Here is a 285,034-nt window from a genome sequence, read left to right as displayed (position 1 = left end):
ATAGTACTTAATATACTATTTTAAGAAATGTGGGCAGCAGGGTAAAGGAGGGATTCTGCCTCTCTACTCTGCTCAAGTGAGACACCCCCCTGCTGAGGGGCTTTTCTCTTAACAGAAAAGCTGTATCCAAAGAAAGTAATGAAAAATACTAATTAGTCATACTCAGTTGTGTGATAAGGCTGAATAATCAATGTCTTTAAAGACTGCTGTTGCCAATAAAAATCCCTCATGTATTTTTTTTCTAATAATGGTTGGAGGCTGTTAATTCTGTTGCTTGCCCACTTGGCTGTTGTGGGTTTGTTCTCTTAGAATTGTGATGAGTCCATGAATTCAGCTGGAAAGAGGAAAGTGATGCTCTCCACAGCATTTTGGGGAGTCAAGTACTAGCATATCTACTGACACCCCTGTTGCAAGTGTTCACATGTGCTCTTTGGGACTATAATTCCGTTTCCTAGAATTTTCCCTTAATTAGGACCTGGAAATCACAGGATATCAAGGTAGGGGTTGTATTTCTTGTAGGATGCTCAGTACAGACCAATTTGTCTCTTAGTGCAAATGAAGTAATGAGGGTGAGTGAGTTTAGAGGAGTTTGGGGAAGGTTTGTCAGGAGTTTTCTTGTATTTTTTTTCTTTTCTGTGGCAGCTCATTTTGTTTGAGGTGTTGCTGCTCCAGCCAAGGAGCAGCCTGAACTTGGGCTCCCTCTGCACCCAAACACATGGCTCTTCACAACCATTTCAATTTATGGCACACTAAGAGGCTGCTGAAACACTTCTAAACCTTTTTAGGTCCTTCCTGGAGACAGAAGTGCAGCAGGTCTGCAAGATCTTCCTCCATTTCTCCCAAACTTGGCTGCACCAAGCCCATGTGTGGGACTCTGTGAACTGTCACAGTCTCCTGGGAAAGTCACAATTTTTCCACGACCTAGAGCACTTTTCATCTCTCTGCTTGCTGGGCTGTGAGTGTTCTAGGGCAGGCACCATATTGTTTTGTTCTGTTTCTTACAATACTTGGCAAAGAGCAAAGAGAAGGCCGTCTTGGCTCTTTACCAGGTCTCCAAAGTGCTAAAATATTACTAACCTTGTAATAAATCTCAAATTTTTGTTATTGTCTCGCACTCCGCAGCTTATTTTGGCTCTGGGAATCTGCAAATTTGGACCAAAAAAAATGTAAAAACTTGTCAAAGTGGAGCAAATGAGAGCACCCAGCTTCAGTCTCTTTAGCAAGACACAACTGTGAATCACTGCTCCTTGGGGAGAAGAACACAGGATTTCCTGGAACCAAATTCGGGACTTGACAGAGCTGTTTGATCTTCAGCTGATGTTTTGTTTTTGTTTTCTAAGCAGCAATAACATCATTTTAAGCTATAAACAGACCATTTTCCCTTGTCCTTTAAGTGAGTCATTAATTAGTTAATAACATGAATTAATTACTGCCTATGAATAATTAAAGGGGTGATATTTGTTTTATCTACAGTGTTCTTTCTAGTGGTGCATTTTTATTAACAGTCTCTCAATATCCAGTTTTCCTTGTCCCCTTCAGGATCAAAAATCCTCCTTAAAGTCTGGTAGAACACCTGTGCCTGGGATGTAATGAAATGCAATCCTCAAGCTCACCCAGGCTGAGATATGCAAAATAATTACTCTTGGATGACAAAGAGAAGCCCTGAGGGCTGTGTTCACACAAGGATGCCTTGTTTCTCTGGAAGGTTGGATCCCTGCCTGCCCTGCTCACCAGGAGCCACACTGTTATCCTGGGCTGGGAATTGCAGTGCATTGCCTGAAACTTTTGACAATTGCTTGGTCAGATTTGGTGGCTAAATCAATGGTTTGTCTAATTAATTACTGGGATCTTGCTGATGGGGCTATGCAAGGTTCATGGTGAAAAGTTTATGTGCATGTTTCAAACTGCTAAAAGAGGACACTTCAAATGTCCTCAGATAAAAAAGAACTTCTTTTTTGATGGAGATTCTCCTGGTAGACAAGCAGGGAAGAAACAAAAGCCAAGCCTGCCTGGAAGTGCCTGTCCTCCTTCTGGGAAGACAATTTAATGCTTAGCTTGGGATGCTGGGCTCTTGCCTCTGTCCTCTCTGCACACATGGCCCCAATCAGGTGCCATGGTTTGGCCTTGGAATGAGATTTCTGTTACCTGGGAGTAGCAGTAGGTGAGATGTGCAGCACAGCCAAGCAAACTTGCAGGAATAAATCCCTCTACCACATCCCTTCACCAAACCTGGGCTAGAGAAGACCAGTGCTGAGTGAATAGAGAAGCAATTCCACGTGTCACAGCATCTCTTAGTGCCTCATCTTTATTCCTTTATCACAGCACATTAAAAATGCTTCCCCCCACCTGAGCTGAATAGAAATCTGACAAATCCAAATGGGAAAATGAATCTGTTGGTTTCCTGTACTGAAGTGGTAAAACTGCCTTGGTGATTGCAGATTGCTCTGGGTGTTTTAGGGACTGATCCTTGGCTGGTCCGGGCTGTTGTTGGGCATTTGACCTGTGTGCACTCTGACCAGGGAGCTGGGCAGCCTAGGACAGTCCAGATGTTTATTTTTAAAAATGTGACTTTATCAGCTTTCCATCAGGTCTGTCACTATGTCCCTGCCCACTCTGGGTGCAGCTGGGATCTCAGGAGTGCCTGACTGCAGCTCATGGTCTGCAGCACAGGGATTTCTGCTATTCCAGGCTGATGCCTTGGGCTTTGTTTGTGGTTTTGTTTCAGCCTTTGTCAACTTCATATGATACAAGGATAACTATTTACCTTAAGTCCAGGCTGATAAGTAGATATTAAAATTTCTCTTTCCATTCTCCAAATTAACCTCTCCTCTTTCTTTGTCCTGCTGTCTCTGAAGTAGAACTATTTGGAGTTCTTTCCTGGCCTTAGCTTCTATTTTTACAAAATGACAAAATGTTTAGTTTTGTGATGTATGTTTGGGAGGTGTGTTTTAGTTTGTTTTTTTTTTCTTTTCTCTGTGGCCAAGTGTGATCTGATTGTAATGCTGTGAGTGATGGGCTAAACCAGAGCTCCCTTTTCCCTTGCTGCCAGTCTCTGAAGGATTTGTTATGCCCAAGTGTCAGACAAATCCATCCACTGCAAACAGGAAAAACTCCTTCCTTCCCATTTCTAGTGTGTCTCCCCTGGCCCTTTGTAATCACAGCTCTTTGGATATTTTGTTAAATGTAAATGTCAAATACACCCCACCCCAGCAGCCAGCTCTGACAAACATCTGGACAGAGCTTGCACAGATGTCCACTGGGCCTTTCTTCCTGAAGGTTTGAGGTTTTTTTCATATCCACTCTAAGAATTGTCAGGCTGGAAGGAGTGAAACGTGGCTGCCTGTCACCGTGTGTGATTTGTGTGGGCCTTGGTGGGACCACAGGGAGCTCAAGGAGCGAGGTCCTCCCTCCCAGTGACAGATCCAGCCCTGCTCCAGGGTGTGCAGCCCTCCAGAGGGGCTTGGGTGGGAATGGAGAGGGGGCTATCCCTGGGACAGTGCCTGGCAGGGCAGCACTGACAGGGTGCTCCAGAGGAGGTCTGGGATAGTGAGGAGGCAGCAGAGCAGCAATCCAAGCAAATTTGAAACTCTGCCAGCTGCTAGCAATGGAAAGCTTGCTGATAGGTGGCTATCAGCCCATCCTGCCCGGGTCAGCTTCCTGCAGGAGTGAGTCCTCCTTCCTGCTCCTGGCCCCAAGCACACTCTGCTCCCAGGAGAGCTGATTGCAGCTTGGCCCAAGAGGTGAGGAGATTACTCCAGCATCAGCTGGTGTCATGAGATCATTCCCTAATACTTTTCCACAAGCTTGAGATATGTTTTGCAGGTAAGGGAGAGCTGGTGATTGCCATGATTTGCAAAACAAAAAGACTCCTCTACTCTGTTTAGTTTCTTACAGTTTGCTTGACTTGCAGCTCAAGTCATATCAGCATCTCTTCATCTTCACCCTGGCTTTAAACTCACCCTATAAAATGCTAATGCTGGCTTTGCTGCCTGAATTTGGGATCAGGGAAGCCAGAAGGGTCAAAGCAATTGAAAGCATTCTGGAGAGCCTCTACAGCCCCAGAGGTCCAAAGGCCACTGACTCACCTCTGAGTGTGGGATGGAAGAGCATTTGGGGCAGTTGAGCTGTCTGTTTGGGCTGGTTTTCCTGCTGCTGTCTCCCTGATCTCTTGGAAGATGTACTGAGCCACTCGAGCAGAGGTTGTGACCTCTCTGTCCTCTCTCAGAGGTGTCTGCGCTGCCAGGAGTCAATGTGGACTCGACCTTTGACTGAGAGCCTTGGATGTACAAGTCCTGGGAGCTGCACAGCAGATCCCAATACCTGTTCTCAGCTGCAGCTTCTTCCTGCTCCCCCTCACCCCCTCTTGGCTCTGGAGGAATGGCCTGAGGCCATGAGGCAGCAGTAAATATTAACACCAGCAGCACTGTGTGTGTTCCTGCTGTGCCTCAGGCCCTGGTGGCAGTGCTTTGGCTCAGGGGAAAGAAACACTGCTCAGGGCTGTATTGGCTGCTGGGTGGCTCATCTGGTGAGAGCAGATCCTTATTCCCCAGCCAGGAGAGTGTGAAAATCACACCCTCCTGATGCCTCAGGTTTTAGCTTCTCTGTTTTTCAGACTCTGTGCTGCTCTAGTGTGTAGTTCTGAGCTTTGTATTAGGGGGTGGTGAGCTCTCTTTGCAGACTAGGGAGACAAAACAATTCCTTCTCTCGCTGGGGACCAAGGGCAAATAATCCAAATCTCAGGCCCAAAAAGTATCAAAAGTATCAGCTTCTCAAATGGCAGAATAAAGAGAGAAAAACAAGAAGAATAACCTAAAGTTACAATTGGACAACTCCAATATGCAAATGGCCCAGAACTTATAAAAGTGAGAGACCTCACTTTATAGTGAGGTTGTCCATTTTGTGACCATTTTGGTTCATCTGGGGTGCAGCCCTGGCTGGGCTCTTGTGCTGTCCAAGGTGGATCCATTGAGGCCTTTTAATAAATCCCTACTTTATTCTTTAACTTTGTCCATCCTCTGTTCTAGGTCAGCCTTCACAGGGCATCACCCCCATCCCTTTGTGTCTAATGAAAGCTTCCCAGTAGCTTGTGTGGGATGTGAGGAGTTTTACAGGGACTCCCAGTGATGATCAGTGCCTGACACTGCCCCAATTCTGCTGTCCCAACCAGCCATGGCCCCCTAAAGCTGTGTGTGTGTGCTGGGGAATGTTCCAGCCTCTGCCAGGGAAGAACCTCTCCTGTTTATCACTGTGGAAAATATGTGCTTTTCTTCCTGAAAGCAACACTTTGCTGCTCTCTGGGGAAAGCTGGGTGTGAAGGGCTGTTGACAAGTGTGAGCAGTGATTTTACTGCCTTCCTCCTCCTGTGGAGGGACGTGGCTGTGGGCAGGGCTGAGTCTGGACACAGAAATGAGGATGGGCCTTCTCCTCGTGTTCTCTGAGTGGCTGGGGAGGAGACGTGGCTGCACTCCCTTTATCCACCCCAGTTGTCAAACATTATTAATTTCAGCCCAACTTCCAGAGAAATGCATCTTTCCCCTGGGGCTCCACGGAGCACCTTGGCCTGAGCACAGCTGAAAGCACGTGAACATCTGCTTCCAAGAGGCTCTTGGACCTTCTGTTTCCTCATGTGCTACTGCAAGCACAAATGAAGAAATAACTTATGAAATCCTTCTTTAAATCTTGTTTTAATGTGGGATTTGTAGGCTTTACCCAGGGTTTAGGAATAGCAGAAACTTAGGGCATGTTGCCCTGAGTTTTTCTTCATTATCACAGATTTCCTGGGTAAACCTGCTCAATTTTGCTTCCCCTATAAAATATGAGGAAGGATAAATGCTTTCTGTTCCTACAGAGACTGTAAGGGCCCACACCAGCAGATGCTACTGGCAGTGGGAGGCTGTGACAACCAGCTCTGTGTGCTGACAGGTCCCTAAACAAAGCAGCTTGTCCCACCCTGGACCAAGTGAAGCAGAAATGGCACTGGCCTGGGCAGCAGGACATGGCTGGCTGCCCTGTGTGTGAGGTCTCTGGGCTTGGTGTGAGTGCAGCTGACAAAATTCATGCAAGGACTGGGCTTGACAGCTCCTACAAAGCTCTTCAAATGAGGAGGTGAAATGGAAAACCTGGGTGAGGGGGGTTTGATTGAAAACCATCACTTATTTCTGTCACTGGTTCAATGTGGATCCAACACAGGGTGGTTCTTATATTCTCTGAAGCCAAGGTGCTTCCTATTCCCCACCTTTGATGCGTGGTTCTGATAGGGGAGTCACCAAGAACTTCAGTGTGAATCAATAAGCTGTGAGTATCCATTGGATCATGGCTTGTTGGGCTTCAGTGGGATTGGACATGCAAATAAAAAGTTTCCTAAGAATCACAAGACCTGAGGCTGAAAGTGCTCTATCACAGAACAGTGTTTCTATTGTGAATGCAACCACAAAACAACAAGAAACTCATCTCCTGATGATGAGCTGTGTGGGTGTTCTTGTTTTTAAACACAGATTTCCATATGCAAGAGGTGTGGGCAGTTCCCACTTCATTTATCTTTGCTATTGAGGTCATGTGCAAACAACCCAGATTCCAGATATGTTATTTCATGGTGATAACATGAATGGGATCCCAAAGTACAGGGCTTCTTAAAGCAGGGTTAAATGACCCTAAAACTTTGAGGGGCACATTCTGAACTGATGCAAACTGAAATTAATGGGATTTTTCCTTTCTCTGGCTATATGTTGATTTAAGCAAGCAACTACAGTCAGAATTTTCAGCGTCCTTTGCAAAACAAAGGGATTTTTTGGGAGGGAAGCAATGAAAGGTCTCCTTTTCCACCATGCTTTTCAAACAATTGGGTAAGACATCTGAAAAGTGAAGAGTTTTATCATAAGCTATTGTTCTTAGCTGATTCTCATATTCTCCTTCCAGCACGTAGCTCTTGCTTGGTGTTTTCTCCTGTATCTTTGCTATGCCGATGAGATTATTGTGATGAAATGAGAGAACAGAAGGAAAAACTGAGTGGGCTGAGTAGGAAATGGTGTGTCTGCCCCTCAGTGCCAGGCAGGTCTTAGTGAGCTTTTGGATCTTGTTAGTCCATGATCCTCCAAGGCTGCAGCTTCCAACAATGCCCACTCTTGCTGTTATTCCAATGGTGAGTAACTCTAGAAATGGATGTCGTGGGGAAAATCAGCTGCAAACCTGCTCAGGAACATCTCCTGTGTTCACATTGTGGGTACAGGACTCATCAGTGTGCCCTAAACACAAAAAGCATCTCTCCAGTTGTGTATCCTCTCCCCTGGCAGCTTTCTCTGAAGCAAGAGAAACCCGGATTAGATCTGTGATTTAAAGGAGTCTCTTCCAAAGCTTGGTGGAAAGGCAGAGGGGCACGTGGGAGAGGAAAGGAAGGTTCTGGGTATGCTGAACCTGAAGGGGGAAGCCAAAGCTTCAGAGTGCCCAATTTAATGTCATGAGAGGCTGCTTTTCCCAGAGGGGTTTCCCCATCTGTCAATGAATCTGGAGGCTGCTTCTCTCCCCTCTAACTTCTACCAACTTCTCCAGCCCACCTGATTTTATAATCAGTCCTCTGCATGTCCAACCCTGCCTCTGACAACTCCCCTGCTCATGGCACTCCTGGGAAGGATTAATCCTTATTTCTTTCCTTCTCTTCCCAGCAGTGGTGCCCAAGAAAGGACAATTTCAAACAGGTTAAAAGGGAGACGAGATTGTCACAATCCACATGTCCAACTGTCCTTCTAGGCAGCTCAGCTGAAGAGTGGAAAGGGTTACAAGGGCAGCAAGGAAACCTGTGCAGTAGTTCCCTGGCACTTTAAAGCCAGATATAACACAGAGTTAAAGTCCTGGCCCTCAAGCCCTTTGGAAGAACAAGGAAGACCTCCACCAGCAGTGGATCAGCTTTCCATGTGTCCAGGCAACAGCCACAAGTTCATGGGCAGAAAGGATCTTTCCTCTGTAGCAAAGGCTTAAGGAGAACAAAATGCAAGAGTGAGAAACTTGAGGCTTTTCAAACTTAAGCCTTTTCCTCTACTTTCAAAACTAAAACTATGCCAAGTGATGCATTTTTTCCACTGTATTTTTTAATGGATCTCTTTCTCATAGCTCCATTTCCTGAAGCGATTCCATTCCTCGGGGTCATCCTAAGGCTGCAGATCCTTGTGGTATCACTTCCAGCAGCCTCCCTGGCCCCGTGGGCCTGCATCTGAGATTTGGGATGGAAGCTAAGAAGCAGTGATAGCTTGTCCCTGTGCCAAGCTGTGCTTTTCTTATTATTGCCAGTATCTGCAGCTATCCCCTCCTGTGCTTTGGGGCTCACAGACCAGCACGTCACTTCTGATTCCCAATTGAAAATGGAAATTTGACCTCGTGGTTCAAGGTTCAGAAGTTAATCCTGAGACACCATGACTGTATTTGTGTCTCAGGGTCTGTGGAGCACCTGGCAGGATCCATTCACTCCTTGGCTGGGTAACTTTAGCCACTGGGTAGTTTCTCTAACTCATTTAAAGGCTGGAGTTGCCCTTTGCAGGTGCCAAGCTCCACTCAGAGCAGCAGAAATTGGTGTGAGAGCCTTAAAGAGCCATGGGCTAAATGAGCCCCTCACTGCAGAGAGGGGCTGAATGATTTCTTTGTACTCAGATGACTGGTTAACTCTAAACACTTCCATTCTTTACTGACCCTCTTCTCACCATTATCCTCCCTTGTTCTCCAAATGAGTTCAAAACAAAGACTCAAACCAGGAACTGCAGCAGGGGTGAAAGCTGAGAGCCTGGGTCTGGCTGTCATGGAAGAAATCAATTGGCCTTTGTACTCTGGAGATAAATAGCATAGGGGGATAAGGCTTTGTGGCTGAAGATTGTAAGTTCACAAACGTTATCTGCTTTGAGAAAAGCAAATATTTGATCAATCACACTGGATGGAAACTGGGGGGGGGGGGGGGGTATGTACACAATCTTGAATTTGTGCTGTCATTGTTAGATGTGGTCAGGGCTGTCTCTGGCTTGAACTGCTGTGTGAAGGGTCGAGTCAGCAGGATGTGAACTGCCTCTGATAGAGGAGGGTGAGATATTCAGCATTTAGACGTCCAACAAGCCCAAAATCCCCCAAAGGAGAAGCTTTTAGTTCCACTTCCTCAGAGATCTTCTGGAGGTAGATAATCAGTGGTAGGTCTCTCAGGGAGAGCAGGTAGGAAGAAAGGGAAGGTCATGGGGTAAATCCTGCTTGTTGCAGCCCTTCCATGGGCTGGGAAGCACTGGTGGTCAATCCTCAGGACTGCTTGCAGCGGGAGAAACATTTTGAAAGATGCACAGAATTGCAAAGCAAGAGAATTTTCTTATGCTTTGTTCCATGTTTTGCTGCTGGAAAACAAGACAAGGCTGCTCCTTGTGGTTTATATCCTAAGGCTATTTCTGTAATGGTTACTTTATTAGAAGGGAAACAGGAAAATTTAGAGGAAAGGAATAAAAGCTCAGCCTAATCATCATTGTTTACCAAATGTAGGCACATCTCTAAGTGGTCCAGAGCAAAGGTTTGTTTTGCCCAGCATCCTTCCTCTTCAAGTGACCAGTGTTGGCTGCAGAGGGGAAGCACCCAAGGCTTGACCCACCAACATTCCCCAGCCCAGCCTGGGAGCCTCCAAAGCCCCAAAGACTGTGTCTGCATCTTTGGGCCACTTTAGTCTCCTCTGAGATGGCTACCAGATAAATTTTAGTATGTTCCTTTTCTTCTTGACAACATTTTCCATTGCAGAAATTCTCTCGGTAGCTTCATTTATGAGGCTAAGTATATAAAGACATTAATGACACTGAAATAAGTTTATTGTCAATGTATTTTCTCCACAAAACAAGAAATGCCAATTTTTATTCTTGCAATAGATCTCAGAAACAGATCACTCACGGTCTTAAATCAGGGTGTTTCCGTTCAGAATGAGTTGTTCCTTGCTTTTGTCAGCAAACCAGCTGAGAACTGGCTCATGCACCAAACCAACAAACCCACACGGATGGGTGTAAACCCAGACAGGGTAAAAATAGCCTTTGGTACCTCTTGGTGTGTGTGATTTCCCAACCTTCCCTTAGCCCTGCTGAGAACCAAAATTTGACCAAATACTGCTGTCCCCAGGAGAGCTGGGTGTACCAGACAACTGCTGCTGAGAACCAAAATTTGACCAAATACTGCTGTCCCCAGGAGAGCTGGGTGTACCAGACAACTGCTGCTGAGAACCAAAATTTGACCAAATACTGCTGTCCCCAGGAGAGCTGGGTGTACCAGACAACTGCTCATGAAGAATGGTAGGCAAGGTTCCTGCTCCACTTGCAATATGTCTGATTTCAAAGGTGTTTTCCTGCCAAGTGTGAGCTCTGTCCTACTGAAAAGCAGTGCCAGATCAAACCTCTCCAGTCTGAGGCCTAAGCCAAAAAAAGGCTCTTTTTCATTTAGCTCTCACATCAGAATGATGTACAATATTCCATAGTGCCTGCTACAGGACACCAAAGAGTTAAGCTGTTACTTTGGCTAAAACCTATCCAGGAAAAATGCAATAAATTTAATTCTGCTCCCTCTGGACTTCTGTGATGGGTCTAATGGCAGGAGGTGTTGGGCTGTTCATCCAGACTGGTGGCTGCTCTATGTTCTGAATTACTGGTAATGAGTACAAACACATGCAGTGCCTTTTTGTACATCTTATTCTAACATTTGTATGATTTTTGTTAATAGACTTCTCCCTTTCACCACCTTCACCTTGCTTTCACTACCTGGTGTGTCTCACACCTTCAGAGTGTGGGCAGCTCCTGAGACAGGCTGGGGACCAGGGTGAGCTGCTCTGAAAAGGGAAAAGATTCATGCAAGTGATTGAGTGGCTGAGGAGAGATTCCCCCTTTAACACTGAAATTGTGGATTGATGTGAATTGAACCACTGAGATTGTCACTTAAGGTACTTGTTCATTGGTTTGCCATCCTCCCTCCAAAATCTTGTGGTGGAGAGTAAAAGATGGGGGGACCCAGACCTGCCCTGGGACCAGGGGAGACTTGAAGAAGAGTTTATTGTGAGGGTGATGAGACCCAGAGCAGCTGTGGCTGCCCCTGCATCCCTGGGAGTGTCCAAGGCCAGGCTGGACAGGGCTTGGAGCACCCTGGGGTGGTAGAAGGTGTCCCTGCCCATGGCAGGGGGTGGAATGGGATGGGCTTTAAGGTCCTTCCAACTCAAAACCATCTGTGATTCTGTGATTCAAACAAGCAGTGCCAGTATCAACGTGTGGATGAGGACTGGGGCTGCTGCTTGGCTTTGGTTTTTGTTTTTTGTCTTTGGGGTTTTTGTTGGGCTTTTTTTTTGGTTGGTGAGGTTTTGGTTTTTTTGTGGTTGTTTGTTTGTTTGTTTGGGGGTTTTGTTGTTGTTGGGGTCTTGTTTGAGTTTTTTTGGGTTTTTTTTTGTTTTTAATTCAAATAAACACTGTAGTCCTATTCTTTGAACAGCTGAAGGACATGGGAGCCTCTTTTTCCCAGACACTTTTTCTGGGAATCTGCGCTCCCTCCACAGAGTGCAGGATAAACAAACTAGAAATTTTGGGTTTTCAAATCAAGATAAATAACTATTGTTCTGCCCTCCCCTCTGCCTCCTTCCCTTCCCACCATCTCTCCCCAGCTGCCTTCCCTCCATGAGAGCATCCCTTGGGAACTCCTCTGTCCCAGATGAGGACAGAGCCTCCTCTGTCCCTGTGCAGTCCTCAGATAGCACATCTCCTGCTGAGGCACAAGGGCAGCACTCATTATGTCTTTCCCTCTGTGTCCATGGCTCCAGGAACCAGCCCCAAATCAGAAAAATGTTGGTTTGTGGCTTCCAGAGCCTCTGCAGCCCATGAGTAACAAATGCAGCCTGGGTTAGATCTGGGTGCCCTAGGGAATAATGGATGGTGAACTCCTCTGTTTTAAATAGGATCCCATGAGCTTACCCTGCAAAAGCTTTATCTTTTCAGGGTTTCCCATCAGGAGCTCATTTTATAGAGTCCCTGCTAGAACAGATCTCTTCCCAGGCCTCAGGGACTTGGGCAGAAATTGTGTTCATCAGCTTGTGACCTGTGGTTAAAACAGGAGGAGCAGGAAATGAGGGTGTCTGGTGTGCTGGGGGGATGGAAAATCACTTTCCCAAAGAAAAAGCTATCCCAAACCACTGGACCTTGCCTGCTAGGTGAAGAACAAGAGGTGGCAGGGTCCTCAGAGTCCTAGGAATGCTAGTATGGCATGGGGGGTGTAGATGTGATCATAAATTGATATGAAAAAATCCAGTAGGGCCCTTGGCTATCTGTAATCGCTCAGGCAATTTTGGCAGGGGCAGGACCAGCAAGTGTGGCTCTGCATTCCCCATGGTTCTGGGGATTACAGGGAAGGAGAATTTGTTTGGAGTGAGTAAATGGGATGGTGCTCCCTGCCTCATCCTCACTCAGCAGCTGCTTCTCTTGGAAGTGTAATAGCTGTAAGAGGCCTCAAGGACAGTGAAAGCAGGTGATCCCAAAACAGAGAGAAAGAAGGAAAATGCTGGGAACTGGGAATCCCAGGTACCAGCAGCACTGTTTAGATCCTCCCTGGAGCTCTGCAGGGAGATGTTGATGTTCCTGAAGTGTCAGGTGCTTGAGCCCTTATCTAGCTGAGGCTTTGTGCTCTCTCTTTGGAGAGGCACCACAGCATCTCCCCTGAAACAACTGGGAATTGGGAGTGTTTTCTTCTCATAAAGGACCCTGTTTTGCCCCAAGATAATAATGGCTGTGATCACCAAACCCCTTCCCACATGGAGACTCCTTCCATAGCAAGGGGATTCCTTCCAAGTGAGGGTTGCACTGGTGCTATTATTTAAAAAAGGGGTGGGAGGGGCTGGGACTTAGGCCCTACTAGGGGAAAATCAACCAATAAATGGTTATAAATATTTTATTGGTTAATAAACCAATATTTATAACCAATAACAGTTATAAGTAATTTATTGGTTATATATTATATTTTTATATATGTGTGTATGTTATATATAACCATTATATATAATTTTATATAAATAATATTGTATATTATTTTATCTATTATTATATACTATAATTTTAAATATAATATAATAGCTTTATTTTATATATATATATATATATATATATATATATATATATATATATATATATATGTTATATATAACCAATGAATCCCATTCTTAAAAATCCAGGGAGGAAGACTCCTGTCTCCAGACAGGTAAGTCTGGAGAGCAAGCATAGGAAAGCATGAAAGTATTCCTTAATATATAACCAAAGTCCTCCTTGATGCAGTTTAAACCTCTCCCTTACTGCTTCTACTATCCACCACAACCTCTGGGAAAGGATTAATCCATTCCTCTGTCCTGAGTGAATCTTAAGGTCATGATCATCCATCTTCTAGACTAAACAACCCTCATTCTTTCACTCTTTCCACATAAATCATGTCTTCTTACTTTTCTCACTGATCCCTGTTGGACTTTCTCCAGTTAATTCCCATCCTGCTTCCTGGGAGCAGTCACCACGGTCCCAGCTTCCTCTTTGATGTGAAATGACAGCCTGTGGTGTGGAACTGCTGGGTGAAAGTGAAGGGCTGGGGTTACCCAGGGTGGGATGGAAATTTGCCTCTTGGAAAATGGAAGTAAAGGACAGTGTGTGTGAGCAGCTGCTCCTGTGTTATTCCTGTGCTGGTGGCTGATATGGGAGCAGAGCTCCCAGGAGGGAGGGGATGCCTGAGTGCCAGCCCAGGAGAAGCTGTCCCATCGCAAAACAAACTGATCAGATCCCCTGAGTGCTGACATCCCTCTCCAACAAACTCCTCCTTCCTGCTTCCCCAACATGTGTATTCTTCTGAGATCAGAGCTGCTTCACTGCTGAACCCTGAGGACATGACTAATAAAATCCTTTCTTCCCAGTTCCTAGTCCTTAAGGCAAGTTCCTTCTTCCTCCCCCCACTTCATCTGGCATTTTTATCTATGAGATAAGTATGTGTTAAAGAGAGACTGGTTTGATGTTTCATGGGAGGTTCATGGCTCTGTGTCCTGGGTCACACAGACACTTGAACATGAGCTTAATTGCTGTACTTGCAAATAGAGACCAGACTTGCTCATGCATGAGAAAACAGCAGGATACAGAGGTGGTGTGGGGTGCCAGGCACTGAGACATTTGCCTGATGGTGATCTGTTTCTGGATTTACTGTGCCTGGAGCTGGGCACTGGTGTAAAACCAGACATGGTGCAGCAGTGGCATGGCCACTTCTGCCACTGTCCTTGCTCTGGGACCATCCTGTGGGGCAGCTCTATGGCAGCAGCAGCAGCTCTGGCCTCTTGCAGCATTAGGCTTTGTCCCAGTTTGACCAGTGCTTGGCTTTTCCCCCTGCAGCATCCTCCAGGTGCAGACAAAGCCCAGCTTTTGTGCCTAGGGTGGCAAGGTCCTGTTTATAATTCACTCTCCTTGTCAAGGAAAAGTGCTGATGAGACGTGTTTGCTCTGTGGGTATCCCTACCTGGCTGCTCTGCAAAGCCCCCAAGAGCAAACAGAAGAGAAATGGGCCATTTTTGGGACTGCTGCAATAAAAGCAGGACGGCCACGCTGTGTGTGGAGCCAAATGCTTTGCATAGTTGTACTGTCAGCAAACACGGGCAGCCAGAGCAGGGAACCAGGCACTGGCACAGCTTCTTTCTTAGCTCCTATTTGCCTTTGCATTTGTTATCTTGGACATAAAGAGCTCTGCAAGCCAGGGATTTGGGCAGTTAACCTCAAATAAACCCCTAAAGACCTACTTCAGTGAAGTGTAACAGAGCCTGTTGAACCTAATGGAGCTGGGCTCACTCTCACCGAGGGTCATTTGGAATCTCAAGGTTTACTCTTTCCTGGAAGTTAATGGCATTTGGGGGCATTTTGTGCTTTGTGTGCAACTTTGATTACTGCTTTTTCACCTTGGCTTTGTGTCTGGCTCCTCTGGACAGCTGAGTGTGTGTACACATGTGAGGGAGAATAGAGAGCAGTGAAAGGATGCACCACTGCAAAGACAGATATTTGGGGTTGCTGGGAAATAGCCTTTCTACTCAGACAGACAGCAAATATTTGATACTGAGCAGGAAAATCAGGTGTGCTGTTTGACAGAGAGAGTCCCTGCAAAAAGAGATTTGACCCACCAGCAGATTATTTCATAGCTTCACCCAGCCCCAGTACTTAAAAATACTGTTTAGGATCAAAGTACCCTGCAGGCAGCTGGTTTTGTTTCTTTAAACAAAACCCAGTCATGCTTTATAAGGTCATCAAGCTCCCAAAGAGTGACTTGGGGAATACAACTGCAGATGGATGGTGATGGGATTAAATGGAGCTGTTTGCAGAGCCCACTAGCAGCTGATACCCTTCAGAGGCAGAGCTGGTGCTCTGCTTCCACTCCTAGAGATGGTGATTCACTGGCTAAAGGGAGCTCACAGCAATTACAAGTGCTGCCCTCAGCTCCTGGCAGGCACAGGGACTTGAATCCTTTCCAGCTCTAATGTTCATTTCTTGAGGACTTTTGGGTGTTCAGGTGCTGGCTGGAAAATAAGCCTTATCATGGAGTGCTGGAAAGGGAGACAGGAATTGAGGTTAAATATAGGCTTTGACCAAGCAGGAGTTGTCCAAATGGGTCTGTTCTCCTGCTCTATGTAATCACCAGCAATTGAGAGATCATTGAAATAAAATACACATCCAGCCATTTGGAGGCTCTGGAAGATAAAAGCCTGCCTGCATCTGCTGCATCTCCTAAAAGCATCAAGCTGTTCAATGCAGCTTCCAGGACTTGTGATGTGACCTGACTGAGAGCAGCACACTAGAAAGAAAGCATCTCCCACTTGGACTGGCTTCTGGTCCCATCTCTGTTGGAAAAGTATGGCCAAAGGCAGGTAGGAACAGAGAGAATTAAACCCCTTTTGAAACCCTCTTGTTAATAGGATCAGATCCAAGGCAGAGTTTGGAAATTCAGGAGGCTATATCCCATTCTCTCATTGTCCTTGCTCTCAAGCAGGATTTCTCACTATTTAATTCCTTTATAAAGATGAAGCAGCACTGTGTGTTTACAGCCCTCCTGGTGACTCCTGTAAGCCTGAGTGACATCTCTGTAGGAACACGGTGGAACCTGACCCAGCTCAGCTCTAGGTTCTGCTCTGCACTCTCCAAACACACACAGCCCATCCTGAGCCCCTGCTGCTTTGTGATTGCTGGGCACACGGGGAAGGGAGAGGTGCTGATGGTTGTGCTTCTTGGGGAAGTCTGAGAGCTCTGATTTAACCCAGACAGAGCCCCCAGGGCAGAGTGGTTTCTCCTCCCCTCCCTGCTGAGGAGAGGCCAGGATGTTTATGTGTGCTGCTCAGCCAAAGGTACCCAAATCCTGAAAATCTTACTCATTTTTGCCCGGTACTTGGGATTTCTCGTTGGCACGTCCGGTATCAGTGGATCCAGCTGAAACCTGACGTCCCTAAACAAACCCAGCCTTCAAAGCCCGACTTGCAAAATCCTCTGCGAGGTTTCTGGTTTGGCATCGCCCTGCTCAGAGCTTTTTGAAACACTCCCTTGTTAGCCCAGGAACAGGATGCAGCGCTGGGATGGGTGTTCACAGCCCCCAGGGCTGCCCAGGGGCCAAGCAGCGAGGGGAGAGACGTGGAGAACAGAGCCCGCAGGAAAACATTGGCTAATCAGAGAATCGAGGAGCCAGTCGGGCTGTTTATCTGCCCCCAGCCTCCCCGGGGAAGGCAGCTGGACCATGTCACCTCGGCCATGGCACAAATCCCTGCCCAGCCCCATCCAGAACTCCCACAGGAGCCTGGATTTGTGTATTTGTATGGGGAGCCGTGCCCAGGTCAGCCTGGGACTCAGGCGGGTTTGCTTATCAGAGAGGCTGTGTCCGGTGGGGGCAGCACAGAGAGCTCCTTCATCCCTCCCTCATCCCTCCTTCATCCCTCCCTCGTCCCTCCCTGCCCGGCCTGAGCAGCCTGTGCCTCCCCCCGGTGCGGGGCTTGGCAGCAGCAGGAGGCAAACAGCGGTGCTAGGACAGAAATCCTCCACTGCCCATGTCTGGAGCAAGGAAATGCTGTTGGCAAGCTGCCTGTCCTGCATCAGCTCTGTGCAGTTGCATTTCCAGAGCAGTGCTGCTTTTTGGATGCCATCACCCAGGGCCCTGCAGGAGTCAGACCCTCAGGCAGTTATAGATGGATAATGAGATGATTGGCTCTCACAATTAAAAGATAACTATTGTGTGAATATTAAGAAAAGCTTTAGTGATGTTATTGTAGTTTAGATGTCCTCCGTTCTCCCCATAGTTCCCTTTCCCCCCTGTATTGTTGCCATCAGACAGCCTGGGCTGTCTAGGACAGGTACAAAGAAGGCTGCACATGTGCCCCTTGCATGGGGCAGTTGGGAATGGAAAAGCTTGGTGCTTAGGGGGTGAGGCATGGCAACACCTGACCTCCAGTCCAGTTACAAGAAAGCAGTCTCCACCAATAAATGGCAAAGAAGAGCTGACTGACAGACTTTGGGAGGGCCAGGGCTGGCTGATGCAACCCCCAGGGGTATAAAAGACTGAGCACCCATCTTGAAGATGAACCATGGTGTGCATGAGGGCAGTCCCCAGTACTGTGAATTTTTCCTTTTATAGTCCTTTTGTTGTATTTTTGTTGAGGTTCAATAAGCCTTTTTGAATTTTCAAAGTGAGCAGTTGCTTCCAACAAGTCAGGCTGGGGTGCTCAGTTCTGATGGGAAGCACAGTCACCACCTGCCCACTGCCTTACCTGGGTTAGTCATTTACAACCACTTGCTCTTTTATGGATTCCCTGGCTGCTTTTCCAACATAATTCTTCCTTTCCCTGTCTCAGACTCTGTTGAGTCTGGCCCCTCGCTCTCTGTAATTGAAATATAAGCATTGCTGTGCATCAGACAGACCTGGGGTTTCTTTCTGGGTTTCTTCCTACTTCTTTTTTTTTTCTAATTTCTTTCATGGTGGCCCATGGGATTACGGTTGTAACTTTAAATGCCTTCCACCACCACCAGCTGATATGAGGCTGGGGAACAGGGAGAATTAAAATATGCTTCAAAGGACTACACAGGAGGAATACAAATAGAAACAGATAGCTTGAATTTAATCTTTTATAGGCTATTTCATAGAGAATAATATCAGCTCAGGAGGGGTTAGTGCCTCTGGTAAGGGTAGAAGGAGACATCTGCCTGCTACCCCCTCCTCCTCCCAGAGTCATTTTTGGAGAGGTTTCTGTGCTCCAAAGTGGGCAAATGCAGGGTCACACTTTTTTTTCAGCTCCCCCATCAAACTGTGTTGCCTGAATGCCCACCTCTGCCTGGCAAGGCATCCTTCACTCCTAAAACTAAACTAAATAAAGCCCTAAAGAAGACTAAAACTAAATCAAATCCTCACCTGGAATAGTTGCTCTGGTTGTACCCATTGATGGTCTCCAGCTGTGTTTTAGGTTGCAAATGGGGTGTGTATTCTATTGCCATCTGTTAGAGGTGGGGCAGTTCTCTTCCCTTAATTGGGCCACCTGTTAAAACCAGGTGGGGCAGTTTTCTTGATCTCTTCCACAACCCATCCTCCCTCCAGGAGATCTCTTCTGTTCATGGCCACTGAGTGTCCCTGCATGGCTGATCAAATTCCATCATCCCACTGGAGGATGCTCTGCCCAGGGGAGGAGCCAAGCATTCCTACCTGGATACAATCTGACACTGGGAACACCACAGCAGCCTTTGCCCAGTGCATTCCCAGAGGAGCAGCTTTCTTCTCCACTGCATTCCCAGAGGAGCAGCTTTCTTCTCCCCTGCATTCCCAGAGGAGCAGCTTTCTTCTCCACTGCATTCCCAGAGGAGCAGCTTTCTTCTCCACTGCATTCCCAGAGGAGCAGCTTTCTTCTCCACTGCATTCCCAGAGGGAGACCAGGCCCATCTCCAGCACCCTGGAGCTTCAGAGGAAAACTCCACTCTTGTGCAGGATCCCTGCTCCAGCAGAACCACAGCTGGCACTGCAGGAGGGCTGAGCCACCATGGAATGGGACTGTGCCACCACCCTGACACACAGGGGGTCAGCTTCTGTTCTGACTCTGGCAGTGTTGTTTTGTATTACTGCATTTTTATTTATTTTTCCTAACAAAGAACAGTTATTCCTACTCCCATATCTTTGCCCCTTAATTTCAAAACTGCCCCTTAATTTCAAAATTGTAACAGTTTGGAGGGAGGAGGTTTACATTTTCCATTTCAAGAGAGGTTCCTGCCCTCCTTAGCAGACACCTGGCTTTTCAAACCAAGGCAAGTTGAATGACCCATGCAGGGCAAAGCAAGCACAAAGCACTTGCAGCCTGTGAAAACATCACATCTGCCTCTTCCTGGGGTGGGAAATCTTTCTAAAAAAAGGCTGTAACGAGTGCTGAAAATTCAAACTGAAAAGTTAAGAGCAGGTTAAATAGCAGAATGTGTGTTTGCCTCCACCCCTTGTTTACTGCAGACATATGTGAAACTCAGAGCAGCTGCCCTTCGCTCCTCGCTGTCATTTATCACATACCAACCCCAGTAACAGGTCACTGGCCCTGGCTCAGGATGGAGTCACTTCTGCACCTTCAAAAGGCACAAATCATCCCAAGACAGCCAGAAGGAGTTGTACAAGCCCAGTGTTTGGGGCCAGGCCCCAGGACACCTGGGCTCAGCAGAGCTGTGGTGATTTATGTGAGGAGCTCCAGGGCACGGACCCTCTGCTCTGCTCTGCTCTGAGAGTTGATGTCACCAGGAAAGCTTCCCCAAGCCACTGAGGGCTGTGTCCTAACCTTATTCATCCTCACTGCAGGGCAGGAAGGAGCTGGATGGGATGGCACCCTGGGAGCCCTGGCACATGGAGGTTTGGGCATCCTTCCACCTGCTGCTGCTCACCCACCTTTGGAGCTGCAGAAGCGTCTCAAGAGTGCACTTGCCATGAGTGATGGGGCTCTGTTGGCCTGGGGCATGTGGGCTCACATCCTGCTGAACCAGGGAGGTGTTGGACAAAGGAATCCAAGTGAAAAATAGTGTTTGGTGCACTTAAAGCAGGAAGATAAACTACCTCAATGAGGTGTGTTTACAGCTTAGTCCCATCATCCATGCTGACCTCTTCCTTACCCACAATTATCCTCCCTGCACATAAAACCCCTTTTGTGCAAGGCTGTAAGAATAAATGGGTGCATTATGGCCTTTTGTGTCTTTGGAGAGATTACTCTGCAGTGCTGGTTCTCCACGTTTTAGCTTAGCAAGGGAAAACCCAATGTCAAAATGCTCAGGACTTCACAGCCATCCCTCTCTCTCCTTACTCATCTTCATTTTCCCCCTACCTTTATATCCAGTTCAGCAAGTTCAACTGGTCTCTAATCTAAAAGAAATTTTAAAAATGGAGAATAGCATCTCCAAAAGTAGCTGCAAACACAGGAATGAAAAGCTGGGTGGAGTGGCCACTCATCTCTTCTGGATGATCCTTTTTCAGTGTTGGGAAATGTGTTTATTTTTATCTAGAAACTGCACAGTGACGACCAGCCTCCCCAGATTCAAACCTCAAGCTCTCTCCCCTCAATTCAGTGGCTGTATTTGCATGAATCATTAAAAAAGGGAAGAGCTTTGCTGTTTCCAGCAAGTTCTCCTGCACAGGGTGATGTGTGGGAGACTCAGTCACAGGCTGGTGCTTGCGTCTGTGCACATATTTCACAGCAGAGCTGTAGGTTTGCTGACTGTCACCTCACATAGTTCCATGGTTACATCTTTTCCTAAATAGAGGAAAAGCCTGGTAATCACTGCCATCAGGAGGTCCTGTTCCCAGTCAGCCCCTACCACCTCATCAGCTTTTAAACCTTGCAGATTTACAATATACAAATTTACAATAATGCAGACTAGGAAGTGGGGAGGTGGGGAAGGCTCAAAGATAAAAAAAAAAAGTACATATAAACATAACATGAAATAAGAATAATAAAGGTAAGGAAAGAATCTGAAAAGAGGTGGTGGGTAGCGATATAAATTATCATTGTTAAGAAAAATAAGGGCTGGGGAGGGTGGAAAAGGGCCCTCTGGTCCTGCATATGCTCTGCAGTGGTGTGAAGCATGGCCATTGCTGTGAGACTTCTTGAAACTCTTGATAATATAGCTCATAGAGAAATCAGCTTTAGCAAGGAGTATTTATGAGCACAGGAACAAAAACTGCACTGAGCTTACCTTGAGACATCCTGCTTGTCTGCCAGGCCTGCCTGAGGGGTTTGTGCTGGCTCCCATCCAGGGGGCTGGATCCATGAGCTGGGTGTTTGCCTCTGGAAACTGAGCTTTCTGTGCACTGCTGCTGTTCAAGTGTTGGAGTTCTGTGTGCTGGGAATTTTAGACTTTCTGTACTCACAGACTCTGACCCCCAGGAGAGCACTACATTTAACCTGAAACCATAGAGAAAACTTCCAACACTGATTAATAGCACTGAGATTACAAGTGGATAGTTTGATTAGAAGTGTGTAATATCACAAGGTAGAACACTGAGAGTCTGGGGTTCTATGATATAGTAATATGTAGAGAGCAAGACAGAAGTTTTAAAGCAGAGGCTAGTCCTTCTTCTTGAGAGCAAGAACTGCTGAGAGGAGCTGACAGTGACTTCTGAGTGTCTGGGTCAGATTGGGCTCATGGGTGACACCAGGGCTGCAGGGGAGTGCAGAGTCTTTGCTTCTTTTTTGTCAGGGTTGGGATTAAATGCTTGAGATGGTATTTCTCATTGGGACTCATGTTTATTAGTTCTTATCTATATTACTGTGACTTCTACAGTACTTCTCTCTAACAAGGGAAAAATGGAGCCCCATCTCTCTCTCTACAAGGCCTTTTAAGGATAAGCTGTCCAATTAGGAAATGAAAACTAAATTATTTTTACTTTTAACCCAATAACCAACCACCTATGCCCCACAATGTGGACTTTTCTATCCAATTACACAAAACCACCCAAACCCATGGAGAAGAAGGTGAAGAAGAAGGATCAGCCACTGCCCTAAAGCCTCCATCTTGCTTTATATACCTTACTATATTCTAAAACCTTAACTCAAAGTTTTCCACCATGTGATATTTCATACTTCTATTCAAACTCCATACCCACAATCCCAGTTCTATCATTCAATTTTGGAAGCCTTCTCCATGGTCTCAGGTCAAATGCAGTGTTCTCTTGTGGGTCAGTGCCTGGCAGCACAGAAAATCTAAAGTTCTCAGTAACCAGGGTTCCAACAGGGGAGTGGTCAGGTTCCAGCACAGAAAATCTAAAATTCTCAGCAACCAGGGTTCCAAGAGGGGAGCTGGTCAGGTCTCCCTGTCTCCTGCTGTCCCCACTCCATCAGAGCTGCAGCCTGGCAGCTTCAGCAGGTACCTGAAGTGCTCCTCAGCAGGGCATCCCCAGCCCTTCAGCGTGGCAATGGTGGTGCTCAGCTCCAGTGAACTCCTTGGATACCTGAGCACAAGGCAGATTTCAGTACCTGCCAAGCTTTCTGAGCCACTCACCAGCATTCCCAGTAGGTTTGCAGGTACTCCAAGGAAGCTCCTTCTCATCTGCAAAGCAGAATTGGAGCCTAAGCCACTTTGCCCATCCTGTAATTCCCCTCTTTAGCCACAGTCTGGGGAGAAGTGACATCAACTGCAAACTGCCTGATTAATCAAACTTGGGTGATTCCTGTCCAAGGAGGTAGGAAGGAAAACTGAAAATATTCCTGCAGTTGGGCAAGTTGGAGCCAAACAGCACTGTAAGAATGTGTGTGATTAGATCAGGGCCAGTTGCTGTGTGTGAGCTCTCTCCCTGTTAGCACATCTACCAGTTCATAAATGTCCATGGAAGCAAAAAGCTGCATCTGCCTTTAATTGGGACAGATAAACTGCAGGCAAGCCAAATTCCTGCAGGCATGCCTGCACATGTCTATGCAGAGCTATAGTCTCTCTTGGTGATCTCATTTAAACATAGTCAAAATGATTAAAACATGCCCTTCCCTTTTGTTTTGAAATGTAATTTTCCCTCGAAAAATGATTGGGATGTTCCTGACAGCTGTGCAGCACACTGTGTTAGTGCATCCCCAAGCAGATCACAAAAAGAATTAGGTATTGGGCAGGGTTAGGAGTTAAAACTAAACTGACTGCTATTCTGTCTGGAAATTCTGATTTATCAGAATTGAAACTATTAGGGGGAATAGGTATTCCCCTGAATTTAGAAAGAACCCAATGGGTTCAGCACTGCTGTGATCTAAATTTGAAATGCTATTTTCTGGATAGAAACAATGCTTGATTTGGCTTATATTAAAAAGCTGGAGAGCATTATAAAGAAAAAAAAAGAAAGAAAAGTCAAAATTGAAGCAAAACATCTTGAAAGTATTATAGCAGAGTCTTTTGGATAATAGCATTGTGAACATTTTAGAGATACAAAGCTTTACTTGAAGACAGATGCAGAAATATCAAGACCTTGACAATACCTCCAGCACAGGAAGAGCATTTTGCCACCAGTTCTAGGAGGCACAACCTCCCCATTCTTCTTTTGGGTGATCTGGGGGGCAGAGGCAGATGGGGCATGTCTGGGAATGGCAGCTGAGTTTCCAAATCCTGGGCCAGCTCCCAATCACTGAGATAACACCCAGCCCTTCCCTTCGTCCCCCTTCATCCCCAGCACCCTGACCCTGTGGGTGCTGCTGGCTCCCTGCTGACCACATCACCCCTCTGGCCATGTCCCAGGCTGGCTGAACTGCCCTGGGTGGCTCCAGGCTCCCAACACTCCTCCCTCCAGCTCCTTCACCTAAGGAGGAGTGGGAAAATGCACATTTAAAGCTACCTGTGGTCACTTGAGTAACAGGTATCAAAGCAGTTTCATGGGGGGATTAATCCGTTCCAAACCTGCCCTCCAGATGGGTTGCACAGATCTTCTATTTCTCTTAATTCAAACAAAAAAGAAATTTATTCTCTTTGTACCAGCCAATACTGCTTTGGAGAGATGAAACACTGTGCATGCCAACAATGTTTTCCATACAAGTTTCTCATGCCATTTTCAAAAGGGGAGAGAAGATGGTTTCAAGCAAGGAGGAGGTTGGCTGAGAGAACCTCCTGAGGTCTCCTCCAGCCTGAATTTTCCTTATGATCCCTTGGCTGGGAGAAATGGTTTGGGCTTTATTTTTGTTCTTTAGGGAAGTACAGGTAGATCCTCTCATCCCTTGTAAAAAGTCCTCTCAGGAACCATATTTGTTATTTTTGTGACTTTGATGCAGAAGAAGAGTAGATGGGCAGCTGGCAGGAGGTTTGTTTATGACTCCAGTGGTGTCTGGACTTGCTCTGGTGTTTGTGTCTCCAAAGTCTGACTCAAACCCAGCTCAAGCCAGTGGAAAGAATCCCAGCAGTTTAGCAGATATAAAGCTGCCACTCTGGGAAGGAGAAGCTTTTGGTAACACATCCTTTCATAAATCTCTCTTCTTTCTGACGTGCTGGTGACTCTCCTCAGGCAGGAGTTTTGCTGGTGGCTGTTGGGGCATGCACAAACACATTTCCTCCTGCTGCTGCTACCCAGATGATGCTGCACCATCACAACAGATCCTGGCACCAGTGCTGTACCCTCTGCACACCCCAAATAAATGCTCTGCCCTTCCCTTGGGCCATGCCTGGGCCTCTTGGGCCTCCATTTGCTGCCCTCTTGCCTTTGCTTTGAGATCACAGAATGGTTTGGGGGGAAGGGGCCTCTAAGCCCACCTCCTTCCATGGGGCAGGGACACCTCCCACTGGCCCAGGTTACTCCAAGCCCCATCCAGCCATGTGGCTCTATCAATTCTATCTCTCTCTATCTCTATCTCTATCTCTATCTCTATCTCTATCTCTATCTCTATCTATCATCTCCTCATCTCTATCTCTATATCATCTCTGTCATCTCTATCTCTCTATCTCTATCTCTATCTCTATCTCTATCTCTATCTCCATCTCTATCTCTATCTCTATCTCTCTATCTCTATCCCCTCATCTCTATCTCTCTATCTATCTCTATATCTCTATCTCTGTCTCTATCTCCTCATCTCTATATCATCTCTGTCATCTCTATATCTCTATCATCTCTATCTCTATATCTCTATCATCTCTATCATCTCTATCTCTATCTATCTCTATCTATCTCTATCTCTCTCATCTCCATCTCTGTCTCATCTATTTATATCTCTGGCTGCCTAAATCTGTTTATTCTAATGCTGCTGAGATCCTATGGAGGGCACCCACAGCCTCCATGGTGCCTCCCTTTCCTAATCTAAGTCCAACAAAATATTCATTTAAATTTATTATCACTCTGAAAAACCTCTGTTCTCCCCAAGACTAAGGACAAGGCTTACAGAGAGAATTGTAGCACATTTTGTCAGACCAAACAAGACAGGCAAAGCAGCCAAGCTTTTGCTCTGCCAGTCTTTCCTGAGGGTTTTATTAAGAGATTTCTCCATGGTCTCCCCTGTGCAAGGACAGCTTCCTGATGGATGTGTCCTCAAGGTCTGCGATTTGTAAGGCAAAGAAATGGTTTTGATAATCCACAACTTGCAGAACAAGGACTCCCCACACAAAAATGGTTGCTTGTCTTCAAAGGAATGCTTCTGGAGAGCTTCTTTGTGGCCAGTCACTCCACGTTAGTGATCCTCATTAGACCAGAAAAGTACATGCTTTCCCTCCAGGAAGAGTGTGTAAGTGTTGGAATTTCTAACGTTGGAAATGATTGAAACTGAGCAGTTTGAAATGGTAATTTTTCCTACAGCTGAAATTTAAAAGATGACAGTTTTCTTTCCCGTGTCCATTCTCATTATTTATCAGAACTTAGGCTGTGATTTACATCCCTAACAAGTAAAATGGATAAGCCAGACCCCTTCCAGGCCACTGCATCCCATCTCCTGTGCCTGCTGCTGCTCCAGCCTTTACCAAACACCTGCACTGCCACCTTCTGCCCAGCTTGCATCCCACAGCTGAATTTCCACCACACTTCAGTATTTCTTTTGCTCATCCTGCTGAATTCAGGATATATGTCCTAGGAGAACTTGGAATACAAAGAAGAAACCACACATGCATATGCACAATCTGTTAACTGGGGTTTTTTGTGTTTTTTTTCTAGCTGGTCTCTATTAATTACACTATCCTGACTTCCTAGCTTTAATTTGGAGGAAGGGAACTCTCCAGTGCTGCTCCCCATGACCCAAAAATGTTAAAATATTTTGCCCAGAGAAGCTGTGGTTTCCCCACCCCTGGAAGTGTTCCAGGACAAGTTGAACAGGGCTTGGAGCAACGTGGGATAGTGGAAGGTGTCCCTGCCCATGACAGGGGGTAGAACATCTTTAAGGTCTCTTCTAAACCAAACCATCCTGTGGTTCTAGGAGAAGAAATCAAAGTGAAGCATAACCATGGCTTCTAAATTAAAAAAAAAGAAAAAAGAAGGTCGCTTTTTTCTTTCTTTCTCTTCTGATGAAATATTAGCTAAATGCAATGTCAAATTGAGGAGGAAAAACATCTGAAAGCCAAGTAAACCCAGATGTACTTTAAACCCTCTCACATCACTCATTTGAAAGAATTCTTGGTCTTTTTCCTTTAGTGATTGAAGGAAGGGATACCATACCCACTCTCTACTTAGAAAAATAAATGTTCCTTGTGAAGATGCTAATTCCTGCAGTAGTCAGCCTCAGGCCAAATGGCACTTCCAAGCAGGAGCAGAGGCCCTGGAAGAGAATGGGCTGGGCACCATCTCCTGGAAAGTGCCAGAGTCATTATTGAATGTCTAAACCCCAACCTTTAACAGAAATCCTGTTCCTGCAGGCTCCAGAGACTTGATGCATGCAAGAAAAGGTTGGGAATATTTCCCCTGCATGGTAAACAGGATTTTTCCCATGCTGAGGGAACAGTGGCATCTGCTGTTCGCTGGGCTCTCCTACAGCCAGCACTTCCCAGGCAGCTGCTGGAACATTCCCTGGGCATGGGCAGGGTTTGGCTCCCCAGGGGCACCTGGGACATGCAGGATGCTTGTGGGAAATGGATTTATAGAGAATTCTCAAAGCCTGACAGAGGGCTCACATATCTGTATGTAAACTTTGAGATAAGAAATGCTGACTTAGAAATGCCATGGGATAGGACAGACATTGAGAGAGAAATGGAACTAAAAACAAGTTTCAAAGGATGGCCTTGCAAACAAGGCTGGATACTTTGGAGAAACAGAACTATGAAAGGTGCATTGTAGTGGGACCCATGAGGGGGAGTTTTAGATGATTGGCTTTAAGGCATCTACAGTATGGTGTGGCTAAAGCTGATAGGCCAAAAAACACTTATAATGTACTGTAATTAGGAAAGAGCTTCTGATTGTGATGGTGTGAATTATAGCATCTGTATTGTCTCACCCTTCTCATGAGACTGAAAATAGAATAAAAGTTTTTAAAACCCCTCTCAGCTACCCCATCTCTAAGTCAGAAAAGAACTTAATCCAACAGAGTCTGGCTCCCCAGTGGCACCTGGGACATGTAGGATGCTCAAAACGTCTCCCCAAATACCAGGTGGGGGCTCAAGCCCATCTGAATGGCAGCTGGAGGCCTGGATGGTGGTGGTGCATCAAATCCCAAATTGCTTCTAGTGAAGAAGGGAATTACTCTGTCAGGGCAGGAATTCCAGGACCATTGTGCATCTCCCTGGTATTTTCTATGGAATTTAGAAAGGGCAAATTGCTCTCTGCATTTTGCTTATTGAAATACAATTTATTGGTCTCCTGTCCCGAGTGAATGCAAGGACATTTCCTATGGAGGTGGACAGAATGAACAAGCTGAGCTTGGATCTATATGGAAACAATTTCTGCTGGTTCCTATCAGTTTTCAAGTTGCAGATTTTCCAAAGCTCTGCATCCTTCTGCTTCACCAAAGGCTGTTGTGCAATATTTTCAGGATACCCCATGACCAGTTTTAGCTGAGTGCTGGGACTGACAGGTTTTTCTCTGTTGCTGTTGTGATGGGTCCATAAACAGAAGTTCTGAGCCGGTTACTCCTCCCCGAGTGTGGAAAGGAGCGGCTCTGCTCTCATCCAACAAATTCCAGCTCCTCCTTGTGGCTGCACTCAGAAACTCAGCGCTTTCCCCGCATGGGACCTTACTTCAGCAACTAAACTCACTTAGAAATACTGATTTTTGTCCCTTTTGGGCAGCTTGTCCTATTAAGTTCCACCAAAATGCATTTTGGTGACATGAGAACCGGTTTGACAGCCATGACAGCGAGGGGCAGCTCTGCACAGGCGCTGCTGAACGCTGACCTCCGTGCTCAGAAAAAGCTGCACAGCTAAAAGGATTTCTCTTCTTGCCTCTGAGGTTTCCAAACTCATCAGGTGGCTTTAAATAACAGGTAGCACTGTAAGGGACAACGTGCCAAGGGCTGACTTTTGGGTGGTGTCAGGCACCTTGGCACAGATCTCTCTCTGTTCCACGACAATTTGTTCAAATCACAGCCTGGATTTGTCGTGCACCAAAGTTTATTTTCTCTAAAAACACAGGAGGTTTTGCAAAGGGCAGCTGAACTCCTGCTAGAAAAAACCAAATCAGTAGGAAATGGGTACCTAATGCCAAATCCCACTGAAATTAAATTTGATCCCCATGATCTCCTACAAAGACTTTTGTCTTAGGCTGGCAAACATAACTCTCCTAAGTCAACAGGCAATTTAAAGTGTGTGGAGAACAAGCTGCAGAGGCTCTACAAATATTCCAACCCTTCTGGTATCAGCAGTCAACATAAACATTGTTACCTGGATAGGTTCACAGAGTGAGTAAGAAAGGCTGGTTTTGTAATGTTTTCTTTATTAAACTCAGCTTTCACTGCTGTTTTAAGTTGACAAAAATATTTCCCAGGAAGACTGACAAACAAAACCAGCTCATAAATATATTTTTTTCAAACGCTGTAGGTATAAACAAATAAAAGCTCTGGTTTGCTACTTTGGGAGGCCCTGTGTTACCAGCATTTTCAACTGGCCAATTAGCAGCATGTGTGTTCATCAGTGAAGAACTTCCACTTGTTTTTAAATTATCAAATCCAGTGTTTTAAAAATTATTGCTCATTATCAGACAAAACCCCGAGATAAAAAGGATGTTCATTATACCATCCCTGCTGGTAATGAGGATTTTTATATTACCAGTACATGCAGCTTTGTGCTGGGGTTTTTTTAGGCAATTAAGACTAAAACTTTTCAAAATAGGTTGAGATGCTGGGCAACCAATGTTCCAGGAGCCAAATTCTCAGCAGCTCTGAACTTGGCACCTTCCTAAACTCTACCTTCTTTTAAGATGTCAAAACATCCCTCAACCACTGAGGATGGGGCACCCAACTGTGACGCTGCTCCAAGGCTTTGCTGCCTGGAATTAAATCCTGTCCTGGCACAGCTCCTGCCTCTTTCCCAATCCCCTGGGACCTGCCTGGAGGGCTGGGGTGAGGATGAGGACCAGTGCACAGAGTCACAGAGAGCTGTAGACACAGAGGTGTTTTTCCTGGCTGGGAGCTCGAGGGAGGGGACAGTGGCAGGTACCATCCAGGTGGAAAGGTGCATTTCCTCACAGCTCTTGGAACTAGAGGCACTGGCAGCAATGCCTTGCATGGCAGATCCTCCCTGTGCCTATTTCATACACTACTGGCCAGTGGTGTCCCAGTTGTCACTCCCTTGTGCCTGGGAGCCCGGTGGTGCCAGCGTCCTTTTCCGTGTGCGCTCCTGCTGGGCACAGCTCGCCCTGCCCTGCCCACTCTCTTCTCCACAGGGCCACCAGGACGGCTCTGTCCTGCTGGCCCCGGGCACAGCAGCCTGCCCAGGAGTGCTGGCCGTGTCACACCGCCAGGGCAGGTCCCTCAGGGCACCGTGGGGACGCTCTGCAGGGCCCGGGGTCCCTCGTCCAGCCGGTCCCCGCCGGGCCGCTTGGGGTACACCGCGCTGGCCATCTTGAAGAACTCATCCGCGGCGTCCAGGGCGATGAGGCGGTCCTGCCAAACAAGGGTGTGGAAAATTGCCTATTTTAGGATTGGCTTTTTGCAAATACTCAAATGAATATTATGTGTGTTGTGTTAGGAAGTGATGCTGTATTAATTCTCTTAAGTAGTGTTGTTAAATATAGTTTTAGGTTTTAAAAAAATGTTAGAATAGAAACTGTGCGATGTAGGATACTTTTTAAAGAGAGGACTCAGCTGCCACAGGACACCTGAATCTTTCAGAGAAAGAGAATTTATTGCCCTCTTATCAGAAGAAACGAACTTCTTCCTGCCTCAAAGGCACTGTTAGGATTCAGAGGGAGAAGTTGACACTGACCAGACAGAATCCTGTGTTTGAATGGAATTTATGCATCTTGTATGAGGTGTATGAATATGCAACAGGTTATTGTTTTTAAGGGTTAATCCTCTGTTAATGTGGGCCCTTTTTTGGGCTTATGCTGCCCCAAAAAAGGTACCTGGACGTCCGTAACTCTTTGTTTCTATTGTCTCATATTGTCCTAATTCAAACTGTCCAAATTATTATTACTCTAACTGTATCACTATTTTTATAACCTGTGGCTGTTTGCAGGCAGCCCCAACATGGGAAGAGACGAGAACGCTGACTCCATGTTTCAGAAGGCTGATTTATTATTTTATGATATATATATATATATATATATTATATTAAAACTATACTAAAAAATAGAAGAAAGGATTTCATCAGAAGGCTTGAAAGGAAAGGAAAAAGAAAGGAATGATAATAAAATCTTGTGACTGACCAGACAGTCTGAGCCAGCTGGACTGTGGTTGGCCACTAATTAGAAACAACCACATGAGACCAATCAAAGATGCACCTGTTGCATTCCACAGTAGCAGATAACCATTGTTTACATTTTGTTCCTGAGGCCTCAGCTTCTCAGGAGAAAAATCCTGGTAAAGGGATTTTTCAGAAAATATCATGGCTACAGCAACCATTTTATTACTATTACATTTTTAAAATTTTAAAAACAAGTGATTGGCTTTTTTCACAAAGGGGGATTGTGGTCACTCTGGGGTGTTCCAGGCATGTCCCTTCCCGGGGCCCTGAATTGCAGAAAAGAAAACAAACCCCACAACTTTTGTGGAAGTTGTAAAGCTGGTATGTTTATTCCAGCGCTGGACACGTGTGGGGATCGCTGCCCTCAAAAGGACATGTGTACCTCTGGGAACTCCAGATCTCTTTTTATCTCCCTTCCTAATCCATATGCATGGCATTTCACAACAGGCTCATAAATATTCATTTTACTGATTTTGCATATACTTGCAGCTAGGGTTTTTTTTTAATCAGAAAGTACAAAAAGAACTCCTGGGTCATCCTGCCCTGTTTCCTGCAGCATCCTCTCTGTCTGTTCAGAGTTCAAGGGACCCTTCCTTATCTCTGTCCTTTGGCTGAAGCAGTTTCTTCAAGCATAGGTTTTTTACGAGAACAGGCAGTCAGACCAAACAGCAGTGTTTGCAAGCTACAGACTTAATTCAAAGATGTACATTTCACCTAAATCAAAATGAATTTCTACTCTGGAAAATTTCCACTCTGTCTCAGCCCTCCCTCCTCAGCTGCTCTCAGGCATTAGGTCTCATCTCTTCACAGAATCACTGGTTAGGAAGAGACCATCAAGATCATCGAGTCCAACCAAGCCCCAACACCTCAACCAAACCCCGGCACCCAGTGCCCATCCACGCTTTGTTAAACACATCCAGGGATGGTGACTCCACCACCTCCCTGCGCAGCCATTCCAGAACTTTATTATTCTTTCTGTAAAAAACTTTTTCCTGATATACAACCTGTATTTCCCTTGGTGCAGCTTGAGACTGTGACCTCTGGTTCTGTCAGTGCTGCCTGGAGAAAGAGCCCAACCCCACCTGAGCACAGGCAACTTTCAGGGAGCTGTAGAGAGTGATGAGGTCACCCCTGAGTCTCCTTTACTCCAGGCTAAACAACCCCAGCTCCCTCAGCAGAGCTGGATGGGGGAAGGTGTGCTCAAAGAACTCACCACCACAAAGAGGTAGCGCTCAGAAAGCTCCCAGCTGGTGGGGAAGATGTTGGTTTCCTCTGAGAGCTTTAACAAGATGTCCCGGGCTTTGCTCATGTTCTGAGAGTCGCTGATGATGCTGAGTTTGGTCACTGACAAGAGGGAATCTGCTTCCTTCTGGAAACCTGGGAAAGAGATGTTACAGAAACAAGTCATTAAACATGAGAGCAGGGTCATCCCTGAGCCCTCCAGGCTCTTGGAAGGTTCCTTATTCCCCCTCCACCCCAGGCAGCTGCATCCCTACTTCCTAAAACAAACCAGCACCCCCTCAGGCAGCTGTGGGACAGGTATAAACTCGCTGGTGGGGAAAATAAATCACAAAAGTAGGCACAGCGAGTTCATTGCTGGTTTTCCTGTGAAAAGCTGTGTGAACATGCACAACCCAGGGTGCTGATTCAGCTCTTCCATGCTCCTGATGCTACCATAGCTTTCAGGGCTGCTGGGGCTCCCTAAACCAGGTAACAGGGATAAAACCTGTGGCAGTGATGAACACCAGGTTAATTATTCCTGTAGCAGTCAGCATCAATTACAGGAAAGGGATCCAGGGGAGGAAAGCTGAAGGAGAGTGAGTGCAGAGGTCTTGAAATGCAATGGCTCCCATTAACTCTTTGTTCAGCTCCAGAGGGCTGGTGGTGATGCATCTCACATGAAAACAGTTATGGGGTGAGAGTGGTGGGCTTATGCTTAAAGCAGAGGCCCAGATAACAGAAGATAGCAGGTTTCACATCTGGTTACTCATTTAGCTTCACTAATGCCAAATGATCCCTGGCCTTGAGCTTCCCCAGCCTTTGCAGAACATCTCCAGAGCCATTGTGGATGTGAGAGGGATGTGGGAGAGCCTCTGTCAGCCTGCAGTGAGAGATGGAAGGATGCCAAGTGATCCCTCCCAAGCCTGGCCTGCTGTCAGCAGCTGGGTGGAGATGAGGGTTGACAGCTGGTTATGGATTTATGATGTTCCTCCCACCCAAATGCCAGAATAGCAGGTAGGGCAGGAGTGGCTGAGATACCCATCTCTGGCTCCCATTGAGGGTATCCTAGAATAGATTCACTCATCCTCCTCTCAGCAGCCACCACCCACCTCCAGAGCATGATGGAAGTCACCCAGCTGATGTGCTGGCACATCCTGAGTGTCACATGCTGTGTGCCAGGCAATTGGGAAAAGCCCAAAGTCACACCCACCACCAGCACTTGGAAACAGCAGTAGGAGGGTTCCTGTGGAGCAATTCTACTTGGTGAAAGAATATTTCAACCCACTTGGGAGCACATGAGGTGAGAGGCTTAGCTCTGATCAGCTGCCATTGGCTAAGGAAACGAAATAGATGTATCCGTGTTCCCATCTGAAAGGAATATTCATTCCTTCCTGCTTATCTTGTTTGGAAAAACCCAGGGTGAACTCCCACTGCAAGGTTTCCACAAGGAAGCTTGAAATGGATGACTGTGCATGTTATTATGGGCTTGGAAGGTGATCATGGCTCATGGGCTTTTGATGTGCCTGCAGACACGGTGTCCCTGTCCCCTCCCCGCTGTGCCTGAGCCCTGGGGAGCCTGAGGGCATCGCTCAGCAACCTCCTTTTACTTCCCTCCTCTCCAGCTTGATTTTGTGGAGCTGTTCCCATCCTCAGCCATGGTGGGATCTCACATTCAGTACCACTGGAATTACATCCCTTTGGCCTCCAGCTTACCTAAATCCTCCAAAATGTGTTTCCACCTGCTCCTCACTTCTTTCCGGGTCTGCCGTAAAGTATAAATGTCATAGTTGAGCTTCTGCCACTCCTGCAAAGAAAAGGGGTGAGAGACACTCAGTCATTGGAATCTGCAGCTTTCCAAGGAATTTCAGCTCTGAGCAAGGGAGCCAGAGGTGCAGAGTTGGTGTAGGCACTAAGCTGTGGGGTGGTGACTGTGGAGGTCAATGACCAGGCTGCTGCTGCCCCTAGAAGAAATTACACTGACCAACACAGAATTTTTAGCTTGACACTTGGCTCAGCATTTCTGTGTCTTCTCTGTTCCAAACTGCTTTCAGTTTCCCTGGAATCACAGAATTTAGCTCAGGTATTGCTGACAACTGCTCCTCAGTCAGACATGGAGTCCTGTGTGGCATGAACTGGAGCAGGCAGATGTTCAAAAGTACTAGAAAACAAGAAAACCAGACTTTTTTTAAAGATCAGGATATCCTCTTTTGAAAGAGGTGCACAGGGATGGATGAGGACTGAACTGGAGCCATCTGATCTGATAACCTGAGTAGCTGCCAGGTGCTGCAGTTAATGCCTCACTTCACTGCACAGCTGAAATATTGCACTGGACCTCCAGCTTTAGAACTGGACAATGGGTTTGGGGTCATTTAATAAAGTCACCAGCACATTTAAACACAACTACACAAGTTTCATTGGCAGTGGGCTTGGCATTGCTGGCTTAATGGCTGGACTCAATGATCTCAGATGGCTTTTCCAACCTAAATGATTCCATAGGCATGCATTCCTGTGGAAATGCAAAAAAACCAGGAGCACTTTTCCCAGCTCTTCCTAGCCAAGTTTAATCAATGCACACACTGCAAAGGGTGCATTTTTAGAAGCAGCCCAACAACAGGGTGACAACATCACCTGATAACTTCCTTCCAGTAACAACCTTAATTAATCTCATTTCTCAGCAGGGGATTACCTAGATGGGCTCCTGAAGAATAAACAGGTGTTAATCTCTGCTGTCACCCTGAGATTTTCCTACAGGCCATGCTGGGTTCACAGCAAAAAAACAACACCCACAGAGGTCAGCCATATGTTAGAAATCCCACTGTTTTCTGGTACTTGGTCAAAGAGCTGACTTGATTCCATAAAGATTTGAAGATTCCTTTGTGTTTTTTCCCTGATTGTGGCTGCCATGCCACGACAGCAGAGATTTAAAGCCAAGCCTGTTTTCCTGCTGATCAGCACGAGCTGCAGGAAGCCCTGGGGATTACACTTTGGAAAAAGCAGCTAGCAGGGTTAAGGCAGTGGTGACTTCAGGTCAGGAGAGCAGGGGAACCAGCTCTGCCACAGCCACTCACTTCCAGAAAACTAAATCCCCTTCCAGAGGCACATTTCCCTCTCTCCTGGAGTGGCACTTGAGACCAGCTTTGCTGTTTGCACAGGAGAGCACCTGGCTGCCAACACAAGGCACCAGACCAGAGGAATGAGGCAGGGGCAGGACTCTCCTCTCCCAGCTCAGAGCTGGGAACTGAGCTGCTCTGGGTGGAAAAGAAAAGAGGGGGGTTATTATGTTCAAGCTTTGTGGGAAGGGTATTGAAAACTGGAGAGCTTTTAGAAAGAGGCTGAAAAGCTGCACGATGCCTTGGTCCCCGCTGGCAGGGGCTCCTTGGAAACGTCTCAGCCCTCTCGTGACCTCCTGGCACAGGCAGAAAGGAGAGGGAGCCAGTCTGGGCATGCTGGTGGGGAGTAGCTGTGTGTCTGTGCCCTCCCACAGAGAGAAACAAGGCCTCTAGTGCAGACAACCCCTCCAGACAGCCACTGTGATCCCAGGCCTGCTTCACACTGTGGAATTAGGGACCTGGGCCACTGGGAAAGATGCTCCTCTCACAAAATGTGGCCTCCTGGCACCCAGCAGCTGCTTTCAGGGCTGTGGGGATTTACCCTGCGGTAGGAGCCAGACTCCTCTCTCAGCATGGAGAGCAGTGCTTAGCATGCAGGGAAGCTGCTCCTGATTTTCTCTGGATTAACAGCAGCATGTTTTCCCTTGTCTGTTTTTGTTTTAAGGGAATCTAGGTTATGGCTTTCTTGTACATCACAGTGTCTGAGCTCTGTTATGGAAGTGAATATGGTGAATGTTCAGTCCCAGGGGAGCTCTGACAGTGCCCTGTTGATGGATAGTCTGGGGAGTGTGCAAAGGAATTATTTTGATGCTTCAATCACAAAATGATGCTTAACTGTGGTGCCTGGGTGGGACCTTTTGTTCTGGTGGGATTTATTTTGCCTGAGCATGAAGCTGCATCTGTTTATCTTTCTGTAGAGAAAGCTGGGAGGAGGATGCTCCCAGCCATGGAAAAAGACCCAGAGAAGCAGAGATTATCAGGATGAGATTGGGCTGAGCTCTCAAAGGGACTCATGCCCTGCTCTCCATCAGTCTCAGAAACCACTGGATCTTCCCAGGCAATTCCTTCCAGCAGAGACACCTGAACTGCCATGGGCTGTGCTCTGTGTGCCTTTAATGAGAGAATCAACTCAAGAGCATCTCTCCACACCCGAAATTATTCTAAAAAGCATCTCCCTCGAGCTGCACAGCACAGGCAGAGCAAAGCTTGCCCTGCCCGTGCACAGGGAAGGGCAAGATCAGAGGCTTTGGAAGGGATCCCGTGAGTCCCCAGGGCTGGTGGCATCATGGGGCTGCTCAGGGCAGGGCAGGGCAGAGGCTCCACACCAATCCCCTCTCCCTCGACCTTCTTGGGCAGTCACAAACTCCTGGGCCAGGGAGTGTCACCCTGGTTTTTTAAGATTTTCTAAGCCTTCTGATGTTGACATTCTTGTAGCGAACTTTCTCACACACTTTCTGTAAATAACTCATTGTTTTGCATTCTTTTATGGAGGAGAAATTTGATAGACTGTTGGTTTGTCCAGTGTCATTGGCACTGTCACCCTCCAATCCCCTGTTAATTTTAGAAAACTATAAATGTTGGAGTCAGAAAATCAACTTCCCTTTTCTTCTTCACCTTGAGAGCAGCGGAGTGTGCTTGTGTTCTTTCGTGTCCTACAGTGACAAGGGAGGAGGCTTGAAAGCACAGGGGGAACTGACACACAAACGTGGGGTGTGTCTGGGACATCCCAGCCATGCACTCCAAAGCAATCCTTTAACTCTTAAATGCTTTTAACTCTTTTGCCAAAATCTGAGTTAACCACAGGAGACCAAAGCAGGTTGCAGTTCCCAGTCCTGGCTTTTTGCAGCCAGTTTTGCCCTTTAAACCTACAGAGGAAGGCACAACAGATACCAGTGGGGGCTTGAGAAAACCCTGAGTGTGTGAGTCAAGAATATCCCAGGAGCAGGAGGGAAACCCCGCTGCCTCCCTTTTCTACATGCTCAGCCCTTCACATATTTATCTGGAAAACCTCCCCAGACTCTCTAGTGTGAAACACTAAAGCTGCAAATGCCAAATGACATGGAATAAGCCAGGCTGGTACATAACTCAGAGCTCTGGGAAAAAATGTGCCAAGAGAACAGGCAACAGTGTCCAGCTTCTCATCCCTGATCATATGAAAGTTTCCTAATTACTAGGGAGCTTTCTTCATGCTGCCAGAACAATCCTCTACCAAATCCATTGCCTTTATTCTCTTAAAAGCAATTGAGGTCACCACTCTGTTCAAGAGTTATTTTAGAAATGAGGTCAAAACAGAGTTATCAGGGAAAGACTGCAGAATATCAGTGCAGGCAGGTACCAGGGATGCTCCTGCTCTGGCTCCACTGGAAGCAGCTGAACAAAGATAAAACACAAATATAAACTACAGACTGACATCTCAGAAGAAGCTTAAATTGGATTCAATTTAAGAGAGGTATGCAGACATTAAGAGGGTTGGGTTTGGGCTCCCCAGCCAGCATCCCCAGCCCTGGATAAATCCCATCACCTCTCTGTGCCCCAGTAACAGCTGGTGACAATTCTGACCTTCTCTGTGACCTTCTCTGTGATCTCTGTGTTTAGAAAAGAATAATCCTGTAGCAGAGCAGGAGGAGAAAGAAAAATAGGCCTTGCCAGCTCATTAATGGGCTTTTCAGGGGGGTCATGCCAGTGTTGCTCTGCCAGCCAGGCCCCTGGCAGGGATGCAGGCTGAGGAATTGCCTTTGCTATGGGGTTTATGATTCCACCTTTCCCTAAGGAATAAGCCAAGAGAAGAGAGAAACACTGCATTTACAGCAAGCCATGAGAGCAGGGGGTTTTCCTCAGTCACCATGTGAAATCCCCCTTTAGTTTTTGTTCCCAGAGCTGTGGCACAGCTGCCCTGGCTCTTTCTCTGAAGCCAGGACCGGTGCACAGCTCCCTGCCCACAGCTGGGTAACTCCACACACCCCAGCAGAGGCCATGGAGAAACCAGGGCCACCCCAGAGGGGACCTCATGGAGGGGACTCTGTGCATCTCACACTCATTAGCCCAGCAACAGCCCCAGTGCAGCCCCTGCTGCTCATTTCACCACCAGGTATCAGATGTATTTTACCCTACAACAGGCTCCATGAAGCTGCAGAGCCAGAGTAGGGAAAAAACCTCCCATTTTTCCCCATATTTGAAACATGATCCTGGAATTCAAAAGCTGTGATGGCAGCTCTGATCCTCAAAGGCTGCATCTGCTTGAGCCAACCCCTCAGCAATGGCTTTCCTGGTTTTCCCTGTGCAAGCTAAGGACACACTGAGCTTGGGCTGGAGCTGTCAGCAGGGACAGGAGGAGGACACAGCTCCACATGGATCATGTGTGGGTCCTTCTCCATGGTGGGGGCAAAGAACTGACCCCAAGGGAGGGCACCAGCACTGCCAGGATGGGACCATGCAGATCAGGAACCCATGATGGACAGCAGCCTGCTCTTTGGGATCCTTCCAAAGACCTGTGCTGGGAAATCCCTGAGATACAGGTGGGGAATGACAAAGCACACAGTGAGTGCACTGCACACCACAATTTCTTTGTTAAATGAAGGAGCAGAAATGCAGCAAGTTCTCCTTTCAGGCAGTTTTAACCACAGGAAGTACCTGTGGTTTTGTAACACTTGTGTACCACACAAAGAAACTGTTCCTCCATCTTCACTCCTGCAGCATCCACAGGCTCTCCCTGGGGATTCTGGGGGCAGAGCAGCCCCCCAAGCAGATGCTGGCTTTTGCAACCCAGTGTTGTTTTGCAATCAGACTTTCTTCTCTCTCTCTGAGCTGAAGTCTCATTAGGAGGGGAGGGCACTGCAATCTGGCCTAGTTTTATAATGCTTGCTGGCGTAAGGAGAGATTCTGGCACCAGGGGCCAAGAACAGGAATGCTGGCTTTGCTGTCCCAGCCCCTCCCTGTCCTGCCACCCAGCAGGAGCCTGCTGGGCTTCCCTGTGTGCCTCAGTTTCCCAGCTGTAAGAGGGGACAGCAGAGCTGCTGCCAATCCTGGGCTGCAAAGGGCACAGGGCCACACTCAAAGCAAGTGTAAAGTGTGTTAGCTTTCCTCAAAACTTTCCTCACTGTTGTCCTGATGCTGTGCCCCCCAGGCTTTTTATTGATTGCACTGCATGAAAAAGCAGAGTATGTGATCCTGCCTTGCTATGGAGAGGAAGCCCTGTGAGTTTTGGGCTTTCTTTTTCCACAGGGACTGCTCAGAGCTGCTAAAAACCCTACAGATACACTGCGGGCAGGATTTAGGGCAGGATTTAGGGCAGGCAGGCCCACTGGGTTTAGGAGATGCAGGGGCAGGAGCACTTTCCTGCTCAGCCATAGCTGATGCTCTTCCCTGCCTCCTGAACAAGGGTGACACACAACACTGCTGTGCACCAGTGCATCCCCTAAAGGGAGCTGTCCTTGTTTTCACTTTGGGATGAAGGAAGCTGCCTGGCTTCTCTCAGGCAAGCAACTCAAGGTAGAGAGAGCAGCAGTGGGGAGGGAAGAGATCTCCAGTTTGAGCCTTAAAGGTCACATGCAACCATGAAAATGTTGTTACAAAACCATCCATTGTAAACACCACATTAAATCAAACTCACCAAAAAACAACCCCTTAAGTGGGGATTCTGGCCAACTGTATAGAAGCATTTAATTACCTCTTTTCGCTAATTAAAACTTGTAATTTTGATTTCTCTGGGGTTTAAGGCTCCTTGTAAAGCTGAGCTGGCTTTTGGTTTACAGAGAGAAACAGTTACACTCCTGCAGACTCTGCTCAGATGAAGCAGGATCACGTTGAAGTTAAACATGAAGCCTCCAGGTTTCCCTGCAAACATTCTGGCATCATGAAAGCAATCAGAGAGGGGAAAAATGTGTCACTGTTTGCTCCAGCCTGCTCCTAATCAGGCCACTGCAATCTCCTTTGCACTGAGTGCCTTAGCAAAGGAAATCAGGGCTGCACAACAGCCTTTATGTAACAGCTATGACTTCTCCCTTCCCTCTAGAGCCGTGCCAGTTCCCTGCTCCCCGATAATTGCCATGTATCCCTTTGGAGCAGACTGAACCCGACACGGCCCCGCAGCACAGTGGAGTCCCAGGGCCCACCCAGGGGAAGGACAAACCAGGGAAACATCCAACCAAACCCACAGCCTGGGGGGGTTTAGACAGGATATTAGCAAAAATATCCTTTTTGAGAGGGTGCTGAGGGAAGGTGGTGGGCACAGGGTGCCCAGAGAAGCTGTGGCTGACACGTCCTTGCAAGTGTCCAAGGCCAGGTTGGACCAGGAGGAACCTGAGATAGTGGAATGTAGCATTCACATTCTCTGAAAAATCCCTTCACCCAGGATTTTTCTCCTGGGAAGCTGAGAAGCCTCAGAGAAGAGGAAAACAATTCTTCTCTCATTTGCTTTTCCTGTGTTGTGCTCATGTGGAATGTGTTTGGAGATTGTTTACCCACAGGTGATTGTTCCATTGGATTCTGCTGTGAGTTGTTTTAACTCTTTGGCCAATCAGGGCCGAGCTGTGTCAGACTCTGGAAAGAGTCACAAGTTTTCATTATTATCTTTTTAGCATTGAGTGATTGTCTTTTCTGTATTCTTTAGTATAGTTAGTATTTATTACTTTATAATATAGTATTATAAAGTAATAACTTAGCCTTCTGAGAACATGGAGTCAGATGCATCACTCCTGCCTTCATCGGGACATTCCCAGCAAATACAACAGTGGAAGGTGTCCCTGCCCACAGCAGGGGGTGGCACTGGATGAGCTTTAAGGTCACCTCCATCCCAAAGCCTCCTGTGATTCTGTGATTCACCACACCCAGCCCAGCCCTCACCTCTGAGTCCTTGTCCAGCTGGTTCCTGACCACGATCATGTTGTAGAGCACGCGGTCGTCGTCGGCCTCGGTGTGGGTCACGTCGTGGGGGGTGCTCCACAGGTTCTGCTCCTCATCCCGCGCCAGCGTGGCCCCGAACGACGCGTAGGGGTTGTTGTTACTGCAGGGACACGCAGGGGCTGTGTTACTGCGGGGACACCACAAGGGTTGTTGTCACTGCAGGGACACCTAGGGGTTGTTGTCAGGGGTTGTTGTCACTGCAGGGACTCACAGGGCCAGGCAGCTCAGCACCGGGCTGGCCCCTGCTGCCCTCCCAGTGCCCACTGCTGTGCCCTCCCCTCTCCCAGAGAGGAGGGGGAATGGGAGGACAGAGGTTTTTTCCTTTTTTTCTGTTTTCCTTTTTTTTCCATCCTGAGCAGGCAAACCATGGTTCAAACCAAACCATGCAGTGCCCACAGGTGCCCCCACCCAGCAGCTCCCCCCCCAGAGCTGCAGTGATGTGCTGAGCTGTGCAACAACAGACAAGGCATGGAAAGGATATTCAGCCCCATCTACTTTGGCAATGTCCTCAGCCTTCTAATGAACTTCAGGCTTTATTTGCTTAGCAAAGCTGAGCATCATCTTCTGGGAAGACTAAACTCACAGAGGTGGCGAGCTTTTCTCTGCACTGGGGCAGTTCTGTGTTTTATGGCTTTATGTTGCTCTGGGGATGTGCAATTTTTTAACAAGAACACTTCTGCCAAGAGAACCTTTAGCAGGGGATTTCCATAAAGTGTCTAAGCAAGATGTCCAGCAGACCAATACAAGTGGAGAACTATTTTTGGCCTTATCACCCTCTGGCAATCCCTGCTCACTTCTTGTCAGAACAACCCACTGTTTATTTTGTTTGCTACCCAAACCCCATTCCTTTCCCAAGAAACCAATCCAGAGAAACTTCAGGTAACACTGTGGGTGCCATGGCACCAAGCCATAAAAGGAGGCTAAGAGTTGCTCCAGCACATAGATGAAATAGGAAAAAAACCAATTCCCATCACCATTCCAGCAGGAAGGTTAATTAGACTTTCAACAAACCAAAAACTTGAGCAACAGGTAATAATAAGGGGAAAGATAATCTCTTGTAATCTCTCATTAAAGACAAGCAAACAAAGGTAACTTGGAGGGTGTGGAGGGGCACAACCATTTTCAATGGTGGAGCAGACAGGGAGGGAGCCCTCAGGAGCCAGCTGTGCCATCAGCAGGAGTTCACTCCCATGCTGAGCTTCTTCCCACTCAGGCATTTACCCCTGTAAGTATGCTTAACATTTGAATTACTTAAAACACCAGCATTTAGCAATAACACTGCCACACCTGAGCTTTTCTAAGCCACTCCCTCCCTCACAGCTCGAAGGGCCCTTCCCAGCACATTCCCATTTCCAAATCACAGCATGGAGCATCCTGTAAGGCATGTGGCAGTGCCCAGGAGTCAGCCAATCCATAGCAGCACGGAGAGCTCTGCCAACAACTCTTGCAAGCAACATTGCAAAGGAAAAAATGGGAGGGAGAAAGAAGCACGTGGACAGCAGTGGCTGTGCAGGTTAAGGAGTCTCTGTGGGACCAGAGGGGACAGGGAGCATTTCATACTGTGGATTTTATCCAGAAAATGGTGAGCACCAATGCTTCATCATTGCTGCTCCAGGGGGCTTTCAGTTCACATTAAATTTTAGCATTTGGAGCCCAAAAGTTTAGTTGATTTTCATCCTGAGTGCACCATCCAAGCCAGACCCTGCCTTCACACATCAAGAGCCAACCAAGCAGCCTGGATGTTTTGCAACAGCAGCTTCCAAACCTAAAACTCAGTTAAAAGAGCTGAAATCTCAAGCAATTTGTTCACTTTAAACAGCACTGCAGTAAAAACAAATCCAGCAAGCTATTGCAAGATCCCCACTATGAAATAAGACCCCACAGCCCCAAGAAGGGGCAAGCATTATGCTGTTAGGGACAGCAATTAGGCTGTTAGATTAATTAGGCTGGCACAGATGTATAAGAGCAGGTGCCTTTCCAATTCCCAGAATTTACAGAGCCTTTCCTCCTTGGGCCAGCATTAATTGGATCGCCAGCCCGTTACTAAAGCCAGGTGCCAGGGGAGGGACACGGGGCAGCAGCGGGAGCCTCTCCGCACGTGTGCCCGGCTCCCGGGAGGTTAATGCCAATTTCCTGGCCCGGAGGCCCCATGCTTGGGATTAGCCGGTCATTATTTAGGTAGCTGCTTTACCAGCGCAAAATCAGGGCGTTTGAAGCCGTGTGTGCCCAGCTCTGCTGTTACCGATGCAGGGAGCATCCCTCCCTGCTCCCCGAACGCGTCTGTCCCACCCTGGCACAGGGAGGGCACGGCCTCGGCGCCATCCCGGGGCTGGCACACCCTCTGCGGTGCCAGGACAGCGCCTGGCATCGGGGAAGGAGGAAGAGTCGCCGTAAAATGCAAAGCCTCTTTAAGTGCTTGCACAGCTCTTCTCCACGGTTCAGGGAGGATCTGTTCATACAACAGCCCCAACCTCACGCTCTGTGCACCGAGAGCAGCAGAGCAGGAGCTGCTCCCCGGAGATCAGCACACGCAGCTCCTCCTTAGAGCCGGCTCCGCTGAGCATCCATCTCCTCCCCGGCATCCCTGAATGGAGCCGGGCTGGAGAGCTGCGGGTGGTCACCTGGAAAAGGGAATGCTCCAGTGCCTAAAGGGGAGAGTGACTTTTTACCAGGGCAGATAGTGATAGGACAAGGGGGAATGGGCTTAAACTAAACGAGGAGAGATTTCGATTAGGTGCTGGGAAAGAAATTGTTCCCTGTGAAGGCGGTCATGCCCTGGCACAGGGTGCCCACAGAAGCTGTGGCTGCCCCATCCCTGGAGGTGTTCCAGGCCAGGTTGGACAGCCTGGGATAGTGGAAGATGTCCCTGCCCATGGCAGGGGGTGGAACTGGATGAGCTTGAATGCCCCTTCCATCCCAGTCCATTCTGCGAGCCCAGCCTGCGAACAGAGCTCTGCACAACCCAGAGCTGCCGGCAGTGGGACCTGGCCTCTGTCAAGGATGCAGGGTCCCCTTTTTGTTCAGTGCCTCAGCTCCTCCATTGAAATCCCACCGTGGAAAGACAAGCGCTGGACCGTCCCTAGGGCCGGGGAACCCCGAGGGGATGCGCGGGCAGGGCTCCTGCTGTCAGAAGGAGTCCAGCCCTGTTGCAGAACCCGGGGCGGAAAGGGAGTGGGCAGCGGCTCCATCCCGCCGGGAAGGATCCCTACGGAGCCGCGATGGCTCTGGCAGGGGATGGAGCCCCGCTCCAGCGGCGGTGACAGCGCGGGGAGCGGGCAGGGGACAGCGGGGGCAAGGCTCTGGGTGGGCGCATACCGGGCCGGGTCTCACCTGAGCAGGGTCTCACCTGATCAGGGGCTCCTTCTCGGGCGCCGCCGCCTCCCCGCCGCAGCAGCCGCAGCAGCCGAGCGATCGCAGCCAGGCCCGCAGCCCCATCGGCGCCGCCGGAGAGCCGGGCAGGGCACGGCAGGGCGGGCCGGCCCCACGGCCGTCCCCTGCCCCCGCCCCGCCGGGGCCGGGCCGGGCTCCGCACCGCCCCCGCTGCCTGCCCTGCCTTGCCCGGCTCTGCCTGCCCCGCCCGGCACGGCACGGCACGGCACGGTCCTGCCCTGCCTCGCCCGGCTCTGCCTGCCCCGCCCGGCACGGCTCGGTCCTGCCCTGCCTTGCCCGGCTCTGCCCTGCCCCGCCCGGCACGGCCCCGCCGGAGCGGCGGCCGCTGCGGCAGCTCAAGGACGGAGATGCTGCCTCCTTCTGCATCCTCCTTGAACCGCCCTCCGGCATCTTCCTCCTGCACCCTCCTGCACTGTCCTGCATCATCCTCCTGCACTCCTCTGCAATCCTCCTGCATCCTCCTGCAACCCCCGGCTCCCCCCTGCACTCTCCTGCATCCTGAAGCGCCGTTCTACACCCCTCCAAACCCTTCTGTACCCTCTTGTCCTCTGCAGCATCTTTCCCTGTCCTTCTGCATCCTCACACACCCTCCTCCATCCTACTGCATCCTCCTGCACATCCTACATCCTCCTGCATCTTCACACACCCTTCCTCACCCTGCTGCACTGTCTCACACCCTTCTGTGCCCTCCTGCACCCTCCTCAATGCCATGGTGCATTTGCAGCCTCCAGCCCTCGTGCCCCCACTGGGACAGACCATCACTGGTCATCACAGCACGGAAAAAATCAGAGCACAGAACCCAAAAATGCCCCTTTTCCAACCCTCTGCACCACTACACTTCCAGGCCTGCTCCCACCTGGCTTTTGGGACACAGGGCTGTGATCCTGGGAGCTGCAATGGGAAATGGGCAGCAAGGGGTGGATTCAGCTGTCTCCTGGTGCAGGGGCTTTTGAGAAAGAAGATCCTAAAATATTGCTTCCTTCTCCCTTTTTTTTCTCCCTATTGTTAGGAAAATTAATCCACAAACACCAGAGATTTCTGTCCAAAAAGGAGACAGAGGAATCCTGTAACTTAATTCAAATAAAGGGAGAGGCCATGGGGTATTTCCCCTGGGGTCTCTCCAATTTTTGGAGCACACAGCCTCCTTTTTATCCTAATTTCCCAGCCACATTTCCCTCTCTCTTTGCCTGTTGGCTGAGGTACTTGAGAGGTACAGACTTCCTGAAATGCCTGATACCGAAGGCCCTTTCTAATGTATACCCCACTTTTCTTTGTGTCTCTGTTCTTTTTCTCTAAATCCAAATATTTAGCACAGTTTTGAGTGAGTAACAGTCTGTGTCAATTAGTGGAATTCCTATGGAATTTATGTATATATTTTTCCCCCCATTGCTTCTTTCACCTCTCCCTATCTGGCCTCACCCACCATCAGGCCCACAGTTTGTAAAGACACCCCCTTCTCATTCCTTTCACTGTCTATCACATGCCTGGCTGGGACCCCAAGAAGGAAAAGCTTAAACTCTGAATTAAGATGGTCCTGAATCTTGTTTAATTGCCACAAATTAGTTTGCAATTTCAGAGCAGCCCATCAGGCATCAGCCAGACCCAGAGCAATTGCTCTGAGTCTGGTTTGGGCATGCACATCCCCAAGAGTTATTTAATTTTAGTACGGCAGCTTCCTGACGCCACCGGACTTTTTGCTTGTGCCAGCAGATATAATAATATCAGCCACTACATCCTCATGCCCAGAGAGTGCATGCAAGGAGAGGTGAAATAAGATCATTTTGAGCTCACATTTCTCTCCCTCCTTTTATCCAGAATTGTTAATTCATCAGCAGTGGATCTGGCCCCTGCATGGGGAACGGGATATCTCAGGTTGCTCAGACACAGATTCTCAGGTGACTTCTAAATTTCATTTAATTCACTGGCTCCACCACCAGATTTCCCAGCTTCCTTAATTAAAAGGTGAAGTGAAGGGAGAAGGACTTGCTGCTATTGTTTCTGCAGCCCCCAGTGCTGGGCTTTGCTCTCAGCCCCAGTGCTGCTCATCAGTCATTCCACAGGAAGGATTTCTGGCCGGATGAGCTGAGGGTGAGGCAGGATTGCAAAGCCAAGGGCTCTCTCCTCTGCAGGCTTCCTCCTCTGCCCTTGAGCATGTCCTGCCTGCCTTTCCTTCCCCTCCAGCCCTTTGTGTGCTGGAGTACAGCAATCACCAGCACATCACCAGCCACTGCTGCTGCCATTGCAAGGATCCGGGAATTGCAGGGGCAGGGATGCACTTCCCTAAAACAGTCACTGCTGTGGGAATTCCCTTCTCCCTCCCCTGTCTGGTCTCTTGTTCATCTGGGCTTTCTTTTGACACAAACACTGATTTTTCCTGGATTGCAAATACCCAGGAGCAGGCAGGGATAGATAGCCCTAATGCCAGCTTGAGGCACAACTCTAACACATCAACAGTGACATCTCTGGTTTGTGGATAAATCTCTTCCCTACAAGGAACTTTATCCATACCCCACTCTTTTAAGACAAGAGAATTATATTCTTCACAAACTTAAAGTCTGAGCCCTCTAGGTTTGAAAAGACCCTTGAAGAAATACCAACTATTTTCCATTCCCTTTATTCCTTCTTGTGGTAATAAATCTTGCTCCTTTTCCATCAGAGAACAAATAAACAGGGGAGAGTCCCATGACAGCTGAAGCCTTACTGGGATCTTAAAATCAAACCAAGTTTTCCACAAAGTAGGAGACATATCCCTGACTTCTTCAGGGGATCCTGGGGATGGGGAGGGGGACCCCAGCCCACGCAGCCCTGTGGGCACCCTCCCTCTTGTGTGGTCCAGCAAAAAGCTTCTTAGTCAATTAAAGTTGAAATGAAAATTAACACAATTAGATTTGTAAATTAAATGCAGCAGGGTAATGGTGCTGTTGGCCTCCTCTTCCTTTAGCTCCAAGCAATCTATCCACAGTTAAACCTGTTGGAAAAAAAATACCACTGGACACAGGAGGACTGACAGGAGCATCCTTTGGCCTTTTTGTCACCTAAAATAGATTAATTCATTTTTTCAGTTTTAATAAATTTCAGAGTGAGATGCATTCCCAGTGAAGGTCTATTAATCCAGGACCCTGCTTAATAATTAAAATCCACAGGGTCTGAAGGTTTGGGGAGCAAGTTGGGAAGACCCCAGGGCACTTTAGCATTCCATTATTTGGATTTAATAAGTGGGCAGGCAGGGATGATGGATAGTGTCTGATTCTCTGTGCCTGGTGTTTAAACCCACATTTGGCCTAAGGCTCAGCAACCCAAATCTTGAGGAGACCAATTTATTTCTGCATGGTGCAGGGCCATCAGAGAGTAGCAGTCCCTTGGGGAGCACAGTAGGGATGGAGGAGAGAGCCAAAGGCAGCAGAATCCAGTGTGCCAAATTTGGGAGAGCTTAGGAAAGGCCTGGTGCCATTTGCAGCCCATGCCTGACTGGTGTTTTGTTTTCCTGCAGGTGGCTGGTGTCAGCTGTAGCCCAATTAAACATCACCTGTGCATTGCCCAGGAACTGTGGGGTTTGGAACTGGGCAGGTGCCTCAGGGACATCACTCCCCCCTGTCTGCAATGGTGCTCTCAGCAAAATCCAGGCAAAATGGGGTGTCCAAACCCCAGAGAGCCAGGCTGTGAAAACACAGGGCCCTTTGGTGATTGTGTGGTGTTTTCTCTTGCTGCAGGTGCCACCCTTGCATGATTAAGCACCAGGTGGCCCAAATAAAATATTTGGGACACAAGCCCAGAACTCCAACCCATGCTTTGATTTAGCAAACTGCTTCAAGCCAGCCTCTGTCTTCAGTCCTTGAGTAAGTTCACTGATTTCTCTTAAAATTAGGAGTGGCTTAAAGGCTTTGCTAATTAGCATGGACCCATGACTGCTATGCAAAGTACAAACTGAAGGGACTGTGCTTCCAGCAAACCACGGCTCCGTTGGTCTCAGCTGCACAGAGTTAACATTACTCTCGTGAGGAAGGGGTAAAATCCTGCCCCAAATCAGGGAAAACTGCCTACGTCTGAAATCCCAACATTCTAAGCTCTTCAAGTGCTGCTGTTGGGGGCTTTTGCTGTATTTTCTCTTTCTGCTGGACACCAGGAGGGGACTCCAGCGCAGACAGAGGTCTGTAGGTATGGCTTTGGCTGCCTGCAGCATTTGAATCCTGTTCTGCTACCTTGCAGCATCTGCTGGGCTCTGCATCTGCTTCCCGAGATGTGGAGGCTGCTTGAGCATTCCCGGGATCCGTGGGCATTTTGAAAGCTGTAACTACGTGATCAGCAACCACAGAGCTGCGTGTGCGGCTCCAGAATCTCGGAGGATCCAGAAGCTGCCCCCTGGATTTCACTGGGCAGGGGAGCCCCGGGCGGGCGGCACCGGGGGCGGTGCCGGGGCCATCCCTCGCCTTCCCCCGCCTTCCCTGGTCCCGGCCCCGCGGCTCCAGACTGGGAGCGGCTGCTGCGGGGGCTGCCCGGTAAGGAAGGAGCGGGAATGGTGCGGGGAGAAGGCTCGGGAGGATCCCTGCAGCAGAGAGCGCTTTAGCAGCGCTGCTGTTCCCGGCTAGGCGCTCCAGCCCCGAGCTGCTGCAGCATCTCTTCCTGCACGGAGGCAGAACAACCCTCCATCATCTCCCGATGCATTTCCGTATCGCTCCATAAACCCACCGCGGGCACATCCTTCCTCGGCAAAAGGGGCACGGAGCTCTCCTGGCAGTGCCTGGGCTCGGGGCCGAGCCCCGGGAGCAGCCGCTGCTTCGGACCGCGCCTGCTCGGGCAGCGCCACGAACAGGATACGGCCGGGAGCCTTCCGGGGCGGCGCGACGGGCCCGGGCTGCGGGGCACAGAGCAGGGGCTGCGGGAACCGGGGCCACACGGGGCCCCGGCGGGGACTGGGCAGCTCCCCCGGCCCTCCCCGAGTGTCATCTCCCCCCGGCTCCCCTGGCTGAGCTGTGCCCAGGCCGAAGGGCCCCGCTCGCCTCCACGCGTGGTGATGGGTTCAGTGCCCTAAAAGCCTTTGGCTGCTGGACGGGAAGGGGCAAAAAGCAGCAGGTGGTTGGGAAAGCGTAAGGTTGAGTTGTGATTGTGTTGCTAATACGAGAAAATGGATTTCCTTTTAAAAAAATCCAGCCAGCAAAAGTCCCCATGTTTTCCTGGTAGTTTCCCTGCTTCACTGCTCAGTGAATTATTTGAGGAAACAGCCGGGTGGGTGGGGAAAACAAAGGAGTTTCACACCCCTTAGGGGGTGTGTAAAAACCTGGAAAGCTTTTCCTGTCGGACGCCGCTGGTTTGCTCCTGTGATGAGCTTAGGGCTGTGGGAGGGATTCCTGGAGAGCAGGTTCACGCTCCCTTGCTGGAGCCTCCCGGGCAAAGTCCTCCCTGTGGCCACGCCGAGAGCCGGAGGCTTCAGTTCCTGCGGTCCCAGGTTAGGGAGGCAGCAGGAGTTTGGCCCCGTGTGACATCCCCGGGAATCACATCTTGCTGCTTCCTCCAGGTGCCAGGTCACCAAGCATGGCCACCCAGATGTTCGAGGGCAGAGGGCATGCGGCCGTCTACCAGAAATACAGGTTTGCACCGGGCAAAGAGCTGCAGCAGACCATCCTCTCCTACCTGCGGGAAAAGGTGAGCGGGGCAGGGCCAGGCTGGAGGAAAAAATCCAAGGAGTATTTAATTGTGGGTGGGGAAAAATCCAATGAGTATTCAATTGTGGCTGGCAGTGTTTACCTTGCTGGGAGTGTCACCTTGGTTGGTGCCTCAGGGAAAGATAAAGCAGCAGGGCTCATGGCCAGATGGGGGCACAGAAGAGGCTTTCTACAGGTTCTGCCACGCCAAGGCTGTTCCTGAGTGGGTGCTGGGGGAAGGAATGGGGTGAAAGCACAGGAATTGGGTGGCTGCCCACTGAGACACGTGCACTCTTTCCTGCAGAAAGCCATCCCTGCGGAGCTGGCGGTGGATGTTGGCTGTGGCTCTGGACAAGGCACCCACTTCCTTGGGGAGCACTTCAAGAAGGTGGTGGGCACGGACATCAGTGAAGCACAGATCCTGGAGGCCAAGGCCACCCCCTGCATGCCCAACATCTCCTACCTGTGAGTGTCAGGACAGCATGCTCGGCCAAAGACACAGTTCTGGTCCTCACATGAAGGGGGTGGTTTGTGAGCATGTGGTGTTTGTGAGGTCCCCAGGACAAGGTGAGAGATGAGAATCTGATTCCAAGTTCTCAGAAGGCTGAGTTATTATTTTATGATATTATATTAAAGAATGCTATACTAAAACTATATTAAAGAAAGAGAAAGGATACACAGAAGGCTTAGCAAGAATGATAAAGAAAAACTTGTGATTCCTCAGAGCCTCGACGCAGCCGGCTGTGATTGGTCATTAAATTAAAACAATTCAAATGCTGGATAAACAATCTCCAAATCACATTCCAATGCAGCAAAACAGGGAGAAGCTGAAGCTTCTGAGCTTCCCAGGAGAAGAAATCCTGGCAAAGGGATTTTTCAGAAAATATCATGGTGACATGAGTTTGACTGTTGTAAGAGCCAGCTGGCACCAGAGATTCCATTTGATGGAATTCCTGGTGCAAACAAGCATTATCCTAGACTTTGTGGTCTTACATCCAAACCATCCAAAAACACCCTCTGGCTCCACGTCCTGCTCTGTAAGTCCCCCATCCCACATTGTAAGAGCTGAAATGAGAGATGTGGGACTCCAGGCAGCCTCTCCAAAATGCAGTTTATTATATCCAAGAGGTTACAGCAGTCCAGGGTTGTGGGTGACAGAGCCTGTGCCTACAGCTGTCAGCTCCAGCTGCAGGCAGGCCTGGAGACCCCCTGGTTTTGGTTACAGTGCATTCTATACTTTTCTTTTGGTCACAATGCAATATATACTTCTCTTTTGGTTACAATGCATTATATACTTTTCTTTGCTGAGCATCTTAATACAGTAGAACCAATCTATACCTTAATTCTTATCTATAGCCTATCATAACTACTATAATTACCATATTCATGTTACTGTTCTCCAATCACTAAAAGTCAGTACATTACAGTTTCAGCTAGAAGTTGGTTTTCAGTTTTCTTGCAGTGGAAAATTCTGAGACCTTTTTTCTGCTTGCAACATTTGCTGACTTGTTTGCTTGTGCTCTCTTTCTGCTTGGTAAAAACATCTTCTTTGAGGTGGATTGATTCTTGCTCTAAGTCATAAAAACCCCTTCTAACTAATATACCCCATGCCTCCTTGGTTATCCAGTAAGACTGGCTCAGCAATTATTTCCTTCTATATCAAAACTTAGCTACACGAATGAAGATGGAACCATGGTATTTTATGAAAAATCCTTTTGCTAGGATTTTTCTCCTGAGAAGCTGAGAAGCCTCAGAAACAAAATGTACACAATGATTATCTGCTGCCTTGGAATGCGACAGGTGGATCTGTGATTGGTCTCATGTGGTTGTTTTTAATTAATGGCCAATCACAGTCCAGCTCTCTCAGACTCTCATGAGCTTTTGTTATCATTCCACTTCATTCCTTGCTAGCCTTCTGATGAAATCCTTTCTCTATTCTTTTAGTATAGTTTTAATATATCTATCATAAAATAATAAATCAGCCTTCTGAAACATAGAGTCAACATTCTCATCTCTTCCCTCGTCCTGAGACCCCTGTGAACACCACCACATATTCTTTCATCCAAAAACCTTTCTGCTAAGCACACATATCTGTGAGATTTGCTTGTCAAACTTCCATCCTTCCCAACACCCCGTGGCTTCTCCCCTCTCCCGCAGCGTGTGCCCGGCGGAGGAGCTGCCATTCCAGGACGGCTCCGTGGACGTGCTGACCTCGTTCACGGCCGCGCACTGGTTCCACCTGGAGCGCTTTGCGCGCGAGGCTCAGCGCGTGCTGCGGCCCGGCGGCTGCGTGGCCATCAGCACCTACACCCTGGACATGAGCCTGCGCCACGGGGAGTGCTCCCAGCAGCTCACCAGAGTCTTCAGGGAGGTCAGCTGGGAATGCCTCAGGGTGGGGGAATGTGTGGCACTCATGGGTGCAAAGTATTGGAAACACAGGGTGGCCCCCGTGGCAGGGAGAAAGTGATGCATCTGACTCCACTGACATCAGAAGTTTGATTAATTACTTTATTATATTGTATTATTCTGTATTATATTACACTACATTTAAACTGAATCTGCACATAGCACTCAGCTCCACTGCACAGAATCTCGTGGCTGTCAGCCAACAGTCCTGATGGTCCCCTGTGGTGATGTTCACAGGACAAGGGAAGAGATGAGAATGTTGACTCCATGTTTCAGAAGGCTGATTTATTATTTTATGATATCTATTATATTAGAACTATACTAAAAGAATAGAAGAAAGGATTTCATCAGAAGGCTTGAAAGGAAAGGAAAAAGAATGGAATGATAATAAAATCTTGTGACTGACCAGAGTCTGAGCCAGCTGGACTGTGATTGGCCATTAATTAGAAACAACTACATGAGACCAATCACAGATGCACCTGTTGCATTCCACAGCAGCAGATAATCATTGTTTACATTTTGCTTCTGAGGCCTCTCAGCTTCTCAGGAGAAAAGATCCTAACAAAAGGATTTTTCATAAAATATGTCCGTGACAGTCCCCCAGTCCTTTTTGGCCCTGATAGGCCAAGGAAACAAAACACCATCACTGGGTAAACAATCTTCCACAATGCATTCTACTTTGGCACAACACAGGTGCAACAAATGAGATAAGAATTGTTTTGATCATATTTTTTTTCTGCTTCTCTCAGGTTCAGAGAACATGAATCCCAAGGCAGAGAGGGAGGAGTGGGATTGAGGGGGTGTGATGATAGGAATCCTAATGCAGAATGGGCTCAATGCAGGGATTTAGAGGTTTCCACACTGGGCTGCCTGGATCATGAGGAGAGGGATGTGAGGACTGATAGGACAGATCTAGTGGGAGTGAGAAGGGTGCCAGGGCAGATCTGGGAGCTGGTATTGTCCAGGAGACTTTTCCTGTTGCCCTGATCACAGTGAAAAGAATGGGAAGTAGAAACTGTTGGGAAGAAGGCCTTTTTTTAGGAATCTTTCTGGACAAAGGGTGTTTTAACAATTGGATAAAAGGAGACTTTCCACTATGAGTAAGAGCTGTGTAAGGAGGACAGGAGCCTTATTTCTAGAACCAGGATCCTTGAATTCTTGACATTAAGCAAGATTTTGGTGTATTTTAATGCAACAAGTCTTTTTAAAAAAAGGACGTATATGAATGTATCACATGCAGGCCCAAACCTAAGTTAAGTGGCATCTGGGAACTTCAAGTGGTTTTGTGTTTGTTTTTAATACTCTTGTCTTTACAGTGCTGGGATGAGATTTTAAAATACTCAAATGATAAAGTAAAATATGTCTTGGATGACTACAAAGCAATCTTTGAGGCCTTGCCATTCCCAGACAAGAAGAGGTGAGCAGAACCACCTTTGATGGTGTCAGATATTTTATTTATTTATATTTATTATCATGTCAACCTGTGGTCTGTGTTCCACTGCCTTTGAGATTTAACTTGCCAATGCTCCTTTCTTGCCCATGTCTCTTGCAGAATCACTGATATCTATGACCCAATTCCCATGACTGTTGAGGGTGTGGTTGGTTACATGGAGTCCACCTCTTCATATCAAACCTTTAAGAAGAATGACCCTACAGCTGCAACATCCCTCCTCCAAGAGACTGAAAAGAGGTGAGAAAACCTCTTGGGAAAACAAGCAGGGTGTGGAGGATCTGTCTTGTACAGTGCATGCAGAGGGAGGTTGTGCAGACCCCTCCAAAGCTGCAGGGGAGTGTGCAGGGATGTGCTCCCTCCCTTCCTCCAGGAGTGGACACTTGTCAGGGGTTCAACAGCAGATCCTTAGATTTTAAGCCTGTCTAGCAGTGGGATCTGTCTATCAGTAGGATGCAGCAATGTATCCATGAAACCTCTGACACGAGACTATCCTGAGTTTCTTTACTTTGCTTTTAATTGGCAAAGGGCTTGAAAAGTATTGGTGGTTGCATCTTCACCTGTCGAGCTTTAGTGGATTTAGGGTCTTCAAAGAGACACGAGCAGTTGTGGGCTGCTCTGAGGTTCTTTATTGCATGAATACATCAGTCTCCAAGGCAAAGAGGTCAAGGTGTTAAAGTCAGTGCTAGAAGCTTTCTGGCTCAGAGTCCCAAGCAAGAGCAGCAGCTGCAAGGCTGTTCTCTGGCATAATCCCGGGTTCTGTGCAGCAACAACAGTTGTTCCCTGGCACAGGGTCCAATGTCCTGAGCAGCAGCAGCAGGGATGAGCTGCTCTGATGTTCTGAGCAGCAACAGGGACCACAGTCTTCTTTTTCCTCTTTCTTTTCTTCTTCTGTTTTCTTCTTCTTCTTCTGTTGTGGTTGTGGTGGTTGTTAATGTTGTGTTTTGCACCCCCTTACCGGGACTTTTTATTCACAAAACATGCAATCAACTAAAAACACGATTCTAAAACATTCTTTCTAAACCAATCTAAGCGTGATTCTAATGTGCTGGAGTAGTACAAAAGTAGCATAATTTCTTTAACAACTATGTATATAATATTAGCTATTTATGCAAATGTATTATCTGTTTTCTTACTTGAAAATTTATCTATGTGAATAGTTCTGTCTATTTACGTATGTAGTTTTATCTGTTTTATGTGAATAATTCTATCTATTCTAGTGGCAATTCTGTTCTATGGTTTTGTTATGTCTAGGGTTAAGTTGCTGAGCTTTAAACTAGGCCTTAGAGCCTTTGCTAGCTAATACAGTTTCTTAAGGCACTTAAAATGTATTTCTACTTACTTAAAACCTAAAGCTTAAACTTACTCAAAACTATAACTCACACTTCTATTTACTTAAAAATACTCTTCTACTTCATATCTATGTGGTTTAATATAGCTTAATTTCTCTAAAGGCTTTAATTCAGCCCCTGCATTCATCTTTCTCTCTGAAGAACTCAGAGAGGCTTTTTATTCCAACATTCACCCATCTGTTTCAGCCCCAACAAGGGGAAAGGGTGCTGCTCATTTATTCCCTGACCAGAACAACCCTTGTGCAACAGCTGAAGCATTTGCCATCCCCCCTGTGTGCTGTGGGTGGAAGGGATCTGTCTCTGGCTGCTGCCCCATGTCAGGTGGGAGCAGTCTGGGCAGGTGAGAGCCTTCCTGTGCTTGTCCTTTCAGGATGCTGGAGACAATGGGAGTTTCCTCTCGTGAGACCCCGGTGGAGTTCTTGGTGAGGCACGTCTGTGTGCTGGGGTGCAAGGGGTGCTGAGAGAGCAAACCCTTCTCCTGATCTGCAGCTACCATGGAAGGGGAAGGTGGATTGTCTCCTAAAATCCTGCTTGTAACTGCTCTTATTCCTTGGGAGGATTCCTGCTGATTTTGCTGATTGAAATGTTGGTCTCCTGTGGAAAGCAGATGGGGTTTTGTGCCCCTCAGCTTCCTGTCCACCTTGGTCCTGCTGTCTGCCCAGCGCTGTTCCCTCAGCACTGGGAGTGTCCCATTGTGGGTTGATGGTTTAATAACATGGGGAAGAGAATCACAGGAACAGCTGAGAAACTCACTGTTCAATGTCTTACTCAATTGAAACTCACTGCATTTCTTACACAATTAATAATAATTAAAAAGCCAGCTGAGAAAATGTTGCCTGTGGTTCCTGTTTTACAGAGAGGCTGTGGAGCACTCACTGGTGTGGGAATAACTCTGCTACATTGACATTGAGTGTCCTGATGCTCTCAGTGCCCCTCTGCTCTGTGGGGAGGGTGGGTTTTGGGTAGGAAGGGCCATTCCCTGCCCTGGCTAAGTGAGGAGCTGTGCACTGTCTTTGGGGGCTGCCCTGGACAGGGGCTGCTCTCACCCACAGTGTGCCCCCATCCCTGGTATCAGCACCTTACCTGCCCCAGGAGTGCCTTGGCCCTAGTGAGGCCCCCTAGAACAGCTCAGGAGCCTCTGTGGGATCACTGCTGAAGGGAGAGCAGGTTTGTGCCCTATCACCCACCCACGCTGCAAAGGGAAGATTAGAGACTGCATTTTTTGGGAGGGGCAAGGAGAGACATGAGGGCTCAAAGCTGGGCATACCCTGGCACAGGTCTCCTCCTGTTTGCCTTCTGGATATTTCAAGTCCAGACCCACCCTCTGCAGGGATGTTTCCCTTTCCTGTAATTCCTGTCCTTGGCAAGAAAGCTTCCCTGACACCATGGGAAGGGCTGTGCTCTCTCTCTTCTACGTCAGTGCATTATTAAAAAAGGTGAAGTGCCACCTCTGCTCCCAGCCCCAGAGGGGGCTGAGAGGGGCTGGAGGTGCTTCTGCTGAGATCCTGGGCTCTCAGGGTCCTGCTCTCAGCTTGCCCAGGGTGGGGGGCAAAGGCTTTGCCCCCATTTGGTCCCCCAGGGGGGTGATGGGGTCTCAGGAGGACAGCTATGGTGTAGGAAGCCCATGATGGATGGGAGGCTGCTCTCTGTGTCCACAGCCAGGTGCCGGGGCAGCAATACTGGATCAGGCCCTGATGTCACTGCCTGAGGGGCTGCTCCAGGGGCAGCTTGGCTTGGGGCCAGCAGCAGCTCTCAGGCCTCCCTTTCTGGGTGAGCACCAGGGGTCTCTCCTGCCCGGGCTGGCACTGGTGGCACCCCTGCTGCCATGCCCAGGGCCTGCTCTGCTGGCAGGGCTTGTCCCTGTGAGGTGCATCCCTGCAGACATTCCAGGGCAGGGAGGGGTCCTGCAGGAGGTGACATCCCATGTCCCTACAGTGCTGGCAGAAAGGCTCTGGGGAACAAGTGTTTGGATTTTTTCCTCACTTTAAATTTACAACAAGTTGAAGTCTGCTTGTTAATTACGGCTGTGATTTAATTTAAAGCCCTTCCCTCCCTGCAGCAGCATGATGCAGCAGGTGCCCAGCCATGAGGTAACAGCAGGGATTGCATCAGCAGAGCAGCACCAGCCAGTGCAGGTGCTGGGGGGGGCACTTTGGTGGCACCACACCCTGGGCTGGCAGGCACAGGCCTGGGGATGGCTGATGAGCAGAGCCCACATGATGCCTGTGGGCAGGGCTCCCACACTTCATCCAGGGGGTTATTTTTAAACCTGGCTTGTTTGGGGCACGCTTTCTGTCTTTTCTGTCTTCTCTGCCCAGACTAGTCTAGCAGGAGTCACTTCCTCCCAGACTGGCCCACTGGGGTCAGGAGCCCACCTGGGCTCATCCTTACCCAGTGGTGAGCACCTTTGCTATGCTGGTGCCATGCAGGAACCTGTGAGTCACCACGGACCGATTGCCTCACCCGCTGCTGACGCCAGCCCTTGCCACAGTCAGGTTTCACTTTTGTTCTCCTACCTGGAAATCCCACACCTGGGATTTCTCACTCCAAGCAAGCTTGAGTGGCTCCAGCCTCTCAATGAAGGGCCTCCATCATCACCATCTGCTGCTCTCCTGGAACAGCACCATTGGCAGCTGGTGATGCCTCAGGTCTGAGCTTTTATATTTTTCAGATTCTGTGCTGCTCTGGTGTGTAGCTCTGAGCTTCATATTAGGGGATGGTGAGCTCTCTTCACAGAGCAAGGAGACAAAACAATTCCTTCTCCAGCTGGGGACCAAGGACAAATGATCCAAATCTCAGGCCCAAGAGCACAAACAACTGTGGACCCAAGAGAGAAAAACAAGAAGGATGGGACTGCATGGGCTAAAGCTGGAATTGGACAATTAACTCCAATATGCAAATGGACCAGAACTTATAAAAGTGAGAGACCCCGTGACCAGGTGTCCATTTTGTGACCATTTTGGCTCATCTTGGGTGCAGCCCTGGCTGGGCTCTTGTGCTGCCCAAGGTGGATCCATTGAAGCCTTTTAATAAATCCCTCCTTTATTCTTTAACTCTGCCCAGCCTCTGTTCTAGACCAGCCTTCACAGGGCTTCACTGGGATTGGAACAATGATTGTGGTGGGTCCCCAGTGCTCTGCAGACTCTGTTGGGCATGGTGTGATGTCCCCAGCCTGTGCTGGCTTTGGGGAACTCTCCACTCCAGGGCAGGAGCTGGTCCTGGCACAGTTTGGAGGCGCTGTGGGGAATGCAGCCATGCTTGGCTGGGCCATGGTGGAGCGTGACATTGCCGGGCAAGACACGCACCAAAGCCCAGGATGGGCTTCATCCCATGAAGAAAAAGCCCTCAGAGCCATGTCCCTGGGGGCTCAACTGTGGCTGGGGGTGGCACAAATATCTGAGCAGGGTGATCCTCAACCCTCCATCCCAGCCGCCATGGGTGCCAGGGGCCATGCTCATGGCCTGGCTTCACCCCACAGCTTTAGCTTCTCTTTGGTGCCTCTGAATTTCCTTTTGCATGTGTGAAGAGAGGAGGTTTCGCTTTACTTCTCCAAACAGAAACGACACCTGGGAGAGAAAAGCCACAGCCGTGGGAAACAGGAGCCCAAGCTGTCCCACGAGGATGTGATGCTGCTCTGTGACCCCACGGGTGACCCGAAAGTGTCTCGGCACAGATCAGTGATGTGGGACCGTGGTTGGTGGTGGATCACCTCTCTCTCATGGGGGCCACATTTATTTTCCATCTGTTGGGATTTTCTGCCAAAGTGCCCTCTATTCCAGCTGAGCTGTGCTTGTTTGGATGACAGAAGTGGTCTTATTTATGCTGGTTTGAACTATTTCACAGCTACACTGATCATGAACTTCGTTGTGTTGAATAAAAATTAACCTCCTGTAGGTTTCTTTAATGGGAGAGAAAGGAAGGACAGAGCCATTGTCCTGTCCCCCAGAAGGGCAGACAAGGCACCCCAGCCCACACCAGGGCTCAGGCTTTAATGACTGACCTCCCCTAACCTGCTGCTGTGAGGGAGGCTGGCTGGGAGCCTGATCCAGTGGCCACATCCATGACTGGAAAACCTGTGCCCACCACGCTCTGGGGGCTTTAGCACCACGTTTTGCTGTCCTGGCTCTTGTCCAAGCTGTGTCTGCATCCAGTTTGGACAAAGTGGAACGAGCCACTGTCCAATCCATGCTGCCCCATCCCATTCTTCATCTCCATCATGGTTTTCCAGGAAAAATCTGAGCCCTCTGGGATGCTGCTAGAGCAGGGGAAGGGCTCAAGAAGGGCTGGATGGACCATGTGAGTCAACAGCAGGTCCTGCTTGACCTCTTCACTAATTGAACATGAGCCAGGAAAATGTCCTGGTGGGAAGAAGGTGAATGGTATCCAGGGCTGCACTGGGAGGAGTGTTAGCAGAAGGCTGAGGAAGGTGATTCCTCCCCTCTCCTCAGTGCTGGTGAGGCCATTCCTGAAGTGCTGGGTCCAGTTTTGGGCTCCTCAGTGGGAGAGAGACATGGCAGGGACTGGAGGAGTCCAATCAAGGTCATGAAGGTGATGCACAGGAACATCTCTGCTATGAGGAAAGGCTCAGAGAGCAGACTCAGATGCTCATGTCGGTGTGAGAGCACAGCACAAGCTGAACCAGGGAAAGTCCATCTGAACACAAGAAAAACAGAGACTGTGAAGTGTCTGCTCCATCCTTGGCCACTGTCCTGGGCAGCCTGTGCCAGCTGATCCTGCCACAGCAAGGGTTGGACTGGACGGTGTTGAGAGGTCCCAGCCCATGACCACATCCATGCCACTCTGCTCACCCTCAGGTGTACCTTTCCACATGCTTCCAGAAGAACTTTTCTCCTTTGCTTGCACTCTTTAAAATCAGCACATTGGTTCCAAATATGAACATTAAAAATTGGGTCCTCCTGGAGTGTTCTGTGGTCATCGTGCAAGGCCCTGCCAAGTGCATTTATGCCTTTTACTTTCTTACTGTCCCTGCTTCTTAGATCCAGGCATTGCCCTAATTTTTTATATTTAATGCTTGATGAACTCATGAGACTAAAAGCTCAGCAGTGATCACAGGAGGTTCCCTTGATGGAGGGACAGTTTGCTGAGAGGCAGATTCCAGCTCTCAGCAGAGGGGTGTCCATACACCCTATTTGTGTCTCCAGGCTGAACAGGGAGGAAACCCCAGCCAGCTCCAGTGGCAGCCCTGCTCATCTTCATCTTCCTCCACAACTGTGTCCTATCTGGAAAACTTCAGGTGGAAGTGCTTCACCTTTTCCCTTGCTGTGGTGGTGAACCTTGTCCCTCAGATAACACAGCCATAAAAGCTCACACCTGCAGCCTGGACAGTGCAGTGCCCACTCCTGTCTGCTGCTTATGGTCCCAACCCACCACGGCCTTTCCTACAGAGAAGCTGAGACCTGAACTCCTGCTGCCACTCAGGAGGCACCAAAACCCTCCTGGTCCCTGTGAACCTGTTGTCCCCAGGTGTTTCCCACAGCTTTCAGCTCAGGGTGGGGCTGGGTCATGCTGGTGTACCCCAACTTGCCATCCCCAGCCCCTGCATTCCCCAGCATCCTGGGCTGAGGTGGAGCAGGCAGGGCTGGAGGCAGCCCAGCAGGTAACAGGGAGGAGGGGAGATTCCCTGCACCACTTTCATTTTCTTGTTTCCAGCTGTACCAGCCCTGGGTTTTCCTGCAAAGATGAAAGCACCAGGCAGGAATAAAAAGCTGGAGATGGAGCAGCAAGGCAGCCACAGCGAGCAAGGCAAAGCAGCTCCCCGGGACACGCAGCAGCTCAGCAGCTCCACGTCTGAACAAGCCACCTGGAGTCCCTGTCAGGCACCTCTGCATCTGAAATTCAGCGAATCCTGCCCGGAGTCCTGCGGTTCATCCTCTCTGGCATCCTGCACCGCAGCCTCCTCACCCCACCGTACTCCATCGCCGGCTGTCAAGCTTTCCTTGCCAAAATGTTGCACCTCGGCCTCACCCCACTGCTCGTGCTGGTGCTGGGGGTCAGCCTGGGGGCTGCCTTTCCCCATGACACCCTGGGGAAGGGCTGCAGGCTGTCCCAGTACCAGAGCATTGCACCCGAGCAGCGGCATGCTGTGGACAGGATGAGACAAGAGTTTGTGAGTACTGCTGGCAACAGGGGGGTGTGGGCTGGCAGGGGGCAAGGCAGAGGGGATGCTGAACTCAAGACCTGAGTGACAAGGTGCATGTTTTCTGCAGCAGTTTGGGGATGAGCAAGATGTGTTCTAAGGGTGTTTGGGGACATGAAGGATGCTCGGCCAATTTTCGTCCTGGTTTCAGAGCCCTCAAGGCTGTCCAGGGTGGTCCAACATAGCCAGAAGTCACGATGAGAGTTTTTAAGTCTCTCTCTTGGTTTATACCTGCAGGTGACCACCCACAAATGCAACACCAAGCTCTTCCACCGGAAATGGAACGCAGTGAACCTGCCGGTAAGAGCGCGGTGATGCTGTAAGGGGGCACAGCTCTCCCGTCCGCCGCTTCCACCTCCACCCGCAGCCCCGGGCAGGTCTGCGAGACCCCCATCCTCCAGCCCTGCAGCTCCGGGTGCCTAACCAGGACTCTCCCCCCACAGATGTCCGACCGAGTGCTGCTGGTGGCGGCCGAGCTGAACCTCACCACTGCCATGCTGGGGCTGCCCGCTGCCCCCGGCTTTGCCGAGCTGTGCCGGGAGCCCCTGCACTTCTTCAGGACCGCCCGGGAGGCCGTGCAGGGCTGTGTGAGTGCCTCCCCCGAGCCCTGCCCGGCCGGCTCTGAGCTGTGGGGCCGCTGCTGACCCAGCCGCTCTCCTTGCAGGTGGATCCTTCGCACCAGCCCTCGGGCAGGCTGAGGCACTGGCTGCACAAGCTGCACAACGCCATGCGAGCGGTAAGTCGGGCCGGCGGGGTTCTGCAGACTTTTGGGGTGTCAAAAGCCGCCTCTGCAGAGCTGACCCAGCCCATCTCGTCCCGCAGGAGAGCACGGAGTGCCTCAGGGCCACCACCATCCTGCACGTCCTGCAGGTGCTGGACAACCTGCGCTGCGCTGCCCTGCAGGACAAGTGCTGAAGTGATGAAAGGCTCAGGTGCTGATGGGCTCAAGTGCCCTCGGACCCGCGGCACCGCCTCTCAGGGACGCCCCCAGAACCGGGGAAAAACGACTGCACTGCGCTGTTACTTCCTATTTAACCTATTTCACCTATTTCACCCTTCTTCTCACTTATGCGAGCTGAGGAAACAATTTTTTTCTTTATTTTATTTTATTCTATTCTATTTTTTACGGTCTTTTAAATTATTGCCTCGGGATAATGCCCTTCCCGAAAGAACGTGAATATGCGTATTTTATAAGGTACCTTTGTTTTTCTGGTTCTTAAAATGTTTTTAAGGAGATCTATTTTTTTACCTGCTATTTATTAAAGAGTATATTCTGCATACTTGCCTGTGTAAGTTATTTTCTTATGTGCTATTTAATATGAAAACTGAATTAGTTAACAAAACTATCATAAGCAGATAAACTGCCACCATGTATTTTTAGTGTGAAAAATGCGTATTTTATGATTGGCTTTTCACAAATATTAAAATGAATATTAAATGTGTTGTGTTAGAAAGTGATACGGTATTAATTATCTTAAGCAGTGTGTTAAATATAGTTTTAGGTTATAAAAAATGTTAAAATAGAAACTATGCTATGTAGTAGCATAGTAGTATGTAGGATACTTTTTTTAAAGAAAGGACTTGCAGCGAGGTAGCAGCCACAGGACACCTGAATCTTTCAGAGAAAAAGAATTTATTGCCCCATTATCAGAAGAAACAAACTTCTTCCCACCTCGAAGGCACTGTTAGGATTCAGAGGAAAAAGTTGACACTGACCAGACAGAATTCTGTATTTGAACAGAATTTATGCATCATGGATGAGGTGTATGAATATGCAACAGGCTATTGTTTTTAGGGGTTAATCCTTTGTTAACAGGTGTCCTTTTCCGGGCTTATTTTGCCCAGAAAAAGTTACCCGGATGTATGTAACTCTTTGTCTTTATTGTCTCATATTGTCCTAATTCAAATTGTCCAAATTATTATTACTCTTAATTGAATTACTATTCTTATAATCATTTTATTACTATTCAACTTTAAAAATTTTAAAAACAAGTGATTGGCGTTTTTCACATTTAGTATGCTTTTCTGCAATACCACAGCACATCCTTGCAAGGACGTTGCCCGAAAGGAACCTCGTTGCGTTTAATCTGAGGGTGGGGAGAGGAAAAGAAGCCTGGAAGTTGGGTTTTCTGGAGAGCTTTCACAGCTTCTGTCACTCGGCCGCGCCCCAGGCGCTGCTCGGGTGCTGCCACCGAATGCCAGGAGCAGCGCCCGGGGCAATGAAAACCCATCCGGAGGGAAACGCCCTCGGGCCAGCGCCTCCCAAGCGCGGGGAGAGCCCCGAGGGCGCGGCTGGAATTCCCCATGTAATGCGGGGTTCGGCTGCGGCGGGCTCAGCTCATTGTCCCCAAAAGCCGGGCTGCAGGAATGCTCTGCTCTCTGACCTCGGGCTCCCAGCAGGCAGATGCCACCAATAGCTCCTTTGGGACCCCACCTCCTATCGGAAAGCAAGGAGGACTCCATTGCTATCATAAGGGTAATGAATTGCTTTATTATACTATATTATTCTATATTATATTACCCTATATTACATTACATCTAAATTGAATCTGCCAAGCACTGACATCAACTGCCCAGAATCTCGGGACTGTCAGCCGGCAGTCCCGACACACACGCATGGATTCACTTGGCCAATGAATCCAAACACTCACACCAGAATCCAATCCCCAACTGCCTTCAGGTAAACAATCTTCCACTATGCATTCCACTTTGGCACAACACAGGCCCTGCAAATGACCTAAGAATTGTTTTTTCTTTTTCCTGAGGTTCCTGGCTTTAATTCCCAGAAAATATCCTTAGAAAGTTGCGCCTTGCTTTTCTCTGTGAAAAGAAATGCGGCCACAACGTCCTGGCCCTCCTCCCAATTTCACCCCTGGCAGCATCGGTGGGAGGAGGATGTTTCCAGGACGTTTCTGTCCAAAGCTGCTGTGCTGGGTTATCCAAATGATACATGGATCTGGAGGGAAAAGCCCAAGGAGGGAAGAAAGGGCTCTAAGCAGCAGTTCTGTGCTGGTTTAAGCAGATTTCAGTAAGCTCAGTGCCAGTTTGGTTTTGGCAAGGGGCAGTGGTATCACTGCAGTGAATGTTTAGGATGCAGTATTTATTTCAGTAGCTGTCTGCCAAACTTTCCATGTTTCCAGCTCTGCCTTCTGACCTGCGTGCTACTTTCATGGCTAAGTTTTGGTTCCCTTATTTAGTGGAATAGCTTAAGTTTATGCACCTGTTTTACAGATGATTTAACAGAACTATGAAAATTTCTTAAGTTTTTGGGCAGTCTAGTTACGATACCCACGTATTCACTCTCTGTTACTAAATGCACTCTTAACAATTTTTTACACAGATTCCATCGGGTGGACTTGTGCTTCTATATGATTGATATTTCTATTTGATTGATGTTATAAATAACAAATATAGTTATTGGCTTTCACATTTATGTATTAGCTTTTGCAAGGTATTATTGATCACAAAAATCCTGATATAGTACAATTTGTAATTACTCCTTTTCATGTAGTATAATCTGTCAGTTTATGTATAGCTTTTATAAATAGTAGTGTAATATATACTGTCTTTGACTGTAGCATAATAGACTGTGAAATGTTAAAATGCTTCTACATGTAACTAACTCAGAAAATAGTGTAAAATAATTAAGTAATTTCCCACATTAGGGACTATCTTATCTGAAAGACAAGATAACAGAAACAGAAACCGGAGCACCAAGTAAAAGAATTTATTAACCCTCATTATCAGGGAGTGAAAATACAACAGAATGGAACCACAAGAAGAAATAAAATATATTAGTTTAATCTACGAGATAGCATGAATACAAGTCAAAGGTTAGAACCAAGCAAAGGAACATCTAAACTCAAAGGAATGTTTGAATATGTATAAACTCTTATGAATATGCATGTACTCCCTCTAATGTAACAGTATATAGAGAGCATGGTTTAAGTTTTTATTTATTTTTTTATTTTGCCAAATCACCAAACACCCCAGCACTGGATTTTATCCCTTTTATAACTTAATAAACTTTTATAAATATTTTAAATAGTGAGTCATTTTTCTTAAAATTGATTCTTGCATATTGATCTTATATTGATTGACTATTCCAGCTGATTCACTTGTCTTCCACTCATCTGCTGCTGGAATGTAGAAATAGTAGATTAATTTCGGTAGATTAGTAGATTAATTTAATTTAATTAATAGTAGATTTGCCTTAATCAAGGCAAACGCTGCAGCCTGGCTAAGCTGTGCTCCTGAAGTCCCCCTGAAAATCTGTGAAAAATGCGTATTTTATGACTGGCCTTTCACAAATATTCAAATGAATATTATATGTGTTGTGTTAGAAAGTAATGCTGTATTAATTCTCTTAAGTAGTGTTGTTAAATACAGTTTTAGGTTATAACAAAATGTTAAAATAGAAACTATGCTACGTAGGATACTTTTTTTCTAAAAGAGAGGACTCGCACTGAGATAGCAGCCACAGGACACCTGAATCTTTCAGAGAAAGAGAATTTATTGCTCCATTATCAGAAGAAAGCTTTTGAGGCAGAAGTTGACACTGCACAGACAGAATCCTGTGTTTGAATGGAATTTATGCATCATGTCTGAGATGTATGAATATGCAACAGGCTATTGTTTTTAAGGGTTAATCCTCTGTTAACCTGGGTCCTTTTTCGGTCTTACGCTGCCCAGAAAAAGGTACCTGGACGTCTGTAACTCTTTGTTTCTAATGTCTCACATTGTCCTAATTCAAACTGTCCAAATTATTATTACTCTAATTGTATCACTATTTTTATAACCATTTTATTACTATTAAACTTTAAAAATTTTAAAAACAAGTGATCGGCGTTTTTAACACAATCACTGCTTTTTCTCCCTCTTGGCGTGTTCCTATTTGCCATAGACTCTAAAGCATTAATTTATATTGCGGCTGAATCGCCTCCCTTTCCACAGCAGTGTGAGGGGACGGGAAAAAATGGAATTTATTGGAAACGGCTCGCCAGGAAGGTCGTGGGGGTGTTTAAGGAATGACTTGTTATACGAGGAACGACGAGGTGTTCAAGGACGGGGCACTCAGTGACGATGAAGATCCGTCAAAGGTTGGACTCGGTGATCTCAGAGATCTTTCCTAACCTTAAGGATTCTGTGATTTCCTTTACAAAAAGTGATAAAATTCGGCCTGGGGACAGCTAATTCCAACGATATCAGCTTCCCTCAGGCACTGCGGCACCCCAGAGGGAGCGCCCCAATATGGCGGCGCTGCCTGAGGGGCCCCTCAGTGGCAGCCCCAACATGGCGCCGCCCTCCCGGCGGCTAACGGCCTCCCCACCGCCCCGCCAAACTCTCGCGAGATCGCGGCGGGGGCACTGCCCTGCCCCGCCTGGGCTCTCGCGAGATCTCGGCTGAGGGAGGAGGAGGAAGAGGAGGGAGGAGCCGCCGCCGCCGCCGCTGCTGCCGCCGCTGCCCTGGGCCGGCGCCGGGGATGGTGTTGGCCGTGGCTGCCGGGCCCTGACGCCTCGCTCAGGTACGTGAGGGCTGTCCCCGTTCTCTCACCCCCAGCTCGGGCCTGGCCGCTCCCGCTGTCCCTGCATCTGCCGGCCCGCCAGGCCTCGCTCCCGGCGGGGTCCCCCGGCTCCACAGCCCCGTGCCCTGCGGAGGGGCTGCCCTGGCTCTGGGGAGCTGCAGAATTCCGCGAACTCATTTTCCCTTCCTTCGAAATCAGCACAGCTCTTCTCCCTTCCTCTTCTGCAAAGCTTCACCTGCGATTTGAAAGTGCTTTCTTGCTGGGTATCACTAAAATTTGGGGTGCAGCCGAAGCGAATAATTTCTTTTCCAGACTGGTCATGCTCCTCTTGGGTTTTCTGGTTGTTCAGGACAAGTTGTGAAGGTATTTAGGCATTTAATGCCCATCGAAGTTGAATTTATTTGAAATCAGCGCCTAAAAGATGGGGGTATTTTTGAGGGAACAGCTGGTCTGCAGCTTACAGGGTTTTGGTTTTTTTCTCTTTTGTTTTAATTTATGGCTGCGTTCATTACTTTTCAGACCCCTACTCTCCTTTTTTTTTTTTTTTTTTTTTTTTTTTTTTAAAGCAGCTGTTGTTTTTTCTTTCTCTGGGGAAAAAATCGACTGTTTTGTTCTGCTTATTCTTTCTTCCTCCGGGGTAAAACCTCCAGTTTGTTTCGGTTAAGCCAGCTGGATTTTACACTCACCCTGCGCTGTACTTTTGTTTTTGAACGTACATCTTGAAGCTGCACACACCTCACTTGTCAGCGTCAGGGATACTGACCTTCTTGTAGATCTCACCAGAGTTTCCTGCTGTTAGGAACTGCTGTGAAATATATTATTTCCTTTTTTTTTAAAGCTTTGTTGCTCGCTTTTCTGTTAAGCCCTTCTCAACTTCCACGTAAAGATTATACCCTGGCTTTTTGCATTTTCCCCCCTTTATTTGGTTGAATTAATTCATATGACTTAAAGAATAAGCATTTTAGCTGTTGGGGGGCCTGAAAGGTTTGAGTTTTGCTAGTATTGTGTTGTTTTTAGCTAAAATATTCAAGAAGGAGGAGTTGCCTTCAACTGGGAGTAGCATCAAAACAAATGAAGCCGTGATAGATTGGATGTTTTGGCTTCATGACTTTGGCATTGTGACTACCTTTCACTGTAATTAATTCTTCAGTGTGGTTATTTCCTAGAGTGGATGGCTGGCACAGCAGGAGCATCTCTTCATTTCACTTATTTGGTCTCTGGGGGTTAGGTTTTTGCCCTGTGAACAGTGCAGCTGATTGCAGTTTGCAGCCTCAATCCCTTTCCTGTGCTTTGGGAGCTGTCTCAAACCTCACTTCCTAGTTAGAGAGTTGTTCCAAGAATCCCTCCCCTTCCTCCTTTTTGTTTTTCTTTCCCTTTTGGCCAGCCAGAAGGCAGCTGTGAGTGTTGTCCTGTGAGGTGTGCAGGAGAGTGGGGGGTATTTTCACAGCTGTTGTTTTGCAGGAGCAGTGTCAGGCAGTGAGATGGGGTTGTAAACACTCATGTAAGCCTGACCTCTCTCCAGAAAACTGAATTTCCTCCTGGCACCTCCCTCAGTGCTCCAAGCCCAAACAGGCTGATCCCTCAGGTGCTGAGGGCATTCCCACCTTTATTCACCTGTTGCCTGCCTTGTGATGCTCCTTCACTCCTTATTCAGCTCTGACCTGGAACAGAGGCTGGGCAGAATTAAAAAATAAAGTAGGGATTTATTAAAAGGATTTCCTCCATGGATCCACCTTGGGCAGCACAAGAGCCCAGCCAGGGCTGCACCCAAGATGGACCAAAATGGTCACAAAATGGACAATTGGTCATGGGGTTTCATGTTGGAATCCTAGATACTGAGAACTTTAATTTTAAACTTAATGTGCTGAAGGGCACAGACCCAAAAATACTATATTTGACCTAAGACCATAGAAAAAGTTTCCAAAATAAATTAATAACACAAAGTTTACAAGCGTGTAGTTTAATTAATAAGTTCTATAAGTTTTGGTCCATTAGCATATTGGAGTTAATTGTCCAATTACAGCTGTAGGCTATGAAGTTCCATCCTCCTTGTTTTTCTCTCTTCACTTCCCCATTGTTTATGCTTTTTGGGCCTGGATCTTGTAACAGTTGTCCTTGTGTTAATGTTCAGGAGCACATAATCACAGAATGATTTATGCAGGTGCTTTTGTTGGAGAGCTCTGGCTGTCAGGGGTAGACAAACCCAGATCTGACTCCACCATGGTTTGGGATGAACCCCCATCATGATGTTTTATATTCTATCGTTATATAACTTACATATTAATATCAAACTTGCATTGTTCTATTGTATACATTGATTTCACCCAAGCATGGCTTTCTTGTGATCCCCTTCAAACCCCTAACATAGTTCCTCATGATTCTTCTTGTGACTAAACAATAATTGCATCTAATTACTAAATAATCATCTCATCTAACAATCATATCATGTATCATATACTGATTACACAGGTGCAGTTTCACAGGATCTGCAGCAAACACAAGGCCTAACATTTCCCAAGGCCTACTAAGCCTAACTTTCTTTCTAGCTCCCTGAATTTTGTGATCTTAAAATCTTTTACTGTCACTTGGACAAGCTGGAAAAGGATTGTTCTGTCTGCCTACCCTGTGACGAGAGCTTGCTAACGCTTACTGTGAAGCTCAGAACTACGCACTGAAGCAGCTCAGAAACTGGAAAATCCAAAAGCCAAACTTGAGGCATGCCAGCGGCCCTGAGGTGTTTTGTCCCTGCCCCAGGTGACTGTCCCTGTGTTGTGTTGCAGGTGGAAGCAGCAGTGATGCTGACTCTGGCCAGCAAGCTGAAGCGGGATGACGGCGTCCGAGGCCCCCGCGCGCCCAGCGCAGCGTCCGACTCCACTCGCAGGGTGTCTGTGCGGGACAAGTTACTCGTTAAAGGTGAGGCAGTGCAGGGAAACCTGCTGGCCTTTGCTGCTGCTGCCTGAGGTGCCAGAAACACCACTAAATTGTCTATCAGTTCCCACAGGTATTTCTGAAATGTTCTGTGGGATGTGGCAGCAGCTCTCTGGTCACAGAGAGAAACAGACAACTTTCCCAGGCATTGTTCTGGGAAAGGCTGTGAAAAGCTCAAAGAAAATTATTATAAACATTTCTTATCCTAAGTTGCTGCTCCTGGTGTTTGTGAACATGTGGAATGCGTTATGGAGATTTGCTTACCAAAGGGTGGTTTCTTAATTGGCCAGTGGTGATGGTGGTTTAATTGAAGGACCAATTAGGTCCTCCTGTAGCAAACTAGGGTCTAAAAAAGTAACGGGTTTTTTAATAAAGAAAATGATTATTAGCCTTCTGAAATACATGGGGTCTATGGCAATTATTACCTGGCCAGGGACCCTTTGTGATGACAACAGGACACTTGTTTTGATTTTCATTATTCAATAAAAATAAGTGTCCTCCTTACTCTGTTGGAAATTAGTCCATCATCAATTAAAACATGATAAAAAATTGTCACATGAGTGGTACTGAATGTAGAGGAGGAGAATGTCAACACAAGTATATCTGCCTTGGTGTGGTTTTTGAACAAACCATAACTGCCTGTCACGTGAAAAAACATCCTGAAAGTCATGGCACAGGTGAGAGGCAGCACACTTTAAATAGATTTTAAAAAGCAGTGTAGAGACAGATTTTACTAGGCCTGGAGTCACTATAAGTTGAGTGTGAAGTTGTGAATAATAAAGCAGTGATTGAATTGCAGCGTGGTGTGTTTTAGGAAGGCTGCTGTAGGTTTTTACCAGCTGGTGGAAAAGAAGCCCCCAACCTACTGCTTGGCAGTTGTGTGTAAATGGGATATTTAATGAGACAATAATTAAACTATTTTATTGTTAAATCAGGGACAGCTCTTTCCTGCACTTTTTTTTTTGGTACCATAAATAATATTACATTTAAAACTCCATAGATGCTGACAGCTTGCTGTTACTGTGGGTTTAAAGTCAGGTTCAGCCCCTCTGGTAATAGTTGAATGTTACTGGCAAAGGCATGTGTTGTTTAGGTTGAAGTTTCTGCTGAAAATGACCAGTAGCAAATACTCTGCTGTTGGTGTGTAAGCTGCCACTGTTGGGATTCATTCCAGTCAGAGGAAATCCACATTTCCTGGTCTTGTTTCAGAATGATTTGAGGCTGACATGGCTGTAATTGCCTGGCTGATATTACCTAACTAGCACTGCGTAGGGGTTTTTTCCAAATCAGGGTAAATTCTGTCAGATACCTGGAGCAAGGTGTCCTGCAAGCACTGCTGCCTCAGTGCACTGGGAGTGCCTCAGCTGCATTGTGGCAATGTTGTACCCACAGTTTTCTCCCTGTATTGTTTTAAGGACTGGGATGTTTTGCATGCTTTAAATCATGATTGTGATCACTCTTACTCTTCCAATTTGGAAATCCTCATTTAACTTCAGTTCTGAGGGAGAATGATTCAGGCAGGAGAAATAAGCTCTTTAACCAGGCTAAGCACAAAGCCAAATTACTAAATATATATAATCTGAGATTTTCCCTAACCCACAGGTATAGACTTGGGGGGAGATAGCAGAGTGAAATAAATACCCTTCATGTGAGGGGGCAAAGAAATTTTACTCTATTCTTACAGCAGTCATGGTTTTCAAAACCATATCCAAGTGTGCAGGGGAGGAAAAGAATGTAATCTGTAGAAAATGAGTATTGACATTGTAATTGTAGTTGCTGTGGCTGTGATAGCAAATCAGCTAAGTAAAACTGAGTATTAAAAAAAAAAAAACTAAATAAAACTTAAGTATTTCAACTCACTGAATTCAAACTACGTATTGAACGAGTCCCAGACTGACAAATGTTAAAAGCAGGTCAGTGCTCACATGGTTCTAAACAAGTATTGAGTGCTGGATGCTGATGTGGTTGTGCATGGAAGTTGCATCCCTGCTGTGAAATGAGTGGTGTAGGTCACTTAAAGAGTCACCACCAAAGGCACTGGTGAAAATGTGCCTCAATAGAAATTTGCAAAAGCACAACAAAGGTTGGTAATGCACGTAAAGGAAAATCAAATTAGAGTCAGTTTAGAGTGATACATGCAGAGGCTGGAATGAAGAGAGCAAAGGGAAGAAGGTAAAGGAAACTCTTGAGTCAGGAGGTTCAGAGTGAAATTCCTTCCTTTCTAAACTCCTCAGGGAGGAGTCTCAGTGCAAGTGGATCCAGTCTCAGGCTTGGACTCAACAATTATGTCCAAAAGATTTAGAAGAACTTCATCATAAAAGCACCTGAGTGTTATATTAATTATTAATCAGCTATAAACATAATATAAATTCAAGATAATAAGATGTATACTGTTTTATAGTGTGTTCAGGTCAGTGCACAAAGATATATATAGATACAGATACACACAAATGTGCAAAGATAACTCACACATGTATGGAAATGTATGTATACATGGGAATACATATTAAAAATTCCCCCCCCAGAATCAATGAAATAATCCTGTTAATCCCTTTTGGGGACTACTGGAATTTTCTGAAATTCAAATGGGAGTGGTACCATTTCAGTCAGGCTGTAATTCAGGTAAGGAATGTTCCAGAGCCATCGGGGAGTGACTGATTATTCCTTCTCCCATGTCCCACCTTGTCCAGGCAGCAGAGTTCCTGGTGCAGTTCAGGAATGCTTCATTCACCACAGCTCTTGTGCAAAGGCCAGGCCCTGACAGGAATTGCTGGAATTGCAGAGCAGGCCAGAGGTTGGGAGAGGGGATGCAGCACCACAAGCACTGTGCTCTCCCAGAAGAGCTGTGGGAGCAGCTGTCAGTGTGCTGAGGGTGATTTCTGGGTGAAATGGGAATGACAGGAGAAGCAGATCATGCCAGTGTTACTGCTGAAAGTGGCAGGGAAATGTAGTGGGAAAGGCTTTTTGAGGATGTTCTCTTTGAGGCTGCTCAAGCTAAATGTGAACCATTTGTTTACAAAAGTTTCTAGAATTTGCTTCAGCACTTGGAGACAGCTGAGCTGCAGCAGCAGCTACGATGTGGTGAGACTGAGTGAACTTGTGATGCTGATGGTGTTTCTAGGTCATGTGAAGATTGCAGGAATGAGTTTGGACAGGAGTGCAGAGCCTGCTGAAGGTGTGCACGCAGCAGGGATGCTGCTGCAGCTGGAGCAGCACCAGTGGAGCTGTCAGGGCTGAACTGAGGTGTTGCACTGCATGCCAAAGCCAGCAGGAGCCTGGAAGAGCAGCTGGAAGTAAAAGCTGTCACTGGTGTGTGTTTTGGCTGGAGTTACAAACAGATGACAGTGGCAGAACAGGGGAAAGGCTGCATCAGGCCACAAATCAGAAAATAATCTCTCCTGCCTAAAAGAAGAGAAATCCTGGCCTTCAGCAAGGGAGGAGGAGGAGGAGATGAGAAAAGGCCCAGGGTGTTCTGCCAGGATAGAAAGCACCACTGTCCTATCCCTGCTCCCCAGTAAATGGGGGATCATCTAATAAATCCTGCACACAGACAGATGCCTGCCAGCTTTGCTAAGGGTGTTGGCCAGGCACACACAGTGTCTGGTTTTTTTCCTGGAGGTAAATTGCAGACAGCCTTGTTTGTGCTGATGTAGAGTCCAGTGCAGGAAGGCAGTACAGATCTCTGAGGATGTGTTGTCACACTGCTGGCCCTGCAGCCCTCAGTTGTGTTTGTCCTCTGCCTGGTCAATAATCAATTCTGTTTTGATTGAGGTGATGACCAAAACCCCAGCCACTGAAAGGGGTAGGTGATGCTTACAAACTTGGCATAGATCAACTGAAAATGGGAAAAATAAGTGCTGATTTAGGTATGATAGCTATTTGCACTATGGCTGTGTAGAAACATCTCAGTTGGTGTTTGAAATAATGGTGTCAGGCACTGACCTTGAATTTATTGATGGATGCATGTTAAACAGGCTTTGTTCCACTTCCACTTCTGGGGAAAAGCTGCTCTTAAAATCCTGGTGCCCTATGTTGGTTTTTCTTTTAAGTTGTTCCTTTGACTGCTTATATCCAGCATTGTCACAGATTGAGATATCAGTCATGTCTCAGGACACTTGGGTTATTTTATGGACGTATTATGAATAGAAATCTCTCCATCACTCAAGTTTGATATCTAGGGAAGTAATTCTGAGTCATTTGGATATTCTTTTCCAGCTGTAGAGAGGGCCTAGTAAAGCACAGCTTTGTTCAGAATTGTGTGACTCATCTGCTCATCTGTTCTCACTGCATTTCCATCTAGGCTCAGTTGGAGAGTAAAGCCCTGATTCTGTAAGCCTAGTACCCAAATTAAAATAGAGCAAGCAGTACAATTGCTTCAGCAGCTTTCATTTTGTTCTGTGCTGCAGAATTTTTAATGTCCTGTTCCATCTCTAAGGGGAACTTCATTAGGCTGGGAGCAGGGGCCACATGACTGCTCCTCATGGCAAGCATGCAGTGCTGAGCTTGAAAGGCAAATCCTTTCTGAAATTTCAAAAGGGCTGAGGACAAGCCCAAGATTAATATTGTATAATGAAGGTGACTGCTAAATGGAATTGAAGATGGAGAGCATCCAGGATGGCAGCAGCAGCTCATGGATCACAAAGGTTGTCCCTTACACTGCATTTTTGGTAGTGCACAGAAACTTCTTCATTCACTTTTATATTTATATTATCACATTTCCATGCTTAGTTTGATTGTGGCAACTTGAAATAACTTAATACATGTGAAAACGAGTTAACAAGGTTTATTCCTTGGTTGTCTTCAAGATCTGTGGCTTTTACCACTACATTTATGTAACCAGAAAATATTTAATGTGTGCCTCTGTTTAAACCTGAGAGAATGGAAGTGGGAAACTGATGATGAAATATCAGTTGATGAAAAGATGATGAGGTGAATATCCATTGTAACTAAAAATGAGGGAAACCATTTATTTGCTTTCTTCAAGCCTTTAAAAATAGTAATATCCCTCCTCACAGAAACAGGGGAGGAAAGCTGAGAGGGGAGAAAGTACTTTTTTTCTTATGTTGGTCTGTACAGTTCAGAGGAGTTAAGTAGGAATGCTGTGAAGATAGATGGATAAGGATTAGGAGGCAAACAGCATTTCTAGAATTAATAGAGTATTAGAATTAGTACTTAAAAATTGGAATTTTTATTAATGTCAGAGTATTTAATCTTCATCTCTGAAAGTCTTAAGAGGGACCTAAACAGGAGAGGGGTTTTTTTGAACAAAACCAGAGAGGTAATAGTGCTGTGGGTGAGAATGGTCACTTGAGGAAGTAAAGCTTTTATTTGGTGTACTTAAAACCAAACTGCAGCTCCAAAATGAAGCAGAGAGTCTGAGTTTTTGGAACGCTCAGTAAACAAAGCACTGCTAAATTCTGACTTGGGGTGAGGGAGCAGAGCAGTGGGGTTGTGGTGTGTGCACTGAGCATTCATAAACCTTGTACACACAGCAGGAGTGTTCCTATTTCTGTCTGGAGAACTGTCATGGGTAGGAGAGTTATTGTTTGTGAAATCATTTATAAATAACTCTGGCTGCTTGTGTTAGGCTTAGGAGCAGCTCAGGAGCTGCATGGAAGAGAGAAAAGCTGAGCCACAATCTGTTTGCACCCAGCTCTTGCAGTGTTTGTGCTGGCTTTAAGTTTAAGCCTTGCCTGTTTTATGGTTTAAAGTAGGTTTGGAACTGTTCAAGCAGGTGTGTAGTGGGTCAAGAGCAGGATTCTGAATGTAGACCTGCACTTGGGCTGCTCCTGCAGCAGGTCACAGCAGGTTTTGGGAACACATGGACTCTTTGGAGTTTCCTGCCACTTGGGTTTGCTGGTTGTCTCCTCATCTTAATGCTGTGAATTGAGACACAGGTGCAGATTCTCCATGAAATGACCATGAAAAGTACTCAAACTGAATTTTCATCTCTGTTCAGCTGTAGTGACAGTCATTTCTTGAAAGAGGAGCTCAGATAAAACTTTGTGTGGGAAATGGATTTGGAAAGAAATTTTAAAACTTTCTATCAAGTTTATACAGTCTTGAATATTTGTATGTTAACACTGAGATAAGATGTGTTGGTTTAGGAAGGTTATGGAATAGAGATGATATTCTTCAGTGAGATTGAAACAGAAATAAGTTTTCACAAGTATTAAAATATGATCTTTTAAAATACTGCAACAGTGACAAATTACACCACAGACAGGAGATGCTTTTATGTAGGAAAGAAATGCTCTGGGCAGTGATAAGTGGCATCTAGCCATAGCCATTCTGATCATTTACTTTTGCCCTACACCTTTAGGTCAAAGCAGAATGTAAATAAAAAAGGTTCTAAAAATTTATATATAGGTTATATAATATAAAAAAATAGAAATAATATAAAAAGAATATATATAAAGGTTATAAAAGACTGGGTATTGTAGAGAATTAGAATTGTGAAAGATGTAGGACTACATGAGAAAAAATATAGGTGATTAGTGTTAGAAGGTATAGTAGTATTGTGTTGTAAAATTAATAGGTTGAAAAATATTTATAAGGTATTGTAATGAGGAAATAGGTTAGAAAAAGGTTTGTTCTTGAATTTAGTGAAGCTTTTGGAGCTCTTGGCAGTTCAGTGCTTTGGAGCTCTGTCATTTCCACGCTTTCCTTGTTTACAAATCTCTGTTAAATAGGTTGGCAGCCTGCTCAAGGGGTGTTTGCTTACAGAATGCTCGTGCCAGAGGTATTGATTTGTGCAGAAAATGTGTGAGTTAAAGCATCAGAATCTCAATGGAGCTTGAATGCTCTGGTCAAAATGTTTGCTTTGTGAACAGCAACATACAGAAATGGTTCTAATGTCACTGCTGTCACCACCAGAGGGACTCAGAATTTGGAAAACTCTCAAACACTGAGCTTTGGCCTGTTAAATGTGCTTGTTAATTGGTGAATCACCAGTGTTTGTTCATATGGCACAATTAATAGTAACATCTTTGCCTTGCTTCATGCTGCCTTAAACATTTTAGATTATTGAGGCAGATCTTTATCTGCTTTGGCTTCATTGAAGTTGTTTCATTGTTAATTTCAGTGGTTTGTTGTAGAGTTCATTAGAAACCTCAATTTTGGGTCATATGTCTTTGTTTCCAAAACTCCTGTGTGGGTTTATTAGCACAGCATTCATTAGAAAGCTCAATTTTGGGTCATTTGTCTTTGTTTCCAAAACTCCTGTGTGGGTTTATTAGCACAACATCCCCACCTGTTTGCACACGTTCAGAGAAGGAGCACAGTGCTGCCTTCTCCTGGGTGTGAGCATTTTGTTTTCATGTTTTCACAAGAAAAGCCACTCATTCTTGTGCCAAGGCACAGAGAAACAGGAGTGTGCACACACCACAGGGAATTGTCACACTTCAAAGGAGCTCTGGTGATTGTGAACTCTGTTCTGAACCCTGCAGGAGGCAGAGCTGCTCAGCTCTGCCCTTCAATGTCTCCCTTTTTTGGGATCAGGAAAGGGCAGGCAGGATTCATTATGGTGAACATCACACAAGCACACAAAGCAAGAAAGGAAAGCAGTCAACACTTGAAAATAATTGAACCAGGTCCTAAACTTTGCACTGCAGTGGAGATGGGTGTGCCACTATGAAAGGCTGGTGAATTTAAAGAAAGGAGTGAGAGAATAATCTTAGGAAAAGTTTTCATAGCTGCAGCCTTCAGGGGTTGGTTGTCACATCTTTTTTATCAACTAGGAAGGGAAAATTGAAATCAAGTCATTGATTACAGCTGAAATTACATTTGTGTGTGTTCTATAAAGGCAGTACTTTAGCAAAGTATGGCTCCAGTGTTGTCTTTCAGTGCATGGCTTTGGTTAAATCAGCTCTGGCTGCAGGTGGGGGATTTTAAAAGAGTGAAGTTGTGAATTGTTTAGGTAAGTGTGGTTTGGTGGTTTTTTCTCTTGGTGTAGCAGGGTGTGCCAAGCACGAGGGAAATGGGAGTCAAATCAACATCACTGCACTGCAGAGAAATGCCAGGCTTGGTAAGCATGGATGGCAGGAGGACTTCTGGAGGGTTGTGATGGGATCAGTGTGGATTCAGTGCCAGCAATTCTGAGAGCCAGTTTGCTTCAGATGTGTGTTTTTGAGAGTTGGTATTGAAATCTTGCACATTGTCAGCCCAAATAAATGGGCTGTGTCTGTGGAGGCCTGAAAGCAAAGCTAGAAGAGGAAAATAAGACCACAGGAAAAGCCAAAAATATACTCAATTTTATTTCCTAGGACTTTAGAAGTAAAGAGGGACATACCTTGGTGCATCTGGTTCATAAGAAATTGAAAGTAGGATTTCAATAAAATACACAAAAGCAGGGTTTTTCCAGGGAAGGTGACTTGGCAGGCTTAGGAACACCCTCAAAACTTCATTTCCTAGGAGCTGTGGAACAGAATCAGGATGCTTCCTCTCTTTTATGAATGTTAAGCTCAGGAAATAAATAAAAGGAGAATTTAATTGAATAGGAGTGCATATCACTAACAAAAGCTGTGCTTTGGAAATGCCAGTGCTCTGTGTGGTAGCAGCCCTGGTGCTTCAGCCTTGGCAGAGCTGAACTCCCCATCAAAGGAGGATACATTTACCATGTCTGTAGGGCAGATAAGCATTTTTAGTAATGAATTGAGTGGCTTAAAGAGAAATTTCAAGGTAAACTTCCACTGCAGCTTAAATATGTTTTTAAATAAAATTTGATTTACGGGTTGGTTTAAATTAGATCTGTCAGTTTGGACTTGAAGAAGAGCTTTATGCTTGTATAAATAATGGGTTTGTTTCTCTTTTTTCTTTCAACAGAGGTTGCAGACCTTGAAGCTAATTTACCTTGTGAGTACAACATTTAATAGTATGCATTTTAAAGGGGGAAAGGGCCATTGAAATGAACATTTTGACTGAAGTGTGAATGCTGATGATATTTGGTAACTGTGCAAAGCTCCACCACTGTGGCTTGAACAGATTTTTCTCTGTTGCTTCCTCTTCTGGGGCTGTGGAGAGCTGGACCCTCATTAGTGTCCTTTGGAAGGAGTATTGATAATTTACCTCCAGTTTTTAATTGCTGGGGAGTGGCAGCAAAACTTTCATCAAGTGCCCAAAAGGTTCCTGGGACTCAAGGGTGCAATTAGTGCCTCACTTGTGGTTTTTTCTTTATTCTCTCATTTTCAAAACAGGAGATTCTGATTTAGGGGCAGAGCAAATAGCTCAGCTCCAAGGGAACATGAAGTCAACCTTCAGTTTTTTCACTTCCAGATGTAACCTGATGTTTTTGTTAATAGTGAAAATACTCATGGAAAGTAATTTTTTAAGAGTGATCCATATTCTCTAAAAAAAAAGAGAAAAAGGCAAGATAATGTGGTTTTAGACCTGGAATCTTACTTGAGATCTAAGCCTTCCTTAAATGAAGTTATAGAGAATTTACAGAGAGCAATTTTAGCTCAAGTTTTTTCAGTTCTGTTATAGGGTAACAAATACCAGAAGAGTGTGTGCTTTCAGTTCCTACAATGTGAGTGCTTTACTAGGCTTTGTGTACAGTTCTAGGTAGGTTTTTTCAGGCAAATAGGATTTATAACTATGATACTGCTTAGCTCCTTGGCTGTAGAAAAGGAACAGCCAAAGCTTGATGGGTTAAGAAGCTAAAGACTGAATAATGTGGGTGATAAAATAACCATGATAAACTTGTCTCCTCATGGCAGCCAGCAGTGGAGAGCTCATTTCTGATGTAAATTTTTATTTTGCTTCACAGGTACATGTAAAGTGAATTTTCCTGACCCAAACAAGCTCCATTACTTTCAGCTAACTGTAACCCCAGGTAATTTTTTCAACATGTAACTTTAGTTTCTGTCTGTGTTGATGTTTAGGAAAGTAATTCCAAGAGGAATTCCAATAAAGCCTCAAGTCAAAGAAAATCTGGCTGCAATAGTGATTATTTCATTAAAGAGATGGAGAAACTGGGCTAACTTTTGACAACCAGATTCCAGTAAAAAGGCCTTAAAAATGAGAAGGGTTAGGAAATACTGATTTTTTTTTTTTTTTTGCTTACTTGGATTGAGACCTTTTTTCCTCTCAGCCAGTTTCAAACCACCTTGATTTATTTTTGCATTTCAGCCCTGTTAGGTTGTGTGTTCCCCTGTGCTGATTGTTTGGTTCTGCAGAGGTGCAGAGAGAGGTTACCAATGTAACCCTGCTAGAAAGCCTCAAACCCAGGTGTGCCTGCAGGTGCTTAACAAGGCAGAATCTCTGAGTTTTTGATTGTTCAAATATGTGAAATCAGATTTCTTTTATTATTAACACAACTTGAGTATCCTGTGAAGCTCTTGCTGCCAGGCTGGTCAGTAAAAGCATTTTCATAAATTATCATTTCCATGTAAATTTCTTAATAGCCACCTGAAATTTGCATTTTGGAATAAAGGGTTGTATTTTATGGATGAATTTGCATGGAAGTTTATTTAAACTTGACAGGCACTTGTTGTATTTGTTCCTGTGCAGCTGCTCAGGTGAGAGCATTGCTGTGTGCAATGTTAGGTGTGCTGGGCCAGTGTCCCCCTGCAGCTCCTTCTCCTGGGTGCCCATTTTCTGTGGCTGCTTTCTGCCAGCAGAATTTGGGTGAGGTGTGTCAGTCATGCTGGTGTTTGAGCTGGAGAAACTGTGGTGTGCACTTACTGAGTGCCTGGGATCTTTCTGTAATCCAGGATTTTGGAGCCAGAGCAGCACTAGGTGTCACTGTTGCTGTTCCTTAGCCCAAACCAACTGGGCCTTCCTCCAGCAGAAATTTTGGGTGGTCTCTGTTAACAAGTCCATTCATGTGACTCCCTTTTGTGATGGAAAAATGAATGAGGCTGCCCTGTCAGTGTAATTAAAAATAAACCCAAGAGCTGATCTAGAACTTTGGCCCTGTCGTTCTGTGTAGGAGTTGTGCTCATATTTACTTGGTGGGTGTTAATTCTGCTTGCACCAAGTGCCCTTCACTTTACATGATGCTGCTTCTTTATTATATTTTGGAAAGGAACTGTCTTTACAAGAGCATCACTGTTCAGATGAGTGATGTGTGACAAAGCTGTCCCAACTCCAAGGTGTCTAAACCCCCTAGGAATTGTTTTGTCTGCTCTCTGCTGTGCAACAGGATGCTGCAGGCAGAAACCAGCTGTTGAATGCAGAGCAGGGGTTTTGTGCCAATGATCTTGCCAATGAGATGATCTTAATTAACATTTTGTTACTCTAAATATAGCTGCACAGCTGAAGTCTCTGCAGTTGCAGCCTGACCCCAGTAAACAGTTATTTTCAGCTGTGCATAATTCAGGTGTACAGTCTTGTGATCAGCCATAGTTTAGCACTCTAAAGGCAGAACACAGCACAGACCAAGAAAATCTTTGTTGTTTTCTGCCTCTCTTCAATACTGAAGTTCTCTCTAGTGTATGCTAAATCCTGGTTTTCTGCCTTGAGGCAGCAGAGTGGTTGTCACAGAAGTTTTATGGCTCAAGCAGGCTTGAGCCAACTCTTTTTGGATTGTCTGAACAGTATGGCATGAATCTTGACTTTGTTCTCTGCTGTCATTTTGAATGTGGCTGGTCCTGAAAGGACAGTAAAAGAAGCTTCCTTAGGCTTTCACAAAAAGACTAATTTGAATAAGAAAATAAACTTGACCACCAAGCAGAAATCCTTTCAGGTCCCTTGCTCAGCACCTCTCACAAAAACCTTTCTCAGCCAGTATTTAATGTGGCAAAATTATCCTGGTGATGGCAAGTTTTTAATTTTAATTTAAATGATTTTTTAGAAAATCTTGATGAGGATGACTGCTTTATATAACTGAAGGAATTCCAATCTCTGTATGCTCCAGTTTTCTGCAGTGCACTATCAGTGGATAGAAAATGGCTCAGACTTGGATTTTTCTGCTGCAGTGGACAAACTCCCTGTTCCCCAGGCAGACACTGCTTGTTTTCTCTGCTGTCTGAAGCTTCTCTTGCCTTTTGTCATCTGAAACATTTGTTCTGCCTTTGAAAAATACCCTTGTGCCACCATTGCCTCTGTTCTTATTTTTGCACCAGTATCATATTGGATGAAAATCTGGGGGAAAATAAGGAGATGTTTAGAATCCAGGCTTGCTGCACTGGTATTTGGAGCACAAAATTGGAAGCTGAGGATTAAAATCATGGTAATGACCTGGAGAAAAATAAAGCAGGTGACTTTAGGTAGCTAAAAACCCAGAAGAGTAAGTGCAGTAAATGCAATTTCCCTTCAGTTCCCATGCTGTTGGACTAGTCTGGGCATGGTGAGGATATGTGAGTGCCACTCAGGGGGATTAATAAAGGCACTGTTTTCTGGTGAAATGCCCACAAATATTGGTGAGCATGGCTGATTCAGAGAGCAGCTATGCAAAGTGCATCCTTTGTGGCCTGCCTTAATTTTCTTGCATTTTCTTCTAAAGTGAGGAAATAATTTGGTTAAGTGTTTTCCAGAGCTCTTTCAGCCATTAAAACACCCTACAAACACAAGCTTAGTCAGGTTGTTGGAAGTGAAACTTGAGGCTGAAGTGGGAGGGATGCTTGCTCTGCTAATACAGCTTGAAGACATAAATTTAAGCAGTAGGAGGAAAACTGTGGCTCAGACATCCTCCCTTTTTAGCAAAAGTCCCTGTGGCCAACTTCCTAAGTTATGTGTTAAAGCTGTTCCATTTGATGGGTTTATTTATAGCTCTTTCCTCACTGTTAACTCTGCCAGGACTTTTTTCCCACCACTTTTCCATGCCTAAAAAATTGAGGATTTCTCTCTCAGTCTGAGAACCTATTTACTTGAGATGCTGAAAGATGACTTCATTGTGAATTATCTTGTTAATGCAGTGCAAGATTTCTGGCTGGGTACTGAGGCTCTCCAGAATTTTTAATATATATTTGAGTGACTGGTAATGAGTAGCTTGATTGTTGCTTTAGGAGCACAGAGGCACAATTGTATAAAAGAGGGGAGGAGAGATGTCTTGCTCTCCTAATTGTGTAACTATGTCCTTGCTAATTTGATAGCAGAGCCAGTAGCTTACCCAGTTAGTGATTGGTGACAAGGTGTAAAACCAGAATATAAAATGAGTTGTAATGTGAGGCAGTGATGAATATTGAATTGTCTTGGAGGAAGACCTGATCTGAAAGTTCTTGAGTGTTTCTGTTGGACAGCCATTGCAGTGAGTGTTCATTAAACCTGGGGATTTTCTTTGACATAAAACACTGATGGATACATCCATCAGCAGGCATTTATTTCATTTTAGCAGGGGTGGAATGTGAAGAGCTGCTGCATGCTTTGCTCCAAGCCCAGCCAATCAAGGAACTAGTGAAATTAAGCCAAGGAAAAGAACTTCTGTACTTGGAAATGTGATCATTCCTGACACTTGCTTCAAATGTATTCTAATGCTAGATGGTGGATAAAGTGCAGTCAGCTGTGTTCTGTTGGATAAATGTGTGTTAGAGCTCCTGGGGATATTGGACCATTTTCCAAGGATTCCTTTCTGGAGCAGTGTCTCACTCTGAGGGCATTGCACATTTGACAGGCAGCAGTTTTACCAAAGGCTATCCCTGTAACTCACCTCTTACTTCCTGTTCTTCAGTAAAGGCTTTGTTCACTGATTTTTGTCTCTGTATATTTAACAACAAAAGAGAAATGCTTTTCTCTTGCTTTTTTTCCTAGAAAAATCAGTGCATGTCCCTTTACTTCCTGGTAAAGCATAGCATGCCTAAAATTGCTTAATAAATCCAGCTCACTTCAGAATTGAATTGGAGTGGGAACGGAGAATAGATTTAAAAAGCAGATCAGGAGGCAGCAACCTGAAGGAGGATTTTGATGCCCTACAGTAGACAAGCTAGGGGTTTTTATTGTGGTTTGGAACAAGCCAGATAATAGTAAAATTCTTCTTAGTCTTTCTGTAAAGTCTGGATTGTTTCACAGAACATTTCCTTGCAGTGTTGGTTTAAGAAATATAAAAAAGCTGCATCATATAATGGTAACCATCCCTCCTGGCCTTCACTAGGGCTGGAGTGCTCAGGGTGCTTTGAGCCAGAGCATCCCTCAGATGTCTCAAACCCTCACTGTGGGCTGGGTACCTGTTTCCTTTTTTTTTAATGAGAAACCTCAGTAATGGCAATGCCAGGGCATTTCAGATCACTTGCAAGCATTTCAGCTTCCAAGCAGCACAGCTATTTCAAGAGTTGCAGTCTCTCTGGCATCCCATTCTATTAGCCCTGTTTAAATGCTTTTAATATGTCATATTTGAAAATCTAGCCATTTTAATAATTCAGTACTGAGTTTGGCAGAGAGGCAGACATGTTCCTAGCAGATACATCCCAGTAAGATAATGACAGTGAAAGAGCCTGCTTGCCTTGTTGAAGGACACTCTGAAACTCCTTGCACACAGCATTGTACTACTCACCAGGGTTGCCAGCACAGGTTTGGGAAGATGTGCTCAGTGCTGGAGCAGGGTTTTACAATGCTTTGGAAAGCACAGATTTGGGAAGATGTGCTCAGTGCTGGAGCAGGGTTTTACAATGCTTTGGAAAGCACAGATTTGGGAAGATGTGCTCAGTCTTGGAGCAGGGTTTAGCAATGCTTTGGAAAGCACAGATTTGGGAAGATGTGCTCAGTGCTGGAGCAGGGTTTTACAATGCTTTGGAAAGCACAGATTTGGGAAGATGTGCTCAGTGCTGGAGCAGGGTTTTACAATGCTTTGGAAAGCACAGGTTTGGGAAGATGTGCTCAGTCCTGGAGCAGGGTTTAGCAATGCTTTGGAAAGCACAGATTTGGGAAGATGTGCTCAGTGCTGGAGCAGGGTTTAGCAATGCTTTGGAAAGCACAGATTTGGGAAGATGTGCTCAGTGCTGGAGCAGGGTTTTACAATGCTTTGGAAAGCACAGATTTGGGAAGATGTGCTCAGTCCTGGAGCAGGGTTTAGCAATGCTTTAGCAGCACAAGTTTGGAAGATGTGCTCACTCCTGGAGCAGCATCTAGCAATGCTTTAGCAGCACAAGTTTGAGAGGATGTGCTCAGTGCTGCAGCAGGATCTAGCAATGCTTTAGAATCACAAATTTGGGAAGATGTGTTAAATCTTGGAGCAGGGTTTAGCAATGCTTTAGCAGCACAAGTTTGGAAGATGTACTCAGTCCTGGAGCAGGGTTTAGCAATGCTTTAGCAGCACAAGTTTGAGAAGATGTGCTCAGTCCTGGAGCAGCATCCAGCAATGCTTTAGCAGCACAAGTTTGAGAAGATGTACTCAGTCCTGGAGCAGGGTTTAGCAATGCTTTAGCAGCACAAGTTTGAGAAGATGTGCTCAGTCCTGGAGCAGGGTTTAGCAATGCTTTAGAAGCACAAGTTTGGGAAGACGTGCTCAGTCCTGGAGCAGGGTTTAGCAATGCTTTAGCAGCACAAGTTTGGGAAGATGTGCTCAGTCCTGGAGCAGCATCCAGCAATGCATTAGCAATTGCAAAATTTCTCCAGCTCATTCCAAGGGTCACTGATGTGGTGCTGCCTGCCACGTGCCAGGATTTGCTTCCCACAGTGAGAAGTTCAGTGCAAGGTTCCTCCAGCTGGGTGTCTCTGTTCCTGTGGTCAGGATGGGGGATTTTTCTGGGACTGTTGGCTCTCCTGACTTCAAATTTCTGCTGTAGAAATGTTGGGAGTGCAGGAGGACACAATGCTCACACACTGCTTGGGTTAGGTGGCAGCTGAAGTGTTTGATGGTAATAATCCTGTGCTGTTGTTTCAATCTTGGTGTTTTTCTCTTATTTAACTATTTGCCTTGTTTTCCCTTTTCTAGATGAGGGCTATTACCAAGGGGGAAAGTTTCAGTTTGAAACTGAAGTTCCTGATGCCTACAATATGGTGGTGAGTATTTATCTTTAGTCTCATAGTTGTCATTTTAGATTTTCTTTGCAGGTAACAGGACTTCTGGGGGAACTTGGCATTGAGAAAGGATCTTCTGTCTCTTAATAAAATAAATCTCTGCAACTGTCTGGCAGAAGCTCTTGGAAGTGCAGATGAGCCAAACCTGAGTGTCCTTCCCTTCTGGCTGAGGTTCTGCTCTCTCCCGTTAATTATTCATGACACCTGCATTTAATGATTATTCTCATTAAAAAGTTATAAATCTAAGAGTGAAATAAGTGGACCAAAAGGTAAAAAATCTGTAATTTTCCCTCACATTCTTCTGCTTTGGTGTCTTACTTTGGTGTTGGTGGTTCAGAGTTCTTGCAGAGAGGCTGAGGAATGTGTAGGGGAGGATCCTGGAGAAGAGTTTCAGGGAAGATCTTTGGTTCCTCTTCAGCTGAGCCTAAATCCAGCATCATCTGTGTGTAGTAGTGGCAGTCACAGCTAGGTAGTGTTTGCAGCTGTGTGGGTTTGGTTGTGGGATGTTTGAAGTTGCCCTTAACTTTACCAAAGAATTTCATACTGTGGCAGAGGTCACCCTTAATAACTTCTGTGTATTCATTTTATTTCCTCTGATTTTTGTATTCCAGTTGTTCACCCAAACAACACTGCCGAAGGAAAGTGTTTGATCTGAGTTTTTTGATTCTCAGTTTCCATAACTAAAAAGTGTCTGGTTTGGTATTGTTCCCTGCTCAACACAGGCAGGAAAATCTACAGCAAGTGTTAATTAAATATTTTTAAATTTGAGCACCTCTTATCCAATACAAAAATAAAAAGTTCTGAAACAATGCAGGAGGTTGAATGTTTGATTGTGGTCGGGTTATCAATGTAGTATTAATCCAAATATTGAGGGAATTATGCTGAGGCTGTGGTTGGTTTCCTGCCAGGCAGAATGGGACTGACAGAGTTTTCTCCTGTTTTCAGGAGGGCTCTGCAGACCTGCCAGGGCTCTCAGCCCACAGGCAAGGCTGGGACACACACCTGCACTGGCCAAAGGAGTGGATCTGTGGAATTGTGGTGTAGTGGAGGAGCATAAACTAAATAAAGAGGAACAATTTGGAAGATCTGGTATTGTGGCCTGCAGCCAAACCTCTCAGTGCTTTGCTGGGTGTAGTGCTCAGTTTCAGCCAGTCTGAGCAGTTCTGCAGAAACTGCTGCTGGAAAGTGGCAGGAAATATCTCAGGGCTGGAGTGTAGTTCACCCCCAGGAACTTGTATCCTCTCTAGGGAAACCTGTGTCCCTCTGCTGTCCTTCCTCCTGGGTAAAATGGTTTTTTACAAACTGCCAAGAGAGGAGCTGCACTTGCAGGCTGGTTTAAGAGAATGGTTTAGCTTTGGGATTAGCTGGTGTCCAGAGAAGACTTTTCAAATACCTTTGGTTCCACATTTCTCTCAGGAGCCACATTCCTTCTCCAGGTAAATTTATTCACTAGTGGAGAGATCAAATTAAATACCTAAGCTATAAAAACTGAAAAAAGGATACAAGATCTGTTGGTACACCTGTCTCTTTAGAGTGCTGATTTATCAAGAACCAAAACTGCTCATTTTAAATAAAGCATCCCAGAGCAGAAGTGGCTGCTTGAAAATGGAGAAGGAAGTGAATGTGGTCACTGCTGTGCCCCCCAGCTGAGGCTGCATCTACCTGAGGAGTTTGAGCAGGGAAATGAATGGATTTGGGGAGCTCTGTTGTGCAGAATTTCACAGAACATCATCCTGAGGAAATCTCTGGACCTGCTGGTCCAGGGAGGGTTCAAAAATGACTTGGAAGAAGTTCCAAGGTGAGGTTTTTGTCTGAAGATGAATTTTATGGTGGTGCTGCAGTTGTCCTGTGTGTCTAAAAGTGAAAAAGGAGAGAGAGAAAAACCTTTGTCTTATTGTCAGGAGTGGGTTTTTCTAACTTAGAGCAGTGAAAATCACTTTGAAAGGATAAAGGAATTCTTTTGTTTCCACAGTACAAAAAATGAGACACAAGTTAATTCACTGTGAGGATTTGGGGATTTTTTTAAGAGTTTCCATAAATCTTTTTTTTGACTCATCAATACATTCCCTGTTTGAAGGTGCATATGGTAGAAATTTACTCTTTTATCTTGATCTAATGGCATGGAATAAATTCTGCTGCTTTGCCTTGCTTGAGAACTAGACACCATCTTTCAAAACAATGTGAAAGTGTAGCTAATGAAAAGCTTGTGCTGTTAGAAAACTTCTGAGGTGTTTTGGAGGTTAAAAAGATTGAGGCTGTTTTCTGTGAGCCACTTAATGACTGATGTTCCTTGAGTTACTGCACAGAAATGAAGTGGAGGAAAGGCAAAATCTGCATTATCAATCCCAGATTTGTTGTGCCACTTAATGACTGATGTTCCTTGAGTTATTGCACAGAAATGAAGTGGAGGAAAGGCAAAATCTGCATTATCAATCCCAGATTTGTTGTGCTGATCAGTGGTTTTTTTTCTAGAACATCTCTCTTAGGTCTGTTTTTGGGGTCTCAGTGCCATGCATATTTTCTTACCTCTTCCAAGGAGTCTTAAATTAAAAAATTTCTTAAAAAAGTAATTGGGAAGTTGGGAACAAAGTGAGATAAACCATATGATGCTACCATACAAATGCAGCTCTTGGAGCTGCTTTGCCTCTTGATTGAAGACATGCTTGGAAAAAGTGGAGGGAGAGATGACTCCACATTTATAATCTGGGATTTAATTGAAGTTCTGCAAGGTGCTGCTGTGAGCTGATGGATTCCAGGACACTTCCCATCAGAAATAATCTGCCTGATTGAAAGCTGCAAGTCCTAGTGGCGAGAGCAGGGATGCAGCAACGTGCTGTTGCTAAGCTACTGACATTTTTATGTCCCACTCTTTATTTACTTCACAAAACTAGAGCAGAGGAGATTGTACTTGAAAAAGCTGTACTTCAGAACCCCACTATGACATTCAGAAGTTTGGTGGTCTTGCCTGTGGCTTTTCATTTTAGTGCCTCAAATTCAGCTGTTCAGTTTTGAACAGGAGGGTCTGTATTTAAAATAAGTTATTTATTTTTTATCATTTATTTATTTATTTTTAATATTAGTTATTTATTATTTATTATTAGTTATTTTGTTATCTTTGTATCCTCTTCTGTTTTTTTAACAAATCCCTGATTTGGACAAGCCTTGGTGAAGTTTTTTGGTTTAAATTATTGTCTTAACAGTTAAGTATGAAGAAACTGAATGACTTAGAGTGTTTTCCATGAAGGAATAAATTTTCTTGGCTTTCTTAAAATTTCTTTTTTTCTAAGGAAAATCCTAATACCAGCCTGGTTTTTATGAAGAGTTGAGAAAAGCTAAAAGGGCAGGGAAGTCTCTTTTGACTCTTGTAGATGATGCATTGTTACCCTAAACATACAAATCCATACAAATCTATTTGCCTTTTTCTGTTTTATGAGTTATAACAGGCTTTTCTCTTAAAGGATAACCCAGTAATTTGTTTTCTCTCCTGGCAGCCTCCAAAGGTAAAATGTTTGACAAGAATCTGGCACCCAAACATTACAGAGACAGGAGAAATCTGCCTAAGGTAGGAACAACATTCTGTTGGAGTTTTTTAACCTTGGAGGTTTCTCTGTTTGATCAAATATTGGATGTAACTGTCCTGACAGTATTTTTTGTGCTGATTCTGCATTTCACTTTTAGGAGCATGAAAACCTACTGAAAGTCTCATTATTGCTGTGTTGTAGGACCATGGAGAGCCTGGGTTTTCAGGTTCAGAGTTAGTACTTTGTTTTACTTGTAGAACAAAAAATGGGGTAAAAATATCAACTCTATCCTAAATAAAATGTATTTGGTTTTTTTCTTGCCTCCCTCATAACTGAATCATCCTCAGGCCCTGAGGGAGGCTTTACCATTTAATGCCAAGTGTGTTAAGAGCTTGAAAATTCTTTTTATTTCAAAAAGGAAGGAAAAATGTTCCTTAAACTTTGACAGTAATTATTCTTTGTTTGTTAATTGCAATATTTAATATCCAGTGATAAGACACATGTGCCAGTTATAACAAAGCAGGTTTGGGGTCAGGATATGAAACCTGAAAACTTTACATTGCTAGAGAGGCTTCTCTTGCCTTGATAGTAAATGTTTCCTCTTCCAAATGAATTTGTGAAACTTTGCAATTTCATCCTCAACACCTGATGGTGAAATTGGCCAGAAACCAAACTGAAACAGAAGTGAGAAGCCTGCCTGTCATTTTTCAAGTTAATAGCACACAGAAGAAAAAGCAGATGAAGCAGAAGCAAAGCCCATAAGTGAGATTGAAAGCTGCTCTGAAAATCCTGCTTGCTTGTCACCATGTGTAGCAAATCATTGCTTAAAGAGAAGCTGACTTTTTCCTCTAGATGGAAGAATCATTTTAGTGCTGTGTTGAAAGTCTTGGTGAAAATGAAGTTTTTTATTGCCCTTCCCAGGCAGGTCAGGCTCATCAGCATTAAGAAATTGAAATGTTCTGAGTGCAGGTAAAGGAGTGAGCAGGTGAGGTGTTTGTATAAATACCAGGCACCAAAGCAGAGCTGGAGCTCCAGCTACAGCACAGCATCTTCTGTAAAGAAGTAAAGCCTCACATTCATAAAATACAGAGTGGTTGGGCTTGGAAAGGACTTTAAAACTCATCCCATTCCCCCCCTGCCTTGGGTAGGGGCATTTTCCAGCAGAGCAGGCTGCTCCAAAACCCATCCAGCCTGGCCTGGAGCACTTCCAGGAATGGGGCAGCCACAGCTTTTCCATCTCTGGAAATTATTTTAATTATAAGAGATGAATGTGGTGATTGGAGCATCATAATTCTAATGAAGTGGAGGCATTCTTTCAGCATCTGCTCTGAAACACTTTGGACTGTCAGGTACCTCTACATATCAAACCCTGGAAATGTCTGGCATTCTATGGAAAAACTAAAATAACTAAATTGCTTTCTGCCTGTTAGAGAATGCATTCTATGTATAGTGTCTGCAATCAACTTACACAAGAGTCTTTGCATGAAAATAGCTTCAGTTATTTTTAAAAGCAGAAAATCATCTTCATCAGTGCTTTCCCCCCCATACAGCTCATGCTGTGGCATGTGTGGGTTGACAATCATCCCTGGATTGAAACATTCTAAACAGTTAACTTGTGGTCAAGTGTAGCAGTTCTGGGCAGGAAAAGTGGAGTTTTTCTGTGCTTTATGGACTGCAGTTACCCTGGGCCATAATTAATGACAGATCCTAATTAGGTCTGGCCCATACTGGATATCACCTCCACTGCACATGTGGATAGGAAAAGTGGAGTTTTCTCCAGTCTGATCTTCCCTTGCAGTAAATTGTTGTCACTTAAGCTGCAGCTTGGATCAGCTGGAGCTTCAGAAGGTTTTACACTTACTGCAATCACACAGTTGCCACTTTCAGGAGATGCTTTTTAAAAGATGCCTTCATTTAAAAAGCAAACAATTCCTCAAAGCTTTCTGCCATGCAGGAGTTAGTCCCAGAATGAGGAGGTGTTTGTTGAAATGAAAGCTGAGCAGCTGACTGGTCACATCAGGGGCTGTTTTGGTTACTGAAAGTTCAAAAGCAGTGATTGTGCACTCTGCCCATGGAACCCAGGCTGATGTATGATTTGTAATCATAAGCTGGGAGATCTCCTTAGATCTGGGGAAAGGTTCTGTTGAGGGGTTTAATGATCATTGCCAATCTGTAGAAGAAAGAAGGTGCTGCTCTAAAAACAAACCCTATCAGCAAATGAGGAGTTACCTGGGCCCTATTATTAATGACAGATCCTAATTAGGTCTGGCCCATACTGGATATCACCACTGCACATGTAGATAGAAAAAGTGGAGTTTTCTCCAGTCTGATCTTCCCTTGCAGTAAATTGTTGTCACTTAAGCTGCAGCTTGGATCAGCTGGAGCTTCAGAAGGTTTTACACTTACTGCAATCACACAGTTGCCACTTTCAGGAGATGCTTTTTAAAAGATGCCTTCATTTAAAAAGCAAACAATTCCTCAAAGCTTTCTGCCATGCAGGAGTTAGTCCCAGAATGAGGAGGTGTTTGTTGAAATGAAAGCTGAGCAGCTGACTGGTCACATCAGGGGCTGTTTTGGTTACTGAAAGTTCAAAAGCAGTGATTGTGCACTCTGCCCATGGAACCCAGGCTGATGTATGATTTGTAATCATAAGCTGGGAGATCTCCTTAGATCTGGGGAAAGGTTCTGTTGAGGGGTTTAATGATCATTGCCAATCTGTAGAAGAAAGAAGGTGCTGCTCTAAAAACAAACCCTATCAGCAAATGAGGAGTGTGAAGCCAAAGCACACCTCTGTTCTGTGGTGGTGTTCACAGGGGTCCCAGGATGAGGGAAGAGATGAGAATCTTGACTTCATGTTTCAGAAGACTGATTTATTATTTTATGATTTATATTATATTAAAAAAATTATCTACTAAAACTATACTAAAGAATAGAAGAAAGGATTTCATCAGAAAGCAAGGAATGGAATGATAATAAAATCTTGTGACTGCTCACAGCCTCAACACAGGTAACTGTCATTGGTCATCAAGTAAAAACAATTTCACATGCTGGGTAAACAATTCTCCAAATCACATTGCAAAGCAGCAAGCCATGGAGAAGCTGAAGCTTCTCAAGAGAAAAGAAAAATCCTAATGAAAGGATTTTTCAGAAAATATGTCTGTGACATGTGTGTTCCCTGCTTTCCTGCCAGAGTGCTCAGAGAGGTGCAGGTGTCTCCTCAGTCCTGGCTGTGGTGTCCCAGCTGGAGCTGTGCCAGGAGAGCTCTGAGGCCATGAGGCTTAGCTCATGCTCAGGTGCTCTGGCACTGAATATTTTCTGACTTTATTTAGTGTGTTCACTTCCCCCCCACTTGGAATTTCCCAGTCAGGTGGATGGAGAGGCAAATGGAAGCGCTGCCACGCAGTTTGATAAGGAACAGACAAAAAGCTTTTTTTGCCTTTGTCCTATGGAGACAAACTGCAGCCACAAGATGTTATTCTGAACGTTGCACAAGTGGTAATGGCATATTTTATCTTTGGAAAGGCACAGCAATGAGATGAGCAGCACACTTAAGGTGGAATGGGCTTGTCCAGGTTATCATCCTGCTCCTAGGATCTCTGCACTGAACAAGGATTGAATTTCCTTGCATATAAACTTGCCATGTTCATTAAATAACTACATAACCTGTATGGTCTAATCATCTACTGTAATTTAAAAATGACTTAATACATGTTAGCCTGGGAATTGCTAAAGTCTTATAGTTAAACTATTTCACTTTAACCCTGTCATTTCAGTAGCAGAAGCTGCTGCTGGTGGGGAATTTCTGTGCTTAGCTATTTGAGTTGTTTTTGCTGACTCCTTACAGAGCAAGGTGTGATTGTGAAATGATGCTTCAAGGAGTTTCTTACATTGTTTTCATTCAGATTATTACTTTTCTGAGCAAGACTTCAGCTTATTTCTCACTTGTGCTCTGATCCCCAATATATGTCCTCCTCATAACTGCTGAGGTTTGGATCTGAAAGGTCCAGAAATGCCTGAACACCTCAATGGTTTCCACTTGCAAATTGGTCAGCAGCTTCACTGGGCTTGATATGTACCATAATATGGTAGATCTATACTGGATGTGTGCATCTAGGAAATTCTCTATTTTATATACTCATAGTCATATTAAATTTCAAGTTATATTTTCTAACATATATATTATTTTTATAAAATATCTAGAAATATAACAAATATTTATTTTATAATATAATATATTTATTTATATATTTATATATTTTATATAATATATATTTTAATATATTATATATATTTTATATATGAGATATATATATTGTTATATCCTATATAGATATAAATATATAAAAATATATATTATACATATATATAAGTATATAAGATATAAATATATCTTATATATTTATATTTAAATATTTATATAATTTTATATATTTTTTATAAGGAAATTTTCCCTCCAGAGCAGACAGACTAAAGCTCTCTCTGTTTCTTATCTTTACCTGTAGGAAGCTGAAGTCCTTTCACAGAATAGAGGATGATCCTCTCTTTGCTAATTAACTATCCCTCCCCAAAACACCCTTTTTAAAATTGGTTTGTGCCAATTTTGGTGAGAGATGGGTCACCCTGCAAGGCTGTCTCTTCACCTGAGATGAACATGTTCTAAAATGCATCAGGGATTAAAAAAAGGGTTCAGTGTTGAGCCTGTCACAAGCATTTCTGTCACACTTGTGCTGCTGGAGGAGAATAATTCAGGTGTTTTGACAGAGGCTGGGCTCAGATGGGGAGTTCTGTAATGACACTGTGGAGAAGGTAATTTTAGGCAGACATCCCAACTCCTGGGGTTTAAAATTCCATTACCTGGATATAAATAGTGCAAGAATTAGATCTTATCTTGCAATTACTTCCTGATGGTTTCTGAGGAGTTTTCTGACAAAGACAATTGAAGCAGAAGTTGCTCTGTGTAATGTGTGTGTTTTTCTTTTCCAGTTTATTGAGAGAACACTCAATTGATGGCACTGGCTGGGCCCCAACTAGAACCTTAAAGGTACTGTTTCCTTTTGGATGTGTCCTTCCAAATAAATACATCTTTAAAAACCCTTTCCTGGCCTTGCAAAGAATCAGCTCATGTGGTTTGCCCAAGAGGAGGTTTTTGTGGTGAGGGTTTTTTGTCTTTGGCAGCAGTGGAGCAGGTACAGTGCTGATTGTAGAAATATTTGGGGAATTTTGGGGTGGCTGCACAAATCCTGCTCTGCTCCAAGGTTTTGGAGGTTGCTGTGACTCAGAGAACCCACACTCTGTAAGGTGTGCTGGTTTTCACCCAGGCAGCAAACACAAGAGCATCCTGTGTACAGCAATCCATAACCCCAGTAATTTCCATGGGATTGATACTCTTGACAAGACAAAATCAGTGCAGAGCCCTGAGCAGAGCAGGGCATTTATCTTCCTGTTGCTGTTCCAAGGAATGCTGCCAAAATTGTTTCTTGCAGAGCTTTAACAGCATTAGGTGGGTAAAGGGTACACATCAGGTGTTTGTCTCTTTCAAAAAAACAAATTGAAAATGACCTTTATCTGATACTTGGTTTGCTCTTTGGCACTGTGAATGAGATTTGTGACTTTCTTCATCTGTAAAATCTCTGCTGAGGTGAGCATGTGACTTTCTGGAAGTAAAATGAGTGTGTTGTTTTGTGGATTTTCTTAAGCACTCTTTCCCTATTGTTTTTCCATCAGTTAGTGTGATTTTGTTTTGCCCTTTGTTTCTGTTTTCACCTCAGGTTAAATCAAGGCACTGAATAATTTAAGTTAACTAGTTCTGTTCCTGTATTTTCATTCAGAGGAAGTTTTAAGCTTAAAAATTAATACAAGTGGAGAAGAAACCCAAAAGACTGGAGCTTTTACTGTGGTTGTTGAAATGAAAGATTCAGCAAGAGAAAAGGAAGTAGTAGCTTAATTTCAAAAAGAGAAAAATCAGATGTTCTCCTTGGATTTTTAAATTTTTGAACATTGAAGCACCACAGTTGTGAGCTCACTTTTTACAGCTTTTCATCACCACAAGGGGAACAGGGAGAATTTGCACAGAAGCTCTGTGGGCAGGAATCCAGTCTTGGCCTGTTATGGACTTGAAAGTCGGTGTTTAACTTGTCAATAATATGAAATCAGCCTGGTTTTCTGGAGGAATAGCACCCAGCCCTGCCCAATAAAGCACTCTGAACTACTCCTAAAAATGAATTGAGAGTGAGCATGTCCTTCTGCCACAAAAACTCTTCCAAGGGCATTAGAGAAGCCATTCAAATAGAGAATACACATGAGAAGCCCAGCTGCATGTGTGGGGCTTGTGTGCTTAACCCTTTAGAAGGCTCAGATTTTTAGCTGTGTCTCACCTTGTGGTGACAGCAGAGCTCTTACATGTAAAATCCTTCAAAATCAACTGCTATGACCTTTTTAATTTTTTTTTTTAATTATCAAATGAGTAGAAACATAAAAAAATTTGCTGAAATAAAAATGAAAATCTGTTAAATTGTCTGGAAAACTTACCTGACAAACTGTATTTTTTTGCAGTGTGGAGGATTCTTTAGGGGGGGAAGACCTAACTCAGTTTTGTTTCCCAGCAGTTTTTTGCACTTGGTGTCATCTCATCCATGATTGAATTCTCCTCAGGTTACCAAGTGTTGAGCTTTATCTTTTTTTCCCTTCTTTGTGCTTGGGAACACATTTCCATGGACCACTGTGAAGAGCAGCCTGTGTGTGAGAGAGGGAAATAAAGAATGTACTATTTCTGAATTCCTGCATGAGATGCTTTTTTGAAATCAGGTTCTGAGCAGAGTTGGGCTCTTACCCTGAAACAGGTTTAAAACCCTGCCAGCCTGTCTATATATATATACATACACTTTTAAAATCACTTTCTTTTTATTCATAGAAACACTCCAGAATCCCAAACCCTTAGAGAATTTCTGGTAGTGATTGGTCTCCAGGCTGTGGCTTGTGTGAGCACTGCTGCAGTGCTTCCCACCTGATCTTTGTGTCATTTTCTGCTCCTTTGTAGCTAAACCTGAATTAGCAACAGGAACTTATTTACCTTTCAGTCTCCATTCTGTCACACTCTGCATCACTTTATTGCACACTTTCCTCTCTAAAGCAGCTTTTTCACAAAGCTGCAGACTGCTGCAATTACTTTGGGCCCTGCTCAGAGTGTCTGAACTTGCTTTTCTCCTGTTTTTAGGTTTGATGGTCAAAATTAAAGTTTCCTAGGCAGAAAGCAGATAGATGGCTTTAATTCTGTTCTGTTCTCAGGGCTTTTTTTAATGTCATTGGAAGTACCAGCTTTTAAATACCTCACATGACTTCACACTGTTGCTGTTTCTCTGCTTTGTACCTTTCAGTAATTTCAATTTCAAACTCCATAGTGCTTCAGTGACTCGTGTTAGTCCCCAACATGTGCCTCATTTGCTAGGATTATCACCTGCCTAGCTCAGTTAGTTCTCCTTAATACTCCTCAGTTTTCCTAAATGCTTGTTTTCATTTTGCTCTGCAAAGATCTCAGGTGATTGATTTTAAGAACTGAACAGGTGGATGTGTATTTTAAATGCCTGACTGGTTCTAGAAGTCAGGCTCCTTCTGCAGTTACCTCTAACTAAATGCAGCAGGAAATGGGTTCATAAATCACTGCCTGATGGATGGACCTTAAAAATAATCAAAGCACACTTGGGCAACTCTGTGGAGGGCTGAGCATATGAACAGAAAAGCCAGTGTTTAAAAAGATATGATGGATGTTCACAGGGAATATTTGTCCTTTTTCTTTTTATAGCTGTGTTCTCACAGAGATCACTGGGCTCAGCTAGCTGGGCTGTTTTCTGGAGCCTTTCCATGTTTGTTAGGTGTTATGTGCAGTTCACTTTTTCACTGAGATAGCTCCAAGTGCTGGGTTTTGTCATTTTTGTGTTATTGCTCTCGGGAGAGCCAGGAGCAGGAAACATCCAGGTGATCTTAAACTACAGATCTGCAGACAGATTTTCATGCCCTCCCCCAGGAAACCACTGTTTTCTCAGGAATTTCTCTCCCATAACTCCAGATCCTGGGCTAATAAATATCTGTCTGTGCTATTAGATTACCTGATCTAAAAGGAATTAAGACTCATTTCCAGTAAACTATTGCTACTTGGAGTTGATCCTTAGGAGCCTTGCTTATTTAATTAATGTTTTAATACTAAATGGCAGCATTTTGTCCTGTTTGGTTCACTGGTTCTGCCCTTATCTTCAGGCACTGGAATGACTTCATTTGGAATTATTCAAATGTCAAACTCATCTCTTGGAGAAATAAATCAGAGGGTCCTGACTTCATTTTCCCAGTTTACCTCAATGTTTAAGCATCAACCTGAGGAGTTTTGAAAGTACAAAAGTTTCACCTATCATCTCAAGGAAAATAGATGGTCTGCTGTCAAAATCATCTGTAATTAGTGTAGAGGAGCATTTGGAGCAGACAGTAAAGTAACTGTCACTGTCTTGAGCATGAAGGGAAAAAAGAAACCTGCATGCTTTATGTTACATTAATTCTTGTTGCTCAGGCTGTTTTTCTCAACATTATGATAACATTGTACAGCTATTGATTTATTCAAATCCTCTTTTGGAGTTGGTCTTTTTATGTGTCTTCCTCACCTCTAAAAATTGAATAAGCTCTAGATAACAACTTCAGACCCAGTATTTTGAAAAAAGAAGCTATGAACTGCTGAAGACAATCTTCTGTGCGGATCTGGCATTCAGTTTTTTTCTTGAAATAAGCTTCAGGAAATATTTTTCCAAAGAGATATTGTGTTGTATTTTGACTTCATTATAAATTGGCTTTATCAGTTTTCTAAGAGGTGATTTATTTCTTTCTCCTCCATACATGCCCAAGCTGGTGAAAATATAGAGCTGAGTGTCTTCTAATAGCTTTTGCTTCAGAAATGCTTAGTAAAATTTTTCTCTCTTTAATGTCCCCTGGCAAAGCCAAATCTTTGGTGTAGGTGCAGTAGCTGTTATTATGGGCATGTGAGTGAGGCGAGCTGAGATACCTCAGTAATTGTAATTAACCCATGCTTGTTCTCCCCAAACTGCTCATTTCTGAATATTCAATTTAATGCACTGAGCAGAGTGGTCTCCAGAGGGTGATGGCTTCAGTGCTGAGATTGCTGTGGTGTAGTTCATGAAGAAGTTACAGAGAATTCCCCAGGCAACAGTTTCCCCAGGATTATCCACTTGTCCTGCAGTAACCACGGGACAGGGGTCGAGGAGTCAGTGACAGAGTGAGGGATGGGAGAGGAGTGCTCTGCTTGCTTGGCACCCCCCAGCTGCCCTGCTCTAGGGCAGCACATTGGTCCTGTTTGCCTTCCCCTCCTATATTTCAGTACAAAAGGAATGCTTTTGCAACCTTCCTCCTGGTTTTGTGTTTGCTAACTGGAGCAGTTTGTGCCTTTTAGGTTACCCAGAGCCCTGTGGGAGCTGCTGCTGTGTTTGGGTGGGAAGCACAGGCAGGGATGACAGACACATGACAGCTGAGGTGGCTTTTGTGGGTGGCTGAAGAAAGGTGGCATTCATTTTATCACCTTTTTCTAGGTGGAAACAATGTTTTTCAACTTTTGCAAGATTAGAGAGGAGCAGGAGAGGAAATATAAAAAGAGAATTTATTTGGGAGATGGCAGTTTAGGAGAGAAGAAGCTTTTTAATAAGCTAAAAAGTGCCTATGTCTCTGGAAGGAAAATTTTTGTTTTTGATCCCCAGCACCAGTGATTAGTTGGTAGGGTGGGATCCAGTGTGCTTGGTTTTTTAGGCTGCAGTGAAGAGAGGAAGAATCTGGGCTTGTTTTTAAGAGATGGTGGAAGAAGGAAAAGGAAAAGGAAAACCACCTTGAGGTGGTGAATAGGCAGACAGGACAGCAGAGAGCTGCCCCAGGAGCTGGCCTGGACTAGAGCATACTGGACTTCAGAGTGGCATTTCCAGCCCTTTTTTACACAAACCAAAAAAAATTGCCTCAGACATGTGCTAGTATAAATGACTGCTGCTCCTTTTGTTCATCTGACTGGGTTAAATTGTTTGTTTATAAAGAATTGTTTAGCAATGAGCTTTGTTTTGTTCAGTCTGTTAGATCAGAAATGCTTCTTGGATCCCTTAAGGGAATTTCTTTGATTGGAAGTTTGTTAGGTGCTTTTGTCTGGTTTGCTCTCTTCTTAAATTAATGTATTAAATATACTTTGCCTGTTAAAGGAAAATCTTAATTTAATCTTAATTAATTCCATACCTCAAAAACAGTGAGGTAAACTGGAAAATTTTAATTTAATCCTAACTTGCAATTTCCATGTTTGCTTTCACTCTCCAGAAGTGTTTGTGGTTGTCTTTCTGAGCCCCGTGTGTGGCATGGTTTCAGTGGCATTGCTTTTGTGAAGTGGCTCTGAGAACTGTCCCTTGGCAAGATCAGTGACTCAGTTAAGACCTCCTAGAAATGCAAAGCTTTGAGACTCCCTGGCCTCAGGAGAGGCTGTTTCAAAAGCTGCATTGAGGATTTTGAGGATTCTTGAACTTCAGACACTGCTGCAGCAGCAGGTTTTTTCTGCTCGTTTGGCATGCTGTAAATAAATCTGTGGGCAGGGGTTTAGTGTAACTTTTCACTCAGATGCAGCACAAAAATAGTGCAGAATGAAAAGGGACGATTCTAAAGGGGTGTTTACAGCAGTCTGTTGGACTTCTGACTTCCCTGTGTTGACTGACTTCCCCATGCTCCAGCCCAGGGTGGTGGCAGTGCCATGAAGCAGAGTGTGCTTCCCTCATTATTCCATGTTCCCCTCAGCCACTGTGGATTTAACCAGGTACTGCAGTGCTTGGGCACCCCAGTTCTTCATTTCAAACACCATCATTGGCTACCCTGAACTAACAATAAATGTAAATTAAACCCACTTGCATATCCCAGACCTGCCTTGGACTCCCAAAGGCATCTGAGCTGATGGGAAACCTCTGGGACACTACCCAGGGAACAGCCTGGGCAGGCTGGGTCAGAAGCCAGTACAGCAGCTCAAGGAATTTGGCAGCCCAGGTGTCTTGGTTTGGAAAGACAGGAGTCTGCTAAGGAAGGCAGGAAATGGAGAAAATTACCCCCCCCCCCCCCCCACCCCTAGAATTGCATTAAATTTTATATTAAGGGGCTCTCAGGCAACAAAAATTATGGGAGCAGGAATAACAGTTCTTTAATAGGGAAGAAAATAAAAGGATAAAATAAACAATGCAGTGAACTAAAACAACACTGGCAGAGTCAGAGCCCAACCTGACACCCTGTGGGTCAGGCTGTTGGTGGCAGTCCCATTGGAAATGTGGCTGCAGCCCTCCTGCAGTGTCAGGGCTGGTTCTGCTGGAGCAAGGGGGTCCTGTAGAGAAGGATGGATTCTTCCTCTGAAGATCCAGTGGAAGGAGAGACAGCTGCTGTTCCTCTGGGAAGTCCAGTGGAGAAGCTGTGCTGGTGTCTCCAAAACCTCTGGATTATATCCAGGTAGGAATGTTTGGCTCCTCCCCCTGGGCTCACATCTCCCAATGGGATGCTGTAGTTCTTATCAGCCATGCAGTGGCATTCAATAGTCTGTTATCAGCAATGTCCCCCCAGAGGGAGGAGTGTTTGTGATCACTCAGAGAGAGATAAGGCAAACTGCCCACTTGTCAAAAGACAACTGCCATACAGATGGTAATAGAATACATCTGGCCTTGCAGTCTGGAACACCAGGCTGCAGGTCCAGCACAAAAAGCAGGTTTGGGCTAAAAGCAGAGGCTCTCAGCTTTGCTCTGTGGCTGCCCCTCAGCAGTGTCCTCTGCAAGTTTGATGTTAAACCCAGAGAAGTCTGAGAACAGCAGCTTTGTAAAGAAAACAGCTTTGTCAGGTGCAGATATGTGATCTTGTACAAGTGGGATCTCACTGGAGTGCAGCACTGTCAAGGTGTGCACCCTGAACATTCTCTGCTCCTCCCTGTGAAGATCACCTTTAAAAACTCCTGCACATGGGCTTAACTTAGTTTTCAGGCTATTTAAGCCACAAGTTCAGTAAATATTTGAAGCCAAGCCTGATGCTTTATTATACTGAAGAACAGAAGTTTTTGAGCTGTTAAATCTGACAAGATCTTCAGGGGCTTGCACAATCTTTTGGCTCCTTAGGAAGACCCAAAGCAAGCATCAAGGCTGGGCTTATCTGCCTGCAGCCAGCAGCTCTGCTGAAGTCAGCAGTGCAGAGTGATTTCTACAGTTCAACAATGTTGAGTTTTTCAGATAGCAAATACTTGCTTCACTTTTGCTCATCTGTTCCATCCCACTTCCCTTTCTCAATATCCTAGGTTTCAATCCAGCCTAGCCTCAAGCTTATTACAAAAAGCAATTGTCCTCTGGTGGTAATTTAGCATTATTTTCTTATGGAGCCATGCAAGGGTATAAAAGGAATCTAGAAAATCATAAAATCATAAAAGTGGAATAGATGGAAACATCAAAAATGGTATTAAGACTTTCACAGGTAAATTATTCAATAATAATAGTAATCCTGTTATGCTTTTTGGTGTCTAGAATGGCAGTGGAGATGTACAGCATTCTGACAGCTTGTGCCTGTACAGAGGTTTTTGTTGGTTTTTTTTGTTTGCTGTTTCTTTTTTTATTTTTTAATAGAACTCTCTAAAACCAACTCAAGTGAGTCAAGGACCCCAAAGCTTTAAAACCAGGGCTCAACAAGTAAGAATTTGGGAACAATTGATTATATAACATGAAAATAGGATATCACATCTCCTTTTTGAGCTGCAGCATTTGCCTGTATGAGGCATTGGAGCTTATCTTGGACAAGGAGGAGTTTTGTCTGGAGAGAGCTCTGCTGCTGTCTGGGGAGCTTCTGGCAGAGCAGGGGGTTCAGCACTGCTCAGGGTAAGGAGAAAATGAGCTCTTGAGGGTTTTAGAGGCACTGTCTTGCTCCTGGTTTGTTCCTTCTCTGCCATGCTGGTGCTGTGGACAGTTTGTAACCCTGGGGATGCAGGTTTGGCATTCAGGAGTTAGAAATGGCCAGGCCCCAGAGTACTCAGGTGGCCTTGTACCTGTGGTGGTGGTTTTAATGCTCAGTGTTGTGGTTCTGCAGCTGCAGCCTGCTGTTCCATGGTGTAGGCAGAAGGCAACTTGTAAAAATGTCATTTTGTCCTGTAACTCTGCCTCCCTGAAGGACAGAACAGCCTTGGAGGGCAGCAGTGGAATGGGCTCCTGACCTTTGGGGGCTGAGGGGTTGCCCAGAGCTACTGAGCACTCTCTTATCCCTGGATGTGGGAGAATCAAGTGGAAATGGAGACCTTCCTGCCTTTTGCTGCTCTCCATGCCAACAAATCTTCCTTTAATCTGTGACTTTGGCACATCACTGCATTGTACTAATAATTTCACCCTAGGGTTAATACAGGTGTCCTTAATACCATGCTCTGCTGCCCTCTGCTATGCCTGGTGTCTGTTCCAGCAGCTGGACAAGCACAGAGGCTTAAATAAAGTGTGAAACAACGATTTCCATCCCTTCTTTGAAATAATTGTATAATAAAACAATTAAAATTGAAATGTTCATTTTTTCCTGCTTGCCAGGGAACTGGCAGAGCTGTTCTTTGGGAGTGAGGGTGACTGCTCAGCACTAGAATCTTAAAATTTCCAGATAACTGGAATTAAATGTCTGAGTCACCCCTTTTGTGCAGTTCATGTGTCTCTGCTGCCACGTTTGAAAGTTGCTGTCTTTGCCACACTTAGGAAGGTGCTGAGGCTGGAAAGGCTGGCAGTGCCAGCCCTGCTGTCATATTGATGTTTTCAAAGCTGTCTAGGTTTGAAAAGCCAGGTGTCTGCTGAGGAAGGCAGGAGCCTCCCCTAAAATTGAAAATGTAAACCCCCTCCCTCCAAATTGCTATAAATTTTAAATTAAGGGGCTCTCAGGTAAGAAATATGGGAGCAGGAATAACAGTTCTTTACTAGGGAAGAAAATAAAAAGATAAAATAAACAATTCAGTAAACTAAAACAACACTGCCAGAATCAGAACACAACCTGACACCCTGTTGGTAGCAGTTCATTTGGAAATGTAGCTGCAGCCCTCCTGCAGTGTCAGGGGTGGTTCTGCTGGAGCAGGGATCCTGTAGAAATCCAATGGGAATTGTGGCTGCAGTCCTCCTGGAGTGTCAGGGGTGGTTCTGCTGGAGCAGAGATCCTGTAGAAATCCAATGGGAAATGTGGCTGCAGCCCTCTTGGAGTGTCAGGGGTGGCTCTGCTGGAGCAGGGATCCTGTAGAAATCCAATGGGAATTGTGGCTGCAGCCCTCCTGGAGTGTCAGGGGGGTGGTTCTGCTGGAGCAGGGATCCTGTAGAAATCCAATGGGAATTGTGGCTGCAGCCCTCCTGGAGTGTCAGGGGTGGTTCTGCTGGAGCAGGGATCCTGTAGAAATCCAATGGGAATTGTGGCTGCAGCCCTCCTGGAGTGTCAGGGGTGGTTCTGCTGGAGCAGGGATCCTGTAGAAATCCAATGGGAATTGTGCCAGCAGCCCTCCTGCAGTGTCAGGGGTGGTTCTGCTGGAGCAGGATCCTGTAGAAGGGTGGAGTCTTCTCTGAAGATCCAGTGGAAGAAGAGGCAGCTGCTGTTCCTCTGGGGAATCCAGTGCAGAAGCTGTGCTGGTGTTCCAGAATCTCCAGATTATATCCAGTTAGGAATGCTTGGCTCCTCCCTCTGGGCTCACATCTCCCAATGGGATGCTGTAGTTCCTATCAGCCATGCAGTGACATTCAACAGCTGTTATCAGCAGGTGTTGTGGAAGAGATAAGGAAAACTTAGCAGAAGACAGCTGCCATCCAGATGGCAAAATTGAATCCAGTTTGCCTGGCAATCCAGGCCAAAAGCAGCCAAACTGAGTGGGCTGTCTGTGCAGGAGCAGAGGGAAATGGGATGGTGAGAGGCTGTGGAATGCTGACCTTGTTTCTTGTTCATTAGGGCATAATTGGACAGTGTCCTTCAGGGATATGGATTTCTGTGCTGCACACCCTCAGCACAGGGCCCAGAACAGGAAACAAGCTCACATACACTCATTTATTGAAGTTCTTTGCTGTGCATAGGAAGTTTGGTACTTTGAGGCTTTATCTTTATTGTAAATTTGCATTTTAGCTGTGGAATGACTTGAGACATATGTTTATGTAAGAGTATTTCTCTGAACTCCTACTACAGCTCACCCTCTTTTCTCTAAAATGTTGACAGTTTCAAGAATTTGTTTGACTCCTCTTTAATTTAAAAATAGATTGCTGAATTAACTTTCATTACCCACCCTTTAAGCAGCGCAGTTTTCAGCTGGTGGCAAATCCTAAGGTATCACTCCTCTCCTTGAATGGAGGAGCAAGAGGAATACACACAGAAAGCTCTGACCTTCTGTTTGAATATGCAGTATTTGGTTTCTGCTGACTTCTAGATATCAAGTGGCCATGAAATGGGAAAGCCTTTTCAGCATTTTGATTTAAATTAGTCATACATTACTCCTAATCTAGATTGTTTCCAGTTATTTCATGGATTATTAAAAAAATAAGGTTTGTTAACACATTCAAAACTCCTGAAATGCCTGTCTAACTAACTGTGTTTTTCTTTGCAGGATATTGTCTGGGGGTTAAACTCTTTATTTACTGTAAGTAAAAGAATATTTTGCATGTCCCCTTTTCTTTTTCCTGCCTGGTTTAGTTTCAGCATCACCTAATGGCAACCCCGTGTGTTGCCTGTAAAAATTTAGGTCTTTATTTCCCTTGGCTTCAGTGGGTGTTGGATGAGTATGAAATCAGATTGTGCTTTTGTTTGTGGAACTCATCCAGAGTGTCTGAAATGCCAGATTTTGTACATAGATTTTACTCTGGTTAGAAATATTAGGGGATATTTTGGTAACAAATTGTTAGGTATCTTCCACACAGTGTGAAACTACTGCTGATTTGCAGGAAATAGAAATTCATACTGCTCTGAGAAGGAATTGTGTTGGTAGTCTTTAAAAAAAACCAACCTATTTAGGGATTAATGGCTGCCCTGCAGTCTCATTCCTTGTTTGCATAAAACCTGACTTGTCACAGAATTTATGTGATTTTATTCAGGGATCCCATTTCCTCCTGTGTTTTTTAAAGATTGCTGGGAGCAAGGAACCTGTAATTGCAGGAGCACCTTGAAAATGGAGGAGAGGGCAGGAAGCAATGGCTGCTTTTGCCCTTAAAGTGGAGAGAAGCTCCAAGTCTTTACAAAAGTTACCTTTTTTAGGGATTCCTTTCCTCAGCCATTGCTGCTGGGTGGGAAGGTCAGGAGGAAGCAAAGAGCAGCACTAACTTGGTGGCCACATTTGTCATCTCCTCTGGAGGGACCACCCCACCCACTCCAGGGTGTAGAAGGAAGCTTAAATTTCCTGGTATCCAAAGTCTTGGTTGGTTTTTTCAACAATTTCTTTGGTAAATTGATGTAAAAGTTTGGAGAGTATTTGCCTTTCCAGCAAAAGTGAATTGCATTTCAAGAGTCAGTCCCCTTGTGCATGCCAAGTGGAAGGAAGCAAAATCCTCAGGGGCAGAGCTGCAAAAAATAAAAATATTGGGCAAAGAGCTGCAGAGAGAGGTGGTCCTGCCTAGGAGACCATGAAGATTCGTCATGGCTGTGTCAGGAAAACACATCCACAAACACCAGAGGTTTATGTCCAAAAAGGAGTCAGAAGAGTCCTTTTGCTTTATTCAAATAAAGGGAGAGGCCATGGGGTATTTCCCTTGGGGTCTCTCAGATTTTTGGAGCACACAGCCTCCTTTTTATCCCAATTTCCCAGCCACATTTCCCTTCTCTCTTTGCCCATTGGCTGAGGTACTTGAGAGGTACAGACTTCCTGAAATGCCTGATACTGAAGATTTCCCTCTAATGTATAACCCTCCTTTTTAATTTTTAATTCTCATGGAATTTAGGGTTTTCCCCCAGTGTTTCATTTATCTTTCAATCTCCAATTTAATTTATCAGCAAACTACAGTTTGTTTGTAAAGGTAAATATATTTTTCCATTCATCAAGTGGAATCCTTCCCATTTTTTTTTTATCTCAGTGCTGGTTTTATCTACTACTTGTGATTCAGTGTTATTTTTAATGCTCATTCCTCTTCTCCATTGTTTTTAAACCTAGACCCTTTCTCCTGTCAAAGTTAATATGTGAGATTAAATTGGGAGGCTTGAGGTTTGTTAGGACTATTTGTGCTCCATGACCTCACATGTCGTTAGTTCTCAGGATCTTTGCACTCTTTTACTTCTATTTCCACTATTTCCTCTATTTCCACTATTGCCTCTATTTTCACTCCCCTGTTTTTTCCAGAGCACTCAAACTTCCCTGTCAGGCTCCAGGTCACAGAGAGAATGAAATTGCTTCTTCACAGAGAGAGTGAAATTGCTTTTCTGTGGAGGTGGAATTAAGGAAACTCCCACTTTATCAGCACACTGTTCGCAGAAGTTTTTTTCAAGGTTTACTTTGCCCTCTAACAAAAATCAACAGGAATTGTGCCTCCTGAAAGTTTGACTGCTCTCTAAAATTTAATTTTCTGATGGAAATACTTTTACTTCCAGGGAGAAGTGCCATGGGCCCCACACCAGCAGGGCTTAAATGCCCTGATGCTGTTGCCATTTAATTGCTCTGTGATTTGGTTTCCAATTACCAAATTACTCATTTGCATTTACCTTTGGCACCGAGGCAGTGATTCAATGATGAAATGATGAAAAAAATGATGAAATGGTGAAAAAAATGATGAAATAAAACCTGCTGCCCTGTTTGCTTCATTCCATTTTCTTGTTCCTGAGGGCTTTGGGCTCCTGTTGATGCAGTGAGTGGGAGCCCCTCAATGTTCTCTCTTTCTTTTCCAGGATCTTTTGAATTTTGACGATCCTTTGAATATTGAGGCTGCAGAGCATCATTTGCGTGACAAGGTGAGTCAGTGGTTTATTTAAGGCAGGTTGTTCCTAAACAAGCACACATTCTGTACTCAGCACTTCCCAGCCAGTTCTCTTAGAGTGGTGGAGCTGCTGCTGGAGGTAGCTGAGTGACTCATTGTATCAGCAGCCAGTTATTCAAACAAAAAGGGCTTTCTCTGGGAAAGCAAACTGCACACAGCAGAGTTAGTCACCATCTGCTGGGCTTGTGGGCCACAGTGTGGTCACAGCCCCAAAATAGATGATCTTTCCCTTCTTGTGTCTGAGATTTCCCTCAAGTTGTGCATGTGCTGTGCAGCAAGCTGGTGGTGAGCTGGTTTGGCATGGAGACGTGGGTGACCTTTGCCTTAGAAGAGCTGTGAGAAGATCTCCTCTCTCTGTATCTCTTTCCAAAGGCAACTCTTTTACTCTGAGCTATTCCATGTTGCATGTGCTTATAAAGCCAGGAGAAATCTGGGCAATTTAAAGAATAGGAGTAGAAACTTCTGTTTTCTTTTTACTGATCCTAATATTCGTGTATTATGGACTGGGCAAAGCAGAACATGGCCTGGTGAACATAAATGAGATGTACTGCTCACCTCTGAGCAAAAGTGCCAATTTCTCCTTTGTATCCATCTCCAAAATTCCATCATGTCATGGATGTATTTCTCAAGCACACAGAGCTCACACCTAGTATGTTCAAGACATCTTGTTCTAATTAAACTCTTCTGACACTTTTGTTGAAGTTAACCTTTAAGATTGCAGGAAGTTTCCAGGTAAGCAAGTGTTGATTTGAAGAGTTCATTGAAAGTACAGTCAGGCAGTGCACCTAATTTATCTCATTTTTTCAAGAGGAAATACCAGGATTGCAAGTTCATCTTTCCAGCTATTTTTTGATTAATGAGATCTTGTAGCTATTCTGGTATTCATCCATGTGTGCAGGGCTGAGATGAGAACATACAGCAAAGCTGGAAAAAATTACCTGCAAACCTCCTCTGGGAGAGAGGGGTCTTTGTGCTTTTGTTTTAGCATGGAATCACAGAATGGTTTGGATTGGAAAGAACCTTAAAGCCCATCCCATTCCCCCCTCTGGGTGGTTCAGATTGCTGTCCTGCACCTCTCAGCCTCATTGAGAGATTGGAAATTTTGGGAATCCACAGAAAGGAAAATGCTGCCTGATTTAAGAGACACACTTCTCTCAAAAATAGGTACTGCTATACTAATTAACTAATTACATGGAAGTTGTTTGAAGAAGTGAAAAGGAAATTGAGCTGTTTTTTGACAGCCTTCTAAATCACAATTTTTTGGGGAACAAACATTTTTTGTTTATTAAACTCCTAGTGATCTCATAAGCATCTCTAAAATTTATATTATGCCATTTAAATTTTTTTTTAACTTATCTGAATTTAATGTGTGTGTAGTGACAGCACCAGGTAGGGCTGGATTTTCTGTAGTGTGTTTTGTGGTGACATCAAAAACACCCAATGATGCCTTTGTGGAGAGAATAAATAATGCAAGGGAGAGAAAAAGCTGCACTTGCAGCCTGAGTTGTTTTGGTTCCCTGTGGCAGGGATGTCATATTTTACATAAACACTTTGTTGTGGAGTCAGACTGCTGTGGTACCATCCTGGCTCTTAAGAAATACTTGCAATGCCCAATAGGATTAATATGGGAATGCTAGTTTTCTTTCCTCTGAGACTTGTTTACATGTGTAACAGGATTATAAAAATAGTGTAGGTGTGATGTATGTGCAGTATCTGTATGGACAGATGTGCAAATCCATCCCTACAGACACAGTTCTGCACACAAACATCTGTGTGCAGGGGAGTCCTGGGAGTGTGGGGTGTGTTCACAGCCAAAAACTGCACCCAGGGCTGTTCTCCTGTGCTTCTCCCAGGGAGGTGACTCAGAATTTCACTGATGTCCCTTCAGATCTGAAATCCTGAGGGTACCAGCTAATCCCAGGCATTGCCTGTGGTTACTGAGAGCTGAGGCTGGCTTTGGTCAGCTCCAGGTCATCACAAATGACTCCTCCCTTGCAGATGCTGGAAAAATCTCATCAGAGGTAGCAAATTCTTCTTGGGAAACAGCTGTGCTGGGAATGTTTGTGTTAGGTCAGGCTGGAAGGGGCTCTTGTGATCCCTTCCTATGTAAGGCACATTTCCATTCTTGCATTAAATCTGAGCATGTTTGGAAAAGCAGCCTTGTTCTGAGATGGAAAATGATACAAAATTCAGAGCTCAAGTTCCATAAATTGATTGTTTTATTAACCTGTCCTACCTGAGATGTGTGTTAGTGCAGCTTCAGCTTCCAGCCCTGCATGACTTCCTTTGGAAGGAGCTGTCACTTACTGACCTTGTTCCTTTGCAGCTCCCTTCAGTCAGTGAGCATCAAGCCACTTCTACAAATTATTTTAAAAAAGAAAGATGTTGGTTTATGCAGCTTTACTCATTCTACAGTTCTCCCTCACACACCTTGCTAGGTGCCAGTAATTTTTTGGCAGGCTGTACAACAAATTTGGGCAACATCTGTTTTCCCAAATGCTGGACATCCCTGGTGGCCACATTGCTCTGCAGTTGAGTCACAGTCACTGGGAGGTAAGCAAGCATCCTCTCCTGGTGCAGAGCTCAATAAATCAGAATAAAAAGATGATAAAAAGGTGATTGATGTGTCTATGTAAACTAAACAAGGAGTTGCCCAGCATTGTCTTCTCACACAATCTCAGCAGTTTGGTGGTTGATTTCTTGCTGAATTTAAAGAAGCTCTTACTAATTAATGAGCTTGGAGCACTGTGCATTTAGCACAGGACTCACTCTGTCAGTAGTTATGGATAGCCAGAGCCATTAATTATCAATCAGGTCCATGGATTCTAAAGCAATGAGCAAGTGTTTAAGTTTTAATGACTACTCACTTAAAAATGATATGAGCTAAAAATTGTAGGATTTGCTGGTTTTTATACAGCAAACACATAGAGCTTGTCAGGTAGGCTGAGCACTGAGACAATGGGGATCTTTTGGAAGATCCAAGCTATGGAAGAGCTAGGCAGTGGAAAATCAAGTGAGCTTGGTGCTTCAGGACTTGGTTTTCCTCATCCAGAGGTGCTGTGGGTGTGATTTGTTAGCTGAAATCTAGGAAATGCTTTCTGTATGGCCATCTGTCATGGCTGGTTTGGGAGCTGCCTCAGGACATGGTGATTTGCCAGTGTAAAATGTAAAAACCTTGACATTTCCTAGAGGTGTTCACTTCTGCCAAAAAAAAAAAAAAAACATTTCAAAGACATTTGTACAACACACAACAGAAAATTCATTGCAAGCTTAGTGTGGCATAAAGTAGAAATGTTTTTCCAAGTATTCCTTTTAGATTTCTTCCTCAGCTAGGCCTGCTGTGTCAAGAATCCTAATGCTGTGTCCTATTTTAATTCAATTTACCCTGTGTTTGGTGCAGTTCAAGCAAACTTTTGTCATCCTGCAGATTAGCAAACACTCTATTATTTTTCATGCCTGTGATCAGGAGTTGTTTCAGGAGGAGAAGCTGAGTTCCATCTCCCTGTGCTGTTTTCCTGCACAGTGTTTCCATCTCAGTGCAGCCCATCAGTCAGCATTCAGTGCTTTGTGCCGTGTCCTTGTGAAAGCCTCAGGTAGATTGCACTTGGCAGGGAATTTTTCTTCCTCCTTGTGAAAATCCAGCTTATCACATTTACCTGCAGTTCTGAAGTGCCAGAGCTGAGAAATCTAATGGGAATATGTGTGTGTTTGCCAAGGATCCACTTCAAACATGTTTTTTTACCTAATTCAGTGAGCCTTGATTTTATTTGCATCCTCTTTAGAAAGCAGCATTTAATGCTCAATTATTTTGCATAGGTTTGTGTGGAGGAGTTTGGCTCTGGATTGACTTCTGCAATTCTTTTTTTTAATTTTTAAATTTTAATTAAAGGTTTCTCTGGCTGATAAAGAAAGTTTTCATTTCAGGGTTGTTTCTGTGGAGATGGATTTATGAAGATCATAGTGTGAAGCTGCCTCCTAAGATTTCCTCTCAGGGTTGTAATTGCCCTCAGTTCTGTAGGAAGCTTGGCTTTAAATTCCCAGGCCCTCCTCTCAGCTGCCTGTGGTCCTTGGAGGTTTTTCTGGTGACTCTGTGGGGTGAATGTTCTCCTGAAGTTACCTGAGGACTGTCATGGTGTCATCACCAGTGATGGCACTGATCTCATTCCATTAGAAATTCCATTGGTAATCAGGAACAGTTGCTGAGTACTGATCTCACTGAAGAGATCCACTCACAGAGTTAACAAAACTTATATTCATGGAACTAAGAAAAGATGGGGAGGCCACAATTGCTCTGTGAGTGCCAGAGGTTTTGGATTTTTTTTTTGGTCACAACTAGCAGCAGGATTCTAGGGGCATAGGTGCTGGACAAATGACTTTCAGTGCTGCATCTCCCTTGGATATCCATAAGTCTTACATCAGAGTTATGGAATGAAAAATATGGACAAAAATAATCTAATTTACAGAACAAAATGTAGCTGGAAAGATGGAAAGAAATAACCTACGGATTGGACTTTTAAGTTTTGTCATACAAACTCTGCAACAGAGCAGGAGAGAAAATCAGGTCTGGCAGGGCACAGATGAAGAACAGGCATTGTAAAAAAGCTCTTAGAATAATAAAGGTGAGTAATTTTTCTAACATTTCATAGTTGTAGGCAGTTTTTTGGAGCCCTTAAACAGCAAACAGTTCAGAATTTTTACAGAAGACTCTGAATTGCTCAAGCATTGCCCAGAGAAGCTGTGGCTGCCCATCCCTGGAAGTGTCCAAGGCCTGGGATAGTGGAAGGTGTCCAGCCCATGACAGGGGGTGCAATGGGATGAACTTCCAGCCCAAACCGATGGAATTCTCTGAAACCCCTGGAGAACTGGGCAGGACAAAGTGTCAGGGCCTGGGCCAGAGACCTCCTGAGAGCAGGTGAGCCATGGCAAGAGAAGCTTGTCAGCAAGTCAGAAATGAAAGGAAGAAATAAATACAGAGTTTCTGTAGAGGATCTCCAGGCATCCCTCTGGAAACACCCTGAGTTAAATTTCCCCCCAGAATTTCCACTTGCATCAAAAGCTGTCCTTGCCCAGCACAGCCTCCTCAGTTCTGGAGCCACCAGGAAGCAGCAGCAGCTTGGGATTGTAAAGCTTGTTTAGCCAAGAGTGATTTCCTCCTTCTTGGTTTGTTTTGTTTTTTTGTTTTGTTTTGTTTTTAATCAGAAACTTCAGATCTGGCCTGGGAAGCACATGTCCAAGTGGAAAGGGATTCCTGTCCTCATGTCCCACCTCAGGTTTTATCCAGCCCCAGTCTGGGAGCCTGGTGCTCTCTCTGAGTTATTGCCCAGGAGCTGGCAGACTGGGGATCTTTTATCTCTGCTGAAGTTTGCAGGAATTCTGTCCTTGCACTGCTGCTGCCTTTAGACAGCTAAAGAGTCCCAGAGCTCCCTGCCTCTGTGTCATTTCAGATCTGATCCTCCTAAAGACTCCTCCAAAATAATGTCCTGGCCAGCTGTGCTTTCATCCTCCTGGCTTTTTATTTCTGTGCTCATACATAATAAGGACATAATTACATTTGGATTTAAGCCTTCCTTCAAATTCCATTTTTCTGTATAGCTGAAGAGAAGTATTTGAAACTAAATAATGCCTTCAAATTTGGATTCTGTTTTAGCTCATCATTGATCATGTTGGTGAAGTTAGTTTTCTTCTGTTAATGTAATTTCCTATCTCAGGAGATCAGTCTGTTTGAAATGCTTTTTGATACATCTGAATGAAAAGCATGCTATAAATGCCAGTGTGCCACAGGATCCTCTAAGCAGGCAAACTAACACCAAATAAAATTCAGCTTGGAAGTTTGGGGAAGAAAATATTCATTATTTGTATTTCTTCTTCACACCTTCTGGTTTAAAGTAATTTATTTAAGTGATCTTACAGTAGCTTCTTTGTTTCTCTGTTGTACCTGCTCTGTCTTTAGAATTTTTATGTCAAAGGCTTATATGAATATTTTGCTCCTGCAGGGATTTTTCCTGTTCAGAAGACATCAGGTCTTTTCCTTGCCACTTCCTTACCTCCAAACTGCTTAGATTCTGCTTAGAGGTTTTTTCCCAGTTTATTTTTGGCTTAATTCCTTGAGGCTTAAATCTGTCTGGGAATTAGAAATATTATCCACTGATCTGTAGTAACTGTTGGCCAATTTGGGTGCAAAACAGCTTGTTTGGATAGCAGTCACCAAAATTGTCCAAGATTCTCTAAAATACATTTTTATATAAAACACTTAGAGAATATATAAAGTATAATAACCAAAATGTCATGGGCTGTGGATGCTGCATCCTGTCACCGTGCATTTCAGAGGAGATGTTATTTGTGGTAAAAAGCATTAGAAATAGCTCTAAACAAGCATTTTATTTGCCAGATAATTGTGGATAATCTGTGTTCTGTGGTGGGTAGTGGTCCCTGAAGAAACAGAAAATTGAAATGCTTTAGTTTTGCAAAGTATTCACAGCACATGGGTGGCTCAAAAGTCAAATACCTCTATGACCCAAGTTGATATCATGTTTCTATCTGAATGTTTCTTTATTGGATTGCAGCCAGGGAATGCACTCCGAGGGTTTTTAATGGCAAACTGCTTTCTCTAATGCCTTCCCTAAGGAATTTTTAAGAAATAATGCTCATTTAATTCATTCACTCATTATTTTTAGCCCAGTTCTCTTTGTCAGGCTTTTCACCTTTGCCAATGGTTTCCCATCACAGCCAGCTGGAATTTTTCTCCAAACATGTCCCTGTAAGGTTCTGTATTCAAACAGTGACAGTGATACATGAAGAGTTCTGATAATTACTGTTACCATTTTTTAAGCTCAAATGTCAGAAGTTTAGTGATGACTCAAGGCAGCTGGAAAATTTGCTTTAGAACAGAGAAAATACTTCAAAAACATTTCCTTGAATGTAATCTTTAAAAGTATTTTATTATTATTGTGTTTGAGCTGGTGCTGGAGGAGCAATGTCCTGGGTGTGCCAGGTGCTCCTAAGGCATGAACAGATTGAGCTGGATTATTTTTGAAGGGTTAAAAAACCCAAAGTATCAAAGTTTGACCTCTTGAACGTGGCATAAAGAAGTGGGAAATCAGCAATAAAGAAGATTTTTTGGAATTTATTTCTGGCACTGTGCTCCTGGTTGCCTGGGTTAGGGCTGCATTCATTCTGACAAAGTGACAGGAGAAAAGAGGATTGGTTCCAGCTGCCAAGTGAGGTGTTGTCAGGGACTGGGGCTTCTCCATGGACTCCTGCCTGTGTTGGCAGACTTGAAAGGAACCTGTGTGAAAATTCAGCTTGTCATCATGTCCTGCCTGCCTTGTCACGAGTGTGAATAATTCAGTAACAAAGCTACCAAGCCAGAAGAGGGGTTTTTTTTTCCCTGCTGTCTTGAAAGATCTGTATTTCAGTAGTAAAACATTTACCATGTAAGCTCCAAATTGATTTCCATGTGAGTCACAGAGTGGTGGGGTTTGGAAGGAGCCCTCCAGACCATGCAGTGCCACCTCTTGCCATGGGACACCCTCCTCTGTCCCAGGGTGCTCCAGCCTGGCCTTGGACACTTCCAGGGCTGGGGCAGGCATGTTCATTTTGGCAGATTTTGTCTTAGCACTGGGAAAAAAATCAGCCTTTGTCCAAGTTCTGCAGGAACAATTGACCAGCCCTGTGTGTTCAGAGCCCTTTAATCCAGCATCCCCTCATCTGGGAGTGTCAGAAGGATGGTGCTTATCACATGAGCCCTCCTGTGATGAGGTAGAGCCCCTGGTCAGGCACTCTTGTGTGCTTGGATTACAGAGATTTTATCCTGCAGGATTGGGCAATTGCTTTTATTGTGTTTTATTTAGCTGCACCAACAGAAACAAGTTGGCCAGAGGAGCCTGTTGGGGTGTGTGCTCCCCAGCAGTGAAATGTGAGCTCAGGAGCTGGGGTTCTCAGATTCCTGCACCATCTAACCCTGCTGGGCTGTTAACATAACCCTCAACTCCAAACCAGCCCTTTTAGCTCCCCCAGCCCTTCCAGGGCTTGCTGCAGAAAACAACAGCTGCTTTGGATTCTTCAGTGGCATTGAGCTTGTGAACCCCTGGGCTGAAATCCCTCTGGAAAAAGAAATGGGGATTTCATTTAATAGGGGAGAGAACAAACCAGGTCTCACCAGTAAACTGGGTGAATTTGGAATATTCTGGTTTTCATAGTCTCTGAAGATTCACAGATGTCTGCCTGCAAAGTTTAAATATGTAGGTAACACTGAAAGATTTAACAGGTGGCAAAAAGATGATCCTTTGGTTTAAGAGTTTTACTTTCTTCATCAGGAATGAAAATTGATGTTTTATCACTGCAAATTTGGGGGGTTTTCTTCATTGGCTGCAGGCAAGCCAAGCTTTTCACCTTGTCCTGATTTTCCTTGTAGTGTTCAGTAGTCACTGCAAGTGATTTCATTTCTGTATTTTTTGTTATAAACTGAAAAACAGCTTTAAACAAAAATAGGTGGCTGTTTTATTTTCAGTATCATGAAGTGGTTAATGTTGGTTTACTCCAGAATTTGTATGCTTGACACTTATTTTTGTGTGAATAGAATAGGATCTGATGTCCACAAATTGCAGTGCTGGGCAACCAAACTAAATTTCAAGGATGGAGAGCTGTTGTGGCGCTTGGAAGTTTGCTGATGAGAATTGGAGTGCTGTGGAGAGGGAAATGATTCACCCAGGGTAGGACAATGGAGCAGTGGGAGGCTGGGCATTCATTTGGATCATCTTGGTCCTGGATTAACAGCCTGACATTTAAATTGCATTCTGTTCCTTATCCTTTCCTTGCTGTGATGTTCCTACACAGACAGCCTCTCTCCCTGGATTTATCTGTGCTCTGACAGGATCACTTCTGAAGGAATAAACCCAGACCACTTTGCTCTGCTGTGCTGCCCTTTGTGCTCACAGGTGCCAAAGGTTCCCATTCCCCAGATAAGATAAAATGCACAACCAGTTTTTTCATCTGGACATTTTACTTTTTATTCTTTTAATCTTCCTGCAAAATAAATTCTTTTCTCTGGTTGTCAGAACTGAGGTTGGCCTGTGGCTTGAATCAGTGCTGGGCTGCACTCAGAGCTGAGACTCATCCCAGGGCTTTTCTCTGTTACATCTTGGAAACTTCAGCCCTCCAGCCCTGTGATAAAGAGAGTGAAGAGTGTTTGGCAAGGAGCTCTAAGGCACCCTCTCCTGGGAAGCCTCTGCCACTGACAAAAAGAGGGTTTTTGTAACCATTCTCCTTGTGCTGCTCAGGGGGGAGTTGCTCTTCATGGCTGGCTGTGGCTTAGCATGAGTGGCCACTCATCCATGATTTATTTCCTGTGTTCTGCTGGCAGTCCCAGCTATAATTCCTGGGCTGAAGGGAAATTTTCTCTCATGTGGGAATAAAGTCTGTGGCCATCTTTTTCAAAATAGAAGCAAAGGCTGTCATCAGGGTGGTAATATCCTGAACAAGGCATTATAGTACAGATAGCTGCTGAAATAAGTGAAAAGGAAAAGAAAGTTTATGGCTTAGCCTTAGAAGCAATCAATTTAATGTGATTAATGCCAATTATTTTGAGTGGGGAGAGATTCAGAACTGCAGGGCACTTCAGGTTTAAAGTAAATTTTTGATTCAAGTTTCCTAGATTGTAGAAATGTAATTGCCATGGGGAAGGAGGGGAATCCCTCCATATATTATCAACTAAACAGTGTGCTCTGGGACATACTGAAGTACAAGATAATAGCAATTAGGTGTAGAACAGAAGGACTTCTGTGCAGCTGAGGGTCAAGGAGATACTGAGTTGACAAGCCTGATGTTTTTCTCCTCCATACCCCAAGACTAAAAAGTATGAAGAAGATTTAGCAAAGATGTAACAAAATGTTCTGGTGTTTGGTGCATCACTGTGCTGTGGACAGATGTGTCAGCCCAGTGCCATTGTTGCTTTTAAAGCTTTTTTTGTTTTCTATCCTTTCACTTCTCTGATGAAAGTTGGAGTCTGTCAGTCTGATAGTCTTGTAACAGCAGCAGAATAATTTGAAGAAATACAAAATTATGGATAATGATGAAAGTAAGAAGCCTCTGGAAAACTTGGCAAGGCAGCTGTCAGGTTCCATGAAAATAATCTTACATTTTAATGGAATGCAAGTTACAGGACGTGCTAGAAACATTTCTTTGTTCTCTTGCTCATGACCAGCAGAACCAAGTGAAATGATTCTGAATCACATTAGAGGGGGTGTTTGCTCTGGAGCTTTTCCAGCACTTCATCCTTGAGACATTTCCAGGAGGAGTTTTACAGAGTCACCTCTGGGGATGGCAGTCACTCTTTGCTGCTGCTCCTGGCCTGCTGAGCTCAGCCTTTGAGCAGGTTCATTCCCCCACTGCCCCTTCCCCTGCTGTGTCCTGGAGCTCCACTGAAGTGAACCTTTGGCAATTGCTTTGCTTTGTGGTGTTTGTTTTTGGCACAGGAACAAGGCTCATGCAGTGATGCCACCCATCTGTCCCCTCATGCCAGCCTCCCCATCAGTCTCCAGAGCTTTTAAACACACACTTGGGTTCCCATCAGATGTGACAGAGCAGCAGAGTCTTTACATCCAGTTCTGTAGCTGTCACCAAAACTGGCAGCAGCACAGAGGGGCTGGGCTGGGAGGGAGCCCCAGGACAGCTCCAGGTGGGCTCTGTGGCACACCCAGCTCAGAGCAGAGCTCAGGCTGAGGGGGTGGAGAGTGCCAGGGAGCGGTGCTGAGAGTCTGCACATCTGTGAGCAGTCACATTCTGCTGGCTTTGCATGCTAAAGCCCTTTCTTGCCTCTGCTGGGCATTCCCTGGCTGCAGGGGCTCCAGACTCCTGCACAATAAGTGAGGCTTTATTCAAACACCACTGGGTGTTCCATTGCTTCCTACTGATCACATGTTTTTACTTGCAATTGTCTTTTTTCCTCTTCCCTGTTTAGCCACATTTGAGGTAATTAGTGGGCACACTGCTGCATATATGAATTTTTAGGGGATTTTGTGCAACTCTGATTTTTTTCATTTTCATTGCTGCCGGCTCTTACTCCCAACACTGGAGCAAGATAGGCTGTTAAAATTGCTGGAGAAGTAATTGAGGTCAGGGCTTTGAAGCACTGCTTCTTAGTTGTGAATTATTAATTCTCAAGGCATACAGAAAGAGTGACATTATAAAATTCATTGTAAAATTGTGGACGTTGCCACACTAGCTGCTCTGCTTGCATGCATTCTGCTCTGCTTTTCATAACATCTCCTTGGATTATCTCTTACCATTTTTAGTTGTTTTCAGTTCATCTTCAGACTGGATTTCTCATTTCTCATTCTCCAAAATCCACACGATTTTGGGATTACTCTGATGTGAAGTCTGGGAGGTCACAGTCTTTCCTAGTGAGAAATTACAGTGAAAAAAGGGAAGTTCCTGAGAGTTTATGGTGAGATCCAAGGCTGTGTCAGAAAACAGTTTGGGCTGATACAGCTAGTTTTATACCCACAGAAACTGTAAAAAAATCCTGCTTTAAACCCAGGAACTTCTCAGGCTTTTGATTTCTGGTCTGGCTCCAAGAATGTAGGATGCAAATTCAAGTTTTCATTTTCAGCCTATTTGGTGTCAGACTTTGTCAGAAACTTTTGTTGAAGGCTCTTAGCTCAGGGTAGAGAGCAGAAGGGCTGTTCATACTGGTCATGACAGGGACATCAACAGGGCTGGCTCTCACCATGTTTGCTTCAAGCTGCCTTTGCCAGGACCTCATTTTTTATGTTGTTTGCATTGTAGAATATTTGAGTCAATGCTGTTGCTTAAATTAGCACAGTCTCATCCTTGCTGTGCCTGGTTCCTCTAGGCTGGGATCTCTCTGTCCTTGCTCTAGCATGAGGTTTCCCACTTAACCCCATCCCCTGGTTTAAATGGATAGCCCTGCACCTTGACATCCAGAAATCTCTCTTCCTATTTCCAAATATTTGTGTGAGCACTGCTTTTTATTTTTAACAGTACAAAACTGCAGTGATGAACGTGTGATGGTGCTTTTAACCTTCTTCAGGTGAAATAAGAAACTCAGATTTATTCCTGGCTGCTGAATCAAGTATCTCTTCCCAGATTTCTTCTAGAGGGGTTATGAAATACTGAAGAATTCTTCTAATAAATGCACCCACAAGGTGTATCTGAAGAGCTGAAGTAGATCTTTACCTCTGGCTAACCTCAGCTTTCCAAGCTTTTACCACACTGGAAAAGAATGTAGTCCCAAAAGTCTTTCAAGCTTGATGTGGTTTTTTTGGAAGCTGTTTAACTTTTGTTGTGGGGTTTTTATTACTCTCTGATTACAGCTTAATGGCTTATTAAGAACAACAGTTCCATCCCAGTCCAAAAACATCTTTTCATAACAATTCTCCCTGTGAGTCATTGCATTTATTTATCTCCATATTTATTGCAGTAAATCCTTCACTTCCTCTGCTCCCCCAAGCTCCCTGTTTGGTGTTTGTTGTTCTCACTGAAACCCTGGCAGCCATGGCAGAACACATCTTTGTTTTTCTGCAGCATTTCTGCATTTACAGAGCTGCACTGGGGTTTTTCTTGGATTGCCTCCCTATTTTATGTTCTGTGTCCTTGTGGCAGCCTTTGAAAGCTTTTCCCAGCCAGCACAAAGTGCATTAAATGGCATGTGCAAATGAGCAACAGCACAGCTGCTAATTGTGCTAACAGATGTAAATAGGAAAACCATTACTTCTCTAATGCTGCAAGTATTTATAGCAACCATTCCCCATCTTCCATAACACTTTGATTATGGATGGAGCCTCTCTCAGGTTGATTAAGCTTTTGCAGATGGTTTGATTTGCTGAGGTAATGTGGAAGAAATGCAGATGTTTTCAAGCTTTTGTTTTAGATGCTTCAGGCAACTGAGTGGCTTAAAAGGAAAGCTTTTGCTTTGCATCCTTTAGGAACATCCTTGGCTTTTGAAAGGGAACATATGGCAGGGCTGTTCCCAGGGACTCTGAGCTCTGGGAGCCTCACCTGCCCTGTCAGGTTGGTTTGAACATCATCTGCCTGGAGCAGAGCAGGACTTGCAGAACCTCTGGCCAGAGCCAGGCTGCTCCCATTTCCTCTGGGCTTGTGATTCATCCAGCAGATCCTGCAGCCCAGGGACAGAGCCTCTCTTGGCAATGAGGGGCATCCTCATGGGTGGAAGTGTGTTTGCAGCTCACAGGAGGCTGGCCTCAGAAGAATTGGGATAATTCAGGTTATTTTCCTTGTGTGTAACCCTTTGCCACAGCCTGGGCCAGCCCTGGAGGAGCAGAGGAGGCTCCTGACCTCAGGCACTGAGGCACCAGCAGTCTCTGCTCCCTGGGTTCATTCCCATCTTCTCTTTTCAGCAGCCCAGGTGAAATGTTAAATGGCAGTAAGAGACCTGTCCTCCCTCTCCATCCAGCCCCAGGGGGTTTTGGTTAGTTTTTTTTTTCCCTGCAGTAAAAAATTCACCTTTTTCTCCCCACCTTATGACTTGGCTACTAAGAAATCTGCTAAAGCATTTCCTCATCATTCTGCAAAATGACAGTGTCTTGGTGTCTAGGAGAATTTTAAAATCTGAAGTTGGGATCACAGGATTTTAAAATCCCAGTTGGGATCCATGGAAATGGATGTGATGCACCTGCTAAAGCAGAGAGCTCGTGGGAGATTCCTTTGTGTAGGTTTTTCACCCCCCCACTCTTCTCTTTCTTCAGAGAACTAAAATTTAATTACACAGCTTGGAAAACTCTTTACATCCTGTAGAGACTGAGCTAAATAAAACAATGAGAGAGAAATGAGAGCAAGACAGGAACAAGAATTGTACAAAACCACCTCATACTTGAGATTTCTGTACTACTCAAAGGTTTCATTCAGCTCCTTCTTAAATGGGAGGGGATGTGTGGGGGTTGATGGGTGTGAGTACTTATTGTTTCTGCAAGGGGGAAAGAAAGAAAGAAAAGGTGGCTTTCAGTATAATTCATAGGACTAATGGGTACATCTGCCTGGTTATTAAATCCTAAAGCCTTGGCTGAGTAATAAATGCCATTTTACTGCTGCTCAGAAGCCCCTTTGCTGATCACTGAAGCACAAGTCAGGTCCAAGCAGAGGTTGTTTGGAATTTAACCTTGGTCATAAATGCTGGGTTGAGATAATGTTCTGGTAAAATAGAGCTGATTTTAAAAAAATTACTACTATTATGATTACTGGCACAGAAGAGGGAAGGGCAGGAGCAATTATCTGTGATCTTTTTCTGGCTCCACTGGAATTTTACAGGATTGTGGATCTAAAGGATGTGGAGGTGGATCAGAAAGTTCATCACAGTATCATGGTTGTAGTCACAGTGAGGGGACAGATGTGTTAAACTGCACAGGGACTGGCCAAACAGTGCAGGGTGTGAAGTACCAGTAGTGGGTATGTTAGGGCTAATAAATGAGCTAAATCTGCTTTGGATTTTTTTTTTAATACCTATTTAAAAAAAATTATTTCTGGGTAATCCTTATATATAATTTGTCTTAAATAAATAAAGAAGATTCCCAAGGGAAAGTTTCCATCAGAACTTTTCCAGGCTTCTCTGGTAGCTGTCACCAAAATATTGTGTTTGCTTTGGATAACTGAGCAAATTACAAATTAAAAGCTTAATAAAAGACAAGCAGTTAATAAGCATAACTTGGTGCTGTATAAACAGTTGAAAAAATAGTCTCTTCTCCCAGAGCTGCCAAATCAGGTCAAATGTCAGTGTTTGAAACAGTGCCTGGTTCTTGAGTGTGTGTTTCATCATGCTTCTTGAAAGGGCACAATGGAACTCTCTTCTGGGGTTGAGGTCTACAGATCCTCTCCCTAGTGCTCTTAAATACAATCACAGCACCCCAGAATGGTTTGGGTTGGAAGGGACCCTAAAACTTATCCCACCCCCCCTGCCATGGCAGGGACCTTCCACTGTCCCAGGTTGATCCAAGCCCCATCCAGCCTGGCCTTGGGCACTGCCAGGGATCCAGGGGCAGCCACAGCTGCTCTGGGCACCCTGTGCCAGGGCTTAGCCACCCTGATAGAGAAGAATTTCTCCCTAATACCCAATTTTAACCTATTTTTGTCAGTTTGAAGCCATTCTTTCCTTCCCTGTCACTCCAGGCCCTCGTACACAGCCTCTCTGATCACTCTCCCAGTGTGGACTTACAGCAGATGCTTTTAGTAATTAGTAATTTAGTAATTTTACACCACATCTGTGGCCAGTCTGTGAAGGTTTGGCTCTTGCTGCATCTGTCTTTAAAATAACAAAGCCAAAAGCCCCATAAATTTTGACCAACCTTTAAAAATCACCTGAGTTCTTGGGTCGAGTTTGTCTTTGGAGCTATTTTAGCCTGAAGTCAGCATCAGAATCAGTTGCCTTGTGTCCATGAAGGGTTTATAAAATGCCTTGGAGAATTCTGAATGATGCTGTCTTTTTGGGGGCTCTCCTTCCATTGTTGCAGGATGCCATTTTTGGAAAATTCCTGTTCCATCTTTGGCACTCAGGCTCCTTGCACTGTGAGGGGCTGGTGGTGCCAGGGGCTCCTTTTTGCAGCTGTGCTTCTCTTCTGTGCAGGAAGTTTTCACTGAAAGGAAACCTTCTCTTGATCCCTTTAAAATCATCGTCCCCTGTCCCATTTATTTTATATGTTTATTCATGTAATGGTTATTTATGAAACCTCTTTGTACAAACAAAACATCTTTGTTTAAACACAGAGGGCACTTTCTGTGGGTCATGTTACATCCTTGAAGGGATGTTATAAATCCTCCTTTCCCTTCTCATTTCTAGCAGCATTTTGCCTCTTTATAATGCAGGGTACATCCTGCTCTGCTGAATCTTTTTGCTTCTGATTATTCAGTGTTGCACATAAGCAGCTGTGCCCAGAGAGAAGTGCCCCCCATTAATGAGGAGGTGCTGAGCCATATGGCAGGTGAGGATGGAACATTGCAGCTCTGGGCTGAGCCCCTCCTGTTCACACCCAGAGAGCACCCTGTGAATGCATCCTGCCAACACCATCAGCTCCTTGGGAGTGACAGGGAGCCTTTCTGGAGCCTTCTGCCTTCCCTGCTGAGCTCCTGCTTCTCTGCAGGCACTGCTCAGAGCCCATTTCCCTGTGTAACAACTCGTAAAGGGACAGAGGGAAAAGCCAAGGGTGCTCTGAGGTGTCTGCACTGCTCTGCTCTTGGATACTGTACAGCTCTGTGTGTGTGTGTCCAGTGGTGTTCCCAGCCCTGGGCTCAGTTCCTTGTAGTGATCCATCTCATGGAGAAACACAGGAGTGGGAAACTCTTGGATGATGCTGTTTTCTGACCAGAGATGGGGCAACTGAGAGGCATTTAAAACCTTTTATTCTATTTTCAGTCTCATGAGAAGGGTGAGACAATCCAGATGTTATAATTCACATTATCACAATCAGAAGCTCTTTCCTAATTACAGTACATTATAAGTGTTTTTTGGCCTATCAGCTTTAGCCACACCATGCTGCAAATACCTTAAAGCCAATCATCTAAAACTCCCCCTCATGGGTCCCACTACAATGCACCTTTCATAGTTCTATTTCTCCAAAGTATCCAGCATTGTTTGCAAGGCCATCCCTTGAAACTTGTTTTTAGTTCCATTTCTCTCTCAATGTCTGTCCTATCCCATGGCATTTCTAAGTTAGCATTTCTTATCTCAAAGTTTACATACAGATATGTGAGCCCTCTGTCAGGCTTTGAGAATTCTCTACAAATCCATTTCCCACAGGAAACAATGTGCAAGAAGCCCTCAGTGAGTTCAGTTTCCACCACAGCCATCATAACCTGCATCTGTGGATTGAAATTGCCTGGGTTTGAAATTTTATTGCAGCTGAAGATGGCATTAGCTTTTAAAATACAGCATTTTTTTAACACAGCATGCAGTTGGATGAGTGTGGAAATGGGTGTGCTAGCAGAAGAGTGACAAAGTCACTACACACATTATTGCCTTTAGCAGGTGCCATGTTGGACCCAAATAGCTGCTCTTTCACCCCAGAAGAACAGGCAGCCTGTTCCTGAGGAGGAGTGGGATTTCTGCAGCCCTGCTTGTAACAGGATTTGTGGCCTTAAACTGCATTTTAAACTCTGTTGAGATTCCAAGCACTTTGCACTTTTATGGACATCTGTGATGCAACTTGATCAATTGAAAAGTGAAATCACAGAGTTTCTCAAGGATCATAGGTTTTCTTTGATCCTTTTGGATTTTAACCATGGCATAACCTTTATCCTTTCACTCAGCAGCAGAAAACCAAACCTTCACAAGGGGAGCTGATCTTAAGTGTTTGAAGTGTGGTGTTGGAGCCAGGGAAATATTGATGTGTTTGAAGCTTGACTCAGGCAAAAAGGTCCCATTAGTGCCCCTTCCTGGTGTGCCCTGATGTCCAGCTCTGGGTGGTCTGGGCCAAAACACTTGGCATGTGTTTGAAAGGCATCATTTTATGTATTGGCAAACCTGGAGCTGACAGTGTTTGAAGCAGGACTGTGCCTTGCTGTGATCCCACAGGTCATGGCAGGGGGATTTTGTGCCCTTCCCTGTAAAAGCATCTCCAGTGTACCAGGACAGTCTTCAAAACCTCCTCATCTACTGCATGCATTGGTTTTTTAGTTGTTTTCTTTTTCAACAGATGTGAGTACATAAATTTCCCAGATTTTCCTGCTTTATATTCCAGCTGCACACAAAAATGGGAGCTGGAAATCCAGCAGAATGCACTCTGGAGCACAGGCCCCTTGGTGTGTTTGGGTGGAACATATTTAATACCAGCCTGTGAGAACAATATTGTATTTGCATCCTGATGAAGGCAGGAATGTTCTTCTCAGAAGGCTAATTTATTACTTTATGATAATATATTAAAGAATACCATACTATACTAAAGAATACAGGAAGGACACTTACTGAATGCTAAAAAGATAATGAAAAAGATAAAAGATAATGAAAACTCCTGACTCTCTCCAGAGTCTGACACAGCTTGGCCCTGATTGGCCAAAGAGTGAAAACAACTCCCAGCAGAATCCAATGGAACAATCACCTGTGGGTAAACAATGTCCAAACACATTCCACATGAGCACAGCACAGGAGAAGCAAATGAGAGAAGAATTGTTTTCCTGTTCTCTGAGGCTTCTCAGCTTCCCAGGAGAGAAATCCTGGGTGAAGGGATTTTCCAGAGAATGTGAATGGCACAGAATAACATGCCAGGGTTGTGGTGTCTGCCTGGCATCCCTTCTTGCACAGGGATCACACCATGTCAGAATTTCTCCTGCTCAGCATCTCTGTGCTTTATAAGCACAAACCACCACAGCTCTGTGCTTTTCCCTGGACACAGAGGTTATGGAATAGCAGGCAGTGTGTGTGTGCACCTGTTGGGAAGGATGAAAGTTTGACAAGGAAGTCTCACAGATATGTATGCTTAGCAGAAAGATTTTTGAATGTAGAATCTGAAGAAGAAATAGAGATGAAAGCAAGTTTTGATATAGAAGAAAAGAATTGCTGAGTCAGTTTTACTGGATAACCAAGGAGGCAAAGGCTGTGTTAGTTAGAAGGGGGTTTTATGGCTTAGAGCAAAGGATAAAGCCACATCAAACAAGAAGATGTTTTTACCAAGCAGAAAGAGAGCACAGGCAAACAAGTCAGCAAATGTGGCAAGTAGAAAAAAGGTCTCAGAATTTTCCACTGCAAGAAAACTGAAAAACAACTTCCAGATTAAACTGTAATGTACTGACTTTTCAGTAACATGAATATGGTAATTATAGTAGTTATGATAGACTATAGATAAGGTATAGATTGGTTCTACTGTATCAAGATGCTCAGCAAAGTATATAATGCATTGTAACCAAAAGAAAAGTATATAATGCATTGTGACCAAAAGAAAAGTATATAATGCATTGTGACCAAAAGAAAAGTATATAATGCATTGTAACCAAAAGAAAAGTATATAATGCATTGTGACCAAAAGAAAAGTATAGAATGCAATGTGACCAAAAGAAAAGTATATAATGCAATGTAACCAAAACCAGGGGGTCTCCAGGCCTGCCTGCAGCTGGAGCTGACAGCTGTAGGCACAGGCTCTGTCACCCATGATCCTGGACTGCTGTAACCTCTTGGATGGAATAAACTCCAAATAATTCTGGAGAGCTGCCTGGAGTCCCACATCCCTCATTCAGGCTCTTACTTGCACTTAAGCTGTAGCTGGTGATGGCAGATTTTTCCCACTTGATTCCCCAGTGTCCCCTTGATTCCATTGCTGTGGAGCACTCCCTGTAAGGATTCAGGGCTCCTGCCATGTGAGCCCATGGCTGCTGTGCCAGGATAACAGAGCTGTGCTTCCCTGCAGGAGGACTTTCGGAATAAAGTGGAAGATTACATTAAGCGCTACGCCAGATGATGAAGGGATGGATGGATGGCAGGACCACGGCTCCAGAGCTGTCCTTAACCTCAGCAGCAGCCAAAGCAGCCTGGCTTGTACCAGTCCTGTGTCCATGTTGTTCTGAAGAAGAAAACTAACTTCATAACCTGTCCATGTTCAAAGGAGAGTTCAGCATAAATACAGCAAGAAATTGTGTCTGTTGGTTGAAAAAGTTGTCTGCTTCCTTTTACAAATGTTTACTCTTCTGAACTGTACTGTATATCCTGTTGATGAGATATGCTTGAGAAGTTAAAAGAAGTCACTATTGAAATTGTAATTACACTTTTTTTTTTTTAAACTCTTGCCTAATCTGGAGGGGGGGGAAGGAAAAAAGCAAACCCAAACAGCCCAAGCAGAAAAGGTGGTGTGTTTTTGGAGCACTTCGAGTTGGCAATAAATGGTCTCCTGTGAACCAAATCACAAAACTGTTGCCTTTGATGAGCAGAAAAAACAAAATGAGCTTTTTCTGAGAAGCACTCAGCTGAGGCTTAGAGCTTGCCAGAGTGGAAGTGCAAAATGAGATTCTACTTCTGGTATTGAAGTTCTCAATGCTGTTTAATGTAAGTATGTTTTTGTCACAGTTTGGAATTTTTACATTGTTAATTTCAGGCCCTGTTTGGGCTACAGGTTTATTGGTTTTTTGTTTCTATTCATTGTGTGAAGTAGTTAAAAGAAATACAGGCTAATATGTAACTTAAGTACATGTTTAGTATTAGTAAAATTATATGTGTGTGTATATATATATATATATATATATATAAAATATATATTATATATTTCTGTGAAAAAAAAATTAATGGAAGGGAGATTTTTTAAAAAAGAAATCTGCCTTTGGCTTTCCAATCTGGATGTGGTGAGGGAGCATCAGAAGCCATTTGCTCTGATGAAGTAAATTGAGGCACTGTTACCTGGAGAGCATCTGACTGTGTTCTCAGGATTCCTGCACTGGAGGGAAGGACACAGCTGGAAACACAACACATTCCCCCACTCGTGCACCCTTTGGCTTTCTTGATTTGGGAGGATGTGATGCTGCAGGTGCCTTTTCTCTAAGGAGCTGGATGGCACTGGGAGCCTGCAGGAGAGGCTTCAGTCCTGGTGCCAGAGCTCCCTGGGCATCCTCCAGGACTGGGATCACACAGAGGAGCTGATGGAGCCCAGCTGAGCTTCTGCAAACTAGGAAATAAATATTTGTGTGATTTCATGCAAAGCAAGTGTGTGTGTGACACTTGGGCATTGACTGTTGGGGTTTTATTCCCCCTTCATTCTCTCCTGCTGTTCCTCTGCTGCAGATGCTGCAGGAAATGGAAACGATCTCCCTCAAGAGCACAGCAGAGCTGGGGTGCAAACTGTAAGCCTGAAACTTTTGTGTTGAGTTCTCCCTGTGCCTTTTCCTTTGCAGCTTCAGCAGCTCCTGTAGCTGTTGCTGGAGGCCTGGAAAGCAGGGAGTGAAATGCAGGGATTGGCATGTAAGAGAAGAGCTTCACCTGCAGACAACCTTCCCAGGGAAACATGGATCAGCTCAGTTTTTTAAGCAGGCACCTGCAGTGAGAGATCTTTGCTGCCAAAACAGATACATCAGCAAAGGTAGGGGGTAAAACACACAGAAATAGCAAAGTTGGGAAACACATCTGGAATTTGCTTATGGTATTAGAAGGATTCTCTTATTCTTGAGTCAAAAACTCAACCAGGTTGCTGTAACAAAGTGGTTCTTGCTGTAGAGGCACCCTGGTGCTGTCAGCAGGAGGAGGGGTCACAGTCCCCATTTCTTGGGCTGTCACCATGGATGGCTCCCCAGTCAGGCTGGGAAGCTGCTGCTGCTGCGCCCAGGGCAGGGCAGAGCTGGCTGCTGCTCAGGGCAGCCAGGGAAAGCTGTGTCCAGGTTTAAGCAGCAGCCCTGTGAGCACAGAGCTACAGCCATCAGAGCCCTCCCTGCCTCCCAGAACAATCCTGTCTCACCCCTTCCCTGTACTGTTGCTTGCCTGGAGGAGATGAGCAGAATAATAAAGTTTGGATACTGTTAAATATTGTACAAGGAGGTCTGAGCATTGGTTTGTGCTCATGGGGGGGGGATCCTAGATCTCATCACCTCACAGTCCAGGAAAATAAATTGAATTTATAGAATTTTTCATGAAGGTGAGGAGATTGGGAGGGAAGGAGGGGGGGGGGTATGTATTTACATAAATATATATTTGTTTATATGTGTTTTTATGTGTATTTGTGTAGGTTCAACTAACCTATGCTTCTGCCAGAGTCATGGACTGGTTTGGGTTAGAGGGGGTCTGGGCTGGGTGGGCCAGGCACAGGGCTGGGTGTCCCACTGGGTTTTGGGGTTTTTTTGGGAAATCTGAGAGTCAGGAGTAAACAGCAGCTGGGTGTCCCCAGGGAACCCCTTCCTGAGCCAGCAAGGCACTGAAGGGGTCTGGAGCTGTCAGGGTGGGGTTGGGGGGGGGTTCCCATCCCATCCCATCCCATCCCATCCCATCCCATCCCATCCCATCCCATCCCAGGCGCTGTCCCGGCTCCCTGCTCTGGAGCTGACCCCACTCCTGGAGTCCCGACCCACACCCAGTGCCCCACCCAGTGCTGGTGGGGTGGGGGCAGCACTGCTGGGGGTCTCTGCCATCACAGAATGAGGGCACTGAGGGGGAGCTTCAACTCAGCCTTCACAGAGACAGGCACCTGGTTTATTCAGGTATTTATTTATTTATTTAGGTAGGAAAAGCACCTTATTCCCGTTCCTTGTTAGTAGCCCCAGGGCACCACCCGCTCCCACCACCGACTTCTCCGCGTTGTTCCCCAGCTCCCAGGCAAACCCAGTCCTTGTGCGGGGGGCTGGGGGAGAAGATGCCTTTCCCGTGGGGGGAGGGAACCCAGAACAGGACAGAGAGGAAGCCGAGGATGACCAGGCTCACCCAGACCCGCTGGCAGGATTTCAACTCCCCACACCCCTCTGGGGTTTTCTTTCCCTTTACAATTGCCCTGCTGGCACACGATGGAAGCGGCTGGGAGAGGCGGAGCGGAGCCGGTGCGGGAGGAGCCCCGCGGAGTCCCCGCTCGGCCCAACACCCACCGCTGAAATGCCATTTATTCGGAAACCAGCGGGCACACGGGCGGAGGAGGAGCGGTGTCCACGCTGTCCCTGCCTCCGGGGCTCGGTACCCTCCGGCAGATCTTCCCAAACTCCAGGGAACACCCGCCCGTCCCTCCCCGCGCCCCTACACGATGCCCTCGCTGCGTTTGCTCCGCCACACGACGAGCGCTGTCATCAGCAGGGTGACCAGCACGGGCAGCACGATGAAGGGACACAGCACGCCGTTCGGGGGGTCGTGCAGCGCCCGGCCCGACGGCGAGCAGTTCCTGAAGTATTGCCGGTGCACGGCCACGAAGAACTCGTCCACCAGCCGGTTGGGCCAGTAGCAGTCGAGCTTCTCGGCGATCAGCGCCGTGCAGTTGGTGAGCTCCCCGTAGGTGCTGCAAAACACGGGGACACCGGCTGGCACCGCGGTGGCACCGCCACCAGCGCCCGGCCACGGCCACGCCACCCTCCCCCCCGTGCAATATCCAGTACTGTATCCATTATATGCAGTGTATATAAAATACAAAATACATACTAGGTAATTTATAATGAGTAGAATAGCATAGCATAGCATAGCATAGACTATCTCATATATATATATATATATATATATATATAATATATATATTATATATATATATATATGCAGTATATATACTATATATACTATATATATATACCATATATATACTATATATATAATATATGCATTGTATATATTATATACATTATATGCAGTGTATATAAAATACAAAATAAATACTATGTAATTTATAATGAAAATAGAATGGAATATATCATATATAATATATATATAATATATATTATATAATACATATATGATGTATATGTATCATATATATATACACTATATATGTATATATATGTACTATATATATAGTACATATATATACAATTATATGGACTATATATATAATATATATAGTATAGTATATATAGTATATATATACACTATAGTATATATATACTATATACAGTATATAGAGTATATATGTATTATATATAGTATAAATTGCATATATTATATATATTGTATTACATATTGTAATATATAATGTATATTGTATATTGTATATAATATATATAAAATATATTGTATATATTTTATATAGAATATACAGTATATATATACATTATATACTACATATATACAATATATATGTATAAAATATACAATATATACTATATATAGTATGTATTGTATATATTATACATATATATTGTATATATAATATGTATTGTACAGGGAGGGATATATTATATGCTTTGGCATATAATATATCCCTCCCTGTACAATACATTATATTCTGTTACAGAAATTCTGTTACCTGAGATTCTACTACAGATTTGAGTTCTTAAATTTTTAGCCATTTTTTGAGTTTGCAGCTGGATATACCTAGGCCCATAAAAATATGTAGCGGATTTTTGAAAATTTATGCAACCTATAAAAATATATGGGGTTTTGAGTTCATAGCTGGAGAGGTAAAAAGGTTGCAGGGTATTTTAAATTCCCACATCTGATGGCAACTTTTAAGTGCTCAATCACAGCTAAAAGCAGTTTTCATTTATGAAATGACATAGTGGTGCTGGTGGTGGTGGTTTAATTTACAGAAGGAAATGAAAACAGAAATAGTATTTACAGAAATACCAAGAAGCAAGTTTGGAGGTTTTTTGTTTGGTTTGTGTTAAATTTTGCAGAATTTCCTGACTGAACTGGTGCTATTAGAAAATACAGGCCAGACCCACATTTTAAGCAGACTTCAGGAAACTTGTCCCAACTTGGCCTTCAGAGAACCATCCTCCAGCTTGTGTGAGCTCAGTCCAAAGGGGGATAGAAATAAGTACATTGAATCTACTCAAAAATCTCCTTTAATTTGCCTAAAACTGGGGAGATTGCACAGAAACCAGCAGGGCAGGCCCACAGCCCATCCCACCCCTCTGTGACCAGCAAGTCCATTTTTCCATTTCTTTAAAAATACCTGGAAAAGCAGGAGCAGCCCTGAGCCAGAGCCACTGTCCCTGTGTCAGACCATCCAGCCATGCTCTGGAATGACAGCTAAACCCTCCCTGCTTCAAAAATGACAGCAAACCCCCCCTGTTTAAAAATTACATCCAAACCCTCCCTGTTTAAAATTGACAGCTAAATCTCCCCTGCTTTAGAACTGGCCACGCATAAAAACCCAGATACAATTTCCCCTCCTCATCCCAATTAGTCACGTCTAATCCTAGAGCAGCAAAGCAAAGCAAACCCCAACTCTCCAATTAAAAACCTGCCTGGGGGAAAGAAATATTTTGGGGGCAGGCTGTGCCCACACAGCCAGAGATTTAATTAACAGGGCCTGCAGCTGCTAAAAGCAGCTTCTGCTCAGCATCCCAGTGTGCAGAATTACCATTTCCCGTTCTTCAGCATCCTTAGGAGATCTCAGGAGCTGCAGCAACTTCAGGAACCAGAGGGAAAGCGTTAACAGGCAAATAAAAGCTATTTTTAAAGCTGAAGGGCCATAGTGCAGCTGGCTTAGCTCTTCCCTGGCTCCAACTGCACTTCCATGGGGATAAATCACTGCTCCCATCAGTGCATGTGAGACATGCAAGGAACCAGAGTCCAGCAGGGGCACGAATGGAAGGATAAACTGGCACTGTCCTTTCCAGGAGGCAGCAGTGTATTCCAGCATGTGAGGTTGGAGCTGAGGAGAGGGGCTGGGCAGCCACAGCCCCACCAGCAGCATGGAGGGACAAGGAGGTGGCCATGGGGGGTCCCTCCACCTTAATGGTGGCTTAACACACCCTAAGTCTCTTGTCCCTTCTGTTTTTGCTGTTTTCATTAGAGCCCCCTGCTCCAGCTGGCACCTTCAGCAGGAGCAGGGTGGCATCTCTCACCCTCTGGCCCCGCACGCCCCTGAGGCCAGTGGGGAGTGACTGGGGAGGTCCCAGAGGGAAAAGAAGCTGTTTTCAGGAACAGGTGCCAGTGCAGAGGTGACTCTGAGGGGTGCTGAGCTCTTGGCCAGGGGAGGGCAAGGCTGGTGCTCCTCAGGAGCTCATTTCTGCCCTTGGTACACAGAGCACACCTGACCATGGCACTGCTCTCCAGGAACAGCTAAAAACAAAGCTGAGCTCTCACCTATGGCCAAGTGCTCTCATTTATCCCCCTGCATCTCACAGACCCCCCCAAACAGCCCTGTGAGACTCCATCATCTCCTGTCCATCCCAAATGCACCAGTCACAGGGCACTGGGGACCGTCTCCTGCCACAGCAGACACCAACAGAGGGGATCCATGGGCTGGGAAGGGACAGCCAGGGTTAACCCCAGATCCAGGCTGCTCACAGTGCCCTGTCAGACAGGATCAGGATCCCTCTGGAGAGCAGCAGTGGGCTGGGAAGGGGTACCCAGGGTTAACCCCAGATCCAGGCTGCCCTGTCAGACAGGATCAGGATCCCTCTGGAGAGCAGCAGTGGGCTGGGAAGGGGTACCCAGGGTTAACCTCAGATCCAGGCTGCCCTGTCAGACAGGATCAGGATCCCTCTGGAGAGCAGCAGTGGGCTGGGAAGGGGTACCCAGGGTTAACCCCAGATCCAGGCTGCTCACAGGGCCCTGTCAGACAGGATCAGGATCCCTCTGGAGAGCAGCAGTGGGCTGGGAAGGGGTATCCAGGGTTAACCCCAGATCCAGGCTGCCCTGTCAGACAGGATCAGGATCCCCCTGGAGAGCAGCAGTGGGCTGGGAAGGGGTACCCAGGGTTAACCCCAGATCCAGGCTGCCCTGTCAGACAGGATCAGGATCCCCCTGGAGAGCAGCAGTGCTGCTGCCTGGGCCTGGGTGTGCTCTTCCCTGGCACTGCTGAACGTGTCCCACTGCCTGTCCACAACAGCATCTGCTGCTCTCTCTTCTCACGGGCAGGGCCACGTTACTGTGACAGCACCAGGCCAGCCTGCTCCCACTGGGAATTCAGCCTGGGCTCTGCTGAAATCCCTCAGGGAGGGGGGGTTGTTTTCCTGCCCCCCAGCCCAGCCCAGAATGCCGTGTTCTCCCCACACCCACCACGCTGAGCAGGGCAGAGCTGAGCCAAGGCTGCAAGGATGAGCCTCAGGCACAGAGTTAAACTCTCTGGAGAGAGGATGCTCTGCCTCCGTGGGGGTAAAGCAGCTTGAACTTTACCCTGTTTGTGAAAGTTCCCACGGAGGGGAACTGTGACATCAGTTTCACAACAATTATTTTGCTCATTTTAACAGCTTTGCTTCAATTTCGTTTCAATAAACAGGACAATGTAAATAACTACCTGTGCTATGTAGGGAATAATTGGATGCAGCCACACCCAGACCCCACCCCAGGAAATTGAGGAAGCCAGGGGGTCCTTTCTGCATCTCCTGACTCAGCAGGAGAGGCTCCCTAATGAACTTTGCTCCAAGCTTCCATTCTGCCTGTAGCAAGCTTGGAGTCAAGCCTCTGGCTTTCAGACAAGCCCACAGCTCATTTGCACGCCTCTATCTCCCAAACACCATCTCCTCCACAAAAATATGAAGGAGCCACTGTAGGATAGCACTGGGAGGAGGGCAGGTTTTCCCAAACAATCCCAGCACTGCCAGGAGACAGACACCTGGCCCTGAAAATCTTGGCTGTGCTTTGGAATATTTTCTCCCTACCCAAAGTGAACTGCAGTTACAACTGTTGTCACTGTCACCATGGAAATGGTTTGGCTTTAAAGGATGCTGTGGCTGGACTGTGTGGGGATGAAGGGCTGCAGGCAGGATGGGGATGGGGCTGGGCCACTGCTGGGAAGCAGTCAAAGAATGATTTAGGGTTTGATGGCATCTGAATGCTTATACTGCTATAAATCCTAAGGAATTCCTCTGGGGCTTTTTATCTCTGCAGCCAAGGCTGGAATTGGCTCTGGCATTTTATTCCTTGACAGCACTTGGATGTGGATGGTGTTGCACTGGACTGGGGTTCACAGGATTGACAGCTTTGGGGTTTTTTTAACCATGAGTATCCCAGTATTTCCTATCCTTCCTCAATTCCTTGCTTCAGAAGGGAAAAAAGAAAACACCACAAGGCTTCACTTTTGTTTTGCAAATTAAAAGAAAACATTGATTTCCTCCTCTGCAAGGCTGCAGGGTGAGCCTGGGGCCAGGCTAAAGGGGTATCCAGAAGGGACCTGGCAAGCTGAAGATAAATAAGCAGATAATGAGATAATAAGAGAATGGATCAATCTCTTTTCTGGAAATAATGGACAAATAACTTGAAGACAGAGTGTGAGTGTGCTGCCAGCTGGGAGAGCAGCTCCATCCCTAGCTGCAGCTGTCAGAGCAGCACCATGATCCCCCTGGTGAGCTCCTTCCTGCAGCTCCAGGGGAAAGCATTCCATGGAGATTTTCAGGAATGCCACAGCCTGGATATATTTGGGATGAAGATGCCTGGCTGGGCTGGAGTGACACCCACAGCTGTGGCAGCACTCAGCACCCTGAGCATCGCCCTGTGCACAAACCCTTCTGCAAATCCATTCCCTGGCCAGGGCCCTGCAGGCAGAACCCAGCAGGACAAATATCCCCAAGTCATCAGCGCCTGCTGACGCACTCGGGGTGGGCAGGGGCAGCCCCGGGCTCCACATCCCTGAAATAGCTGCCTCCAGGGAGACCACAGCTAATCCCCCTGGCCCAGCCCTTGGAGCTGGAGCTGCAGTTAAAATAGCCAAGCTGATTTTGGGATAATTCACCGGGCACAGCTGAACTCCTGGCCAAAGCTCAGCCACCAAAGATCCCGAGATGCAGCTCCGGTCTGGCTTTTGAGTCCCAGGGCAGCCAAGTGGGCAACAGCTCACCCAAGTTCCCTCAGTCCGTGAGAAGAACTTGAATATCAAAATCCACCTGTTTTCCCTAAATAAGCAACACTGAGAAAGCCAGCAGAGCTCAAGGGGGATAGACAAACCTTCCCAGAGAGTTGGTGCTTGTCCCCATGGCCCAACCCAAGCTCACCCAACGCTCTGCTCCAGGGAGAGCCCTTGGCTGCATCAGGACAGGAGCAGTGGTGCAGGAGCTCAGCTGATGCCTCTGAGGGCGAGGTGGGAGCAGCCTAAGGAGAAACCCCCCAGGTAAGATTAGACAAAGCAGTTCATGTGCTAAACTTTGTATCTGATAGGGAGAAAACTTCTTTACTTTCTTTGTTTTATCAATTTCTTCTCTGTTAACTCAGTTGTTTAACCTACACACCAACTACTAAACCCAACCACAGAGCAGCATCTGCTGCCTATAAAGAGGACCAGTGACCCACAATTACAGACTCTGCTGAGACAATTCATTTACCCAGATTGAAATATGGGGTGAGAAACTAGAGGATATCTATATTAATCACAGAAATTAGAAGGTATTGATTAGGAATAGGCACATAAATGATGGACATTGCTTAATATTTGCTGCATCCAAGGAAAGGAATATGTGCAAAACAGCAAGGAGAATGCAATGATGCCTGATAAGGGGAAGGATGTTTATCAAGAACAGGATACAGAATGCAAGGATGCAGAAATAATGAGGCTCCTTAGGCCCCTGAAACCAGATGAATCTGGATGAATCTCCTGCCTTGGACAGTGGCCAAAAGATCAGTAAGCATGTGCAAGGCAGCAGGGTCAGAATGTCAGCCCTGAGGAAGACAACTTTACTTCATCCCCTAGGACCACCAGAGACAACTGATAAGCTGATTGGCATACGAAACAGAGAGGGAGGGGAGCCAGGAAATTATTTACTGTGAACCTTGGTGCAGATGCAACATTCTAGGGGATAAAAGAAAACCTGAGTGAACAGAGGGCGGGCATGGCTTTGTGGAGATATCCCCATGCCAAATAAAAGCATATCCACTTTAAAACTCATCCTGTCCTTGAGTTTTAGAGTCTCTCTCCGTGTGTCAAGATGTTCCCATCCTCAACTGAGCAGGAATGATAGAGCTTAGGAGCATTTCCCTGCTAAATGCTGCATCCAGGGAATCATCCCAACATGATGCTGCTGGTGGTACAGAGGCAGAACCTCCCAACACTCCTCCTCGTTTCAGACAGGTTTCAAGCACTGAAATGCCCTGGTTTGGGGGAAGATCTGGAGAGAACAGGCTCTAGGCAGGTGTTTCATTTCCATTTCTTTGTCTCACACCTGGTGGAACACAAAATCCTTCCCCTAGGGCCAGAGGGGTGACCAGCCAGCTGTGTCCCACTCCTGCTGGGACACCTTCTCTTTCCCCAAAAAGGGGATGATGATTCCCACACACATCCAGGGAGCAAGGTGTTGAGCCCACCCAAACCCCACATCCTTGCAGCTGATTTACTGCAGTAACTGAACTATTTCTGCCCAATCTTTCCACTGTCCTCAGGGCACAAGAGGATCAGAGGAATGTCATCTCTCAAATAACCCTGAGCCATGTGTTTGCACGGAGCAAATGGACTCAGGCAATCAAATTAAAGCCTGCAAGCTTATCAACATTTCCTCCAAGTGCCTCAAGGGTAAGGAGTTCAGCTGAAGCTCTTTAGGAGACAAACAGGACAGTGTGAGATAAAGAACAAGATGGTCAAGGCTGCAACAACATCAGCAGCCCTGGGCATTTCTGAGCACCAGATGAGGCTTCTCAAGACCAGAAACCTCCCACAGGCTTCCAGCTCTCTTTTCTTCCCCTCCATTCTGCCACGGATCAAGGGGAAGGAAAACCCAATAGTATGTTTAGAATCATAGAACAGAATCATCAAGGTTGGAAAAGACCTCCAAGATCTTCAAGTCCAACCTTTGAGGGATACACAAACGTGTGTAGGTTTTGATTTCACCCTGAAGAAAGGGCCACAAAGCAGGAAACCACAGAAATCTCACCAAACCTCTTAATTTTTGTGCAAACCACTCATGGCACACAGCACCGTCTGCTCCCTGTCTCCAGCTGACCCCCATCCCTGCTGCTGTCACATGAGCTCATTTTTGTTCTGCCACTTCATTTTCCCAGGGAAAGGCCGTGGAAAGGCACAAGATGGAAAGTCAGCAGAAGGGGGAAAGAGGGAAGTTATTCCCTCAAGCCCTCCCACCAACACACAGCCACCCCTGACCAGTCTTTGAGCTTCTATCAAAACCATCACAGCAGATCTACACCATGGTGGTACCAAAAGATTCAGCTCTGCTGACTATAAATAGGAAAGAGCTTATCCAAATAAATCACTGTTTGCAATAAAAATAAAACCAAACCCAAAGGAAATTCCCCCAAAAAACCAACAAATCCCTACAGTGCATGTGTGGGGTGTCCCTTTCCACCCTCCTCATCCCACAGAGATGCTCCCAAGCATTCCACCAGGGAAGCAGGGCTGCATCTCCTCTGCTCCCAAGTGATAAATCCCAGCTGACTCCCTGACACTGATTACAAACAGGAGGCTGAGCAGGCTGCTGCCACTGCCATACCACTGCAGCCTCTCCCTCTAGTTGCTTGGGAAAATCAACACACTTGTGGAAGCAGGGGCTGAGCCAGCAGCTCTGGTGGGACAGTTTGGGATTTTCTCACAGCCAGGCTCTGAGGACATCTCGGTGGGTTATGGGGTTTTCACATTGACTCAGGGGGTTTTGAACTGTCTGGAGAAGCAGAGTGCTGAGCAAAACTGAAAAGCCTCCTGGAAAATATGTCCATCAAGCTGTGAGCCCTCATGATGGGGATCCCAATCTGCCTCTTCATTAACCCATCGATTTCCAGCACACTGCAGGGCCATGCTCTTCTCCTACTGGAGCTCCACTGCTGTGTGGTGGAGCATGGTCACCACCCTGACTTCCAAACCCTCCCTGAAAACCCTTTAACCCAGAATGGCTGAGGCTGGAGAGGACCTCTGGAGATCCACTTCACCTTGTCCAAACTCCCCTGCTCACACAGGGCCACCGACTGCTGGCTGCACATGACCATGTTCAGCTGGTTTTTAGTATCTCCAAGGATGGAGATTCCACATCCCTCCCCCAGGAGATCTGTGCCAGAGTTTGGCCACCCTCACAGTGAAAACACATTTCCTGGTATCCAGAGGGGACCTCCCATGCCTCAGTTTCTGCCCATGCTTTCCCACCAGGACACTTTCCTGGCTCAGGTTCAACCTGGTGCCCACCAGAACCCCCAGGTCCCTTTCTGGTTGTTTTTGGTTGGAAATGCAAGGTGTGGCTGGGGCTGTGTATTCTATTCTGTATCTGTCAGAGGTGGGGCAGGTCTCTTCTGTTCATGGGTTTTCTTGATCTCTTCCACAACCCATCCTCCCTCCAGGAGATCTCTTCTGTTCATGGCCACTGAGTGTCCCTGCATGGCTGATCAAATTCCATCATCCCACTGGGAGATGCTCTGCCCAGGGGAGGAGCCAAGCATTCCTGCCTGGATACAATCTGACTCTGGGAACACCACAGCAGCCTTTGCCCAGTGCATTCCCAGAGGAGCAGCTTTCTTCTCCACTGCATTCCCAGAGGGACACCAGGCCCATCTCCAGCACCCCTGGAGCTTCAGAGGAAAACTCCCCCCTTGTGCAGGATCCCTGCTCCAGCAGAACCACAGCTGGCACTGCAGGAGGGCTGAGCCACCATGGGATGGGACTGTGCCACCACCCTGACACACAGGGGGTCAGCTCCTGTTCTGACTCTGGCAGTGTCGTTTTGTCTTACTGCATTGTTACTTATTTTTATTTTTCCTAGGAAAGAACTGTTATTCCTATTCCCATATCTTTGCCTGAGAGCCCCCCTTAATTCCAAAATTATAATATTCAGAGGGAGGAGGTTTGCATTTTCCATTTCAAGAGAGGCTCCTGCCTTCCTTAGCAGACACCTGTCCTTTCAAACCAAGACACTGGTTTCTCTCTGGGCAGCTCCAGCCCATCCTGGTGCCTGGGGCTGCTCCTCCTCAGGTGCAGGACTTTGCTGAACTTCAGGAGGTCCCCAGCTTGCTGGGGTCCCTGTGGGCAGCAGGACAACCCTCCTGGCTTGGTGTCACCTGAGGTGCTGGGGTTACCCTCAGTCCCATCACCCACATTACTAATGAAGAGATCAAGCAGGACAGAGGTGATCAGCACCCAATGATCAGCACCCCCAGGCCTGGCTGCTCTGGCATTCCTGACCCACCTCACCCAGCACACACAGGAGACAGTGCCAAAAACCCCTCCAAAGCCTGGGCACACAACATCCCCTGCTCCCCCCTCCAAACCCTCCAGGTGTGACCAGGCTGGAGAAACCCCCTGGGGACCCAGCAGGGCCAGAGGCAGGGCAGCAGCAGCAGCCAAGCAGTGACATCAGGGTGCTCCCCCGCTAGACAAAGCTCAGAATGGCAGAGGGAGGAGCAGAGGGGGCTCACTTACCCCACGGTCTCGTCCCAGTCGCACCAGAGGCGCTGGCCGATGCCTTCCATGCTGTGCTGGAAGTCCTTGAGGCAGTAGTGGCGGATCATGGCGCCGTAGTCGGCCTCCTGGCACGCCGTGGCCGCGATGAAGTGCTGGGCTGCAAGACAGGAGGGCTGTCAGCTCTGCTGGGCCCACAGGCTGCTCAGGTTTGAGCTTTTCTGTTTTTCACATTCTGTGCTGCTTTAGTGTGTGGGTCTGGGCTTCATATTAAGGCATGGTGAGCTCTGTGCACAGAGCAGGGAGACAGAACAATTCCTGCTCTAGCTGGGGACCAAGGACAAATGATCCAAGTCTCAGGCCCAAGAGCACAAACAATGGCAGAATAAAGAGAGAAAAACAAGAAGGACGGGACTTAATGGGCTAAAGCTATAACAGGACAATTAACTCCAATATGCAAATGGAGCAGAACTTATAAAAGTGAGAGACCCTGTGACCAGTCATGCATTTTCTGACCATTTTGGATTCACCTGGGCTGGGCTCTTGTGCTGCCCAAGGTGGATCCATTGAGTGAGGCCTTTTAATAAATCCCTCCTTTATTCTTTAACTCTGTCTGGCCTCTGTTCCAGGTCAGCCTTCACAGGGCATCACCAGCCCCAGCACAGCCCCTGTCCTCACACAGAGGCACCTGCCAAAGCCCTGCTGCCACCTGAGCAACCCCAGCTCTCCAAAACCTCCTCTTCCTCCTCCCAGGTTTGTTCCCCTCCTCTCAGCCCTGGGTGAGGGCTGGGTGAGGGTGCAACCTGCACCCTCCCAAGTGCCTGGTGCTGATAAATCAGTTATTCAAGACATGCTGGGCAGCTCATAAATCAGTAAGGATGTGGATTTATTCTCTCCTGATCACCCAAAATGCCTTTGGACTTCAAATGTCCAGGTTTTGGGCTTAAAACACAAGTAAGGGTGTGGGGAAGCTGGGGAATAAGAGAACCCTGCTGCTGAGCCCTGAAAAATGACCTGCACAGTGCCACACTTGGGAACAAACATCCACCTCTGATGGAGCACAGGGACAGACACAGGGAAATGCATCAAATCCACCCCTGGCTGCCCAGTGCTGATTGAATTCCTTCCTGGGAATGTGTCCCTGCAACTGCTTTAAAAAGGGGACAAAAAAGGTGCTGCTTGCAGCCTCATGCACAATCACTGCAATGCTGCTGGTGAGGGGAAAGGGAAAGGACAGTGATGCTACAAAGGGAAGGGAAAAAAACCCTTTGGGGGAATGGTTTAGTGAGCCTGGCTATAAATAATAGCTTTCCCTTGGTGCCAAAGTGCCAGCTAGTGCCTTTGCAGCTCCTGGAGTGCACTGCAGGCAGGCACCACATACCAGATCTATTTTTTGCTACGTGTGAATAACTCTGTGCTTTATTTTTATCTGATTTTTTTAAAACAACAGAGCTGAGCTGCTTATTTAGTGGCCAAGGGACATCACCATGGGACACCATCCCTCTGCAGCCTCCAAAATCCTTGGAGCATCCTATGGCAATGGGTGGGAAGTCAGAAGCTGGTGGGAATTTGGGTGGAAGGGCCCCCAGAGCCTTGGCTGATGTTCCTGGATGGGTGCAAGGCTCCCACACTGCCTCTGACAGCAGCAGCCACTTTGGCCTGACTTGAGATAAAACCATGGGACTTACTGAGCCAAGAGAAGTTCAAGAGCATGAAACCCTCACTGCTGCAATAATAAAACCAAGTTTATCAAAATCTCAAGCTCTGCCTAGCTGATACCAGCCAAGAGCACAGCCTCAGCCAGGGATAAGCCCTGCTCCCAAATGGGAGGGCTTGACATGCTGAAGCAAAGCACCAAGAGAAGAAGAAGAAGAAGCAGAAGAAGCAGCAGAGGAAGAAGAAGAAGAAGAAGCAGAAAGAAGAAGAAAGAAGAAGCAGCAGAAAGAAGAAGAAGAAGAAGAAGCAGAAGAAGAAGAAAAAGAAGAAAAAGAAGAAAAAGAAGAAAAAGAAGAAGAAAAAGAAATCAGAAAAAGCAGAAGAAGAAAAAAAGAAGCAGAAGAATATGAAAAAGAAGAAGAAAAGAAAAAGAAGAAAAAAAGAAAAATAAAAAGAAAAATCAGAAAAAGCAGAAGCAGAAGAAGAAGAAAAAAAAGCAGAAGAAGCAGAAGAATATGAAAAAGAAGAAGAAAAAGAAGAAGAAGCAGAAGAAGAAGAAGCAGAAGAAGAAGAAGTAGAAAAGAAAAAGAAGAAAAAGAAGAAAAAAAAAGAAGAAAAGAAAAAGAAGAAAAGAAGAAGAAGCAGAAAAAGCAGAAGCAGAAGAAGATGAAAAAGAAGAAGAAAAAAAAGAAGCAGAAGAAGAAGCAGAAAAGGATGAACAAGAAGATGAAGAAGGAAACAAATTTACATGAGGTAAATGTAAAATGATTTACAGACTGCAAACCTCAGTTCCAGGCAGGCTGAAGGATGATTGATGGCCAGGAGGTTTTTCTCCCCTTCCCATCCCTTCCAATCTGGATGAGCCAAGTGAAGGCTGAGTGAGCACCAGTGTCCCAGGGAGGCTCAGGAGCCACCCCAGGGGTCACCCCTCGGTGACATCCGTGCACTGGGCTGTGAAGGACATGTAAATATCACAGCCATCAGTTGTCTGGACAAGCAGCTTGCAGAGGAAATGCTGCTGGGGAATGTGTCAGGTGCAGAGCAGAGCACAGCAAAAGGACAAGGGAGAGCAGGGAGGAGAAGGGATTAAGAAGCAGAAAGATGAGCAGCCAAGGGGATTGAGGAGCACAGGAGGAAATAGAGCAGGAAGGAGTGAGTGAGACATGCAAAGCACAGAGAGAAATTGAGGAAGACAAAGCCACTTGAGGAAATTCAGCAAAAACACCTTAACCTTGAGTGGAGGGAGGAGAAACACTGAATAAACCATGGGGAGGAAGCAACCACAACCTGGCTGCAAGAAGCAGCAAGCCACACATAGCTGGTAGCCAGCATGAAAATCACCCTACCATTAAAACAAAAACCAACCCAAACCAAGTGAAAACCAAACCCTGGGGAGCTTTAAGCACTTGCTAATCCCAGCAGCTCAGAAGATGCAGCTCTGGAGCTCCTTCAGAGGCAGGGGAGCTCCTTGCTGTCCCTGCCTGCCCCAGCAGGACCTGCTCCTGAAGGTGCCTCTCCCACTGCATCTCCCACACCTACCCAAAGCCCTTGGCCCCAGGGGCTAGGGAAAGCAGAGCCATCAGCCTGTGACCTTTTGCGAGGACACTGGATTCTGGACATGGTGAAGGGCTCTTTTGTTTCAGGCCCAGCAGGGCCCGTTGTGTCAGTGCTGTGAGGATGGAGCTGGGCACGGCGAGGCAGAAAAGCTCTTTTGTTTCCAGTTGACCAGGAGAACTGACTTTAGCTGGAACTGCACAAATTAAGGTCAAAGTGAGAAGCTCCTGCCCACCTCACCCCACAGATCCCTGCTGCTTCACAGATTTTCCTCCAACCCCACTGCAGACGTCAGGCTCAGGGTTTGTAACAACAGGAGAGGAAAAAAAGCAGGGAGGGATTTTTGTATCTCCTGTCTCTCCTTCCAGAAGGTTTCCTTCTGCCCTCAGCCCTGCTGATGGAGATGGTGTAAGTCAGCTGCAGTGAGCTGTAAATAACTCAGCTCCAGAGCAGTCACAGCCCTGCACTCTGCAGCATCCATCTGGGAAGGCTGCAAGGAGCTGCTGAAGAACTGAGCTCCACAACTCAACTGGAGCAAGGCTGAGCTGCCTCCCCTCTCCTGGGCGCCATCACTGCCATTCCCTCAGGAACAATGGCATTGAGAGCTGCAGGAATGCAGTGCTCCTCTGGGAGCATCCCACTGCAGCCATGCAGCACCTCCACAGCCCAGCTTGGTCTTTAGGTGCCACAGGGACATGGGGACTCAGAGAACTCTGGAATGGTTTGGGTTGGAAAGGACCTTCAAGTTTATCCAGTGCCACCCCTGCCATGGGCAGGGACACCTTCCCCTATCCCAGGTCGCTCCAAGCCCCATCCAAGCTGGCCTTGGGCACTTCCAGGGATCCAGGACTCTGCCCATCCTCCCAGGGAAGAATTCCTTCCCAATATCCCATCCAACCCTGCCCTCTGGCAATGGGAAGCCATTCCCTCTTCTCCTTTCAGGAGAATTGTTGATGAACAACCTTCCCTGCTGAGAGAATCCCTGATTGCCTGGTAAAAGATGCAACATTAAGGACCCTTGGTTTGCTCCTCACAGGAAACACCTGGAGAGCAGTGGTGAGGAGGTGATTGAGGGGATGGCTTCTGCAGGCATCCCAGATCCTCATGATTGCCCTGGGATTGATGTCCTGGAGAGTCCCAGCAAGCATCCACCAGGACTCAGCTTACTGAGGGTTAGCTGCACAAAGCCTGTCACACATTTATTTCAGCAGAAAAACAGTGTTGGTCCTGAAGTGTTACAAAAAATTCAGGAAGAGGGAAGACAACTGGACTCTCCTACTGCACATCTCAGAGCTGGAGCCTGGACCAAGAGCTTGGGGCCACCCCTCCAGAAACAGCTTTGGGGACACCACCCTCTGTGAGCCCACACATCTGTCTCAGTGATGGTTCACCTGCAAAAATCCCTGAGCTTTCTCTGCCAGAAGCATCCTGCACCTCACATCAGCACCCCTCTGCACAATCCCTTGCTCTCTGACCTTTCCCCCCTCAGTGTGCCAGGAATTCCTGGGCTTCTCTTGCTGGGATGTGCAACCAACACCACAGGAAGGACTGTGAAGCCTGAGAACAGATTTGGGGATTCCAGACTGGCACAGCAGCATGGGATGTTCCCCTTTCCCAGGCACTTCTGCAGGTACCCCTGGTGGTGCTGGGTGAACAATGAAACTGTCTGACAACACCTGCAGGGAATTCACCAGAACATCCAGCTGGACTGCCTGGATTTTTGTGGGGAAACTGTTCAGGGCCTCATAGCAAAGGGAAGGAAACAGGCAGATATTGACCCAAAAGCTGAAGCCCAAAGATGGCAGGTAAGTGCCAAGTGACACTGACAGCAGGGCTGGCACACGTGGCACCACCAAAGCTCTGGGCTCTGAGAACAAACACCCCAGTATGTTCCCCTGGGCTTCTCCCAAATTCTCAGAGCTTCCCTGTGAAATGAGCAGTGCTCTCAACAAGCCCCAGATGGAAAGAGGCTGTTTTGCTCTCCTCTTCAAGGTGGTGGTTTTGCTGCTTTATTCAGAACATGCCTCGTGGTCTGGACCTGGCTGCAGAATAAAACATTCACAGGAGGGTGGGGAGAGGACATGGGGCAGGAGGCAGAGGATGAGTGTGAAAAACATCCCAGTTTGCAGCCACAAAAATGGAAAAATAGCCCTTCCAGCATCTGCAGAAACCTGGAAGGGTCTGGTACCCTCTGTTTGTAACACATCCTTCCAATGGGACTGCTCCTGGCAGCACCAGCTCAGCAGAGGCTTCAGAGCCTGGAAACAGCCCTTGGTTCACAGGGAAAAACTAAGCTGGTGTTCAGCTGGAATGCCTTTTATGGGACAGAAAACTGCAGGTGCTGGGGCTGGGGACAGCAGGGGGCTGGCCCAGCACTGCGCCCTCCTCAAGAGCCACCTGCCCCGTGCTGCCAGCCCTGGCAGGGCTATTTCCCCTCGGGATTTGCACAGGGAATGGAGTTTTCAAGTCCCTCCTCCCTGCCCAGCTGGGATCCAGCAGCAGCTCCAGGGGCTGAGCACAGCCTGGGAATGGGGATGGATGAAGGGATCCCAGCCCTGCAGGTGCCCATGGGGGAGGCAGAGACCTGCAAGGATCATCCCATTCCCAATCTGCTCATGGAGCTTCAGGAGCATCCTGAGGTCCCCAAACCAGGCAGCTCCTGCCACTGTCCCTCAACCTGCAGGACTCCCTTCTCCAGGGCAGCCACTCAGGATGTGAATGAAAAGGGAATTCATGGGATTTGGGGGGGTTTATGTGCTGAAAGGGAGTGGGGATTTTCCAACACAGTGAGGAGTCTGGAGGCAGAGCAGATGCTGGGAGGCTGGGGGGAGATCTGCCCATCTCTGGCAAGGCTGATCCCAGGATTTCTCTGCCAAGGCTCACTTGGGAAACCCCCAAAGGAGGATCCCCCTCCCTGCCTGCCCCCTGCTCCAGGGGCTGCAGATGGAGCAGCAGAAGGAAAGCACAGAGCTCCTTCTTGAACAGGGCACGGACACAGGGACAGAGCCCTGCTGGATGGAGCTCCCCTGGGAGCTCTGCAGATGGAGAGCTCATCCCCAATTCTGCCTGTCCAACAGCTTCACTGCCACAAAGCCACAACAGGACTCCAGGAAAGCAGGATGGGGGAGAAGCCACTCAAGCTGAGAGGGGGGGGGGAAACTTGAAATGGGAAGAGATACAGCCTATGGTGGGAGTACATCCTGCTGGCTTGGGAGACAGGGGACACTGGATCCACAGTCAGCAGAGAAAGTCACTCCCTGCTCAGGGTGCTGGGGACAGGCCCTGTTAGGGACCTGCTGTGTGGAAAACTTCCAAAGGGGCCAAAGGTTTCCACCTCTGAGGGAATGCAGCACAAGATGTGCTGGGCCTGAAAAACCCTCTGGGGCTCACCCCACAAACCACTTTTATATTAAGAGGAAGTGCACCCACAACCCAAAGGCCTTTCATCTGATTTATTAACTCCCTGCTCCTGGAATGGTTATTCCCTTCATTTTATTACACTAAGCAAAATAAAGAGAAAGCTGGTTTTTCTTTCTCCAGCCAGCATTAATGAGCTATTTTGCATACAGCTGAACATCATCATGAAACCCACAAGGATCTCCCAGGTTTTAAATTTGGCACAAATCCTGTTGTGCCTGCAAAGGAAGGAAGTGATTTACCCCTCAAGCTGGTACTTGCAAGATTTGTAGGCATTTTCTTTTTGCTAGGTTGGGGATACTTGAGTTTTTGTTGCCATTCTATAGCTACTCCAAGCATTATAAGAGGGCACAAAATAAACTGCCTAAAAATAACTGCCAGGGAATTATTAGTTGGAAGTTGAGGTAGGAGCCAGCTGCCTGAAAGCAAAGCTTGTCTGGGGGCTTTTGGGGGGCTCAGAGGTACCACTGAACTGTGTCACTCCTCTTTCAGGTCCAGTATTTCATGGAGCACCTACAGCATCCAATCCATCCCCAAAGGAAAGATAATAATAAAAATAAATAATTTTAATTCCAATCCATGCAAGATTCCATGTAACAGCTCCTGTAAGATGCAGAATACGGGATTGAAACAAAAATGCAAAATCAGGGTTTGTACTGTGTAGCCCAGTGCAGGGCAGTCCTGCTTAGCTGGGTGACTTTTTGTCAAAAAGCATTGCTGTTAAATAATATCAACTACTAAATACACTGAAATAGGCTGCTCCAAGGAACTGCATGAGGGTCCTTCCCTCCTTGCCTCAGTTTCCCACCTGTCTTAGCCTTGTTATCCATCAGAGGCTGCCAAGCACGTTTCCAGGAATGGGATTTCTCTTACATACCCCTAGACTTGATTCTGCAGAGGACAGAATGACAAATACTTTTATTTACCCACCCCAATTCACTCACTAGACAAAATAAAATCAAAAGCAGCCGAGAAGGGAGGAGGGAGAAAGGAAATCAAAAGCCAGGCATGCTGAAACCCAACTGCTGGCTGACTGCACATCAGGGGAGGGAAAAATGTGCCATGAGCTGTTAGTTATAAAGATAATTATATCCTTGATGAACAGCGGGGTCTTTTGGAAAATAGTTCTTCTTGATTGAATTAATGGAGGCAAACCACAGGCTTTACACAGGCACTGGCAATGTCTGTACAGCCCTGACTTCACCCACCCTGAGTGCAAATCATCTCTGGCCGTGGCCACCATCAAATCCCTGCTCACAAGAGCGGGGTGGAAGAAAGGAGGGATCCCCACTGGATTCTGTGCACCCCAAATCCAGGGGCTGAAGGGAACCAGCCACACACCCCCTGCATTCCCAGGCAGGACTGTGGTGTCCAACATTGCCAAACCAACATCTTAATCCAACGTTAGAGCAAGGTTCAGAGTTATTTTTAAAACATCAACAAAGCAATGGATGCCACGGATCCCTGGTCTCAAAGCCAGGGAGAAAGGAGCAGCCACCACACTCCAGATCTCAGGAATGTGCTAAAGGCAAATGTACTCTCCTTCCACCCCCGGGATTATTTTTTCCTTCAGCTATTTCAGTTGATTGAGGCTAAAATAAGAACAGGGGAAAGCAACACCAAGGTTAAAAGTGCCTGGCATTGGTTTGGAGACAACACACTGTGATCCTGCTGGTTCAGGTTTCAACGTGTGTTAAACACAGATTTTCTGCTACGTGGGACAAGCAAACATTTAATTGAATTACCTTCAAGATAAAAAAATCACTGCCAGGGCAATCTAACATATTTCTCATGAAGAAGCACATATTGAGTAAATATAAAAATCTGTTAGGGAGAAAAGCAAAATAACCTCACTGTCACCTTGGTGCACCCATCACAGGCTGCACACGACAGCAGCTTCACTGAACACTTTCAGCACAGAGTTTCCAGACTGAAATCTGCTGCTGAGCCACGTGAGCAGCCCAGGAATCACCAGAATCATTTGTTTTCAACAGAGACTTCTCAATGTGGTTTTCCTCCCCTCCAGCTGAAGAGCACACGGAGATTTTGCACCTCTCTGCAACTCCCCCACACACAGCACTACCGCTTTCCCTGCAAATGTTTCCTGAGGGATACAGGGAGGCCCAGGAGGGTCACCCTTGGCTGAAATCGGGGGGGTTTCACCCAAGCTGCTGCCTGCCTCCCCACTGGGCTGCTTCTCTGTTTTCACATCCCCAAAAGCTCACGTTTTAAAAGCACAGAGACAAGAGACTGAAACCATGAAGCAGCTTCATTAGTGGATTTGATGATTAAAAGCAGCCAGCTCTGCAGGCAGCTTAATGGCAGACAGGGATGAAGATTCCCTGGTAATCACCCACCCACAGCAGGAACTGACCCGGCAAACCCCAGCCACCGTATTTTAGAGGAGAAAAAGGCATTCAGCTATCTGAGTGAGCTGACACGCTGCATTTCCCCTCTAATGGGCTTTTAATGCTCCTCTCGCTCCAGCCCAGTGGTGGTTTCGGTCCTTGCTTGGAGCAGGGTCTGTGCTGGGAGGGGCTCTGACCACAGCCACGGGTGTGGGGCCCAAACCTCCCCCAAAAAATGACAGAGCCAGACTCTGCATCCACTCAGGGAGGCAGAACAAAGTCGCCAGAGCAGAGCAGTAACTCCAGATTCGCAGCCACGGCTTTCCAAAAGCTCCCTCAACTCTGCCACAACCCCAAGGTGGATTTCCAGCCCCGTGCAAAGGTGAGAGATGCCAAGCCCATCTTTAGCCATTATGAGGTCTCATTTCATTCCAGCCAGGCCATGGCATTTGTATTTGCATTACTCGCAGCCTCCCGGGTCAGCACGAACGGGAGGTTGTGAGGCCGGTGCTTCACGGCTCTTAAACTCAGCACGGTTTCAGGGTTAATCAATGCAACCCTGCTCCTCAAAACCAAGAGGCTTCCTGAGCCCATCACACAGCCACCAAATCCTGCAGGAAAAACAATTGGCACCTATAGGAGCACTGCAAGGAATTACAGGGGGGAGGAATTTTGTTGTCCCCGTCCACACGCTTCTCTTTTGATGCATAGGAAGTTCTGAGTCCTCTCCATGCCAGAGATGGTCTCAAAGGAGGAGCAATGTTTTACTTCATTGTCAGGGATTTCTACCAGGGCACTCTGTAAATATTGAGGAGGATTTTCTCAGAGAGGCAGCAGCCTTAAATTCGAGTTTCAAGGGAGCTTTAGCTTTTCTAAAGGAGGCACTCAAACTGCAATCATTACCGAGTGTGCTTGGGCTGAGAGAGGACACAAAGCACTTTAATTCCTGTTTTCCAGGAGAGGTCATACACAGTACCCAGAAGTTTTGTTTTTAGGAAAGCATCTGCAGGCTACACAAACACAGTGCTGTACAGCATAGACAGAAGATGCAGGGAATCAAGAAGATATTAATGTTTTACTGACCTTATCTGCAAGTGCCTCTTACCTCTCACAGTAATAGTTCTCTACACCCAAAAGAAATCCAAGCACTGCCCGTAAACACCAAACCACAGCACAGAGCTGTGTGTGGTGCCAATCATCACTGCCCCAGTAACAGCAAGAGCCTGCCCCATCCCCTCCTCCCTGAGCAGCCTCTGCAGGAAGCTGCAGCCAAAATCCAGAAAATGCCTCATTTTGCCTTAATGGAAGTGGTTACCTTGGGGTACAGCTGGATCCCTGGCCTGCTGAATGAGACTGGGGTTTTTAGGATGGCTGATTCCCTGCCTGCCATTGCTTTTTAAAGACTGCAGCCAGTGGTGAAGTTACTTAAAGCTCGAGCTTTAAGAGAAAGGTTTTTCTTTCATACCCTTCCCTTAAAAAAAAAAAAATCTCATTTTAAAACACCTCCATTTTTGGTGCAAATCACCGTGATTTCTGGGCACTCAGTTGCCACTTGCAATTTCAGTGCAGCCCTGACTGTAAAAGCAGAAAGGTGTAAAAAGGCTGGGTCTTTTCCTTAAATGTGCTCAAAATACAAAATCCCAGGAGGAGAAGGCAGTGAAAAACACATCCACAGCGCCAAGGTTAGCTGCCACCGGGCACCTGGCTCACACAAGAGGCAGCATCCCGCTGCTCCCGAGCCCACTGGACAGATGGAAAGGAGCAGCCTGGAGTACTTTCAAAGTTACAGCTCCGCGACCAAGAGAAGGGAGAGTCAGGGAAAGGAGACAGGGGCTGGGGAGCAGAGCAGAGAGAAATCCTAGCTAGCAGGAGAGGAATTAGTGCTCCCTGCGCAGGGTTCTGCAGCCAGGAACGTGCAGCCTTTCCCTGCAACCCAGCAGGGGAATGTGCCTCGTCCAAGGGCACGGGCTGCTCCTGCCCCGCACAGCTGAGGAGCAGTAAATAGTTAATTACATGGTACAGATCAGCACATTATGTGAACACGGCTCAATGCATTATTCACCGGGGCTCGGGGGACAAAACCGGCACAGGGGAAGGAAGGGAAAGAAGGAGAAATTTGTGCTGCCTCAAGGAGCACTTGATTTTATGAAGATCAGCGCTAGGATGAGGGGATGCGGTTTCCCTTTGGAGCACCTTAAATAAACACACTTTTCCACAGCACCAACACCCCTCCGAGCTTTTGCTGCGGGTACACGGGTGACAAGCACGGCACAAATCTCTACCTGTTGCACTGAAATGCCAGCAGCAGCAAAGAAACCGAGGCACGGTGCATCCCATGGAAACAACCACACAACGCCAGCGCTTCCAACCCCACCACCGGTAACCCCAGAACATCCAACCTCAGCTCTTTGAAAGGGCACCTCGGGCTACCTCCTCTTCCCTGCGGCTCAACAAAGGGAAGGCAGACTCCAAAGGCAGTAATTAAACATTTGCACCAAAAGGCGCGGACAGGAGGCAGAACTCGCCTCGGTCCACCTCACCTAGCAAGCAGGGAATCCCCCACAAGGCAGGCTGCGTCCCACAGCATCACCGCCTCGCTGCTCCTGAGGCCAAGCGCCCTGGAATCATTTCTCCTTTTAATTTCCCTACTGCTGTGTGGCCAGCGAAGCCAGGGGGGAGCCTCGCCGTGCTTCAGGGAGAGCGGTGAAACCGCGGGGGAGGCGGCCGGGGCTGCCCGCCCGCGCCCGGGGGGAATCCCGGGGAGCCCCGGCGGCCCCGGGGAAGTTGTGTCGCGGCGGCCGCACTTACCCAGGACGAAGCAGAGGAAGCGCCGCGGGAGCAGGGCCATGGCCCCGCGGCAGGAGCGGCTCCGCTCCCGGGGCCGGGCGGGCTCCGCGCCCGCGGCGCTGCCAGAGGGGCGGGCCCGGGGCGGTGCAGCCCCGCCCGGCTCCGGCCCCGCTCCCCCGGCGGCAGCGCGGGGCAGACGACGGGGGAAGCGCCCCGGTGGGGGCAGCGGGATGGAGCCCGGGCTCTCCGTATCGCCCTCTCGCAGCCCAAAGGCGCGGCCAAGGGAGGGAACAGTTTCGAAGGAATGCACGGAGCAGTCCGGCTGCCTCCCGCGCTTTCCGTAACCCCGCTTCCACCTCCTCCAAGGGGATTTTCTCCCTTAAAAAACCCTGCCTTCCCCCTTTCTAGGGCTAAACGTACACATGGAACGCGATTTTGAGGAGGAATGTTTTGTGGATTCCGCTTTAATTGCTATTGGAGTGTAACATTGCTCCCGAGCTCCTACAGCTCCACCTGCAGCTCGTTCCCGAGCTATGGCCGAGCAGCGGAGCCTGCCCGGGCTCCTCAGGTGCTCCCGATCAGGGCAGGACTCTGCCTGCAGCAACACTGCCCCCCAACCCGCTTCTCTCACGCCTGAAGTCAGCTCTTTCTCTCTAAGATCAATAAAAAAGGAAACGTGAAGGAACACAGAGCGTGCTAACTCGCGTCTTTCTCATCGTGCACGCTTCTGCTTTCCCAGGAGGAACAGAACAGGCCGAAGAGCCAGCTCTTCCTGAACTATTAGCACCTGCCTGATCACAGAGCCGAGCTCAGGGAACAGAAACAGCAGCAGCTGCTGGCAGTGAGGTGGAAAAGCAAAACCTGGGACTGCTCCCATCTTGAACAAAGCAGGAGACACCAAAGCCTCACCTGCAGCACCAGGACCAAGGGCACGGCCCAAAGCCACAGCTCTGAGGCAGCAGAAGAGGTCTGCAAACAGCACAACATTGGCCCAACTGTTTTGAAGAACAAATTTTAACCTTTATTGACAGTAAACAAGGCTGTTCTTTCCAGCAACAATTGCAGCAGAGTCTAGAACAGAGAGACAACAAAGTACAACAGAGAGACTGAGTTACTGTAGGTGAGCTCTGAGCAGAATCACATTCTCTTAAATGTATTAACATACTTGTTCCTTACTATGGAAAATGGGGATTCTTTTTCTCCCCATTATTTACTAATGACTTGGCCATTTCACACCTCCCTCATGATAAAAACAAAAATTATTATAAGTCATTATCTCCCACACAAAACAACAGGAAAAAATACTGTAATAGGAACAATTAGGACTACAGAGCCCACGCACCACTGGAAAACCAAATAATCACTCCAACAAGGAAAGCACAACACATTGAGGCTGTTAAAACCTTACTGACCGAACAAACAAAAGATTTTAACGTTTTGGGGGTGAGATTTTGTCCCTATCTGCAGCCCTGTGAAAGTCACACAGGAGATTAACATGAAGACTTTTCCTTTTTGCAGGAAACCTGGCACTGCTAGGAGGTACCCAAAGCAAGCAGAGCACCAAGCTGAGCAGGAGACTAAAGCAAGGATGGACAGACACATTTTTGGGATTCTGGGCTGTGTTCCAGCACCTTCAGCTCGCTGCAGCTTCCTGCAGTGCCACGAGATCATGCAAAGGGATTGGTGTGAGGAAAGGACAAGGCACAGTCTGGTTGGGTCAGGTTTCCAGCCCAGAGCTGGCCCCCAGACAGAAACCATCAGTGCCTGGATGCAGAAGGGAGCCGGGGCTGGGATTTCTGGATAAATCAGAGGCTGCACAAGGCCTGGCCGTTAGGTGTCAGCTGTGCACCGAACGTGTGTGACAGTGCCCTCCACACAGCTCAGCAGCGAAGCACTCCAGATGCTGGAATCCAAAGTACAGGGAATTCTCACAACTTTGGGCCTGGAAGCCAAAGCTTAGAATTAAACACAGGATTTGATTTGAGACCTTGGAAAAGGCTCCCAAATTTAGGTGATAGAAGTGAGAATAGGATTTATAGTTTAAAGCAGAGACAAGTTAAAGAAGAGAAAGATTTAGAGTTTAAGATAAAAAAAAAAATAGTAACAAAGGTAAACAAGGAATTTAGAATGCAATACTCTAGGGTTTTGTGTCTTAACATGATTGGCTAAGAAAACTTACACTGTAGCATGAGTCCATAAGACAAAATATTTAATAATTAGGTGAAAAACATTAATATCCTTGCTAACAGTGTTTTATTGGTCAAAAAAGCCTTAAAAAGTCTTATAACTAAAGGTCTTGTGACCTTCTGAACCATGCAATAAAGATGTGAGCCAAACTCACCCTTCCTATCTATATAGAAGAAAAATAGACATCATCATCTAAAAACTCAGAGGTGCAGTCTCTTAACTCACTCAAAACTCCTCCCAAAATCCCCATATTCAGTAATTAACCACCAGTTATATACAATGCACCCTGTTTTACAGCTCCCAGTCCTTATAAAGCACTGCTCTAGTGGATTGACCCTGGCACCTCGTGCTTTAGGCTGCATTAACCTAGCCAGGCTGCAGGGTGGGTTATCCCTCAGGCTGGAATATTCACCTTTCTCAGTGCTCCTCTGCTCAGAGCAGGGTGTGGAACTCCTCAGAATGGCAGAGGCCTTCTCCTCGATAGAACTGATGGCCAAGCCACTCAGCACTCCTTTGTTCATTCTCCTCACCTCCTGCACAGCCCCCACAATCTCACCTCTGTGGGAATGGGGGAAATAAATGTTAATGTCACATTCTGTGCCACACCTTTAGTGATTCGTTACAAATCAGGGCTGAAAAGAACCCCCAGTTTCTGACCTGCTAAACCCTGGATGCTTTGTTTGAAGTCTCCTTATTAACTTGGTAAAGCTGCTCAAGTTCAGTGCATAAGGAGAAACAAAGATACCAGATGACTTCACAGAGGAACAAATGGATGTTTTCTGCAGGGAATTTTCCCCAGGATCCTAGAATTGCATCAAAATAAGGAAAAAAAATGCATGGGTTAAGCATCATACAGGTAATACAACACCTCTTTCCTATGAAAATAAATGTAAAATATAATTATATATAATAATATAAATATATATTATATATCTAATATTTATAATATTATAAAATAGAATTCAATATAAAATATATAAATATTATATATTTATATATTTTATATATAAATATAATATATATTTATATATATAATTATATATAAAATAATTATATGTATATATATATAATTCATATAATTAAATATAAAATCTTAGACCCACAGAATGGTTTGGGTTGGAAGGCACCTTAAAGCTCATCTTATTCCTGCTTTATTCTAATAAAGTAAAATAATTGGATCTAATTTATTTTAGCTTAGATCCAATTACCATTTCCCTAAGGACCAGCATGTTTAAAGGGAAATCCCTAAAGACAGCAAATCTGTGTGGTTTATGTGAGCAACACCAGCAATTACTGATTTTCCCTTTACTCTCCAAGGACCAGGCTGAGCCAACACACAAAACCCTCTGTTTGAATGTAGAGGTTTCTTAGATTTATTCTAGAAAATCCAAGTGTTTCCTTCCCATCCATTACCCCAAACTCTTTCCTGTATAAAGCCACATGACATTTACATTAAAAAAAATTGGTGTTCCAAGATGAAAAATCTAGTGCTAATGGGGAAACTCCAAACTGTCCTAGAATTAAGAAGAAACAGCTGGAGTGTCAGAGTTTGATGCAGGGGCAGAAGAATGGTGCTTCCACTCTTCTGCCACAAATTTATTACCAATATGTAAGGTATTTTCCTATCCTGACATAATTTTCTATCCATAGTTTTCTATAATTTTCTACATAAATGTTATGTATCAAGAAGATTTAAAGCTCTTAGTCTGCCACACAAAGGAGTGTTAGCAATAATTATTTCCTTTTTGATTATCTTCAAGTAAAGAATGTGCCAGCTGTTGAGTAGGTGATTTCATGAAGATCAGGGTGTTTGGTAGTAACTGTAGAGTATGAAAGAAGCCTTAAAGAGGCAAGAAATTCCTACTACAAATTAAGAATAGACCCACCTCAGGCACTGAGGGCTTTGGGCCACCAACAGGAACAGAAGAATGTTCCTTCCCACTCACCACTATCTTCACTTCTAACAATAAATGTAAGAAAGCAAAGTTACTCACTGTTCTTGAGCTGACATCTTTACAGATTCTGGGCAGCCCAGAGAGAAAAGAACAAACTAAGGGAAAGAAGAGAACCTCCTAACAGAAAATGAGTGTCCTGAGAAGCACAGCAGTTCAGTTTGTGCAACATCCTTGCCCCAAAAGTGTCTCCTGAGATTTTAAGAGGAAACACAGCTCTGGATTAACAGTACCAGTGCTGAAGGGTGGTATAGGGAACCCCCAAACTCACCACACCCATCACTCAAATCTCCAAACACAAACCATGTGCATCTCACTCTGAAAAGTCCAGCATGGGAAGGAAGCACCAAAAGAAGGAGGAGGAGAAAAAAGAAAAGATTTCCATCCATGTAAATGGCTGGGCATTTACTAATTTGAGTTCAAGCACTGCAGGTAAGTTTTCAAGGAAAAACATGGGTGGATGAAAACAGCTGAGTACAAGGATTCACTGCTAGAGAATGAGAAAATCTGAAACCCCAGCTGGCATTTATTCCCAGTTTACTTATGCTTGGAGAAGGAACAGAGCACTCCAATAATAAACACCATTATTTGGTTTATCAGCTTAAAGCACACAACTTTACCTCTTGAGTCAATCGAGTCTTGCTTTCCTTGGTGCTTTTTCATTTCTTTGCACATTACTGAAATATCTGCCACTGACAAGTCTTCCTTAGCATCAAACCAATACTCACTTCCTTCCTCATTTTTTAAACAGCCTTGGCAGTTGGGATAAAATTCAAGTGTTAAAGTTTAAATCATGGTATGCTACATAAATGAATATCAAATTTCTGTGCTGAAGAGGATCTCATGGTGCTACAGTTCAAAGAGGTGACATTACTAGTTTGGAATTCTAATTTAAGTAGAAACTTTTTTTTTAAGATGTAAGTAATTAATATAGAGCTATTATTACTTATCAATCAATTCTGATAGCTGATATATAAACATTCCATCACAGAAAGGGCAGCTGTGTTACCACTGACATGTTTTACACAGGGTTTCCTTCCTCCCCTGAGAACTTAGCTCACAAATGAAGGATTATTTTTGCTAGGAGCAGATCACTCACCACGTTCCAGAGCCTGACCTTTAAGCAGTTCTTCCCACCTCTCAGGGGAAGCAGAGTCACCTGGCTGATCACCATCAGTCTGTGAGTTGTCCTACAAACATATTGCAGTTATATCACAGCACTCCCACCTGATTTTAAGTTATTTTTCAGAATATCAGCCCATGAAGCAGGCAAATTTAAAAAAAGTTAAATCTGCTGATCATCCTTAAGAACCCCCAAGTTATTTTATTTTGAAAGGGCAATTAAAATTGTGAACATATGAGCTGCATTTGCAATCAGTGGCAGAGGATCCCAGGCTGAGAGCCCTGAAGACTCTGATCACATTTGCAGGCACATAAAAGGAGAAAATCCTTCTCAGCATGACCATCTCCAAAACCCAGGAGTGAAGAATTCCCTACCATATTGACAGAAATCCCCTTTTCTTGACGTTTTGGTTCTTCAAAGTCAGCTTTCCCTTCACCTGAAAGATCACTAAAACACATCCGAGAATTTCATACAAAATATGGGACAACGATTTTAAGTTCTACAGTAATTGAAATATTTCCAGAAGCTCACAGTAAAATTAACATAGTTAATAAATTTTGGCTATTTTCATTATATCTTAATACTTTTCTATGTGATGTTCAGATATGTTGCTTACAATTAAAATACCTGTGCAACTTTGACTAATTATTTACAAAACAAAAAATTGCCTTTATTTTTTCTTGATTAACTTCACTCATGCTTAACAGGAAACTTCAAACAGTCTCTAGCAGTTTACCCCATTCAGTAAAAACTTACTGCAAAATTTGTTTTCATCTCCACTTACAGAGAGTCACTGGATGGGGTCCCTGAATGTGTTCTGTCAAGTACCTGCCTGAAATAAGAAGTTATTTTCTATCATTCTTCATATCTGAATGATAATCTTAGCAAAACAGCATCCTATTTTCTCTTCATGTTATCTACATGCTTGATATTATCTCTGCTGGCAGCAAAGTCTTTTTGGGGTTTTGTGGTGTGGGATTTTTTGGGGAGTTTTTTGTTGCTTAGTGCCATTATAACTGTGGACAAAGATTTTTAGAAGTGAAAGCAGGGAACCAGGAAGATGACCTGTAAATTGGTAACTTTTACTATAAAGATAGTAAAGACACTCCCTGCTTTGCATACTAGAGCACCACAGAGGAAAAATGCCCTTAAAATAAAAGCATTGTACCCACAGGGCAATGCTGATCTTTCAGCTAAACAGCCCGAAACGACAAAATGCATCCTGAAATAAAGAAATTATAGGTTTAACATCCTCTATGTTCATTCCTCAGTTAACTTAGTAAGTACAACAACAAATGAAAACTACTTACTCAGAGTAAAGACTCTTCCTGAAAAACTGTCAAAAAAAAAAAGGAGAAACATTTAACTATAATTATCTTAATTATAAAACAATTTCTATAAAAAACATAAAACAGTTAAGAAATTACCTTGGAGGGGATGTAAAAGGAAGAGAGTGGGGGAAACTTCAGCTCAACTGACAGTGGTGGAAGTTCATTTAAAGGTGTGCCCATGTTTATTTCCTTTCTCATGTTGCTGTAATTATTGTCCAGTTCATCCAAAACCAACAGCAGAGCTGAATATAACTCAGCCTTTTTCTCACAGCTATTAAAACATGCATAAGAAAGAAACATCACTTTAGACATTTCACTGATTTTACAGCTTCTGGAGATGCCCAAAGATTTTACAGGGTTTAAAGATTCCTCTCTAAGATTATAGTCTATAGAACATGAATTAACAACTGTATTGTGCATCACTTGAGTTTTATTCCTGGAAAAAAACCCAGGATTTTGGGACTGTGAATGCTATTAAAAAATTCAGGCTGGAAATAAGGCTTGGGGGTCCCTCTGGATAACACCACTAATTATAACCACTCTTAGAAGCTATGGATAGAATCTACCAGCAGCATTTAGCAATCTTTGCCTGCTAACCATTCACCCATTTTATTTTTAAGGGCATTACAGCACGTGCCTCCCAAGACAGGTGTTTTCCTCCAAGGCCAGCTCATAAACCTTGAAGCAGTGCTGGTAGCACATCTCATAATGGATGGCCAGGAGCTGCAGCTCTGCTTCAGTTGCTCTCTGCAGGATGTTCTGACAGCAGCTTGATGCAGGATTCTTCCCAGTTTGCTTGTTGGGATGTTCTGGCCTTTAAAAATAATAGTAACAATAACAGAATATTTATTTCAGGGCTTCAAGATTTTGTTGGAGGTGTTTTAATTTGAAGCAAGGAGCTCAGCAGAAGCTATTTCTGATATGATTTAAGAAAAATCCTGTTTAGCCCACAATAATGATTGCAGCATTACAGTCAGTTTTATCAGACAGGTGGGAACTGCCCAAGCACATCATCATTTCTATCCACAAAGTGAAGCCTTAAGAACAAAAAGAAACTTAGCAACACTGTGGATCTGAAAACACACTGATTTTGTTTGCACAGCCATGTCGCTTAGGAATAGGAACAGGAATAGTTTAGGAATAAACACAGCAATAGTTTAGGATGGGAAGGATCTCTGGAGGTCTGCAACTGCAGAACAAAGCTGCTTTGGTCATTGTTCAGCTGCAGGAAGTCTTCAGCTCACTCTTCTCACCAGTCCAGGCCCCTGCAGCACAAACTGCTGCCCAGCACACTTTTAATACCATCAGTTTTGCCAAGCCACAGACAACCTTTCAATCATGAAAAAACCTCTGATCCAGGATCTCAAATTCCAAAACCAAGAACAACTCCTGACCCACCTGTCACTGCCTGTCTTCCAGTCAAGATGATCTTTGGATTCCTCCTTTTCAAAAAAGAAAAAAAAAATAAAATCAAAACTTACAGATTAACACCCATGGAGACAAGTTAAAATTAACAAAACTGGTTCTGTCAAACTGGTCTGGTGGCCCTTCTTGTTTTGTGTCAATTACCTGCAGGTGTGAGCTGGGAGCTCCTGTGGACCATTCTGTGTTGGAAGCAGCATCCACAGAGGTCTGACCCAGCCACCCCACGGGCTGAGCTTTGCTCATCACGGTCACCTCTGTGCTCACTGAGCACACACACACCTGGGCACTGCTGCTTCTGCTCGTTGGGAATCCAGCTCTGGAATCAGAGGCAGCATCCACAGTGACACTGGGGACGCTCCTCAGGGCTTCACCCTGCTCTGCCTTCCCAGCAGAGGATTTGTCTGCAGCTTCCATGGCAGCCACAGGGTTCTTGCCAGGGAGGATTTCTGGGGCTGGGAGCTGGGTTTCAGCATCCTCCCCAGTGCTGCTGGTGCCACGAGTGCCCACTGCAGGTTTTGCACAGCTGCTGAAGTAGAAGGGCTCTCTGTGTTTGCAGAGCTGGGCCTCCTTCCTGGGAGGCAGCAAGGGAATGTCTGGCTCCACTGCCACGCTCTGGGTGAGGCTCTGGCTCTTTCCAGAATCTTCTTCCCCTGCTGTGATTTGGAGTGGCACCTTGTCACCAATCAGTGGCACCTCTCCAACCTCCCCCTGCTCAGAAAACTCACTGCAGTTGTTCTTCTCCTCCTCGTACTCCTCGTGAGCACTGAGATACTCCAGCTGTGAGTCCTCCCCTAAATCTGCACCCAGGCAGGAGGTCTGAGTGAAGCAGCTCCTTCTGCTGCTCTTTTCCACCTCCATGGCACCACCACGCTCTCCTCCTCCTCCTCAGAGGGAATCACACAACTCACTGCCACTGCAACCTCTCAAAGCCACTGCCTTGGCTCTTCCTGCCTTAATAAAAATGAAGAGAAGGTCATGATGCTCCACAGTATACAGAAGGACAAAAAAAAAATACATTAAATTAATTTGATAATTAAATTAAATTAACCATCCTGTTTTCACCTACTACATGCTAACAGAGCAGGTAGGAATTCTACAGCACCTTCCTAAAGAAATCCCAAGAGTTGATTTCTGAATTGGTGGAATCCCTGTGACACCACACAGCACACAAAGGGTTCAAATAAAGGTTACTTATATTAAGGAAGAGGTAAAGTTTGAGCTCTGTGCCTCCCAAAAACTAAAAACCTCTTGGATGTTGGACAACGGGGAAATCAAAGCATATTCCTCTTCTTGCTTCCCCAGAATTAAGAAACTTACCAGGGACAAAACCCCAAGAAAACCTGAGAATCTTTACAATCAGAAAGTTGTAAAGGAGCACAGGAAGGTCATTTAGCACTAGAAGGAGGCTGGACCATTCACCAGACTAAAGCAATACACCTGCTCTGAACTTGCAGCAAACCTGGTTTGGTAACAAACACTAACAAAGAGCAGAGAGGAAGCACCTAGGGATGGAAGATGCTCTTTGTGAAGCTTGTTTCTTAGAAATACTGTTAATTATTCTCTGCCTGCCCTCAGAAGCTTCTAACAAAGAAAGGAATACCTAAAAACATTAGCCATATTTCTCAATTATGTCTGCTTTCTAAACTACTTAAATGACACATTCCAATTGCAGTCACTGTCTCTAACAGCCCTTCCCCAGGGGGTGGGGAGGAATAAGGATTAATATTCAAATGTTCAAATATTCAAGCCTTCCACTATCCCACGTTGCTCTAAGGCCCCTCCAACCTGGTCTTGAACACTTCCATGGCTTCATTATACACTTCTATAGTTACTTTTGCCTCAGAAACGTTGTCCCTTTTCACTACACTAACTTTACTTTCACCCCCCTAACCGAAGCTTGAGCAACTCCCTGGAATTAAAAAGCCAAATGCTGTCAAAGCACATGCCAGCTGCCTGTACAGAAATCTCAACATTACTGCCACATAGAAGTGACTTTTCCCCTGAGAACAAGGGCCAAAACACCTCCATGCCCCAGATAAGGTACAATAGCCCCTCCCTTGTCGCTGCTAGTGACACAACCAAACGCTGAACCACAGCCGAGCCCGTCCCCGCCGCAGCGCCGGCTGAGGGCGGGGATCCCGCCCTGAGGGCAGCCCGGTGCTCCCGCTCACCCAGGGGAAACCCTCAGGAGGAAGAACGGCGTCTCACCGCAGCTCCAGGGCAGGCTGAGGCGCGGTCCTGCCGCCCGCACGAAGCCCCGGGCCCGCTCCGGTCACCGCCCGCACGAAGCCCCGGGCCGCACCGGTCACACACCACACGAAGCCCCGGGCCCTCTCCGGTCACACACCACACGAAGCCCCGGGCCCGCTCCGGTCACCGCCCGCACGAAGCCCCGGGCCCGCTCCGGTCACCGCCCGCAGCCCTCACGGCCCCGCCACACGCGCACCCAACGCCCGCCGCCGTGCCCCAATCTCATTGGCTCCGGCGCGCAGCGCTCCGACGCCTGATTGGCCGGCGCGGAGCCCGCCCTAGCCGCGTGAGCCTCCTCCCCCCTTCCCTCAGAAAGTGGGGCCGCTGTGTCCCCTCAGAGGCGGTACCGCCATATTACTTCAGAATCGGTACCGCTGTATTCCCTCAAAGGCGACCCGCCGTGTCCCCCCAGAATCGGTACCCCAAAGGCGCTACCGTCATATCCCCTCAGAGACAGTACCGCTGTATCCCCTCAAAGGCGGTACCGTCATATTCCCCCAGAAGCGGTACCGTCGTGTCCTTCCAGAATCGGTGCTGCCGTGTTCCCTCAGAGCCGGTACCACTACCATACAGTATCAGTACTGCTGCATCCCCTCAAAAGCGGGGTCGCCGTGTCCCCTCATGGCTCGCCCTTCACGGACCCTTCTCTCCTCCCACAGTCACTTCTGTACCCCCACGGTCCCTACTCTCCTGTCACGGTCCTTTCACCTCACGGTTCCTTCTCTCTCCTTTCATGGTCCTTTCGGTCCCCTCACGGTCCTGCTCTCCCCTCATGGTACCTTCTCTTTCCTTTCACGGTCTCTGCTCTCCCCTCACGGTCTTTTCTCTCCCCTCACGGTCTCTGCTCTCCCCTCACGAACCTTTCTCTCCCCTCACGGTTCCTTCTCTCTCCTCACGGACATTTCTCTCCCCTCACGGTCCCTTCTGTCCCCTCACAGACCTTTCTCTCCCCTCACGGTTCCTTCTCTCTCCTCACAGACCCTTCTGTCCCCTCACGGACCTTTCTCTCTCCTCACGGTTCCTTCTCTCCCCTCACGGTCCCTTCTGTCCCCTCACGGTCCTTTCTCTCCCCTCACGGTCCCTTCTGTCCCCTCATGGTCCTTTCTCTCCCCTCATGGTCCCTTCTGTCCCCTCACGGACCTTTCTCTCCCCTCACGGTCTCTGCTCTCTCCCCTCACGGTCCCTTCTCTCCCCTCACGGCTCTCCCGCCGCCAAGCACTGACAGACCAAAGCGTCGCCGGTGGGGAGGCAGCACAGCAGCTTTTGTACAGCTACTAAAGACTCGAAGAATTATCCTGTGCTGCAAGGGACCCACGAGGATCATGGAGTGCAACCCCCAGCCCTGCACAGGACACCCCACTAATCCCACCCTGTGCCTCAGAGCATTGACCAAACGCTGGCAGCTCTTTGAACTCTGCTTTGGGGCTGTAACCACTTGCTGTGGAGCCTGTTCAGTGTCCAACCCACTCTTTGGGGGAAGAACTTCTCCTAATATCCAGCTCTAACCTCCTCTGGCACACATTCAAACCTACCTGAAAGTTTCCAGCTGAAGGAGCGCAGACAAACCTACCTGCCACACAGATCCATGTTACTTGTGCAAGGGGTTCTGCTTCTTCATTTAAACACGTGTAAAGGTTGTAATTAAGTGTGTAAAACATCATTCACCCAAAATTAACCTTCAGAGACATACAATGGTTTGGAGCATCTAAAGCAAAGACAAGCACTACGCTCCTGCTTAGTGTCTTTCATGTAAGTGACAGCTCTAGCAACACATCAGGGCAAGAGGACATTTAATACTAAAATAACATATTTTTGATGAACCAAGCTGCCTCCTGTTGTGAAGGAGTCTTCGTGAAGGATTCTTCAGGGAAAGCTACTGTGTGGGTTACCTCTGTGTTCACCATAAATAAAAGTGGAGAATGAATCCAATTAGCAATACCATTCAAATTTCTCCTGATGGGGGATGATCCCTGTCTTCCCCCCTCCTCAAGAGCACCTTGCTATTCAAATGTCAAAATCTGGAGGTGCATGTGCATCCTGCCACTAAAAATGTTGATATTTGGAGGTATGTCTCACATCAGTGGCCTCAGTCATACAAGCCCCTAAATTTGTATATTTCCCAACCATTGTTGCTCATGTTTTGAGTGATCCTGCAGCAATGTTTTGAAAAGGAAAATGAGCTGTTACATCCGTATCACCCTGAATTTTCTGTATTTTCCAAGAGAACCTGTACTGGTAACATCAGCATGGACAGACCACTCCATAAAAACTACCCAAACAAGTGACATTTTATTGGCGAGTTCTGCTCATAATGAATTTCCTTTTCCACACTCACATTTCCTAACAGAGCGATTGGGGGCGAAAAAAGACCCAACAAAAACAAAACCAAAACCATTTTGGGTAACATTCCATTTGCAAGCAATAAAAGTCATGTAACATTTAAAAAATAAAACAGAGGATAACAAATTGAAACAGAAGTTGTAGGAAAACCCATCCTGGTTCCCCCAGGAGCTGTTCCTCGCCCGGCTGCCGCCACCTCGGCCCCGCTCTCAGGGTACCGAGGTGCTCTCGTTTGGTGCTCAAATTTTAGGACTGGGACATGTGCTATTATCACCATTCAAAGCCCTGTTGTTGTTGTACATTCTTCACAGAAAAACATAGAACAGTTTGCAGTAAACCAACCAGTTCTTTTTCTTCCCTTATTCTAACGCTAAGTCATACTGAAAGTTAGGGGAGGGAGAGGGGGGAAATGTGGCTTCAACATTCACCTACTTTATCACACACAAAGGTTTCTACTAAGAGCATATCCAGGTTGAAATACACATCTGATTTCCGTCATGAGGTTGATGCTTATGGGGTGCGAGATGAAATCTACTTCAAAATGATAAACACATCCCTTTTTGATGAACAAAGTGTTATTTTTTGCCTTTTGGACCAACGCTTGGTTGCTGGGTTGTTTCTCCTGAGCCTTGCCAGGAGAGGCAGCTTCCACTGCTGCCACAAATGAAGTGATGACTGGTGGCAATCACACACCTTACCACTGGTAAGATGTCGTATTTAGCATCTTTGTTTGCATTCTGAAAATCCCTTTCCTTGTTTTTTAGGCCCCCGAGGCTTTGTACACCAGAAATTACACAAGTCATGCACAGAAAATTGTAAATTGGTATCCACAGCCATTTTGAGGTATTCCACAAGAAACCTGGCTCTGCACCTGAATGTTCCTCTCAAAAACAATTAAAAAAAAACCCCCCAAAACCCAAAGCCCTAACTGGAGTGGAAATTTAATTTAAAAAGATTCCTTCCAACCCCATGTTTCACCACATTTCATCAACAAGGACATACTTGATTCCCCAGGGGCACAAAATAGCCTTCTTCATCCTTTTCCTGGAATAATAATTTCAGTACTTCATTCCTAAATTTTCCTTGTGCACTTGGAAAAGATGAAGATGAGGGCGTTGTTTCCTAGCCAAACCAGAGAAACACATTCAGACAGCAGTTTTGGTTTACTGAATTCATGAAGGTGCTCGAGGAAGATACCAGAGATCCCCTTGTGTTGGAAACAGCAGTGGCTCCTGCTCTAACCTCCTGTCTGCGAGGAGGAGGCTGGGGAAAGGCCTGGATTGCAGGGTCTGAAGACCAAGTTAGGAAGAAATGTGATCTCCTGGGCATGGATTTGGCTTGGTAGAAGCTCTTGAGGCAGCCACAAGGGGACAGGAGACGCCGCTCCACCGCGTGAGCGGATCGCAGAGGGACCGGCTTTCCTGTTAGGGCTGAGGTGGGACGGGCAGCTTTGTTCCTGGGGTAGCTGCTGCTCTCCTTTGAGTAGTACATTCAGAATGAGTTCTGATGAACCAGAGCTGTAGTGCCGGCCGTGTGCCATTTTTACACACGCAAGGATCGCCTGCAGCATCTCACCGGGTTACGCTGCTCTGCGTGAGAAGTGGGAAACCTCCGCGGTGATCCTAGAAGGAGATAACTCGCTACTTCCGTAGCTGTAGAAAACCCATAGGCAGTAATATTTTCTAAAGTGCTTCTTTACTTAGCAGTTATTCTTTTAAAAATCAGACTTGGATTTTGTAGCGGCATCGTTTCCTAGTAGGTCATGGACCGGTAGATAGTTTCTGATGTAAAAAACCCATTACATATTTTGTTTAAGCAAATGACACTTGCTTTGATAAATGCACCAAAGAGAGTGACCCAAGTGCAAACCCCACCATCTCTGAAAACACGGCCTTATGCTGGTTTATTAATGCAACCTTACATCCTTTAGGAGTCATTTACTTTGACTCCAAGAACAGGGATTAAATAATACAAATAAAAATTCAAAATTCAATGAAGCTATTGCCTATTTACCCTGAAATGAAAGAGTCTCACGATTCTACTGGTGCAAAAATCCCTCCAAACACATTTGTTTTATTGGCAAAGTCATTTAAGGTCACTTTTGCTTCCAAGACCATCTTCTTCCATGGTTTCCACTGAAGGAGTTTTGCTTTGTAATGGCTTGTGGTTCCACAGTGATTTGTAAATGAAAAACCTACTATGAATAACTCTACCGTAGTCACTAAATTACAGATACTGTCATGAGAAAAGTCCCAAAACTTACAGTGTTCGTTTTAAAATTTTCAGCAAGACACAAAAATTCCAGTCAAAAGTGTTTTCTTTGAGTGCCATTTTAAACGGCAAGAAATGGCTGCTGTGCCCTCAGGATGGAGAATTCCATGTGCTTCTTAACGCGCTGTACTTGGAACGTTGGGAGGGCTCCCGCGGGCACAGCCACGTGGATCATCACTCCTCCTATGGATGTAGTGCAGCAGGCTGGGATCTGCGCGGGGAGGCACGGAGCGGGTGTTGGGGCGGCCTGGTCTCAGGAGGCGATGGCGCCGAGCGTCCCGGGCAGCGGGACGCGCCAGCGGCTGCGGCGGCGTTCCGCTTCCGAGCAGCGGCAGGGGCTGGCTATTGCTGGGACAGCAGAGCGCTCCGGTTGGCCTTCATCTTCTCCAGCCGCTTCACCAGGTGGCCATTGCTGACCTCCAGCTCCTCGGTTTTGTCCAGTGCTGAACGGAGCTGAAGGAAGGAAGGAAGCAGAAAAACACCGTGACTTTCACCGTGTTATCCCTTTGAAAGGCAAAGCAAGGTCTGTGGTTGCCAAGGCTAACTGACCACACTAACTTGGAACATAAAGCAGCTGAAAATTCCTTTAACAGCGTTAAACTGCTTTGCAGGCCACACACACACGGGTGTTTAAGCACACTGCCAAGAACCCAGGGTATTTACAGAATGCTGAACAAAAAAGGCCAAGGTAAGAAGAAATGTGGTCTCCCAAGTCTGGATTTGGCTTGATAGAACCATGTGTCTTGAGGCAGTCAGCATGGACAGAAGGTTACTCCTGTGGAGCAGGAGATTCCCAGAGAATCACAGAATTTCCCTCAATCCAGAGGCATGAGGCTCTGGGTGATGTACACCTGTCTCACTGCTCAGCTTTTGTGTTTCTGGTTCCTAGAACCCTAACCACAGCCTCAGTTTCCTGTAAAACCCATGATGGGATCAGGGTAGGGAGAGAGAGCTGGACTGCACAGAACAATATTTATGGGCAGCAAAGCAGAAGGAGTATTTAGAACAAGCAAGGAGCCATATGAAAGAAACAAATCAAAGAAGCACCTCTGGAGACAGTGAGAGAGAAGCTGATAAAGGTATTCAGGCTCTGAGGACACAGAGGCACGGTCAGAGCCTGTGGACACCCACAGTACCCCAGACAGGCCTGAACAGATTGGCAGGGCAAGGCAAACAGGCTCACAAAGAACAATTCTCACCCCTTTAGCAAGTCAGGTTAGGAAGGAACGGTGAAAAGGCAGTGGGAGCTCACAGCTGTGACTGTTACTCCAGTTTGAGTGCTGAAAACTTGGTTGCACATTTAGAAGGAGTAACTAAAGCACTAAAGCAATTGAATGCTCATCCCTTGCTGTGCCAAGAAAGGTGGTTCCTCCCCTAAAACACCCAGGGAAGCAGGTTTCCCCAAAGGAGCAGGCTGAGCTGTGACAGCTCGCAGGGGGAGTTACCTCTCTCTGCAGTTTGCGTTTCTCTGCCTTCAGTTCATCTTCTATTCGCTCAGCGTTCTCAGCAGCAGTTTTGTATCGGGCTACCTGGCCTTCCAGTCGTATTACCTGAGGTGAAGGCAAAGGCTGGCAGTTAGAAGCTGTGCCCAGAAGTTACTCTGAAGCTTTACTCTTCCACTAGTACTCAAGGAATAACCAGAGAGATGCTAACTCCTCTTTGATAAAATAAAGGCATATTTTCAGGGAAGAAAACAACACCAAGGAAGCCTGGCAACAGTAATTTACTGCTGACCTTTTGTACATATCCATATTTAATATGCTTCCAGCAACAAAAAATACAGTCCATTGACTAAATTTCTCTTAGCCAAGAGCATTGCTGATGTACCTTGGACAAGAACAAACAATGAAAATGGAACAGCTGTGTATAAACTCCATCTCTGCCACATCACATGCTGGGAGCCATTTAAAACCTGTTGACAGCTAGGCATAAGGAAGTGCTCAGCAGAGTTCATCAGGTACTTTTGGTTTTGACCATTCTCCCCTCAGTACAGAGGAATAATATATTCCTTCTTCCCCATACATAAATGTCATAGTGGCCCTCATGCTCCAACACTCCCATTTCTTATTTTAAGGGAAAATCACAGTAAACATAATTTCATTTATCATTTATCAAAACACACTTTCTCTTTGTATTCTCACCATGCCTGAACAAACAGAACAAGCCAAAAACTTACATTCTGCTCCAATGCTGTTATCTCTTGCTCAGACTTTGCTAGTTTAAATTTGAGATCACTGATCTGTCTGTTGGCATCTCCTAAAAGAATCGCAGATTTATCAGAGATGTCAGAACAAGTGTGAACAGTTTCTAACAAGTCTGTGGTAAAATTTCCATGCATCAGGGATCTACGTGGGGCAGCAGGAGAGTAGTTCTCTCAGTAAGTGCCCAGCAGAGAGGCACCATTCCCAGTCCTGCCTGAAGGCAGAATTAATTTGAACTCCCCCCAGCTCTGCTGAGGAGCAATAACAGAGATTTCCAACTGCAATCTTTAATAAAGGCTCCTAATTCCCTCACCTCTGCAGAGGTGCATGGCTGCTCCCAGGGCAAAGCTCCACTGGAACTGAAGGCTCATTCTTACTCAGAGCCATGTGCTTATTATATATATAGATTTTCTCACTCACATGCAGGGCACAAAATTCTCTTAAAATCAAAATACAGCTCACTTTGGAGGTCAAGCATGTGCATATCTGTCCCGTTTTCCAGAACTTCATCTTCAGACTGTGTATTTTCCATCTTGCCATTCCTTTGCTTTTCTTCCAGTTGTCCCTTTAATTTTTTAATCTGAAGGACAGAAAATAGTTATTAAAATCACTAAGGGAAATTGAGGCTCAAATTCACTCCAGTATTATAAAACAAATTATGGATTTTTTAAACATAAATTCAAAAAAATCTCCTGTTACAAAGTAACATCCTAGAAATTCTTTTGGCAAATGACTCACAGTATTTTACACATCCATGCTTATGTACAAGTTCAGGATCAAAACAATGAATGAAAAATGACTGGTTTATTAGAAAAGCCATAAATCTTCTGCAGGCACATCCATGTAAAACATTCTTAAAAACTCCCAAAGCTGTGTTTGGTTGTGTGCGAGCCTCAAGGCCAAGGTCACTGAGCATAAATGAAAGCACAGAGTGTCCTGCAGGGCAACAGATCAGCTGAAGTTTTTTGAATAAGCTTTATAGCCGCTATGGAATACCAAAACAATAATTCCTTTAATTGCTCTTTACCCATCTGCAACTCCTCCAACAAACCTTTCCAAAAGGCCCATTTACCCACAGACCCAGCAAGGGTCTTACTCTTGCAGAGAAAATTTGCTTCTACAATTTCTGAACCATGCCTGTTTTCCCCTTGGGCTTGGCCAAGGACTCCGAGGATTATTGAAGGACTATTATTGAGAAGGACTATTATTCAGAAATAAGAGGGTCATATCTTCCATGTATCCTGAGTTAACACATGGAAGGAATGTTTTAGAGGAAAAACAGAGAGGCCAGCAAGGCAGCAAGAGGAACCAGACCACAGTGCTGCTGATCTACACCTTGTGTTTGGGCTATTTTTGTTTTCTTAATCCTTCCCTTGCCCTGTGATTACCTGGTCTAGCAAGGACTCCCGTTCATCAATGAGCTTTTTCATCCTGTCTGGAAGAGAAAAGGGAGAGTTCAGTGCTGACCGAGGCAGGGCGCATCGGGGAGCGCATCTGAGACACGAGGCTGGCCCGCTCAGGTTAGTGACTACTGATGGGGAGTTAGGGCACGTACCACAGGACACGAGGCCCAGCGGGGCTGGCAGGGGGCTGCAGCCAGGGCACTTATGGCATTCTCACAGAACATGCTTGTCCCAGCAGTAGCAGCAGCCAGCTGCATGCAAAGAGGCTAATCTTCTACGTTAGGTTAGCATGCAAGAACTCTAGGGTCAAGCACAACTGCAACACAAAATCTCACAGGTCTTGACAGTTTAACACAATGACAATACTGTAAACACCTATAATCACATTCTCAGCACTTTAACTCTTCCCTTCTTTTTACATGGCAGTGACATTTTAGTTCCAATATTATGACCAGAAAAAACATTTGCTCAACAAATGATTTGTGTTTCGAACGCAGCAGTCTGGTAAAACTCTGTTTTATCTTCAGAGTCAATTCTCCAGGTCAAACATCAAGAGGCAATGGACAACCTGCACCAACTGTTGTGCTACATTTGAACTTGGAAGTGCTACAGATCAGCACATGGGTATGTGCAGCCTTCATTTATAAAGTGCACTCTACAGAATGAGACAGCTGGAAAAAAGAACTATAAAGTAAGCAAACAAATCACTTCAATTTTTTTCCTTCCCCATTAAGGGCTGCAAAATGTGAAAGCACATTTTCTTACCACCCAAATGACCTAAATGATTAATTAACAAGCTCAGTTTGTTCAGGTACACCTCAGGCAGGAGTGCACTGCAACACCACATGGAAATGCACTCATTAGGAGAGGATCTGTTGACCTCAGCTGGGTCTCACTGCAGGTTTGTTCAGCTGGCCTCCCTTGCCAGCAGTGCAGAGCTCAGGCTGTTCAGAGCTCAACTCCACAGCTGAGGTCTGGCCTGCTGATTAAATGGTTAAAATCCATAGGTCACTCAAGAAAAAGATCTTTTTGCAAACTTTAGGAAAGCAAGGTAAATTACACATAAGAGCCTGGTGGGCTTTTACCAGGTAAATTCTGTTGATAGAAAGACTTAAATATTTTTTAACAGCTTTAAAATACCATTTCTTCTTTGTTGACAACTCCTGAACAGGCCAAAGTCTTGTGGTTCTCCCTTTTTTCTTGTTAGCACATGCACTTAAAGGGAATCAAGAGTCTGTATTGAATCAAATCATGGTGAAAACTGTTCTCCCACTGGAAGTCCCTCTGTACAGCAGATACATTGTCTATTAATGGAGTCTATTAATGTGGTATGTCATTCCCCTGCTGGGAATACACACCCCCACAGAGTCCCATTCCAGAGCATGGAATAAAATCTTTACCTTGGGTTTTGATGCAATACTCAAATACAGATCTTAGAATGACATCCCACTTCAGCAGATCTATGGATTAATTATGAACCTCCTGAAGTCCTATTCTTTTTTTTTTCCCATTCATTTGTAACACACCCAACATTGCTACACCTGAGCACTGATATGAAAAAACAAAAAAAAACCCCAATTCTTTTGTAAATACCATCCACAAACAAAATTTCCCAGTATAAACCCCTTTAAAATGATAAAACAATTTCACAGATCTATATGAGAAGGAAAGAAAACTTAAGATGGAAATTCTGCAAAAGATGAAAGATATGGCAGAAGAGTAAAGGTCAACGAAGAAAACAAGAACAGCAAACAAGTTGGAGAAACTTGGCCTCAAGAGATTGTGTTGGGATTTACAGGCCAGCAAAGACTGAGAAATGGAGTTCCAAGGACTGGAAAGAGAATGAGGACTGGTGCAGCAGGAAACCTTTAGGCCACTACAAAATTAGCCTGAACTTACTGACTCCAAAAGGGCCAAGTAACACATTTTGATCCTGAAAACAATGTAATTGTGACTTTCATTAACACAACCCCTGCTGTGGGGTGAAACCTGCCTGCTTGAAGAAAGGACACCTCTGCCAGCTTCCAATGAGGAAGCACACTGGCTTCCCCAAAGCCCTTTTCCTGCAAAAAGGATGAATTTTGGGGTGAACCTTCAAGTTTGGTCTCACCTCCAGTTCTTGCTGCCCTCATTATGGACATCTGTGCACCCCACTGGGGACATGCAGACAGCAGGGCTTACCAGGTCAGGGAAAAAAATGAGTTTTCTAAAATTGCCATTTACACAGAAAAAAAGTTTTCTGCCTGTAGACATGAGGGTCTCTTGGGTTTCACTTATCTTAAACCCCCACATTAACACAGAAACTTGCTCTGCAGGGTCACCTTAATTTTGCATTTAGGAGATATTTTTCCAACAAATCTGAGGACCTTGAGAACAGATGAGCAGGAAAGAACAGCTTATTGAATCAGGACAGGAAGCAGCTAATTAAAATTCTCATCTGTAACAGTCATTATCCTTATTCCACATAGAAAGACACTACAGTGAATAATGAGAGTGTGACATTCACCTCAGTTAATTCTGGAAAGGTGATTCCCAGGGTACTCACTGCACCAGTTCATGGCCTTCCCACACCAGAGTTTAACAGAGGGCTGAGGAGGAGATGGGGCCTGTGAGGGAGCAGGACACAGAGGGGTGAGCATGGTGCTGACCAGTGTCTTCTGCCACACTTTCTACATCCAGTGACTGCTTCTCATTGCCTTGGCACTGCAGGTGACTCGAGGCATTGCTTGCTCAGCTGCTGCTCCAAACATTCCCAAATCAGCCACAGATCCTCCATGTCTGCTTCCACTTGGAGGGGAGCATGGGATGGGAAGCAGCTGGTTTTACCTGCAGGATCTACATGATGTGTGGCCCAGGAAGTAACAAACCCTGATGTAAATGAAAGGGGTAAACTGCTCCTGGAGGGGGGAAAGACATCCCATGGAATCCCAGCCCCAAGCAGCTATTCAGAACAGCCTGCAAGAATCCAGCTCTCAGAGCAGCTTGGGCAATACTCCCTTGTCACAGACATGTTTTATGAAAAATCCTTTTGCTAGGATTTTCCTCCTGAGAAGCTGAGTGGCCTCAGAAATGAAATGTAAACAATGATTATCTGCTGCTGTGGAACACAACAACTGCATCTTTGATTGGTCTCATGTGGTTGTTTCTAATTAGTGCCCAATCACAGTGACCTGGCTCGGACTCTGTGGTCAGTCACAAGATTTTATTATCATTCCATTCCTTTCCATTCCTTGCTAGCCTTCTGATGAAATCCTTTCTTCTATTCTTTCAGTATATAATTTTCTTTTAATATAATATATATCATAAAATAATAAATCAGCCTTCTGAAATATGGAGTCAAGATTTTCATCTCTTCTCTTGTCCTGGGACCCCTGTGAACACCACCACACTCCTTCTCCAGATCTGTCAGTTTATTTTGGAAGATGAGAAAATGCTTCCCTGTCTTTCTCAGAAGAGGGGCAGTGCCAGGGACAGCACAGGATTTGGAAGACACTGGCTTGCAATACTGATTTTGAGGGGGACAGGAGGACTGATGTTCTCTGTAGTAAAGAAGATATTGACCAAGACCTTTTCACTATTTATTCTCCTTTTTTATCAAGTAAGTTTCTTGAGATATTGCTTTTGAAAGCATCTCAAGCTAGCTCTGATATGCACAAACCTGGGCTACAGCATTTATGTGCCACTAGGTGATGACCAGAAAACCCAGTGAGCATTTGGGGTTATTCTGTTACTAAGACAAAAGTTTCATACTTGTGTCACACACTCATTTTCAACATTCCAGGATGGATTTCTGGCACAGCAGCTACTCTGCACTGCCTCTCCATGTTCTTGCTCCCAGTTACACTGGGAGTGGGATCAAAGCTGGTACTTGGACAGGTAAGACTGGAGGTGTTTCTGCTCCTGGACTTGGCTTTAAAAAGGAATTCTCTTAAAGATGCTGTGTTTTCTGAAGTGGAAAAACTAGTTAAAATCAGAAATGCACTCATAAGAAATACAGGATATAATGCCTAATTTAACTCTGATAGATCCATCCACAGTACAGGTGAAGCCAGGTAAGAACATTTAATGATCTGTTGAAATCTATTTAACAATTAAAACCCACTTCCAACGTTAAACCATATATTACTGTTGAGAGTATGGCAGAGCCAAATCTTTAAATAAACACTGCTTTTCATTGAATTTATTTATTATTCAACGAACTATTTAGAATATTATATGAACTACTCAGAGCTAAATCTTTAAATAAACACTGCTACATGCTAATAAGAAATGCTTATAAGATCTATGACTTTTTGGATTAGCATCTAGTGTAAACCCTTAGGAACAACTGCCAATACTTACAGAAACCACGGTGGATCTGCTGTAAGTTGGAGAGAAGCCACATGAAAGGAGTTACAGGGTTACAGACCTGTTAGAGCTCTACAGTTAAGGTGCCATCACATATTCAAGGTGCTCAAACCCCGAGGCTGCCCAGTCCTAGGGAGATGGCTCATCTGTAGCTACGTGGCACAAGGCAATAAATTGAACAAAAGCTGCAGAAAAATGGTGTTGAAATGACACAGGTTTAAATAACTCCTTGTGCAGGTTTAGAAACGGTGCTCTGGACAGGTACTTTAAAGTATAAAATATGTTTATTTAAATTATATACAGCAGTACATTTGGATATACATCTTCAAATTTTGCAGTCTGTCTGTGCTCTGACAACTTTGTAACATCAACACAAATACAGCCTTCCATAGCCCACACCCCCCTCGATCTGCATTCCCTTGGGACATTCATTGCTTTACACTTTAAATGAATATTTATATATGCAAAACATGCTCTTCCTCCCAAGCACTAGCAGACATGCAAGAGGAAATACAGCAAGGGAGTCCAAGAGCCTAATTTATGCCAGCAATTCAAAGCAATCCAGCTTTTCCAAAAGGCACAGGGGGGCTAGTACACAAAACAACAATCATCTTTGGTCTGATATCCAGCAAGAGTTAAGACATGCAAAGTTATCTTCTTTCCAGAAGGAAAGAGATAAGATTTGTTTCAGAGATAAAAAACATTCTTTCAGAATCAGAGTTTGCAAAAAAAAAAAAATATAATGCAGTAAGCAAATGCAATTTTAAACAAAAATCTTCTTGGAAAAATAGACATTTTATATATTCATATCTAGACAGTACTTGATAGCAAACCTAAGCACACATTACAGTGTGTATTGACACTTTCTCTGGAAAAAAATAAAAACCCCATGTGGGACATGGTGTAAAAGGCCTATTGTGGTGCAAAGTGCCTAAATGAAGTAAACATGTAGATATTTATTCCTTTCAGCAAACTAAGACCTGCATCTTGCACTTTCTCCAAACTGTGTATTGCTCTTCCAAAGTGCTCAGACTAAGCAGATTCACAGTGATCTAACTATATTTTGGAATGTGACCATATAAGAAATACAAAGTGGAAGGAAAAGATCTTTTTTCTTCATATTAAAAAAAATAAGAGATTGGTTCATAGACTTTAAGCATTCTGAAAGAAGTTTCACCATCAGTGATGGCTGATCTGCTGAGTTCCTTCATGAAGAGTGCATGTACTTGCTGTAGATCTAAGTACAAGTAAGCATAATGTGCATAAGTTCACAAAGGCCCAATGTACATTCAAGATATTGATCAACTAGGCTAGAATAAAAAAAAAATAAATTCCTATAGAAATTCCCCAGGAGCAGCTATCCACACTAGAGGTACTTTAATTGCATAATAGTTTCAATAGTCAAGTTGTGAAGCTTCCTCATCAGGTGATAAGCTTCAACCTGAGACACAGCAAAACCAAACCCACTCACAATTTCTCGTGGTGGGTACAACAGTGAATAACTTAAAACTTGCATTATTACCACATCCGTGCTTTATGCTGAGTTACCTACAAAGACAAAGCTCTAAGAGTATTCCAAGGTCTGATGTCTTGTGCAAAGTGCATGTTTGTGTCCTGGGACTGCTCACAGGGCATGGAACTCGTGCAGGTTTGAGATTCTGAACTCAGGAGATTGTACAGTCTTCTCTGGATCTGCCCTTGCTCCTTTTACCAACCTGCAAATCCTCCCTGCTTTCAGCCCTCTTAATGAAAGCTCTTTCCAAATCCTGTTCCAAAACATCTCGATCCTGGAATTTTCCCACTCTACTAGAATCTGATACTTTGATTTCATCTGCCTCCTCATCAGCTTTCCCCAGTGCTTGCCCTTGCAAGCACCCTGTTTCTTCAGGCTCATCTTTCTTATGCTGCAGGACTTCAACTTTGGTCAAGACATCTTTGGTTTCCATTTTGTCTCTTCCCTCTCCAGCTTTGTCTGTGTGGGCAGTTTTTCCAACAGCACCATTTGCTCCATGACCCTCTTCTGCATGTGCATCACCTTTCTCTTCATCACATTTTTCATCAGATTCTAGTATTTGATTTGACTCTTCATCAAAATCAAATGCATCACCATCATCTTCCAGGCTTTCCTCTGCTTGGTCCTCCAATTTCACTTGTTCACTAATGTCATCCTGCACAGCTTTCTGTGGCAGGGAATTATTTGCACCTTCCTCCAATTTAACCTGTTCATTAATCTCTTCATCCTGCACAGCTTTCTGTTCCAGGGAATTATTTGCATCTTCCTCCAATTTAACCTGTTCATTAATCTCTTCATCCTGCACAGCTTTCTGTGGCAGGGAATTATTTGCACCTTCCTCCAGTTTAACTTGTTCACTAATCTTTTCATCCTGCACAGCTTTCTGTGGCAGGGAATTATTTGCATCTTCCTCCAATTTAACTTGTTCACCAATGTTTTCATCCTGCACAGGTTTCTCTTCCAGGGAATTATTTGCCCCTTCCTCCGATTTAACCTGTTCATTAATGTTTTCATCCTGCACAAGTTTCTGTGGCAGGGAATTATTTGCATCTTCCTCCAATTTAACTTGTTCACCAATGTTTTCATCCTGCACAGGTTTCTCTTCCAGGGAATTATTTGCCCCTTCCTCCAATTTAACCTGTTCACTAATGTTTTCATCCTGCACAGGTTTCTGTTCCAGGGAATTATTTGCACTTCCCTCCAATTTCACTTGTTCACTAATCTTTTCATCCTGCACAGCTTTCTGTGGCAGGGAATTATTTGCACCTTCCTCCAATTTAACCTGTTCATTAATCTCTTCATCCTGCACAGCTTTCTGTTCCAGGGAATTATTTGCACCTTCCTCCAATTTAACCTGTTCATTAATCTCTTCATCCTGCACAGCTTTCTGTGGCAGGGAATTATTTGCACCTTCCTCCAGTTTAACTTGTTCACTAATCTTTTCATCCTGCACATGTTTCTGTGCCAGGGAATTATTTGCATCTTCCTCCAATTTAACTTGTTCACCAATGTTTTCATCCTGCACAGGTTTCTCTTCCAGGGAATTATTTGCCCCTTCTTCCGATTTAACCTGTTCATTAATGTTTTCATCCTGCACAAGTTTCTGTGCCAGGGAATTATTTGCACCTTCCTCCAGTTTAACTTGTTCACTAATCTTTTCATCCTGCACAAGTTTCTGTGCCAGGGAATTATTTGCACCTTCCTCCAATTTAACTTGTTCACCACTGTCTTCATCCTGCACAGGTTTCTGTGGCAGGGAATTATTTGCACCTTCTTCCAATTTAACTTGTTCACTAATATTTTTATCCTGCACAAGTTTCTGTTCCAGGGCATTATTTGCACCTTCCTCAGAAGCAGATTCCCCACCAGGGTGGTCTGCAAGCTCTACCTCTTGCTCATTTTCTTTCAGTGTTTCTTCACTGGCTTTGTTTCCAGTAGTTACAATAACACCTACACCTGACTCCTCTTCAGATTCACCTTCTACTTGCTGAACCACCTCCTGCATTTCACCCTCTAAAGGAACATTTTTCTCTCCCTCTGTACCTTCTGCTGTTTCTTCACTACCCTGACTTGTTTGAACCTCTGCCTTTGGATTCAGATCTTTGACCCATTCTGTCCTACTTCCCTGTCCTTCCCCAGCCTCATCCCCTGTTTCCAATTCTGACTCCTTAATTTCATCATCTAAAAGACTTGGGACTGAATGGGTTTCCTGAGTGATCACCTCTCTCCCAACCTCTGTTCCTGGCTGTGCCTGCTGCAGCTCACCTCCCTTTCCCTCAGGAATGGAGCCTCCTGCCTCCACAGACACCACGCCTTGCTCGCCTTTTCCAGCAGAACCTGAACACTTCTCCAGCTCTTCCATCAGCTCTTCCTTCTGTCCATCCTTCTCAGCTGTAGCAGCTTCATCTTCAGTTTTACCTTGTGTACCTGGTTCCTCTGGGGATGCTGAAGCACTGTCCTCTGAAGAATCTGGTTGGATCAATGCCTGATGTTCTCCACCTTCCTTTCCAAGTGGCTCTGCTGGGACATCCCTTTCACATGGCTCTGTCCCCTCCAAACCCACTGACTCAGTTTCCCTCAGCTGACCCTGAACTGTGTTCCCAACCTCATCTTCTTCTTCAGCTCTGTCACCTGCTGTTTTATCACTTCTTCCATCAGTGCAGTCAACAAACTTTTCCTCCAAGACATTTGCAACCTTGTTTTCAGCACTTTCTTCTGAGTGCTGGGGTTCCTCTGGAGTGGAACTCTCCACATTTCCCTCTTCCCTAAGCAAGCCTGCCACTGCTCCCTCAGGTAGCCCTGCCTGGTTAGAGACCAACTCACTGCCCTCACTTGTACTGTCAGACCCTTCATCCATTTCATCATCACTCAGGGCATGGCTGGTTTCAAGATCCTCTTGTTCTTCCTGGTTGGGTGCAGCTTCTCCCAGCTCCTGCTCTGTACCTGAGTCACAGAACATTTCCTGAGGAGTCTCAAAAATCAGGTGGCCTTGCAGAGAGCCCAGCTCCAGGTTCTCATTTGTCCTTGCACTCAAGTCATGGTGTTCAGCCTCTGCACTCTCAGGCTGCTGGGCTGCTGTGCCCCTGGACTCTGTGACCTTTCTCAAGCCATCTGTGTCACTGTCACTGTTTGAAGAAGTGCTCCCTGACACAGTTTCTGGGAGGCTTTGGGCTTGCTCTGCAAACCTACTCTCTGGTAACATCACTGCTGGCAGGGTGTCCCGTTCTTCAACCATTTGTTCTGCCTTTGCATTTTCAGCAGCATGCAATGTCTGTACTTCCTCCTCAGACTCCTCTTTGTGTTCCTCATGCTCAGTATTCTGCAAGATTTCTCTTTTCCCCACATCCTCCAAAATCTCATTTTTCATCTCCACTTCATTGGCTTTGCCTAAAAGACCATTGAGAAAGTTGAGGGGGCCACACCACAGCACTTACCTCCCCACTCAAAACCCAAAAGACAGAATGAGAAGAGCAGGTTAATAAAAGATCAGCTTTTGCCAATTTTGTGAGGCAAAGCAGCAATTGAATTAGTAAGGATCCAGGGGGTTTGATCAGTGAAACTCACCACCACCCTCTCAAAGCAAGAAGTCTCAGGTGCTGGCTCATGTTTTTGTAAGGGAGATTTTTGCCCCTGGCTGTGGGAATGACAGCTCTGGTAGAGGAGATCAGCTGGCTGAAGCAGTGTGATTTAACAGCAATACCTGCAGATGTACCTCTAAGGACTGCTCTTCCTCAGCAATTTTCTCTGCAACCTTAACCCTGACACCCCTCTATCCGTGCAGGAGTCTGATGCCATTACAATGGGATCATGAAGGACTGTTCAGTAATATTTTGCTTTCCAAATCTCAAGACAGGCATCATCAGTGCCTGATGACAGACACGGAATGTAAAATCTGATTGGCAAGGGAATAATTTGGCTGTTCAGACCTCCCAACACAGATCAAAGCTCAGGTAATCTGTGCCCCTTACTTCAGCTACCCAAAGGGGTGGGGACTTCTGTGTTTTTTTGAAGATTATTTTTGTTGTAACACTTTTCCTTCAATTTATATTTAAAAGCAACAGATATTAAAACAATAGTGTTGTTAGTTTTTGAGTCTATGCTGTACCTATTCTGAAAAAAGAAACCCCAGGATTAGGAGATGTAGAAAACATATTACATTTAAATATACACCCTTACCTTGATTTTTGGTGTTCCACATTGTTTCCACACAGAAACTGAGTGAGGAAAAAGCAGCCAAAAGCTCAAAGAAAGAGAACCTGCACTTGCAACAACTGGCTGCCTGCAGCTATTTATTACGATGTTCATTTAGAACAAAAAAAAAATCCAACAAAGCAAAAATATTACTTTATTTCCTTACACTAGTACAATAATTCTCTAATAAGTTCAACACATAAAAGCATAAAGAGGTTTTGCCAACCAGATTTCTCCTTCCTAACACTGTCCACTTCAATCACATCCTTTGAATTTTAGTGTCAATGTAACAAGTAAAAACACAGAAGTGTTAATTTTAAGTGGTCAATAGCACAGGAACAAAGAATTTATCCTTTGGTGTGCTTTGGCAGAGCCCAGCACTGTTGTTCAAGCAGACACAGTTCTCAGGGATATCAATGAACCAACATACAAGCTCTTGATAGAAAACTAAAATGCCTTTTTTCCCTGAATATTTAAGGTATGTGCTGAAAAACACTGAGCAGCAGTAGGATTATCCTGGGACAATTTTCCAATTCAGAGTTTAAATGGCAATGTGAATGACTGCTACTTATCTGTAATGTCCTATTTGCATTCCCATCCTGTGTCACCTTGCAGGGGAGGTGAAGTCTGCTGCTGGAGGAGGCTGCAGGACACACTGGGAGTGATAATCAACAGGAAGCAGGGAAATGCACAGGGAGTGACTGGACAAGGAGCATGCTGCGTGCTGTTAATTGTCCCACTAACAACTGCCCCGTCCAAGCAGAGGTGGATGAATGAAGGACAGACAGGCAGGAGGGGCTGAGAGGACACACAGCACTTACCTAGCATCCCCTCCCCTCCTGTCTTTAATGCCTGAGTGGTGCCTGGGGCAGTTCGGGAAGAATCCAAGTGTCCTTCGTTATCCAGAATGTCTGATGTGTCCCCGTTGGTGGCTACATCAGAGTCTGGGATTATTCCATGTTTCTGTGGGAAGCAAAAGCAATGCTTTAGAGCCTGCTGCTCAGAAAGGGAAGGACTGTCAAGTGCTCTTGTCCAAGATACTCTGAATAAACAATTGCTTCAATCATTCCATTAAACGTGGCTGGGAGTCAGGAAGGAGAACAGATATTGCAGTTCTCAGTTCAGCCATTCTGACAGAAAGCATGTGATCCCAGCTATTTTATTTTTTTTAAACATAAATCTGCTGCATAAGATGTTCCTCAGAAAAGTGTCTCCTACAAAAACAACTTCTTTATACTCCAGTCTACACCTAGAACTCACAATCAATAGCAGGGGAAAGGACTTCATATAAAAAATCCCTGAAATGGCAATTTATAGGCAACATGAAAATTGAGTTACTGCTACTGAGCCAGACCTAATATTTCTGCCCAAACGTACAGGGGAAAAGGGTCAGCAGATGAACATAAATTTATTTTATTCCTCTTGCATACCTTCAGTTGCTCCTTCAGCACAAGCACTTCGTCTCTAAGGTCATCCCGCTCACTCCTTATGGAATCAAAGAAATCTTTCTGCCTCTCTAGTGCCTGAGTTCCCAACACAGACAGAGGAGATGTGAAGAAAGGAAGGGAGACAAGTAAAGGCCATGAAAAGCAAATGTAGACAAGAATGAGCAGATTTAAGATGTTCAGGGGATGGAAGGAGCACAGATGAAAAAGGTTGAGTTTACAGATTATAGGACTGAGTTTGCATACAGAGGGAGAAACCTCAAATCCAAGAAAGCTTCCTGAGTAACCAAGAATTCCTGCCAAAGACATTCAGAGCCCAATTCTTCACTGGGGATCCTTCAAATGAGGGTCCACTTTTTATTCTTATCTGCTAGACAAGCTGTTCCAAACCCACATTGCTTTAGCATGCACACTGAAGACTCCATGTCATTCCCATGTGTTAATGAAAGGGCATGGAAGTAGGCCCATTGGATTTCAGGAGTCTTTTTATTTTACATTTTAATTAATTTGAAAGCTGCCATTAAGTCATCCTTATTCTGAGATGCACCATGTACAAATGCATATTTTGCTACTGAACTCCCCCCTCCCAGTATTTCTATATAGAACAATTAAAAAAAATTAGACAATTTTCAGTTTCAAGCTGCTACAAATTATTGGACATCACAAACATGGGCAAGCTGCCAGATTTCTTTCTCCTACTTTCTTCAGGAAGCCTTTCAGTGTTCAGCTGGAAAAGAAAACCAGAGTGGCTTTCCATGTGGCTTTGATAAGAGGTGGTGGAAAGGGATGAGAAGCAAGGGAGACTTTCATCCCAACATCCTATAAATAGCTCCATTACCTCTTTATCCCACTCCAGTTTCTGCTCAGTCTGCAGATTGAATCTGAATAAGAGAAAACTCAGTGCTGATGGAATTGCATTATAAATAGCACTTCCTTTCCCCATATGGCAAATGCAAATGGTGCAGCACAGCAAATCAATTGCCCTTGGTTTGAAAGCAGAGCAGCTGCTAGGTTTTCCTTGGATTTTAAGGTACTACTAGCCAAAGACAACACTTGCTATTTGCTACTTCACTGGCAACATCATAGGACAGCCACAGCAAGCAAAGGCACTACAGAGGGGTTTTACAAAAGCAAGATCAGTGTCACTTTGAACACGTTGCAGGAGTTGACAAGTCCTACCCCTATTTTTTTGTCTTTCCACTCTATTGTCTCCTGAAGATCAGAAATTTCCCTGACATAGCTCTGCTGTTTCTGTTGCAGCTGTTGGATTTCCTGAGGGGCAGGAGCAAAACAAGAAGACAGAAAGCAGGTAACAGGTTAACAAGGAAGGCCAAGATTGCAGTGATGCCAAAGAATGAAAAAAGTCAGGTGCTAAAGTAAATGAGTAACTCCAATGCACAGTTCCTGACATCCCAACTGAACCTGTGCTCCTGAAGACAATTGTGTTATCCACAACATGACTTAAAACAAGTTACACAGTTCTGTTATTTTCTTCTGCATCTCCATAAACAGCTGTCCAAAATGCAATATTTAGGAAGAATAAGGTAATACTTAGGAAAGTACTATTGGCATTAGTCAGCTCTGAACCTATTTGGTCTGAAACACTAATATTTCTTCTGGTGAGAAACTTGAATAGGGAATAAAATTCTCCATGCCTCACATTCTCCACTCTACTGCTGCTTGGGAATGTACCAATCAAAGAAGCCATTAAAAGAAAAAACCAGTTACTTACTGCAAGCATTTCTTCTCTCTGCTTCAAAGCCTCTTTGATTTCCATGAACTGAAACTGCAATATGCTATGAGCATGCTTCTCCCTCTCAAATTCCTGTGAATAATGAAATATTCACAAGATTAATATTAATCAAAAATAGCATCCCATCAAAAAGAGGAAAATAAGCCCAAACACAAAGAAAATGCTTACTGCAATGTAATTCATGAATATCCCTCTAATCACAATCCCACAAGAGTGCAATTTTTAACAAGTTTGTCCTTTTTCCAAGATGCTATTATTGCACCAAATATAGAAGTGGCAGACATCATTTAGCCCATTTCATAAGCTGAGCAGCAGGCTGAAGAGCTTTTACACTCCAGTCCTTCAGACTGCACAGATGAATGGATGGGAATTTAACCCACTCTTCCCACATGGCCATGTACTGAAAGTTAGCCGGACTTTTAAATAAAAATAAATAAAAAAAAACAAACCACAGTATCTTTCAGGAACTGTGTTTTGAAGTGGGGTGTAGTCAAATGCCCCAAGCTACAAGAAGCAGTTCTGAAAACACAAGCCCCAGTTTTATTATTTAACACCAAATCACTGTCAGCTGCTGAATTAATGTAAAACTTAATTCAACATTTAACCACGGAGCTGCCTGAACTGCACAACTCTCCCACAGGCTGCCTGGAGACACCTTTGCATGTCAAAGTGCTCCAGAAATCCCTATGGACAAACCCTAGGAATTTACTTTAGAGATGAAATATAAAAGGAGATGTGATAATATCAATGTATCCTTTACCAGCCAGAACACTTCTCCCCTTCTTCAGAAATGGCTTAGGGAAAATTCTCATCTGTATGATCACAAGTACACAACAAATTGGTATTTCAGTTAATACTAATTAAATCAGTAATTCAAAATATTGAATAATAATTTAGCTGCCTCCTGCCAAAGATCTCTACCCCCCTCCAAAGCTCTCCCTGTTTTTTCCCCATGCCAGAGCTCTTTACATACTTTACTTTTCTCTTCATATTGCCTCCTGGATTCTGCCAGCTGCTCCTCTAACTCTAAGAGTGCATCCTTCAGGGTGTCCACTTGGTACATGAAATTGGTTTTCTCATTGTCCAGCTGAGCATTTGACACCATAGCCTTCTTGTATTTCTCCTCAACTTCAGCCAGAGAGTCCTGCAGAGAATAAGCAACTCGGTCAGAGTCAGAAATACAGGAGGACACTTTGCCAACCAAGATCTTCAGTGAGGAAATAAATCACCAAAGTTTGCCTAGGAAAGCAGCACAAATCCCGTGCTGGAGGCTCCCCAAGGTGAGGAAAACCTGCCCTGTCCCCAGCAGGCTTGTGCTGCCAAGCAGGCAGCCTTACCTCAGCACGGATCCAACGCTTCCTGAGCTCTGCTGCTGCAGCTCCTGCCTTCCTGCTTTCCCTCCTTCTCCCTCCTCCCCCTGCCCCTGCACACTGGCAGCTCAAAGCTGCTGCTCAAGATGGCAAGTTGGGATTTTTTTTATTTTTAAAGGTGAACTGGCCTTGATTAAAATCACTTTGGATGATCTGAGCCTGAAATTCAGGCAGCTTTACAGCCACAGTAATTTCAGAGATCCTTGCAGTGTGGGAACCCTTAAATACTGACTCAGGATTCACTGTGGCAGAGAAAGCTGCAGCTTTTGTGACCTGATGTGTGATTTCCCATATCACATCCCTTCTTTACAAATTTACTCTCTAAGATACAATTCCCAGTATCCTGAAAACCCCTTCTGTCAGCTTGACCTGAATATAAGATACTGAGACATTTATAACAACAAATGATGGTAAAAGAAAGATTAGCATAATTTTTCATTTATGCAAACTTTGCACTACTTGATTTTCATAAAGAAATAAAAGAGTTATATAAACAAAGAGTTATATAAACAAAGGAGTGTAAATGTGCAAACAAGGAGGACACACGTGTCAATATTTTAGTTTACAGATCAAACAATTTCCCTTGGAACTTGTATAATTTTAATTATTTCAACTCAAGTATGGATGAGTTTCATATACTTCCTTTTCCAGCTGATAATAGAACTAAGGATGACAGTGGCAAAGTCTAAATCAGTTTAATTGACATTGCTTCAGATATTTTCTCTTTTAGGACACAAATTTGTCTAGTTCCAAATGCTTAACTGTGTTTTGGGGCACTTCTCAGCTCCAGATGAGAAATGCCAAGCACAGGAAAGGCACCAGGATTTGGAAAGCTCAGAAAGGAGCTGGAAAGGAAGTATATGTGAGGAAGAAGTTAAGGAAGTTCTGCTCCACTCCTCCAGCATGCCATGTTTAGGTGTCTTAGCTCAAACAGTGCAGCTTAGGTCCAAATCACCCCAAAGGCAGTCTAAGGGACATGGATTGAAATTTTTTTATGCACTGTGGTTATTTTGCTCTCTCTGCTACTCAATGACCACAAAGAAAACAAAAATTTAACCAAAAAAGGGCCTAACTACTCTGTTTCCACTGAAAACTCAATTAAAATGGCAACACCTTCATCTGTCAGCACTGAGTTGATGGCACAATCAACAATTAATGCTGGCAAATGTTGAATTTATCCATTTGCCTTTTCCAAAAAGCCACAGCTCATGTCACTGCTCACTTAGGAGGTGGGTGGTACATGGATGTACAAGCTGGTTGTTGTATTTATGTTGTATTCATAAACAAAACACATTTAGTTTATACAAAATGTATTTATGGCTTCATGGAAGCAGTAACAGCTTCAGCATTCCTTCTCCATGTGACAGGCTTTGACAAATGGAGTTTTGTTGCAAGAACTGTTTAAGGGGAAACCAAAATGACACCTCACATTGCCTTATAAAAATAAAAACAGACAAGGTTCTAAACTCCTATTTGTTGTTAGTACTGTAGGAGATGAGTTCTAGTTCATCTCCCAACCCTGGAAGGTTTCCTGGACTAGGAAACTGTATAAAAAAAAACCCAAATAATTTTAATTTGCTAGGAAAAAAATGCAAACCAGCAAAGACAACGTGCAGTGGCAACCAGCAGCCTTTCAGGGAGCACTTGGAAGCATTTCCCACCACAACCCCCCCAGTCAGACAAGTTTGCTAGTTAATGAGACACTGCACCCAGTTCCCAGGAGAACAGCATGCAGGGGCAGCTCTGGGCTCACACTGGGTTAATGCTCACACACCAGTACCTTCAATTCTTTCAGCCCCTGCATGTATTTGCCTTCTACATCCTGAATCTGGTCCTTTAACTCATAGATGTCCTGAGGGAGGTGAGAAAGATCAGTGACAGCACTAAGGGCAGAGTGCAGCTGGGAGGGACCAGCAGGGCTCAAGGTGCTACTCCCAACACCTCTCCCACCCTCCTCAAGGGCTCTGACCCTAAGCTGAGGCCTTGCCACACTACCAGATTTTGTGGTCAGGGGTTTAGGCTAATTCTGATTTTTTTTTTCTGGAAAAAACGAAATCTTCAGCGTTAAGGACAAGGAGCAGACCCAGGTTCAAAGGCTGCAGCAATCCCAGCCCTCCTCTGTCCCTTTCAGTGATGATCACCCTCTGTACCAGGCTCTCCCCTCTGTGATATCTCCACCCTCCTCCCATTCCCTGTTCCAGGCTGGGAGGTCCCATCTGAGACACATTTCCAGCAAGGCTTCTCCTTCCAGCACCCCATTCACTGCCCCTGAAGGATATTCCCTGATTTCTTCTGGGTTAAGCATTCCTCACCTTGATTTCCCTGATGGAAGCCTCTGTGTCAGCTGAGATGGACGTGTCCCCACTGCCTCTCCGTGAAGATGTCCCTCCCAGGGAGGCCAAGGTAGCTGCTGATAAACTTGAGACAGTTCGTGCTCCCTACAATCACACACAGATAAACTGCTCAGAGCTTTCTTTTCCACATAAATTATGGCTTTGTAGCTTTCCCCTCTTCTTTTTTTTTTTTAAATACACACATTACACCAATCCTTGCACTTCTAAATGATGCGCTTGTGATTAAAATCAAACTTTCCAAGAAGTAAAAAATCAAAATCAAGATTTACCAAGGGAAACTAATGAGAAAAGGCAGATCAGAAGTATTTAAATAATACTGCAATAGGAGTTTGCATAATTTAGCTTCTAAATGTTAATTCTTAATTGGAGAAAATCTTTAGGGGCAAGTATCAGCCTGCCACACATGTTCAAAAATTGTAAAAATACATTCTGGGGAAGCTTTGGAAGCTCCTCTCCTTCATGGATATTTATTTACTCCACAGCAGTGGCCACATGAAGTGTTTGACTGTACTCAGGGTTAATGTAGCAGCCTCCTCTTTTATTATGATGATTTATTTATTTTTACATAAATAACTTAGGTCTCATAATTAAGATCTAATAAACACACACAGTGTTTGTGTGGCTTAGCCTAAAGCAGTTTCAGCCAACTGCTGTTGAAGGTCAGCTAGTTAACATTGAGTAAGCAGGGGCTGAAAAGTTCATCTTCAGAAACTCTGCAGCAGAAGGCTCCAGAAATTCCAATTTTTGCCTCACAATGGGTTTTATAGGAGATTTCTGTGCACTCATGGCAAGCTGTACCCATGGAAAAGAATGAACAAAGCACTATTGTCAGAATAATTGATAAGATCCTTCTTACCTTCTCAAAGTCTTTTTCTGGCCTTTCCTCAATCTGTAAAAGAGAGGTTGAGAAGGAATCATTAATAGAATCAATAAAGGGAAAGAGAAAGCAGTAATGCACCAGAAATGCCACCACATCCTCTCCATCCCAAAAAGCACAAGGTACCAAGTTAGACTTGCAATCTAAAGCTTCAAACCTGTGGTTAATAATCCCCTTTCCAGACAAGCAGGGACTGCAACTTCAAGCAAAGATCCTAGACTACAAAACTGACCCCCAAATCAAAAATCAGGGATCAATCCAAAGCCTAAATAAATGGCTTTTTAAGGGTTTCAGTATTTCACTGCAATTTGCTAATTTAAAGAGAGATTCCTGTACCAAAACTAGTCTAGAAGAACCCAAAGTGAGAAAGCAGCATTAGGGGGACAGAAAATCACCACAGATGCAGACAGTTGAAGGGTTTAAAAGTTACAGAACATCTCCATCTAAGATGGAACTAAGTGTAAAAAGGACTGAATGAAACTAAAATCTCAGCAGAACTCAACAAAACCTGAATTCTTCTTGGGACATTCAGCACAGTCAAGCTGGTTTCCCAAAAGACTCCCAGAAAAATTAATGTCTTCCCCAGAGCAAGAAGAGCCTAATTGCCAAAGGGAATTGTGCTTTTGAAACTGCTGGAATAACAATCAGGACAGAGCTGATTCAGGGGAAGGCAGGGCATAACTGAGGTTAAGTTGATAATTTCCATTGAAAACACACTCAAAACCTACATCTCTTCCTAATCAGTCCACATTTGGCACAGTTGTTTGGAGCTTTTTTTCCTTTTATTACATAGAACAATATGGGGATAATCTCACTCATTTTTCTTCATATTACCTATGTTACCCTATTAAAAAAAAAATCTCAGAAATGTGAGGTACCTGTTACAAATCAGCCTTTTACATTGACATCTCACAGCTAAAATTCTCTATGAATTAGAATTCAGAAAACTTAAGGCTGAGGCTTCAAAGTAAAATAAGCCAGACTTAAAGCACTAGATCTAAACTTGCAAAGACACTGAATACATAAAATCTTTAGGGAAAACCCCCTCAAATCTCTGAATTTGGAGGCAATAAGAGAGGGTCATTAATGAAGGCAGACAATTTAGCTCAGACCAAGAACAAGATGGACTGAATTGTGCAAACAGCTTTTTATTTTCATGCCAGACAGCTCCAAGTGCTGGATTTGGCAGCCTTCTAGCCTGGCCAAACACTGTGGTGTTGTTGTTTATCAAGACAGCTGTGGCAGTGTCAATAAAGGCATGTGACAAAAGATTTGTGTGTCCACACACATGTACCTCTGGAAATCTGTGTACAGCCTTTGCAAAATCTGTCCTACAGGGCACAGCTCAAAATATTTATGTTCCTTCAGCCATTTGCACAATGGTCTCTACTTTCTGGAACAAAGTAAAATCTCAGTTTTTAGCAAAATAAAGAAGGGAGCAAATATTGATATTGTTTTAATGATGCATCACATGAATTAAAATAAAATAAAATAAATTTGACTCATCACCAGTCAAACAGAAGCTTGCATTTACAAAGGGGAATGTTGAAGACGACGTGGTGAGAGACATGACTGCAGTGAGTGTTTCTACCCAGAGCACTCCTAACCACACCTGTGAAGCCTGCTACACCTTTATTGCAAAACTATCTTAAATAGTGACTCTGATGGGGCATAATCTCTATTCATGAAAGCTATTAAGTAACATCTAAAATTGAGCTGGTTAAGGAGACAAACCAAATTTCATCTTCATTTTTCATCCACTCAGTGCCATGAATGCCATACTCAAAGCAGTTTCTCCTCATAACCAGCAACCATCCCTAATAATTCATTTAAATATTAACACTTTAAAACCCAATCAATTTCGAGAAAAGCCAGTTCTTCACACCAAAATAACATCCTTACATTACACAGATGCCTCCTGCTACATGACACTTTTCTAAGCAAAAAGCCAGGCTGAAACAAGGAGCATTTAATTTTATGGTTACAGGGCAGTGATACACCAAAATCTGTCTTGTAGAAAGAGAGAAACCTACTTTAGATGAATATTTTATACAGCTTTCATCGTGCTCATGTTTAGATTAATGTATTCACAGTACCCTTTAAAAAGATAAATGTTTCCTAAAGGAATCAGCCACCAGAGGGACCTCCAGGTTTCCAGCTTTCCCCCAGTCCCTCCCAAGCCCTCTGGCAGTTGATTCAGCAATAAATAAAACAGAGAAAGGTCAGGAGAGAAATGTTTATGTTTATTTGAAGTTGTACAGAATTCTTGCCCCAAACACTTGGCTTCTGCATTCAATCAAGAACACTGCAATTGTTAAATAGGCTGAGAAGAACTTCTCCACCTTCACATGCACTCAGCACAGCCCTTCATAAAAATATCCTGGCTTTGGGACTTTTCCACACACAAACATAAAGGATTGACAGAATACTTGCCAGAAAAGGAGATTTAAAGAGGGATTCACTTAATTTACCTTTAATTGACACAACACTACCATTTCTCATTTGCACATGGCTCTGTCTCTAATCACAGGTTATCTTCCCCTCCACCAACAACTGGGGCAATTTGTACTTCAGGGCATAAAAAAGCAGGAAAAGGAAGTAATTTTCTGAGGAACTCCAGCATGCATATCTTTGTTTTGGCTGCTCTCTGCAAAGTAAGTGCAGTGGGATCAGAGTTCAGCCTCTCCTGACAGCAATTTCAGAATAAATCCAGAGCCACATTACAAAAATGTCAGCAATATCAGAGCTCACCACAGCTGGAAACACAACACGAGCAAGATCACCCCACAAGCCTTTATATGGCCAAAGTGCCTGTTTTCCATGGATTAAAAGGGTTAAACCCTTTTAGGGTGAAGCTCTTTGCCACCAGTGGAGTGTCCAAAATCAGTTCCTGCAGCACCAGCACAGAGCATCCAACCAAACACCTACTGCAAGTACAGGGATCTTGAAATCAGTGAAAGGCCAGGACTGAGGCAGTTTCCAGCTTCCAGGCTCCTGAAGAATCAGGGAAGGGAAGGCTGGAATTCTTCTGCCTGTGCCATGTTCCATGCTCAGGTATCAGAACAGCTTCAGTGTTCAGTATGTGGCTGTCCCTGCTCAGCTCCAGCTCACATCTTGCACTTAACTCAACTTCCCCATGAAAGCAAAGGGGATTTTTGGTGACAAATCAAATTAAGATCATTTCCTGCCCTTAAAGTAGCACAGCACAGCTTGAAATGGAAATATGGCCCACAGCAGAGAAAAGTTGTTAGGCTAGTGCTTAACACAGGATGGTATCTACAAAATCTGGAATTAAGAAGAAGGAAAGAGGTACTGCAGTGAGTACAACCCCTCCAAGAACCCCCATCTTACCAGTCTGATCAGCTGGGCTGGGCCAGGCAGTAACTGAGTTCCTGCTGCTTCTCTGAGAGCCACCTGAACTCCAGCAATTAGCAAGAGTCAGCAGGGGAAAACCACTGCTGAAATCTGTCAGGTCTGAGGAGGGCTTGTGAGAAGAATCCTCTCTCAGGAATGAGTGCTATGCCAAACATCACTGCCTAAACAAACTTATCAGTGCCAGAAATGCAAGTTAGCACTGCAGCAAATCCTCACTCCAGAGGGGCCCAAAGCACATGCACACTGTGAGAGGGAGGGCTAGGATACAACCTACCCTATCCAAAGGGTCCCAAAGCACATCCAGACTGTGAGAGGCAGGGCTAGGATACAACCTACCCTATCCAAAGGATCCCAAAGCACATCCAGACTGTCAGAGGGAGGGGCTAGGATACAACCTACCCTATCCAAAGGGTCCCAAAGCACATGCACACTGTCAGAGGCAGGGCTAGGATACAACCTACCCTATCCAAAGGGTCCCAAAGCACATGCACACTGTGAGAGGGAGGGCTAGGATACAACCTACCCTATCCAAAGGGTCCCAAAGCACATGCACACTGTCAGAGGCAGGGCTAGGATACAACCTACCCTATCCAAAGGATCCCAAAGCACATCCAGACTGTCAGAGGGAGGGGCTAGGATACAACCTACCCTATCCAAAGGGTCCCAAAGCACATGCACACTGTCAGAGGCAGGGCTAGGATACAACCTACCCTATCCAAAGGATCCCAAAGCACATCCAGACTGTCAGAGGGAGGGGCTAGGATACAACCTACCGTAACCAAAGGATCCCAAAGCACATCCAGACTGTCAGAGGCAGGGCTAGGATACAACCTACCCTATCCAGAGAGAAGGCAAAGCTTCCTAAGTGTCTCCACCACAATTAAATCTGTCAGTGCCTTCATTTCTTTCTCCAAGTCTCTGCCAGAGAGCAAAGGTGTTCACAGCTGGGCACTGAGGTGTCCCCTGGAGGCAGGGACAGCCTGGGGAGTGAGAGAGCAGCAGGGATCTGGAAGTGCTGGTCGATGGCCAGTTGGATCTGAGCCAGCAGTGCCTGGAGCCAGCAGGGACATCCCTGTCCTGGGGGATCACCCCAGCAGTGCCAGCCAGGCCAGGTCCTGTCTGCTCTGGGCCTCACCTCCAGTGCTGGGGGCAGCTTTAGATAAGATCCAAAGCTGTTAGAGAGCCTCCAAAGGAGGGAGAGAAGATAGGGAAGGGGCTGCAGGGGCTGTACAAGGAGCAGCTGAGGGCACTTGGATTGTTCAGCTGGAGCAGAGGAGACTGAGGGCAGAGCTCAGTATGGCTGGCACCTTCCATCCCTGGGGCAGCTCCAGTCTCTGCTCCCTGTAATGCCTCTGGATCCAGGGAATGGCTGGAGCTGTGTCAGGGGATGTTTAGGCTGGATTTTAGGAAAAGGTTCTTCCCCCAGAGGGTGCTGGGCACTGCCCAGGCTCCCCAGGGAATGGGCACAGCCCCAGGCTGCCAGTGGACAGCACTCCCAGGGGTGCACAGGGTGGGATTGCTGGGGGGGCTGTGCAGGGCCAGGGTTTGGATTGATGGTCCCTGTGGGTCCCTTCCAGCTCAGTATATTCTACAGCTCTGTGTGTGCTCAGGCTGAACTCTCACTGCTTGTGCTGCTGCCTGAGCCTCCACAAGCCAGGATGAACCATCATCATCATCTCAGCACAGCCCTCTCCTCTTGTTTCACCTGCTTTGCCTTAGAGAGCCTTCAGACAAATACTACTGAGCCTGTTCCAGATTTAGAAATAATTGCTTTTCACTAGTAGCTTCTTGATTTAGAAAAGAAAAATAACAAAACTCCTGCAATTTATATCAAAAGTCCAGCTCTGCCAAAACATGCTGAGAGCTCAGGCCCATCTGTACAGAAATATCTGATGTTTGCTCTCAGTAGTGTTAAGATCTGTACTTTCTGTGAGGATGGTTTAATATTAAACAACATATTTGCATATCTGCAGTAACTGCAAGGACAGCAGATAATTACCAGTGGGATAACATGAAAAATGTTAAAAGAAAAATAAACAAACAGCAAACTTCTTTCAGATATAGTGAATTCTTAAAATAACTACAAAGCCAAATATTCACACATTGTGTTGAAGTATCTTCCTGCCTTTGACTGTATCACCAACATGGTAACAGAAATGAGAAAACCAGCTAGCAAAGCTGTGCACAGCAGGAAAACCACTGCAGGAAAACTACTACTGCTTTTTGCTCACTGCTCAGTGAACAGTTACAGGAGGGGGAAACAAAACTGAGTAAAAAATTTCAGAGCTGCAGTGACAAGCTGTTGTATGCTTTAATTTATAAAGTTCCATGGAATCATTCTCCACTCTCAAGTACCTGACTGAAAAGTCTACAAGAACACTTTGAAGCTTGTCAGCAAAAGTGATCCCTCCCCTGAGCTACAGGAAAAGCAGTATCTGTTTAATGCAGGAAAAAAAAATTATAATCACAAAGTGCTGCTGGATTGACCCTGTGTAGCAATGAGAACTTTTAGGATCCGCTGGACTCACTATGACATTAACTCTGCTCTTCTTCAAGGTGACAGAGATAAGGGGAGCTCTTCAGAGCAGGCAATAAACCACTAATTAAACCAAAAAAAGGTAATTTAAGGAGTGCCTGCTGTCTCCCTGCAGAGCAGATTCAGCTTGGTGCTGACTCAGCACAGCACCTCCAGCCACTTGCACACCACGGGGCCAAAGTGTAAGCAGGGAATTTAAAACCCAAAACCTCCCTTGCACCTCCCAGCATCCTGTGATTCCTCTGAGGAACTTGCAGGAGTGACTCAGCTGGCACACAGAAAACACCAACTGCACTGTGTGGGTACCCAGTTCCTATTGCCCTTACAGAGCTGTAATGGAATCCTGGTTTATTCTGCTTAGATCTTGCTTTGGGGGTAATTGAAATTCAGTTTGCAAAGCCATTTAAGATGGATTACTAATATAAGTTATATTCTGCAAGAACTCATAGCTCAGGGACTCAGGTTCAGGGGCTAATTAAAACACTGATTTATTTATAGCTCACTGGCTGCCATACATTATCTGATGAAAACCCCTCTGTTTTTTAACAATTTTAAAAAGTGAATGTACCCTTAGAACACCAAAACTTCAGAGCACACAGCTCTGTTGTATCAGTTTTCAAATGGCAGACTCCAAAATTCACTCTCTGAGGCAAATTAATGTTGTTATATTTTAGTTTATTGTAAGCTGCATATTTCCTCTACCAGACATCCAACTGCACTCAGCAGCTGTCCCCATGCTTGGAAATAAATCAGAAAGATACCCAGAGCTGGAAACAGCCACAGAGACCAACAGCCACAGAGAGAAAGCACAATGTGGCATGAAAAAATTAAAAAATTAAAGACAGAAACTCCCTAAAAGCAGGGGATGGCCAAGCCTTTAGTGATGCCTTGTGAAGGCTGACCTGGAACAGAGGCTGGGCAGAGTTAAAGAATAAAGTAGAGATTTATTAAAAGGCCTCAATGGATCCACCTTGGGCAGCACAAGAGCCCAGCCAGGGCTGCACCCAAGATGGACCAAAATGGTCACAAAATGGACAATTGGTCACAGGGTCTCTCACTTTTGTAAGTTCTGGTCCATTTGCATATTGGAGTTAATTGTCCAATTACAGCTTTAGCCTATGAAGTCCCATCCTTCTTGTTTTTCTCTCTCCAGCCCACCTTGTTTGTGCTCAGGGGCCTGAGATTTGGATCATTTGTCCTTGGTCCCCAGCTAGGGAAGGAATTGTTTTGTCTCCCTGCTCTGTGCAGAGAGCTCAGCATCCCCTAATATGAAGCCCAGACCCACACACTAAAGCAGCACAGAATCTAAAAAATATAAAAGCTAAACCTGAGGCATCATTAGCACTTGAGCACTGCTCAGCCACAGCTTGTGCTGGGTGCTCCTCATCCCTCTAGCACTTCACCCTGCTAAAGACTGCAGTGCCTGGCACTCTGCAATCCCACAAAGACGATCAAACCCAACCTCTGGAGAGCTCTGCAGCTCTGCACCAAAATACTGCTCACTGGACAGAAACTGAACTGCTTGAATGCTGCAGGAGATTTAGGGTTTCCTGCTCCCCCAAAAGCACTTCCATCAACATCCCAGTCTTTTCCACAATAACCTTGCTGTGCTTTTTTCTCCATTTAAAGCAAACACAGCATTGTCATGAGAGTCCAAAGTACATGAGAGTCCAAACATTCATCTGCATAGAAATCACTTCAGTTTTGCAATTCCTCCTCTGGTTTCTTTGTCTTAAGCACTGCCCAGAAGGTCCAATTAACACCCTAAGAAACTCACAGAAACTCCTTTAACTAATTTTCTTCATCACTGCATTTATAAATCCAGGGATACAAGCACTGACATTTAGAGGATTCATGCTCAGATGACTGACTAGTGATTACTATTTAAGAGTGCCATTAAGGGAAATGTCTGAGCTAGATGTACCTGAATTACTAAAAAAATCTTCCTACTGTTTTATGGACTACCAGGTTGCAAATAGAATTTTATAGCTGAAATTTCTGTGCTGCTGCCATTGCTACTACAAGAGAATTTTTCACTCTGAGGTTCCAAATATTTAGGCAGATTACAGGAGAAGTGTGACAGCACTTTTAAGCAAATAATACATCCCTTAAGAATTACTCAGAGACAGTGACCTCTCTGCACAAAAAAAGGCCTTGAAGGAGAGAGGAATGAAACAGTTGAGGGGCAAAGAGAAATAGAGGAGCTCACCACTGGACTGGCCCGAGCAGAGCTGGCTCTGGAGGATGCCCGAGATCCCGACCCAAGGTAGCAGCTGTACTCAGAAGGCTGCAGCAGGAAATCCAGGAACAGCAGGCAGAGAAAAGAGAAAGCCATTAGAACTGGCAAGGGAAGCAGGAGAGGATGTAGAGCATCACATCTGAAATTACTTCAAGAGATGGTTACATGCAGCTGGACAAAGGAACAGCAGTGAAAAACAGAGAATTGTTAATTTGAAAATTAAGGCAAGCAGTAATTCCACTGGCAGTTCAAGTAGAGATTTGACTCAGTTCTTAGAATACTAATCATTTATTTATATCTCTTCAGGTACCAGTGACAAGTAAACAATTCAGTTTCTCTACAAAAGCCTCCATCCTACTACTTTCCAAGAGCTCTGACGCTCTCTGGTGAATCATTTTCCCATGTTCCCAACACTGTGCACATATAAAATGAATTTGTGCTCCACAGGCGAAAGGAAGAAACATCCACCATATATATGGGGATTAAAGTAAAAGCTGAGCCCAGCTCAGAGACTGAGTCTCTCTCCTGGTTTTCCAGCACCTGCAGTCCTCATCTCCTGCCAAAGAAAATCTCGCAGCTTTTTTTGAAAGGAAAGATCTGAGCAGAGAGGCAGGACAGGGCTGGCTGGCTGCTGACAAGGACAAAGAATGTGTCCATGCTCTTTTATTTCCAGAGGTTTTAATGCAGTGGACATGGAACGAGGAAATAAAAGTTTAAAGCATCAGGGAAACAGAACTAGAACTTACCCTGGAAACAACGAGCTTATTTCAGAGGTGATTAGGATTTCTCAGATACAAACACAGAGAAATCTGGAGAATTAGTATACTTTGGAGATGTTGTGGGTTTTTTCAGGGCTTTTTTTATTAAGTCACCTGGCCACTACAGGGCTGCTCCATCACCATTAGTCACAGCAGCACAGCATCACCTACAAATTAAGCTTGCAGCACTAATGAATGGTGAGAGGGTAAGCTGGAAATAACCCCAGCTAGAGCACAAGCACAGGGTCAGCCCACAAAACATCCTGTGCAGGGTGCACAGCCCATGGGCAGGACAGTGCCCTCCGGGCACCCCGAGGGAGGGCTGGGCACAGTGTCCAGAGCAGCTGGGGCTGCCCCTGGATCCCTGCAATGGTCAGTGCTGGACAGGGCTTGGAGCACCCTGGAGAGTGGAAGGTGACCCTGCCCAGGTGGCCTTTAATGTCCCTTCCAACCCCAGAGCTGGGGTTGTCCTGTGGTTGACTCTGTGTCCTACACTGGCTTTGTGCACCTGATCTTCATTTCAGAGGTGAGAATATGCACAGTACAAAACTCTGCTGCACACTGTTTCCAACTATTGCCAGTCACACAAGAATTCCTAAATTAAAGGCAAAAAGCACTGAAGTAAAGCCACAGATTTTGTTTGGTCACTGAAGTGTTTTATGCCTAACAAAAGAAGGGTTTAGAATAAATTTGAAACTTGTGACAGGGAAAAAGTTGTACCTACTGCTGAGTCCCATATTAATGTTCCCAGGCCCTATTTATCCCACAGCTGCTCCCTGTGCATTGCAGGGCTGACTGTGGAAGTGGCTGTGACCATGCAAGGCCACCGTCAGCCTCATCCCCTGCATCCACCTGCCCTCCCAAAAACACTTTTTGGGAACAGCCAGCAGAGGTGACACTCCCACTCCAGGTTAAAAGTGCTGCAAGGTTCAGAGGCATTAAAACAAAACATCTTGTCACAGGTGTTGTGACAAGGTCACTGCCTCTGGGGCCAACCCCTCCTGCCCCAACTCTGTCATTACTCCAGGAACTGGAAAGGTTGGGTTACACACAAATAAATACCTGTGGCTCAGAGTGGGATGGGGATGGAGGGAGGGGAAAGCACCAGGGTTTCAGTCCTCATGCCACTGACAGCCGCTGAAAGACCCACAAACAGGTTTTTGGCTGAAAGGTTTGGGCTGTAAATGATGTGAATCAGTGGGCTGGCAAGAGGATGGCACAGCCCTTGAAGGACTAACAAGTGCTTAGAAAGCATTCTTCAAAGTGTTTCCTCCTCCCAGCTAATAAAAATGTGATGTTTAAAGTTAACATCACTGCTCTGTCTCCAGGTTTTGCACTCTTATGGCCTTAGATGGTGGTTATTTGTTTGCTGGGGTTCTCTTGGTTGGTTTGGTTCTGCTGCCCCAAACACCCACAGAGGAGATATGAAGGCATTTTGTGCCTTTTAATCTGTAAACCAACTCCTGGAGTTTCTTTTTTGAAAATACACAATTGATATGGTCATTCCTTACATTGTTGCTCCCCATCCCCATGACAGAGCCCTCCACTCTCAGGAACACACATTTTGGAAGCACTGTCACATATATGAATGTAAAATATATTTGACTATAAATCCAAGAAACAAAACCAAGTAACCCATATATTCCCAAAAATCATTCACTTCACTGCTTACAGGGTACTGATTTTTAAATTTTTGGCTGCTTATTTTTCAAACTTGTATTTTTCTGTTTTGACAAGCAGAATTAAGTCTCAGGGAGGGAAAGGATTTCATGTATGGCCTTCCCAAGGTGTTTTATCTGTGTGAGGCAGAAGTGGACTCCTTGTCCCACAGAGAGATGAGTTCCCATTGATCACTGCTTCATGGAAGCTGGTGGGAAATCCAAGAAACAAAACCAAGTAACCCATATATTCCCAAAAATCATTCACTTCACTGCTTACAGGGTACTGATTTTTAAATTTTTGGCTGCTTATTTTTCAAACTTGTATTTTTCTGTTTTGACAAGCAGAATTAAGTCTTAGGGAGGGAAAGGATTTCATGTATGGCCTTCCTAAGGTGTTTTATCTATGTGAGGCAGAAGTGGACTCCCTGTCCCACAGAGAGATGAGTTCCCATTGATCACTGCTTCATGGAAGCTGGTGGGAAATCCAAGAAACAAAACCAAGTAACCCATATATTCCCAAAAATCATTCACTTCACTGCTTACATGGTACTGATTTTTAAATTTTTGGCTGATTATTTTTCAAACTTGTATTTTTCTGTTTTGACAAGCAGAATTAAGTCTCAGGGAGGGAAAGGATTTCATGTATGGCCTTCCCAAGGTGTTTTATCTGTGTGAGGCAGAAGTGGACTCCTTGTCCCACAGAGAGATGAGTTCCCATTGATCACTGCTTCATGGAAGCTGGTGGGAAATCCAAGAAACAAAACCAAGTAACCCATATATTCCCAAAAATCATTCACTTCACTGCTTACATGGTACTGATTTTTAAATTTTTGGCTGATTATTTTTCAAACTTGTATTTTTCTGTTTTGACAAGAAGAATTAAGTCTCAGGGAGGGAAAGGATTTCATGTATGGCCTTCCTAAGGTGTTTTATCTGTGTGAGGCAGAAGTGGATTCCCTGTCCCACAGAGGGACGTGTTCCCATTGATCACTGCTCCATGGAAGCTGGTGGGAACGGTGCTCCCTCTCCTGCTGCCTAGAGCAGCAGGTGCTGGATGTCACAGAACCCAGGTGGAAGGTTGCCCAGGCTGGCAGAGGGCAGGGACAGAGCAGGGAAAAGCAGAAAAGCTCTTACAGCACGGGAACTGGGGGCACTATAGCGCCGGCTCCCGCTGTAAACGCTCTCGTCGTACACGGACGCCTACAATGAAACACAGAGTCAGCACAGCATGGCAGCTCAGCCTCTCTGCACACTCGCAAACTCACCCAGAACAAGAACAGGCAGCTAGCAGCATGGGCAGGGACAGGGACACCTCCTGGGGGCAAGGACAGGGCCATCTCCTGGGTGCAACACAAGCAGCATGCAGGGGAAGAGCCGAGGCGAGCGTACGTGCAGGATCTGACACACCCCGAGATGGGACACCAACCCTGCTCCCAGGGCTTCAATTTAATTTTAACTCAATTCACTGCCTACCCATAAAATGGCTACATCAATTCTTACACTGATCCCATCTGTTTCACCTTCATTGCTGGTGCTGGCAGTGATGAGCTTCACTTACCTCCTAATAAGCTTCACTTACCAGCCAGTTTAGTAAATTAATAAAATAGGAGGAAAATGCATATTTTAAGACAGACTCTGGTTTAGCATAGAGATATATGGTTCAGGAAACTCAAGGGGAGTGGGAAACTCTACCTTTAAGCTTTGAGAAAAAATTCTGAGAAGCTCATTTTAAAGAAGGAGGCAGGAATTTGTCTAAAAAAATTCTATTTGTTAGTTTTTAAGCAGCCAGCAAGAATTGATGTTGCCTCTCTGTCCTGCTCCTGGAAAGACACCGAGGAAGACAATTCCCTGGCAGCATCACAACCCCATGAGCACAATCCCAACAGGAATTAAAGGAAGGCTCAGCAAACCCAGGTGTGCACAAACAGCATCACACACGTGGCATTCAGATGGATGGGACAGCAGGGGTGAGACAAATAAATGCACCCAAGGGGGAATGACAGACAGAGGCAGGGGACAGGATGTGCATGGCTGGGGGTGGGTGGCTCTGGTGTTGGTGCTCAGAGCATCAGCACAACAAACCCTGTAACTCCTGGCTGGCAGGGCATCGCTGTACAGCAGGGAGGGCTGGGGGAGACAAGCACAACACTTTTTGGTTTGGCACAGAAAATTCAACAGGGAAAAAAAACAGGTGCCTAGAGCAGAATGAACCCTCTTGGTGAGAGATTAGGACCACTACATGACAACAGAAGGAAGCCCAGTACAGAGAATATTAGTCATGTGCTCCATGAAAGCATTAGATCTCTGCTCCCCAAAGACTAAGAATACCAAGCAGGCACGTGCATTTCCTACAGGAAGGGAGGACACAGACAGTATGCAAAAGCAAAACAGCAGAATTTAATTTTAGGTTGTTAAGCTGTTATTGTCTCCCACACGTTTGTGTACAGGAGCCAGAAATGGGGCTTGTCCTCATGAAAAAGAGCTACACAGAAGTGCTTCAAAGCACACACTGTTAGTTGTAAGATCATCTCCTGTGTGTTTCACTATTTACAAATGCAGAGAAAACACAACCAATTCAGGAAAAAACTACAAGTGCTTCAGTCAGAGCAGGCTGAAACAGGTGTTAGTAACCATCCCCCCCAAAATGCAGAACTTACACAAAGCCAGAGCACTCTGTGTGTGTGGCAGAGCTGGGTGCAAGAGGCTCCAGCAGTGACCCCCAGCCCAGGTCCTGCTGCCACAGTGCCCCATCCACACCCCTGTGCTGAGCTGCCCCCTGGGGCACTGCTGGAGCTCTGCTGGCACCCAGCTCTGCCACACACAGGGGACAATGCAACCTCCCAGGGGTTTTACACTTCACTGATGCTCTCCCAGCACTCTGGGAGTTGCTTCCCTGTAATTTTGTGTGGTGCAGACTGGATTGTCTCAAGCTCACCAGACTGACACGCTAGGCAGAGGAGCTGCCTCAAACAGAGAACTTCAGGTAATTAAGATTTCCCTTATCTTTCTAGACCAACTGAGGCCAGTGGCAGACAAGGAAAGGGAGGAGCAGCAAAGGAAAACTGACTGTGCTCATTTGAAAACAGTTTTCCATGACTCATTCCAATCTTAAAAGGTCTGATTTGTTTGGGGCTTTTTTTAAAAGTTTCACTAAAAAGAGCTACAGAGACTCTTGACAATTGGTCCAATTGATTCCTAAGTACAAGAGGTTGTATTATCCAAACAAAGTCCAGGCCAGGTGAAGCCAGAGGGCAACAGACCCAATTTCCATTTTGGGAAGAAAGTTGAGAGGTGGAAGCATAGCTGCTGTTGGGGAGACCCAGGTCAGAGTAGTAGGAAGCCTGCATTAACAAACAAAGCAAAAAAAAAAAAAAAAAAAGAGAACTCCTTGAGAACTCAGCTTCACTCTTTATTCCTTTAAATGGGAAGCAAAAAGTAAATTAAGTGAATACAAACTGCAAAGCAGTCTAAGTGGTCACAGATGCAAGAAGAAGAGAGAACTGCATTAAAGCTGTGAGGGTGTGTGAAAACTGTGGGGCCTTTGAAGCACTGGAAAAATGCACTGGTCAGAGAGCTGGCCAGGTTCCTCCTGAGATCCTGGGGAGTTTATGTCCTGTAAGCTACACCCCCAGGAGTTTATGTCCTGTAAGCTACACCCCCAGGAGTTTATGTCCTGTAAGTTCACCCCCAGGAGTTTCTGTCCTGTAAGCTACATCCCCAGGAGTTTGTCTTGTAAGCTACACTCCCAGGAGAAGCTGAGATGCTGGGAGATGGAGAGCAAAGCCAGGGACCAAAGCTGCTGCCTGTGCCCAGCAGGAAGTGTGAGCAGCCACAGTCAGACATGGCAAGACTGAGTGGAGAGAAAACTGTTCTCTAAGAAGTGAGACTTTAAGCACCTTCTTTAAATTAAACACCTTCTCTCCCTGCTTTCTGCCTTGCATCCACTCATCCCTGCACTTCTGGTCTACTCAGGGGATCTTAATGAGGAATGGTTGTTCTGAAAGGTCTCACACTTTCACCTCCTTTGCTGCTCTCCAGAGCTCTCCTTTCACACCTACTCCCTGACACCTTTCCTCTCCAAACATTTCTCATGGGGTCTAGACAGACAAGGCTCTCTGCTTTCAGCAGTCAGCTCCTCACAAACCCTAACTCATCCTTGCCTCGCCACTGTGATCCGTGGAGGTGTTAATTTACTCACAAAAGAGGCAGATCTGGGGCAAAATAAAGGAATTTGTTTGCTTTCTTCTGTCACTGTAAGCAAACAGAAATTTAGATATGTCACAATAACCACAGGTACAGGCTGAGGGCAAATCATTGTCCAACCTCAAAAAAAACCTAACCCAAGAAACAACCAAAACCAAAACCCACCCAAACAATGCCTGTACAATAAGACTTTGACTGAAAGGAAACCTGAACTAAACTTTAAGAAATGATTTTCATTCCTGCTTAGAGTTTTCAATCTGCACGTGGGCTGTTTGGCACATGGCATTAATCATATTTAAGGGATCAACCTGTGACACTGCAAGTGCAGTGTGCACATGGAGATCAGTCCCTTCTGTGACTTAAAACCGGACACCCATTTTGGAAACAGCCATTGCCAGCAGGTTCATTCATCATTTCCCTGCTGTCCTGAAGAATTTTCCTATTTTTCATTTTTCCTTGTCACGTTGTGATTCAGCTTGGGCTTTTTGGAGAGAATATTCCTAAAAAGTGAATGCCAGCCAGGCTGGCATCAATTTGGTTTGAAGTTTCAGCTATTCTGAGTTACCCCCAAACCTTCCTCCCCCTCCTAATTAATGATTAATCCAAACAGCAACAGAACTACAAGGAACTAACAATGTTGCTGTAATTAAGCCCTACTCAGACTAAACCCCCACGCTGCAAACGCTAATTCCAGCATGATTTTAAATTATTTAAATGGAAACCAAACAACCTCTTCTCCCTGGATGACTTTCTTGCAGATATTTTGCTCTCCCTGCAGTCCTTGGAGCACTGGAGTATGTCAGTAAAGAGTAAGAACATCATTTATCACCAGTGCTACAGAATAAAGCTCCTTGAACTCCTCAAACGGCTCAGCAACAGGACAGGCTGTTTTTTCAGCAGTCCAAGCAACAGTATTTCATTGTCTCTTATCCACATAATGCCAGGTAAATTATATGGCAGCAACAATTTTAGATGGACGTGAAATATCAGATTTCACTGTTTATCCAGGCTCCTGCTTAACTTCGTGCCTACAAAGTCACCCCCTGAACTCTCTCTCATGTTCAGCGTGTTATTGCTCAAACACTTGGATAAATGGGGGCTTAAAAGAGTTTATTTTTGGCCTAAACACTGAGCTTTAGGCTGCATAGCACTAAATTTCTTTAGAAGCCTTGATAGCACAAAGATCAACAGGCTCTGAGCTTTTGTCTGGCTTTGTTAAAATAAAGGGAAAAAAAAAAACCTCAACAGTTCCCCCTTTGCCCCCAGGCTGTGCCTGGACAACCCCTTTAAATCATTTGCACAATCCCCAATATTTAACAAAGCAGGGCCAGGAGTTGCTGTAATTGACACACAACACTTGTGCTGGAACAGGAGGGAACATTGTGACCTGCATCCTCACAATTGAGTTAATTATTAAGCTTTTCTGGACTGGAAATAAAAGTCCATCAATGTTAAGTAGTTAAGTGGGAACACTTGCACTGGCTCTTCAGCTCTGTAGGCGTTTCCAGAAACCCTAGGATATGGTTTATAAAGGGAAAAAAGAAAAAAGAAGCCAAAAAACCAAAGGCATTTAGTTAAGCAAACTTCAAATAAACAATGTGCATTTGGGGAAAATTCAAAATCCATTTTAACTATGCAAATTCAAATTCAAAGTCCATTTTAACTATGGAAATCTCAAGGCATGGACTAAATTAGGAGATTCAGTACTAGAGCACAGCATGAACACCTTGCAGAGGTTGTAAAGCACTCACTCTGTTTCCAGCATGTGGAAATCCTCCCTGCCAGTGCTGCCACAATGTAATTTCTAACCAGTTTTATTTACAAGTTAAAGCAGCTCTGGCTCCCAAGATCTTTCTGTACCAATTTCTGAGACTCCCCACTAATGGCCTGATTTTTGATTTTTTTATTTCCCAGACAACTTCTTGCTGCACCTCCAGTGCCTGACAAACTCCAAACCCACAACGTGCAAGACAGGTAAAACCTGCTTCACTGCCAAAAAGAATTTGCTAATTAGCTTTAATCCCATCAAATGGAGTGATAGAATTTTGTAGCAATAGAAATCATCTACTAACCCTGCTAGATTTTCTACTCTGAGATGATCCATACACGTCTTCCTCATAACCATTGGTCTGTTATGGAAGGAAAGGAAAAAACAAAAAAGGAAAGACAAAAAAGGAGAGAAGAAAAATTGACAGAGACCCTGAAGGGAATTTTTAAGCAAATGTCATCACTTATGAAAAGCAAAGGCAGAGACAGAACTTTTCAAAGATACACCAGAACAGGAGCAGTGCAGGATTAGGTCATGATTTCAAACATGAGGACATGAACATTTGTGTCACTGCCTCTAGAACAGCCAAAAATGTCAAGGATACTCCTGCTTCCCCTTTTTGATCCCCCTTTTGTTAAAATTTTTTTTGCCTCCCCTATTATTACTGGTCTATATTCAAACACTGTGAAAGGAATAGGACACAAAATGGGGACAAAAAGGAGATCACAGACTACAATAAAGGGCATAAATCACTATAGCTGTTTATACCTCAGGCAGCTCAACACCTAAAAAGCTGCAAATTGTAGTAGAGGAATTAATTCTATTTGAGAAATCCAGCTTAGCAAACACGCAGTGCTGGATAAATTCTCTTCTTTTTGATTTTGAGCATCAGAATGAAACCCAGACAGTGGCCATCTGCCTCACCCCAGGATTCTGAGGGCTGGTAGGAGATTTGGGTGGGCTCAGCTGTCCTCCCTGGGGTCAGGAGGGAAAACAAACAAGCCCAGAAGGACTGCTCCATAAACAAGGTGAGGTGCTTCAAATCCCTATGGCAGCAGTGCTGGGAATAAAAGAAAACAATCAGTGACTCAGTCCTGAGTCTGGGAATGTGGTGGTGAAGAAGAGAGGACAGACCCAAAAGTCTCCTCAATAGACAGCATTAAAAGCTCAGATTTCCCCAGCAATTCACTGTTCAGGTATCACCTCACAGCCAGCCCTGGTTTAACACTGAAAACAAGGAAGCACTCTGTGTATTTGGGGTGGGGGTTTGGTGGAAATTTAATTAGAATTTTCTATTAAAATTAAGTTTTGAAGTCCATGTTTTAATGAGTTCCCAAAATGAAAATCCACTAGAACCAATCTGAATCAAACTCCAAGAGAAATATTTATCATCTGCTATACAGCAGCTTGCATGAAAAATTAAACAAATTAACTTAGAAACCAATTCAGAGCCAAGCTGGGAAAGCTACTTCTGGGAATAGCTTAGAATCTCTATTGAAATGCAATCCTATCACCCCAAATGGAAGGCAAACTTCCAAGTTTCTTTTATTCAAGAACTGGTTTAAAATACTGCTGTAGCCTTCTCACACAGCTTGGCTTCTTTCCAGCTTTTACCAGGTTGTTTGTTTTTCTTTTTCCAAGCTCCTTGAATATCTCCAACGCTTAAGAATGGTTAAAATGGATCTCCAGCAGCTGAAGGCAGCGCTCTGTGCAGACCAATTACCTCCACCACCCCTTTTATTGCTACACTGAGGACTTGTTTGCCTTTTTCAGCTGTGCAATATTGACTAAATGTAACCTCAGATCACTATCTGAACCATCCTATTACTTTGTAATGGCACCTTCATTTTTCCCAGATGTGGTATTCCCCATTTGTTTTTACTGTTATTCCATCTTGACAAGTTGTCTCCTGTTTATCATCAGTATTTTCTCTCTAACTCTGTATGAAACTGCCTTCACTCCCTGCACTCAGCCAGCCAGGCAATACAGACTCCTGGGGAACTGCTTTTCCCTCCTTAAAAAACCCAGATGATGCTGTCTTAGCTGGGAACAGACCAGCTGAGATCCTTCCCAGCTGTCCTGTTCTCTAACCAAGCTCTTTTCCAACTGTACATTCCTTTTACAAGAACGAGATCTGGGCCCAAGGTTTCACTTCAAGTCACGCAGAGACAGCCAGGAGCCTCACAGTCAATTTACAGTAACATCCTTTATGCCCTGAAATAATTACCCTGTTTAGGACCTCCAGCTGCATTGGCATGATGGATTTTCCACAAGCCCAGGGTAACTGGTTATCACTTGACAGTTCAGGCCCTTCTAAAGGAATTTGCCTCATTTGCCCTGTGTCTCCCAGAGTTGAGCCTGAAGCCCCAGCGCTGAGGCCATTTCCCTGCCCCTCTGACCCATCCTCTTCAGAAACCTCTCCAGTGCATATTTTTGAAGGCAAATGCTCCAGGCAGCTCTTGGAGAGCAGGGTCAGTTTTATCAGACCTTGCTGGCCTTTGTTCTAGGCTACATTTACATGCAAAGCATCTGACCCTCATAAAAACTGGAACAAATAACACTGCATGCTAGAGAGGCTAAAATGACTCCATTTTACTTTTCTCCCTTTTGTGACCCTATTTTTCTCTCTGTATTTTCTTCTTGCTTTTGACAAAGGAAACCATTTCACTGTCACTGTGTCCATTTCTGCTTGTAATGCTTTTTTACCTCAGGCTGCAGCTGGTGCTGCTCCCTCAGGCTTTCTCAATCCCACACCCAACTTCCAGCCCTCAGAAAAATTCTCTGCTCGTTTCCAGAGTGGCAAAGAACCCCAACCCAGCCTCCATCTCATGAGCTAAAGAATAAAGCAGGGATTTATTAAAAGGATCTGCTAAATGGATCCACCTTGGGCAGCCAGGGCTGCACCCAAGATGAGCCAAAATGGTCACAAAATGAATGACTGGTCAGAGGGTCTGTCACTTTTATGTAGTTCTGATCCATTTGCATGTTGAAGTTAATTGTCCATTTATAGCTTTAGGTTATGAAGTCCCATCCTGCTTGTTTTTCTCCCTTTGTGAGAGAATCTCTCTCTGATTGTGCTCTTGGGCCTGAGATTTGGATCATTTGTCCTTGGTGCCCAGCTGGAGAAGGAATTGTTTTGTCTCCCTATTCTGTGAAGAGAGCTCACCATCCCCTAACATGAGGCTCAAACCCACACACTAAAGCAGCACAGAATGTGAAAAATAGAAAACCTGAGGCATCAGTGTCCTCTTTGCCTGACTGGAATAAGATTCACCCATGACAGGGGGTGGAATGAGATGGGGTTTCAGGGCCTTTCTAATCCAAACCATTTGGGATTCTATGACATTCTCTCAACATTGCCTATTTCTGTGTCCAAGTTAGGTAGCTCCAGTAAGGTTTTGAGTTTCCCCCATGCTCTTTATGCACAGCACTGAAATAAGAGTTTGGACTATCCCACATTTTGGAGATGAACTGGTGCTCATTATTCCCTAGCAAGTGCTGATAGCTGTGGTGTATCCTTGACACTGGGCTGGCAGCTCTCCCACCTGCACACACTCCTTGTCCTGCCACAGTGGCTTTGGAGGCAGAACCCTCTCTGAGACACACAGAAATACATACTGCTTTGGAGTAGTTCTTCTTTTTGGTCCTCTCACTCTCTAATCCAGCCTGCAGTGGGATGAAGAACGTGGGGTGAGATCAGTGAGTGTGTGCACCCCCATGTGGGGCCAGGCATGCACATCCCCATGCAGGCAGAGGAGCAGAGCAGGGCTCGGGGAGCAGCCAGTGCACCCCTGGAGTCAAACGCTCGGTTATTGGGAATATTGCTCGGTTATTGGGAATATTGCTCGGTTATTGGGAATATTGCTCAAGTGCTGATGGCACTGGTAAATTTAGCAGCTGTGCTTCCAATCAGCCACGCTGGCTGGGCTCAGTCAATGCACAGCTGTCCATCCTGACTGTATCAATAGAGCCATGCAAACACCCAAACGTGCTGGAACTATTCTGGGATGTAGGTCAGGCACAAAGGGATGCGCTGCGCTCCTGGTTGGAAACAGCGCCGGGAATGAAGGAGAGGGGAAAAGCAGGGGAATCTACAGGACTGCACTGCCCAGTTTGCTTCCTGCAGACACCAGCACACCTCCAGTTGTGGAAATGTTTTAAACTGAGCTTTAGTCCTCGTTGGCCCTTTCTGTTCTTTCAGGAGCTGCTTTATCTCAGTGTTCCCACAGCAAATACTCGCTGTCAAAGCATTATTATTAATGTGATTTTGTCCTCTCAAGTGAAGGTAACACAAGCTGCAGCTTTGGTAGGCAGTGTGTTTGTCCTGTCTGTCACTGTCATATTTTCTGGAAAAATCCCTTTGCCCAGGATTTCTTCTCCTGGGAAGCTGAGAAGCCTCAGAGAAAAATGAAAACAATAATTATCTGATTGTTTCTCCTGTGTTTTGCTGCTTTGGAATGGGGTTGGACATTGTTTATCCAACAGGTGGTTGTTTGATTGGTTTCATGTGAATTGTTTTGACTTAATGACCAATCACAGCCAGCTGTGTCAGGACTCTGGAAAGTCACAAGTTTTTCATTAGTATCTTGTTAAGCCTTCTGTCTGTATCCTTTCTCTATTCTTTAGTATAGTTTTAGTATAGCATTCTTTAATATAATATCATAAAACAATAAATTAGCCTTCTGAGAACATGGAGTCAGATTCTCAATTCCTCCTTCATCCTGGGGACCCTGAAAATACCACATCTTGTCACCTTTGCTAGATCTATTTACAGTGAGTTTATGAGATTTTTATTCCTTTCCAGATCTGTGCTGAAATAAATCCAGATGCAGTTGGTCCAACAATGGACAGGCTTTAACAGAGACAGTGTTTCAGGGGAAATCCATTCTGCTCTGCCTGTGGTAACTCCTGAGCTAAACCCAGCTCAGATCTCTGTAATCATTTGTCACTTCTCATCTGAACTGTGTCAGAGCAGGAGGAGAGGAAGCGGCACCCTGACATCACAGACCACAAACTGCCTCAGGATGCTTCCAGATCACCCTGATCTCAGAGCAGTTATCACAACCTGTGTTAGCTTCTTCTTCATGATTAGTTTTTCAACACACACACACACACGCTCTGCAACTTGCAGACTATTCTCACCACTGGGTAGGTGCTGGCATAATCCAAATGAGACTGTAAAGGCATGAGAGGAGAGGGAAATCAGAAAACAAAGGAAAACACAAGTTATGTCAACCAAAGGAACTCCCCCAAAACAAAACAAATAACAAACAAACACAAAAATAGGCAGGGAGATGGAAATCCCAACTGAAGAACTTTGATAATGCAGGATTTCTTGCACAAAGGCACAAGTTTGGAAGCTGGGAGGATACAAAACAAGGATGCACAAATTAATCAGGAGTGATTGATAAAATAAGGATGCACAAATTAATCAGGAGTGATTGATAACACAACAATATTTCATGCTGATGGTGTTGGATTAGAGACAGCCAGCTGGGAAGTGGGAGAACCAGGACAAATGAAACAGAAAAGAGACTGAAGAAAGGCTCGAGAGCCTCAACAAACACAGGCTGATGTTACTGAGCTCCCCTAGGAAAATCTGCATGATACAGAACTGAGCTTGCAGAACTCCTGGAACAGGAGTGGCAGGAGCTGTTGATGGGCTCAGGATCATCAGGGAAGCTGCTGAAGAAGCCTCTCCATGGAGGAGGCACAGACACAGCCCTGGACCCCTGGTCCCTGTTTGCAGCACAGTCACAGCTCTGGAGCCTCAGCCCATCTGCTGGCCTGGTCTAATGAATATCTCTGGAGGTTTTGCAGTGTGTAGGGCTGCCTGCTCTGCCAGAAGCATCCAGAAGCTCCCTAAAAGCTAGCTCAGCACATCTCTGGTGCCTGCAGTCCAGGCATTCACTTCAAAAATATTCCAGGAGAAAAGTGCAGAGTGAAACCCACACAGATCTGTGGGGTGGTGAAGCCCTAGGGAGAAGTGAATGTGTGATATTGGCTCACTTCAGTGAAAACTTCCTGCACAGAAGAGAAGCACAGCTGCAAAAAGGAGCCCCTGGCACCACCAGCCCCTCACAGTGCAAGGAGCCCGAGTGCCAAAGATGGAACAGGAATTTTCCAAAAATGGCATCCTGCAACAATGGAAGGAGAGCCCCCAAAAAGACAGCATCATTCAGAATTCTCCAAGGCATTTTATAAACCCTTCATGGACACAAGGCAACTGATTCTGATGCTGACTTCAGGCTAAAATAGCTCCAAAGACAAACTCGACCCAAGAACTCAGGTGATTTTTTAAGGTTGGTCAAAATGTATGGGGCTTTTGGCTTTGTTATTTTAAAGACAGAGCCAAACCTTCACAGACTGGCCATAGACGTGGTCAAATGACCAAAAGGATCTGCTGTAAATCCACACTGGGAGAGTGATCAGAGAGGCTGTGTACAAGGGCCTGGAATGACAGGGAAGGAAAGAATGGCTTCAAACTGACAAAAATTAGGTTAAAATTTGGTAATAGGAAGAAATTCTTCCCTGTGAGGCTGATGATGTCCTGGCACAGGGTACCCAGAGAAGCTGTGGCTGCCCCTGGATCCCTGGAAGTGTTCCAGACCAGGTTGGATGGGGCTTGGAACAACCTGGGCTAGTGATAGGGGGTGGAACAAGACAAGTTTTAAGGTCTTTTCCAACTCAACCCATTCTGTGATTCTGTCAATTAATTGTGAATAGAACAACTGGAAGATGTAGAAGGCTAAATTTCAGTTCAGACTGGCAAATATTTATGTGCTTCTACAATCCCAGTGACAAAAGAATGAGGCAAGGAAATTCTGTCAAAACTTCTCCTGTGCCTGCCAAAATGTCAGCACATCCACCACCAAACGCTGCTTTTTGGGGACAGGGGCTGTGCAACATCACTGAGAAACACCAGGGTGGAAAGTTTCAGGCAGATCCTTCTGTCAGAGAAGGACATTCCTTGCAGAAGTAGGAGGAATTTGGGGCCATCCCACGGAGCAGCTGGAGGCTGCTGGTTATCACAGCCTGAGACTGCTCAGGGGGAAAAGGGCCAGAAAAGCTCCTCCAAGGCTTGGTGAGGAGGCAGAATGCAGGGCTTCTGCTCTTTAAATGTATACAAACCCCGGGACTGTGCTGCAAAAGCACCTCAGAAAGAATCAGTGGTGGATTTCCATGAAGAGAAGATATTGCAGATGAAATCTCTCTCTGTAAACACAGAGCCAGTGTGTTTGCATCGTGCCACATTACAGCCAGGGATAAACAACCCATTTGTGTTGTCATCACCTTCCAAACAGACAGAATTGATATTTCAACTGAACTAGAGATCTTTTTTCCCCTCCAAAAAACGCTTCCATATGTCAACATTTAACCCTAAGTAAAATAAACACTGCTTTTCACGTTCTGCTGTGCAGAGAGGCTTTTCTTCACTGAATCTTTGGAGCTTTGAGGCATCTCCTAGCTCTGAAAAGCACTCAAGTTTGTCATCTTGAGCAAAAAAGGTTTTAACAGCATTTCATGAGTAGCAATAAGGATTCCAGTAAAAAGGGAACAAGGCAGCACTTTATATTTTTAAGCACATTTTGTGCAACTTTACAGTGGGATCCCTGAGAAGGCTCTGCAGCAGAATTTTTTTTTTAATGAGTCTTTTAGACAGTATTTAGAAACAGAGTTAAGGTTTATAGAAATGTGTGTTATCTGGGAAAATACTGTCTGGACATTTTGAGGAAAAGACTGTTTGAACTTTTCCTAGAGATGAGTACTCACTGCTTTACTAATCCCACCTCCACAAAACTCAGATGATTTTCAAGTATTTCTAAAGCATTTTTAAAGCCAGTAACCAGTGACAGGACCTGAGGGAATGGCTGGAGCTGTGTCAGAGGGATTTTGGGGTTAGATACCAGGGAAAGGTTCTTCCCCCAGAGGGTGCTGGGCACTGCCCTGGGAATGGGCACAGTCCCAAGGCTGCCAGAGCTCCTGGAGAGTTTGGACAAGGCTCTCAGGGATGTCAGGGTGGTATTGTTGGGGTGTCTGTGCAGGGACAGGAGCTGGATCAATGATCCCCTTGTGGGTCCCTTCCAGCTCAGGATATTCTGTTATTTTATGAGGATTCACCTGCAATTCCAAAGCGCCCAACACTTATTTCCACTGATCAATCACTCCTGGTTTCCTGGGCTAATAAACACTGACCCCACCAGCACTTTCCCCTTCCCAAATTTCCAGTTGCAGGAGTGAAACAGGGGAGCCCACAAGGTGCATGCAGACACCAATGTCTTGGCTGAGTCCCTCCTGCAGAAGTGAAGAGCAGTGACCACAAAGGGCCCTGCACGGGGCACACACTGGAGACAATCAGTGATCCACTTGAAAAAACCCAACATGGAACACGTCCAGGACAGTCCCCTCGGAGTGTGGGGGCACAGGGGACAGTGACAGCCACACACAGACATGCACACAGAGGTTGCACAGTTTACCAACCCTCAGGCTTCCACGGCTACCCACTGACATGCGCTCATCTTCATCCGAAGCCTAGCGAGAGAAAGCGTAGAGACAAAAAAAAAACCAAAACAGTGAAAAGAACACAGGTAACAGGCACTGATGGCTTTGATGGGACAGGAGGAAGGGAAAGATGCACAAACTCAATGTTTTTACAAAAGAATTGCGTTGGAAGTATAAGCAGAAAGCAAATGAAATCACACCCTGCCCAAGAAACAGTCAAGCATTTTACTGTAGGGTGAAGCAGGAGCTTGCTCAGGTGTTCCCTGCTCTATGCTCTTGGCCCTTTAATGAACATTAAACACTCCAAACAGGTTATTTCCCCCTTTCCACCCCCTTTATTCTTACATGTTTGCAAAAACTCCCTGGAGTGACTGGGGAGAGAGGGCAGAGAAGTCAGGAAGTGGCTTTGGGGTTTCCACTTGCCGAGGGTGGTGGGAGCTTGTTTTGGTTCCTTTTCTTTTGAGAAGGAAGTGACTTGTACACTTATACAGTGTCTGTTTTCTTAATCTGAAATGTCTGGCTGAACAGAAAAAGCAAAAGCAGGTACTGACCGAGGCATTTCTTCGGGCTCTACGGGAATAACGCTCACTGTCTTCCTACCAAGGCAGCAGAGAGAAAACAGAGGGAGGTGTTGAGAGGACAGACACAGCAACAGAGCCTTCCAGAAACACACACTGAACTCCAGCCACTCTTAGGAGCCAGTAAAGTTAAACCAAACAACAGGAGGTGACACCCTGTCAAAGCAGAAAAACCCTTCCTCCCTCCTCTGAGACCCCAAAATTCCTCTCTGCTACACAGCCTCTGTGACACTGGAAATGCCATCAGATGTTTTACATTTCAACAAGATGGTTTTAACAAATGGATTTGCCACTGAATTTAAAAACAGCAGTAGAAAACAGCAAAAAAAAAAAAAAGTTTTAATATTGTAGTCAACAGATTGTCACAGGTGAGCTGATTTCCAAGCAAGGGAACTGCCAGTAAGGTGGAGATATGCTCATCCAGCAAGGATTTGAAGAGACCCCAGTGTGAGTCTGGGGTGGGTGGGTGGTCCATGCAGACCAGTATTTACTGATTAATTATCAAAGACCAAGGAATTGGGAGTTTGGGAAGTTACCTTCCACACTGGAAGCTGGCTGTTCAGTTTTGCCTTTGCCAGTGTTCACTACTCAGTTTTGCAGGGCAAGGCCACAGCTTTCAGCTGGCATGGCTGCTAACTGGCTTCATAAACTTAGGGTTGAAACACATTTGAAGCCAGTGACTTCCAGCCCATTAGCAACTTCATCTCCTATCATGGGTGTTAAAACAGTCAGATGTTGCTAGTGGCCAAGTCTGCAGTTGGTATTCACTGGTTTTAGCAAATTCTAAAATCCAGAGCAGGGTATTATTGGAAAAAAGTGAGGATTGCCACATGGCAGTAATAATTCCTTTGAGGGATTTCCCTGGGCCAGTAAGTGCTAAGGGAAATGAAACAGCATGAGTAAAACTTGCCCACAATTTACCTGAAGGCAGATTTAAGAAGACTCAAGTGGTGATGAAACCCACAAAAAGTAAAATGAGCACAATTACTCCCTGCATCCCAAGGGGCTTTAACAGGTTTTTACCCTAACCTGATCTTCCAACGATAGCGTGGACACAGGTGTGTAAAAAGAGATGGCTCTAACCCAGTCCTTGCCTGTTTTAAGCTGATCAAAACTCACATTTCAGTTGGAAAAGCAAGACTGTGGGATTGCTTGGAGTGGAACTCACACTCCCAGTGGATGAAAATACCTACTTGGAGGGATCTCAAGCTCTATGAACTACACAGAACTGCCACACGTAAAAGTTGTTGAGCTACGTTGATCAAGTCCTACCATCCATTGCTCGATGTCTCCCCACTTAGTATCCAGCCCATAATATTTCTACAGACAGAAAAGGGAAAAAAACCAGAATTTAGATGAGAAAAGCAGACACAGAACATTTAGGCATGCACTGCCAGGCCTTGGCCAAACCACACAGCTCCACATGACTGTGCCAGTGAGAGCTGTGCCGCGTGGCACCGGAGTGAATGCCTGGGAAAAGCTGCCTGGAAAGGGGAAAGGGGAGATTGGGCATCACCAAGGTGCTCAGCAGCTTCCTCTCCCTCAGCACTGCAAAACCCCCTGTGCTGGGGGAGAGGAGCAAGGAGAGTAATGAGTCTTGAATTCCTGACCCAGTTAAGTCAAGACTCATTACAAGGGAGGCGAGCACAGGACACTTCCAGGAGGAAAATTGCTGTCAAATCATGTTTCCCGTACAGGTCTGTCAAACTGGGCAGACAAGTTGGGCACAACTCATCTCTGGGCACCCTGATTTGCTGCATTAGAGCTCCACAGAGCTCCTTTCAGAGCACCAGGCTTTTTGCCTACGTTTGACCCACCTGAGAGCAGTGGCAGCACCAACAAGGGTACAAGAGGACAAGATCCACCAGTGCAGGCAAGACAACACTGGGAACTTCCCAATGAACTTGAATTTCCCCCAGACAGCAAGTTGTTCAAAGATCCACAGGTTTAATGGGACTTTTCTTCCTCCCCAAAGAAGCCTGCAAATCTGGTCTCAGGAATTTTGTGTTTTTAATGGTGTCCATTAAAATGATTCCTGTGTGAATTAAAATCACTGGCTTAAAGCGCAACAATAGGCAAATGGCAATCCTACTTAATTAAGGAAGAATATGTATTTTAGAGCTTTCTTACAGGCTTGAGGAAGCAGGAGTATCAACAGCCAAAACCTTAGGAAATTATTTTAAAAAAAATCAGGAACCTGTTCTGTATTGCACTCTGGTTTTAGCACTCGCTCAATGGTATTAATGTAATTTTATTTTCACCCTTAAAACCTCATTCACCATTTACTGATAAACCAAACCAAACAGCAGCACGTTCTTCAGTGCTGTATTACTTTATTCCCACTTCAGATTCATAACCCATGCACCAGCTTGTTATAAAAGTAATTGTCATGCACATCTCAGCTTGAGAATGATCCCTGAGAATTCCATGAACTCCCAGAGCTGTGTACACGATGAGAACCTACAGATTATATGCTTTGTAGTAAAGCAGGTCAGGTAAAGCCTTATTAGAGGCTTTTTAGCCATTAACAGACTGAGAACATTTTCTAACACTAGACATCAATTTAAAAAACTGAAACACAATATTAAAATGGAGAATCCTTTTTCACGCATAGGAAGGATCCATAAACACATTGTAATTTTTTTTAGGGTTTGCTGCTTTCTTTTCATGCCCTCTCACTGTCTGACACTGGTTTATGAATTCAGCCTTGCAAAAGGCAGATAAGGAAACAGCCCTTACAAGACTTGCTATGTCACAGTTTAGGTTCCACTTACAGGCTTTTCCTTCTCCATTTCAAATTACTCAGCTACATGCTTAACATCCCCTGAAGAAAAATCTTAATGAATGAGACTGCCAGAGACTATTTTAATTTATAATCTTTTAAAGAACACGTGTCATACTGGACTGAACTGGCAGCTTTTGAGCTCTCAAGTATTTTGACCCCTCACAGCCACTTTTCTCAGTTCTCCCTCTACACCAACTCTTCTGTTCTGCCCCCAGGGGCCTGATTCCAATGGGTTGAAGGAGGAAATGCTGCTTTTCTATTCATTCAGGTTTCAGTTAGAGGCCCTTGCTGGACTCAGGTTCCCTTCCACCTTGAAAAGTGATATTACCATTCAATAATTAATGATGTTAATACCACTGAGAGAGAATTCCAGATGCGATTCACTCACTGAGTGCCAGTGAAACTGCCGGACTCACAAACTCACCATGGGATGTTGGGAGCATAACCCACTTATCTCCTCATCCATGTCAGGACACCAACAGTAAACAACCTCCTTGGCTCCCAGGGGGCCGCTTGTGCACCAGGAGGTTAAATTAATTCCCATAAAGAAGATTAATAAGGAGCCTGTCCATCCATGGGCAGACACTGAGTCACTCAGCGCGCAGTCAACTCCAGAAATAAAACCAGGAGTGAGAGGGACTTGTTGCCAAATTCATGGGGCCAGGATTAAATACCAGAGCACATGATTTGAGCAGCTCTTTTCATATACATACACACTCAAAGAGGAGAACAGCACTCCCAAGAAGCACATGCAGGGCTGGGTCAGGCTTTGAAACATGCAGTTAGGGCAGCTGGAGTGTCAGAACAAAACCAAGCACACTGTGGTTTAGGGAGACATTCAGCACTCAGCAAGCAATAAAAACACTCAGGAGAAAAAAAAAAAGAGAAATATTCAATAAGGTAGAAAATGGCAGGCTTGAAGAAAAATGTGCTTTCTCCCTCCCTGGAAAAATCCTTGGGAGTTATTTCTGTTTCTAGGTGCCACTCAGCTCACATGCTGAAAGTGTAGAACAGCCAGGCTGTTATATTCAGTTCTTTTCAGATGTCTGGCTGTTATTTCAGCCAGACATCACGACACAAACCCCAAAATCTCTGTTTCTACATGGCAAGTGACCTCAGTTAGAGCTACCGTTATCATCCTCTTTGCCATCATTGTGGAAAGGAAACTGGGAAGAGGGAAGAGATCATGACTTTAAACTGAGATGACAGAGGATTAAACAATATAAAATCACATTTAATGTGCGGGTTGAAGGCCATACCATTTATTTACCCAAGGATTATGAATTCAAACACAGCATCCCTGATTTCCTTCAGTGACTTTGTGCAAATAAAGTCATCTGCAAGTCATTCTTCCTGCTGGCACCTGTTAAATGCTTGCCCAGCCTGAAACACTCCAGTGATTTTCTTGGCCTTCAGCACATGAACAGAGGTGACACAGGGAGCCACTGTGCCCTCCTGTGACCCTGCTTTGCCAAGTCACTTCTCTGCTATTGCTTATCCTTTGCCAAACAGGCTGTAGAAAAAAATCACATTAAGTGCCTGACCAGACACCTTACATGGGTCATCTTCCCCCACTGCACTTGACTGTCCACCCCACAAGATTATGGGAGGGGAGGGCAGAATTACACAGAAATTTGCAGCCTGCTTGGCATCTCCCACTCTTCAGAGGATTTCCAAGGTTGGACTCGAGGATCTTGGAGGTCTTTTGCCACCTAAATGGCTGTGTGGTAGTGAAACTGTAGCAAGACTCACAGGGTGGGAAGAAGAAGGCATGCAAACAAGAAGGAAAGCGAGCAAGCCCTACCTTCTGCACCTGATAGATCTGGGGGGAAAGGGAGAGGAAAAAACAAGGAACAAAGCTAGCATGAATGATGGATACATAGCAATGCTCCACAGCTCCTTCTGGAGGGAAAAAACAGCATTTATAGAGAAAATACAGCAGAACATCAATACACAGAAGAGCACAGTGAAGCCCCGTGGATTTAGGCAGGACAAAAGCAGTGTTTGCATCATGGGCCTCCTCCACGTGACTGGCTAGAGCACAGCATTCCTGTTCCCATTCCCACCAGGCTCTGGGGTGCACATGGGACATTTTATCCCCAGGCTTTGCACCAGGCCAGAGCCCAGCCCAGCTGTGAGCCAGGACCTCTCATTTTTCCAGCCTTGCCTCCAAAACAGGAATGGATGCCCAAATACTCACCCGGGACGAGCTGTGTATCTACCAGCACAATAAAAGCAAACAGCATTAACTACAGATCAACTGTTCCTCTTTGGAGGATAGAATTTGTCCTTGAGGGATAAATCACAGTTACAAAAGCACCAACCCCACACACCTCTCACCTGTGCACAGCACAGTGCCAGTGTGTGAAAATTCCTGGGAAATTCCTTGCACATATATTGCTGGCCTTAAAGGATCCCTGCAGGTTGTTCTGTCAATTTTTAATGTTTCTGTGGAGCCTCACACTATTTTCAGGCTTTAATAAATGCCCTGCTGACACTGTTGTTCCATAGTCTTGGAGCATTTTGATAAGACACAAAACCTTTAGAGCCACTCTACTGCACCTGAATTTTGTGCTCTTGGAGAACTGCCCTTGACTGGTGAGCTTTGTGAATCCACATGAAAACAAAAAACAGGTTTTTTCTCACATCTTTCCTGAAACCAGAAACGTTGCTGGTTACCCCAAAGAATCCTTCTTGTTCAAAACCACCTGGCTGGCTGCACAATCCTCTGGGGGCAAGGCAGTCAAGTCCCCCAGATTTTGGGGTATTTGGAGGATCCCTGGCATTCACTGCTCTCAGGGATACCTCATGGGAACCTGGATCCCAGTGCTGGGAAGCAAAGCTTATGTCTCTCAATCCCTGCCCTCCTGATCAGGTTCCCCTTCACAAAGGACGACTGCACAACCCAGATTAATGCCTCAGCAGCTTTAATTCTCATTCCAGCAAGCACAGGAGGGAAAATTAGGACCCATTTAAAAATCAGCACTCCCACCACACAAGTAACCACCCCACCTTCCCTTTCCCTAAAAAAGCCATGGAGAGGAAAATGGAAGAGGGCCCTCCCCCAAGGCTGCACCACAATTCCAATTTCTGGCTTCTCCATGGCACACTCAGAGTGCCTTTCATCCACACACACAGGAGCCAAACACCACAGGTTCAAATGTGGCAATTACCACACAGCTGATTAACCTCAAAGCTTTAACTTTTCCATGCTGTTTTTTTTTTCACCCACTCCTGGAGGCAGCTCCATGGAATCCTTATTTTTCAAAGCCCAGTGCTCCAGGCCTGGCACAGCAGGTATTCATTCCCTGCTGAGTCCAAAGCAAGGCACACAAGGAGCCTCGTGCCCAGGACCCAAATTGCCAATGGACAAGATAACAACGGGGCCCTTGTTCAGGCCAGGCACTGTGGGGGGAGGTGGGGAGGCCTCAGGGATAAAGCCAAATTCATCATTCAACTATTCCAGCTTCTTATAAAACCTGGAGTTTTGGAGGAACCCATCAGCCAACAGGCATTACAGCTCTGCTCCAAAGTGACTGATCCCTCAGCAGTGCACGAGGGAAAGGTGTCCCTGTCCATGGCAGGGAGGCTGGAATCAGGGGGTTTTTGAGGGTTTTTCAAACCCAAGCCATTTTAGGATTCTCTAATGACATTATCCTCTTTAGAAAAATCATACACTTTTAAACAATCACCTCTGTTGCAGATGTGTGCCCCCAAAAATGAGTCAATACACATCTAAGCAAGCAGTCAAATGCTTTAAAGAGCACTTTCCTGTATTAGGGTACACAGTTTTCTGTATTAGGGTATGACCAAAAAACCCAAATGTGTTTCATCCACAGTATTAACAGCAGACAGCTTTCCTGATTTCCTCATCAAAGGAGGTTGCCCACAAAAATAAAAATTTTCATAGAAGTAGGTTTAAAACTGGACAGAAAAAGCCAGTGTTAGATGGTGGCAGAAGAGCCTGCTAAAAACATCATCTACATCATCCCTCTTCAAATTTTCCTGAGCATCTTCACAGTGAGTGTGTAAGACACAGATGAACCACCACAAACCTCCTTCATTTCTTCCCTGCTTATGTAAGCACCAAGTTTCATAGCCAGTCTCACCCCTCCCCATTCGAGCCACAAGAATCTGCTTTTCCCTTTTTTTTTTTACTAGAAAGCATTGGTGGCACATTTTATTCCAAAGAAATATGAATCCAAAGGGGGAAAAATATGTGCAAGTGAGGTAAGGAAGGAATTTACAAAACAGCCAAGGCAAGTTTCATGCTGTGCCCTTAAAGCAAGTGCTGCAAATGAAGGCAGGAGACCAGCACAGTGCACTTGCCTTGAACCAGAAGTACAGGCTCATCTGCTGTGTGAACTGGCAGGGAAGAATCTTATCCCACCGATTAAGGAGTGGGAGGAGATCAGCCTCTTTTCACTTCAGGCACTAATATCAGCTTGCACTGTGGTCTCCAAGTGTCAGCCCTTGAAGAGACATTTAAAGCCTTGCCAGCAGAACACACAGAAAGCACTCCTACAGAAGGCATTCTCTGCAATTAGCCCTACTGCTGCAGCTTTCACGTGTCTCAAAACTGTTACTGTTAAATATTGCTTGGGAAAAAAAAGGGTTTAATACATTTCAGGTCAAACTTCTGACAGAAAAAATAAATGCACAGGAAAAAAAAATTCTTCCTCCAATTTTACCTTGTAGCCCCTGAGAATTAACAAATTGTTACTCAGAAAAACTGGGCTGCCCACTCCTGGCTTGCTGTTCTGCCTGAATTAACAATAAATACTTGAATGCACACAGGAATTTGTCTCAGGACCAGGCACATCTCAACAGTACAAGCCAAAGGACTGGCCTCAGACTCTGCAGCTGGAAACCAAGTGTTTCAAAAGCATGGCAGCATGGTATGGTAAACCAGGACCCATCACTGCTCTGACTCCCACCAGTGCTGGGAAACCAGGGAAGGGAGGAAAAACCACATATTTTAATTATCCTTCCAGCTCAGAAAGGCCCTGGCAATAAGAGCTGTCCTGCACTCACTGATGTGTGGAAGCAAACCAGAGAATTTAACCAGACCTCCAGATTAATTATTTACATCTTTGGTTGGTAACAACAACAAAGCAGCTCTGAATGAGAAGCCAGAAGCATTCAAGCTTGTCAGACCTGTGCCTTTCCTAAAGCCTCATCATCAAGAATACATCCTCTAATAAATACAGAAATTGATTCACATCTCTGTGATTCAGGAGTGATCAACACCCTTATCTTCAGAGGGACTCCCCATGTCCTGGGCTGATCCCACAGTGTGGGCAGCAGGAAAGGGGGGAATTCTGCCCCTCTGCCTGGCTCAGGTGAGACCCCACCTGCAGAGCTGCTGGAGGAAGCACCAGGATGATCAGAGGGATGGGACAGCTCTGCTGTGGGGAAAGGCTGGGGGAATTGGGAATGTTCCAACAGGAGCGCCATCCAACAGGAAAGATGGTGGAACACAAAGGGACTGGAGTGACAGGACAAGGGGGAATGGCTTCCCACTGCTGACATTGGATATTGGGAAGGAATTCTTCCCTCTGAGGGTGGGCAGGCCCTGGCACAGGGTGCCCATGGAAGCTGTGGCTGCCCCTGGACCCCTGGAAATGTCCAAGACCTGGTTGGACAGAGCAACCTGGGCTAGTGGAGGCATCCCTGCCCATGGCAGAGGGTGGAACAAGTTAAATTTTAAGGCCCTTTCAACTTAATACACGCTGGAATTCTGTGATCAGGTCACAATTCTTGTGCTCACTTTTTTCTTCAACTTCAGAAAACACTTTTCATGTACCCAGCTTATACTTCCCTATGAATCTTGTGCTCACCTTCTCCTCTTTAGCTTCCCTTCCCTGGAGAAAAAAAACAAAACAAAAACCAACAAAGAAAGCAAACGAAAACAGCCAAACCACTGGCACAGTTACCCTTCTTTGTGCTGCCTGGCACGAGGAGGTGCCAGGTGAGGAGATGATGCTGCCTCTGGAGCACACCTGCAATCCTGCCCCACCGCAGAGCAGTCTCCCACAAGAACTTTCCCACATCTCCCCCTGCAACTGAGAGCTCTCTGCCAGAAGCCCAGCTATTCCTACTGCACAATTTCTCGATCCTATGTGTAGACTCTTCATGCAAAAGTCACCCAATTACTTTAAAATGAGGGAAATGAAGTGCAAGATTGAGAAATATCATAAATATGAGGTGGTGGGCAGGAGAGGAGCCAGTTTCCAAACCCAAATCATTAAAACACTTTCTTTCACTGCCATAGTTATAGTCTGTAATGGTAGCACCTGGAAACTTTTAACTCAGACCAGCAGTGTAAATATATTTCCAAGTAATCCATGCTCCACAAGAAGCCTGCCAGGGCATGCACACGGCTTAAAGCATGAAAGACTACACGCACACGCAATAAATTCATTTATTGCTTTTTAACTCCCAGAAGGGAGTTAGGGCTCTAAAAAGCCTTCTGAAGTAGTAAAGCAAGTGCTTTAACTTCTGGTTATTTAACATGGCAGCAGTGGAAAAGCGCTCCTTATGTTTCTGAAAAGTTTGCAAAGGGAAATGAAGATGGCAGAGAACCAGGTGTACAGATCCCAGTGTCACAGCAGGTTCCCCTCCAAGGAAGGGGTAGGTGCCAAATATCTTGTGTTGATCACTGCTTGGGATTTTCTGTATTTATGTTTTATTATACCTGCAAGACACTTGTGGCAATGAAAAACTTCCTGGAGGTATCCTTAACATCTCTACCTGGCATCTGGGGGCTAAGATTAAACTATTTCCAAAAGTTACAGAATACCCAAGTGTGCAAATATTAAATAAATGTGTCATTTATGCCAGCGAGTTACTAAGAAGATTGTGATGGGTATCTGGCTGAGCTTTCAATGACTCTGGTATTTCAGAGGGACATCCTGCCCTACCCAATTTCTATCTATAAAAAGCTTTCACAGGTTTTCAGATGACAAGCCCTTAATTGCAGGAGCTTTAGTTTTCACACCTAAATTTCAGTTTACCAAGACACCCTTTGCAGCATCAGCTTTTAATCTGCAAAGGGGTCATCAGATTCATTAAGTCACCTGTAAATTAGATGGTGTCAGCTGCCAGGACACCCCTATTTACTTTGCTACCCAAACAAAACACGTGGTGCCTGTTTAGCACAGCCCTCCCACGGCTGCTCCCAAGTCCCCCCACCCCAGCTGCCAGCTCAGCAGTGACAGCACTTCCCAGGCTGGGCTAGGCTGCAAGAAACATCCTTCAGAAAGCAGCAACTGCAGCAGGAGAAGGCTCCCACCTTCCCCAAGCTCTGTGCTTGCAGCAAGGGAGCTGAGACACATCCAGACCTGCCTCACCAGAAGCTAAGCATGGGCAGCCTGCCCAGGAGCTTCTCTGTGGGCTGGCTGCTGCAGCCTGCACTGGCACTGCTCTGCTGTCACATCCTGAGCCACATCCTGCTGCCACCTCCTGATTCACTGCTCCAAAGCTCAACCAGATCCTGCTCTGCACCCTAAAGCAAATGTAGGACCACTGAGTTACAGAATGGCCTGGGTTGGAAGGGACCTTAAAACCATCCAATTCCACCCCCTGCTATGGGCAGGGACACCTTCCACAATCCCAGGGTGCTCCAAGCCCCATCCAGCCTGGCCTTGGGCACTTCCAGGGATCCAGGAGCAGCCACAGCTTCCATGGGCACCCCGTGCCAGGACCTGCCCACCCTCACAGGGAAGATGTTTTTCCTAATATCCAATCCAACTCTGCCCTCTCTCAGAGTGAAGCCATTTCCCTTTCTTCCCGTCCCACATTAATTCCTAGTATGTATTCCCAGACCTTGCCCCCAGACTCCCTACTTTTTCTTTCTCCTTCAAAAATCTACTGAAAAAACTAAATTGTGATTACTGTTGTCCCTCTTGCAGCCACTCTGCCGTTTCACTGAATGCACATCACCAAGCACAACTTTTGAGAGCTTCTGGTTCAGTTCACCAGGTAGGTAATGCTTTGCCAAGTGCAGCTTCTACCCTTGCCCCTGCCAAGAGCAGCCCATCCTTTTCACAAACTTGGGGAGGGCACCAGCTTCATAGCAGGAAGCAGAACAACTTCCCACTGGAGTTACACAAAGGGCCAGGAATCTTCCATATTCATTGGATTTCTAACGAAGTGATAAGAATCCACCACCTCCACAAGGAAGCTGCATACTTCAAAGTTTAACATTAAACAAGAATTACTAACCACCAGGATTTTCTGTGAATAATTATGCCAGCTTCACCGAGATAAAATCCTTGCCACGATCCGCGTTTTTTCCAGCTTTTCTATGATCAACATTAGCTCCACACAGACTATTTCAACAAAACACAGACGAGCCCTCTGTTCCAGGATCTCTGAACATCCTCCTCCCTGGATACAACCCAGGCACCCCCAAAGCCCCGGCCTTACCTCCTTCTGCTGCCTCTCCAGCTCTTTCATCCGGATCTCCCGCGCCTCCGCCCGCGCCGCTCGCTTCGCCGCGAGTCTGGCTTCAGCCTGGGAAGGGGAACACAGGGATGGGATGAGATCAAAGCTGGGCAACCCAACGGGGAACAAGCTCTGGAAGCAGGGCAGGGAATGGGGAGGTCTGACTGGGCAAGGCTGTAAACACATCTGTAGGAGTTAATTCCCTATTGCAGGTAATGGCCCTGCCTTCCCTAACTTGTTATCGTAACACCCCCGTGCAGGCACTACCCTCCCTGAGCACCCTTGTGTTTAAAAGAGATCTTTAATTATTATTTGTGTGGCTGGAGAGGAAGCAGGTTCATTTATTTAAGAAAGGCAGGTTTTGCTCTTTTTGTTTTGGGTTGTTTTGTTGGTTCCCCCCCCCCCCTGCAGCGTGGATTATTTTTTATTGATGAATTAATTTGACCAACAACAAACACATTATGTGCCATTTTTCCTAACCACTGACACTGTGCACACATACCTGGGCACAGGATTTGGGTAAACACTGGAGTTCAGTATGCACAGCTAAGGCTGAAATTATGGAGAGAAAATGCACTAGCTCCATTATAAATCTCCAAAATTCCATATTCCAGTCCAAACCTCGCTGGAATGGAATTCTGCCAAGAACAAGAACAAACCTCTCAAGAGATCTACAGTGCTTCCTCACTTCAGCCCAGTTGAAAGTGATGGAACATCATATAGAGTAACATTTTTAATATTCTGCTTTAAATCCCAGGCAAAGCCAGTAGATCTTAGAGAGGAAAAAGTAAAATTAGCTCAGGCTTGGTACAGCACAACGGTGAGCAGCTCAGAACAGCTCAGCAGGGAGCCAAAGGCACAGCTCACAGCCAGTCACCGTGGTGTTACACCCAACTCCTCTGCTTCTGAAACCTTTCACTGTTAAGTACAGCATCCAAATTGACAGGAAAATCCACCATAACAGCAAGGTCAAGCACACAGAGAAATCAAAACACTGGTGTTTTCAGTAGTGCTTCTAAACAGAAGGAAAACCACCAAAAAAGAGAAAGGTGTAATTTCTTTTCCCTTCTTTAAGTGCAGTCACCACTCAAACCCAGGGGAAAGGGTCACAGCCTTCAAAAGCACAAACCAAACATGGGGGAAAAAAGCCAAAAAAAGGGAGAATGATGGTTGAAACTTGCAGTTAACAGAAAAAGGCTGATGAAAATCTGAAAATCAAGCACAAGCTGATGCACGGGAGGACCAGGAGCCTTGTAATGGTGTAGATCTTAAAACCTCAGACTGGAGGAGACCAAGAGGGGATCTCATAAATCCATACAAATCCATACAAATATCCCAAAGACCACCAAGAGGGTGGTGACAGACTCTTCTTAGTGGCAGGATGAGGAGCAATGGCCGCAAACTGAACCACAAGAAGTTCCACCTCAGCACAAGAGAGAACTTCTGTTCACTGAGGGTGGCAGAGCATGGAACAGCTGCCCAGGGAGGCTGTGGAGTCTCCCTCTCTGGAGGCATCCCAAACCCATCTGGACATGTTTCAGTGTCACCTGCTCTAGGTGACCCAGGGGATTGGACTGGGACTCCAGAGGTCCCAGTGAAAAATGACTTCTAGAAAGGAAACAAGGCTTCTCAGAGAATTTTAAAAAAGCCCATGGCAGAAAGAGCACAGGGCTGGTTTTGCACAGAGCTGCTCTCCCTTGAGTTCTTTGCCTGAATTTCGGGGTAAGTGGCTCTGCCATGGACAGAAACTCGTAGCAGGAGCAGACCCTCCACACCTGCACCCAAAACCATCCCCTGCCATAACCTGTTACTTACAGAGCCAGGTGACAGCAGGCTCTGGGTGCAGGCATGAATCCCCAAATGTGTTTTCAACAACACCTCCCGACCTGAAGCAGTCTGTGCAGGAAAAGAAAGCCCCAGCCCTGCTGCTGGGCAAAGCCTGGGTGAATCCCTGGCAGGCAGTGCCCTGACCCACCTGCAGTGTTTGGAATTGCTGATGACACCCAGTATCCAAACATGCCCTGAAAAGTGTGCTGAAGGCACGAAATCACAGCTCTGGAAATAAGCCTGGTATTGACTTGATGTGATCCCTCCTGTTTATTCAAAAATAAACACTTCTGTTTATTTAAATAAACTGTGGCAAACCCTGCCTGACAGAGGTGAGGAATAACACCAGCACAAACTGGTTTTACCTTGTGGAAAACAAAGGGCCCTAAAGTCTCCATAAGCAAAACACACCAAAAATACAGGCTGTGTATCCCCAACTTTCCTCCCGACAGAAAAAGATTATTTGGATGTTAACATGATTGTAGCTGTCATCCTCATGAACTTCAATAACCAGCTGAGCTTTCACATCAGAACTAGGTGCATATATGGAAAATTCAGATATAATTCAAATGATACATATTTCCCCTTGTTTTCCTTGTATGATAAGGGCCAAAGGACTTACACATTTGCTAGCTATGTTGCAGAATTATATATTCTCCCAGAAGCAAGCACAATACAATATGAAATGAAGGAACTTGAAAAATAGGAAAATAATTTTAAAATTTAGCCAGTTTTTTTCAGGCCTTCCTGAGAATGAGGCTTGCCAGTTTCTAAATTACAGATACCAACTGCAGGAAGTTAAATGAATTTTACCTCGTGCAAAACCACACATTTTGTGTGCCATTTCTTAGGATATAATTCTGCTTTTAGTGCCAATCCATGGTGCATCTCTACTTTATTCTATTTCATCTTTGCAGCCCTCCAGCTGCCCATTTAAAGCCAACCTGCAAATCTTGTAAGAATAAAAACACATTTTCACTCAGCAGCTTTGACTAACAATGGCTTACATCTTAGAACAAGCATATTGTTTATTTATGAACTTTTTCTTTCCATGACCACATCAGCCTTAAGTATCTTTGAATAAAAAAAACAGAAACAGTATCCTGGGTTCTTGAACTTTAAGCTAAAAACCTGTGGTCATCAGAGACTGGTACCTTTGTAAGAAGTCATCGAGTGTTATTCCATCCTGAACACTCATATTTTAAAGCACCTAATTTTCATCACATTGAAATAAATAATTACAGAATTGTTTGGGCTGGAAGGGACCTCAGGAGGTCTCCAGTCCACCCTCCTGCCCAAAGGAGGGTCAGCATCACATTCAGATCACACTGCTTAGGGCTTGGTCCAGATGGCTCCTGAAAACCTCTGAGTTTGGTGGCTCTGCAGCCTCTCCAGGCTCCTGTTCCCCTGCCTGACAATCCTTGTGGAGTAAAGGAATAAGTCCCCACCAAATCATGCTCTTGGCTCCTTAGTAACCCCAACTTCTCTGTCAGAAGGCTGCTGTCCCTTTAGGGCTGCATCAAGCACTAAGGAATATTTTCAAGCACGTTCTCAGGGATGTCTGGGTGCCATTTAGATGATTACACAGTTATTTTCACCGTGGTTCCTGACCAAACACCAGCTCATTTGTGCTGGACAAAGGAGGGTTTGTAAGAAACAGGCCATCCTTCCCTAAAGGGTTTTTGAGCCCACAGCAAAATGAGAGAAGGGGGGGGACAGGAAATATGCAAAAAGGAGAAAAAAAAGCCTTCAGTATGTGAGGCTACCCACAAGTCTTGGAGGGTTCTCTCCAGCTCAACAGAAATACATCATGCTATAGCCAGGCCAACCATCAAATGGTCAACCTGTGGCCTTCATAATCTCACTTCTAGCATGCTTTGGTGGATGGAATTACTTAACTCAGAATGAATTGTTTTTTAATACTCTGTAGGTGGCATTGGCGATGAAGCTGGTGTCACCTGTGAGCTCAGAGGAGGTAAATCCATCAGGAGAGGGAGGAGTCCACATCTCACTGGGCAAGAGGTTATCAAAGTCAAACCAAAGGCTGGTAGCAAGCCTAACAAATCCTGCAGTGAGGGTGGGAGCTGGTTGCACACAGGTTTTCCTGTGCCAAAGCCCAGCTCAGGTACAGTGGATGCCCCCCAGCACGGCACAGGGCATGGACACCCAGAACAGCCCCAGCTGCTCAAGCTGTGAACCTTTAGGAGATGCAAGAATAAAAACACAGGCCAGACGTTCAGACACACACAGAGGAGTGTCAGATTTATTGTGGGCCTCTTCCTCAGCAGCACGGGCGTGATGGAACGCATCGGGGTTTGTCAGACCACACTCTCTGAGCCTCTTGGACTCTGCTCTGTGCTATAAATACCTTGATTTCTTGCACAGCCTGCAAGCAGCAACGCTAACTTTACATTTCTCTCTCTGTGCTGACTAAACCAAAACAGGCTTTGCCTGGCTGACTTTGATCTTTGTCCAGCCCAAGCACTTGACAGAGCCGAGTCACCTCGAAGGGCAGTAGCAGAGACACACTGCAGCCTGCAAGAGACACTGCTTAACATTAGAAAACCACCCAAAAATTCACATACTTCTGAAATTCAGCTTACTAAAAGCTGTTCTTTAGGCTGCCTAAGGCATAAATAACTATTCAAGGAATGAAAGATTAAAAAAAAAAGAAATTAGAAATCATTAAGACTGAAGAAGTCCCCTTGACTTCTTAAAATCATCTAAAATTCATCAGTGACTCAGCAAGCAATACAGGCCTCAATCAAAAGTGACAGATCACTGTCAAAAACAGAAGAATAAAAATACAAAGCCTAATTGCACTCATTACAAAGCTTTTGCAACTTCCCTTTTATGAAATATTGCTCATCTGACAAGAAGAACTGGCAGCTTCAGCCCTACTGAGCATGTCATACCAAAAAAACCCCAAACTTCATCAGAGGTTTCTGTAAGGCCCCATGGGCAAAACGAGAGGAGATGGCAACCAGACTGCTGAGAGGAACACAGAACTGGGCACCAGCTGAAAAATCATCACCCTAATTTATGGGACTCGCTCAAATGCTACAAATATACACACTGAATTCTTGGGTTTTTATTGCAGTTGCTCAGAATGATTTACAGTCACCAAGCCCTGAAAGAAATGCACTGTTGAACTGCAGAATGCTCCTTGCTTTTGCTGGGCTACTTGCTCAGCACTTGACACTCCAGATTAAGGGTCACTCAGCCTGAAAATAAAACCCCAGCCCTGTGAAGCAGCAAATCTTTACCCTGGCTTAAGGAGTTCAGTATGTTTAGATCTGAAGAGGGAAGAACTGAGCAGGTTGTAACAGGAGCACAACCACATGTGAAAAAAACACCAAACCAGGTATTGGGTGTCAGCTGGAAAGGGTGAGAAGCATCTTCTGCTGCCTGCAGAAGTGGGAGCACGGCATGTGCAGCTGCTGTGGAGAGACCCCTACCCCACAGAGCCCCTTTTCAAACCCCACTGGTGGGGACCAGGCCTGGCTGTGCCCGTGGCCGGGGGATGGAGCACAATGGTGACGGAAGCCGCGGCTTCCTGGCCCCGCGCGCGCGCCGGGGAAGCTGCGCTGTCATCATCGCACGATGAGAGAATTATTGAGGTGAGCTGCTAAGGTAGAGGCCAGTGACACACACACACACACATCCTGAAGGTGTGCATTCTCAGAGCCTTTCCCTCCTGGAACAGCCAGGGCTTCATTGTTCGCCTGGCAGCCCCAAGACACAGCCAACAAAGGCAGGAAGTTACGCTGCTTTTCTGAGTGGTGACAAATGACTATGTTGACTTGCCACATAGTTACATGTGTAAGAGTTTTCCAGCTATACAAAGCACCCCTCAATTCCAGTGCACTCCAAATTACCTGCTTCTAAGACTAGTAATCAAAGCCAGTGTCATATTTGTCGTGGAGGATTGAAGTGTTAGCTTGCCAGCACCAAACCATACCCAGAAAAGCTCTCTGATCCTACTGCCAGAGAAACCTTAAAACACAAGTCTGCCTGACTAAATTACACCTGCTCCCTGTAAGCAGCCACTGCTGGGCATTGCTGCAATAACTATTCTCAGGCTGATTTAAACCTCTTGCCAACATGCTTAACACACAGCCAGCCAGTCATTTTTGGGGCGAACATAATTTTTCCTGATGGATGCTGTCCCATTCCAGTATTCTGTATTCTCTTCCTCAAATATTATAGGACTGTTCATTCTGTTTAGCCAAGTCACACTCCATCAGTCAAAAACCTGATAAGGTTCCTTGCCCTCCTACATAATTTAAAGTCTGTTTGGACAAGCAACACCTGATTTGCAATATTCCTGTAACACAGCTGACCAACATAGCTACCGGGTAGAGCCAGTGCTAACCCATGGCAATGTTTTTCCCATCTCCATTTCAGCAGCATGTGACCTAATCCAGGAGTTCCAGGAGCTCACCAGGTGAGTGGTGACTATTTAGCATGGAAACAAGAGGGACTATATTTAAGAGGTCAAAGCAGCATATTCATCTGACATTTTTTTTGCATATGAGTTATAAATACATACAACACTTTGCACCACTTACTCATATGGTAATGAACCCGTGAATCACATAGGGCTCGGTCAGTCCACATCCTGCTTTTACCCCTCACCTTTCTCTTAAATGCAAATTACTATTCAGAGGCAGCAGGCTGATGAACCTTAGCCTACACATAACCATAGGGATGCCCTTCTAATACCCCGACAGCCCATTCCGGGCAGGTCTGACAGCTCCTGTCCCCCTCGCAGTGACAGCGGTGAGCCCGAGTGACAGCTCGTGTCCAGGGATGCCCGACCCACCCGCGGCCACCTGATGGTCCCACGGGGCTGCTGCCACACTTTACCCAGCAATCATTTCCCAGGTTCCGCTGGCACGACGGCTCCCGGAGCAGCTCAGAGCTCACAGCTCACCTTCTGCTCAGCGACTGTGCGAAGCGATCCCGGGCCAAGCCCCCGCGCTGCGCGCCGGCCGCTCCCGGGCACCACACGGAGCTGTCCCGGCGGCGCTGCCCGAGCTCCCCCGCAGCCCCCCGGCCTTACCTGCTGCTGGGCAGCCGGGCTGAGGCACTCGGCAGCCGCGTCCATGGCTCCCGCTGCCGCCGTCTGTCCCCGGCGGGGCCCGCCCGGACGCGCCCGGCCCGGGGGCGGAGCGGGGAGCGGGCGGGGAGCGGCGCTCGGCGGCCCGGCCGGGACAGCAGCGAGGGAGAGCAAACACACGCACAGACACACACACCTACGCACCTGCCGGGCATCGCTCCGGAACCCCCACGGAAAGCGCCTCCTCGCCTCCTTTGTGTCCCCGAGGAGGATAAACAGAGCATCCCAAGAGCTCGGCGCACGCCCGCCCTCCCTCCGGGCTGCACATCCATGCTTATAAATGTATATTCCTGTTCACGCCGGGCGGCCTTTGCATGGCACAAACAAACCGCCCCACCGCTGCTAATTGCTGCAATTATATCGGGGCTGAGGATTGCGTTGTGTAGAGTCGAGCTTAAAACGAGCTATCCACGCTGGTGTTTCAGAAATGGAATAATGGGAAAAAATTTTCAAAACTGTGATTGAAGTATGACGGTACTGCAAAAGAGCAATCGGGAATAGTAGCTGGCCAAAAAAAGGGCACCCTGCATTTCAAAAGGTGATGAGGTGGATGAGCCGAAGGCACAGAAGGATTAGAGGGCACAAGTGGCTTTAAGTGGCACTAAACAGAACGATACCCCAAGAACAACTGGAGACACGGTCAGAGCAGATATCCTGGCTCCACGGAGGTTAATGCCACCTGTTGATTCTGCCGGATTTAACCCAAAGCATCTCTCGATTCCCCTTGACTTCACCTGAAGCTCGCACACCCATCCCTCCCCTCCCAAAGGCCAGGGAGAAACGCCCGGGGGCCGGGAGAGCTGCGAAGCCTCAAGAGCTCGTTTTACCCACTGCCATTCCTCAGCAGCGACAGCAGAGCACTCGGGGAGTCATCTCTTCCTGGCACAGGATTCTCCAGGGCCAGCCAAACAGGTTGCTCCTTAGCAACTCAGCCTGCGCCCTCCTTCCCGGTCAGGAGCCCAGCGAAGCCTCCACCCAGCGGCTGAGCTCAGTTTTTCCATGAGCTGCCTGCCCAGCACAAGGAATCTGGCTGCTCAGGCTGGCACAGCACACCCTGCCATGCTGCTGACTGTATTTTAGCTCATTTGGAAGCGCTGGCACTGTTTTACATTTGGGGGCGATAACTTGGCAGTGCCTGGACCCAAGCCATGTCCCTGGGAAGGCCAGTCATGCTTCCTTTAAATAAGAGGGATTAGGGATGGTCTAAGTTGCACCCTGCCCCTGGGAGAAACCCTGCTTAGGTCAGGTGAAGCTTTACAATTGTAAAATAGGCTGGTTTTATGTGAATCATAGAACTGCAGAATGGTTTGGGTTGGAAGGGACCTTAAAGCCCATCCAGTCCCACCCTTTGCCACGGGCAGGGACACCTCCCACTGTCCCAGGTTGCTCCAAGCCCCATCCAGCCTGGCCTTGAACACTTCCAGGGATCCAGGGGGAGCCACAGCTTCTGTGGGCCTCAGAATTCCTTCCCAATATCCCATCTAACCCTGCCCTCTGTCATTGTGAAGCCATTCCTCTGTGTCCTGTCACTCCCATACACTTTGTCAAAAGTCTCTGTCATTTCTGTAACAATTTCTTTAATACTGGAAGGCTGCAGTAAGATCTCCAAAGTCACATCTTTCACTAAACTCCAAAGCCACCAGTTGAGCCTACAAGTTATTTTTAACCCCTTTACCAGGTAAATGCCCCAACTTTGCTTTAACAAAATAAATCTAATCTGTCTCACATCCACTCCAATTCTAAACTGTCTCAAATCCACTCCAGCACATGCATAAAGAAACTAATAAATACTCTATGTTCCTGTGAAGCATCTATAACTTAAATCTTCATTTGACAGACTCTCACTTCATCCTCCAGCAGGTCTGTCTTTTGTGAACAGCCCTAAATCCAAGAGGAGTCATGCCCTAATTCCCAGAGGCTGCTCACTATCCAGTTTTGGTGCAGGTAAAAGCATGATTTGGGGCTTCCAGAAATGTCTTCTGCTCAGCTCTGAAGAAGGCACTTCTGCACAATGGCAGCTCACCCCAAGGCAGCCAGGACCAGGCACTGGAGTCAATTCTTCAGGAAAAATCCATATTGCCTTAAATGAGACATTTTAACAGAGAAGGGGAGTGATGTTAACTGTGTAAATCTGAGCCATCAGAACAGCTCAGCGTGACAAATATCTTCATCTTAGCTTGAAACAGACAATTTGTTCTGGTTCTAGGTTAACAAGAATTAACCTCCCCTTACATTCGCTGGCAAATCTCTACAGGTTTTGCAGTGTCACTTGGAAAATACACTGAAAATATAAATTACCCCCCCACACCTTTTCCTATTTACTTTCCAAGCCAAGATGTTTGGTTTTACTGGGTTTACTTGAGGAAGCACTTCATACATACCCTGGGATAAATTCAAACAAATAGCTGTACTACAGACCTGCTGGGTAGGAACTGAAGGATCAAGAGGTCTTTTTAATGCCAGCAAACTCCCATTTTCCAGCAATACAGAGCTGGCAGTGCTCTGAACACACACTTCAGCATTTTATAATTGGTTTTATGTAAAAGGAGGCTCGAAATTCCAATCAGGTCCTGACAAATCCCCTCAAAAGTAGTGTCTATTTCATTATAGCTCTCTCCTATTCAGAAAAACAGCAGCATCTTCTAAAATTGATATTTATTTATTTATTCAGCACACTGTTCTTGTGTCCATGCATTTCCCATGTGAAATAGGATGCTGTGGAAAAGTGACATTAATTCCAGGACATATCCAAGCAGGAAGGATGTCCCCATTTATGCACTGCACGTACTACAATGCTAAACTGAGTTGAAGAAAAGCAGGTAATGGGAGACTTAGAAGGGGGAAAAAAGAGTCAGCTGACACTTCCAGAAATCTGGTGGGATAACTGTGAGCTGGGTATGTCTAAGCAGAGAGTAAAAAGGAAGTTTACTGCAGTTAGGACAGCATCTCTGATTCCAGTGACACAGACTCCTTATCTCCCCGTGGGGAATACGCCTCTCCTTTGCAAACACACACACACACACAACATGCATGCCTGCACTCAGAACAAGGCAATCCTCATCAAATGCTGGCCCAAATCCTAAAAATCAGCTTGCCAGAACTGCACTTTACCCTTAACCAACAACCGAGGAGCTGTGTCAAAAGCAAGAGGGAAAGATCACCCAGTCAGCCTCCAGGTATGTGAATATCACTGATAACTCAAATTCCAAGGAATTTGGCCCCCAGCACAGCTCACACTCAACTGATTTTTATTTTGTCTTTAAGGCATGTTATGGGTAGGTTAAGAGGCATGCAAGTAGGAATAAAGTGGTCAAAACCTTTAAACACATTTTAAAAACTGAAAGAAACCTGCACCTTAGAGCACTCTGGCTCCAGCTTAGCCCACTTCAGTATTAATTCTTCAGCAATACAGCCAACATTAATTAATTCTTCAGTCACTTCCCAACACTATCCATCACCACCATATAGATCTCAGATGATATCATTTATAGCTATAAAAATGAAATTCTGTTGTGCATTTCCTGCATTCTCTTCAAGTTGTATCACTGTTGGTGGATTTGCCAGTGTTGGATTATTGGTTGGACTTGATCTTTCCCAACCCAAATGATTCTATGATTCTTGGAATTTTGGTAATGTCTGTCAGTGTCTTATTCAGTCTTGGCTTTCCAAACAGTGGGAACAGAGAAAGAAAGTCTTGTTTTGTGGGAAAAAAAAAGCAAAAAAATACTTTATATTAGAAGAAATATTTGGTTGCTCCCAATGTTGTTCCTCGAATGCTGAAGAAAGCCAATAGAAACCTCTGGAGTGACACCCACCCGAGGTCAGAGGGACAGGAAGAGTGACATCTGTGCCTCATCACTCCATCATCCCTGCCTGCTGGGCCATCCTGGCACGCCTGGAGCCCAGCTGGCCCCGGGAACAAAACCTCCTTGTAGCCACCACCGAGGCGCTGGGCTCCAGCACACGCAGCCAAGTGCTCCTTAGGAAAACAATGCCCGGTTTTCAGCACCACAATCCCCTGCCAGGATCAACAGATTATCTTCTGGCCAGGCTGCACGGCGGCCTGGAGGGAGGAGGAGGAGGAGGAAGGAAACTGCTGGATCAGGCACAGGTCAGACTGAGTCATGCTCCAGCAGGGAAGCTGGGAGGCTCATGGGGAGTCTGTGGCACATTTGTCATTCAGCCTCAAAACAGTGATGCCATCAACAGTTGGATATTGAATTGTTAGGACGCCAGAGGCTGAGAATTTGAAACTTAAAACCCAAACATACAAAAAAAAATACTATATTTAACCTAAGGCCATAAAAAACCTTCCAAAATTAATTATTAAGACTAAAATTACAAGTATATGGTTTATATTATTATTACAATTATATAGTTTATATTATTATTACAAGTATATAGCTTAAATAAAACTATATACTATTGAGTTTAAATAAAACTACATACTATAGTATATGTATAATATATGTCTATATGTATAATAGATATAAATGTCTATATGCATAATATATATAATGTCTATATAGACATATGTGTCTCTATGTATAATATCCCATATGTCTATATGTATAATATAAAGTTTTAGAATATAATAAAATACATTAAACAAAACAGAAGTCTTAAAAAAACCCTAATCCTTCTTCTTACTTCTTCTTCATGATTTAAGCAGCATTTTGTAATTAGACAACGAAAATCTGCATTGCGGGCTTCGAGTAATTAGTTATTGAATTAAAAGTAAAAATAATTTAAGTGTCATTTCTTAATTAGATAGTTTAACCTTAAAAAACCTTACAACAAAAGATAATTAGTAATTTTGTGCCTTGTTAGTAAAATACTACAAAACTCACTACCTATATAACTTTAACATAAATAAAATAAACATTTAAACCTAAACACGAAATACCATCTCAAAAGCTTCAATCCAAACCTTAACAAAAGTAGTAGTAGTAAAAGTAGTAAAAAAAAATCCAAAAACCAACATTGAATATATTAAAGCCAGACTACTTCAGCTTCAGAAATTGGAAATATGGGTGGATGAAAGCTTCAGAAATTGGAAATAAGGGTGGATGAAAAATTATGTGATCTTCCTGTTGTAGAAGTGACAGATTCAAGAGTTGTTCCCATAATAAAAATTCCTGGCCTAGTCTTAAGCTTTTCCATTCCTTTGCTTAATAATGAAAAAAAAAAAAAAAAAAAAATCAGACCAAAGGGGGAAAAAAGAGTTTTGGTTCAGATCATCTCACAGAACCTGAGTGTAAAAAACCTGTGTAAAAAAAATACAAAAATGATCCAGCAAGAGCCTTTTACTTGTAGAAAAGTGCTTTTCTGGTGGTGTATCCATAGCACGAAGCTTTACCACCTCCCAAGCTCTACCTCCAAACCAATGAGATTAAAGAGTTGGAATTAACCATTCCCACCACAACTGTAAATGTTGAGGAATTGGAAACCCAAGAGTAATTCCAAAAAGGGCAGAGGTTCTGCACTCCATCCGACCCCATCAGGGACATTAGGTGGGAAAGCACCACCAGCCTTTGTAGCCTCTGGGAGTGCCACGATTAAGTCACCAAGCTCTCCCACTCAGTACACCAAAAAAAAAAAAAAAAAAAAAAAAAAAAAAAAAAAAAAAGGAAGAAAAAAAAAAAGGAAGAAAAAAAAAAAAGAAATCAAATTCAAAGTAAAAATCAAGTCCAAAAAGTCAGACTTACAGCTAGACTTCATCAGGGCTTCAACTGGAATATCTGACTGCACTCACTAGAGAGAATGAACTAGGATGGCACCTTCAATGAACAGGGATCACATCCTCTGCAAACACCACAGAATCTCATTATCCAACATTTTAGCAAAAAAATTGACAGTTCTCTTTGAGGAGTGTCCAGATTTCCCACAGAAAGAAGATGATAAAGTATACCTACATTGGAAACCTGGCCAGGGGAACTATTGTGGTGTTCCCATGAGCACCCTGAGTGCAGCCTGAACCTATCTCCCTGGCTCAGGTTCATCCACACCCTAAATCCTACAAGCCTGAAATATGGTAGGAGAATAAATGATGGAAAGTTTTTCTTGCAAGGGCATTCCAAGAGTGATTTCCAATTTTGTTTTTAGGGTTTCTCTGAATGCCAGAGTTCTGGTTTTCTGTTTGGAACAGGCATTCCCTCTGCTCTGACACGCCGAGGGTGCTGCTGTGAGTTATCTGAGTTTAAGGGCTCAGCATTCCTGGTCCTCTTGCTCAACATTCTGAGCCCAAGACTGGGAAGGGGAGGAGGGAATGAGAGCCACGACTAATGAAGGAATTTATACATAAGCACTGTGCACTTTGGAGAAACATTTGCTGATGTGTTTGCCAGGAAACCCATCTTGGAGATAGAGCTTAGGCATGCGAGCAGAGGCTGCAAAGCCTTGTTGACACAGACCTTTTCCCCCCCACGAAGGAGGAGAATGTTTATTCTGCACTGAACAGCCTGTACAATGCAAGACACAATGAGGGACTTGCATCCTACCTCGGAAATTATATTGCCCCAGAGTCCCAAGGAGCTGCTGCTAAAAATACAAAAATAAACAATATTTAGTCTAAACAATAACTGAGCTCCACCAGGATTACCAAAGCAAATCCTGCCACAAGGAATTGATCTTAAAACACCTCTTAAAACCGAGGTATCTTGTTATCATTTCCATCTTGGCAGTGGTTTAGAGGCATTTATTATCTCAGTAAATGTTTTTGTTGGTGGGGTTTTGTTTTGGTTTGGTTTTTCTTTTTCATAAGCATTGTAGCTCCGTTCTACAGCCCCACTCTATATATAGAGTGCACCACTTCCACTGCTATTTAGCAATCAATCACTCGTGCTGTTTCCACTCCAAAAAAGCAAAACAGGGATGAAAGAGCAACTCCAGGATAGGATGTTGGCTGGCAGCTCCTCAGTTAGTATCAACTGACCACATTTACGTCACTTCTTCAATTGGCATTTTCTCCCTAAATAGCTCTCTGGTCAGTAAGTGGTTGGTCCCACCAGGGAGGAATTTGGATACTCCTCTACAGCTGTTACTTCTGAGAACAAATCCATGTGTTTTCTACACCCTGGATAATGCTGCAGCCATGGATTTACATCAAGGCTGGCAACTCATGGAAATAATTTTGGGGGAGTCCAGTTGACTTTGGAAACAGCTGGATCACTCATATAAATAAATTAATCAACCAGAAATGATAACTAGAAGGAGAAAAAAACCCCAAAACCCACTGGCAGCATTAGCAAATATGGGCTGGAATTTCACAAGGAAAGCCTAAAAATCTTCCCAGTGTTGTCTCCAGCAATAGTTATTTGCATGAAGCTGCAGCCAGTGGTTTCTTCTGTTTTACCCAACTTCTTTATAAAAAGAGAGAAGTTTCTCTTCTGCACTGACCACTTGCAGTTCTCTCTATGGCACCAGCTGTGTTCTGCATTAACTGCTGTCCTCATTTAAAATTTAAATAAAACTGAACCTCAGAACACCCAAGCAGAATGGCTGTATTGCAGAGTGCCACTTAAATACCATATTTCTGTCTGATTGCAGAACTGCAATTAAAGTCACTCAGAGCTCACAAATAAAAGAGTTGAGCTATATTTCAGACTTCTGGTGTTTGACTTCTCTTTGGAAGCAAAGCTCCAACCAGTGTTTCCCACTGGGGACTCATCCTCAGGCACCAGCACAGAGCAGAAAGGATCTTAGCAAGGAGCACACATGCAAAATTAATTCAGCCACTGCTACACGTTACTGAAGAGCAAACACATTTGTCATGACCATAAAGTAAAGCACAATAAGCCCATTTGAAACCTGTAATGAAGTGCAATTTCTCATCTGGTTCCTTTACAGCATAAACACAGGTTGGGGAGGACTCCGGGGCTGAGTGGGTGCCAACATCTTTTTGATACATGGACACAAACAGAGGTTTTGTTATTTGAAGTATAAATAAGAAGTGAAATTGAAGGACTGCTACAAGCAATGTAATCTCTGGGCATCACCCTCTGGTCCCCACTGAACTGCAAATTTCATCTGAATAAAAGGTGGCAAATCCTGAACACAGCTCTGCACTTAGAGCACATTAAAATGTAGATACAAACCCCAGCAACTGCTTAAAATAATGCTCACACTACCAGCCAAAGAAAAGAAAATCACAAGTTTTGAAGTAAAGGTTACTGATACTGTTTCTAGGGATTACCCAGTCTGTGACACAAAATGATATAAAGCTTTGAGAAAAGGCATAAATAGAACACTAAATTTTGCTTTTTTTCTTTTTTTTTTTCCTCAAATCAAGTGCACCTGCTTCCTGGTTTATCTCAGCCAAAATCCCACTTTTGCCTGCATCACAGAAAGAATAAATACATTTACAAGGAATTCATTATGTGTCAAACAGCACTGGGTCTCCACAGAAGCACAGACTTTGCACGCAGGCACATTTAAGATTGATTTATTCTTTTAAAGCCAAGTAAAATGAAGATCAAAAGTTTCAGGTAATCCACTGAATACTCTCCAAAGCTGAGATTTAATACCCATATTGCAGTTCCTGGACAGAAACAGTTCAACATGAGTGAAGTGATGGAAACTGCAGTGCTGAGACAAATCCTATCATTATTGTGAAATGGTGTAATATTAGAAATTACATCATGTGAACTGCTCTTGTTTCAGTGTCACACTCATGTGGCCCCTTCCCATTTTGCAAGAGGTCAGGACAATTTGTCTTTTAAGCTTCAGAGGGAAATTCCTGGAAGAGTTTCACGCCAAAAACTCGTCAGTGAAGCTGCACAGGTCTTTGCCATCAATTAGAAGCAATGAAGAAATCCACAGCACTTCAATTTCTTGTCCAGAGGACAGAGATTATATGTCCAGAGCTCATCTGTCTCTCTGGAGGAAAACAAACATAAGCAGTATTTCTACATCTTCAAGCACAACACATTAGATGTGGAGATTTTCGGCCAGCAGAAAAATTGAGAAATTACAAGAAAGAAAAAAATCTTTCCCACAGCTACAGCATTAGCATTTATTATTTGGGATACAGGAGAGCACATGGGAGGTATTTTGAGGGGGGTTAATTTTCAGGAGCAACTCCCTGAAGAAGGGCAGCAGCCCAAGGAGGGCAAGGCAGAAGCACTAAAGGAGAGGAGGTGTCAGAGGTGTCACTGCTGCCAGCACAGCAAGAGCTGCCAAGCCTGCCACAGCTGTGCCACTGCCTCATCTCTGCTCTGACAGAAAGGTAAACCCTGCCACAGATTAACAGCACAATGAATGGATGAATTCTTGAAAAAAAAAAAAACGGAATTAAATTTAAGAAGTGAATTAAATGCTTTTACAGATTTAGTCCCCTTGATAGAAAAGAATGTTCTGATTTGTAGGGGTACACAGAGGAGCAAGCCTTAAGGTCATTACCCCACCCAGTGTATCAGAGGAGAACCACTGATTAATTCCTCCATCTAAACAGACCAAGAATGAACTCCAAGCTTGTTTGAACTGGCCTGAACCCCACAAGAGGGAGCAGCAATTAAGCAAATCAAGTAAATCAAGCAAAGCACACTTTTTTGTGTCCCTAAGGAGACACTACTTCCACCACACAAAGCTGGACCCCTGAATTTTCAATGTAAATGTTTAATTACATGGTTATTCTCTCATTGAGGATGTGAATGAAAGTTACCATTAGAGGATAAGGGACACTCTGTATTCCTACTGAGGACTTGGTAATTCAGCATTAAATTATTACCATCACCAGATAAATTTCAAGCACTTATGTGAAGAAGCCAACCAACAAAGCTGGCAGGGGAGTGGGGACGTTTAGAATTTGTGTTAAGTCTCCAGACCCTCCAGATTCTCAAAATAACCCACAAATCCTAGCTAGCTTTATTTTGTAAGTAATTCCTGTTCTGCATCCTCACTCTCCACTCCATCTCCAATACTTTTAAAGGACTCAAACAAACCCTACAGGGTTTTTTATTCAAAAAAACCTACAGGGTTTTTTATTTAAATACCAACCAGCCTGTCCAAAGGTAACAGCTTCCACATTCAGCATCACTTCAACAGCAGGAAAAAAAACAACCATCAAGAGGTTTGGAAAGGTTCAGAATATTATTCCTGCAGGCTCCCACAACCTTGTGGCTAAGTGGAAGAACAGGCAGCAATGTGCTGTGCTGACAGATGGTTTTTAAGTAGAAGCACCTCAGAGCCCAAAGCAGAAGCTGAGGATTCAACTAAATGCTGTTTTTAGGGGCAGAACCTCCTGCCTTGGTTTGTCTCCTACCTCCCAGGCTCAGTATTTTGGGACTCATTAATCATTTATTGCCTTTTCTTAGTTAGGAGTGGGAATTGTAAAGAGAGACCATTTAACTATAAATTACAATAGAGATGGGAAACTGGTGGAAACTCTTTGACAGAGGAATAGATTGAATTTCTTCTTTTTGTACCTCAGGGCAATATGAGGAGGGCCAAGAGAGCACAGCTGAGCTTGGTCCCTGACACAGGAACCACAGCTGAAACCCATCATTAGTTCTTCTGGCTGCTCCTGGAGGGTGTGTTTGGTCCTCTTCTCATCCCTCTGGTATTTTTTGTTGCTGCTCTCCTTTCCCAGGGTTCTGCCACTAGGATTACCCACAGTGACCTCAACAGGTATTTCATTATATGCACATCCTACTGACTGACAAAGGGAGGAAAGAAGGAATCTGAATTGGAGCCATGCCTTTAATCATTAAAAATATGAGGATTTTACATTCATCTGTAGAATACAACCCAGTGCCAATATCAGACACAAAAACCCCCAAACCACACAAGGCATTTTTACATGTTCTGGGTTCCTTTGGCAATAGACTTTGCACACATCAATCATCCCAATACAGACTTTAATAAGAGCTCTGATTGCTCCTCTGATTTTTTAAAGCTGTCTGATATGGATGTAGAAATACTTGGAGCTACAGACATACAAAACAACAGGTTTTAGAGGCATGTCTGCCAGAGAACAGAAGATTTATTATAAATTATTCCAGAATATTAATGTCAAACATTAATCATAACAACACAGTCTACTACTAAAGCTAAAGTAGGGTTTTTAAGTTGTATTAAAAAAGCAACCCACCATACATATGGAAGTTATACAAAGAATAACTTCCATTATCATCTCAGCCCTGAAAACTATTTCATGCAGAGTACCATTTCTGAAAAGACTCACAGCAACTTCTCCCAGGCTGTAGTGATGCTCACAGCCATGTCAGACAGCACAAGAGTTTAAACCAACTAAAATTTGGGGAGAAGACCTCAAAGCCTTCCATGTCAGTGGAAAAATCTCCAAAATCTCCAAATCTCCATGGCTCAACAGCACCAATTAAGCAGGGAAGCAACAGAGCTCCTTGAAACCTGAGATGCTGCCTGAAAGGAAAAGAAAAATCTCCTTGAGGTCACTGAGAATTCCTGGTGACCTTTTGCAAACGCAGATAAACCCCTGGGTTTGTCCTTAGTGAACTCCTCCAGGAGGATCTGGTGCCAGGGCACTTCATACAGTTGAGAAATTCTCCTGTGGTACGAGCAAGTGAGCTGAGATAAATGTACCCTTGCCAAGGCAATTCCAAAAAAATCAATCAGTGCAGGCTCAAGGGCGTGAATGACAAGCTTATTCAGCTGCTCTCAGCAAACACCAGTGAGGGGAGCAGCACAACCTGGCCACCTTAAATGACTCTTCCAGAGATGTAAGAATTGTTGCTGATCAAAATATTACCTAAAAATTGCATGAATAAATTAAGATGGAGCTGCTGACAGCATGCAGCTCCAAACTGATGTTAAAGCACTTCTCTGTCTTTTATGTCCAGCATAAATCTTTTGTTAGGAGTGCATTTTAAATACACTGCAACAAATCAGCACATATTACTTAGGGAGTAAAAGCTGCTAGGGAACCTAAGTGTGTAAATATAGCATGCAGCTTGGATTTGCTGCATCCACAAGGAACTGAGAAAGCCTACTTTCACCTCCCAAAAGCATTTAACACTACTTTACATCTAGCTAATGCCGAGGAAGAGACTTGTGAGCTATTTATACACAGAGATAAAGGTGCCAAAAAAAAGTTTTAAAAAACCCCTTGAGGTCATCAAGCCTCACTCTAGCCAGGAGATGCAATTTTCTGCTATCCAGCCACTCCTTCATACAGTTTCTAGCAGAGAATGAAGTAAAAAAGGGAACTCTTTCTCTGAAAAAGACATTGAAGTGAAGACAGAAGCTCAGAGTGCTGAGGATTGGGCCAGCAGATGAATGCACCCAGCTTACACCGTGCATTAGCCACCAGCAGGTTTAAGGTTTCCTCTGAATAAAACATGTGGAGCTGCAGATTTCACACCACCACTCAATTAATGGAGCTGTCACCTCAGTGGGCAGCAACATCACAAAATCAGTCCCTGCTCCATTCATACAGCAGGGAAAAGGCTGTGGAGTTCTACTCTTATTAACCTGACAGGCCTTTTGAAGCGCTGGCAATGCCAAGGTTATCTGGAAACCACCTTCAGCATTCAGAGGACACTCCCCAGCTCAGTTAATGGCTCGACAAGGGCTGCAGTCAGCAAAGTCTGCTTCCCTGAAAGCCTCTAGCACAGAGCCTGGAAAAGCCATTGGAGTGTGTAACTGCAGCTTATGCAAATCCATGGTGCAGGCCTGGGAAAAGCAAGGCTAAATCCCTTCAAACGGGAGAGGCTCTGCCACAAATCCAGCTGTATAGTAGGAATAAGCATGATAAACACCCCAGATTTTTATAAAAAATGCCTTTGTAACTGTTCTGCTGCAAAAACTGCTTGGAAATGCTCACATGCTTAAAAGAGTACCTTGTCACATCACACTACATCTGCCAAGGTGCTACAGGCTCATATCCCAGCACAGGGAAAAGTTACACACAGGAATAGGTCACAGTGAAATCAATACCAAAGGCCTCACTTAGCATTTACAAATTGGGATGTGTGAGAATATTGCTATGTGTTATTATTTGTTAAAAATTTCCACTATGTTATTTTTCAGCTGAACAGCAGGATAAAAAGTGATCCATGGAATATTTAAGAAACAAGTAAGTGTAGAGTATCATCCCAAGGATGATATATACAAAGATACATGTGAAACAGCTCTTTAGCTATGCAAGAAAGACTTAATTGGCTTCTTTCTGAAGAATTTAGGCAATGTACAATTCAGGAGGAACAAGTCACTTCACATTAGGCACGTATCAGCATTTGCTTTATGGCAGAGTGAAAGCTGAGCACTGACACTGAAAACTGGGTAAGCAGCAGGCAGGACAGGGCCCCAGCCCAGTCTGCACTTCTCACTGGCCAGTTCTGCCACCCCAATCTAGGAATAATTCTCCTCCAAACACTGCCTTGAGGGCTGGCAGGGAAGGATGCCCCTGCTCTCTGACATTCCCAACAGGAGCAGAGACCTGCAGGGGTTTCACTGGGGAACACCCACTGAGCTCCATCACTAAGGAATGCCTTGGGGATGGGTACAAGCCTTCCTGCTGGCCATACAGCTCCTCTCCAGGGCCCTGGCAGCCAGCCCAGCAGCTGGCTCAGCCCTGTCCCACTTCCCAATGCCAGCCCCCTCAGCCCTGTCCCACTTCCCAATGCCAGGCACAGAATGCCAGCCCCCTCAGCCCTGTCCCACTTCCCAATGCCAGCCCCCTCAGCCCTGTCCCACTTCCCAGCACCAGGCACAGAATGCCAGCCCACCCAGCCCTGTCCCACTTCCCAATGCCAGCCCCCTCAGCCCTTTCCCACTTCCCAGCACCAGGCACAGAATGCCAGCCCACTCAGCCCTGTCCCAATTCCCAATGCCAGGCACAGAATGCCAGCCCACCCAGCCCTGTCCCACTTCCCAGTGCCAGCCCCCTCAGCTCCTGGGATTTCACTGACAGGATTTCAGACAGGGACCCTGCTGAGCTTATCTCAGGCAGCAAAACAAACACAGGCTCTGCAGAGCCAGGCCCATGGATGACTTGGGAGGTGCCAAAAGGAGAGCCCAGCTGCCCCACTGCCAGCACACACTTGTTGATGCTTTAAGTTTGCCTCTCTGGTGGCCACTTCTGAACTCCTTTTGATGATCTGATCTCCTCTGATTGATTCTCCCACTAAAAACACAACCAGGATGATTCACTTCAAGAGACTGATACAAAATTAATATTGATACTCTTCAATTAGCTAATTGACACTCTTCATTTGTTTTCACTAGGTATCACCTTTGGAGGTAAATTATCCACTCAACTGTAACAGAACATCACATTGTTGCAGCTAGGTTGCAATATTTACTCTTCACAAATACGGATTTTTCATCTCTTTCTAATAAAATACCCTTTTAAATGTTGGTGTTCTGGCGAGATTCAGCTGAGATCACAGCTTGCCTAAATATTTGTCTATATAAGGGTTCTAGCTGTGATGGACAATGCAAGTACAGCACTGATACCAGGGTCAGCAGTACCTGATTTATCTGGCCAATACCATCACCCACATATAACAAACCACTCAGCTGATCAGGGTTAAACATGGAGTTTGCTCTATATTAGATGTTTCACATGGTTTAGCTTTTGTTCTCAAAATGGCACATAATTAGCAAAGTAGGTGACAGGTTTAGTGTGCTACTCCTAGAATACATTCCTGACTTTCATGCAGATTCCCATGGATTAAATATACTCCGGAAAAGGAAAGCATTACCACAGTCACAGTAAAGTCATACACTCCCACCTCCTTACAGCAAAACATTGTACAGCTTTCATCCCAGCCATCTCTTTTATGAGGAAATTTAAGTGTTTATCCTATTTCCCTCTTTGTGCATTGTGGTTTTTATTAGTCCTGTAAATCCCACAGAACTGCACTGCTGGGAGTATTGATCATTCTCCCTGGATCTGTTGGAGCTTTTAAATCTTGCTGTGACATTGCAATAACAACCAATTCTCACCACCACGAAGCCAAGACGAAGGGTTTGTTCTCCTTTGATGATGGCCAGGATTGAGCCTCTGCCACGTCCAGCAGCAGGTGGAACCAAACGCTCCCAGGGCCACCAAGCACTGACAGGACCACCAAACCCTCCTGGGGGCCACCAAACCCTACTGGGGGCTATTAAACCCTGCCACGTTCACCAAACCCTCCTGGGGGCCACCCAAACCCTCCTGGGGGCTACCAAATCCTGCCACGGCCATCAAACCCTACTGGGAGTCACCCAAACCCTGCCAGGGGGTCACCAAACCCTGCCAGGGGGCCACCAAACACTCCTGGAGGCCACCAAACACTGCCAGGGCCACAAACACAGCCTGGGCCATCAAACCCTGCCAGGGCCACCAAACCTTCACCAAACCCTCCTGAGGGGCACCAAACCCTGCCAGGGCCACCAAACCTTCCTGGGGGCTACCAAACCCTGCCGGGGCCACAAACACTTCCAGGTCCACCAAACCCTCCTGGGGGCCACCAAACCATCCTGGAGGCTACCAAACCCTGCCAGGGCCACCAAACCCTGCCAGGGCCACCAAACCTTCACCAAACCCTGCCAGGGCCACCAAACCCTCCTGGGGGGCCACCAAACCCTCCTTGGGGGCCACCAAACCCCTGCAGCAGGAAGAACCCTAACCAGGCCGATTAAAAACCTCTCAAAACCCTCTGTGCAGAGGGTGCCCTCAGGGGCAGCCGCACAACCTGAATACTCCCTTTGGCATTTCCAGACGGAATTCACACGTTTCTCCATCCTGCGCTATCCCCATTCCACAGGCACGGCTTGATCCGATCTCCTTAGGGAATTAATGCCCGGAGCAGGCACGGCAGCTGCCACCCAGCCCCAGCCCGTTTGTCCCCCGGCCTCGGCCACACGGATCCAAGGGACAGGGGACAGATGGCACTGGCACTCCAGCCACGCCGCTCCAAGGAATCAGCCCGGCTCGGATGCCAAGGTGTGAATGAAAAATGTGTGTTTTATGATTGGTTTTTTGCAAATATTCAAATGAATATTATATGTGTTGTGTTAGAAAGTTATGCTGTATTAATTTTCTTAAATAGTGTGTTAAATATTTTAGGTTATAACATAAGGTTAAAATAGAAACTATGCTATGTAGGATAGTTTTTTTAAAGAAAGGACTTGCAGCGAGATAGCAGCCACAGGACACCCGAATCTTTCAGAGAAAAACAATTTATTGCCCCGTTATCAGAAGAAATGAACTTCTTCCCACCTTGCTCAGCCGTGAAGAGGATTCAGAGGCAGAATTTGACACTGCCCAGACAGAATCCTCTGTTTGAATGGAATTTATGCATCATCTATGAAGTGTATGAATATGCAACAGGTTATTGCTTTTAAGGGTTAATCCTCTGTTAATGTGGGTCCTTTTTTGGGCTTATGCTGCCCCAAAAAAGGACAATCCTGGACAATCATAACTCTTTGCTTCTATTGTCTCATATTGCCCTAATCCAAATTGTGCAATTTATTATTTCTCTATTTATATTGATATTTTTACAACCATTTTATTATCATTAAACTTTTAAAATTTTAAAAAAACATGTGATTGGTGTTTTCCACACAGGGGACACTCTGAGAGTCCCCCTGGTTCAGCCCAGCTGAACCAACCACTCCACTGCTCCCTGTCCAGGAAAAATCATAGGAAAATAGAAAAATCATAGGAAATCAGTGAGTTCTCTGCTCATCCCTCTGGTGGTGTGTCAGTGCAGAAAGAGAAATAAAAAAAGGAAAGAAAACTGGCCATTTTTCACCACCTTCACGCTGTGATGTCTCCCGGTGACAACGCTGCTGATTTGCGCAACCGCTATTTCTGTCACTAACAAAAGAAATAAAGGAGAGGGAACAAAGGGAAAATTGAGTAAGAAAAGGGGGGGAAAGCACCACCCCAGCGCTGGAAATATGATTCAAGTGTTAAAAAATGGAATCTGACTTAGAAAGGGTACAAAACTGGTGACAACTGGGTTCTTTCATTTGTGTGAAAGACAGCTCTGGCACAGGGAGAAGGAATGAGACCTGGAAGTCCTGTTTGTTATAAAATTTAGGGCCTGATCTAGCTGTGAGACTAACAAGGAGAAAACAAATTTAAGTGCTGACCTGTAGTTCTAAAATTAGTTTCATTAAATACATTTACTACGAGCAAATGCCTTTCTGATGACAGGAAAGCCAGGAAAGGACTCTGGAAAAGCTGCATGTTCCTCACAGCACACATCACCCTCCAAAACTAGATTCCTGCCTGTCTGCTGGCAACAATGCTCTTTATAAATAGAATTATTTAGTGGGTTTTTATGGGCTTTTCTATGTTGTCTTAACATGAAGAGTACTTAAAACCTCACCTTTGCAGCCCCTCAGTGTCAAAAAGCACCAGCACTGCTCTGAATCCCACAGAGCTGCCATAGCCTTTACAAAAAGAACAAATGTTCAAGCGTTCACACAGAGCCATAGTTCTGCTAAATATAAGTGGGATATTATATTCCTGATCTTAAAGAAGCATCAGAATTGACAGTTATGTGACCACGTTTTTTTCTAGCACACAAGCTGTACAAAAATAGTCTTTTCTCCCCAAACCAAGACTTTCATGCCTCACAGTGACATTTAAACCCTTTGTGCTGCAGGGGCGTTTCATCGTGGATTCAGAACAGTTCTTGTGCTGGTTTTATCTTTAAAATGTGTTCACTAAAGCACTCAAAGACCACTCCATTGGACTCACACTGCACTTCCCCCAGGCACTCTCAGTCCCAGCTTCCCAAGCAATGGTCCTCATCAGGCTTTCCAGGAAACCATTTCCAAGAGAAACTGGAATACAAAAACTTATTGAGAAATTCCTTTCTTCCATTACTTTAAAATGTACTTTAAAATTACTTTTTCCCTTCTTGTCGCCACCATTACCAACCACTGCTCAGACTGGAAATGATGAAAATCAACCTTTTAAATATGAACCTTTCTCCTCAGATACTCATAAACAGGTTTTCAGGATGTAAACCTACAGGAGTCATTTCCTTCAAGCTTTCAGGGAACACAAGATCAGGATCTGTGCAATGTTCACATCAGCCCTGATGTGACAAAGCCACAGTGGTGGGAGACCACTCCAAGGTCTCTGAGTTGACCCTTAACTGCATGACCATGATGTTAAAAAATGCACAAAACTATAAAGATGGGGGTTTTAAGTCACTGAGAGATAGATAGTGAAAAAAATATTTTCACAGATCTGACCCTTAGGCTTTTGATTTCAAATTCACTGGTAGCTGATGGGTTTCAAAGTGTCCATGCTGCTCCAGAGGACTTGGGGATGAAGTGGTCTTAAGTAAAAAGCTTACTAAGCTTTGTTAACACACAGGTATTTACAGAAAACTGCATTTAAAAATGGGCAGTGTCTTGATTTTTCCAAATCTAAACTTAAACCAACATCAACAACAGTCTATATAAAAATCTGACATATCCATTAGTACAGAAGGGTCTATCATTGTTTTAGTTTTGCAATTTTTAAAATTCAACATTTCAGCAAATTCAGCCAGACGGGAGCCTTGGCACATGATACAGTGAATTTCTAACCCAGTACTCCAGCAAAATCCTGGTTAATCCAGCCCCAATCCCTTTATTCTCACCCCGTGTTTAGCATTAGTTTTTATTTTTGCCAGCTGACACTTTGTTCATACACCTGAGCAGAGTGTTTTTTACAAACAGAAAAAAGGACAAATTCATGAAAACAACCAACTAAAGTCACCCCCACTGTCTAAGCATCCACAGCCCTGGGAGCAATGGAAGTTCAGTCCTACAGAGCACAATCTAGACAGGCTAAATTCTTCATCAACACTTGATTTCACCTGAAAAGAATGTTTTTATTCCCAACTTCAGGGCTGGAAGTGATGAAAGCTACACATGCTGGAAAAAAGCTGCCTGGAGACACAGCAAGGAATTCTTGCTTCACCAGGAGAACAAGAGCATCCATGTAAACTTTGCTTCCTTTGAACAGAAATGAAACTCAGCCACACCAGACACAAACAGCTCAGTTTGTGGCTAAAGTCTAGGAATGAACATCCTGTCTTCTGATAATTAAGATATTAAAGATATCTTTAACCTTTAATGGAAGAAATGCCTCAGAAACAGGACCAAGAAGCTGCAGTATCCTGAATTTTAGCACCTTCTTAGCTATGCTGATCAGAGGAAGTTGTAAAATACTCTCCCTTTCTTGCTTCCACAGGATTTGTGGGGAGTGGGTGGCATTAACTTTTCATTAATAGGAAAAGCACTGAGAGTGCTCCCAAATCTGCCTGGGAGACTGAGATTACTGAGTGCAGAGATTACTGTTTGCACTTTGGGCACCACAATATAAGGAGGATAGAAAGTCATTAGAAAGTGTCCAAAGGAGGCACCAAGGAGCCTCCAGCAGCAGACCATGCCCAGATTAACAGCTGAGCTTCTTTTCTGCATCTCTTCCATCCTAATTGTTATCACAGGCATCCAATTGCAACAGCAATTCCTTATCAATACAGACCTGACAGCTGCAGATGAGAGTTTACAGATCCCACCAGCGACAGCCTAAGGCATTAGCTCCCCTCCACAGTGTCATTTTAAGATTATTAGAAGTGCTCAGGTGACTAATTCATGCTCTCAGGCAGTCACAGATTAAGTCAGGAATTCTCTGTGTGGATGCTGCAATCTAAGGAGAAGCAAGTGGAGCACAAAGAGCGAAAAAGCACCGTAAATTACCTAATTTGGCACACTTTTGGTTGCAAAATGTCAGCTGCTGGAAATTGTTCAAACCCTCAGACAAACACTTCCTCTGAAATACTACTTAGGAACTGTCATCTCAGTGCCAGCACTGCCTTGCTCATTTCCAGAAATCTGCCCAAAACCTGGATGTTTGTGTTCAGGGAATTGTTGCTAATTTAAGAGGTCCCCGCCTACTGCCTCAAACGGTCTAATTCTTTTAATTTCTAATGTGCTAGCAACAGGAGAGGTATTTTTCCATGTGCTCAGATATTTTTACAGCCTTATTTTTGGTGTGGTGAGCTGTTTGAGGATTTATGTGCAACCTATGGCAGAGGAAAAGGAAAATATGCTGCACCATATATTCCCAGTAAGCTTTGGATGCCATCCTTCATATATTTAGATTCAGGCAGAAGCAACTTTACCTGAGCAAGCTGAGGCTAAAAATTAAATCTTATTAACAAATCTAAGTTATTTCTCTTCTATTTCTATTTGGTTCTGCTTCCTTATTTCTGTTTTAAAAGAAGTTCTTTGATTTCAGATGGAATTTGCCATAAAATATTCCCGCTCTATTTCCTTTGTCATATTTGTCTTGGCAAGAGGTTGAAGGACAGGACATCGAGTTTCTACATCAATATCTGACTAAAATCAGAGATTCCAGAAAAAAAGATTACTTTCCACTGCAGGAAAATCCCAAATGGTAAGCCACTATCATCATGACTTTCGGAGGGGAGGAAAAATAAGAAAAAATTAAAACCAAATGACAACAAACCCCCTAGGGAGTTCACTACAAAATAAATTTTGCAGACGATGAGCTTGTTTTCATATCCAGCTTTCATGTGCAACCTGATAGACTGGACAGCTCATGGCATGCACAGTGCATCCACAGGGATCATGAGCTGCTCTCTGTGATGGACTGAGCTCTGTGCAGATGGAGTTCATTAAAATAAGCACTGTGACAAAAAGGAAACCATTCACACGAGAGCAGAGGGCTGCAGCTGTCGAGCAAGTCCAAATAACTCCCATAACTCCCTCATGTAACACAGCCCTTCCTTATTTGTGCCTCCCTGCCTGGGAAGGACTCTGGGGAAGATTCTCTCACCCTTCCCATCCAATGGGAAAAAGGGTAATGGGAGTACATTCAAGCTCAACTTACCTTTCAAGCCTTCAAAAATCCAAGCACAGATTGGTGATATTGGTGTTGACCAGTCTTAAATTATCCAAGATAATTATTAATTTTGATACACAAGGTGTATAAACAATACTATCTGCTCAAACTAGAAGTATCAACAAAATCCCTGCCAGACAGCTGCCACTTTCTCTGTGAGGTCTTGTTTGTAAATCACAGCTCTGCTAGGGCCTATTAGTCCTCTACCAACACAGCCACTTAATCTTTATTTCCCTAACATGTAATTTCCCTTAATTATATTTGGAGAATATTTATGAGGTTATTAAAGTTAATTGTAAGACTCAGAGAGGTCTTTAGCCATAATTACCAGTACAAATCAAAGCTTTGAGCAATTTTTTGAGGGCTTTTTTTTTTTTTTAAAGAATCAATTTGATCATGTGTCATCCTGAACTGCTCAGGATGATGGAGCTGCTTCACTCAGTGCAATGAGCAGCTGAAACTGATAAACATGAATATCTCTGTGGACAAGATTCAGCATCCAACTATGAGTCTGCAACAGCCCTTTCAAAACTCACTTGGAGATACAAAATGGGCTTCAGAGGAAGTGTTGAAAAGAATTGATGCTCTCCTCTTAAGCTTTCATATAAATCTTTTTACTTCCACGCCTGTTTGGAGTGCCATGCTTCATAAATTAAAAACCAGGGATATATTTAGGCTCAGTGGGATCTGTAAACTGGTATTTTGCAGCAATTAGGAAATCTGGTTTTTAGGTAAGGAGTGACTGTCCCAAGGGGAAAAGCAGACACTGCCATCTTAGAGGAGCAGAAATAGGGGAGGACTTGGAGCTGCCAAGCTGGGAGAGCAGAGGGAGATGTCCAACAGAGGCTGGTTCAATTGGAGCTGTCACACAGAGATTTCCTGCCCCTCAAACTCCACTCTCACACACCATATGGGAAGGTTAATATTGCATCTGCAGCATCTTCAGAGAACCCTGCACAGAATCTGAGCAGCAACAAGTGTGACAAGTCCCTCCCCTTTTAGGTGTGCCAGTTCTTCAGCTCTCAGCTGTCATCTCCAATGTCTTTTTTGACAAAGCTTGGCTTCAGATGCCAAGTGATTGCAACATAATCTTGTAAAAGAAACGAGCTAAGCTTTCAGCCCTCCTGCATGGGAGAAATCCTCAGCCACAGCCAGAATGCAAAGGCCTCTATGTGAGGTTTTTTCACTTTTTTACCACAAGTAGGTGAACATGAGCACTCCCAGCCCATTCACAGGTGTCATTTGTTGCCCCCTTTGCTTGCACACACATCACTTGGTCACTGAGGGTGGGAGGAACAGATGAAGGGACAGCTCTGCTCCTGAGCTTTACCAGGATACTTTTCCAGCTCTTCTCCTCCAAAAGTTCTTTGAGGTTACTGCTAAGCAGTCGTGGTCTAACACTGCTGCAGCTACATTAAGAGAAGAGCCAGGATGCCAAAAATCTTGGATGTGAGGAAGTGACTCCAGTCCAAAAGCAGTGATGAAAGGTGCACTACATACAAAAGCAGCCAGAACTATTAAGAATCTCTTGGCTTGTCCTGTCTATTCTTCCACCTCATTCATAAGTCCTACTGAGTCTCTTCTCCAGAATTAAATACTTAAAGTTATATGGTTTGAACTTGCCAAACTTTGGGGACACACAGACAAAATCTCTCAAATTTGCACTGGTAAAAAGATGAAATAGAGGAGGAGAAGAACTGCCAAGCCCAAAAGCTCATTTTCTCTAGATTCTGCTAGTAAATCAGTACTGCTTTTAAATACATCCTTGTCTTCTAGAAGTATCCTGAGACAACATCCATTGCACCAGGGAGCTTTTACTCACAGAAAGAAGGTCCGGTGCAATTTCTGCTGAACTCAGGCTGTGGTTTCTGAAGTGCAATTCCACCCAATGTAATCACTTTACAATAGACTTCAGATGCTAGAGACCAGCACTAGATTATTAAAACCATCCTGACATGGAGATAGTGAAGGACTATCAACAGCAAGGTTAACCTTCCAGTCAGTTCATCTCAATAATCCTTCAATTCTGGCTTCCTACCTTGCCAAATTCAGGCAGGAAAAGACAAGTCTTCTTTATGTAACAAAGAAAACAAAAAAGCATTTCCTGCAATGTTTTCACTAATACCCAAGATGCTGTATCCAAAAAAAGCTGCCAACGACCTCTAATCTGTTTCAGAATGGAGTTGAAAGTTAGCCAGCAAGCAGAAAAGCTCTGTGACACCTGAACCAGAGAGACTGAGACACTCCACACTCTGACCTACTTCAGCCTGCAGAGCTGCTCAGTACATTTCCAGCCCTGAGGCAAAATCCAAACTCCAAAGGAAAATAAAAAAGGAAAGGACAGCAGTTTTCCTGCACTGGGCACTCCTAGAAGAGTTGTTATTTTTGCTCCTCTAAGGGGTTAACTTGGCCATTTGGGTGCAAATGTGAGTCAGCAGCAGGGAGGGGAAGACAGAACCTTAGGGTGACACCATTCCAGAGCCAGCTCTGCTTCATCTCTCCAACAACAGGAAAAGTGAGGGAAGCAAGTGCTTGGGAATTAAGAAAGGAGGATAAAGATGCACCATAACTGGGTTCTGCTCTCATTCTTTACTGGTGCCCTGGATGGGCACAGAGAATCATGTCCCCTCCCTTAATTATGGCACAACTTCCAAGCAGCTGGTAAAATCAACACCAACATTTGCTTTCAAATATATTTTAAGGTATAAGAACACCTTTCTCATTTTTCTCCTCATTTTCTTCCCCCACAATCAATTAATTTTCCCTTTTTTCCTCTTTTGAATAAGTGTTACAGTGCTCAATGTGGCATTTGACAGATTTTCCCCGAGTTCTCTGCCAGGATCACTCTGCTCCTGGTTTGAATCCATGTCCAAGTGAGGGAAATTCATTCTCCATTTCCATTCCAGCCATAGCCCCTTCCCCTGGAATTTCCAGCTATGGTAGAAAAAGCCACCAGACAACAGAACAAACCAGGCTCTTGTTTTCTGCCCTGCATTTAAGAATAACCAAAAAGAAGACTGAAACTTCTGGATTTGATGAGCTTGGAACATTCCATGATGGAGACAGCTGATGCCAGCATGGGATGCATGAAAGTGAGCAAGCAGAACATTATCTTCTAAAAGCAGCAACATGAAATGGCATTCAAGCAAAACAAATGCAGAGTGCTTTGACATCTGACTACTGAAGCATTCAGTGGCATTACCATAATTTTCTCTCATGCCCCTGAACTAGTCCATTTCTAAAATAAGCACTGACTGACAAAACTTCTAGGAAGCTGTAAGTGTGTGGGGTTTGGGGTTTCTTTTTTTTTTTTTTTTTGTTCTGTCTTGGGATTTCATTTTTATGCAGCATAATCTCACAGCATAAGCAACCAAGCAGGATGAGGAGATAAACCAACAGAGTGAAAATTCCTTGCTGTGCTCAGATCCACCTTTTTTTATCCCATAAAAAAGAAATTAAATCAAACTTCCAGCATAAAGGTCTCTCTTAAATAAAAAATATCCAAAAAGTATCATACAGAGCATTGCCAGCCATACAATCTTTCAAGGGACTCCATCTTCAATAAAACTTAGGAAAACACAAGGACACTTTGAAGCCAACATCTCTATTGATTGAGCTGCATGGTGTCACACAGGGCAGTGGCACAGCCAGGCCCCTGAACGAACTCCTTTCAAGAACTGTGGAATCACAGCATCTCATTAATGAAACAACACTCAGGAGCAGGAATCATGCATGAATAATTACTCCTGCTTCTCAGAGATAAAAAAAAAAGAAAAAAAAAGTTTGAATTCAGCAGAATTAAGACCAGCAGCTGATAAGTAAGAGCACAGAAATTGGCCAAGAGCCACCACTTTAGGGAATAAAAATATTTATTGCTGACTCCCACCCTGCCTAAGTATTTTCATGTACTATAAAAATAGGACTGGTTTTAAAACTATTGTGCAAGAAAAGCTGTATCAAATAAATAACTAAGCATAGAAGATTATCAACTAGGCCCATTATGTTAAATAAAAAAAATCTCATTTCTGTACTTCCCAAGGTGCTCCCTGCACAATCAGGTCACATTTCACAAAGAACCCCCTGAAACACTACAGAACTGGAAATTAAATCCATTTATATAATTGTCCTGGTTTGGTAGCATTGGGATGAATATTTCATCTCAGTGCATCCCATGCCCGCTTTCCTGTTGTACAACTGAGGCAAAAGCAAAGGGAAGAGTGTCACAATAAATAAATCAATAAATCACATAACTGCCCTATTGACCCTTTTGAAAGCATATATAATATTCTGAAGGAAACAATTCAATGTATGATGTTAATTATCTGCATTTCCCTTGTTTACCAGGGCACACCTTCCCTTTTTCCCCCCAGTCTCCATCAGCTAGCAAATCCAGCCAGAGCAACCACTTACTGCATCTCACTCAGATGGAATTCTGTCAAGCTTAGCACATTAAAGACAGTACTAGAAGTGTGTTGCTTCTATATATAAACTGCCTGTCTGGTGCACAGTATGTCTGAATTATACAGCCTGCCTGACGCCAAATCCAAGCTCTCCTGGATGAGGGGGGAAAAAAAAAATCCCCCTTTGGAGTTATTTTCAAAGCACCCCGTAATTCTCAAGGAGCTGGAGTGCAGAGAGCCTTTGAAAAAAAGCCATCACACCTACCACTTACACTTCATTACTGAGTTTCTTTAAGTTTGCAAAGCCTTTTGTAAAGAACATCATTCAAGGCAGTAGAAACAAAGACTTGAGGCCAGGAGCAGACAAAACCCTGCAGGAGTGACAAAGCTGCAGCACTGCTGCCAGAACTTATCAGCTGCTCCCTAGCAGCATCTCTCCTTTCTCCCAGGCCTCTGTTTTCTTCCCCTCTGCATCCCCAGCCTTTTTTTTAATATTAAAAATACATCCAAGAAACCAGCACGCATTTACTCACAGAAGAGTGTTTTATCCCACATAGGAATAAAACCACTTAAGGTTTTCAGCAGTAACAGAACACAGGTATAACACAGTTACCCTTGGTCAAATTTATAAAACTCTGCACACAGAAATAAAAACACCTGAGGTTTTCAGCAGTAAAATAACACAGGTATAACAAATTTATCAAGTTTATAGAACTCTGCAAGCCTTCCCAAGGTGACACTGAGACTTTTGGCTGCCAGGAAGGATTTCCTGCCATGCCCTTGGTGTCAGCTCGTGGAACTTCCTGGAGTCTAATGTAAAAAACACAAGGGAAATTAATTTTTCTAATGATTGCTGAAGGATTTTTAACCTGTCCAGTTCCCAGAACTCCTGTTCTCTGCTTCAGCACGTGTCTCCCCAATATTTGGGCAGCACTGACTGCTCAGCACTCCTCACCTCAGGTGGCACACAGCATTTCTTTTAAAGTCTGTGACCAGACTGCACAATCAAACCAGGTTACACAGACCCCACATTATCATTTGCTATCAGCACTATTGAAACTGTCAGGGAGTCAAAATCATTGTTATTTCATCTCTGCTAAGCCCTCATTGCAACAGTTATGATCCTCAATCCCACAGCTCATTGACAGCAGGACAAAAATCACTGTGTTGGAACACTCTCCTGGTAAGGCAGATGTTCCAGAGCCTTCTTCTAAAATTTATTACAAAGATGTCCAAACAAGGGATAATGCTGCAGAAGCCACTCAGAAATGTGGACACTCCATACTGTTTGAGCATCCTTTAAAAAAATAAGTCCAAGACAACTTTTCAGTAGTGAAAAAGGTTTCATATCTGCACTCAGTGGCATTTTCCTTTCCCAGCCATGTATCTGAAAATGGATATTCTCCTTTTTCCTCATTTAAGAACCTTTTGCCCTGGAAAGGATTGACCTAAAATTCAAGATATTTAAAAAACAAATTACTATTTAGAGTTAAGTACTTTAATAAGTGGGAGTTCAAAACAGTATCATAACAAAGGGTTCCATCTCCTTTTGCACATCACTTTCATTTCAAAAAGTGTTAAATACCTGCAACTGCATACATCTAATAGACAAAGTTTTTCCTCATGCCTTATAGGTATATTCCTAATTTCTCTCACAAAAAGGCAGGAAGACAAAACCTCTTCAAACAATTAACATTAATAAACCCTTAAAGGCACATCCCTGCCTGACCTCAAGCAAATGAAAGACAAAACAAACTTTCACGTGCAAACATTAAGATTCAAAACAGGAGATGACCTTTAGTGCACCCTTCCATGAGTGGAATGTTCTCATCCACAAGCAGATTTAATTAAATTTAGCTCTTTAGACTGATTAGAGTTAATAAAGCAATTTGTTAATAGACCATTTTATTATTATGTTTACAATGTGCTGTTTTGTTGGATATTGTGCAATGGTTACAAGCTGCAAGGCACTGGTTTTCCACCCTCTCCAACTGCACTGATTTTATATGAAATCTAAAAGAAGGGCCCAGAGTCATCATAAGCACTGGAGAAGATCAGAAGTGCAGTCTATAAAATATATTGCATGAGGGACTCTACAAGAGATGTCACCAGGGGTCACTGTTTTTATTTTATATATGAAACAAGCCATGTTTCAAATATGCCATCTGAGAGAAACTCCTGTAAAACAAAAATAAATCACCATATACAAGGGAATTACTGTAAAAATTGTGATTTTTCATGCCCCTCACTGCAACACATTTTTGTTAAGCTCTCGACAAGTTCTTTGTGTAAGAAGTGTTTGGAGAGATCCAGGTGGGAAAGAATTTCATGGAATTCTTCAAACTGTACCACCTTCCTGCAGAGGGGCTGTGCTTCTGGTTAATTTAGATATTCTGCTACAGGAAATAGCCCACAGCTCTCCCTCAGGCTAATTCATATCCTCAAGGGAAAGGCAGAACACTTCAAACACAGGCTGAAATTCTCCATTTGTAACATCCACCAAGGGAATGCCACAACCTGCTTGAGCAAATCTGATATAAGGGAAAGTGTCTAAATCCAGAGAAACCACCTTAAAAAAGCTGGGCTTTTCTTGTTAGTACAGCTGGATGCTGCAGAGGATGGATAACAGCTTCCACTACACCATGCTGGACTGGATTTTGTGTCCTTCAAGCACAAATATCAAACTTCAAACATTTAGCAACGGCACTGAAACCACGGCTCTCCAGGAGAGGAGCCAAGTCCCACACTCAGTTTGCAGAAAAAGCACACAGAGGATATTTCACAGGGAACAAGGGGTTTTTAAAAAAAAAAAATTCACACTTTTGCAGCAATTTTAAGAGACCTGTCAAAAAAATAAATTAAAAGAAAAAAATTAAAACTACACTGTTCTCTGTACCTCACTACTGCAATCAGCTCAGAAATGGGTGAGATGGTCTTACCTGGCTGGTGGACAGGAGTTACCCTCTCATGCTGCTATGATTCCACAATCCTCTCCCTCCTGGGAAGAGGAATTCCCCGAGAGAGAGCCAGGACATGGCAAGAGAACTTGCCCAGGGTTCAGTGATGGCGCTGAACCACCCTTCAACTGGGATTAGGGCTAAAAAAACAGCATTGTTTGAGAAACGATTGGACAGCTTTTGTGTGGGGGTGGGAGGGGATTACTGCCTCCAAACTGGGGCTGAGCACTAATGGATTACCTGGAGAATCTGTGCCCTAACCCTCTCACCAACAAATTAATTCAGTTTCAAATGTGCTACTGGGCTACACACACCTTGCCTAGGGGTACAGCAAGAGTGACCTCCACAGCTATTTTTACTGGAATTTTACTGGAATTCTGGAAATCACAGAATGCCACCTGGAATGCACCAGCAGCCTCCCTTGCCTGCTCCATTTTTCCCTAGCAGCCTTTACCACCCAGCAGATGGAATTATAAATTGTATCCTCAGTCACACAATCTATTTAACACTCAAATTGTGCAGACCTGTGCAGCTGTGTTTGAAAAATGGCAAAGAAACAACAAGTGGTGAGAGAGTGGGATAGGCCAGCAGCAAAAGCTGAGCCCTTGGAGAATCACATTCTATCAGAGGAAATTACAATGAAATCCCAATTCCCTTAAGGTTTTCTACCAGTTTCTGAGGTGCAGCAAGGAAATCTTAGAAAGGTTACTCCTAAGGGGTTTATACCTGATTGCTGTAACTCACAGAACAAAAAGACTTCTTTTGGGTGCACTGTATTGATTTTATAGTGGGAAGCCTGAGAGAGGAGCCTTGTGCAGCCAGCAACACAGGCAGCAGACCCCAGAGAAGCATCTCTGGATAATTCAGATCTCTAAAAAACTTGTTTCTGTTCTAGCAGGTTCAGTCTCCCCTAGAAAATGAGGCTAGGTTTTTGTAACAGCTCTGCAAACCCACTGATCTTTATTTTCTAATGCTAAATTTGCAGGTTGGTTAGACAGAAAGCTCTGGGTTACCTCTTGACTGAAAATTATTGCTCAGTTTGACAGGATGTGCTTATCCCATCAGTGATACAAAATCACTTCACCAGCACATACAGAGAACCTTTCTTCACTTGCTGCAGTTCACCAAATAATGATTTTTTTTTTTCCCCAGGGTAATTAAACAAGAATGCACAAATATTCCTAAAAACACAGTGTAACTCTATAAATAAAACAGTGACATTCTCTACATACAGCAACATTATCTCTTGTATCCACAGGATTTCCCAGAGCCCCTGGATTCCTCCACAGTTCATGTAAAGGTTAGGTCACATCACTGTTCCAACACACTCATTTCACATCGGGGCAGATTTCAATTTCATATGCAAGAGACAATGGAGCAGAGTGACCTTTGGGTATCACAAAACATGTCCCAAAAGCCCACTTTCATTTTCAACAGATGTTGGTTCAACATATTTGTCAGTGTAAATCCTCTTAGAGCCTGGCAGCACATGCAGCAAAAGAAGCAAACCAAGACCAACACACATATTTTTTTTCATATGGGAGAACAGACATTTTAAGGAAAACAGCTTATGGGAAATGCACAGTTGCACAGCAAAGAAATAGGGGTTGTAGACCATCAAAAAATTGACTTGTTTCCTAAGAGTTGTGTCTACTATTACCCTGGCAAGTCTGTTGAAAGAACTTCAAGTTTGCGATCAGAGAGAAATAAAACATAAATACAGATTAAAAAAAAAAACAAAACCAAAGAAAGCAGTAGGCTGTTTCCTCTGTTTGTAGTCAGCAGAAGCAAATACAATTCCATGGGTTTGTGTGAAGACTGCAGCACTTTGGCACTGATAAAAACAGACATATCTCAACTATCTGACTCTGGAGCAACGTGTGTTTTAAAAGGGAAAAAATGTGAAGCTACAAGAGTCCGATAGGAGACCAGAGCCCAGGGATTTTTCTGCATGTGAGGCACACCAAGAGCCTTTCCTTGCTCTCCTGTCATCCCAGCATGTTAGCTGATAAATGCTCCATAATTAGAAGACCCAAGTGGGGATGCCTGAAATCCATCTGACCTGAGGGAATGAGTTTAAAAACCTGACCCAGCTTTTAGCGTGCCAGATCCTCCTGTATTCCATTTCTGCCTACTGGAAAGGGCTGGCAAAGGCAGGCACGAGAGACAGACTCAACTAAACATGGTATTCAGTGGGATTAGAGAAAGGTTATTTTGGGACGTAGGAAGTACTCAAAAGAGGAGGGCAAAGGGAAAAAAGGGAATATTAAATTTAAATCAGATGCTGGCGAAGGGAAAGGTCACAAGATACGCACAAGCAGAAAGCAGGAGGGAAGAAATATTACTCCTTTACATTCCCTGTCTGAGCAGAGCATCTGTTGGACTGGGGAATGGTTTGCAGAGAATCATCAGTGGGACAGAGGCATCACCACTGCACTGCAGGCAATATCAACACACAAATCACTGCCCAAACAGCAAACACACAAATAAACTCCTTTTGTGGAACTCTCTTCCAGTAAACTCGGCCGTTCTGGGAGAGATAAATCAATCTGACACTAATTACATCCAAAAACTGCAAGTAATGACATCATGTAGGAAAAGCCCAGCTCTCTTTCTGAGGAAGCCAGTTGGAGATACCATCTTGCTATTTCTTTGACAAAAGTTTGGATACAAATTGAATATTCCAGTCTCGTTCATATAAACCTTCCAAGAGCTAAAAGGAAAGCAAACTGCAGCCCTGAGACCCAACTACTGCCTTTGCATTTCTTCTCATGCCAAAGACAACTAGCACTCTCATACCTGATTACCAAAAATAGGAACATGGCCACAGTGATGCACCTGGCAATTAGGGTGTACCAAAGCCTCAGATTTCTAGCACAGCACCACATAACACAAAAATAAAATCTAAATATTGTCTCCAAGAGCTCACAAAGTGTTGGAGAAGCAGAAGGCACACGGTGTTTTTGCAAGCCTAATATGAGGGTTAAGCTGTGTGACAGAAGAAACTCCACTCTTGCAGAGAAAAGCAGTGTGCAGGAAGGAGGAAAGAGAGGTGATAAACCAGCCAGGAGTAGAAGCAGTAAGAAAGGAAGAGGCTTCCTCACTCCTCACCACACCTGAGATGGGAACACAGCTCGGATTTGGCACTTTGAGATCGCTTTCCTTGTCTCCAGCTCAACTGTGAGAAGCTGCAGGAGTGTTTAGGTGGACAAACCCATAGCCCATGCCAAGGTGGACAAACCCACAGCCCATGCCAAGGTGGACAAACCCACAGCCCCATGCCAAGGTGGACAAACCCACAGCCCATGCCAAGGTGGATAAACCCACAGCCCATGCCAAGGTGGATAAACCCACAGCCCATGCCAAGCTGGCTCACAGGCACACAGAAGGGCAAGGCAGATGCCACTGAGCAAATCCACCTCTCCTCCTATCACACCCAGGCTATTTCCTACTGAAAGCACTCCCTGAAGTAATCAACTTCTCACTTCTAGGTCAGACATTTTTAATGAGCAATTAGCTCAGACACTCATTTTTCTTGGCATCAAACAGGATCTTAAGTCCTTAAATTAACAAAAGTTATTTCAATGTATTCAGTGAAACTTTCAAGTCAGAACTAGTCACTTGAAGTTTCAGACCAGAGCTGTGCCCTTTGTGTTCAAGTATATCCAAACCCCAAAACATCCATCCTTCCTCAACCCAGAAATAGATTATTTTAATTTCAGACATAAAAATGTGCAAGTTCTAGCAAAACTAACATCTTCCCAAACAATTTGAAGACCAACGTGTCTCCTTTCAGAATTCCACACCCTGAAGCAGCACACAGTGAATCAGAACTTCACTTACAGGAAAATATGAAGCATTGAGGGGATGGAAGAACAGAGCACAGAACTGCAGGATGGATGCTCAAGTGCAAGTCAAATCCATCTCAGGAGGACACTGCTTCATTTAGCCAGGGACCCACCCATTTCTGCCCAGTTTTTGGTTTAGGCACACATCCACATCCCAAAACAAGCAACGCTCAGTTTTGGAAACAGCAGCATTAGTCAGAGTTTGAGTCTTCTCCTCTCTCAACACTCAACATTCTCAGCTGGTTGGGCCAGAAAAGTGCTCCTAGCTCTGCTCACTGGGAAATGCTTCTGAGCCTTGTCCTTCACACCTCATGCCACTTAGCTAAGTTTGTTTAAAGGCAGGAGGAGAAACCATGCAAATATGAATCGGAAATGCCCTTGGTGCTGAGGTCTAGGTGAGGACATTTGCAAACTCTCCCAGTGGGCAGAGTTCTGGCCCATTCCTGCCAGCCTCAAAGTGCTACTTCTGTGTTTTCCCAGACTTCTGTACCCTCTCCAGACCCTCAGAACTGTGAGTTTTTAACAGCATGAGCAGAACTTCCACATCTTCATAAAAGAAAATTCATTCAGGTACCTGAAGTCGTTTGCACACTGCAAGCACTGCAGGGCTCTTCCTGCCTATCTAAAACCATCACATGCCTTCCACTGGAGCACTGCTTTATTTAGTATTTATTGTGCCACACCAAGCTTTAATTTCAACAGATAAATCTTCTGCAGCCAAGCTTTTGAGAGCTGCCTTACATTTCTTGCAGCCTACTGCTTCTACACCAAGCCTGCCCATAAGGATGCTTTGGAAATATATTTTTGGCCTGATGTGATGTTCTCATTTCAGTGCCAGTTTATTTTCCCAGCATTAGCCAGGAAAGTTCCTCAGCTTACTTCTTGTTCCATAACTAAAATAAGGTGAAGGAAAGGAGAGTTAAAGGGTACAAATGTCCTCTGACAAGAAGCCCTTAAGCACTTCCCTCATCTTTACTGTGTGATGAAGCACAAAAATCAGCTTATTTTTCTACTCCATGCAAAGCCAGCTGTGTCACTGGTGGATTCAGAGGTGCAAGAGCACCAGTTATGAGGGAGCTTTCTCTGCTTCTGGTATTGAAGTGACCATGCACTTTCCCATCTCTGGGCTTTAATATAAACCCTCAAAGTCACCTTTCTCAAGGAAAATTTGGTTTACTGCAGCTCCCTCACCCCCTCCCCACCATACCCCACATTCCAGTGGGCAGCTTCTCCCCAAAAAGTATTTCAGCACCAGCGAGACAACAGCTGATATTTCAGAGCTGCTATTTTAAGGATTGCCTACGAATGCTCCAGTCTAGCTAGACAGATTCACTGCTCTTGGCAACCTGCTGACTTGACAGGAGGGACAAATGCCTTGCTCCACAAACCCAAAATGCTACCTGGATTAGGCTCCTTGCAAGCAAAGGATGAAGAAAAAAAAATAAAATCCTAGTGTTGAAAGCCTTGCAAGCACATTTGAGCTCCAACTTTATCCAGCAACAGGCCTGGAAAAACATACCTCTAGATGAGGTAATGATTAGTGTTACATCCTGCAGCCAAGCTCAGCATCTGGGCTCACAAGGACAGAGGCTGGGCTTCCCATGCTGTTAATCCTACCAGTAGTGCCTTGCTTGACTGGAACAGGAATCACAGTTCCTAAACAGCTGCTTCCTCAGACAGCAAGGGAACAGCTGAAGGGGACTCAGGCCAGGCATGGACACAAAAAAAGGCAACTGATTATTTCAAGTTGAGAGGCAGATTGTAAGACAGCCTCCAGTCACCCATTTAGCCATCATGAGATGGGTCTTGAGATTTTTTATCTCACTTCTTTAAATTGCTCCTTCCCACATTTACTTTGGGGGAGAGAGACTGTAAGTGATGCCAACACCATTTGTTGGATATATGGATGCAAAGCATTAGGGGAAAAGGAGAGTTTGATGAAGAGCATATTTGCCACATAAAATCATCTCAAATCTGGAACAATTCCCCACGCCCTACTGGCAAGCCTCGCCCACAGAGTCCTCCTTCCTTCCTATATTTAGGTCAGCCAGGCTGAGTCAAGGCCTCCAAGAGCATCCCTTGCTTTCGTAACTCTCTGTTCTAGAACAGAAAAGCCAGACATGCTTTTCTCAGATCATTTGTTTGGATCATCCATGAACACTCCTAAAGGCACAAAGTAATGCAATAAAAAAATAAGTCAAGTACTGGTGCTACATAAACCAGGCTGTTTGTAAGGGCTTCTCTTGGAACATCCACCCAGCTTACAAAAGCCTTCACACATCTGTAATGCCAAACACTGCTCCAAAAAGTTCCACCCCCGCCCTAACAAGGCACCCAGATCTTATAGGGAATATATCCTAAGGGTGTATATCCTTAGGGAACACACTGCTTTAAATGCTCTGCTTTGCATAACAGTTCAATAAAGTTTGTGTGGCTTGTGCTCCATGGACAAATGGCCACTCTGCTTGCTTTAGCTCCAACTTGTATCAAATTGTTTCCATTTCTATTAATGGAAGTCACCCAAAGTGCTGTATAAAACAGAGTTTTCTCCCCCACATTAACCCCTCCATTTAACAGATTCCACATTCAACCATCATAGCATCTCTTCACTAGTCTCTTAACTCCAATTGAGCCTGTTGAAGTTACTTAGTGCCTTCTTACTGTAACCATTAAACCTGGCTGGCTAGTTTCATTTGCATTTTGAGCTTTTTCGAATTAGCAACACTTTCTGCTCCTTCCTAGCAGTGTAACATCCCAATTTTTGAATCTCTAAGAATACAGGTCAATGCTCAAACTGATTACTCCAGTGAAATAATCAAATGCATGGTCCATAAATGGATCGTGCTAGTTTTTAACAAAGTAATAATTATGTATCTACAAAGATGTAGGTGACTTGAAAGTGACATGAAGTGTACAAAGAGTGACGGCACAGCCCTCGCAACATTACTTTCTTTAACAATAAAAAATAAATTATGCTGCTTGAATTACTAATTGCAAATTAATTATTACCTAAACAGCTCTGCTCTGTAAAATGGTGGATGAAGAAGATTGCTAGCAGAGAGAGGACACCCGGCAGGATCATTTTTGTGAGCAGTGCAACACACATCTGCCTGCAAAACAAGGTGTCAATTACATTCCTAATACAAACAAGAAATGGCCCTTGTCCTTCCTCATTCAAGAAAACGAAAACCAGTAACTAATATTATCTGCCTACAAGAGAAATATCTCATTTACACAGCTCCTCACTGGATTTGCAGCACGGAACAATTATTACTGCGGCCAGCCGAGTGGAAGTTAGCAAAAAAAAAATATTCCTTGAAGAACCAATGTCTCGAGTAATCACATCAAAGCCACGTAATCCAAGCAGGAAGGCGGCTCCTGGAAGGTTCAGCCGGGCAGGACTGCGCCTTCCCCAGCCACAGATGAGCGCGCAGCACGCGGCTCCCGCTGGCTCTGCTGGCAAAGACCTTGAGCAGTATCAAAGTGCTGGACTCTGCAAACTCTGCTATCATGGGCTCACCGAGGGCAATGAAAGAGCCCAAAAGTTTCCACTGGCCTAAACACGGAATAATCTGCTGGTGTGGAGGCCGGCCTGACAGCGGAGAAGCCGATCATCGATCGGCCGTGCTGCCGCCCAGGAAAAAACAAGCTCAGCAGCACAGGGCAGGTGTGTGAATAGCAAATCCTGTGAGTGGCAGCCTGTGAGTCTGTTAGGAACTCAGAACACCGTGTTTCGTGTTAATTATATTTACATATTTGCCATCCACTTCATTATCGTGCCTGTCAAACCCTGCAGGATCTGGCGGTACAGCACTACCCTTTCCTGATGGAAGGGATCTGCACCTTCCACCTCTGCTCTGAATAGCTCCAGACAAGGTGATCAACTACTTCAGAAACTGCCTCCATCATTAAAACCACTACTGCTTAACATGACCAATACTGCTACTAAACCCCTGTCACTACAAGATGCTTCACTCTCACAATTTCCTTCCTCTTGCTCAGTTACTTCCCCTCACGCTCGCTCTCGCTGCCCTCTTCACCACGCCAGGCTCTCTCCTGGGCTGTGCAAGACACAGAGCAAGACATCCCAGCTGCAAATCCAAACAAATTCAATATTCAAATGGCAGGAGTTCCACAAAGTCCTTGCAAGTCTTGCTGTCTTCTTATAGGAGCACATAGTAGAGTGGGAACGGTGGGTTTGCCAAAATAACCACAAAATAAAAGGTAGCTCTGTGAATCAGTCTGGTTTGGATGCTCTCTTGGGCTATCCCATATGGAATATATATATATAATTTCCCATAGGGAAAATGAGACTCTAGGATCTGCAAAAAACTTGCCATCACCTCTGGCTTCTGGATAACAAAGGACCAAGGCCAAGAGAGGAGTGAAAATTTATGTGCAAAAGCCACGTGTTTGTGTCCCAGCTTTGTCTAAACACCTGTGAGGAAGGCTGGAAGAGCCAAAATATCAGCAACCTTCCCACCTTCTTAACATAGAGGCTCCCAGCATCCTTGCTAATGAGAGACAAAAGGTTTAGTTGACATATTCTGGATCATCCAGAAGGATTCATCTGGGATCCTTTGTGTGGAGAACAGGCAGTTAAACAACAGAACAATTAAAGTGCTCCGAGACAGGGTAATGCAAATAGATAAAATAATATGGGAAAATGCTGAACCTTGAACTTGGCAGCTCACAGTTTTAGCACTCAAGGGAAAAGATAAAAGACATGCTTGTGTTGGGCTTTTTGAGGAAATGGAGTTGTCCTTTAAATAATCCCCAGGAGAAGGAAGGGGAAAAAAAATAACAAAACACAAACCACCACAGTGTTTGAGTCCTCAAACCATTACACAATGCAGTGAAAAGCAGATCTAAGATAAAGAAAAGAGAAAGTGGGAGAAAAACGTGCAACAGAAAAGAGCAGCTGGGTTCCTTGTTAGAGACTGATGCCTTCCTTGATCAAATGACAGCACAGCCAGGACACATCTGTGGAATTCAAACCCTCATCCCAAAACAATTCTTAGGATATTATCATGACTCTAACAGACAGCACAATCACTCTTACTTGCTATCTCATGTCCAGGACATGAGACATTCTTGTCCTCCTACCTCAAACTCCATCCTTGGGAACCTACTCAGCATCCTGCCACAAAAATCTGCCTTCAGAGAACACACTATCTGAATCACTCACACAAAACTCAGCTGGATGCACTCCAAAGATTCTACAAACCACCAGAAAATGGTGCACAACAACTGGAAAGGCATTGATGGTAACGAGGAGTGCAATGTCACAGCTAACTCAACCTACCAGTGCCACCAGAAATAAGCAATACATTAGCATTCACCTGATCCTGCTGCAGCTCTGAATCAGCAAAGGAAACCAAGAGAGACCTAGAAGTCTTCCAGAAGAGCAATTAATCTTGTAATCCATCTTGGGGTCATAGCAACACCAGGAGGGCTGACACACATAACCCACACTAGGGGAAGAGGATGCCCACATTCAGCAGCAGCACTGGAGGAGGGACCTCAGATCAACCCCATGCCATGGGCAGGGACACCTTCCACCAGACCAGGCTCCTCAGAGCTCCATCCAACGTGAGCTTGGACCCTTCCAGGGATGGGGCAGCCACAGCTTCTTGGGGCAACCTGTGCCAGAGCCTCCCCACCCTAATTCTTCCTTAGGGAAGAATTTCTCCCTAATATTCCGTCTAACCCTGGTCTTTTTCAGTCTGAATCCATTTCCCTTGGTCCTGTCCCTACATGCTCGTGTAAACTGTCCCTTTCCATCTTTCTCGCAGATTTCCTACTGGAGAAGAACCCCAGGGCTGCTTATCCCCCTTTCCCCTATTGAAGGACTGCCACACCAAGGATGGAGAACAGACTTTGTCAGATTTAGGAAACATAAAAAAACAAATTCACATTATCTTGGTCACCACTGCACCAATTTAAGAAGAAAAAGGAGGCAGGAAGCATCAGCAATCAGCTGGTTTAGAAGGTTAAAGTCACATTGAGCACAATGCAGCATCTGGTGGGCAGCAATACAAAAACCAGTTTTTAAGTGAGAGGGGTCACTTATGCCCACACCCAGCACCACCTTGCAGTATTCTGGTTTTCATTTTTCACTCCCATCCCTGGAAGTGTTCCAGGCCAGCTTGGATGGGGCTCAGAGCAACCTGGTCCAGTGGAAGGTGTTTCACGGCAGCGTGCTTGGAAGGAGATGATCTTCGGGATCCCTTCCAACCCAAACCACGCTGCCATTCTATGATTTATACCTATCCATTACACACCCGAGCGGCCTATTTTCAGTGCTTAACACCAACCCCAGCGGTTCTCGGCAGCAGCGGCCGATGGACATCCCCTGCGGCGGGGCTGGAGCGGGGCGGCTCCGGCACCGCACGCCCTTCCCTCACGGAGCCCGGGCACGGTGAAGCACAGGCAGGGGTGAAGCAGGGCTTCCACCTCGCCCTTGAGCCGCCGCGGTGCCGGTGGCCGGGGGCGCCTGCGCGGCGCTCGGGGGAGCCCGTGGGGGAAGGCGAGGGGAGGAGGATGGAGACGGGAGAAGGGGGGATACCGCCTCCCGCCGCTCACCTCGCGGGCGATCTGGTTGAGCGCATCGTCCTCCGCCGTCAGGCGCTCCCGGTTCGGCAGCCGCTTGCGTCCGGCGCCCGGCGTCCCCATGGCGGGGCGGTCCCGACCGGCCCGGCCCGGCCCGGAGCGCAGCCGAACCCGGAGCCGCTGCCCGCCGGCCCCGAGCGACCCTCCCGCTCCCTTCGCCGCCTCCGCCGGCGCGGCCGTCACCGCCCCCCGCCCCGCGCATGCGCCGCCGCCCCCCGCCCTGGGGGGACGGGCCGCCTCACGCCCGCCCGAAACCGGGCTGGGGGTGCCCGCTCGCTGCCCTCACGCCGAGCCCGGGGTGGGTTTGGGGCTCGCTGCCCTCACACCGTACCCGGGATGGGTTTGGGGCTCGCTGCCCTCCCATCGAAACCGGGCTGGAGGTGCCCGCTCGCTGCCCTCACGCCGAGCCCGGGGTGGGTTTGGGGCTCGCTGCCCTTGCACCGAACCCGGGATGTGTTTGGGGCTCGCTGCCCTCCTACCGAAACCGGGCTGGGGGTGCCCGCTCGCTGCCCTCACACCGAATCCGGGCTGTGTTTGGGGCTCCCTGTTCTCTGCCCCCGAACCCGGGCTGTGTTTGGGGCTCCCTGCCCGCTGCCCTCACACCCAACCCGGGCTGTGTTTGGGGTTTGCTGCCCTCGCACCGAACCCAGGCTGCGTTTGGGGCTCCCTGTCCTCTGCCCTCACCGCCCGAGATCGCGTGTGGGTCCGTGCTCGCTGCCATCACCACCCAAAATCGGGGGATGTGTGGGATTCCTCCTTGCTCCCATCACCGCCCAAAATCAGGGTGTATTTGGGGATCTCTGCTCTCACCACCTGAAATTTGGGATGGTGGTGGTGGTTGTTTGAAGGACCCTGCTCGCTGTCCTCACCATCCAAAATCGATGAGAGTGTGTGTTTGTGGGATGGTCCCTGCTCACTGTCCCCACAAGGATGTGTGGGGTCCCCTTCCTGCTCCCCCAGCTCCACTGTGGACCAACCCCCTTCCCGCTGGGGTGCCTGGGCTCCCTGCCAAGCTGTAGGAAATTACAGAATCCCAGAATGGGTCAAGCTGGACGGGACCACAAAGGATCATCTGGTCCAACCTCCCTGCTCCAGCAAGGTCATCCCAGAGCACAGGGTGCAGGATTGTGTCTGGATGGCTCTGGAATATCCCCAGTGAGGGAGGCTCCACAGCCTCCCTGGACACTCTATTCACTGCTCGGTCACTGCCCAGGGAAAAATTCCTGCCTCCTGCTCAGGTGGAACTCCTGGACATCGGCATCTGCCTGTTCCTTGTGTCCCACTGCTGGGCCTCATGGAGCAGAGCCTGGTCCATGCTTTGGAATATCCAGATATATAAATATCCACCCTTTGGATATTTATACACTTTACAGAGGTCCCCTCTCAGCTGTGGGTCCTGTGGAGGAGCCCCAGCTCCCTCAGCCTTTCCTCCTCAGAGATGCTCCAATCCCTTCATCACCTCTGCTGGACTCCCTCCAGGAGCTCTGCCTCTCTTGTCCTGAGGAGCTCAGAACTGGGCCCAGTAAATTTACCAGAAATCATGGAAATGGGCATCAAAACCTTGCCAGCTGTAAAGCTGGGGAGGTCCTCTGCCCCAAATAGAGGGGGAGCAGGACAGAAACAAGACACTCCTTGTGTCCGGACACCTTACACATCTTCATAGCCCTGTGGGGTCTCTTCAACAATGAATTTTCCTATTAAGTGTAAGTGGACAGGATTAATTTTAGTTTCAAGTACATCCGTGCTTAATTAACTCACGTTGACAAGGAACATGTATTTTCTGGGATTCCTGTCACAGCCCTTACACCTCAATTTTCATGCTAATTCCCTAAATATGAATCAAAGTGGCTCAAGCTCACATTATTACATAGACAGAGAAAAGGATGACAAAAAGGACTACAAACCCCACCCACTTCCTTCTGACCAGAAAGCTCCTTTTAATCTTTATGATTTAATTTTACCATGGATTTAAACTTGATTGAAGTAAAAGGCAACACCTGGCCGCTCAATATTTATTGGCAGTTTTCGTGTACAACACCTGAGATCTGAGTCATCCTGACTGGGATCAGACTCATCAGACTGACTGGGTAGTGATACTGCATCGATGCTGCTCCTTGCACCTGGGACTGTTTATCTTTGCAAGAATCAAATGATTATTTTGTCAGCAGAAGCAGATGGATGAGTCCCCCACCTTGCTTGGGCAGCAGAACATGTGTCACACCCTCAGATTTGGTGTCAGGTTTACTCTGACCCCACACAAGTGGATTAAAAGGGAGCAAGGCAGCACAGGGGCTTTAAACTGATCTCTCACCCTGAAGGCAAAGCTTTGCTGGGTCTGGCTTTCCTAGATATCCCTCAGGCTTCCCTTTTCCACTTCCCCAAGCCCTGGCTTAGCACTACCACCCTTCCAGGCTCTGCATAACTCATTCCCTGAGCCCTTATCCTCACATTTGCCCCTGCCCTTTGAGGAATTCTGGCTGGAGAGGCGGGGCAGTGCCTTATTTTTAGGTCCCTGTTACCCAGGGATTTCAGCCACCTGTGCAGCTGCATCACGGTATCCATGTGAGGAATTTCCCTGCTCAGGGGTGCAGGAGGATTTGCATCAGTGCTGTTTGCCTGCCTGGCTGAAAGCCTTGCAGAGCCTTGGGCTAGGCAGGTTTTTCTGTCCAAAAACCAAATATTGAGGTGGCAAAGGAAAGGCAGAGGGGAAGGGGAGGAAGAAATAGAGGGGAAATAGAAATCTGAGGGGGCAAAGGGGGAAGAGAAATACAGGGGAAGGAGGAAAGAAATGGGTGAGGGAGAATGGAGAGGGAGGAAGAAATGAGGAGGGAGGAAAAATGAGGAAGAAATGGAGAGGGAAGAAACAGAGAGAAGAAAGAAATCTAGGGGAAAGATGGGAAAGGGGGAGAAGAAAGAAACAGAGCGGGGGAGAAAGGAAGAAATAGAGAAAGGAAATACAGGGGAAGGGGGAAAGAAAGTTGGAGGAGGGAAGGAAGAATTCAAAGAATAAAGCAGAGAAATTGGAAGAGAACACGCTGGTTGGTGACTGCAGTCAGATTTCAAATCACTCACTGAATGTGCTCTGCAGTGTAAGAAATCCTTCCCTTTCCCTGCATTCCAGACACGCACAGTAATTTTATTTTCTTTGAATATAGACAAAATAAGCCATCTCGTTATAAAAATACTATACATGGATAATTTGTCCAGATAAATTTGAAATAATGGTTCAAACCACGTTGGTTTTGGCTGCACTGTGGAGTGCAGTGAGTGAAAATGAAACACTGAGCACACATTCCTTATTTTAACAAGCAACACAAGGGCGAGGCTGGTTTTGTCTGAAAGTCATGACTATGATGAATGACAGTCGGACAACACTGAGTATCCCATGCCAGTTTTAAAGGGTTTTGTTATAAGTGCATTATAAACCCCTCATTCTCCAGTATCCTGTGAGCAAGGAAGCTGCTTTGTGCTGAGCACACCCTAAAAGATACAATTTTCCCTCTGTGCTGCTCTTAAACCAAACCCTCTTGTAAAACCCCACTGTTGAGAATCAGAACAAGCAGTCAGCTGTTCAGACTGGTGGTGGTGTACTTGATGAACCTCTTTTACATAATAAAATTGGTGGGTTTTTTTATCCTGTGAAGGAAAATGTGATTACATTTATATTAGAGGCAAGCCTTGGGATAGGGGAATCCAGTGGCTGAGTGAGGGTGTTAAAAGCAAACACAAGGGCACCTCTCCACTCCACTGTAAGGTCACGGCATCTGCCAAACCAGAAATGAAGCCTGGCAGCTTTAACAAGATGTCCATTAGTCCAAGGAGAGTGGAACATTTTAAGACCTTGGAAAATCCACACTGAGGAGGCCAATATTTGAGAGTGTCAGGATACATGAGATGAGCAGGGCTCCTTTAGCATTGTAATATTTTGCAAACATAACAGCAGTGGCATCCAGCAGGGTCCGCAGATTTATTAATGGAAAAAAAATTACATCACAGACAAGTATGTGCTGGCACTGAAATTCTGCAGAAAAATGAACAAAACACTGGTGCAACCAAGGTGATCCTCTCCAGCAAATCAGACCTCCTGGGAAAAGCTTTCAGGTGTGTTGCCACATCTGAGCAGTGTCAAGACAGGGCTCAGGAGAATGGTGGTGTCCATGTGTATTTTGCCTGGATGAAATTCCTTACTGTTATTCCGTCTTTTCAAGTCAGCAGGGTCATTATTTACATCAGCAGAGCCCTGGCCCTTGGGGAGCCTTGCTGAGCTTTGTCATGTCTAGCCTGGAGTTTGTAGTCACACAGCAAAGCCAGAACTGATTAGTGTCTTCCCAGCTGGTCCAAAACAGAGATCCATGGGCTTGGGTTGGCCAAGGACAATACTGTGGGGCTTCCAAGCCAAGCTTTAGGAGGACTGGAGAAAAAAAATCCCACAAGAGCAGCAGCCCTTGATCACTTTTACCAACAACGTGATGTGGTTTTTTTTCTGAAGAAAGCTTATTGCTTGGCTTCATCTTGCCAAAACCCCTTAATGAGTTATTGGCCTCCTTTAATCACCTTGGCATGCCATGAGAGATAGTTTTCCATTTGTGAATTTTTCACAGGTCACTCAGGATGCCTCTTTGGGGAGCTCGAGGTCTCAACGTTGGATCACTTTTAGCGTTGAGGAAGAATCTTCCCTTGGAGGGAGTTTTTCAAAGGTTAACCTCGGGGTTGATTTCATTTAGTATTTCCATCTGCACCCCAGCACAAGTAGGACAGTGCTAATGAAATAAGCTGATGACACAGTGTTACAGTGTCACCAAAAAAGGAGGGTAAAGTCATACAAGAGGTTAAGGACTTGAGAAACAAGTGGAGTGAAATCAAGCAGACAGCCAATACCTTGCCAAGGGCTAAATTCATGATCTTTCCAACTGTTAATAAGGAAAAAGGAGGAAGTTCTGGGGTCACAAAATGGCCAAGGGTTGGTTGCGTGCCACCATCACAACAGAAACACCAAAACATTGCATTTAACGTTGAGAGCACTTCAAGAAAGGGTCATTGCACAACCATCTGCAAGACCTTACCTAAAATGGTGCCACAAGCCTGCCTTTCCATATTAAAAATAAATCAAACTTGAATACTTGTGGAGAGAACAGCTCCTAGGATAAGCAGCAGGAAGACTTAGATGAGAAGGAGTTGGCTTTTCTGTTCAAAGTGCATCTCTCTTCTATAAAGTCCTTTGGAGATAAGTGGGATGGGGATGATGCTATGTAAAGCTTAAAGCCAAGGCAGCACAAAAGCATACAGCTAAACAGACCATATATCATTCTAGTCTGGATACCAGAGGTTTCTTGCCAAATTTCTGAACATACACCCCAAAAGAGGTTTTGAGTGGGTTTGTCAAGTCTGTGGTAAGCACTACCCTGAGGGTCTGTCTGCCCTAGCAAGCCCTGGTCCAAACACTGCAGGCTTTTCACCCTGCCAGGAAATCTGGGACATGGGTGTCCACCCCAGCTGACACTCAGTGACCCTGGAGAGGTTGTTCTTGTCCCATCCATGCTCCTGCTTGGAGGGCACCTCCAGCCTTCACCCAGACCAACACGTGCAGGCTCTGTGTGGCTGTGCCAGGCAGGGAGCTCACCTGCAGTGAGCCATCCATGACTGAGCTCACTGAGAGCAGCCCAGGGACAAAAAATGGGGGGGCAAAATTCTCAGGCAAAAATGGGAACCCGCTCAAGGGAGCCTCTGTGCACCTAATCTAATTAGCAGCAGACACGCCACGGCTCAGTGTTCCAGCAGAGCAAAGTGAAGCCAGCTCCACAGCAGCTGGGGCTGTGGGGAGCCAAACCCATCCCAGGCTGTCTCCCAAAGCCGGATGGTCATGGGCTGTTGTTTGCTCTCTCTGCTCCTATCTGCTATTCCCAGCCTGCTGCAGCACCACTGAGCTCCAAATTTGGCTGCTTCTTCTGTGGCTTCTCCTCTTGATGTGTAAAAAAAGCTACATTTTAAGAGAGCCCTGTGCTATTTTCAGAAGAAAAGACATCCTAGTCTCTTCCACCTAATCTAAAAACCTTGTTCCCTACCTCAAGTGCTGTGGGCCTAAAACCTATTCCAGGCTATGGGATGCCTTGCATCCCCTCTGCCTGCACTCCAGGTGGAATGCAGGCGAGAGATCAATGTACATATTTAATTTGGGAATACAGCCTCTACATCTGTCCAAAAACATAGTCTGAAGTAGTAAATCCTTCAGCCAGACAAAATTGGGCTGGCTTCGGTGCAAACAATGCATTACATCAGCTGGAGCAGCTGAGGAGCTAACCCTGCACCACTTTGGGATTAATATTTCAAAGCATTCCTGCTGCCGTGGTGCCGGTGTCCTCACCCCACTGACAGCCTGGAGACACGGGAGTGAGGAATCACATGGCCCTGATACAAGTTTCCCTGTGTTTTTCCTGCTCCATGCTGTGTGGCCTCATCCACTCCCATCCCAAATGTTGCAGCGTTAAGCTGAGCCACATTTTCCAATCAGGCCCTCCAGATTTTCTGAAACGCCAGTTGTTTTGGGCTGGGGTAAAACACAGCCACAACACATGGCCTAAAAACAACCAATTGTTTGCAAAAGACCAAGTGCTTGCACTAATTAGTCATAGTGTTCTGTAAAATGCCATATGAACATGCTTTTGGAAGAGCTTTTGGGAAACCACATCACAGCTAAAACTCCCTAAGCTGGAGCGGAAGAGGGGAAGGAGGTGCTGTTTATTGTCCCCATGGAAATCTATCCAGATTGCTCCAAGGCACAAACCAGAGGCAAACCATCCCTCTCCTCAAGCACAGAAAGCTGTGCTCTGTTTCAAACCATCTTTCATTCTTGTCAGGGAAGAGGGATTTTCCACTCACCTATTCTACAGCAAACTGAAAAATGGCCAGGCCTGTTCTCGGGGAATGGTTCCAACCACTTGACATCAGACAGAAGAGCACCTGTGTGATGTCCTGTGGTTCTGCTTTATGATCTGAAGCTGTGCATCCCTACCCCACCTCCTGCCACCTTTCCTGTCACACAGAACAGCAGCGAACCAGCACTGGCAACTAACAATTCCTGGCTTTCCTAGAGCCATGCTGGATTTCACATTCCAGCTGGGATAATCACCAGCAGGGCAGGAAGGCAGGTCATTATAGTTTCCTGAAATAAAGGCCTTTGCCTAAACTGGGAAGTGAAAGATGATACTGGTAACAAAACATTAGAGGAAACGGAGACAAAACATCTGAGATGATACAGTGTGTTAGAGCTGGTACATCTGATTTTAAATCACAACACATTTTTCTGGCATCCACAGCATTCTTGGTTTTCCATGCAGAGTGACTGATGAATGGCATATGGGGCTGACTCACCTGCCCAGTGCCTCGCTGGGAATCCCAACCCAGTTCATCCATCCCAGCCCTGCAGCAGGTACTGTGCTCTGCCATTTTGAGCTTTCCCAAGCTTTAATTATTGCAGCACTAAAACCCCTCTGATCCTTCCCAGTAGGAATGTGAAGGGATCAGCTCCTCTCCTCTCCATCAACAAAGAGCCAAAAGAGTCAGACAAGTCTTGTCAAAGTCTCCAGTTTTTAGTTTTCCCTCCCATTGTAGCAACAATTAGGAGAATAATTTTCCCCCCCTCCAAAAATGAGTTGCTGCAGAACCCTTTTGTTTCAGCTGCTGTAAAAACAGTAAATAAATCAATCAATAGGTAGATAAAGCATGGGATAACCCAAACTGGACAAAGAGCAAAACATTTTGCATCTAGAAACGACCAATTTCCACAGCCAGCTGAACAACTTGTTAAGATCATACTGGAAAAAAGAAGCCAGAGACAGGAGTAGAATGGATTCTGCCACCAAGTTTCTGCTTTTCCTTCCTCTTGCCTTCATCCTTTGCTATCTGTGCCTTTCCCTAAGGACAGCTACTCAATATATTGCAGGGCTTCCAGCCTTAAGCCATGGATGTCTGGGCACTGTTCGGAGGAGGCACCTCCCCAGGGGCTGACAGGCACCGCCTTTGTTGCTCAACTTCAATTTCTGCCGAGGTTTTCATCCTCCCTGACCTTGGAGCTGGTGGTGGCAGAGGGGAAAGGCAGGAAAGACACTTCTCTGCGTGGCCTCTTTTGGGGAAGCTGCTAGGTTCAGTTTCTGAAACATCCGGAGCACATTAGTGGTTCAGCTCAACTAATTAGAAATTCCCAAAATAATTTTTAATACCTCTTTCAATTATAAAAGGAGTTGCTGGAGGTAACAGCAGATAATGGTGTCGTCCCCCCCTGCCCCCAGGCATCTCTGTTCCTTCCAAGTTTATTGGCAACAGATGACTCATTTCACCTCTGCCCAAGATGACTGCTTTACAACTCTTCCAGCAGCATCTGGCCTTAAACGAGGTTACTCAGGCTCAAACTGATGAAATAATTTCTATTCTTGTGCCTATACAGACCATGCCTGTAACACACAGTGCCTGAGACTAAAACCCAGCTGAAAACCAGCCAAACATTTCGATGTGACCTGAAAAGGCAAAACCGTGCTGTGGCCTTGGGCCTGGCTGCCACGGAGAGGCAAAACCTGTCATAAAATGCCCTGTGAAGCTTTCTGGGCTAGGCATCCCCAAAGCTGGGTGGGGGACTTCAGGGAAGTGAAGCTCATATTCACACCCACATGAGCTTTTCAAGTCTGTGCTAGACAGCATTGCTTTAATCGTTCTCTTTCCATGCACAGGCAAAACATTTTCAGTTGCATTGGATACAGCTGCCTCGCAAACACAGAGAGATGAAGCCCTTCTGGGGGAGATTATTGAGCAACTTTTGGCTCTCAGGGAGCTCCTCTACAGCCCTTGGCTTGGAAAGGTACCACCTACAGCCATTTTTAGCCTGGTTTCCTAAGGGAACATGTGTGATCACTCTGCCAGTGCCACACTAAAAGCTGAAGCCAGCTGGCCAGTTGCCACCAAATTTTCCTGAGAGGTCAAGGTCCATCCCAAATGTGATATCCCCACTGGCTTGAAAGCAGCACATGGAGCTCAGGGCAGACACCAGACCCTGCACGTGGAAGAGAGTGCTTCAATGCTTTAATCATGAGAAATGCTGCCAAACCTGCACCTTGTCAGATAAAGATGTCTCTTGTTTCACTAAACCATTTCCTCCATTTCCGTGGCCCTTGGGAGCTGGCTTTTCCTTTGTTTCCTTTGAAGTCAGGTACCCAGCCTAGAGCCAAAGGTCTCTCATGGCAGCTCTCCTGGCAAGGTGGGCTGGACTCCTGGAGAGGGATCCTCCTGGCCAAGGTCTGCTGAGAAATGAGAATGTGAAGTTTGAGACAAACTGTTCAATGCAGGCATCTTTACTTGAGCGAGCCACATACATTTACTTGTCACCCAAGCTGCACCTTGCTTATTAGACATATGGCAAGAACCTCAGCACATGCCTCAAGGCTATTTATTGTGAGCTGTCAAGTGCAATTTCATGGGTGAAAACAATCTCACCTGTCTCTTCAAGTGCTAATGCTGTAGGAAAGCCTTTCTTGTGGTTCACACTTGTATTCTCTTTGTAATTTAATGCCACCAGACTTCAAATGTTTATTGTAGTCAGTAGTTATTTTCCCTCCTCGGTCTTTAACACATGCTAATGTTCACCATCACTTATCATCTGGGAGCTATTAATATTAAGTTTGTTTAATGTTTCCAAGCCAATCTCTGGAGTGTTTTAGCAACGTTAATAATTAATACAGGAAGACAAGCATTTTAGAGGCCTCGAGCAGTTCAGGGCAGGCTCACAGTTTTGAGCCACAGTGTAAATGATCTGTTCATCATTACAGCTCCACCAATCCTTAAAATATGTCTTAACTTCTTGGCATTGTAACAGTGAGGACCTCAATCTTTTTTTTCATCAACAAAGGCGCAGCCCTTGCTCTTCTCAAAACAAAAAGATCTTTAAATGCTGCGTGGCAGTGGTGACAGACCTTGCCTGTATGGAATACCCTGGGTTTTCATTACTTCATCACACACAGAAAAGGAGAAACAGCAAAGACCAGGACACTTCAAGCAATTCCATCCTGTGATTTAACCCCTTAGTCATGTTGTGTATGAAAACCACCACACAAACAGGGGATGGCACCTTTAACAGCACAGGTATGGCAAACAGTTTTGAGAACATCATTTGCTGTGACCTCTGGATGGATCAGTTATTTTGAATTTATTTTGCTGACCATGGTTTCAGGTGTTTGTTCTTGAAAAATTAAGAAATGAGAGTGTTTCAGATACAAACTGACCCATCAGGAACAATTTTGTGGTATTCAGGGACCTCAGAGGACCAAAACTGCTGAAGATGAGCATAATTTCAGAGCAGTACAAAGTCCAAGCCTCATTTCCACAGTGTGGGAGCTTTGATAGTGATCAGACCTCCTGAGCTGGGCTGCCTGCACAGGGCATGCCAGGGACCACATGGAATTCATATGGATGAGCCCAAGGAGAGGGGGAGAAACAAGTCAGAGGAGAAAAAAGAACTCTTCCCACAGGCAGACAGCAAACAAGGGGCAAAGCTGAGGTTTCAGTCTTTGTGTTCAGCTCAGGGCTGTGCCTTTATTGCCAGACTCCGCTGCCTTTCCCACACAACCACTCTTCCTTCAGCAAGGGAGGATTTACAGTGCCCACATCGATGCTTCCTCCCAGCAGTCACAGTCAGGGAGAGCCAAGTGCTACACAACCACTGACAAAGAACCCTCCAGGAGCTTCTAAACTGCCCCACAAAGATCTGTGTGCTTGTGCCTTGTCTTTTAACTCAGAAAAAGGAGGAAGGAGAGGCATCCTGCTCAAAGTTACGCAGCAGGCAGAGCCAGAAAGACAAGATTATTGGAATTATTCTTGCATGCTTAGCCTAGAAGTTTTATTTTTTAACCTCCTCTAGAATTCTTGTGCACCACTGATGTGTCAGCCTTTCCTTCACAGTTAAAAATCAAATAAAATCGCCGAGGTGGAGCAGTGGGGGAAGTTCTACAAGGTGCATTTGATCCACACCACTCCCGTGGCCAGACCCATCCTCCAAATCCTCATGACACAATTACATCAGGTGGCTGTAAAATGAAATGCAGTCCCTAAACCTCAGAAAAGCAACCCATGCCCAGGTTTTACCAGTAAAATTTACTTCAAGTGAGGAACCCTTCACTGCACAAGCACAGTGAGGTGCATCCCTAGGTTTGTGCAGCATGCTCCAGGTGCTCCACCAATGCAGCCACAGTCTCCATTTGCAAACCACTCACCACTGAAGGGGTCTGATCCTCAGCACCCTGCATATTTTCCCTCACAAGAAGCAGGCAAGCAGACAGAGATACATTGGGAAAAAAAAATTGGCTCCCTGGCACTGCAACAGTGCTTATCAGAGGTGTTCACATTCCTGTTATCTGGAGAACAAAGAGCAAGAGAAGCTTGGCTGTCCATCCACACTTCTGGCAGGAGACCTCGGTCCGTCTCTCATGGGCTGGTGTCTGTCTGGCTGGCTGTCCGGGCCAGACATGAGGCTGGGCAGCAGCAGCAGCAGCAGCAGCATCCTCGCTGTCTCAAAAGGTAGAGGAGCTGTGCCCTCTAGTGGGGTCTGGCTCAGCACAGGAGCCTTCCAGGGGAGGCTGTCCCAGCGCACACAAGGGACACACTCCCCTGGGCTCTGCAGGCCTCCGGGGCTTTTACACCAGCCAGGCCATGGCGCTTTGCTTGGGCACCTCCTCCCCACCACCTTCTTCTGTAAAAGCCCTTCACAAAGGCCTCTGAGATGTGACACCTGCTCAGGCAGAGCAGGTATGAAAATAACAGAGCAGCACAAACTGGGAATGAAGCTTCTCTTAGCCCTGACAAAGCCATCCTTTCATAAGGCTTCAAAGCCTCCCAGCCTTTTTTTTTTTCCTACTAAAAATTAGAAGCTGAGTTTAGGTGCATGATGCTAGCAGAGCCTGTAGGTCCAAACCAGTGGGTAAAATCATTGCTGTGGGCAAGGATTCCTGCTGCAGCAACCCCATCTCAAGGTATCCACACTCAGCCCTTCCAAAATCCTCCAACACCTTCCTACCCCCCTTGCTGTACCAGTGCAACTGTGCACAGGGTCACAGGGAACTGACTAATCCAAAGCCCTAGGAGGAAAAGGAAAAAAAAGGAAAAATAAAGGCTTTAAGTCAGTTCCTTTGGGAAACAAGTTATAAGAAAGGGGTGGGAGCACATTAAACTGCTTTGGGAGCACATTAAACTGCTTCTGGACTGGAAAAACGACATATATTCATAGGAAATGTGTTCAAAGGATCCCCAAATCCAGCTCTAGCCTCTGCAGAGCTGATGGGAAGGACCTGGGAATGTAAACTGTCCATGGCTTTTCATCACTGAAATGGGAAGTAATTGAACTGCAGTGCTTAGGCCTTGGAAGTCACAAGACATGTTTTTAATTTCAAAACTAGGATGATACTGTTTTTAAGCTTTCTTGTAGGACTTCTGCTTTTCACCCTGTTCCTATAACCATTAGGACTAGATTTTGTTAAGCCTGTTTCACTTCCAGATCTCTTACTTGAAGGAAGGACACCTACTATGACAAGAGGAGTGACAGAAACACAGAATTATCATCAGCTGAAGCATTTTGCCAGACAAGTGTGTGCACATCTTTCTCCCACAAAACACATCCCCTTTGCAATCCCAAGCCTGGAATACCTGAGCCTGCCCCTGGCACACGACCAAAGCCAGGTCTAATGTTCAGCAGCAGAAATTGCCATGTTATAAAAACCCAGAGAGGACAGATCCCGTGTGTGCCATGATTCCTGCCACACCCAGCCCTCCCTGATCCCCAAACCTTGGGGGGTTTTACCCCCATCTCCTTGCTAGTTGGGATGCTCTTGTGTGGTGTTTGTGAGGTCCCCAGGACGAGGTGAGAGGTGAGAATCTGACTCCATGTTCTCAGAAGGCTGAGTTATTATTTGATTATATTATATTAAAGGATGCTATACTAAAACTATACTAAAGAAAGAGAAAGGATGCGGACAGAAGGTTTAATAAGCATGATGATAAAAACTCATCCCCAGGATGAGGTGAGGGATGAGAATCTGACTCCATGTTCTCAGAAGGCTGATTTATTATTATATTATATTATATTATATTATATTATATTATATTATATTATATTATATTATGCTATACTAAAACTATACTAAAAAAAGAGAAAGGATACAGACAGAAGGCTTAACAAGAATGATGATAAAAATTCATCCCCAGGACGAGGTGAGAGATGAGAATCCGACTCCATGTTCTCAGAAGGCTGATTTATTATTTGATTATATTGTATTAAAGAATGCTGTACTCAAACTACACTAAACTATAGAGAAAGAATACAGACAGAGGGCTAGAAAAGAATGAGGAATTGAGAATTTGACTCCATGTTCTCAGAAGACTGATTTATTATTTTATTATATTAAAGAATGCTATACTAAAACCATATTAAAGAAAGAGAAAGGATGCAGACAGAAGGCTTAACAAGAATGATGATAAAAACTGGTGACCGACTCCTCAGAGTCTGACACGGATTGGTCATTAAGTAAAAACAATTTACATGTTTGGATAAACAATCTCCGGACCACATTCCAGAGCAGCAAAACACAGGAGAAGCTGAAGCTTCTCAGCTTCCCAGGAGAAAATCCTGGGCAAAGAGGAATTTCCAGAAAATATCACGGTGACACTCTTGGATCCCAAGGCATGGGGAAAGCCCCACCCACCCATTCATCCGTCTGTCTGTCCGTCCATCCGTCCGCCAAACCCCAGCGTGGGGAGGGGGGCTGGAAGGAGGGATGGAGGGGTGCGGGAGGATGGCCCCGGTGACAGCAGCCTGTCGCCGTCTTGCCTGGCTGCCAGACCTTAGCCCTGGTGTCGGGTCTAAGGTTCGCTGCTCCGGGCTGCCTCTCTCACCTTCGGCACCACTGCTTTCGCTTTTCGCCGCTCCCGGCACGGAGGGGCTGGAACACGCGGATGTTTGTCACCCTGTCACCCCTGACACACGGACTGGGGACAGCGAGCCTTCGGGAAGGTAAAGGCATCCTCTGCTCAGGAATTCCCCTCCGGGCAGGGAATCCCTCGGCCCCTGCCGCCCTCTCCAAGGCGCCTTTCCCAGGCGGGCTCCGGAATCCTCCCATGCTCCCGGGGCAGCCCCGCATCCGAGGCACGCAGGGTGGCCCGGTCCGCAGTGGCTCCTGCCCAGCAGGAGAGGTTTTAGGAAGCTCTCTGTCCTTCCCCCATCCTCCCAGGGCTCAGCAGAGTCTGAGCAGTCTCTGGGCAGTCCCGTTTATTGCAGCTTTACTTCCCCTCGTGGTTAATGATCCTCATTCCCTTCCCCTTCACCTTGAGGGGCGCTGCTTCTTCTGAGAGATCATCGCTGTGTAAATCTAATATT

General features: G+C 45.3%; 7 protein-coding genes and 1 long non-coding RNA gene across 41 annotated transcripts; 3 read left to right on the top strand and 5 right to left on the bottom strand.

The window, feature by feature from the left end:
• Positions 1–28,797: 28,797 nt before the first annotated feature.
• MREG (melanoregulin) lies at positions 28,798–44,548 on the bottom strand. Of its 2 annotated transcripts, none has more exons than XM_071434318.1 (5): positions 44,366–44,539; positions 40,960–41,119; positions 33,722–33,812; positions 32,001–32,164; positions 28,798–29,985 (listed from the first exon to the last, which is right to left on the bottom strand). In XM_071434318.1, the coding sequence occupies exons 1-5, from the start codon at positions 44,452–44,454 to the stop codon at positions 29,854–29,856; spliced, it is 636 nt and encodes a 211-aa protein (XP_071290419.1). In that variant the 5' UTR covers positions 44,455–44,539; the 3' UTR covers positions 28,798–29,853. The 2 variants fall into 2 exon arrangements, with proteins under 2 accessions (XP_071290419.1, XP_071290418.1); XM_071434317.1 differs by lacking the exon at positions 28,798–29,985 and adding an exon at positions 29,994–31,894 and having other exon boundaries at positions 44,366–44,548.
• Positions 44,549–48,541: 3,993 nt separating this feature from the next.
• LOC139593465 (putative methyltransferase DDB_G0268948) lies at positions 48,542–56,086 on the top strand. 6 transcript variants are annotated; one of them, XM_071434313.1, is made up of 7 exons: positions 48,542–48,564; positions 49,922–50,049; positions 50,353–50,513; positions 52,206–52,419; positions 53,771–53,871; positions 54,007–54,144; positions 55,627–56,086. In XM_071434313.1, exons 2-7 carry the CDS (start codon positions 49,939–49,941, stop codon positions 55,715–55,717), a joined length of 816 nt encoding a protein of 271 aa, XP_071290414.1. In that variant the 5' UTR covers positions 48,542–48,564; positions 49,922–49,938; the 3' UTR covers positions 55,718–56,086. The 6 variants fall into 6 exon arrangements, with proteins under 6 accessions (XP_071290414.1, XP_071290416.1, XP_071290412.1 ...); XM_071434315.1 differs by lacking the exon at positions 48,542–48,564 and adding an exon at positions 48,724–48,905; XM_071434311.1 differs by lacking the exon at positions 48,542–48,564 and adding an exon at positions 49,327–49,479.
• A 2,649-nt stretch (positions 56,087–58,735) lies between these two features.
• LOC139593466 (interferon lambda-3-like) lies at positions 58,736–62,693 on the top strand. The gene is made up of 5 exons (XM_071434316.1): positions 58,736–61,383; positions 61,651–61,713; positions 61,857–62,000; positions 62,078–62,149; positions 62,236–62,693. The coding sequence occupies exons 1-5, from the start codon at positions 61,222–61,224 to the stop codon at positions 62,326–62,328; spliced, it is 534 nt and encodes a 177-aa protein (XP_071290417.1). The 5' UTR covers positions 58,736–61,221; the 3' UTR covers positions 62,329–62,693.
• A 4,105-nt stretch (positions 62,694–66,798) lies between these two features.
• On the top strand, positions 66,799–128,714 carry UBE2F (ubiquitin conjugating enzyme E2 F (putative)). 4 transcript variants are annotated; one of them, XR_011680306.1, is made up of 11 exons: positions 66,799–66,937; positions 69,718–69,850; positions 78,689–78,718; positions 79,632–79,697; positions 85,674–85,741; positions 89,251–89,321; positions 94,264–94,321; positions 104,900–104,932; positions 107,161–107,223; positions 126,611–127,242; positions 128,082–128,714. XR_011680306.1 is itself a non-coding variant. In XM_071434306.1 (10 exons), the coding sequence occupies exons 2-10, from the start codon at positions 69,733–69,735 to the stop codon at positions 128,097–128,099; spliced, it is 525 nt and encodes a 174-aa protein (XP_071290407.1). In that variant the 5' UTR covers positions 66,799–66,937; positions 69,718–69,732; the 3' UTR covers positions 128,100–128,714. The 4 variants fall into 4 exon arrangements, 3 of the variants coding, with proteins under 3 accessions (XP_071290407.1, XP_071290405.1, XP_071290408.1); XM_071434306.1 differs by lacking the exon at positions 126,611–127,242; XM_071434304.1 differs by having other exon boundaries at positions 126,611–128,714.
• Positions 128,715–129,362: 648 nt separating this feature from the next.
• On the bottom strand, positions 129,363–152,250 carry RAMP1 (receptor activity modifying protein 1). Its single transcript, XM_071434308.1, has 3 exons — positions 151,858–152,250; positions 140,096–140,234; positions 129,363–130,153 (listed from the first exon to the last, which is right to left on the bottom strand). The coding sequence occupies exons 1-3, from the start codon at positions 151,895–151,897 to the stop codon at positions 129,898–129,900; spliced, it is 435 nt and encodes a 144-aa protein (XP_071290409.1). The 5' UTR covers positions 151,898–152,250; the 3' UTR covers positions 129,363–129,897.
• A 5,223-nt stretch (positions 152,251–157,473) lies between these two features.
• On the bottom strand, positions 157,474–158,523 carry LOC139593464 (uncharacterized). The gene is made up of 3 exons (XR_011680307.1): positions 158,409–158,523; positions 157,883–157,930; positions 157,474–157,545 (listed from the first exon to the last, which is right to left on the bottom strand). It is a non-coding gene; the product is annotated as an uncharacterized lncRNA (long non-coding RNA).
• A 530-nt stretch (positions 158,524–159,053) lies between these two features.
• RBM44 (RNA binding motif protein 44) lies at positions 159,054–162,243 on the bottom strand. Its single transcript, XM_071434267.1, has 4 exons — positions 162,063–162,243; positions 159,999–160,805; positions 159,828–159,871; positions 159,054–159,243 (listed from the first exon to the last, which is right to left on the bottom strand). Exons 2-4 carry the CDS (start codon positions 160,710–160,712, stop codon positions 159,054–159,056), a joined length of 948 nt encoding a protein of 315 aa, XP_071290368.1. The 5' UTR covers positions 160,713–160,805; positions 162,063–162,243.
• Positions 162,244–164,367: 2,124 nt separating this feature from the next.
• Positions 164,368–270,813, bottom strand: LRRFIP1 (LRR binding FLII interacting protein 1). Of its 25 annotated transcripts, XM_071434300.1 has the most exons (25): positions 270,604–270,813; positions 225,005–225,091; positions 218,379–218,396; positions 215,062–215,109; positions 213,763–213,807; positions 213,191–213,241; positions 209,852–209,884; positions 208,328–208,375; positions 205,014–205,070; positions 201,999–202,079; positions 200,821–200,865; positions 199,873–199,938; positions 196,290–196,367; positions 188,149–188,181; positions 187,251–187,376; positions 184,542–184,712; positions 183,548–183,640; positions 182,995–183,087; positions 181,801–181,893; positions 181,192–181,333; positions 170,305–170,351; positions 169,379–169,496; positions 168,892–168,971; positions 168,161–168,265; positions 164,368–167,168 (listed from the first exon to the last, which is right to left on the bottom strand). In XM_071434300.1, the coding sequence occupies exons 1-25, from the start codon at positions 270,691–270,693 to the stop codon at positions 167,058–167,060; spliced, it is 1,959 nt and encodes a 652-aa protein (XP_071290401.1). In that variant the 5' UTR covers positions 270,694–270,813; the 3' UTR covers positions 164,368–167,057. The 25 variants fall into 25 exon arrangements, with proteins under 25 accessions (XP_071290401.1, XP_071290403.1, XP_071290402.1 ...); XM_071434302.1 differs by lacking the exon at positions 201,999–202,079; XM_071434301.1 differs by lacking the exons at positions 181,801–181,893; positions 182,995–183,087.
• Positions 270,814–285,034: the final 14,221 nt, after the last annotated feature.

Source organism: Agelaius tricolor, unplaced genomic scaffold (assembly GCF_023055355.1).
Source record: "Agelaius tricolor isolate 1412-34295 unplaced genomic scaffold, bAgeTri1.0.p SCAF_10, whole genome shotgun sequence".
Taxonomy (NCBI): Eukaryota; Metazoa; Chordata; class Aves; order Passeriformes; family Icteridae; genus Agelaius; species Agelaius tricolor.
Note: the sequence above shows the minus strand (reverse complement) of the source record. Positions and strands in the feature narration are given on the sequence as shown.

What these genes read in the sequence shown, in the direction of transcription:
- MREG (XM_071434317.1), bottom strand. Translation starts at nt 44,454, where the DNA reads ATGGGGCTGCGGGCCTGGCTGCGATCGCTCGGCTGCTGCGGCTGCTGC. An exon ending in AGCTGGACAAGGACTCAGAG is followed by an intron (nt 33,813 to 40,959) that starts GTGAGGGCTGGG and finishes TTTTCTTTGCAG; the next exon opens with GAGTGGCAGAAGCTCAACTA. An exon ending in ACACATTTTGGAGGATTTAG is followed by an intron (nt 32,165 to 33,721) that starts GTAAGCTGGAGG and finishes TCTCTTTCCCAG; the next exon opens with GTTTCCAGAAGGAAGCAGAT.
- LOC139593465 (XM_071434313.1), top strand. Translation starts at nt 49,939, where the DNA reads ATGGCCACCCAGATGTTCGAGGGCAGAGGGCATGCGGCCGTCTACCAG. An exon ending in CCATTCCCAGACAAGAAGAG is followed by an intron (nt 53,872 to 54,006) that starts GTGAGCAGAACC and finishes TGTCTCTTGCAG; the next exon opens with AATCACTGATATCTATGACC. An exon ending in CTCCAAGAGACTGAAAAGAG is followed by an intron (nt 54,145 to 55,626) that starts GTGAGAAAACCT and finishes TTGTCCTTTCAG; the next exon opens with GATGCTGGAGACAATGGGAG.
- LOC139593466 (XM_071434316.1), top strand. Translation starts at nt 61,222, where the DNA reads ATGTTGCACCTCGGCCTCACCCCACTGCTCGTGCTGGTGCTGGGGGTC. An exon ending in ACAGGATGAGACAAGAGTTT is followed by an intron (nt 61,384 to 61,650) that starts GTGAGTACTGCT and finishes TTATACCTGCAG; the next exon opens with GTGACCACCCACAAATGCAA. An exon ending in GGAACGCAGTGAACCTGCCG is followed by an intron (nt 61,714 to 61,856) that starts GTAAGAGCGCGG and finishes CTCCCCCCACAG; the next exon opens with ATGTCCGACCGAGTGCTGCT.
- UBE2F (XM_071434304.1), top strand. Translation starts at nt 69,733, where the DNA reads ATGCTGACTCTGGCCAGCAAGCTGAAGCGGGATGACGGCGTCCGAGGC. An exon ending in CCTTGAAGCTAATTTACCTT is followed by an intron (nt 78,719 to 79,631) that starts GTGAGTACAACA and finishes TTTGCTTCACAG; the next exon opens with GTACATGTAAAGTGAATTTT. An exon ending in CCCCAACTAGAACCTTAAAG is followed by an intron (nt 94,322 to 104,899) that starts GTACTGTTTCCT and finishes TTTTCTTTGCAG; the next exon opens with GATATTGTCTGGGGGTTAAA.
- RAMP1 (XM_071434308.1), bottom strand. Translation starts at nt 151,897, where the DNA reads ATGGCCCTGCTCCCGCGGCGCTTCCTCTGCTTCGTCCTGG. An exon ending in CTTCCTCTGCTTCGTCCTGG is followed by an intron (nt 140,235 to 151,857) that starts GTAAGTGCGGCC and finishes CCTGTCTTGCAG; the next exon opens with CCCAGCACTTCATCGCGGCC. An exon ending in GACTGGGACGAGACCGTGGG is followed by an intron (nt 130,154 to 140,095) that starts GTAAGTGAGCCC and finishes CGTGTTTTGCAG; the next exon opens with CACCTACGGGGAGCTCACCA.
- RBM44 (XM_071434267.1), bottom strand. Translation starts at nt 160,712, where the DNA reads ATGGAGGTGGAAAAGAGCAGCAGAAGGAGCTGCTTCACTCAGACCTCC. An exon ending in CTCCCAGCTCACACCTGCAG is followed by an intron (nt 159,872 to 159,998) that starts GTAATTGACACA and finishes TTTTTTGAAAAG; the next exon opens with GAGGAATCCAAAGATCATCT. An exon ending in TGGAAGACAGGCAGTGACAG is followed by an intron (nt 159,244 to 159,827) that starts GTGGGTCAGGAG and finishes TTATTTTTAAAG; the next exon opens with GCCAGAACATCCCAACAAGC.
- LRRFIP1 (XM_071434278.1), bottom strand. Translation starts at nt 270,693, where the DNA reads ATGGGGACGCCGGGCGCCGGACGCAAGCGGCTGCCGAACCGGGAGCGC. An exon ending in GAGACATCGAGCAATGGATG is followed by an intron (nt 213,808 to 215,061) that starts GTAGGACTTGAT and finishes CTGCCTTGGTAG; the next exon opens with GAAGACAGTGAGCGTTATTC. An exon ending in AGAAGAACTACTCCAAAGCA is followed by an intron (nt 205,071 to 208,327) that starts GTATGTATTTCT and finishes CTTCCATAACAG; the next exon opens with ACCAATGGTTATGAGGAAGA.